We start from the raw sequence: 233,905 nt of genomic DNA, 5'->3' as shown, positions 1-233,905 counted from the left end.
CTAATTACTTTACACCAACGTTTTAACTGTATAATGTATTCCTTGTTAAAGAAAAGTGAGGCCACGTGAGTCTGGTTTTGCTAATGTACAACTAGCATGATAGCTAACCACCATGCAGCTAGCTAATCAAGCTAATATCCACTAAACTTTTCAACAATCTAATCTAAAAAAAAAAAAGAGCCTCATATACCTTCCTTCAAGTAGACAGTTGAGCAAAAAATAAGTCTGTCTCTTTATGTATTGTGGTAGAAATGAACAGAAAAGCTAGCACATTGCCACAGTACTTAGCACTGTTTTTGAAACGTTTTTGAGCACATATCTTAGAACATGAACATTGCAAACTAATTTGTCATCTCTAACTTAGTTAACTCTCAAAAAAAGACTTACCAGTTTGTTGACTGTAGGCTACGTGACATCTGTCGTGGACGCAGATGCAGAGAGATGCAGAGCACGGGTAGTGGCACCACTAGCTCCTCCCCCGCAATACAAAATGGCGGCCAGGGATTTTGCAAACCAAAACAAACCAATGCTAATTTTTTAAAGAATATCAAAAGACAAAGGGTTAAATAAATTAGGCGAAGGAGGAATGGCATTTTCACATATGCCTACAGTGAAAATTGTGCCTGTGTCCACAGGCTACTTAAAGCCTTAATATCCAATTTATTTTTAGCATTGATTTCAAAAGAAGAATTCAATATTAAGAGTTTTAAAGCATGATGTCTGCTAATCAGCTATGCTCCAACTTTTGGACACAGAATAAAAAAAATTAAATTGAAGATTTGTCTAAAACTTTATAAACTGAAAAGTTTTTCAATGTAGTATTGAATGTTTTCTTTCTTGTGAAATATTGTGCAATGGTCGGTAGTTAGCACATAGCTGATACCTGTGTGTCACGATGTAGTCAAGCCACCATTTTGTATAATGAGACAGTTTAGAGATGGACATCATGAGTACCTGTTTATCCTGGTTTGTGTATCACGATGTAGTCAAGCCACCATTTTGTATAATGAGACAGTTTAGAGATGAACATTATGAGTACCTGTTTATCCTGGTTTGTGTATCACGATGTAGTCAAGCCACCATTTTGTATAATGAGACAGTTTAGAGATGGACATTATGAGGACCTGGTAATCCTGGTTTGTGTATCACGATGTAGTCAAGCCACCATTTTGTATAATGAGACAGTTTAGAGATGAACATTATGAGGACCTGTTAACCCAGGTTTGTGTATCACGATGTAGTCAAGCCACCATTTTGTATAATGAGACAGTTTAGAGATGAACATTATGAGGACCTGGTAATCCTGGTTTGTGTATCACGATGTAGTCAAGCCACCATTTTGTATAATGAGACAGTTTAGAGATGAACATTATGAGGACCTGGTAATCCTGGTTTGTGTATCACGATGTAGTCAAGCCACCATTTTGTATAATGAGACAGTTTAGAGATGAACATTATGAGGACCTGGTAATCCTGGTTTGTGTATCACGATGTAGTCAAGCCACCATTTTGTATAATGAGACAGTTTAGAGATGAACATTATGAGGACCTGGTAATCCTGGTTTGTGTATCACGATGTAGTCAAGCCACCATTTTGTATAATGAGACAGTTTAGAGATGAACATTATGAGGACCTGTTAATCCCAGTTTGTGTCATGATGGAGCATCACCACCAGTCTGTTGTTATTGTTGATAGGGATGCACCGATACTACTTTTTTCTAAAACTGTTATGAGTACTTTGACTTGAGTAGCCTACTTGCCAACACCGAATACCAAAACGAGTACCATGCATTTTTCTCAAACATTCTTGTGTATAGATGGTTTATAGACTATATCATAGCAGACTAGTTAGTAGTTACCCATTTACCTGAGAAACGTAGATTTAGTTATATGAGAATCTTACATATGCTATTTTATTCTTTTTTTTTTATTGAATATAATTTTCATTATTATTAATCATTTTTTCCAAGGCTTAATTTGTCATTTGTTTCCTGGGTCCTGGATACCTGATACTATCGGTGCATCCCTAAATGTTTGTTTTCTAGTTCGTTTTAATGGACCTCTCAGTCTTAATTGTTCTTTAAACGTCACTATTGTAAACAAAACAACAATATTAACAGCTTTAATATAGCTCCTTTTTCACAAATTGTCCCGACCGGCTCAATGAGGAAAGCAACCAGAAGGGCGGTTAAATACCAATTTTATTACAAAGTTTAACTCCAAAAATGGCAAAGGTGGCTGGGACTGAGCTGAGCCACCAGGCCAGATGCAGCCAATCTTAGGGGACAGCTGAGAAGCCACACCCAGTAGCCATGGGGGAGGGTGGAGCACCTGCAAACAAAGAGGTGAGAGGAAGGAGCAGAAGCAGGACACAAGTCCCTCCCCAACACTCAGACAAGCCAATTTATAATTCTATTTGTCAATCCATCAACTGTATTTGAAGAGAACCATTCATACAAAATAACTCAAAGTTCTTTACAAATATTCACGCAATGGTTAATGACATAGATTTAATGACTGATTTAGACTTGATTCAAAGCAGCCAATAAACGCCCTTGTAGTGAAGATAAAAAGATAGAGGCCGCTATGAAAGTTCATGGGAGGCAAATGATGTGGTGCACATTGAAGTTGGTTTCACGTTGGATGTTGGATATTCACTTCCAACACTTAGGTAGGCTACTGCTCTGGAGACACCTACAGCATGTTCCACACAGCCCACAGCTCTAGACTGGTGAAATCCTGTTCATGTGAAGCCTACATTAAATCACATTTATGGCACTTTTCTACCTTCATCTGGTAAAAATCGTGGAGGCAAACAATAACAGTGATCGCTCCTAGGACAGGCTATAGATAGACTCAGGGCAGATAAAAGTCCCTCTGCAGATAGGGCTGAAGGCTGAAGAGAACATTTATTTTAGTTTTTATGATTTTCTTTTGGGTTGTCTGTGTTAACAAATCATGTTAACATTACGCTTATATTGAATTAAGTTGAAATAATAATCATTAAACGATAATGGTGGTGACTGTGGCACAGTTGGTAGAGCGGGTCGTCTCATGATCAGAAGGTCGGGGGTTCAAATTTGCGTACTGACCTTGTGTCCTTGGGCCAGACACTTCACCCTCCATGCCTCAAGTGTCTGCGTACACTGTTGTATGAATGAGAGAGTGAATGGTTCCTTGCTGTGTGCCTACAGTATGTAGGTGGAAAAGCGCAATATAAGTTGAGACCATTTACCAATAAAATATATCCATTTTAGTTTTAGCAATGGTAGCTAGTAACTTAAGAAAACCAGTTACCGTCAAGCCCTAAATATTTCTCATATCCTGCTTATTTGCTTTTTTTTAATTGCATGTTACATTAAGAACAACTAATATTTTCATGTATTTATAATGTAAAAGGTTACAAAGGTTGAAGTTGTAATAAGTGCAGTGCAACAGCAAACACATGGTGGTGGTGTTTTGTGGGGACTTGATGATACACACTACCAGAACATGGTGTCATATGAGGACTGATGCAGTACCAGCAGCCACCTTGTGGGGGCGCTGTTTTGTGGGGACCTGTGATACACAGAACCAGAACATGGTGTCATATGGGGACTGCAGTACCTCAGTGTGTCCACTAGGGTCGCATACACTCACACTAATTCAGGTTTTGGACATTCTGGGGACTTCTCAGGAAAAGTACATGGGGCCCATCTTGAGGCCATTTCTAGCCGTTTAAAAGCATTGTGCCTCTGGGGACCTCGAATGAGGTCCTCATAAGGTTTTAGGTCCCCACATGGATGGTGTGTATACAGGTGGACGTCCCCACATGTGATGCTTTACAAGAACACACACACACACACACACACACACACACACACATTTTATGAACAAATAAATTGAAATTAAAATAAGTTTTCAATCCCTAAAATAGATTAATTATGCCAATAATGGCTCTGCAGGATGTGGTCTAAAGAACAAGAACGCGTTGACTATTTGGAGGCAGAGTGCACCTGCATCACATGACTCGGGTTCACAGCAGTTAGTCTATACTGTTAAGTTGACGAGAACAAACTGAGCCATTAAACAAGCAAGTGCTATTTACCAACCCCACAAAATGTCCTCAAGGAATTTACAGGCACTAGGCATAAATACAAATGACTTGGATGAGTTCAAGCTGAGTCTAAACTGAAGGAGGATTAATACTCTTGTCAGAAGCTCTAAAATGAACCATAGCAATCGCTGGATCAAATGGATGTTGTTAAGTGAACAGGAGAATAACAACCTGTTTTTTATTTCCTTATAACAAAAGCTAAGAGCGTGGAAGACTGTCTGGAAAGGCAGACAAAAGCACATGTAAAGGAAGTGTGAAGGAAGAGGAGGTAGTGGGACAAAGGTAGGGTTTTTCTATAGGGGAGGGTGTGTATTTTCTTGGGCATACTCTACATGAATATGTTTGGGTACATTCGACTACTTCCTTATAATAGCAAGGATAAATCAGTTGGTTAATTGCTCCAACTAAAATGAGAGGAAAAGACGGCTCGATAATTGCTAGCCCTGTGATTAACATTGATACAGAGTCAGATAGACTGATGAATACATACTGAAGAAAAAGAGGCAATAGTGTCTTTTGCCCAGAGGATTGGCAGAACGCATAATAGGCTGTATTTATGCGGCATTACAGTCCAGTGTTTTGCGACCAGGACAATACCACATTGCTCTTCCAGAATCCAAGGTTTGACTATCTGATTCTCCTCTCCAGCACCCTGGAATAGACCTTACCGGTGAGGCTGATGGGTGTGATCCCCCTGTGGAACACACCTCTGATCCCCTCTCTGAAAAAGAGGTCTAAAGTTCCTGTCACCCACCACCATCGCCCACGCCTACATGTCTTAAGGTCAACCAACAAAACTTACACACACCCCCAGAGCTCTACCACCAAGTAGGTTTCCAACCACCTTAGTGACTTCAGTCCAGGTGATGGACAAGTCCTCAGTTTCTGCTTGAAATGATGATGAGATTGCAGTGACGACATCCCCGCTATTTGCTAGAATTTCTCCGTGGCCAACGGACAAAAATTGTTGTCCAGTATTGTCTGTTGAAAGGATTTTAAAGACAGAACAAAAAAGCAAAATGTGACTTTGTTTTAATCACGTAATAGGCAAAGAGGCAATAGTTCTTTGCTTGTTAAAGACATAAGTGTTGAAAGTGATCGAATGATTTTGATAAGAGTCTCCTGCAGTGATTGTTGTGCAGTAGCAGTGAAGTGAAGAGAGGGGTGTGGAGAAGTGGTCCCAGCTCCATCTGCAGCCCACATGTCTACATACAGATAAGTTAACACATGGGCTGCTCAGTCGTACTCTATCTGCTATAACTAAACACATTTGGTTTGAGTTTTCCTCTGTCATGCATCAAAGCGCTATAGTTGCAATAGAAAGGTAACTTAGCTTAAATTGTGATTGTGAGAGTAAACAGACAAGCAGGAAGCAATGATTGGCTTTATTCAAGTTTAAGTATTAAATAAATTTTGATGGACCTTGGATTTGTTGTGGTTTGTAGGTCAAGATCCTGTTTGGTTGGATACCATTGTAATTGTTTGGTCTAAGTGTAATCATGTGTTTAGCCCAACTTTGGCTTTCAGTGTCACATGATAGAAAGTAAGTGAAAAAGAATAAAGGTACACAATTAAAGAGTATGCTCATTATTTACAAGGAATGTAACAGTTCTTAAACATAGATCAATGCATGTTGCTAGGGCTGTAAAGTTTAGTAGTCAGTTAACTTAATGGAGAGCTGTTACTGTCTTTCTCTTTCTGCCTCTGGCTTGAGCGTCAAATGAAGCAGCATTTCACTTTCAAGAACATGATTGGTATAAATGTGGCCCCTAGCCATAGCTGTATATGCTGTGTAATTACATATCTAAATGGTTAAACGTGTACGGGAGGCATTCTTTCAATGCACGTCAGGACATGGTACAGGCAGGCGAAATGACAGACAGAAACAGCATTCACAACAACTACTGTGCCTACAGGTATCATGCACAGTGAGAAAGGAGACGTTTGTCTGCATGTGCTTTAGGGAGGACAATAAAAGGCCAAAATGAAACTTTAGAGGCCTTTAAAAACACTGGAGCTTTACCTTTACTGTGTTCGGGCAGGATATAAGTTGCACTTACGCTCCATCCCTATAAGTCCCAAAAGCTGCTCTCCTTTAGCAGCAACTTGTGTATTACACAGTACTGGACCTAAATGCAGTTCAATGCTTTATTCCAATTAATATTAGAATATATCAATCTTTAGCAGTTTACAACAACACCAGGTAGACCAAAGTACTTTCCATGTAGGCCACCGTTTTTCCATACTGAGATATGTTCTTACCTGAGCTTAGACAAGTTGATGGGCACCTGTCTGGTCTTTGTGCGTGCCCGTGAAAGAGTGCGGTAGCTTCCAACTTCATCCCCATTTGGGGCTATAGGAGTACATTGGGAGAGGCCAAATGCAAACATCTTTGGTCGTTTTGCGAGACTGAGGGCACACAGAAAGACCAGACGTATCAACTCGTCTAAGCTCAGGTATGAACATATCTCAGTAAAAACGGTGGCCTGTTCCTTTAAATGACATAAAATATAAAAACACAGATAAACCAAAACAAAATAGAGCAGCTTTAGGCGTTATGGAAGGCCTGTCTAAAGAAGTATCTAAACCAGGGGTAGGCAAGTTCAGTTCAGTTCAGTTAAAAAATTCAGCCATGGCGTTATTACAGACATAATAATAACAACAGCAGCAACAGCAAAGTATTCAATGCTGAATAGGAGCATGAGGAAGACATTGTCTTATAAATTTCATGCCCCTCTTTTTTTTTCCAAAATCTGAGCTGGCTCTGAACCGGCGGCTCGCCCGTTTTTGATTTGTTTTAGCCTATATCAAGGTACAATAATACTTTACATCTAAATCAATGACTGTTTCAAATTTGTCAAACATTGGTTCTTTTGTTTCGTTGCCTTCGTATTTTCCAAGTACATTTTTTTTAATACATTTTATTGAATTGAGTGATTGTGTTACATGATTTTTGAACAATGTCCAAAGAATTCCATAAACTGATCGCTTTTACAAGAAACCCCTTTTGTTTTTGTGAAGTGCGTGAACATGGTACCCAGAAATTGCCCTTTCTTCTGTTGTTACTATCTGTGATTAACATAAATTTGTTTTGGATATGTATTGGCACCAACTTATTTTTCACTCTCCACATAATTTGTAGTATTTTAAATTTGACCAATTCATTACATTTCAAGGTCTGCAATTTTATAAACAATTTGTTTGTGTGATCTCGTGGACCGAGAGTCACAATTCTTATAGCTTTCTTCTGGAGTAAGAACAGTATATTCTGTATAACTGGTGCATGCATTTCCCCACACTTCAATACAGTATGTTATATAAGGAACTATAAAGGCTGAGTATAAAAGCTGTAATGAAGCCTCATCCAATGTGTGTTTAACCTTATATAGGATACCAATATTTGTACTAACTTTACCTTTGATGTGGTCGATATGAGGCTTCCTGCTAAGTTTGCTGTCTAGGATAACTCCCAAAAATTTGATTTCGGAGACACATTCAATATTTACATCCTCAATAACTAGTTTTGTACATGCATTTTTCTTATTTCCAAACACCATATAATTTGTCTTATCCCAGTTTAAGAACAATTTATTATAATCAAACCATGTCTTTAATACTGTCATTTCTCTTTCAATATTGGCCATTAATTCATTTAAATCTGTTCCGAACGTAAACACAGTTGTGTCATCAGCAAACAAAAAATGTATGTCCTTGGAAGCCTCAAATATATCATTAATAAATAATATAAAAAAGTTTAGGGCCAATTACTGAACCCTGGGGGATTCCACATACAACAGTTTTACAGTCCGAGTTATAGTGTTTAAATTGAACATATTGGTTTCTGTTACTTAAGTAGCTTTCAAGCCATTTGTATATCTGACCCCTTAGTCCGTAGTGTTGTAGTTTTTTCAACAATAGGTTATGGTTGACAGTGTCAAACGTACTTTCTGTAAGTCCAGAAATATGCTTACAAGATACTGCTTCTTGTCTATTGCAGCAAGAATTTCTTCAGTTAAGTGAATTAGTGCAACAGAGGTTGATCTATTGGATCGGAATCCATATTGGTAATCAAAAAGTAAATCATTTTTCTTTTAATTTAATTTATGCGTAAACCATTTTTCAGCAATTTTAGAAAACTGTGAGAGTATTGAAACAGGTCGATAATTATTAAACTCATGTTTATCTCCTCTTTTAAAAATAGGTATTATTTTTTGAGGGAAAACACCTGAACTAAAAGAAAGACTGAAAATATAAGTTAGAGGTTGAAGGATTACAATCAATCGTTTTTTTTTTTTAAATGATCATGTCTATTCCATCACCATCACAAGAAGTCTTCGTTTTGCACTTTCTCACAATATCTAAGATTTCAGTTTCAGTAATGTCAATGATAAACATTGACTGTAGGATTCTACTACCTGTCGCACTGTTACACCATGCCGCATGATTGGATTTTTCAAGCCTTTTCGCAATATTAGGTCCGACATTGACAAAGAAGGAATTAAACTCATTTGCGATATCTGTTCCATTATTAATAACCTTTCCTTTGTGTTCAAAATAATAGATAATAATAGATTTTTGCTCTGAGAATGTGGTTTCATTACCTTGTTTAGAATTTTCCAAGTTTCTTTAATATTAGTCTTATATTCATATAATTAGTTGATATATGATCTAATGGGGTGTTTTGCTGGGAAATGTGAAAATATTGACAGCATTTTCCACATTTTAGAGTTTGTTTCATGTATTTGCTCTCTGATTTATGAATAAATGTTTCTTCAAAATTCTCTTGGGAGCAAAAGGTTTTATGTTGGAGGGCCGAATTTGGCCCCCTGGTCTGACGTTGCCTACCCCTGATCTAAACAGTGGCAGTTCAGTGATGACTCGCAGCTTGACTGGCAGCGAGTTCCACTGTTTAGGCCCTGCCACAGCAAAAGCACAAAACTAGAAAAAAACTAATTGGAACTTGTTCTGCAGCTGCTCATCAGCTCATCTTAAAAGAGTAAACGTCTTGCGGAATATATTGCCTTTTCTCCTCTCTTTCCAAAGTTTGCAATGTACTTCTTTTAAGTTTCAGAAAATTGTTCTCCAGTTGTTTTGTGGTTTAACAGCAAGTGCGCAGACTTCCTGCTCAAACAAACCCTGTGGCAAATCAAGACACGTGCATTCTGCTCTGCAGCCTTACAAAGACTCTGACCTGCTTATAATAATGAGCTTAATTCAGCCGAAAGTTTGTAAGTAAATGTTTCTATGTCACAGCCTCTCAAACATATTTTGGTTGAAACTCTGACATCATTATCTAGACATGCTAAGGTTTTTTTTATGCATTTCAAGTTTATCTGGATACCTGTTTTACTAGCATGTTGAATCTCTATTCCTTTGAGAGACCAAAATGTCTGTGTTAAAGTGCACAGCTGAGTGGACCTAATGCGGGTTTATCCTTTAGTTACTCCTACTCCTTACCTCAAACGAACCATTTACCATTATTATCCTGCAGTATAATATAGTGTTAGTGCAATTAAAGGAGCAGATCTGGCAGCACATCACAGACACGGGGCAGTCACACAGGGAGCAGATCTGGGGGCTGGCGGTACCTTTGGGTCAGAGCTGAAGGATGGAGTCAGACAGTAATCCTCAAACCTGGCTTAGTCTCTTCACATAATGAGGAGGGTTAGTCTCACAAATTCGAGATCGAGCAGTTGCACGTACAACAGGATATGAGCCATTAGTTAAACAAAATAGTTTCAAAATACGCTGTGAAATGTGCATTGTGATTGCTGCTCTCTGCCAGATGGTATTAGCTGTGGAAGTTTCCCTAAATTCTGACATTTATTTGATATGAGGAGCTTGCGGGTGTTTGTTTAATTTAGAAACAAATGAAAAAACACTTAATGCTTGTGTACAGTATTTGTGATGACAAATGGACTTTTATTTAAATAATTTGAAGTCATGGCTGGAAGACTTTTTTACTGCTTGTGACATTTATATTTTGTTTTCCTTTTGTTTCCTGGAGGCTCAGCTCTGTAGCTTTGAGGCTGTCAGGGATCATTTCACAAGGCTGGGTTCCTTCACTGTGCTCTGCACTTCCAAAAACAAACAAGGCCTCGATTAATGACACACTTTGTACAAATCTTGGCTCTTTATCTTCCAGCTACTTCAGTTCACTTGTGTGTGAAGTACAAGTCAGTCTAGTGTATTCATGATAATTTATAGAGAGACCAAACACATGTTTTGGCTGCATTGACCAATTGACTTGTTACAGAAACTTTTTGGCCAGATCTGCATTTAGTCAGCACATTAAGCAAAATGTATGAATTTCTGGTAAAAAGAATGCAAATTGCTTGCAGGTGGATTGGCCCTGCATCGGAAGCAAAACAGCCTCTGCCAACAGCTCAGCTGGTGCCGCCGATTAAGTGTTTTTTTTCTATTGTAGCATAAAGCACATTAGAAATGTAATACGTTATCAAGAATTTCCATACTTTAGAATACGCGTGATTATAGTTGTTCTTTTGCCAATATTAATGTGTCAAGGATCTTGATTTTACAAAAACACAGTTATATGGTCATAGTCCTGAAGTAGAACTGTGAGAAGATGAGAAACAGAGAAAGGAATTATGTGGCATTTGCATCCAGTGCATCCATCCAAAAAGTAAAGTCTGACTCCTCTGCTCTGGTCTCATCTTCTCACTGCCTGCCAGAGTGTTGTGTCATGAAAAGAGAGGTAGGTTTTCCAAGAGGAAATAGTTCCAGCAGTCATACCTCCAAACCTAAGAGCAGATGTAGAAAGACCCCATTCTTTTATAAAAGCCCCAAATGTAGACGGTGAGTCTATTTAAAAAGAAAGTTAATGGGCCATAAAAACTGTACCAATTTACCAATTGACACATAATCCCTTTTATAGTAACTTTAATTGTACAATTGTTCAATTCTATTTTTCAATTCAACTTAATTACGGACTCCGGGTCCAAAGATTATATATATATATATATATATATATATATATATATATATATATATATATATATATATATATATATATATATATATATATTGTATGGATCCAGACTCTAACAAACAGTGGTTTCAGGTTCAGGTCAGTAGGTGGGTAGGTGCCTGTAGGTGGCGCAGTTTTCCTGGAGGTCAGTACAAGGACATGACTATGGGGCTATTGTATCAGTGAGGTAAAGATAGGATCTCTCTGTAGGCATCACCTCCACTGACAGAGCGGTCAGTGTTCCAGTCCAATCGGCCATGAATGCAGCTAAAAACTGCAGGCCACACAACCCTCTCTCTGTGTTTCAAATCTGCCTCTATTTTTATCTGTTCTATTCATAGACAGTGTGATGTTTGTTGAAAAGCTTGCTCTCTGTGGCAATTGTCTGCTATTATCTTAAATGGTCTTCTGCCACAGTGTGTGTCTGTTTCCGTGGCAACGGGATAGTGCGCTCAGGTGTGCATTTGTCTTTCATCACGCCTGAGTGCAGGTAACGACTGACGAGGTAATTGTTTCTGTCAGGCGTCGTTTTTTACCACACTCACGTAAAACCTGACCAGCCAAGGCCTTTCCTCCTCTTTCTGAATGATCTGGAATCTTCCTGAGTTCTGACAGATGTAATTAATACATTTATGATAAAATCTTTTCTCAGTCCTCTGAGAAACAAGGCAGGCATCTGCCACATCAACAGGCAAAGCATAAACACTAAGAGGTGAAAAATATACGAGGTTCGGTCAGAATGATATGAGGATATTTGAGTGATCATGTCTTATTCCACATACTACATATAAACAACAGATTGGACAGTCCGATAATCCAAATCACTTTCTCGAATGCTGCAATAGTATTGCAAAATTCCATATAATGTCACCTCTTTATTACCTTTATATGCAAAAGCGTAAAATCTTCAAGCTTTTGTTTGAACTGGAAATGCTCCTCACTACCTGTGAGGAGAGTGGTTTAAGCAATTATATTGACATGAAAGCTTAGCTCTGTGTTTTGTTTAGTTTTTTTAAATTTCCATCAAGACCCACTGAATCAACACTGATCGTTCCCATGTATTCTGTGAGTCTGTCATTCCTCAGGTAATTCTTGAGCCCAGCCCAGCTGCAGTGCCCCTCCGCCCCCTCCAACTCAAATTACAACATTCCTCTGCGTTTGAGTTCAAAAGTGAAGAAGGATGCCCGAGGAGACAGTTTTTAGAAGATAAATGTACTTAAAGGCTAATATTGAATTCTTCACCTAAAGTTCAAATTACTTCCACGTAAACTGTGCTTCAGTTTATGTGAAGTTTATAAACGGAATTTTAAGTTTTTGGCAATTTTATGCAGTGTAGTGCGTACTGCTACTTGTTACTTTGGGATAGTCATAACATAATTTTGGATCTGACAAGAAATTCCTGAAATGGATTTGCACAATATAAATGGATACGTTTATTTAGCTGGACTGTCTGGATGTCATTTTACACATCTTTAACATCCTATAATAAAAGAGAGTGCGGGATTTTACATACTGACCGTGGAATAACACGACCCAATTAGCTCTGGTTTGAGACTTTGATCTGTCGTCCAGCTGAAACATACACACTCAAATAAAAACATCAACAGTCAGGGCCTTAAAGTTGCTCCAATCTCTGTAGGCAACACCCTAGGACAGCGACAAAGCGCGAGACTTCTCCCCCTCCGGAAACAGGATGTTCCAGCTCACGCCAAAGCCCTCTGAAGGCACAGGCCCCCAATCAAAATAAAAAAAACCAAACACATAATACGGGTTAATCGGAAGCACTGCGGACGCCCAAAGATGTGAGAAAGTTCTTTTGGGTTTTTGTAAGGGGTTCACCCTTTGGATATTTTATTAAGGACTTTTGTAAGCGTAATCCTTGTGTTTTTTTGGTAAAGGCAAATTCTTATTTACAGTGTCCTATATGAACTATTACACATGACTCCCCCTTCTGGCCAAAAGTCATATAACATGTAAACCTTTCTTATTGAGCTATATCTATTAACTGTAACTGTATGCTAGTCAAGTTGCTACTCGAGTCCCCATTGTTTGATTAAGACTTGAAGTCCTTATGATCTAGGATTAGTTCAAGTCCAAGTCTTTAGTCCACTAGTGCAAGTCAGAGTCTTCGAGCCTAAACCTCCCATTCAGTCACTGGTCACTGCCGCTCGGAGACTGAGTTTGAGGCTAGTTCTAAGTCACCAGTCATACATCGAGTAGAGTCAATTAACAAAAATTAGGCCAAACACTTGGACATCCATTTCATATATCTTAAGAAAGAATATACTGTACAATGTGTTTTTTTGTGTGTATTATTCAAGCTACAGTTTGTGACAGCCATCACTGCTTTGCATCTGAACAGTTCCACTCAAAGGTTTTAAGGAGACACAATGAGCCTCTATTTTCCTCAGCAGTGATCCCCTGCTGCTGTGAGAGGTGACAGTGGGTCCCCCTGGCCTCCCGGGCCATCTGATCTGCTCCTTCATTTCCTCCTGGTCTGTCTGCTAAGAGAGGTCTGAGCTAGTGAGAGCACCGCCTCTCTGGGGCAACCGTAGAGGGTCCCGGGGCAGAGCAGTGGGGACCTCTCCCTGTCTGTTGTCTTTGCACATTTTACCTCACTCTGTTTTTGGCTTCACAGGAAAGGTTTCTATTACTGGTAAAAGGCTATGAATGGCAGCTTTGTCAGTAAGTGGTGTGAGCAAGCACCAAACCATACCCACAAACCACCCAAATCTTAGAATAATAAACTCTTATTGTCTGTCACTTATAAAAAGGTCTCAAATCAAAATAATGCACACAATGCTCTTTAAAATACTTAGTAACAGTTTTGAAATTACAAAATCATATGCACATAAAGTGACACACGCACAGAAATGATACCGTTATTATGCATAAGTTTTACATCGCTGTAATGCCACCAACGAAGACATTAGATACATCTATAAACTGTACAATTTTCCGCCCTCCATCGAGCCTCACATGCCAGCCTTATTTTGATCCCAGGAAGTCTGCAGTGAAGGGCAGCACACGTGAGGCTTTGATCCAGATGCTGCAGTTGGAGAGCATGAGTAAGGCCCAGGAGCCGCTCCTACACAAAGGATGCTCAGTGCTGTGGGCCCACCGGCGGGATCGGACCGAGGAAAGGAGAGATCTGTTTTCATCTCCCATATGTCGACCTCAGCATCAGCACATTCTTCAGGTCCAAATCCTTTTTGATTTTCACACAGCTCCCTCCGCCAGGGGTGAACTGAACACTGACCTGGTTAAAACTGGAATAAGCCTGCGTTAACAATCATTGGGCACAAATAAGGCCAAAGTATGTAATTATTGCGTAGTGGTGGCATCCATTGGACTGATCTCGTGGTGACAGGTGGAAAAAATAGTAACAATATTTTACTTTTCCATCAAGGAGACAAACACATTCAGCAGAAGTCCAGTGTTTGTTGAAGTAGCCTCGCAGTCGAAGCAGTACCCAATCGGATCAGGATAATGTCAACCATTCTGCCAACTGTTCTTGAATGACGTTGTTCACAGCCTGCATTTGAATCTATTTTGATAATGAATAACATTGCCATACAAATGGCATGTCAACAGCAACGTGTCTGTTGAAAATGTCAGTAACAAATCAATCTGAGATGTCCACTCGTGCGTGGCTTCGTAACAGCAGCAGTTGTCTAAGGGGTCAGTCGAGTGACCCCTATATGGGAGGGCTGGACTCCATTGAGGATGTTGAAGAGCATTGAAGCAGACAAACAGAGTGACGAGCCAGTTTGTTTGGGATTCTTGAGGAGATAGCAGTTCACAAAGCCGTTCTAATGGGAACCATCTGAGTGCTAATAAAGCTACAACCAAGCTGGTGCTATTTGCTTTTGTCTTAGACCTTTACTTAAGGGACTATTGTTTATTATGCCATATTCTCACAAACCTCTCACAAACAGAGCTCTGAGCAATTTAGGATGCTGCTGCTTTACTTTGAAACCGTGGATGTTATCATGTATTCATGAATGTTCCCAGACCCAGGGATTTGCTGCGACACAAAAAAAGCAAAGTAGAAAATCTTCTTGTTTCACCGGTCTACTGCTTTGCTCTGTCTGGATGGGATGTTTTATCTACTTTGATGAGCATGTGTAAAAGCATGTCCAGTTGACTTTGTAAAATGTCTATATCGCCGCAATATGTTAAGCGCAGAACTGTGTCTGGAAATACTAATCAAAGTACGAGTTAAAAGTAAAACAAGATATAATACATGAATGCTTGACTATAAAGTAGGTTGGTTGATACGTCCAGGCCAAAACATTATTAAAATGTTTAAAATTATCAAATGAGTAGTTTGCCTATTAGGTAAATGTGCTCACAACTTTTAAAAGTTGTGAGCACAGAAATAGTCTGGCATATGAAAATAAGAAATCCAGATTCACTGCCGTGAGTCAAGTTTGTTTGTGAAATTGTCTTACTGTAATTGCTGGATTTTGTTCAAATCTTGATTTTTAATGATTACACAGTGTTGTATTTATACAGACGACTGAAATGCTCACATAAACCCAATTAACCCAAATAACGACTAATTACGCAGGAAAAACCTCATTGGGTGTCCACTTGTTTCTCTAATCAGTGATTAGAAAGTGATGTCCAAACGAATCACGCCTCATCCCCTCAACAAGCCTGGCTCTTATCCAGAAGTTAATCAAGCGTGCTGTGAGAGTGATGCAGCTCAGACCAAACAACAACAACACTGGTGTCTTCTTTGGAGCTAATACAAACGGCGTGGGCCTGAGAGAGGAATCCGATGCTTCTTCATCTACGGCCTCTTTGCATAAACAGTCATGATCTCTCTGCTGATTTTGGATCACAGTAGAACGTTTCAACCCAGGACACCAGACGGATCTCATGGTTTTGAACCGGGACAAAGGTTATCTGTTCTGCCACATTAAACCCTGGATAAATTAGCTCTTAACGGAGACCACTACCTCATCTTAATTCACCGTGAATCCGTCTCAAGTTAACTCTGTAAATGGTCTGCTCTCTGCTAGCTTATTGTGGAGTATTGGATGGATGTCTTTGGTGCGGACTTTATACAGCCCAATGTTGAATGTTGAAAAAAAGTGTAATGTGTATGTTACATTCGTTTTTTCATTAAATATCCTTCTATTGTTGATAGGACTGGAGCCTGTGCAACTCTTTCTTGCCATTAAAATATTTCTGCAAAAGAAAGAGGTTATAAAAGCAGCTAACACTCGTATATTCACCTGTCTGGAGACTCTCACAAACATTTGCTGAACTGAATTAGTCTGTTTCGAGCAGCCATAGCATCTGTGGCTTGCCACACTTAACCCCACCTTTCAGAGGTTAACAGTGGATGCTCTTCTCTTCAGGCACTTTGAAAAGGCAATATGTCCTTGAGTAAGCACATCTATTTGCTTTGTAGTGCGTGATGCAAGTCCTCTATGTTATTTATTCAATATTGTCTGCACACTGTGGATACTGTCCAACTATATATGTTTGAAAATACCAAACTGTTATAGTAATATTAGACTTTCCTTCATAGCTTTCTCTTTGCAAAAACACAATCAAACAGGCCACATGCAGCTGATGCTTTGGATTTGAATCACAAAGTGATCACCCATCCCTTCTTTCCACCTGTAAATTATACTTATCTTAGCTTACCTTCTCTATTTGAAGCTTAAAGCATTCTATTCTCACTTGGCATAGTATTTTTTTTATTGTTGGCAAAAAAAGTCTGTGAATTGCCCTTTCCCACTTTAACCATGTTAGTAAATGCCCGATTACCGGGTGAACAGAGGAGCTATTGACAAGCTCCGAATTTATTTCCTGTATTTGCCAAGCCAATGGGTTTGGTGGCTTACACAGATGCTGGAAATGTACAGGCAAAAGCAGTGCGGGGGAACAGTGTTTAGTGTTTGCAAGCTGTCATCATTATTCTGATCTAGTTGAAAAGGGTGGAGCATATGTAGGTATGAGATGAAGGTTGAGCCAGGTGACGTCAGTCGCCTGATTTGACTGACGTCATCTGTTCACTGTTGCTCTGCATCAAAGCTGCTGATTTTATTAATCTTGTTTAATGGTGCAATGGTTTGAATGGACTTTGTTCTTGGATATGCATTCTATGGGATAAGCATTTCATTCAGTGTTGCAGTAATTCTCCTTTTTTTATTTTATTAAATCCTCCTTATGTACAGTATTCAAGCCTCTGAGTTGTCCTAGTGACCTGCTTCCTTCATAAGCAGACCACTGTTTCCGCAGGTTTGCCTGTATTTCTGAACTGGATTAGGAGAACAGTTGGTCCTTTACTAGGGGACTTGCCCTTAATATCACTAGTTTAACTTTACTGTCATCCTTTGTGGAGCATTGTCAAGAGTAGATATAGTTTGTAGCCTTTACTCCAGATCTTAATGTCAGATGTCCAAGACACTGTGGTTCAAAGATAAAAAAAAAAAAAAGAATGAATGAAGGCTCATGCCGAAACGTTATCATCCTTGATTAAAAATTAGACATCGGCTTCTTGAGTTGTGCGATTCTGTTTTTTGATTTATGAAGATGTCCAAGGGCTGGCACAGATCTGTTCAGATACACATAATGATTTGTACCAAATGCAAAGATATAGTTTATTTTTAGTAAAACAAATTCTTAGAACCCCTGTTTCCTTCCTCTTCCCAGAGCGCCGCCATCTTTCAGCATTCCTCACGTTTGCCACAGAGAGCCTCTTTGTGCTGCTTTTTGGGAGGAGGTGCCCGCCCCAAGAACTCACCTTAGGAGACCACTGACTACTGTAAGCCCTCCTCCATTTGCCCCCCACAGCCCCTAATGCCTCTGCATCTCCACCGCTTTCATTTTAGTCACTCTGGACCGAAGCCACCATCAACAACATTTAAAAAAAAGGAAAGACTAATAGACCAGTGGTAGGAGTGGGAGGGATGAATGAGGAGATGTAGGGGCTACAGTGCAGTTTATCCTGCAGACTTGGGCACTTCCACTTTGGGACATTTGCTCACATAACTGCACTATACTCCAGGCATCATTCCTTTATTTGTTGTTACATATGTGATGGCAAAGTTTTAAGCAACTCATTAAATCAATTAAAGGGCAGATAAAGAATAGACATCACTCACTGTATATCAATCACATTTCATCTGAGTTTAGTGAAGTGTAGCTGTAAACAATAACGGGTCGGGGCTTTGACGACTGAGCATTCGTTAAAACCTTATGAGACCTGCCCGTGCTTCACCACCTCAGGGTGAATGAGTTCAGTTTGGCTGCATTGTAGACCCTCACGTGTGACTCAGACTAATTCTGCAAGACTCTCAGACTTCCTACAGAGTTGTTGTCAGATTCTTGAAGTTGATGATGTTACACTGCAGATGAGGGGCAAGAGGCATTATTTCATAAAAGGAAAGTCCACAAAAGATGAGACAGACCATGATGGGACCATAATCACACTATAACACACAAACAATTCAAAAAGAAAGACAAATAGCAATCATTTTACCTGACTCCTCTCTATTTATCATTATAATCCTATTGAAGGCTGTGATTTCATGTAATGAACATAATAAAATATCAAAAATGTTTTCAACTGCTGCTTGGACTAACATACCTGGAATTTTTACATTAATAGATATAATAGACAGAATATAGAGCCTGTGCTAAAGCAAAAGTTTTATAATAGGTAGCAATGCATATCAGTTACGATACTGATAAGTACTGAAAAGTGCCATGGAGCACTTGTGCACGGAGCGTACTTTGAGACTGAGAGTGAGAGCATTCCTCACAGGCTTAGATCCAGAAAGAAAGAATGAGCTGCACACAGGGATCTCCTCACGAGACAGAGGCCATGTGGCTCTCTTTCAGACAGATTACAGAGAGAGGAGCAGGGCACCCGCTGCGACCGCAGGAAGGCACAGCAAACACTCCACCATCACTTTTCATCACAGCAGAATGGTGCTCACTGTTTTTATCATGCAGGTGCTTTCAGACATGACAGGCTCACGGAGATTGGATGAAATTGACACAGTTATTGTTATTGTTACAGTTATTGTCTGCTTGGCCCCCTACTTTATGTCACAATCAGCAGGGACATCAATAGATCTGAGAGTTTAAGTTATCAACACTAGAAAAACTATGTTGTTGGCTCACCACAGTCTCATCCATGAATGATTTAACACCCAAAGAGTGTAAATCAGCTGCTGTTAAGTTCAAGACTTCAAAGATCTCTTAGAAGGAGTTGTACATCATTGTGTAATAAATATAATGTGTCTTTCTTCCGCGTGAGCATTTGGAGCATTTCCACGGCCCATCCATCAGCAGAGATGATAACATGATGTCAGAAACATACTGCAAGTATGTTCAAGTGTACCAAAGAGGTGCATGACTTCGTCCAGTAGTCTGGGCCAAAGAGGCCGGCTCTCATTTATGTGTGAGGAATGCTCATGTTTGGGTAGAGTCTGGTGTCCCATGTGTGCCAGTGCCCCCCTGTGTGACTCAGCACTTATTTGTGTGTGAGCGTGTATGTCTGTGGGTGTGCACGGGTGTGTGGGGGTGAGGGGTTAAAAGTGTAGCAGTGTGACAGCGTAGGGCTTATTGGTTCAGCTGGAGGAGGCCAATACTAGTAGCACCAAACTAGTTTATTTGGTCGGCACAGTGCCATTTCCATCCATCGTCCCAGCACTCGCACCCTCAAACACACTCTCACTCAACCAGGGCTATTGTACATGTTTTTAGTGGTAGGGGAAACCTACGCTGACATAGGGAGAACATGCAAAGTCTTCAGAGAAAGGCCCCCTTCGGCCGCTGTGCCACAGTGCCGTTTAATGCCTGCAAACATAGATTGAACCAAGTTTCTTTTATCTTTATACATCAGATTTATTAAATCGTTTCTTAATTATTATTATTTTTATCCCCATCACTATAGAGTCCACTCCAGATACACAAAGCTCTAAACAGGCCAAGCGTCTTTGCCGTTTCATTGGAAAGAGCACCCCTCAGCTTTATGATGTGCTGAGCAGGATGGTATCATCAGCATACTCCACGTCAGTCAGATTGCAAAAGGACGCTCTGAGGACCTGCTCTCAAACCCTGCACATCAGAAGGTCAATGATGCAGTTGAAGAGATTGGGAGCAGCCCTGGCGAATGCTACTGGAGGTGGAAAACCATTTGGAGTCTGTGCTGTTGACACAGACTCAGCTCTGCGCATTGTTGAAAAGCAACTTGAACTTGGCAAAAACCATAGGTCTTTAGGACACTCCACAGTGAAGTGTGGCAGGCGCGTGAAAGTCTAATGGATTATTATGAAGACAAAACAATCCATACTTAGATTAAAATAGATTAGGAATTGATGCATTAGATACAACTGAGCCATATTCTGGTTCTGAGCAAATCCAGAGCAGCGACATTGAGATGTCCCGGCTCACTTCTGTTTTTCATTAACACTGGTGCGCACCTTCCTCCACTGTGTAACTCATTTCACCTCGAGGCAAGTGGGAAGGGATTCTTCTTTCCAGAATCCAGCTTTCAATGTGTTTTTGTTTTTAACCAAAGACCTGTCCCTTTCCCTAAAAGTGGAGGCTCTAAAAAGAAACATAATTGAAAGAGCGTTTCCATGTTTTACAAATGACTATTTTTTTCTCACACACTCTCATCATCCCAGTGACCTCTTTCCTCTCTTCTCTCTCCTCTTCCTCCTGGACGTGTGTCTGTCAGTGATTCATGGTTTTTGGCCTGAAGGTGCAGCTGTGCAGTTATAAGGGGAACATTCCTTTTACAGCAGTAGACACTATTGGGCCTGTGATTATGCAACTCCGCTCTACGTCACAACACATCTGACAATAAAAACAAATCTACCTTCAGGAAATTCTGAATGTACATTAACATGCAACGCTACATAATATTTGAACACTGTTTACAGAAACATTTCTCCCAAGAATAATTTTCAGTCAGCCACACAAATCATCAATTATATAATATTTATATACTTATAATTGTTCTTGTAAGCCAGTGTTGTTTTTACATTTACTTTTGGATAGTTTTCAAAGGGCAGTATTATTATGTCATAACGTAAAATAAAAACCTTCTCAGTTGTTGATGAAAGGAGAGCTATCAAAGTGAGACCACCATCCAATAATGATTGCTACACAGAGGAAGTTGCATGTGCTAACGCCTCCATTTGGAAATAATTACACAGCCGTCAGTCAGATCAGCTGGAGTCGAGTTGCAGACAATTTCAAACACATAAACCGTACAGCACTTCCCTCAATCTACACCACACAGACTCAAAATTATGCACAGTGATTGTTGCACAGAAGTGGACTGCTAGTAAAGACACAACAACTGCAAGTATTCTTGTATATTTTGATCATAGGGTCAAAGACTTCAGTAGGTCAGACAAGCGCCAATGACAGACTCTTGTTGCTAGTGGGGTAATAGTGGGGTAAGGCATGTCATTGACACAGATGAACACATTCATCGACACAAGGAAAGCCATGCCATTAAGTCAAACAGCCAAAAGTAACATTAGTCATGTTATCTTAATTTAGAATCACAATAAGCAGATCTTATGTTACTTTGTGGAAGATCAAGGAGGCTCTACTATGGCACTACTGTACCGGCGATTTATGTTTCTGTGATAGGTTTCTCTCCAAATGCTTGTAGTTTGGTTAACAATTTTTAGATATAGTAGAGCTGACCCTAGACATAGCCATCTGTCAGCGCTCTCCAGCAGCTGTTATTTTGACAAAGAAAACAAGTGAATGGACCAAAGCTTGTGTTGGTGTGAGCTCCTGAGGGCAAGAATGTGGACGAGAAATAGATATGTCCACAGTGCTGACATGGGCAGCGCACTTTTCAGCTGCAGCTCATACTGTTTGTGCGCAGAGGTGGTCACTTGGCTCTCTGTCGGCCAGAAGACCGTGATCAGATGAAGCTCTGGGTGTTCGTATACAGTATGGCATAGGTATACAGCAAGCACTCCAGTTTTTTTTTTGTCTTTAATGTGTTTTGCTTTGCAGTGTTGTGGTTCTGCATTACCATGACCAGAGCTTTACCACACTAGTTCAGTCCCCAGTATGTGAAATCGAGACTTGGATGGATTTGTTTGGGTTGTCCTTTAAATTCCACTGTGTTCTGCATGCATGTATATTTAAAGTGGACATATCATGCATGGGGCTTGCAAACATTATTTCAGCATTTTACATTTTATATTTGAAATATTGTCTCCAGGAATAGAATAGTAACAATGACTTACAGGCACAAGGACTGGTGAAGACTTTGCCTTGGGCTTTACCCGCTGCAGCAGTGGGAATAGCTTGATAAAAAAGTAACTCACTTTTGAATTAATGCGTAGTTAGTAGCTTCAGCGTAGAACAGCTCAGAACCAATACAATGTTGGATTATGGGCTTTAAAAATGTGGAGGACAGTTCCAGAATCAACAATGACACAATATTATCCAGGAAGGAAGGCTAAAGAACAAACAAGAGTGAGCGCTAAACTGTATGGATGAACTTGGGATGTGAAATGGTCAGATATGTCCTCCCTTTTTTCTTTTTGTTCCCACCTTTCTATTCTTTATATACGTACCTTGAAAAGCCTAACCATGAACGGGGGCTGCAAATTTGCCTATGACTTGATTAAGTTGTAGTTTAAGTGTAATAAGCAAGGTAAAAGTGTAAAAGAGCCATGCGCATCGAAAGAGAATAGCTATGCCTCTATAATTCCTCTACTCAAACTACACGTTTACTCATCATCCACAAAAATGACATAAACCGCCCCCACTCCTGCCTTTGTCCCAGATCACCACCTGGTTCCATCAAGGGCACCCCTCGGTTCTGTAAAAAGGCCCATTCATCCGCCCACTTCTGCTGATGCTCTGCAGGAAATTAGCTCCATACGAACCACCACAGAGGCTTCACAATACAGTAGACTGTGCTGTGCCTCCACCCCCCATCAGAGGAGCTATAGAGGACTGTTTATTCACTGGAGCACACACTCTTTGAGCATATGAGAAAAGTTAGTGTGGCATTTATTTATGTCTGGGGATTGACAAAGATGCTCAACTCCAAAGAAAAACTATTTATGAGGACACTTAAATGTCTCTGTGGTGGTTTGTGCTGTAAGCGTATACATATGAACAGAATATTGTGTCATGTGTCGTCAATTTGGCTCATTTAATAATGCTGAGTATTGGATCTGTGGATCATCTGTTAGAGCCTGGATTCAGGTTATTTGTCCTGGGCAGCGTCTGAATTCCTCAAATAATACCTCCTAAGTCCTGATCCTACCTCCTATCCCCTTGTGACGTGATATGGTCAACTGTTAGATCCCTAAGCAGTTAGGAACAAGAGCTTCAGCTTCATTTGCATAATCCAACCGGCGGAAACAACAGGGGAAGTGACATCACCAACAAAAGCCTATAATATAAACTAAGTCCCAGTTATGTCAAAATGTTAAACAACGGTGTCCATGTCTGTACGTGTAAGTAACTGATCACACTGATTGACAAACCAGACCCATTAGAGAGAAAAGAGACTGGAAACTGAAACCACTTTGATACTGAAAATAATGTGCGTGTTATACACAAGGCAAACTATATTGGTTTACATATTGTTATTATTTCTGAAGGTGCCTTTACTGTATATCTGCTTTCAAATGCATTGTTAGGTCAGACCAAAGTGAGAGTGTGGATTCACATTTTAATCAATTCCCCACAGACATGAATTGAGACTTACATACCTTAATAAATAGTTTATTTTTTAAATGTGAATCAGTTCAGTAATGAGTGTGTCAGCTTTCACAAACACTCATGAGGTTTCCAGTCACCCCCCCGCTCTCTCCCTCGTCATCAGTCCCCCCTCGACCCTACCATATTTTTCTCAAAAACACATAGACCACTGAAAGTCAAAGATTTGGACGACACAGGACCTGCCCCACCTCCAAATATTGAAAGACATGTATTTTTGTAATACGCCAGAAATGGCAAATATTTTTTCCCACCTCACACTTAGGTGTCAAAAGCTGCTAATAGCAAATTATAAGTTCCAGGTGAAAACAGTAATTCTCTTGAGCAAACATCTGCGTTGACGACCTTACCCTACACATTCCTAAACACGTCTGTTTCCTGGAATATCAGGAGCTTTATAATATAGCAGCTTACCTGAGGGCTGCATGAACTTTTCTTTGAGGAAATCTTTTTTCATCTTAGTAAATAGGCCCACTACTTCCTGTCTCTTCTGTCTCCGTTTTGTTATGTTTGTTTTTTTCCCCTCAATACGGGGAATGTACTACACGTACATTTTTATGTGGCTGCATTATAATAAAGCAGCAGAACACTGTTCTGTAAAAGCCACTGTCTCAGCAGTCTATTTAAACAATCTTTAGTTTAATATAACCCCTTAACACTGAGTATCGCTAATTCACGACATACCGCTTCCTGCAAGAATTTAACATCAGCTGGAAAGCAAAAACATATCCAATCTCTGAGTGAGAGGTGGGACATGGCCACATTGCAGACCCTCCAGAATATCCTGAAGGACAGTTCTTCTCCTCTGCACACCTTCATAACTCAGACCCTCCATTGGATACCAGCTCAGGCACCGAAGACCATATGCAGCCAAGAAGAGCAACACAAAAAACCCCATAAATAAATATCTTTTATCCCACGAGCTTTAACGTTGTTTTCATAAATGTGTTTTATATATGTTTTTTTTTTCTATTGCTGTTTATATTCTATTATAATTGACACATTTCTGGTTGAACATTTTGTTCTTTCCTGCTATGTCAGTGTTTAATAAACCTAAACCTCAAAACACTGATAATATTATTTTTTATATAATTGGAAATAAATTCAGGCGTCAAGGGGTTAAACATCTGAGTTTAAAGAGGGGGTATTATGCTTTTTTCAATCACATAGCATCAGTCTATAGCACACTACAATGATGACGAAACCTTCTGTTGGTCTGTAAATGCAGTAAATTAGACTAACTGCCTGTATAAAATTGCTCTCTCAAAATGGCTGTAGCAAATGTCTTGAAATAGGCCTCTGTCTCTTTAAGAACCTCAGACCCTTTCCAACACGCCCCCTCCACACGCTGTCTGTGGCATCAGTGGGGAGGGGGTTCTGCTGAGGAGCAGTGGTTGGTTACTCGGCTGGTGACGAAAGCTCGGAGGCGTCTCCAGGAGGTTGGGGCGTTCCTAGGAGGACTCAGGCAAACCTATCCCTAAAATGGCTGCCATCAGAGTTTTTACAGATTACAAAAATACGTGAATGTGCCAAGGCAACACTTCAGGCATGTTTTTAATGAGGGAATGACATAATAACATGATGTAAAGCTTGAAAAAGTTGATTTTGCATAATACCCCCCCTTTAAACAAATACAGTACAAATTGTGCTGTTATTTCAATCTGTAATGGCTCCCGTTCTTGAAGAAGAATGACTTTTAGCAAAATATTTTCTGCTGATCAACGTGATGCGCTTGACCCGATCAACATCCATAGACAAACAACAAATTGCTGAAAATGATCTCTCGTTTATGTGTTATTTTTAAATATGTAGAATAATACCTCACATTCTTTAGGTGTCACCATGTTGTTAACTTAATGATAAAAGTGCATGTTTTTATTTGCAACTCACACACCCAAGAGCTAGAATTTGTCCTTGAATCACAATATATTAACAAACATATATACAACACAATCACAATATATAACAAACATCCAAAGCTTTCTTTCAAACTGAAAAAGATGTGTCCCATGGATCCTCCCTTAGAAATAGGGTGAGGGGTCCAGTTAACCGGAGGATCTTGGATTAGAGCTGCTGCTCATCCACTGAGAGGAGCCAGCTGAGGTGTTTTAAACACCTGTCTTCTTGGGACGTCGGAGGAGGAACTGGAGGAAGTGTGCGTGGATAAGGAAATCTGGGCCTCTTTGTTTAAACTGTTTCCTCGACCACTCAGCCCTGGCTAAGCGGGATAAAATGTAATGCCGTAATAATTCATTATTGTAATCAGTGTCATTGTTCTACCAATAGTAATACATTTACATGACCTCCACGTAGTAAAATACAAGTTTATTAATGAGGTGCGAAAACTTTACTGGGACAGGGAAACAGATCTTCTACATAGCTTGTACTCATGTATATTTATCTGTAATAAACCTTAAAATGTTACAATAAGTCCTTTTTTTATTTGACTTGAATAAGCCTACTTCATTCTTAAGTGGCACAGTGTCAGAGAACAGAAGGAACGGTACTCAGGCGCTCCAGCTGCTCCTGTTGCCCATAAAGTGTGTGGGGTCAGAGGTAACAGCCCAAAGGTTACAACCTGCACGACATCACGGGGTGACCCTGTGGAAAAGATGCGTGCAACCTGTCACAGATCAGTCAAATATAGCTCGACCAATGGATACAGGTAAACTTTTTACATGGTTCATGACTTAATCTTTGCTGAATCACTCTTTAACAGTTTTTACCTTGTAAAATACTAACTGGATAATTGTGCACATGGTATTGCAGTAAATGAAGTCATAATAATTACAATTGTCAACTAGTTTTACAAATTTGCACCATGCTTATATCTGTCTGAATTCTGCTGTCCTTATATGACCTCAGTCAAAGTGTTTTCTTTGACCATCTGGTGGCAAAGTTTGAGATCTGTCATAATATATATTGGCTTAAAGTAATAATCCGTTTTGGTGAACGGGACAATTAGGGGCGGGGCGATAAAGTTCCAAAACTTCTCAAGTTTGTGGGTTCAGTTCGAGCACGTGGAGGGAGGAGTGGTCTTGGACGAGGATAATGAAACCGGGGAGACAGAATGGGAGGGAGACGGGGCTCATATTTCAGCTTGACAGGGGGTAAGGGGCCGGCCTGCTGTTTGGAACCATCCGAAGATTCATTGAAGGTAGCGGGAACATAAAACTACAGTGCCTGGCCTGAAGCGCTCGGTGCTGACTTTGTGCGGCCGGTCTCTGTCCTGCCGCTGGATTTCTCCGCTGGGTTTGAGGGGTGACTCGTGTCGAATGGTTCGTCTTTTGTAACTGGGGACACATACTAAATCGCGAGAGAAGCCTGCGCTCGCCTCGTCTTCTCCCTGAAGGGCCCTGCATGTCCATTAGACATGTTCAGCTATATGGATTCCAGGACTTTACTGCTACTTGTAGCTTCCCAAGTCTGTCTATTATCCGTTGTAAGATGCCAAGATGATCGTAAGTGAAGCCCATTTTTATTTCATTTGGACGCGTTCAGTTATGTCTGTGTCTTTTCTCTCCAAAAACTTTCTGAAATTGCACCTGCACTTACGGAGCTACTGCTGGAGTGGAAAGGGTTTACGCACGGACTAATCTGGTTCCTTTGTTTCTGACTGATGTGCCAGATAAATTTTAGCCGATAATGATTAAAAGAATGAATGTTGTGTTTAATCTCCTGCAGTTTTTATTTGGTGAAATAACGTAAATGCAAGTCTTAGACGTGTGCGTAAAAGTCACGGATCGGAACCATTACGCACGAAAGGGATCCATTGAAATGTATTAGTTGAGGAGAGTTTCAGACAGATTACGTTTTGATTTTCGTCTGTATGTATGCTGTATTGTTAATCCGGTGTCCTAATGCAACTTTCAAGTTATTAGTAGGCAGATAAAGCGTCAGCCAGTTATTATATTATGAGGCTACTGTCTTACGAACTGCAAGTTCAGTGCACGGTTGATTGGGGAGGGGCAGGGGAAAGTGAAAGGTGGACAGGCTGAAGGGCCTTTAGTTATAATGCTCACATTCCTTTACTGTCAGAGGGCAGGGAGGCAAATCCCAGCCTGTGGAGGTGCTGGAGCGGACCAATAGCCATGAGGCATGAGCGTTTGAATGGTGTCTTTTTTATATAAATATGTTGTACCTGTGCTGCTATTTGATATTGTTGTCATTCGTTTTTTATTTTAGCCAATTGAAAAATGAAGTGCACTAGGGCCAGCCATGATGTTTCATATGATTCAAGGATTTAGAGATCATCAATAGCAGTGACAGTTATATCAGACTGAGACAAGTTAAAGGAGGTCAGAAATTCGGATAATAGGCTCATCAAAGTCTTTTTAATTTTTTTTAATTTTGCATTGTCAACTTTGTTTTGTTTGTTTTTTTTAACAAACACAACAAAACAAATAACACTGAACACACAGGAAGCCAGCAGAATTCTAAATTAGAGACAATATCCAATTAATACAGGATATGCTTATGTCCCAGTGTTTTCCTCAGCATTCCTGCCACCAGCCACTGCAAGTAACTCATGAATGGGTCCCATATTTTTTTTAAGAATGTGCTGCTGATATTTAATTTCTCCAGAAAGTTTCTCCAGACAGCCTTTTCCCTATATGTTTTCTCAAAGTTGCTAAATGGCAGAGCAGAAGCAGCAGTCAGGTCTCACGTCTCAGGTTACTCACTCCCAAGTGCAGGCCTCAGGAATAATACTGGCTTTTATTTCTCTAACTGGAGACAGATTTTTCTTCAGTGAATTTGTGAAAAGGTCTGCTTGTGATCTCGCCCAATCTCTGTGATCCCTTCACCTGTGAGTTTGAAGCCACTTTCAGTCAGTGCTTTAACGCCATGCAAAATTTGATGAGCTGGATGCTTATTAATGGTGGCCCTGTAATCAAATTAATTTCTGTTTCTATCACCTGCACTATGAGTGTAAACATTGCACTGTGTTGACATTTTGTTCTAACTTTTTTATTACTATTTATGTTCTTTGCCCCCCTTTTTTTTTTAGAGTTTTCATTGTGCATAAGATACCCCTATTTGCCACAAAGTTCTGTCTTATCTTATCTTAAGTCTAAAATGTCAAACGAAAAATGTGACTGGCAACAGGCTGCAACTTTCTGGCTTATCCTCACTATTTTACTCTTTTCTTTTTTTTCCTTTTCTGATGTGTATATTTAAGCCTTACCTTTCCAGACTTGTGTTTTTCAAGGCAGTTTGTGAATTGCCCACGCTGTGCCTGTCCAGAATAACCTCTTTCATTGCTGCTGTAAACTTTGGCTTAGCCGGACCAGCTTTTAAGTAAATATCACTACTTACAGTGCATCTCTTGTGCTTAGTCCAAGGCATGCATTTTTAGTGCTATGTTATTATTATTTATTTTTTTGTATCTCTAAACTTGAATGTGAGCCGGCCACAAACCATTGCTAAGCTTTTAATGGGAGCAGTGATCTATTCCCCCATAACAGTACCACTTTTAAGAGCCACCCACACTTTGCTCAGCTGTGGTTGTAAATTGACCTTTACAGGAGAATGCATTGCCTGTGTGCTCTGGAGTAAATTGGGGTGTCTCCCTCAATGTAAACTCGGCCCATATTTAACTGTAGAGGAATTCAGCCACACTTCTCTGACAAGTGTGGAATTATTACTGGCCGTTTCCCTCTAGATTTGCTCAGCTGATTCTAGAAGCCACTTGATGGTGTTCGACTGCCTCCTAGTGGTGACAATGCAGGCTACACATACTTGGCTTATAGTTGACTTTTTATTTGAATGTGTGGGAACAAAAAGCAAACAATATTTTTCATTGACCAAGGACATTATTTCATGTACTTTTTTATCATGGCCAAAAACTTGGAGCCATGTAACATTTAACATAATAATCATAGTTGGAGGATTATTCTGTAGCTTTATATTGGGGCTAATGTGAAGGTCATTATTTTTCATGTTAACTCTAAATGGAAAATAAATTACTTTGTGTCTTTAAGCTACATCAAATGTGTCCAAACAATGGCTCTAGGGACAAATGTGAGTCCAAATTTCCATAGGACAATGTATTTATTGCAATATTCAAAACACATAAATCTGAATGAATTATAATAGTTTTTGCGTGACACAAACTTCACATCAAGGTTCCAAGTCTGAATCAAGTTTACTGGGTTATTCTATTGGTGTATTTGGTAGGGAGAGCGCATGTTAATGAACAATTTGCATTCATCGTCCCACACTCACACTCTCAAACACACTCTCTTTCATCCTGGCCTATTGTGCATGTTTTTAGTGGTATGGGAAACTGGAGTGCTCGGAGGAAACCTAACATGCAAAATCCACACAGAAAGGCCCGTTCAGGTGGAATCGAACTTGGGACCTCCTTGCTGTGGGGCACGAGCGTTAACCGCTGCTCCACTGTGGCAAAAGCATTATTTGATCGATTATTTGATTGATATATTTTGCTTTCCTCAAGACACAATAGACCTGTAATGACTGAACATAACCCTCTAACCAGAAATCACTTCTAGTTCATACTGTCATTGTGTTCATGAGCAAAACTCCTTGCATCCAGTGTCCATGTTCACCGGTGTATGGAAGAGAGTGTGATTGTGAGTGTAAATTCGCAATAACGCAGGAAAATAAACGGATGGGTACAATGTGGCGTGGAGAGTTGTATGTCTTAACATTCACTGTCCCAAGCAAATAAACAAATAATAATAACAAATGATCCATTTTAGAGATAGAATGTATTAGTGTTTATTTAGGCAGTATTAGTATTTCATCAAGGTTGTTGAACTTTGTAACCATCTTTTCCCACAGTCGGCGCTCCTTGTTTTTAAAATTGTATACTTGACTTGACTTGCTTCTCCAACTTGAAACATTTTAGACAGTTTTGCTTCAGTTTTTACTAACACCTTTCCTGATGTACAATCTCCTTTGGCTGATGTGCAGTGACAGAGGAGGACTCCTTGAGCTGTATACAGGACGGACAGCGCTATAGCGATAAGGATGTGTGGAAACCAGAGCCGTGCCGCATCTGTGTGTGTGACACCGGAACTGTCCTGTGTGACGAGATAGTCTGCGAGGAGCTCAGAGACTGTGCCAAACCTGAAATCCCGTTTGGAGAGTGTTGCCCTGTCTGCGCCGCTGACCCATCTACAACCATTGGTCGTAATTTATTTATATCACGCATATCATAAATAAATTACTGTTCGATCATGTTTACCTTGGTGGATAGAGGCATAATCCTATAGTAATGGTCATAACAAGGGTGCAGGTGAAATCTTTGGCTTAATTTTATCAAATGAACAGCATTTCAAAAATGTCATATGTACTTTACTCATACAGATGTGAAGCTATTCTTGAATTGACAAAAAGAACAACAATATGTTTTAGGTGTTCTTTTATGACACATTTTTTTGCTTATAAGGCAAAGTGTCACCTGCACCCTTTCAATTTTGTCAATAACAAATGACAGCTATTTTTGTCCCCAAAGTAAACACATGATGAGAACACTACCTCACCAATGATACTTCTGACTTGATTTCAGCCTGATGCTACCTTTATTTAACTTTTCCCATAAGGCTGCTCCACCATGGCCCCATCTTGTTTAAATACTCTGCGCTACCCTATAGTGTGATGAAAACATGTGGGAGTGATTTAGGAAATACCAGCCAGACAAGGCCCCACATTTCTCCTCTATATCCTCTCTGTGGACCTCTCTTCTGCTCCCACGTCAACTAAAACCCGTCTCAGGGTTTTTCAAGGGCCATCTGCTTCGTTTAAAGCTGTCGCAGACTTCTGATGCCCACGGGCCCCGGTATCAAAACAACTGTCGAGCCACTTTGGAAATGTCAGCAAAAATGGTTACGGAGCATGGCTGAAATCAGAAGTGTCATTGTTTACACTGCCTGCTTGTAGTTAGGAGCTTCAAAGACTGCTTTTTATTCATTCAAATAAACTATTAATTGTTTTACATCACCTTCATAGAGTTAGCTTTCACTGAAGCAGCTGTGACATGCTGAAAACTCTGTAGGCTATGCTTATATTGCCTCTAAAGCTACTCTAGGTTAAGCTTACTTACATTTCTGACTCTGATGTTTACATGTACATCTATGCCTTTGCTAATTTCAGTTAATTTGCTTTATAACGCATCTAATACTCTGAGATGGACATTCAACCAACACTGTCCCTATACTTTTGGGATTTTAGGTGCACTTCACAGTATAGATTATCAGGTTATTGTAACCTTTATCCTGTAAGGGATTACAAAGTGAATGTATGAGTATGAGGTTGTATTGCTGTACACCAGGGGTTCCCAAAGAGGAGGTCCGGAGCTCTCGGGGGTCACGGGTCGTGAGTTGTTTTCAGTACAATATTTTTTTAATTCATAACAATGACTTGTATTTTTGATTGAAAGCAGTATACATTGTATGGAGCCCCTACAGTTCCCTAAAGGGAGAAAAAATGTATATAATTGAAATAAGATCATTGAACCGCTGATATTTATGGCCACATGATATTTATGGCCACATTTGTTTTAAATTGTTTCGTCTATACTCCTGTCTATGAAGCTTCTAAACGTGTTGAACTGTGATAGCTGGGGGCGCTGTATATTCATGTTTTGGTGCTTCAGAAGGAGCTCGTTTGAAAGACAAAAGTCATTAGATTCCAAAACATAAGTCTCGATCTCTTGGGATTCTTATTATACTGTATGTAAAAGTCTACAACATAAAATATATAAAACAGGTATACTAACCGACCGATTTTCACCGCGATGTTTCTCCGCTCCCCTGAGGCCTAGGAATTTGTGGGAGGGCCCATTTTAAAGGGACTATACGGAGTTTAAAAATTTTAAAAAAGTATTTTCCTCCCCTTACATGTTCCAGCCATGTCCTGATGTGTAGAATGAGCCCAGACCTGTTCACCACAACTGCCTCTAAAAACCTGCACTGTCACTCAAAAAGGGGTTAATTCAGTCCATCATGCACAAGCTTAATATAGAAGGCGCAGTTACACGTATGACCTGAGGTGGCAGTAGTGAGTATAGAGTGGGAAGTCTCTATCACTTTCAGTTCTGGAAATATCGACCTGATTTCGAAAATACCCTAATATACAGCTATATCGATCGGGCCCTAGATGAAGTACGCTGTTCTGCCTTCATTGGGCCAGGTACAGCCATGCAATGCCAGTGCTCTTGTTCTAACGAATGTTGTTGGCAAAAAAAAAAAAGTATTTATATATGTTTTTATATATGGGGCTCCGTACTTTAGTGAAACAAAGCTTAATATCAAAACATACTATCAAAACAGGCATCAATAAACCAGATGTTGTGCACCTGAATTTATCATAAATACTAATTATATTTTACAGTGGAGGGTCCCAATTTGTTGATCTGGTGATTTTGGGGGTTGTGGTCCGAAAACTTTGGGAAGCTCTGCTGTACACTGTAGTAGAAGTGTATGTTTTGTACACTGAAAGCTAATGGCTAACCCTGCTCTCTCTCTCCTATTCTCTCCCTCACTACAGGAGTACCAGGTGCTAAGGTGAGTCCCATACGCTCCTGCAGTGTGTGTGGTTTGTCTGTGAAATGAAGGCACCTGCAATTATCCCCTGTCTGTCCCTTACCCTTATCAGCTGCTACTCAGAATCCTGTAGTTTATGGATTTATGTGAGACTTTGATGTGAAAGAGCCAGCCGGATAATAGTTACTTCCTCTGTCACCTAGTGGGCTAATAATACTCTTGTAAATAGCTATTACTATTTGTGTCTTATTGTTGCTTTGGCATTTATCACTACAGGGGCAGAAAGGTGAACCAGGAGACATTACTGATGTAAGTATTGAAATGGTGCAAGATGTGGAAGGGGTTCTCCTGCCTGGTGTTGTACGGGCTGCTTCAGGCTCCTCTGTACTGTCACTTCATGATTTAGCTCTAGTTTATGCCTAATTCATGCTATAAGAATGATGTATTATTTACGTGCTTGCAATATTGACTAACTTCTGGGTTAGACTGTTTTGTGACCTATTGCTTGCCCTGTCTGTGCTTTTGGGCTAAAAAAAAACAAATTAAGCTGCTGTTTATGTAATCTAACCACAGCACACAACTTTATCCACATTTACTACTATTTGAGGTTATCACCCTTTATGTAGGTCTTTATTTTGTTAGTTAAGATACATAGGTTATTTTTTTTGTAGTTACTAAAACTACTTTAGCTATACATTATGTCAGTGGTTCTCAACCTTTTAGAGCCGCGACCCCCATTATAACAGTTAATTAGGATCGTGACCCCCACCCGGGTCAGACCATGGGAAAAACAGGTTAACCCCTTAACTCCCGCCTGAACCGAGCACATTTTCTCCAGTTTGGCTTTACCCCAATCCAAAAGCTTCTGGAAAAAAGCTGTGAAAATAGCAACAAAACTGAGATGAAAAAAAATGACAAAAATGTGACAAAGAATGGCCAAAAAATCCCCAAAAATTGAGAAAATTTGACGAAAAAATTACAAAAATGTGACAAAAAATGATGAAAAAGTTACAAAAATGAGTTGAATGATGGAAAAAAAATCTGATGACGTGAGGCGACCCCCCAAATTTGTCTCGTGACCCCCTAGTGGGTCCCGACCCCCAGGTTGAGAACCCCTGCATTATGTAATGATCACTATATATAAATGTAAGGCCCTGTATCATACCTATGAATGATGTTTGTACTGTATGTTGTATAATGTTCTTCCAAGACAGCCAATAAAGAGTTTTGTGCTATATGAAGCTCCTCCAGCAGCCGCTGTAGCTGCACCTGGAAGTGCTTTAGGAATAGACGCACATTTTTGTTTTTGTTTGTTTTCTGCCATGACATGTCCTGAAGAAATGAGCAATTACTATGTCTCTTCAGATGAAAGAGCCATTAAGAAACTAAAGATCAATAAACTGTTAAATAAAAACAGGGATATATGGTACATAAGCTGCAGGGATATTTTATGATGTGAAATATGTTTGATTTCTTTTGATGTACACTGCATTGACTTGGAAACTCTCTTTTTCACACACTTAGGTTGTAGGACCAAGAGGACCAGGTGGCCCCATGGTATGCACCGCTTTCAGCTGTTCTTTCTTATATAAGGCATAGTTTTATCTCAAGTTTTTTGTTTCATCGTTGCTGAAAAAGCAGAAATAAAATGTAATTGAAGGTTACATTGGCAGGAAATGGAAATAGGACATAAAAGCTGACAGGTCACAGCTGTTTCTAAAGTCCTAGATAATGGCAGTATCACCTGAGGACATTTACACTGACGCTTTGTGGCTTTCACCTAGGGCCCACCAGGAGAGCAGGGACCCCGCGGACCAAGAGGAGACAAAGGAGAGAAGGTGAGTTATTAATAGACATTTTTACCTCTATGCGTCAGGTGAACTGTTCTGTGTATTGAACAGTAATGCAGTAGTGTGAGGTGTTGTAGTATCAGAGATAGCAGTAGCACTGTAGTAGCATTATTTTTATTATTATTATTATTAGTAGTAGTAGTAGTAGTAAATGTGTAATATTTACTTAGTTCTAAAAAATGTAATCCATTAGCATTTTGAGAATCCTACTCTTTTAAATGTGTTACAATATAAATGACAACATTAAAATAATATTAATAGTAATTTAGCAGGTATGCATGTTTTTGTGTAGTATCTAGTTATTTCTCCTGTTCAGCTCTGGTTATATATGCGGCATTCATCAACAAATAAAAAGCTTTGATTGATGTCACATGATGTAGTTTTTTGTTTTCAGAAAGCACTGTTCTTTTCAGCCTTCAAAGTGTTTAGCACATTCTTTGGTCAAAATTGAGGGTCATTTGTCACGGCATGTACACAGGTATGCCAAGTGGCACTAATAAATCAGCAACAACTTCTGGATTGAAACATTTGGTTATGTCCTCTTCTCAGTCGAAGCAGGTGGTATCAGAACAGCTCTGTTGCATTATTACATTTTTCTGTCACTGACTGGCAAGTGCAATGATGTACGTGTGACCTTCTGCTCAAATGGCTGTACATGTGTGTAAAGGAAATATTTCTTATTAAACATTTATGTGTAGTTATTTGTTGGCAGTTGCATTTTATGATATCACGGATTTGTGTATTAAGCAATTTGGGAATTTCCTTGTTCAACCACAAAGGGTCACAAGATACTGCTCTTTTTGGGCCATGCCTAAGCCCACAAGAATATCCTTCAAGTGATTCCCCTTGAAGGATATTCCTGACACTCAAATCATCAGACACTGATGGCAGATGATTACATAAGTTGTATGCAAGTTAGGATTTCATTAAAGCCACAAAGTAACACGTTCCATGGTCTGTGTTGATTGTAGGGAGGCGCCGGCCCTCGTGGCAGAGATGGTGAACCTGGCACCCCCGGTAACCCCGGCCCTCCTGGGCCACCCGGACCTAATGGCCCCCCTGGACTTGGTGGAGTAAGTATCCAGTGACTGTTATCATTTCTCTTCTAATTATGTGACCTCTAAGGTTGGACTTGCTTTCATTTGGGAAATCAGCAAAACATAAGCCTCAGTTTGGGAGGAGGGTATAGTAGAAATTTGGAGAATTAGACCTGGGAGGGCAAATGTCTGAGAACAAGCAGGCCTTTGTATGCAAGATGAAAACTTACACCACGTTCTCCACTAATACTCTGTGTCTGGGCTGTTGACAGAGCCCTTCAGTTGAGGCTCTTTGCAGCTAAAATCTCAGCTCACCAAACATAATTATGGCTGCTGGGATAAATAAATCCCTGCAAACACTTTCACATTTCAAGGCACGTTCATGTTTGCTCCTTATTTTTGCTTCTTTGCTTAAGTTATTTGATTGTGTCTAATAGTAGTGCTTGGTCTCAAAAATCCTATGGTCACTTCTTTTTTTTCTTTTTTTTTTTTAATGTACTGTACATTGAGTAATAATGTCTTCTAATGTATTGACAGAATTTTGCTGCTCAGATGGCCGGAGGTTTTGATGAGAAGTCTGGTGGTGCACAGATGGGAGTGATGCAAGGACCAATGGTGAGCGCTGAGGTCCCCCCAACATCACTGTATTCCTTCACAACACTGGAACCAGGGATGTGGATGTGGGACGCTACAATGACCTTTTATTCAATGAGATGTGTCTTTGAACACATTTGTGGGAATCAGAGACAGCGTTTAACTCATCACAAACACTGTGTGGGATTTATACAGAGGAAGAGGAAAAGAAGAAGAATGGAGGAGAAGAATGCTACTCTCTTCATCTAAACACGAGCATCTTTCCTATGATAGGATATTTTTTCCCTTCATGGATTTTTACCTTTTATGGAGTAAGATTGTTGTTCTTGGAGAAGACTGAATGAATTCTATTGGACTACAGGGGATATTTATCAACCTTGGAACCAGTCATTGATCTACCTTTTATCTGGATTAACTCGCCTCCACTGGCATGGCAGCTTTCCTGGGATGCATCAAGGAGTATACTCGGAGTTTGGTCTTGGAGCCACAGATATTTTGGCACTCTTTCAACCGGAGGAAGATCTTTTTGGAGTGAAAGGACTCAATCAGATTCCTCTGTTGGGAGCTTTTGCTTCCATATCCTGCCTATGTGTCTCAAACAGTTCGCCTCCATCAAAAGAAAGCCTGTATTTACTCTGGGGTCTACTGAGGAAAACAGTGAAAGCCCTAAACTCCACCTAAAACAGTCAAACAATCCTCCAACTCAGATGCATGAAACTCATAAATACACATATACACGTCTCATGTACACAGGTAGAGGCTGTGCAGATATAAAGCCTCATTGACGCGTGTTGGGCGTCTGTGGCACAGCTTTACCCCTGCAGTGAAAGACCACTTCATTCACATCTGAAGACCCCTGTGCAGTCGGCTGCTTTTGGCTGCCATCCCAAGTGATCCTTAAACAAAAATGCCAATCACATGGTCACATCGTTTGCTTCCAAAAACAATTTCAGTAATGAACAGAAATAATTATTTTACACTGGTGGGAACAGGAAGGAGATTTTGTCCACCACCCCCAGAGTAAAGAATGTGAGTCTCAATAAGCAGTCATGCCCAAAGTAATGATTTTTCTCCCATAATAATAATAATAATAATAATAATAATAATAATAATAATAATAATAATAATAATAATAATAATAATAATATCATACAAATCATGCAAGACAAGGAAGACATTTCTAGTGAAAAAGATGTGTTGTTATTTTTATGTCATCGTGTACAAAGTCATGTAGAGTTCAAGTCCTTAAGGGTTTAGTTGCCATTGATGACCTTGTGCTTGAAAAACACGCAGCAGGAGGCAGAGAAGTAACTTTGACAAACGTAACAGGAATAGACAGCTATAGAAAGTATGTATGTCACTGTGGAATTTTAAAGGATTTATGAATTTGACAAGCAGAGCTGTGGAGTCTGTGCTCTGGGCTAAGGCAGGTGATCATTTTAATAGGTTCTCCAAGTGGACAAGATCTCCAAAGCAGTCTATTTGACTACAGAAAACAACTTTGTGACGCTCCTTTGGCTGTGTATATTTCTAACATTGTTAGAATTGTTAGTTATACCTGTTATACCAGAGTTAGTTATACCAGATTTCCTGATATTTTGCCCTGTCTCTCTTTTGTTTGTCAGGGCCCTATGGGTCCCAGAGGACCACCTGGCCCCAGTGGATCACCTGTAAGTACACAATGCATTTTAGGCTTAAAGTGTGTCATTGAAATTGTTACGTCAAACCATCCCAGAATACATGTGTTAGTTAAACTGACTACAAATGATATAAGACAAATCACGCCATGTTTTCCCACAAAGGTGAGACACTGTTGGTGAATAAAATACCGCTTTGAAACTTTTGCTGTAGATTACAGGGAAGGAAAAATGTATTGAAAGATTTCTTTCTTTGACATTTTTTTCACAGACATATTGTGTAACAAAAAAATAACTTAAAAAGCCAATAATTGTGGCAATGAAATCTGTAGTTTTGGATTATTTTTGTCCTTGAAGCAAGTTTTTAGACTAGAGGAATAATTTCGAACTTCAATAAATCAGGCCAGATAAGAGATGTTGAAATCAAATATTCTGAGTAACTAGACTGGGAATTGTGGTGGTTGTAGGTGTTTCTTAAGTAGGTGTTGCCACCACAATGTAGAAAAAAATCCTAGTTTCCCCATATACATAATTCTACGGGGAAAAAAACGTTAAATCAGTGCAATGATTAAACTGCTTATTGTGAAAATTAGGATATTTATTTGTTTCCAAGTTAATGTTTACAAGTTAAAGGGGCAAAGGCCAAAACCTGAGTGTTTGGGGGAAAAAAGTGTTGTAGTGTCCTCCTTAAAGGAAACAAAGGTTAGGTCATTTGTCTGGGGGACAATTGCAGCATGTCTAACACCATTAATTCAATATTCCAAATTTTCCAGCTTTTCCAGCTCTTCTTTATTTTGTTTTGTTGTTGTTTTTCTCCACCAGACACGATGACGACAAGGGTTAAACACATTTTAATGAATATAAATACATACATATTAGAAAACTAGTGGTATCTGAGCAGCACATTATTAAACTGTTAGCCTCCATCAACCAGTAGCCTTCCTGTGTAATGTGTGTACTCAGCCCTGTCTAAGTTTGGCCTTTTCCTGGGGCACTGTTTCCGTCCCACCTGCTGGCTGCGGGGCTTTTTCACCAGCAGCTCACACCTGACTATCACACAGTCTGTGATGGGCCATGCCCTGTGTTCTATTCCTGAACGACAGTCGCTCCACCTACTCAGGAAAACTATTAAGTTGTAGGCAATGGCAGGCAACCTGTTTGAACTTGTTATCTAGCTCAGAGTAGACATTCTGTGATTGAAGGCACCCTTTACTTTTTGAAAAATACCTTGTGGTACCTTGTGGAAAAGTACATTTAAAATCTCAATCCAACACGAAAGAGTTGAGCTTTTTTGTGTGTCTATAAATAATGTATTTGATGCATCCTAGGGACCACAAGGTTTCCAAGGTAACCCAGGAGAAGCAGGAGAGCCCGGACAATCTGTGAGTATTAAGTACTGCACTTTTCAGTCTCCATTTATTTCAATGCCCTGTGTGACCTTTGGCGAGTCAAGTTAAGACTCAAACTCCTTGCCATTTGTAGACAGTATTGCTATTAATAGATTGGAAAACAGCTTTTTGCATAAGAGATATTCTTTCCTATCACATGAGATTTATAGTAAACAGTAGACAAAAGAGCATGTTGTTTTGATGCCAAATACTAATGTATTATGATGGGTTTTTTTTTTCATTTTAGAATATATTACATTCAAACACAATCATTACAAAACATACATAGATAATTGTAATTAAACAAAAAAAATGAGAAAATAATACAAATAAAAATGCATTAGAATAAAACAAGGAAAATCAGTCAAACAGTTATTCGCAGTTTTAGTCTGGTTGTAGTCCACAAAAACCTCATGTCAATTCAGGAAACCAAGTCATGTCAAAAAGTTAAAAAAAAAAAAAAAAAAAAATTAACACTGCTAAATACATATTCTGATGCACGAGGATCTTACATTTGCAATTATATATATTTATATATTTAATTAAATATCTGTTTTACTTTTGAAAGTAATAGCTTTAAAGCCACAACACGCAACATCTCATCCAATAAACAGAATAAAACACAAGCATTCATTTTTATTAGAGATATTTTTGTTGTCGAAAAATACCTAAAAACTGGCCAAACAAACATGTGTTTGCCGTGAGCGGTTCACCTCACCTCAGACCTGACTGTAACTTTACTGAGAGCAGGACGTCTCCAGCTCGTCTCTATGGAGTTGTTGATGAAAGGCAGCCAAATATGAGATTTAAATAGGTTAGGTTCTCATCCAAATCCGTTCATTGATTATCCACTGGAAAGACAGCATTTTCTGTGTCTAGCAGGTCCTTAGGAGCGTGTTTTGCGTATTAGGTTTAAGGTTAGAACCTAAAGCTGAACCTGATCTTAGCCAGGACAACTCACTGCTTTAGGTGTTGATGTATTGACATAACATGAAGTAATGCTTGTTGCCATATACCCTAATATTAAATCCTTATCACCTCACACAATTTCTCTAATCTTTTTTTGAATACATCTGTTCCTGCTCTTCATTCCTCCCCCATTAAACCTGAACAGAGTCTAATTTCTCATGCTAGCTGACCCTTTCTAATTCCCCCATTCCGTCCTCTCAGCAGGCAGACACTGAAGGGTCTCCTGCCCCTGTGCTAATCTCCAAAGGGCTTCCACTGCAGTCATTATGTCACATTAAAATCAAGCTTCACACCGGAGCCAAACTGACAGCCCAAAGAGAGAGGCAGAAACTGTGTTGAAAATATTGAAGTTGTTAGATATAGAATCATCTGTCCTCAAGTTTGCTGTGGTTTGCAATTGTTGAGATCATATTGTATTAATCTTCAAGAAAAAGGAAAATCTCTTGTCCATTTGTATTAGTTACATAAAATAGATAAAACATTTGTGTTGGTGCCAGCTCATTTCCTTTTGTGTTGTAAATGGTGTTATAATGACAGTGCAGTGCTCTGTCTTACAGGCACTAACACAGATGATAATTGCACTCATGTGTTTAAATAGTTCATCTCCTGTTTGCAGCCGTGGGAACCTTAGAACTCTGAAGGAAGGCTGAAGTTGTCAAATGTTCAAAGCAAATCACTGCCTGACTCTCATCCTGTGCATCGTTTCCCCCTGTTGGTGACACACTCATTTTGACTCACCTGAGCATGTTTTCTTTCTCTCCTATGACAGGGCCCAATGGGTCCTCGAGGCCCCCCTGGATCATCTGGAAAACCCGGAGACGACGTGAGTGGAAACACAAACATGTTAAACAATAAAGGCACGCTTTTTACTGTGCACTCTCTTGCGGTGCTGTCACCAGTGTAGACAAAATACACATGACCTTAAAGGCACTATACCTGATTCCTTTTCTAGAAGTGGAACAAATTTAGTTTTGTTTTCTTTTTTTTCTTTGCATTTACATACATATGACATATATGACATTACAAAACAAACATTAAGTTGACAAGACATGTGTAGAGGTGCGGTGTGTTTCTGTATACATTTGATACATTTGTTTTCTTTTAGTATATTGTAAACTCAGATATTTGTGGGAAAAACACAGTGTATCTAATATGCATTTGGATCAAGTTTATGAACTTTCAGGCGAGTTTTCTAGCATTTCTGTGAATGTGAAAGTGACCCTGCAAGATGTGAAAAGTGACTATAAACTCAACCCTGAATAATTGGAATGCTTCAAGCATGTTAGGTCAGTTCGGACTGAGTTTGGACCACAGCTAAGATCTTAATTAAGTTAGTATGCAGTAATTAAGTCCTCTTCCATTGTTTGTGATTGAAAAAATTAAATTAAAAAAAGTCAAGTATACGGCCTTTGTTGTAGATAAACTTAAAGGGACTAGATGGAGTTTAAAAATGTTCAAATATATATTTTCTTCCCCCTACTTGCTCCAGCAATGTCCTAATATGTAGAATGAGCCCTGACCCATTCACCACCACTGCCGCTAAACGCCTGCACTGTCACTCCAAAAGTTGTTAGTTTGAGCCCATCATGCACGAGCTTAATATAGAAACTGTAGTTACGCGTAAGACATGAGGTGGTAGTAGCGAGTATAAAAATGATAACTTCCATCTAGTCCGTTTAAAGACTTAAACTGTTGATTTTTGAATCAAGGGTTATAATATGCTATTTCAGAGGTTCACCACCAGATGGCAGCAAACACAACACGCATTGTGCACAGTAAAAAGAGCCTCTCAGCTCTATCTGAAAAGTGTCTGTTTTTAAAAGTTTTGGTTTTATTTTATAATTCAATTGACTTCATATTTAATGTATTTAGGGTGAAGCTGGAAAATCTGGTAAACCTGGTGACCGTGGACCTTCAGGGCCTCAGGTGACTCCTTAGTTATGATTAGCCTAGTACTGTAATGTGGCATAGATGTAAACTTATTTAGTTTTTTTGTTGTTCTAAAGGGGGCTCGTGGATTCCCTGGAACTCCTGGTCTTCCTGGCATCAAAGGGCACAGAGTAAGTTGCTTTTCATCTCATATTTGATTATTACAGTATTTCATTTTCTAATTTCCAACCTTTCTCTTTTAAAATTTTAGGGTTATTCAGGTCTTGATGGTGCAAAGGGAGACACTGGAGCCGTTGGAGCAAAAGTAAGAATTCTTCATCTTCTTCCTGTTGCACAGCAGATTTTTCTACCTGTATAATACCTGGATTATATATATATTTTTTTTTACAAATAAGAGAAAACAGCTTGTAAATTATGCCTGAATTTTTGATAGAACACAATTACCAAGATCTGAATGAACTTTGTGGTTTGCAAGTGCTTTTTAGTTTTAATGTTGTGATGTTCCTTAGGGAGAGTCTGGTGCTCCTGGTGAGAGTGGCGCCCCTGGACCAATGGTAAGTGTCAGTTAAAGCAAACGAAAATGTTGGTTTTGATAGGGAGAAGTGGTGGTCTCATTCTGTTTGTGAATATGACAGGGCCCTCGTGGTCTGCCTGGTGAGAGAGGACGTTCTGGACCCAGTGGAGTTGCTGTGAGTATGCTGTTTCTCTTGAAGACTAAATCATTCACATTTTGGTCTTTCCTCAAATGTATCTTTATTCTTTCCTCAAATGTATCTTTATTTTATGTGTGTCATGAGACAAGCGACACTCTGCCTCTGTTAGACTTTTTGCTCCTTAACTTGACTCAAACTTTCCATCCTGGAAGTTCTTGGCCAGCGCTAAGGGTCTTGAATGAGTGACAGCTTTTTAGTTACAGCTGTCAGTGCTGCCTCAGCTGTAGATTTTGGGGCTTCCAACTGTGTCACACAAATAACACAGCGTCTTGTGCTTTTATACATTATTACAAATGTACATTCTCAAATATTTTGTATTATCCAGGGTGCACGAGGAAATGATGGTTTGCCAGGCCCTGCCGGTCCTCCAGTGAGTATTACTATGCATCAATGTTGACAGCCTACTGTTTATATTGTGTGTCATGTATTGTGCTTTTACATGTTAATAACAACAGGCTTTGCTTCTGTAGGGTCCTGTTGGTCCTTCCGGAGCTCCAGGCTTCCCTGGTGGTCCTGGTTCAAAGGTCAGTAAAGTTCTATAAGCTCCAATTTGTCATTATTGTATATGTTTGTAAAAATGGTAAGTTCTCTTTTGGTACTCTGCCTCTAACAGTATTTTCCATCCAGCTTTGGAAGTGATTTATCCGCATGATGATGTGCCATGAGCTTGGCAGAGAATCACACACTCTAACATATTCAAAGTCAGTGTACAAGCCACTTTCGGGTCTATTTCTGTAGCCACAGCTGCCCTGTGACCACAGAAGCGTCTCTGCCAATCCGTACCAATCACACAATCACATATACAGTACACAGTCAGACATAGGCGATGTGGGTGAATTGTTTTTACTGCTAAAATACGCTCTTATCTGACATCCCCCGACACCCTGGTGTGTATTTTGATGTGTTGTGTATGTCTCACATATAGTCTCCCTTCCTGGTCAACTCCCCACGAGGGAGGTATAATGTAGGAATCAGTTTATATCCTCCCTCTTTTTTGTATTTGTATCAGCATTATGATCAATTTTAGAATTTTGTCGTATTTTGTTTTACAGAAAACCCCAAAAAATCCAGTATATGGCCTATATTTTAAAACTGGCAATAAATACATAATATGTTCATTTATACAGACAATTAGGTACTGTGTTTGTTGATACTGCAGATTTCAGTTCTAATTTCAAAAACAAGAATGGAATTTTTCTTTATATTTTATTCATTTTGTTTGTGCCCAGGGAGAAGCTGGTCCCACTGGTGCTCGTGGGCCTGAGGGTGCTCAGGGACCTCGTGGAGAGTCTGGTACTCCTGGATCATCTGGGCCCTCCGGTGCTTCTGTGAGTAACATGCAATTTAAACATTTTTTACCCGATATACTGTAAATTATATCCAACGATGCTGATATGGCCTTTGCCTGTTTTCCTTATCTCTGTAGGGCAACCCTGGTACTGATGGCATTCCTGGCTCTAAAGGATCCGCTGTAAGTTCAATCTAACATTTTAAGTGTGCGTTTGTTGGTTGTTGCTGGTTCTTGATTCTTCAGCAGATAACTTTTGTGTGATGTTGGTTATGTGTAGGGTGCTCCTGGTATCGCCGGTGCCCCTGGTTTCCCTGGACCTCGTGGACCTCCGGGGCCTCAGGGAGCCACTGGGCCTCTTGGACCGAAAGGAACCTCTGTATGTACTAGCTATACATTAATGAGAACTACATGTAGATTGCCACAACTCAGCTATTGTAAATTGCCACAGCAATTGTAAAGGATTAAAATCAAAACCTTTTGTCACTCCGTAGGGAGACCCAGGAATCGCGGGGTTCAAGGGTGAAGCTGGGCCGAAAGGAGAAATTGTAAGTTCTGCTTTATTGTGTTGATTTGCACATTTATTCATCAGAATCAGGTGTTTTTGTGCAAAAAGATTTTGAAATTGTGTATTTGGTTTTGTTAGGGACCAGGCGGACCACAGGGAGTCAATGGCCCACAGGGAGAAGAGGGCAAGCGTGGACCTAGAGGTGAGCCCGGTTCTGCTGGGCCACTTGGACCACCTGGAGAGAGGGTAATAATACTATATAGCAACAAAAACAACTTAAAATCTAAATACACATGTACTTGTGCAGCAACAAGCCCTGTCTAACAGAGATTATGGTTAACTCTATTTTTGTGCCGGTTTTCTAGGGAACGCCAGGTAACCGTGGTTTCCCTGGTCAGGATGGACTGCCAGGTCCCAAGGTGAGAATGATCAAAATTTAATCAATTGTTGAAAACGTCTTCCACAACATTTGAAAAATGAATATATTTTCTTCTCCGCAACATTTCTATGAAGAGTAAAAAGTAAACAGTAAAACTGATTTGCCCCATTTAAAACTCCTATGATGAACACTCCAGATCAATAGGTGGCGCTGTGCAGGGTCAATGTCATTGAGTCACGACAAGGAAGAAGGTGTGTGTTTTGTGAAAGCACTTTGCAATTCCGTCATATCGAACAGGGTGAAAACAAAAATGAAAAGAGCAAAAGGAAAGAAATAGGATGATGTTAAGACAAACATGTGGAGGTCAGAATTGCAAGCCTGTGCTCATTAATGACTAAAAGAGAAGCAAAACCTTCAATGGAATGTCCATTAGAGCAGGGGTCCCCAACCTTGGGGCCGCGAGCCAGAACTGGGCCATGGACTGTCCAGTACAGGCCCGCCGATTCTCCCAAGCTCGTTCATGTTCTGTCCCAACCATTACTTGTTGACTTGAAACCCCGCTAACTTTTTACATTTGATCTGGAGTGTGATTGACAGAATCACCTCAGCCTCCAAAATGCTCCATGCCGCAATAGCCTCACAACTTAAATTTGCATTTACATCCTTTTACCTTCTCACAGGCTATTTAGCCCACTGTTAATTGAATCCTGAGAGAAAAGGGTATATGCCGATGGTCTTGCTGTAGCATGCCTATATTAAGGAGCTGCTCCCCATGCGCTTCAGAAACGTGACCCGTGGCCTAATTAAACATGTTTCTTACTGCCTGTCTCCAAATTCACCTGTCTATATGCTATTGCAATCCAAGAATTACAGCAGTTCTCATCCCAGAGTTTCAAGTAACTTTGGCAGCTCCGCTTTCTCCATTCCACAATTTTATTATATATATAAAAAAATAAAAAAAACTCTTCCTCACCCTCCGCGGGCGGTCTCTTTTTCCTCCTGCTCGGGTCCTCTACCAGAGGCCTGGGAGCTTGAGGGTTCTGCGCAGTATCTTTGCTGTTCCTAGAACTGCACTTTTCTGGACCTAGATGTCAGATGTATTTCCTGGGATCTGCTGGAGCCACTCCTCCAGTTTGGGGGTCACTGCTCCGAGTGCCCCAACGACCACGGGCACCACTGATGCCTTCACCCTCCAGGTTTTCTCCAGCTCTTCTCTGAGCCCCTGGTATTTCTCTAGTTTCTCATGTTCCTTTTTCCTGATGTTGAAGTCGCTTGGTATTGCTATGTCGACCACAACGGCTTTCCTCTGCTCTTTGTCCACCACCACAATGTCCGGTTGGTTCGCCATTACCATTTTGTCCGTCTGTATCTGGAAGTCCCACAGGATCTTGGCTCGGTCATTCTCGACCACCTTTGGAGGTGTTTCCCACTTTGACCTTGGGGTTTCCAGCCCATACTCTGCACAGATGTTCCTGTACACTATACCAGCCACTTGGTTATGGCGCTCCATGTAAGCTTTCCCTGCCAGCATCTTACACCCTGCAGTTATGTGCTGGATTGTCATTGGCCTCTTTGCACAGTCTACACCTGGGGTCTTGTCTGGTGTGGTAGATCTGGGCCTCTATTGCTCTGGTGCTCAAGGCCTGCTCCTGTGCAGCCATGATGAGTGCCTCTGTGCTGTCCTTTAGTCCTGCTCTGTCTAGCCATTGGTAGGATTTCTGTATACCCGCCACTTCAGTTATGTTTCGGTGGTACATGCCGTGTAGGGGCTTGTCCTCCCATGACGGGACCTCCAGCACCTCATCTTCTGTTCCCCATTGTCTGAGACATTCACTGAGCACGTCATCTGTCGGAGCCTTGTCCTTGATGTACTTATGGATCTTGGATGTTTCATCCTGGATAGTGGCTCTCACACTCACTAGTCCTCGGCCTCCTTTCTTACGGCTAGCGTACAGTCTCAGGGTGCTGGATTTGGGGTGGAACCCTCCGTGCATGGTTTTATATATATATATATATATATATATATATATATATATATATATAGTAATAATAAAATAGCCAAAAGTGACAAAGATCTCCTGTCAGAGTCTCACATGAAACCTGTCAGTCGTTGACCATAGGGGGGCAGTAGAGCGCAGACACTTTGGCCACTCTTCTGACCCACATGTCCCTATTGAGAGGATCAAATTAGATTTTCCCTTGTCCCCATTTTCACACTTTAAAAATGAATCTGCCACAGTTGAACGTACTCATCCTATTGGGTCAATGTGTCTGTCTCAACGTTTTAACAGAGAAGATTGATCTCCTGTGAGCTTTGAGGAGTCACATATCACCTCCTTTAGCTCCAGACACACTTTCTGAGCAACTTTGTTTCTACCTCAGGGCGCACCCGGTGAGAGAGGATCCGCGGGTGCCAGTGGACCTAAGGGTGCCGGCGGTGACCCTGGACGCCCTGGAGAATCCGGCCTCCCTGGTGCCAGAGTGAGTGACTACATATCACTGTCAACGTTGCATTAATAATACTGGAGGCTACATGTCAGGTTATTTGCTGTGTTTATCCTGGAAAAACCTTGATTGATTTGCACAGATTTTAAAGTGAGCTGCTTATGTAAATTTACAACATTCTTTGATTTTACTTAAGATTTGAAGTTGTTGATTTTGTCGACAGCAAACCACAGGTACTGCGTTTTTACTATTATGTAAAAACCTCTAATTTGCCCTGCTCCGTTTGTCAGATCCTACATATTAAATCTTTCACACATGTTGAAATATTCCTGTTGCACATATGGCCAATCAGAGGCGTGATTCCGATTTGCCACATTGCAATATGTTTTCACATTCACGTATCGCCTCCATGCATAAATATGTCTGTTGACTCCGATTTTTTCATACAGGGTTTAACTGGACGTCCTGGTGATGCTGGTCCTCAAGGCAAAGGGGGACCCTCTGTAAGTGCAGTTGTTTGTTTTATTGAAAATACAATTGTGTCTCCAAGTGTGGGCTGAACTATAAAATTATCACAACTTGTATCTCATTAGTGGATCGTAAAAGTGCAGAACATTTATGAACAATTATCATGCAGGGCTGGTCCTGGTTTAGGAAAGTGAGAGCATCCCAAATGGATTTCTTCACTTATCAAAATGGGTTTGTCGCACACGCTGTTTCGGAGCACCTCTTGGGGCTGAATCTCTGAGATGGTTTCATGATTTTGATGATAACTATTAACCCCAAAGTGGACCTTATGCTTTCAGGCAAGTCGAGAATGTAGGGCATCGGAAATATGCTTTATGAAATTTTATCAACTGGCAACACATGGAGACTTGGATTTATTCTACAGGTCATTTATTGAGGCAGTTTTATCTTTTTGTCCGCGATCTTTCTGTTCAGAGTCAGTTCAGTCTTGTTTGAACAGAGCTGTGTGTAAAATCTTACTGATTTTTACAGGACAATAAAACTGAGTTGAGTTGATAATAAACTGGTTGCATTCTCGTAACATACAACAGTCTATGCAGCCCATAAGCCCCCAGAAACATTAATGGTAGGTGAAAGATGTTTCTTCTTCTTCAGTTTATCCACATGAAACAGACAGAGGATTTATCTTATATTATTCTCAAACGCTTAGTGCACATAGAATGAAATATCACATGGAAGCAAAGGGAGGGCACGAAGGTGAGAGAGTTGAGCATCCTGACATCTAGACCTGGTCTGCATACTCTTCTCCTGCTTAAAGGCTGCACACTGAAGAGAAGTGTGATGGGTGGGTGGGATCACCTGCCATTCTGAAGGCTTTGTGGGTGAAACGGGTGGAGTAAATGCCCTGAATGGAGGGTAGAGGGGCACCGATGATCTTCTCAGTTGCTCTCACTGTGAGCAGGAACATTTAACAATGGTTGCAGGTTGTTGTCAGAATGTTCAGTACATACAACAGGTGTCCTATAATGGAGGTTTTATTGAGTAAAAGTCTGACTCTCTCTTTAGGGGGGTGCTGGTGAGGACGGTCGCCCTGGCCCTCCTGGTCCTCAAGGAACGCGGGGGCAGCCTGGTGTCATGGGATTCCCTGGACCCAAAGGAGCAACAGTGAGTAAAGTGTTGCATCTTGAAACTTGCATTGTACTTTCTACTTACATTATGAATCTTGCCTAAACATCTCATGTGTTGTTTAGGGTGAACCTGGCAAGTCTGGAGACAAAGGACTGGGTGGAGCACCTGGTCTAAGAGTGAGTAAATCAAACTGTAAATGAGCTTGTCAATAATGTACCTCTATAGCTGCTTATTGTCGACCGTTAGTACATTCTCACATATGCAGCACTGACAAAGAGCTTCAATATTAATCAGATGTCTGCAAAGTTAATAATATCAGTTTGGTTTTTCCTCAGGGTTTGCCAGGCAAAGATGGAGAGACGGGCGCTGCTGGACCCCCTGGCCCAGCTGTATGTATCTCTATCTCCTGATCCAACTCTTCTGATATCATCTATGCCTCTTCTCCCTCCCTCCGTTTTTTAATTTATCACACCCATCATTGTACTGCAGATGTGTCTGGATGAAAGTCTTCACTAATGGGATTTCACACCAAATTATGTTTATTGTGTCACATTACGGTAGTCAAGCAAAAAGTAGCATAAAAATACCCAATAACTAGAACTTCACTGTATACTGTATGATTGACAAATCTGTTGTGTACAAATGGTTGTTATTTTTATGACTCATGTAGGGCTCCGCTGGAGAGAGAGGGGAGCAGGGACAGCCTGGTCCCCATGGTTTCCAGGTGAGTTAAACAGAAGTAAATGATCAGCATTTTGCTGCTCTTTAATTCTTTTTATATATTCCGTTTGTAAGTATTTTACTTAACGGCATAGTGATACCATGATAAAAATGTAATATGGTAATTACGGTAAGTAGCACATGGAAGCATGTTACGCATCTGTCATTGTACTTTATTTTCTGTTAGTAGATCATTGGTAAAACCCTCACACAATATAAAGACTTTAAGTGACCATGGTTATTTATGTGTTTATTTTTTTAATAATATAGAAACAGGGTTGCAAAATGTTAGTCCATCGTTATCCATGTTTCTATTCTATTTTCATCCTATTATCCTGTTATTATGTAGTTTCTGTGCTGTTAAGAAAAGTGTGTTTGTTCTACATTTACCATAACTCAGATGCTTATAATTATTATTATTATGAACTTGGTATTGCTTTCATTATGCCATATATTTTAACGTTATATGTTTCTTTGCACAGGGTCTACCTGGACCTCCTGGTCCGCCTGGTGAGGGAGGAAAACCCGGAGACATGGTTTGTTTTCTTATTGTTTAATCAATTTCTTTTCACAAGAAAAAAAGGTTTTGAAAATGTTTGTACTTCTGTTTTAGGGTGTTCCTGGAGAGGCTGGAGCTTCCGGTGCCACTGGACCCAGAGTAAGATCATGCTTCTGTTCACCTTTTTGTCAGTGGTGGTCCGGCACATCCTCATGGCCACTATGTTTCTGTTCAGGGCGAGCGAGGATTTCCCGGGGAGAGAGGTGCAGCTGGACCACAGGGTCTGCAGGGGCCCCGAGGTTTGCCTGGAACTCCCGGAACAGACGGTCCTAAGGTAAGTCCCAAAACGTATTTATTACTTATACTTAACATGGTATACGTAAATGGCACTTGACTTGGGCAGAGATTATACAATCTGTCAAAGAGAAGTGAAGCACTTAGAACACTTGCTATACAACAAGAAGGTCCTGGGTTTGATTCCTGGACGGGACAGGGCCTTTTTGTGTGGAGTTTGCATGTGCTCTCTGCAGTAGCTACATGGGTCCTCTTTGTGCGTTGGTTACGTGAATCCCGAACCATCAAAAAGACATACAATAGGTTCCATTCTGGGTGCAAGGACTCCAATGAAAAAGTGAGACAAACATTGCAGTACAATGAGCCGTATTTCACTGGATTGAAACTGGTTATTATTAGCTGTACCTTTGCCAGAACCCATACTACTGCTTTCCCATTATCACTCCCTTCAGGTCACTCAGTACGAATTCAGCCGCGCACTGCGCTGCTTATCAGCCACGGACAAATTTTAGCCATCGGAGTAATTCACCGCCACACGACAGGGACAGAAAGGCCTCAAAGTGGCAGCTATCCCCACTTTAGCTTTACTATCTGCTGAGATTTTAATCCCTGTTCATAGGTTGTCTTCCCTTAAGGTCAGACAGGCGCAGAGATAGAGGTAGGGATTAGAGATCAGACATAGCCGCAGTAGCGAAGGTGATGGAGTAGGATAAGTCAGCATTTGGAGAAGGGTGAACTGGCGATGGGAGTTGATTTTCTGATGGTTGCTTATGATAAAAAGCAGTTGTATTGTGAGGGTGCGGTGACATTTAGGAGATAGCAGGGCACTTGGTGTGTGTTTCCGATGTCTAGAAATACTAATACTTGAAAAGAAGGTTTTGATGAATTCCATTTATCTGTGAGAAGCTCAGAAAATTTGCATAAAAATGTTAGATGTTTTCTCAAATAAAAGGGTTGTTATTATAAGGATAAAGAGGAAGCTACGGTTTGCATTAGCAATTTTATTATCAATGTTTTACCCATGGGAAAAGTAAGTGCATTTACAAGACAATCCACAACTACTATCGGAAAGGTTTCTAAAAATCAAACTCAAGACATTAACATGTGAAAATCATCAAGACAAAGAGGGAAAAAAGGAGAAATGTGTTTTCAAATCCACTTTGCCTGTGAAAATACACTGATAATGAGACTCATATTGAACCATCAGTTGACCTCCTAACCCCGACTTAGCCAAGTGCATTTTCTCCAGTTCAGCTTTACCCAAATCTAAAATGTTACAGCTTAGAGGCCAGAGTAACGCCTCATTTGAAAGCTAAGACCTCCAAACCTTTGTCAAATTTTTTTGCCACATTTTTGTTGTGTTTTCATCACACGTTTTTGTCACTTTTTCGTCTCTTTATTGTCACTTTTCTGTTACTCTTCTGTTGCTCTTTTGTGGCTTTATTGTTGCATTTTTGTGGCTTTTCATCCTCGGTTTTGTCTCATTTTGACACTTTTTTCAAGGGGCTTTTAGACTTGGGTAAAGCCAAACTGGAGAAAATGTGCTCGGTTCAGGTGGGGGTTAAGAGATGAAGAAACAGCTTTACACACAGCTTTTGAAAATGCTCTGCACTTGAATGTTTTTCAAATCGCATTACAATACAGTTTTCTCACCATTTTGCCCTTCGTCCTTTTTGTCTTAGTAACATTATCATAAGAGTGTATTTTAATGTGCCTGCTTGTCTATAAAATATGTAACTATCCCAAAGCTTCTTTTAGGCAGGTCAAGTAAGGAACGCATCATCAATTGGGTGAAACTTACCCATCTATTAAAAGCTATGCAAATCAAAACGTTTTATCCAAGACAATATTCACGAAATCAAAAGTAAAACAAAACCAGCTTGAGTCGGTGTCACAGACTTTGTTCACTGTTTTTGTACCAGTCTGAGAATTGAAACTGTACAGACAAACGGCTTCCCACTGTTATGTTAATGGTACCTCATTTATTTGCTCTCTATAAATAGGGATCCATTGGACCCGGTGGTGCCGCAGGAGCTCAGGGACCTCCTGGTCTGCAAGGCATGCCTGGAGAGAGAGGAGGAGCTGGCATTCCTGGACCCAAGGGAGACAGGGTGAGTCATGATGAGCATCACTCCACCGCGTGCAAAATGTCTGTATGCCACAGCTTCAGTCAGGTTCATAACAGTGGCTAATGTCTCTCCTCCACAGGGCGATTTGGGAGAGAAAGGACCTGAGGGTGCGGCTGGTAAAGACGGTGCTAGAGTAAGTCTAAGACATAACCCAAAGTCCAATGGTTTTAGTTTGTTAAAGTGATTATTGTATTTTGACAACTATGTTATTAAGTTTCCCACACATTTTAGTGTACAAACTATCTAACCTATTTTTGCTCTGATAGGGTCTCACAGGTCCTATAGGTCCTAATGGCCCCTCTGGTCCCAATGGTGAGAAGGTATGTACCTGTATAAGACATAGCCGTTTCAGTTTCAACCTCAGTTTTACATGAACATCATTCACCTATATTTTGTCAACTGCTGCAGAGTCACTAATTGTCTTGTAATTAGCTAGTAGTAAGGCTGGACCATTTTATACCCATGTATTTTTAGAGCAGAAATGGCTTTTTGATTTCACAATATGATTTGCACTGAAGCAGGTACTGACAGACTGAGAGCGCAGTTAATGCTGTGATAACACTCAGACCAGCGTGAGCTTCAGACCCTTTTAAAACTCCAGTAAACACAGAAAGAGGATTGTGTTACTGGTGAATGAAGCTGTCCTCCAGTCAGTTGGACCTGTCGCGGATGGAGACTCTGCAATTTTCTCTCTGAAGCAGGACTGAAGAGGCTTTGAGTTGGCTTGGTATCTCCCTGTGACGTATCTGCTCTGCCCCTGGAAAGCTGGTCGAACGGGCCCTGTCCAGATCATTGTTGAGACAAAGCGCGGTGTCTTAGTCCACTAAAAAGAACGCAGTTCAGCTTGGTCCAAAGTTTGATAAGATGGTCTCTACAGTTGTTGTTTTTTGAACATGTAGTTTTGCAAACTCAGGTCCAGCAAAAATTGTCAACGTAGACGTGAAGAAAATCACAAACATTCAGATGCACAAAAGCACCACAATTCATGAGACAAAAGAATCAATGTCACACAGAAAAGTACATCTATGTAGTGTTATATTATTAACCCACACTCTCTACCAGGGTGAATCTGGTCCCGCTGGTCCTTCTGGAGCTCCTGGTACCCGCGGTGCTCCTGTACGTATTTTCCTCAATAATCAAGCCTGGCATTGTACATTTACGGTCCTGAAAGACTTTTCATCGACATGATTGGTCTTTTCTAGGGAGACAGAGGTGAGACTGGACCTAATGGGCCTGCTGGATTTGCTGGACCTCCTGTAAGTAACATAAAAAGAATGACTTCATGCTGGCAATACTGTCTACTGTATTACTAATACTGACTACACAATGAAGGGTACTTTTGTCGATGTTTCCTTAGGTGGCGCATTTGCTTTAATAAAATGATTGTTTTCTCTTAGGGTGTAGATGGTCAACCTGGGATTAAGGGCGAACAGGGAGAGGGAGGACAGAAGGGCGACGCTGGTGCCCCTGGACCCCAGGGACCATCTGGTGCCCCTGGTCCTGCTGTAAGTGTGGCACACAATACCCTGATGCATAGTTTGTTTCATTCAAAAATGTGTTGCCTGCATGTTATTGTATATGATTTCTGGCCACTGAAGTTACTATTCTCTTCAAGGGTCCCACTGGAGTTACTGGACCTAAAGGAGCTCGCGGTGCTCAAGGGCCTCCTGTAAGTTTGTAAATGTATAGTTTTGTTTTTTTACAAAGCCGTAAACACATCTAATCTGTCTTTAAATAATGAAAAACAAACATCAGTGTGTTTTTTCCTTGCCTTTCAGGGTGCCACTGGTTTCCCTGGAGCTGCTGGACGTGTTGGACCTCCTGGCCCCAATGTAAGCTCCACTCAGACGATGGCACCTTTAAGATTACCGGCCTTGATGTAGTGTTTGATGATCAAAGCGCAGGTGTAGACAGACACATAGAGCGACAGCTAGTTAATTTATACATGGAAATGTTTGTTCATGGCAGTCTTCTTTGTTGTTGTGCCACGTTTCTAATTACAAATGTCTCTGTTGGAGTGAATATAAATGACATTTTACACATTTACCAAAAATAATAACAAGACTTCTTTTCTAAGCTTTTCAGCTTTCAGTATCTTGAACAGTATTTCTTATGTTGCTTTAGGGGAACCCTGGCCCCGCGGGACCCGCTGGCCCTCCTGGTAAAGACGGGCCAAAGGGAGTGAGAGGAGACGGGGGTCCCCCAGGTCGTCAGGGAGACGCCGGGCTCCGTGGTCCTGCTGGTCCATCTGGAGAGAAGGGTGATGCTGGAGAAGATGGGCCTCCTGTAAGTATCACAACTATAATTTGGAGAATTACTGGCAAACTGGACAAAATGTGATTATGTAGTCTAGAACGGTGGTCCTCCATAGGTGTAACATTGTGACCAAGATAAGAACATTGATTCTAACTCATAAAACACTGCACCCGACCCACCCATTGAGAACCACTGGTCAAAAAACTAGGACAATAGGATTTGTTTGTGTGTTTTGTGAGGTAATCATGCAGTTACCTTCACTGCATTTGAAAATTAACAATCTGTTAATTTATTGTTGTTCAGGCAGATAAATTTTGTCTGTAGTTTTAGTTACCATTTATCAAGAACTTTACTGTTTACCTCCAACAACTGTGTTTGTTTGTTTGAGTGTAATAATGTTTTGCTAATACTATGTTTCTGTGATTTTAGACACAGCAGATCTCTTGCATATATTTTAAATACCTATAATGTAGTTTGATACTGCTACATTGTCGGTCAAACAATGCCTCTGGTACAATGGCCTAAAATCACCTCACTCCTGTAAATCTTATTCAGTCTGTGTAATGCAATAACCTCCTAACACAAAGTTGTGATCCAAAATCTAATCTGGGGCGCTCTGGTGCCGGCCCTGGCCTCTGTGGGGGTGTGAACGTAGACGTGTACGATCCAGCTATAAAACCATTAAATGTGTTTGTTTTGTCATTTGTGCATCGACAGTTCTGTAGGTCTGTCAGGGCTAAGAGCCACTTTCAGCAATTATAGGGCACAGCCGAACACGGTCTCCATCAGTGTCCATCACTGCAGAGCAGCCCTGACACCGGGATGACAGCCTACTGTACACACACATATATTACCAGTGCTATCAAATGATGTACCACAGCAGTTGATACATCAAACAAAACAACACAATGGCCATGTCCTGCCACAAATATGAGAAATCATCCCTTCAGAGCTGATTGTTTGAGTCTTGGTGAATGTCAGGGAGGTTGTTGGGTGTTTTTCTGTTGCACCACTGAACAGGCGGCAGAATGTCCTGTTTCTGTCACATTGTATCAGAGCTGATATGTTTCTCTAAAACTTGAAAAATCACAGGTGAGAGAACTGACATGACTGTCCATGACATGAAAGCAACTTTACCTGGTCAAATACATCATCTGTATTATGATAAAATATATAATATAATTGGAATAGCATTTGTGATTACTGATTTGCGAACACATTGTGCTCTTCCTCTTCCAGGGCCCCGATGGTCCCTCTGGTCCTCAGGGACTGGCTGGACAGCGTGGTATTGTTGGTCTGCCCGGACAACGTGGAGAGAGAGGTTTCCCTGGTCTGCCTGGGCCATCTGTGAGTGTCCAATGTTTGCCTGTTGTAGTGAACATTGCAATCACTTCAATACTGTGTTAATTATTAAGGTGGGATAATCTTTTTGTGATGTGTCAAGATACGTTTTTGCCATATCATATTGTACGATTTTGAAAGCTGCAATACTTAAATTATGCATAATGAGGCTGCACTTTCACAGCCAGTAGTGAGTGAACGTGATTAGATAAAAACAGGCAAATGTGAGCATAGTTTTATCAGAGTTTTCAAAATGTTTTACCAAATGTCAGATTGATTTTTGGTTTATAACTTTCAGAAAGCATTAAGTTATGACACTAAAATAATTTACTGTAACAGCTAAGCACACAGAAAGGCTCCCCAACTCCTGTCATACTATTTGAGCCTGAATGACTCATGCCCTCCTGCCTGGCTCATTGGGCATGTCCTTACCATTCATTATTAATCAGGGCACATGAGATGGAAAAGATATTTTTGATGCCAAAATTGGCTTGTCTCAAACTGGGTCTTTTCCAATGCCAGTCGAGTGAGCTTCGTAGCTGACCTTGTTCTAAAAAATTCAAATACAGTTGTTTTGCGGTTTTATTTTGTTTTCGTTCTGTACTTTGGGTCTAGTATTAGCAGAAAGGGACGTGAGCAATTTGGGACATTAAATATTAGATTTCTCCACCACATTTATAATAAATAATATTTCAATCTCCACAGATGGTTTACTTAAACTTGTACTTATGGACATTACATCTAATCCAAACTGATAATTGGGTGTGGTGACCCCTGGTTCACCCAATTTCAGTCCCCCATTTGCATTAAAACTCAGTCAGATGCTCCTGTGACTGTGCACTTTTGGTGACAAACATGTCAATGCTACACAATCACTGATGTAATTTAATTTTTTTCAGTATCATTTGACGGATAAATGTGTGCTAAGAGTAATTGAAAGGATGTTTTTAAAACTGCTAATAAACCTGAGCAGAGGAAGCATGGGCTAATTGATTTTAGATGAGTATTTAATTTGTTTGGTTATTACATCAGGTGCTATCTTTGATGTGCTCCGTTCTAAAAATAAACCTTTACAAGGTGCTTCACCGACTTTATTAGCGGATAGTGAACTAAGGCTACAGCTGACAGAGAATTTACGGAACTGGCTTCTCTCAATTAATACTCAGAATAATGAAGATGAAGTCAGGCTAACAGACGAACATAACTGATATATAATTGATCAATGCAGTAAATTAGGTAATGACACTTCTAAAGGGGAACAACCTAAAAGGAGAGAAAAGACTACAGAGAAACTAATGCTTTGACAGGAGCCACTTATTGTTTTGATTGACCAGAAAGGAAACCATGTTGGATGAGTTTAAGCAAACCTTTGCTTAAATATGTACATTTTATTGTATGGCAGTTTATTGTGAGTTGCTTTTGCTTATAAATGATGTGACACCACTTGCCCTAATAAGGGAAAAAAGTAAATAAATAAGAAATATGTAAATGAAATACATTATATACATACATTAATAATGTCTTTCAGTGTTTTAACTTGTGGTAGGTGCTGCTTTGAGGTCTTTGCTCTCACACTTAATCGAAACGATTGTACAGAATCATGTCTTGTATTATTGAAAGTGTTTTATCTTGTCTTCATAGGGAGAGCCTGGAAAGCAGGGAGCCGCGGGTGGAGCTGGAGACCGTGGACCTCCTGGACCGGTCGGATCTCCTGGACTAACTGGACCTGCTGGAGAACCTGGCAGAGAGGTCAGACACAGCAGCACATTGATCTCTGTTCATGTCTTAAACTTATAATAATATTTCCTTTTCAAGAATGACAGTTGTGTAAATCTCATGCTAATTGAGATGTGCGGTTTTGTAATGCATATATTCTACTCAGTGAACACAGCACTGTGTGTCAGCTGAACTGACTTCATTATGCTGCCCATCAGTATTCAGTGGGACATCTGCTTTAGAAGAAGAGGGAGCTGTTAACATAAATTATTGTTGTGCCATCTCGCAGGGCAACCCGGGATCTGATGGGCCTCCTGGTAGAGATGGTTCTGCTGGAGTTAAGGTAAATTATTACATTTATATTTTCAAGTATAAATTAATTAGACGTGTATTTTGTTGTTAATACTTGTTATTCAAATGTAGATCCTATAACATATGCAGTAAATGTTTGTAGGGTGACCGTGGCAACACTGGCCCGGCTGGTGCTCCTGGTGCTCCCGGTGCCCTGGGTGCTTCAGGTCCAGTTGGTCCCACTGGAAAACAGGGAGACAGAGGGGAGGCTGTAAGTACCACTTGTTGTCTGTCTGAGCTATGAAGTATGCTAACCATTATAAATAAATTATTACTTTTAGTCTAAAGTGCATGATATACCACATGTCAGTAGCTTCTTGGCGTCAACACTCAAACGTTTCCTTCCACAAGATTCCTGTCTCTATGTCACCAAATTATCTTCTATAAAAGTGCAGATTTAATTGATTTAGTTGAATTCTCTGAACAATGAAAGTCTTTTTGCTTATGTTGTTTTAATATCTGACTTTGTTGTGTTCTTAGGGAGCGCAAGGACCTGCTGGACCTTCCGGGCCTGCTGGAGCAAGAGGAATGCCTGTGAGTATCTTTACAGACACTCAAGTGCAGGATCAAAAATGTATGAGATTCTCAGAAGCGAGACAGATTTGGTGCATGTATATATATTTTGATGGAAAGTTAAGCCCTGAAGCTCTCCTCTATTTTATTATCAGACACAGCTCCTAAAGCTTTGTTGATTGTATTTACAATGAGATATTATCTGAAATGCAACACAAATACAGCCACTGGGCATAGTGCAGTGTTTTTCAACCTTTGTTGAGCCAAGGCACATTTTTTTCATTTAAATAATCACGAGGCACCACCAGCAGAAAATATTCTCATCAAAGTGTCTTGGCTAGGAACGCCGTATAGTCTCACTAGCCACAATGCCTCAATACATCACTAATTCTCTTGTCTCAAAGAAATTAACTACCTGATATGGAAGAGTATAATATGGTTACTCTGCCGATCACTAGACGGCATCGACACCTGAAAACGGTACATTGTTTGTGGATAATAATGCATTTGATTAAAAAAAAAAACAACTAGGTGAGATCGGATAATTTCCCAAGGCACACCAGACAATATCTCACGGCACACTAGTGTGCCACGGCACAGTGGTTGAAAAACACTGGCATAGTGTACGGCAGGTGTCTGGCAAACCATTTTCACCCGGCGAATTACTTTTATGCATAAAAGCTCAGAGAGCTACAGTACTAATAATTCAAAGACACGTGTGTGACAGTGCAACTTCAGAGGAGTTGCCAAGATGATATTTCAAAGAAAATGACTTGGGTTTTGTCCTTATACTTTACTATATGGACTCAAACGTGTTCATCATATTCAGAACAAAAAGAAAATGCATCTAAAATGTGATCATCATCAAGCGCATGTGGGAATGTGGAAAGTCTTTGGCGAGATAGCTAAAGGAGCAGGTTGGAGATCCCTAGTGTACTGTATTTGATTATGCTGATGTGTTTGTAGGGACCTCAAGGCCCTCGTGGTGACAAGGGTGAAGGTGGAGACGGTGGAGAGAGAGGACAGAAAGGACACAGAGGATTCACTGGTCTGCAGGGTCTGCCTGGACCTCCGGTAAGAATTAATGTGTCCATTCTGTTAAGTACGCAGTGAAGTTTATTCTAGACATTTCCTCTGTTGAGCAGAACCCAAACTAAAGGGAAATAAAACAGTTTTCCTTGAATTTTATTAAATGACTGTGAGCTCTGTGTTTGCTGCTCCTTCTCATTTCGTGCAGTTGCAAAGCTTTTCCTTCCCATCATTAGAATACATTGTGTTTTTCTAGGGTCAAGCTGGAGACCAGGGTGCCACAGGACCTTCTGGGCCTTCCGGACAAAGAGTAAGTTCTGCATCCAAATGTCCAAATGTGGGCTCTGTATTCATTTGTCATTTTTGTTTGTTTTTGTCCCTGCGCAGCATTCTCCTTGATATATATTTCTCCATATGTTTTGTAGGGACCACCAGGACCTGTTGGCCCAGCTGGAAAAGATGGTGCATATGGTCTCCCTGGACCTAATGGACCCCCTGGACCACGTGGACGCACTGGAGACTCCGGTCCTGCTGTAAATATTCCATAAATACAGTACATGCCACTTTTTTATCTGTGGGCTGGAATCATGCCCGAGATGTGACTGTTATATCAAAGTGATGACATCCACAAAACTTTCTTCTTTAGTTTGTTCTAAAACAAAACGTCTTTCGACAGATTGTTCTATAACATATGTTGCTTTTCAGGGACCTCCAGGAAACCCTGGCCCCGCTGGCCCTCCCGGACCCCCTGGCCCTGGCATTGACATGTCTGCTTTTGCCGGTCTGGGTCAGACTGACAAGGGTCCTGATCCTCTCAGATACATGAGGGCCGACCAGGCAGCAGCAGGAAACCTGCGTCAACACGATGCTGAGGTCGACGCCACTCTCAAATCCCTCAACAACCAGATTGAGAACATTCGCAGCCCAGAGGGTTCCAAAAAGAACCCGGCCCGCACATGTCGAGACCTGAAACTCTGCCATCCTGACTGGAAGAGTGGTGAGTGACCCTGTCAGGGACTGATAAAATACAGCCACCCATAGCCTGTGGATTGGATTATTTTATAATCAAGGAATAACAAAAATATGATTCTTTTTTAACCATGTGAAAAATCTTGTTTTTCTTACAAGGTGAGTACTGGATCGATCCCAATCAAGGTTGCACAGTTGATGCAATCAAGGTCTTCTGCAACATGGAGACTGGAGAGTCCTGTGTGCACTCCAAACCGTCTAAGATTCCTCGCAAGAACTGGTGGTCCAGCAAGAGCAAGGAGCGCAAACACATCTGGTTTGGAGAGACAATGAACGGTGGATTCCATGTGAGTTGTGCCAAAATTACACACTTTACTTGAAGCTTGTCTTTGCTCTGTTTGGAAAGAGCTAGTAACTTCCTTTTTCCTGATTCCCTCTGATGCAGTTCAGCTATGGAGATGACAATCTGGCTCCAAACACGGCTGCCATTCAGATGACCTTCTTGAGGCTTCTGTCCACTGAGGCAGCCCAGAACCTCACATACCACTGTAAGAACAGTGTGGCCTACATGGACGCCTCAACAGGTAACTTGAAGAAGGCGGTGTTACTACAAGGCTCCAACGACGTGGAGATCAGAGCCGAGGGCAACAGCCGCTTCATGTACAGTGTGATGGAGGACGGATGTACGGTAAGAATAACATTTGTTTTCAAAGCCCTCATTTTTATCAACCTCTATGATTTGATTTGATTTGATTTGATGTGAAACCTAAAGCTAGCGCTCAATACACGATTGGTTATCTTATTGGAAGTAGAAAAATCAAGTCAAATGTTGTGGGACACAGTGTGAATGTCCCATCAATCTCATCTGAGCTGAAGCTAAGCAGGTTGGGCCTGGGTTTACAGTGGTCGGAGGGTGTGGTGGTGCAGATTGGCAGCTGTTCTTCAGTCAGTCTACTGTGGGACAGCTGTGGCTATAGGTGCAGCTTACCACTACCAAATATGAAGTGAATTAATTACTGTCCTTTGTGAATAGAATAAACAGAGGGACCAGTCCGACTGGCCTGGCTACTGAAAAAAATGATTTCCTTCCATAGTTAACTATTGTAGAGTAGGTTCTTTGTTAATAAACATGTGTTTTATGGCACTTGAAAGACATTAAGACATGCTCATGTTTTATCTGGTATGTAGGCTAGTAGTTGATGTGAAAAATGTGTTGTGGTGAGTGAAACTTTGGGAAAAGGTGTTTCAAAAACAGCTCAGTGACATGGTGGTGGTTTTTTTTTGTTTTTTTTACAGAAACACACAGGACAATGGGGCAAGACAGTGATCGAATACAGGTCGCAGAAAACATCTCGACTGCCACTTGTGGACATTGCCCCCATGGATATTGGGGGAGCAGACCAAGAGTTTGGAGTAGATGTTGGGCCAGTTTGCTTCTTGTAAAAAAGGAGCGATAGAACCGATAAAAAGTGGGAATAAAAGGTGAAAAAGGAGCATGCTTCAGTTAAAGGAGGGAAGAGGGAGAGAAAAAAAATCAAGACACTTTTTAAAATGGGACTTTTTTCTAAGTAAAAAGTGCTTTCTCATGATGAACTCCGTAGGAAATCTGCACTGAATGGCACCGGCAAATGTCATGTGTGATTCACACCATTGCTTCAGTAAATTCATCGACTCCGTGGACACCCAGCCCTTGTCATTTCTCCCTCCAGTTTACACACTGATTTATGAAAAGAGGACATATGAGAAGAAAAGGTCATATGGGAACACACCCGGGAGTTAGCTAATAAATGTTTCTGTTATTTATTTATTGTAAAGATTTGAGTCCCAGGTTTTTGGACAGAAGTTTTTATGCGACTTGTACCCACCCCATACATTCAATAACTGTATGAACCAAGTCCTTCTCATACATCTTCCTATTCAACCCTGTCTGGCTCATGTTTCTCTACAATATCACAGCTGAATATCTTGCTTCATAGCAGTTTCTTTTCATCAAAATGTTTATCTTCTTCATTGTAATAAAAATCAATGGTGCTATTATTGTAAAAGTCTGTATTTTTGACAAATTCCCCTTTTGTAGTGATTTGTATATATGTATATACATTACATATATATGTATATGCGTGTATACATATATATATAATTTCTCTGAGTATCTGCCTACCAAATGTTGCCGCTTGACTCTTTCTTGTTCACACAATCAATTTGGAACTCCAAATGTTAATTACTTATTTGTTTTATGATTTAAAGCTACCTCGTGCTAAATTTTTCCACTGATCATCAAATTAGTTTACAAGCTTGTTACTATTGGCATATTAAACCAACGTGGGGAGAGGGTTGGTTTCTGAAGTCTCCCCCATTGCTGTGACATTTGATCTTTGGTCCGTACTTCCTGCCACGCGCCCCTCTTGACACGCACCCGCTGCTTTGGCACAAATGCAGCATTTGAAGACATTTACAGTGAAAGTGGTTCAGCCAGTACAGAGGGCTCATTAATGTGAGGTTGTGTACATGTTTATTATTGATAATAGTATTATTATTGATAATAGCTTAATAATTATATTATGATCTTGACTTGTTTTTGTTACGTTTTAATTATTGTAAATTGGAAATAAAACACAAAATCAAAGTACTTATTTTTTTTTATTTGTTCTGAAGTGACCTGAACGTTTTTTTCCTTTTTGTCGACAAATACTAATATACTGTAGTTCATACAGAGGATATCGCAGAAGAACTCCTCATAAGGGCATTTTTAGTTGGTGAATTGTCTTTGCTTGTATTCTGTATTTAGTTTCATGGTTGGAAAAACCTGGTGAGATTTAATGCTTTCCACTTGTTCACTTTGTTCTGTCTTTACTCTTTTCATGTGTCTTCAAGAAACTAGGAACCTTCCTGAAAACATCACAGAACATGCTCTTTTGTTTGTTTTATTTTTAACAAATCATAGTTAATCAGCAAGACAAAAACACACCACTTTGAAGATACAGGAACGAAATACACTGATACCGACAAACCTTCTTCAATAGCTTCCTAATGCATGAGGCAAAGAGGTCATTATTAAAGTGTTAGGACAAAAACTCGCCACAACACATAAGACAAAACATTTTCATACACTTGTACAGTACCGTCTCATCCTTTTACTGTTCCCAAAGCTTTCAGGCCAAGACCCCCCAAATCACTCAACAACTCAGGAGTCGGGACCCCCTTCTGTAAAATGTTGGTAGCCTTTAAAATAAATTAAGGTGTAAAACATTTAAAATCTGGTGCCGATCCCGTCTTTGGGAACCACTGCTTTACATGGAAAAGCGAATCATGGCTCTAATTGTTAATATTTTTGATCCTTTGCCTCTAAGTTACAACACACAGGGCACATGACGGTACATAGAGACAAAACATACACCTTTTTTTTTACAGTACATTTTAAAGGGAACTTGTTTTAAGATGATGGGTTTATTTTTCTTTTGTTTTAATTCACATAGTGAGCCCAAAACTAAATTGCAAGTGTGCGATTTCACAGCAATAGGAAAAAGAAATAGTCCTTTGTTGAATCGCCAGTTTCAGGTCAGAGAGATAAAATACATTAAATAAATATATTCACCTGAGGAGGGTTTATAAAATTCACCTTCTTTACTTGCACCTCTGGAGTGAGACACTAAACTGTAGCACTTAAAGAGAGTCTGCACTAACAGGGAGGAGATATTGACTAAAGATTACAACAAACATCTTTCCCATTATCACAAAAAAAAGCTCTCACAAAGAATATCGACGCGCCCAGATTAGTGGCACATGGGTGGTTCAATGAATCGTCTAGTAATTTCATTGATTGGATTACAAACAACCTGTTGATTATCAAACATGATAGATTTATGCGCAACACCAGGATTATTTATTTTTTTCCCCCTTAATGAGGAAGGCCTTTTAGTGTTTCTATTTATAACATTGCAGGATGACGTTACATTAATCACACAAGAGTCTCCACTTGCTCCACTGGCATTGCCACAGCAAATATGATTACAGTGAACTGAAGTGAAATGAATAAATGCACCCTTTAATCCGGTCAGCTCGTGTTTCGCTAAAATGGACGGCTAAGGTACCGACAAGATTCAGTATTAAATTACAGATGCAATTTCAAAGCCATACAGCGTAACAAAACACGAGCAGTTATTTCATCACCGATTTGTTTGTGTCGGTGAAATTTCCCCCAAAGCAAAAATGTAGCTTAAAGCAGTACTAAGTAACTCATGCCCGTAGAGGCCATAAGCGCCACTGCAGGTGTCGTAGCATGTTGCGTTTTTTTACTCATTACTTGTCCGTGAGAGTAAATATTACACTGACAGAAAAGACAAAGGGAGAGAGTGATATTGTACATCCAATTACACAATTGAGATCATTTATTTCACTCAAACTTGGCTGCAAATACTGTTTAAGTTGCGCAAGCCCGCAGTTAGCTTTGCCCGCTAGCTTCTTCTTCGTGATTCTATTAGTGTGTATGGGTGACTCCGACCCGGTGGCAGTTGCAGTTTTCTGTCCAGAGACACCAGGGGTAGATGAAAGACCCCCCAATCATCCCATCTACACTTGTATTACCCCCAGAGGGACTACGAAAAGGATTTATTAAGGTTAACAAGTTACTTAGTACTGCTTTAAAGATGCGCTAAAGTTCAGTTCAAGGGTTAATCTGATCATTTGTTTACAATAGTAAACAGTTACAATAGTAAATAGTTTACAAACAGTTTAGTCGCTCTCATGACACAGCAAGAACATACTGTATGACCTGGAAAGCTCTGCAGTGTAGCTTTAAGTACGATCCACACTCTTAGCTACATTATGACTTCACTAAATCTAATAAATGTTTAAATTTAGTGACGGGCAAAACATTTACAGCTACGTAATCAATGGAGTGTGAATCAACAAAAAACCCAAGAGACTAATTAGCAGCGGCTCTTGTCAAACAAATGACAATATTATATTTTGAGACACGCTTTTGTGTAAAGCTCTCCGGTTTTGAAGTCAATCCCACTGGCAGTTGTTGGATAATCGAGTTTTTGGACACCGATACCAGACAAATAAGTTCACTTTCAGCCCTAATGGTTTCCTGAGAGTAAATTTAGATCCGCACTGCCCCGCTGAATCAAGTGGCTTCGTTACAGTGTTTGGGGGAAAGCTTCAACAGAAATGATTCAAAGTGACACAGCGAACAACAACACCAGACTCTACCACAGAAAGGCACACGGCTAGTAAACAGAATTGGACGAGGACACACACGACGTTCACACTCCATCTGATTAGTGGCTTTCAAGCTTCCAACTAAGGGTCGACTAGTCAAAGAGTCCAAATAAGAGAAAGATAGAAGTAAGTGAAGAGGACCTACAGAGGGCAGTGCAAGGTTATATAAGGTTCTTTTACTTTTTGGACATCAATATTTTATCCGTTCATCTTCCATTTCGATGCTCTTGTATTTTTTTGTGATGGGATGACAACAAAGAATATCCATCAAAAGATAACGGCATTGGCAAAAAAAAATATCCAATGAAGAAGAAAGTTCATCAGATACATTTTGCAGTCACAAAATGTCACCACAGTGGACAGTATTTCTAAGGTCTCAGTCGGAGAGCATGTTCAGAGAAAACTTAAAAGCCAGTGCTGAGTGTATCTGTCTCTGTCGGGGTCTTTTTTGGACTGGGCAAACTCTTGAGATATTCCAAATGTCTCCGGGCTTCGGCTTGGTTCTGCCTCACGTAGTAGACCACATACACAATGACCATGAAGAACCACACAAACATGGTCACCAACATGGCAACATCAGTGGTCTTCCTCTGCAGGCTGCAGAAGTTCACCCCAGAATCCAACAGTTTAACTATAGGTTGTCCGGCGTGCTCGCCCAATGAGCTGGGATCGTCCCAGCGGCTGCTCTCGCCCACGCCTCGCACTGAGCTCTCACAGATGATGCCGTTGACGGTCTCTGGCTCTAGATTGATGGTCTCCATGAGCTCTTGGAGGCTGCAGTCACAGTGCCAGGGGTTGTGGTACAGGCGTGTTTTGGCTCGAGTGGAGCCAAAGTCCTCCCTGCTGGCCTGCCTCAGCTGGTTGTGAGACAAGTCCAAGAGTCGCAGCTCTGGGCCCAGATGGCGCATGGCTCCGGTGGAGAGCGAGTCAAGGCGGTTGTGGGAGAGATACAGGTCCCGCAGGTGCACCAGCTCGCTGAAGGCATTTTCGGGAATGGTCCGGATGAAGTTGCGCTCCAAATGTAGGGAAACAGTTTCCAGGGGAATGCCTTCTGGGACTTCATGGAGTCCTGCATCTGTGCAGGATACTGTAGCCGTGTCCCATTGGCAGCTGCAGCTCTCTGGACATTGAGAACACACTGGTTCCCACAGAACCAAGCACAGGGACAAGAGATGCAACCAGGAAACTCCTTTAATTTTCGGTGCTGTATTTGTGCTGATGTTGGCGCGTCTCTCCACACACCAGCGTGTGCACATGGCCTCACCATAGCCCTCAGCCGCTCAACCTGAACACAGCGGCACCACAGCACAATCTGAAAAGAACAGGGAAAAAAGAAGGCATTTTCATTTTATGTCAATTATTTTTCAGCATTATTTTTATCTATAAAAATAAATAAAAACCTTTCAAAAAAAATAATAACATAAGCTAGAAATACTAACTAGACTATACTACAACCATTCATATTTGGCTTGCACTGACCTTGATCTTCTTTTTATTGTCTGTTCTAACTTTTATTTTATTTTCCTTTTATTATTGTTTATGTCCTTCTGTGGACCCACCACCTGCAGGAGGATCCATAAGGGGCTGGTGCAATGTGATTTGGGCAGCTCCAACAGCGGCCCCACGACCCGGCAACGGACAAGTGGAAGAAAATGGATGGATGGATGGATGGATGGATGGATGGATGGATGGATGGATGGAGGAGATGGATGGATGGATGGATGGATGGATGGATGGATGGATGGAGGAGGATGGATGGATGGATGGATGGATGGATGGATGGATGGATGGATGGATGGATGGATGGATGGATGGATGGATGGATAGAGGAGACGGCAGGTAACAGGTTGACTATTTGCACATTTCCTGCACACCCTGAGTGATCGTATTGAGAGCCGAATGTAACAAGTGAATTTCTCCCTTGTGAGATCAATAAAGGATTATCTTATTGGCATACCATTTTTCCACTATTTCTGTTTTTTTTTTCTGCAAGTGGATCACGTTCTTTCCCTCCCTGTACATGCAATGAGAATAATCGCTGACAGCAGAAGATTATGATGTTTTTTTTTAAAGGGGAAAAAGGGTCAGTGGGTAAATCGGCAGACTATGAAATGGATTTAAGCGGCTTTATCTGATTTGGCAAAGACACATTGTAAAACAACACCACATGTGCAATAAAAATCACACCATCTCTGCTCATTCAAATAAAGAGACGATGCTTTATAATGAATTCCTTTGAGAAAATGAATCTCTTATCATCGTTGCCAGATAGCACAGATATGATCATGATGGTACAGTGCTGATATTTTACTAAAGGTTTAAAAAACACCATGTATTCATTTGATACAAAAAAAAACAACTATCCCTGTTTCTTGTCATCCTTGTCACTGCTTTAAAAACCACAGACGGAAAGCTTCAAATGACAATCAATGACACGCGCTCATCCCATTTCTCTCTGTTGTTTATGTTCCCATGGTGTCACAGCCCCTCAATCACACTCAGTGGGAGAAGTGAAGTGGGTGCATTGTAGAGATGCGGCTAAGGATCGATACCCCGCTTTTGTCCACTGGACTATTATCAGCAAGAATATCAATCCAGTCTACGTCCAACTGTGTCAGTAAGTCGCAAAGCTGGAAAAATAAGGCAGCAGGAGTCTGGCTGTTAGTATCTCTTGTCTATAATCTGGGAGGCACAAAAGGCAAAGCAAAACAGTTATGACATTATTTATTATGGCTTCACATGAAAGGATGGTAGTTCATCTCTCAGCGGGCTAAAGAGGTGTTTTGAGGCAATTTTCTCTGCTGATATACCTCAGCCAAACTACCTTGTTGTTCCACACTAAATCTGATCGACACCTGCTTTCGAATACACAATGGGATCTACTGCAATCTTTTTTTCCCCCTCGTCCCATATGCTGTGGTCGCAGACACACAAGTGGCAGAATACAGTGGCCTAGATTCAGGGAAATAGCCTTATAAAGGTGACTCCTGTCTGACAATGACAAGCAACGTGGAATGGAGTGAAATTCTATCGATCCATTCATCAAATCAACCGGGCAAGTTGGTTACGTGCGCATTTCTCAGTGACCAAGAAGAACGCACGTGGCACAGCTGTGATTGCAACAACTTTCAGCACGGATTAAGAAACGCAGGCGAAATGTCCTCTTTAATCCATCAAAATCAATGGGCACTTTAATGCAAAATTCGATGTGGCTATGTAAAGTGGGTCACACAGCCTAAATAATAACTTTGCCCAGTATTATGCCAGCGTTACTATGTGAAGCCATTCTTACTGAAAATGCCCCGCTATAGCCTAATGATGGCTATAAATAAACAGAGGTAAACTTTGCCACGCGCTCTCTTAATCCCACTGAATGCATATAGCGCTGGAAACAAAAAACAAAAACTTACCGGCAATTCTAAACGCGCTCTCCGTCTGCTGTTCCTCGAGGAGCTTCGGCGATGTTTTCAGTTCTCGTGAATCGGTTCCCGCTCCGGCTAAAATACTACACACTATGCGCACCGGCCGAGCACTGTCCGCGGACAGATTCATCAGCATCTGTTGAACCGGAGCAGTTATCCCCGCCCCCTGCACACAGCTGTCTCACCCCCTCCTCCCCCCCTTCCACGTATCAGTCTATTATTTATTTATTATTTTTGAAAGAAATGCTCCATTATTTGTATAAACGTGCGCGAGGAAATCTTGAGAAAACGTCCATCAAATCTTCTGCTGCTCAGCTCACGAGACAAGGCGTGTTTATGTGTTACAGCTGTTATAGTTACTCTGAAGATTGGGGTTTAGTTGCCTTTCTTGTAACAATAAGCTTGAGTCTGAGAAGTGGACATGCTACACTTGGTGCCCACATAAAAAAAAAAATCAATTTGCCCTAAAGAGGAAAAAAAATAGTCGAAAATGTTCAGAATAATAATCATTCCTAAGGTGCTTGAGGCGGGAAAGGTGGTATTGTAGTGTGAATGTTAATTGTCAAGATGCAATTGTCCACATTTCTGGGTTATATGAATATTTATTTTTGTACAACCAGGACCAAAGTAAGACATAATTGGCATATTTATTACTTGTTTGCAAATTACTGTCATTGCAGAGGTTGCACATGTATCCAGGGGCGGACTGGGCCATATGTCCATTCTGGAAGAGCACAGAAGGGCCACTGGCTCTGGGGCCACCAGTCCTGCCTCAACCGAGCTTTACCCAAATCTAAAAGCTGAAAAGAAAAGCATCAAAATAGCGAGAAAAAGAGGATGAAAACATGCGAAAAACACTGACAAAAAAAACACAACAAAAAATGATAGAAAAAGTAATTAAAAAAACTGTGACAAATGTGACAAAAATGTGGCGACGTAACGAAAAGTTTCCATCACTTTTGTAGGTCTTAGCTTTCAAATGAGGCGTTACATTGTTGCTCTCCAGCCGAGAAGCTTTTAGATTTGGGTAAAGCCCAGTATAAAAAAACATGAATCTAAAAGGGATTCCGTGGAGTATGGTGTACCACAAGGTTCAGTTTTGGGACCATTATTATTCATTATTTATATTAATGATTTTGCTTCTGTTTCTACGACCACCTTTCCCGTTCTTTTTGCTGATGATACCAGTCAACAAAATAATAATAAAAAGCTAATTTGGGCCAGGCTGGTCAGAGTCCAGGGCTGTTTTTCAGTCCCAGTCCGCCCCTCCATGTAGCTAAGATAATACAAAAATACAACAACATTTTTTGGAAGGGGATTAGGAACCCTTTACTGAAGAAACTCGAGGTGAATTCTATTTACACGACCAGCCGTAAATCTAATCCACCTTTGTCCTTTTCGGTGTTTGCCATAATTTCCGTCGCATGTACAATGATCGTACATCAACACTGTGGTTTTCATGTGTTTGTCTTTAACCTGTCTAAAAGTAAAGGTCTATAATATTTATGTGACTGCATGAAATCAATATGCAGAGAAAAAAACGACATGCGTCTGTAGATGGAGGTCAATCCCACTTCTCATGGGCACACATTACCATATAAATAACATCACCATGAAAAAGACAATAAAGATCCATACAGTCTACACGCACAATATGTTCAATATGATTCAGAACGAGCTTTTATGAGAAGTGCATCACCAGAATAACAGTGCAGAGGCGCCCTGTGGAAAAGGTACAAGTCTGACAGGAAGCCTGGCACTTCACATCCCTCAGTCCTCTGCCTGATCTGCTCCTGTCAACCCGCTAAAAATGATGACATTTCCACTTCTAAATTTTGCAGCTGTGGTGAAATGCATCTTATGTTTACAGCTGGGGTTTGTAAAAAAAAAAAACTGTCCTTCAGCAATTTGATTGTCTCCTCATTCACCAAAAACAGTATTGCTGAGTACAGTTTTTAAGAAGTAGTATCGCTGACCTACACGACAGTCAAAACAGCCGCAGAAACTGTATTGTCTCAAAATGTCAAGATTGTCAAAGATCTACATCAATAAAAGGCAGTGATTGACAGTCGACAATGGCATATACAATAAAAGCATGTTGTTTATTTGCATATCTCCACCTCCAACAAAGTGTAATCGTGGAGAAATGACTCTGGACTTAAAGGCCCCATACCTGATTTTTTTGATTGCAAACAATGAAAGAGGAAGCCACTAAGATAAGATAAGATGGTACTTTATTGATCTCACAGATGGAGAAATTGCATTCGATGAGAGAGCATCCGGCAGCAGCACCCATTCAGTGCGCACCACTCTTTTTTTTTTCTTTGGCGAAAGATCGTTGTGTCGCGGTCGCCATCTTCACTGTTTTGGTCACAGGAGGAGCACTGGTTGATGGGAAATCTGTAGATGATGACCATGGCGGTGGAGCTCTTGCGCTTGGCCACGATGTTCTTGGCCACACAGGTGTAGTTGGCCGTGTCGGACAGACGCGCCTGCTTGATGATCAGGTTGTGGTCCACGGTGATGTAGAAGTTCCTGTCCTGTCCACTAAATTACCAACACGGAGACGCTCATGCATGCTTTTATCACCAGTCGTATCCACTACTGTAATGCCCTGCTTTCTGGTCTTCCCAAAAAGAGTATCTCAGGTCTACAACTTTTATAAAATTCAGCAGCTCGTGTCCTGACGTAGACCAGGAGGTGGGACCACATTACACCGGTTTTAGAATCGCTGCATTGGCTCCCCATGTGTTTCAGGATCGATTTTAAAGTTCTTTTAATGTTTTTTTAAATGTCTTAATGGTCTTGGTCCTTCTTATCTTTCAGAACTGCTTTACCTTATGAACCTTCACGGCCGCTTCGCTCCTCCGGCAGGCGTCTCCTAGTTATTCCTAAAGTCAACAAAAAGACTCATGGTGAGGGGTCTTTCCAGTATTACGGTCCTGGCCTCTGGAACGACCTGAGGAGGAGCTCAGGGCTGCAGAGATCGTTCATGTTTTTAAGAGCAGGCTCAAGACCCACCTTTTTAGCTTAGCTTTTAACTGACTAATCTATTTATTTAATCCTAATATATAAATGTACATATATGGGAGGTTGTGCCAGGCGTATTGTTTTAAATGTTGTAATCTGTAAAACACTTTATGATACCTAGCACTTTATAAATAAAGTTTGATTGATTGATTGAAATTAAAATGTTAGATGTGGTCCAAACTCTTTTGTAACTTTCCTTATATATTTGTAGCATTCACATTCTTTACAGGGACAAGTTTATAGACACAACTTGCAGGGTCACTTTATAGGGTCACTTTCATAAAAATGCTGGAAAAATAGCCTGAAAGTTCATGAGATGTATTCAAATATTGTGTAATTTCATGCAAGTGTTTGAGTTTACAATACAGTTTCTCAAAGTAAAATCAGGTAAAGCTCCTTTAAGGATCAAAACTGGAGCAGGTTCTGTGTCATATTAACACTTTCACTAGGACTTGGAACAGTGAGAATCATCTTGTATAACATGGGTAAAATCTTGCATGTCAGACATTACAAGAAAGACAGAAGCATGAATAATGTTCTGCACTGTGTCTGGTCTTGAGCAGATGGAGTGAGAGTAAAAGAAGGGGAGCTGTCCTTGCAACAAGCCTGCCATTTTCCTGAGATTGAATTCACTAACAACAGGTCAGGCTGGGGCCAGGTGTTCAGCTCAAACTCTCAGTAGGCTTTTTCCACTGTGGCGAGCTGGGACTTGCCGGTGCGGTTGTTGTGAAAAACGCTTACGACACAGTTAGAGAGTATAATGCAAACGGAAAAGCATCCATGCTGACGAAACAAAGTATTAAAAATGTTGCCTTGTAAGTAATTTGGGGGGCAGGAAATGGCTTGCCCTGGTCTATTTTGTTGGCTTTGTAGGCTGGGAGAAGCAGATCACAGAAAATACAGAATAGCAACAAAAATCTTCCAGTCGTAGCACAACATTTTATGAAAGTCTCAGGATATATATTTAAGTCAACTCTCCTAATGTTACTTTTTACGCTAACATTATCCATGTTAGTGGAAAAAACATGCATAAAAATCTACTATACAAGAAACTAATAACATAATAGGCATTTGGTCCTCTTAAAGGAATAGGCCACTGTTTTTGCATACTGAGATACGTTCTTACCTGAGCTTAGACGAGTTGATGCGTACCTGTCTGGTCTTTATGCGTGTGCTCAGTAAGGCAAAATGATCAAAGATGTTGTTAACATTTAGCCTCTCCTTCTCTCCTCTATGGGGCTGAATGGTTGTGAAGTTAGAAGCCACCAAGCTCTTCCATATTTTCCCTATTTAAATACGGTGAGCAGTTACACGATCCAAGTGTAGTTGCACAAAATTAACCATGTCGATTTCTAAATGGATAAAAGGGTCACTATATTGCAAGGCGTAATAATACCTTAGGAGCACTTTGACTGCACAGACATCGAAGAGCTCCAAAGGTATGATTACGCCTTATTGTATTTTAATAGGGGAAACGTGGAAGAGCTTGATCGCTTCTAACTTCACCCCCATTCAGCCCCATAGAGGAGAGGCTAAATGCTAACAACATCTTCAGTCTTTTTGCGTGACTGAGCGCATGCATGAAGACCAGACGGTTAGGCATCAACTTGTCTAAACTCAGGTAAGAACATCTCTCAGTATGGAAAAAACGGTGGCCTATTCCTTTAACCTGCTATAGTCTTAATCTTCCATAGAGCAAAGTATTGAGCACGGCCGTCTTAATCAAAATATAAGACCATTTCTCGACAGTCATATAATGCGAGATATTCAGGTAAGCTTGAACTTCACTAATTAATGGCTTGCCTCAGCAGTAATCTTAATTAGGATCTTATAGCCCTAATGTGACTGTAATGCTTCCAAATCTATAGATTATAAAGGAGCTAAAAGGACACTCCACCTTTTAATGTCATAAATGAGTAACTATCCCACGTTAATGCTCGACACACCTTCACTCCAATTGGCTTTGTCTCTCCCAAAGTAGCTACTTTGTCAGTAGTTGGCCGTGACTACAATACGAGCTGCGTGATGGCTCAAGCCGGACAAAATGGATATGGATTGGATTGAAACCTTGGCACTGGTCCAGATCAAAGCGGAGCTGAGTAATACCACTTAACGGTGCTTGTCTGAGAGTGAAATCTTGCATGGCTAGATGAAGGTATAGTTTCAACATATTTATAATTAGATGCTAATCAGCGAACACAGTTATTGCTGAAAACTTAATATAACTGTATGCTGAAGTGTCTAGGCCAATATGACTGTTTAACACGCGCTGAGATGAATCACTGCAATGAGCGGATAGAGATAAAAAGGGTAAAAGGGCAACTTTTTATTCTAATGGAAAAGTAATGAGAAGATTCAATACACATCGCAAATGTATATCATAAATAAAGCGTGTATAGAGCACAGCCCACAGTCTGTAACCTGGTCACGACACTGCCCCGTGTCATCTCTTTTGTAAAAACGTTCACTTCTCTTTAATCAGGACTCATTATTGATGCTTTGATCTTGTAGGCGGCGATGTAATGGCTGTACCTCTAGACAGAGCAACAGTTACATGTCAGGGCAGTGGAAAGGTAAACCCAGAGTCCTTGTGAAAACAGGTTGTTTTTCTGGATACTTTTGTACGTCTTTACCATGTTTTTGTGGAGGTTTGGTGGATTGTTTACTTTGAGGGTCCAAAATGGTCCTGAAGAAAGCAGCTTTTTGAAGGTAAACAAAATGCTAGCTTATCGGTTAAACCCATTTGAGACCAACAAATTTCTTCTTTTGAGACACTGAAGAGGCACCAAGAGCCCACAGCTGCAGCGCAGTGGAAGCATCACAAGAAGAGCTACAGGAAACAACAAAGGGACAAACGAGGAGGTGGTGAAAGACTGTTGTGGGGCGAAGGGAGCTGTGCAGGAGGAGGTGGAGCTGATCAGCGCAGGACACCACACTTTGAGACGGGGACAAGCCCAGGAGGCGGTGCACCGTTTCAGAGGAGATAGAGGGCAGCCAGGTTTCTTCCGAGTGCTAGTTTCCCCGACCTCCAAGGTCATACAGGTCAGGTTGACACACAGTGGCAGCGCGGCTCAGCTGCAGCAGCCCAGGACTGACATCTGAACACTATTTTGTTGTACGCTTGTACAATGACAATAAAGCACTTACTTGTGCATTTGGCGAAAGAAATACACATCAAACTTGTACACAACAACCATGATTTATTTGAGGGGGTTTGAATCGCTTACAGTAACTCACAAAGGCATTTAACATATGGGTATAAAAATCCTTTCAATCATTACACCTTGTTAAACAGGTACTTCAGAGAATGGTCCAATTTTCCTTTTTGGCAGTGCCATTTGAATACTGGCACACAACAACAAAACAACATTAATCCTGGCTGGGACACACTTACTGCAAGACGGTACACTAATATTTTAATCCATCCTGACTGATCCCACTGGACGAGGTGCGTTGTTGGCCGTCCTCTGCGGCGAATCAACTCTTTCCATTCGCAGCAGCAGTGCACTGGGCAGCCGCCTGCAACGTCCTCCGGGCCATCTCCAAGGCACCTTCCTGGGTCTTGTTGCCACCAATAAAACCACCCGCATGGACGAAGATGCACTCTTTAATGCCACTGAGCTCTGACAGGGCCTCGTCTCGAATTCCACGCCACTCCTCCAACAGGGACAACCTGGGGGGATGTAATAAGGGTTGAATATGTGTCATTGGAGTGTGGATTTGAAGTAATCCACCCTCCTCCTCCACCACCACAACATGGGCTTTATTAAATAGGACAGTTTAACACGGAAGCGGACAAAGAGACACTCAGCAAATGCATCATGTTTCAGTGGTTTTCATAAACATTCTGGATCCTCAAACACGTGTGCTCAAATAAATGACTCTCTGGACAATTTCAGATTATTCAAAAGCTGAGTTACTTTGCCCTCTGCAAAACACACTTCCCAGCCTCCCAATCGTTCGGGGACTTTTGCACAACATCTATGGATGACCGACCGACCGTCTTATGACCATCAACTGCAGCGGGGATTTAGGATTTACTCCGGTCTTTTCAGATGTCATGACCAGGCGCAGCCCACTGCAGTCTGTTCAGCCTCTGTAAATAGGCCAATAAAAAATCAGCTCTATTCTTCTCCAGTAATGTGGAAAATCACGCACCAGCGCAGCCATTCTGGGGCCCAATGGATGAGGTGCTGAAGTCAAAAGGCAGCCTTACTAGAATGGGGGAAGAGATTGACTCAGGCTTTGTGGATGTGACCTCTTCGACTGTGTTTGGCGGTGGCTGTATGAAGGGAGAAATTCATAAAAATGTAGACCAGCTTATTTATCTGCAATGACTTTTACATTGATCTAAAGCTCTGCCAATTGTCGACAGTGCATTTCAAATTGGGTAATAAAATCCCCATTGACTCCAATTGATATTCTTTTACCGATGCATTTAACAGTATTTTTTTCTGCCACTGAATAGAAAATAAATACCGCATCTTCCAGACTACAAGTCACACTTTTTTGGCAGGGGTCTTATGTGATTTTTTTTTTCTTTTTTTAAAGGGGCTAGATGCAAGTTGGCCATTTTATACTCACTACTGCCACCTCAGGTCATACGTGTAACTGCACCTTCTATATATTTCCAATGTTTTTGTTTGGTTCAAAAACCACTCCAAATCCTCAGCGAATTTGCAAAACACCCCCTTATACAACACCCTGAATCTCATTTCCGACCACAACAGGTACCATTACGCGTCTCCTACACGTTGTTATTGCTGAGATCGCCATATGACAACACGGGGAGAACGCATTGGCAACCTATAATCCCTGTTAAATGAATCAACCAATCGATAGCCTCACAGTATGGCTGGAAAACAAGCTCTAAGAAAGGTCAAGAGGGCTGTTAATGAGCGGAGGAGTAGGAGGGGATCGTTGTTATGACAATGAATGCAGGAAGCGCAGAACCTCAAGATGACCCGTCTAAAAATAAGACCACAATTAGCAAATTATTTTCCCCTGGGAGCAGGACCCACAAGACTTTACCATGCCATAATGAGAGACTCCCCTTTTATTAGCATGAGCAGCCCCGACCAAGGACAAATGGACTCAAACTTGGGACACATATTTCTCTGGATACACGGTTTATACTGTATAGTCTACACTGATGGGGACTTAATACGGGCAACAATAAATTTAATTATAAAAGGTTAAGATTATATTTAAGGGAAGGCGTTTGAATTCTCTCAATTGTGGATATTATGATCGACATCTTAACCCCCACCTGAACCGAGCACATTTTTCAAGGTTGGCTTGACCCAAGTATAAAAGCTTCTTGAAAAAAGTGTCAAAATAGAGACAGAAACAAGTAGAAAACGAGGAAGAAAACAACAAAGCATCAAACATGTGAGAAAAATTCAATAAAAAACCCACAAAAAAGCAACAAAATAGTGGCATAAATTAGATGAAAAAGAATGTGACAAAAAGCAACGGCAACACGGTCACAATGCAAGGAATCCTTTAAGATCAGTTTGGTCTTAGCTTTCAAATGATTAATTGCACTGCAGCCTGAAGTCTGTAAGCTCTAGTCAAGAATAAAAAGCAGAAAAAAAGTTTGCTGAATTCATATCATGACTTTGGATAGCAGAAAAGCAAGAGCTCTGAGGCACATTGTGTGCAAAGCAAGTGGACTAAAATTGGACCACGCCAATGTGTTTCGATAACGTCTTCATCAGGGCAGTTTAAGATTTGAGTAAAGTCGAACTGGAGAAGATGCACTCATTTAATGCTAATTAAAACTGTAATTTGCATTGTTTTGTTTTCTAACCCAACAAAACCAACACATTTGAGATTGTGAATTTAAATTCTGGTCTTTTTAGTAGAACTTAAGTGGCTGTGGCTTCAATTAAAATCTAAAATGAGGCACCGTTTGTGAAGAAAATGTTCAAGTGTTTGTCAGTGAGTAGCTCCACAAAATCTCCATCTTGTGTTTCACAGCAGGGCTGGACAATATGGCGAAAATATAAATTGATCGATTTCAGGTGTAGCTGATTCATGAACTTACATCGTTATATATAAACATCAAAGAAACAATAACAAAAATCCCCCATTGTCTCGTCCAAACTACAAAATCAGAAGCCGTTTCTGCAAAAGAAAGATTGAGATTGATCAAAGTAGGGATTGCAATTTGGATTAATTGCCCAGCTCAAGCTCACAGTGTGGTTAAGTATCCATAATCATGCACACTTTTTGACATTTATCCAAAAAGAAAATTAGAATTCGTAGCTCCCTCCAATTTGAAATGATGGACTTTGCAGAATGTAACAGCATCACATGAATGCAACCCATTGGCTTTTTTTTGTATTACGACATAAAAGGGCAATAACATGGCTCACGATTCAAAAGCATGACATGATAGCTCTGTGGCCTGTGGTCCCAATCTGTAAGAAAACCACACATCTCCTCTCCCTCGAGAATCTATACATTTCTTAGTTCAGTCGATCGCTGTCAGCTGTCGCATCTATGCAGCACATCTCCAAGGAGGAACAATTCTCCAAGTCTTTCTTCCTCCACCTCACATTTCCTTTGCTCTGTGAGGCTGATAAAAATAGAGCCTTTCCCCCGCAGGTGCTGTAGCAGGGGCACAGGTGATAACAACACCCCCTTTGGCAAGCCCAGCGCTTTCCTGCTGGGTCGAAGCAGGCCGCCCAGAGACAGGACCATCTGCAGCAATACTTTTCATATAAGCCATTGTTCCTATGTCGCTCCCAACTAACTGCCATGTTTGCATCGGATTAAATCTTTGAATCTCTACGAACCAAAACATGTGCCTGTGTTTTTTACTCGAAAGAGCAGTCGCCTGATGAGATTCGGCAGCCGAGTGGAAAATGTCCTCGCGGAGGGAACAAGGGTGCGAGGGGAAGGGAGGGGTGCGCGAGAAGACGGCGAGATAGGAGAGAGCGGATGAGGGAGGGGCGGCGGGACAGAGAAAAAAGGATTAATGGCAAGAGAACGAGCGAGATTGGAGAAGAGGCGGGGGTAAAAGGAGAGGCGATTATTGGGCACAGGCTGAAGAATATGTATAGCAGTGCACTGAAAAGCTAGTAATAAAAAAAAGTGATGAAAATAGAAGGCAGAGGAATAGTCACCGAGTCAGGTCAGCTCCAAATCAAAAAGAAATTTCCCACATCTTGCCGTTAACCGAGAGCTCGATGTACTGAAGGGGCCCCCCTGCTGTTCCCAAGCAGCCCTGCGCCAATAATGAACAAATGAAGTGCCTGACTGTCAGAGGTAACATTTAAAGAGCAGAGGTCACACGGACGAGTGCACCGTAATCCTAAGACTCAGCGGGGGGCTTTTGGAGCTTACAGGAAGGCATCCCATTTTTCAAATTTGTTCAGTGTGAGCCATATTTGAACGCTACACGGTCGTTCTCCTCAAGGTTTCTCCTCCTTTTCCCCCTCGCTGAGAAGGAGGGTCTAAAGACAGGGGACACCAGGGAACTATCCATCTGTTGCTTCACTCCAAGACACAAACAACAACCATGTACAAGCGTAGTGTCTGTCATTACTGTTTGAGGACTTTACAACCAGACTGCACACTTGTAGAGAGAGAAATAGTAACCAGACCAGAAAAATGACACTGATCCACTTCACCACTTACAAGGACAATCAGCCGTCGTTAGCCTGGAGCTGCACTCAGGCGACTGGGCTGTATTGATAGACTACGGAAAAGCACAAATCACAATCAACCGCTTTCACGTCAGACTTCTGTGATTTCGCGGATAAATTAACTCACTCAGTAAGGACGCTGCCGGAGAACATTCAGCTCAAGATCTTAAGTAAGGCTTTACTGCTTTCCAAGAGAATACTTATGGCCAGGCTGGGATTTGGGGGCAGTGTCTTGCATCCAGAGGTGTGCAGAGAAGAAATTATTCACTTACGTAAGAATAACATTACTTAAAAATGATTTTACTCAAGTAGAGGTAAACGTGCTGCTAGTACTGAGTAACAGAGCGTAAAAGCCCCGCGCATCTTATAAAAGACAAACTACAAACTATTTCTCCCACTGTTAAAGGAATAGGCCATCGTTTTTACAAACTGAGGTTAAGTTGAGCTTACCTGAGCTTAGACGAGTTGAAAAATTAATCAAGTCGATTTTTGAAGCGGATAAAAGAGATGCTATATTGTGAGGCGTAATAACACCTTAGGAGCACTTCGACGTCCGCGCAGTAAAGTGAGATACTACTTACTGCGTGGACGTCGAAGTGCTCCTAAGGTGTTATTACGCCTCACAATATAGTACCCCTTTTATCCACTTCAAAAATCGACATGATTAATTTTGTGAAACAAGTGCGACTAAATGGAGACGAAAACACAACAAAAAAATCGATGAAAACGCAACAAAAAAGTGATTAAAGAGCAAAAAAAGCCACAAAAAGTGACGAAAACATGACAACGAAGCAACAAAAACACAACAAAGCGCCTCAATAATGAGACAAAAATGTGGCAACAATGTGACAACAAAGCTACAATCACGTCTGTAGGTCTTAGCTTTCAACTGAGGCATTACACTGGTGCTCTCCACTCCAGAAGCTTTTTTAGATTTGAGTAATACCGAACTGGAGAAAATTCGCTCGGTTCAGGCGGGGGGAAGGCTGAGGTGAAACCCTGTCTATGTCCTGAGAGAGATCGATGGTCCCATAGCACTTGAGCACGGGGCTCTCCACAATGAAGACACCAGCATGTACGTTCCCCTACCAACCTCCACCCACTGTAGCAGAAAATACAGTCTGTAAGGTAAATCTTTCAATAGAATTAACACAAGTGAATGATAATAAGCAACCAGAGGAGTAGATTTCTATTCATTAACTATGAATACGCTTCAGCCAATGGCCAAAGGCTCTCCCAACAGAATCAACTGCAGGGATGTGTTTACATCCATACAATCCTTCAGGGGAGGTGGAGGAAAAGGCTCCACAAACAAGTGCCTGGAACTAATCATCTCCCAATGGATTTCATGAGCAAGTTAGTAACTCACATCACAATGATAGTGAGCAAACTTATAAAAGATAAGTCTAAATGATCTATGAGTAATATTTTTGAGAGTGTTTAATTGGTACAACTCTGATCACCTGTTCTGGAAAGTGTTGAGACCCGCGGGAACACACTGAATCCTCCAGTGTCCGTTCTGATCCGGGTACAGGATGAATTTGATTGGCGTCTCAACCTGTAGCTCCTTCTCCAGCGCAAACAAATGTTCCTTCCAGGGACAGCCGCCCTGAGAGAACATTAGCACCTCTCCACTGGGGTCCACCTGGAAACAAAAGAAACACAGTGAAATGGCAAAACACAATCAGCAACAACTAAGCTCTATGTGAAAAGAATCATTTCAGGAAATAATGAGCACAATTTCATGCTCTCTGATATTATTAAAAGCACAACACTTTCATTGAAATTATGTAACAATCTCTCTTAATTAACTGAATGTCAATAATTACATTTTTATGCCTGAACTGTGTACCTTCTTCCTTTGCCTAACAGCCTCCTCCACAACAGCACGAGCCGGCAACCAGGACGATTTGTAAAAGTCCAAGCGGTCCAGGAACTCTTCCCCAACCAATGCCAAAGCTTTCTTGAAACCTTCCTGAAAAAAGAGCGAAATTAGCAGGAAGACAAAAGGTTGGATCCATTGTCCACAACCATCAGCTTAATTAATGAGAAGTTGGAATCAGTTACAGTTTTCAATCTTTACAGCAACTTTTTAAAAGTTCACTGGGTCAAATGTGAAACTAATATATGATATAGACTTGTGACCTGCAAAGTGACAATGTCAAGCCTTTGTTTTGTTTTTGTTTTTTTTGATGAATGGCTTACAGTCCATTTTCAAAATATTCAAATTTTCACAGCTTCTCACAGCTTGTAAAAAAAAAAAAAAATTTATATTGTGAAAAGGACGATGTTGTCGGCTCAAAGTGTCACCCTCTCATCAGCTAATGAATCCAAAACACCTGCAAAGGGTCCACTGAGAGACCATTTAAAGTCTCTCAGTGGGGAAGACTGCTGATCTGACAGTTGTGCAGAAAACGAGCATTGACAAGAGCAAAAGAACTTGGATGTTCTCAAAGTGCTGTATCAAAGCACATTAACAGAAAGTGTGGAAAGGTGCACAAGCCGCAGGGATGAGCGCAGTCTGTAGAGGACCGTCAGGAAAAGGCCATTCAAAAGTGTGGGGGACCTTCACAAGGAGTGGATTGAGGCTGGAGTCAGAGCATCAAGAGCCTCCACCCACAGACGGATCCTGGACATGAGCTTCAAATATCGTATTCCTCTTGTTGAAGCATCCTGGTCTTCCATAAGACATCATTAAGGCAGTAATTCAAGTACATATGCATAAATTCTTACTTTTATTTTTATTGATTTCATGTAATATTCTAATCTTCTGAGATTTTGAATTGAGTTTTTACAAGCTGTAAACCAAAATCATCAAAATGATAACACACCAAGGCTTGACATTATGTCACCACACTCATTATATACTTTGCATGTAATGAGTCAAGATCATATATTATTTTCACATTTTCAGTTGAATTACAGAAATAAATGAAGTGTTTCAAAATATTCTAATTTTCCATGTTTCACCTGTATATGATTTCAGCAAATTTAAAGTAATCGTGACACCGTTTGAAGCATCTGCAGCAAAGGGTCAAATGCAGAACACAGAATTTCAGGGATAACAACAAAAATATTTTTACTAATACTACTACTATCACAGGACTGTTTCTAAGCAAGCCTGAGATACGAACTGTGTGGGGTAAGGAAGTCTGGACCTCTCCATATATAGATATTATGCATTTATTTACATTTATTATACTTATTTCTAGATAAATAAAACAGTGAGGAGCTTGTGAATTACAGCTTGCTTGCACACACCTCTGTGTCCTGGCTCTTGCTGTTCCAGCGGGGATTCAAGTAGCCGACACGTGAGCTCAGCGTGGTGGAAACGCTGTACCGAGCCTCGCCCTCACACTGGGAAATGCCGTTGTCCACAGCATCCACTTCCTCCACGAAGTTTTCATAAAGCTGTTGGTGTTGGGATAAATGTTAGATTTACGTTACAATAACAATAGGATGTTGGAGCCGTGCACATTTTTACAGATTGAGCAAGTTGCACTAAACTGTTATAAACTACATGACATTTGTTTAACTCAATATAACATCCAGTATTTTAAACTAGCTTGAAAGGAAATCACATGGGTTAAGTCGTATTTTGTTTTTACAGAAATCGAAAAGGCCAAATCTTTCTGTTTGCAACTGATTGTATGTGGTAAGGATGTTTTTTAAGATCATTTACATGTTTCTAAACTGCCAGGGCCAATTTCATATTTCAGTGCAAACAAAAATGAATCTGAAATGACTCCCATTTAAATAGTGTGAGAAAAGGACAGACAAAGAAAGTGCATCAGCGCCAGCCTTACAAGAAGGATTTCTTTAAGCTTAAAAAACCTTCACTCTTCACCATCAACCTTGCAGGTAACCAAGTTCCTGTATTTCAGGCGTACATATATCTCCAGCCTCACCTTGTCATAGAGCACCTCCAACTGCCGGTCATCCTCCTTCAGCTGCGTCAGTTGGGACAGCACGCGCCTCCCAAAGTGCAGGTACACCAGACCGGCCGAACTCAGCTTGGTCACCCAAGGCTTTTCAGGAAAAAGGCTGTGGTAATTTTCTGAGAATGTTCTGAAAATAGCAGCAGGAAGGAAAATTATAAGAAACTTTATAAACTGTTTCAGTAAAAGGTGAAAATAGATAAGTATAGGTAAAGGGAAGGAGAAATCTGGTGCATGTTTTTTTTGATTTATTCAACACGTTTCGACACTTCGGTCTTTTTTCAAGGCAGTGTAACTCAGCTGTACAAAATTCAGGTTTAAAAAGCCGTCAGGTCACGTGAGCTTTTACGGCGGTTTTACACATAAGCATCAAAACATCAAATTTATCATAGGCAAAACAAGTACAGATATAAAATGCACATATATGAGATGTAGGTGTGTTCGAACAGCACCCGTCATCTCAAATAGTTTATGGTCTAAATACCCATGTCCAAACTTTGAGCTTAAGGGTGCACAGGAGTGAAACGTGTAACAAACCTCAAGTGTTGAGAAAGGCCTGTCATCATTATACAAAGCAGCCGCACATAAGCCAATATCCCGAGTCACAGCGCCACACGGCACTGTTCATCATCTCACACACCTGAATAACTATCAGAAATCAATATGCAGCTGCATGGGGTGAGCCGGCATCGACCCCATGAGAGATGAGAGTGTGAGCACACATAACATTCATTTAGGTCATATATAAGCTTCTCCTTAGCCATGTGTGCTCCAGCACTGAGCCTCTCGGATGGTCATTTAATTCAGGCATAATTAGGATGGTTAGGCTGCAGCCCAGCAGAGAGCAGATCGTCAGATGAATGAGTGACAGACCAGGGAAGTGGGGGTAATCACAGCCACTAAAGGCTAATTGGCCGAGGAAAAGGCATTTCTAGGATGATTATTATAAGATGAGAGTAAATGACCGTTAAGAAAAGAAAACAGCATGAAAAGGTGCAGCACCAAGGAAACATGTCCATTATCAAAAGTATATAGAAAGAGTGGAAGTAAAAACAAAACAATTTCAATAGCTAATAAGGCTAACTTCAGGCTTCTACATAGTTAGATATCAAAAGCATGGTTGGTGTAGTGTACAAATGCTTTTATCACATTCCTTCAGTGCTGACAGTCGTCTGTAGGATTCATTGTCCTTAAAAAATATAAGTGCATTCATTAAATACTGAACTATCTTCTCTCTGCTTTATTATATTGGTTTTGCTTTGGCCTGTTTGTGTAGCGGCTGCTGAAATGAGCCTTTAATGATTTCCTTCTTCCGACTTCAAGCACCACCGCCCTCTTACATTCATCACTGACATCACATGCATCCCTCTTCCGCTGTTTCATGTGAGTGACAAGCACATTCTCATAGGACCCCTGACAGTGTTGTGGCAGCCTCTGTGCCTCGTGACCCAACAGTAGGGGGTATCCAATTGAAAAAGCACCAATTATCACTAACCACCTGCCAGGAAGAGAAGCCAAGGCATATCTTTATCCACGTGGTCACAAAAGCAACCTCTGATTATCATAAGGACACTAAACCGACACCTGGAATAGAGACGATTACAATACGTGACCTCTCCACTGTTTGCAAAAATGTCAATAAAATGTATGTTTTTAAAAAAAATCAAACAAACCAAAAAACATGACATAATTGTACCATAACCGTATAATAAATGTTTGACCTGGGTGTATGGTTGTATCGTTATATGTATTATTGTTACATTATCATATTCTCTACCTCTGGTGATGATCATAGCGATGGGTTTTAGGATCAAACACTCCTCCAACATCCACCACAATATCACATTCTGCCAGCTGTGCTGGATCCCGGGTGCGAACAATTTCAGCGTTCTGTGGAAAGGAGGGGAAAATAAGGCAACTTAAATATTTTATATTGTTATGTTATGAATACTCAAGTAACTAGACTTGACTGGACTGACTTCATGCGTCTTACGTGAACATTTATTTCTTAGGCAGCCAATTATATAACTTATAATTAACATATTAACTGCCTTAATAAAAGTTGTGCTTACTTGCTTATACATTTTCAATCCTCTTGAACATTTTTGGGGTAACTGAATTTCTACTATAATAAATTATTACTAAACTAAAACGCTTTAATGTAATTGCTACGGCCCACTGCACTATAGCGCCATCTTGTAATTATGTTCTGCAAGCGCAGATGCGGACCGAAAATTAAATATACATCTATATTTATCTTTTGCTTATAAAAACCCAAAGAGCAACATGCACGTTAGAAGTGCAAGTTATTTGTTGATGATAAAAACAACATGTGCGCCTACGTTAGGCTGATGTCACACGTAGAGTTACTGTTCAATGTTTGGCTCTGCTCACCTTGTACTCCGGGAGCTGGCGAAGAAAGAAACAGGCGAGGACTTCGTCACAATGAAAAGTGCCGTTGTGAGTACCGATCTTTTTCACCGTCATGTTTTCTGTACGGGCTTTCTTTGCTGAACCTGACATAGATCGATGTATGGAGAAGTTACGATCAGGAAAGAGGAACGAATGTTTGTAAACTTCTTTAGCTTGTTGTAGCGCCAATGTATTCCTAAATGTCTTATTACATATAGATATGGATAACACAGTGATTTTGTTATAACTTAACATAGAATACGGGAGCAAATTTACCCGCGTGAGATTTACCGGGTACGGACCATTGAGACCGACGTACCTGTTTCCTGTCCGTTTGTTTTATCAACCGGAACAAACAGTGACACTTACAATATAAGATGTTCCACTTATGACAACCGCCTAATTTAAACTGTTTTAAGATTCAATTTACTTCCATGAATCTCATGAAATATCAAACTGAAATTTGTTTGACCCCGTAATGCATTTTATTTATTTTATTATAACACCTTACATTTTTCACGTTTGTTTTGTTTACAATGCCACATGTATTCTTGCCAGTTCTGCTCTCGTTTCTACGAGAAATTGATATAAAAAATTGTTCCCGTTTGGTCTACGAATAAAGAGTCTGTGAAGGCCTCATTGCTTTCATTTTGTCAAAATGTTTTGACAGCAAGTGCATTTTAGTAACTTCCCGTAGTTACACACTTACTTAAGTTGATCAAATTATCATGAATACTTAAAAAGCAGAGCGCGTGTTCACTTCACCTTCTCTCGTACCGCAGTAGTAGAAGTTCTTCATCTGTAGACGTTGAAAACAGCAACAAAGGTAGGACAAGATCCACCAGGTGGCGACGTAGAACAATATATGGACGCCTTCATGTAACTACCTCGTCCATGAGATGCTCCATTTGCATTTTGAGGTAATTGTATCGCTTTTAACATTCAAGAAAGCGCTTTTGTATCATGTTTATAATGTGTTAATATATAATTACAAAGACAAATGTAATTTAATCCCTTCTCATGATGGCTGGTGTTTTCTTCTTTTTTTTTCTTCTTTTTTTCTTTAGGCCTCAGAAATCCAAGCCAAGCATAACTTTAGTATAATATCATATAGTAAATAGCCTATACTGTAAAACATGTTTTATGTTAATTTATAGTTTTATATAAAAATGTAATTGTGTTATGTACACTTAAAAAAAAATCTAAAACTAGGTATAAACAAGATTTGCGGTTTATGTGACAATAAAATTAACCAACCACTAATAAAAATGGGCATTTTTAGCCATTTATCTGAAAACCTTGCCCTATAAAGATATTTTGTGATAATTGCTATGACACAGTCATTGCACACGGATCAGTACCATGGACAGCGCACAGCGAAGGAAGGGTAAAATAACCTCTTCTTCTCTTTTGGTTGTTTTTGAAGTGGGAATGTTTCTGTAATGACTTAAATTGTATGTACTAACTTAAACTAAATTAATAATTCATTATACAACTGATGTACAATCTAGTTAAGGGGCATCTGAGATTCAAACTGCAGCAATTTATATATATATTTTTTTGATGTATGAGTCATGGTCAGAGTTTGGATGAGAAGCGCAATGCGCCTGCCCCTAACAGTGCTGACCGGCCAGTGCTAAACCTCATTGGTTTTCCCAGCATCACAAGATGCAGTCAGGGGAGGTGGCAGTGAAAACGTCACAGTGCCTGTGATTTTCCTCGCGGCTTCCAGTTTTACACACAACGATGATGGGAAATGCGCCTGCTCCAGCAGCCTTAAAAGGGAAGAGCAAAGCAACGCACAATCAAAGAGTCAATGCTTTGCCATAGGGTGAGTGCACATCCCGTCCCCTGTGAGATCCTACAGTGATTACCACAAAGAACAAATAGCACGCCGTGTTTTCCTCTTGGGTTGATCAAAACCCGAGCAAATCAAAACATGACTGACTGAACATTGGCAATCTTTTTCAAAAAGTTACTTTTAAGTTTCTCCAAATTAAGTATTGAGTGAGCGCATGGTCATTAATAGTTTTGTTAGTTGTTTTTTATGAGAATACATTAACACATATATTCTGTTTTTAAACTAAGGTGAAACAGGAAACAGGTGGTATGAAATTGCACTAAGGTTAGATTATTGTTGTGTTTTGGAAAAATCTTGAGAGACAATTTACATATTTGAGTTCTGCTGTGTTTTGCCCTGAGTGAACGTGTTCATTAGCATAACTGTTCCCTCAAACCAAACATAATGAGATCCAAAGTGACTTCCTCTTAGCTCGAAGAAAGAGACCCCAAACAAATGCCTAAAAACGATCAACATAATTATGAAGTCCTTCTTGTAACAGCTGCCGAGTTGCTACACCCCAGGGCATTTGGGAATGTGCTGTTAATCTAATGATAATCTTGAGCACAGTTTACACATAGTATCTCTTTAATTACTGTGTAATTATAAAACCGGCAATTACATGGCCGTAGTTTACCAGCACAGTAGCATTTGTAATAGACCCTCTTTATCAGCAGACTTAGATGTAGCCTACAAGTGATGCCCCCAAATGCACTCTAATGGACATGGAATTGTTGTAATTAATTAATTAGTGCTTGTGAAATACAGAGCTGGAGGATGCTATAGATTTACTTCTGTTGATTATAGGTATGCCTTCATGTGACTTCAAAACATTTTAATGTGTGGACACAAGAGTATTCCAGCCATAATATGAATAAGAGCTGACATTGCAACGTAAATGCTGTTTTAGAATATCATTAATATGGTAAACTTATATAAATACGGAAATTAACTATTCCACTTGTTACTGTGCATGTAAACACCTTGGAGTATACAGAATATCTTTCAAAAGTTCATTTATTTCTGTTATTCAACTTAAAATGTGAAACTAATATAGACTCATTACATGTAAAGTGACATATGTCAAGCATTTGTTTGTTATAATTTTGAAAATTGTGGCTTACAGTTCATTTTCAAAATATAAAAATGTTATGAGATTTTTAATACAAGCTGAGCCATAATAATCAAAACAAATAAAGGCTATACATATCTCACATGCAATGAGTCTATCATTAGTTTCACAGTTTAAGTTGAACAACAGAAATGAAAGCACATTTAACCATATTCTAATTTTCTCAGTTTCACCTGTACACTTGTTTTAAACATGATGCTTAATAAGAAAACAATATGCCAGGTAAACACAGTCATTGAAGTGGTGGGCAAATCAGACCAGCCTGAAATTGCCTTTGAACTGCTAAAATGCAGATGTGCTGACATAGTTTCTGGATAATTAGCCTATGTCTGTAATCCTCATCAAATAAAAACTGTTATAAAGTCCTGTCTTTAGGCTCAGGCTATGTGGATCCTCTCCATCTGAACTTCTGACGTCAGATTGAGTAATGTCAGACACTCATAGGTGAGACTTCCAGTGCTGTATAGAGTCTGTGTGTGGACAGCCGGGTACAGTATGTGTGTGTGTGTCTGTGCATTAAAATGCGTAGAGCATCGCTTAGTGTGAGTCACCCCCTCTCTCTGCGCTCACACCACCAGCAGCATCTCACTGCAGTCACCGTTAACTCTGCGCCTCTGCCTCCACTATGGCCAACCGAGGGCTCTGTTTCCACGGCAACTGGCAGTATGCTCCACCCACTCCCTCCCTCCGCGCCTTCTACCCGCAATTCCTGGCAGAGACCATGTGACTTTCAGAAACGCTTCTCCCAACCTGCCTTTATTTGGGCCCACGCACAAAAGGCCAAGTGAGACTGAGTTAAGGACCTGTCTGCTGTGTGTGATGTAATGTGTTGTTAATTAATAGTTTTATGAATGTTATATGTCTCTCATTTAGGGTTTTTAAATATATTTCAATCTGTAAAGCACTTTGTGATGCACCTGTGTATGAGAAGTGCTTTATAAATAAGGTTTGATTGATTATACATCAGATTTGTTTTATTTGTGATTTTTTTACTTTATTTGTTCTGCTTATTATTATAATCCCAGAATGTGTTTATTTCTGACCAAATTACTAAGTCGAAGTCTTTTTAACTGTATTTTAACAGTAGTTAAAATGTTTGAGCAAGTTTTGAGAAAAGATCATTATTCATAATTAATTAAAAACATTTTGTAATTTCACTTTTATATTTCCTTTCAGATTTTGCCAGGGTCAAGTACTATCAGTTGGTAATGTCACCTTTAATCACAGCACTTCTGTGGTCGCTGAGTGAGTATGTGTATTATCTTGGCCCGCAGTTTTAATTTGTATAAACCCTCTCCTGACTATTTTGCTCCAAGGCTCTCAGAGGGCTGCCAAGCTGTTATCTTACTGCTCAAGGGTTTCAAAGGGAAATCAAAAGCATGTGTAATCCCTGCCTGCAGCAAATAAAATAAGATTGCTACAATTGGTTTGGGAACCAACTCTTTTTAAAATCCCAATTGACAATAACAAACCACTATCTTCAGAGAGAGAGAGAAAAAAAGGTGTATTTTCAGTGGAGGGAGTAAGGATGAGATTCACTTAAAAATAATAATTAAACAAAATAGTGTAAAGGCAACATGAGCTGCATCCAGATCCATTTCTAAATATAAATTCATTGTTCTTCACATCATTTCCTCCCTGATGTAATCTTTGCAAGGTCAAGTGATAAAACACAACAAATCACTCAGGAAGTCCGTGAAATAGAAAGTCCCGCCTTGATGCTGTAGTGATCTCACCTTAATATTGCCTCATTGGCTCAATTGTTTCCTCTGAAATCCGCTGAGACCTGAGACTGACTTATGTGTGTGTGTTGTGTGTGTCCTATATGTGCACGTGCACGCGTCTCAACTTTATGAATGAAAAGTGTTCGTCCGGAGCTGCAGACAGGAGGTGAGATCATCCTGTGTGTTGAAATGGAGATTCCCTCGTCCCTCCTTCTGACTACCCCTTCTGCATTGGCGCCAATCTTAATGAGCCCATTGATGGCGCATATTGATGAGCAGAGCAGTGCTGGCAGGCTGACTAATGACCTGGTCCCCTGTTTTTCTATATCACAGATAAATGTTTTTGACCGACTTGAAGTGACAATTATATGTGGTTCTTTTGTTTGTTCAGCCTCACTGGATTGGATGATTGGCCACCTATTCATTGGGGTGTGAGGGGCACTTGATGTGGATCCATAAATAGGCTTCCCCCACACCTCCACAACCCCCAGCTTCTGCATCCAAGGACACACGCCAACCACTTCCACCTTTGACTGAGGCAATCTGTGACCACTGGCTCCAGGCCGACAACATACTTTATCACATGACATGCTTATTAAGAGGCAAGTGCACACACACACACACACACATGCACACCCACACACACGCGCGTGCTATGTAAATGTATTCCTCCATTCCTCTCGGGATCTTTTCTTAAAGCTGCACTATATGAATCAAACCGTGAAAGTTGTTGGTAGTTGAGTAAAATCCCCTCCTGCACTTCCAGACTGTTCTCTTGAGCAAATCAGAAACTCGTCTCAGCCAGCGATCATAGCGAGACAGAGTTGAGAGAACAGAGCGGACCGCCAATGGCAACACAGTGCTAATTTAGCCTCTGACTTCTTCATTCACATACACACTATATTTTGACACACAACAGCGCACATGGTCTATTATTCTTTCACAAATGTTGTGTTTTCAATGTAGCTCTGTGGTGCCAAATTAAGTTTACTCACAAGAAAGAGAAATCATTTGATGACCACAGCTTTAAGTCTTCTGCTAACTCCCTCCTACACATGACGAGGCACAATGCCAAACAATTCACCACTTAAACTGCTATTTGGGTGGAAAACACATAGGCAAATGCATAATAGGTAATGTAACAAGCAGGAGGCCTGTTGTCTTTAGTGAAATGAGGGTTTTCTAATTTACTCGATTAGTCACAACGTCATTCATCCTGGCACAGACTCACCATCAGTTTGCAAAGCAGAGAAATACTTTGAATATTTGAGCCTTTCACAAAGAGCTATCTATAACATCCCTAATATATCTCAAATAAAAGATTAATAAAGTCAGAGTGCTTCCATCTCGACAGCCTTAAGGAACAGAAAACGATCAAAGTTTCTGGAATAATAAAAGCAGATGGTGTCATAGGACCTTACTACATGTATAATTTATAATACTAGAGCTTTTGAAAATACTTTTGTTCAAGGACCTTTTTTCATTAGCTTTTGTCCTACTGCTAGAATTAATTTAACCATGGGGAAACACCACATTTAGTGAACAGATTCATCAAAGAAGGGATTTTATGGCCAATATTCGTTCAGTTTTAGTTTAGTTTTAGTTTATTCATTTATTTGTCAGTGACCTGTAGAAAGAACATTAATCTTAAGAAAAGATGCTTTGTACTAGCCTGGCTAACACCAGACTAAAATCACAAGTGATATTTAGTCTGGGGACCACCAATTCATTTTCTCGTAGGAGAGGTGTGGTTTACGATCGTCCATACTCGTTTATTGGGCGATACGAAAAAAAAAAAAAAAAGTCTCATGCGTCTGCACGTAGCCATGGCCAATCGTATCATCGTATGAGATGACGTATGACGTACCCGCTGTAAACTGTTGAGCTAAATTATTTAGAACAAGGTCTAAAGCTTGATCAAAAAATACCATCGTGTCTGCTGCTGCCATATTGGATCTGTAAATAAACTTTTTTTTTATTATCCGTAAATAAACTACAAGCTTCCATATATTGAATAGCGCGTCATCGTCTTGCCGTCCCTCCTCGCTCTGTGATTGGTTCCCAAATCCACCGGAGATTTGGCCATGGTCCCCAGGCTGTTGTGCAGTTCGAAATGATTCGAGCGCACACAGCAGCCTGGCGTTAGCCAGGTTAGCTTTGTACCAGATTTAGCGAACACTCATTTCCATCTGCAGGTGCACACAGTGTTAAAACATTACATTACAAATAACTGTCCGTAGCACTAACCAATACGTGCAATATTAGCTGAACAGTAACTTATCAGATGTTTGTTTTTCAAGACACCATCACCGCCTAAAATCTATTCAACATAGTAAAAAAAACGACAATATCACATTTGTAAAGTTTAAGTGTGGTGATGCTGACGAAGAAGTGACAGACTGTTTTGTTTATTATGTTTATGAAGGTTTTTAAAGTCTGAATTTCTGTACTACTTAGATATCTTTTTAATAACAATAATATGTACTAACTTTCTAATCTATAGGTGTATACATTAGGATCCAATCAGGCTTATTGTTGTTTAGAGGGGAAAGACCTTACTGGGATATCATTACATACACAAATTTCATAAAATATTGCACTTACAAACTAAAAACTGTTGTTGTTTTCAGAACGACTGATGTTTTTTTGCAATAGCTTTTCAAAATTCAAAAACACAAGGGTCCTTTTGTGCACAATATGTGTGGTGTCTGCCGCGCTCTGTTAGCAGGATGAGGTCATTGTTAAGGGTTTAAATCCAACATGGGAGATAATCTAGGAGATAAAGACTGGATTTAGATTTGGCTCTCAAAAAAAAGGGTCATGGCGCGACAATCATTAACACTCCTTCTGTAAATATGAGCCTCAGCTGCTCCATAGACCTACATGGGCCTATAACACTCTGACTCTCTCTTCTTCTTGGGAACATAGACGAAGAACTTGAAGAACTGACAGCTGGTTTCCTCATTTTGACTTGATTTGGTTGACAACTTGTTTTGATGTTATGTCACAGAGTCTGTTGCAGAGGCAGATATTGCAGTGACAGATTTAAGGGATATTTTCATTGATTCAGGTTAATTGAAATCACAAAGGGAAAACTCGCGCCTGGGGAAAGTCCCATTTAGGTCTTGTGTCCCACTACAACTATCTGGGTCAGTGGAGATTGAAGTACAAAACGACCTGGTGTGTGTGTGTGACAGACGGGATAGTAGCAGCTTATGCACCAATGTACAGCGGTCGTTAATAGGTTTTGGAGGGGATTTGCAAGACGATGTCCTGTCAAATGCTGCGCGCCCGGGGGATGACATCATATCTAGAACCGTGCATTCCAGTCGACCCCCCCTCCCGTGCGTAAAAGTAGCTCCACATTTCGCGCGCAAAGTATACTTCACCTGCCCCGTGTCCCATCGCCAGACTCGGCGCGTCACATGCCAATGCGCGCTCTGATTGGACGGGGCCGCACGCTGCATCCCTCCCCGTTCTGCATCCTCTCTCTCCTCTCCGGTGCTGTTTACTATAGGTGAGATAGACGTATAAATGCTAGAGCGTGCGCACGACGCGTTGTCAGTGGAGAATGGACAACTGGGCGGTTTAGTAGCAGCAAAAAAGCTAACCTTTCCGTGAAAATCATCGTGTTCATTGGTGGAGATTACGTTTCCAGCGACGCACTGCGGAATAAAAAAGGACCAAGATCTCGCAAAGCGCCCATCCTGTCGCTCAGTCTGATAAACCTCCATCGTAGGAAATGGACTGTCAGCATTAAGGTAGGACACGACACCCTCATCGTTATACCCTTTTTTTTAGCACCGATATTGTTTTCGCCTGCACGTTCGTCTTTACTGGTACGTCGCCGATGCGCGCAGTCGTGTGTATTTGATGTGTAAAGAGGGATGCGCACCACAAACCCCCCCCCCGCCTTCGCCACCTCCATCCACAATGCAGTGGCCTGTAACCAAGCACAGCCAGCGCTCCCAGCTGATGCCTCCTCGAAATGCACTGAAAGGAAAGAAGCTCTGTTTTCAAGAGAGAATCGCTGGGATGTGAATGATAAATGATTGCACAGACAGCAGATGTGTCTTGGTGCTTCTCTCTCAAGGCTTGGGCATTTTTGGAAGACGGAGAGGTTGTAGCTTTCTTAATGGAGCCACTGGTTTTAGATCAGTCATCAGCTGTGAGTTTTATGTCTTGGGATAGAATGAGATTTTAGTGATAGAATACAGGTATATTAAAGACACGGTTGGATTAGTATTATACTCCACCATTTTCCAACATAAAGCTCTAAGTTCAATTAAAGAAATCTAGGCCTGTTACTGTTATTTATTAGTTTTCACCACTTTCAACTAATCCGCATGTTTTGTTTGTTTGTTTTTCAGTTAAGCCACTCACGTCACTACATCCATTTGCAAAACAGCCATTTGTGTCTATTTTTAGTCTACAACAAGCAGATGGGCATAGTTCTTGCTCTTAATTGTAATTGGAAATGAAAAGCAACCTAGTTTTATGGTCTTGTTTGTGACAATATTCAGAGGCTGGTGAAGCGAGCTGCAGCCGTGGCATCTTTGCATAGTGGTTTTTCCATTAAAATCAAGGTTGTTCTGCTTCAAGTAGCTTGTCACACTCAGCAGGGAATACCTGATTCACTTCAAAAGACTGACAAGAAATGATTCATTTTCAATTTCCTGGTGCCAATGCTTTGAACATAAAATAATGACATTTTTAGACTTCCACTGGCATTATATTTCAAATACCTTGTTTTCCTCAAGAAATAGACTACTGTATAGAAGTGTAACCTTAAAACGTGTTCATTGCAATATTGGATGTTTCAGTAGTTACACTTGTGCATTAATCCCTTGCCTATTGTTGAAACCCATGCCACCATCTTTGAAATGTTGACAGTTGATTGTTAATTTGTTGGTTTTATAGTCATTAAGACCAACCATCACTCTTTTTAAATACATTAATTAAATAACTACGGCGACAATTTATACTCATAAGAGCTGTAAATAGTCAACCATTCAAGGTGTTGTATACCCTTTATATTGATTCCAAACCCAGCTTTTTTGACATCGGTATCATCTGTTGGGACAAAAATCATTTTAAATTAGATTTGGCTTAAACAATTTCCTTCTTCCATTCTCTCTCTGTCCCCCAGTTTCCAGGCTGATTGGATGAGCACAGACTGTCATGGCGCTCCTTCATGAGCAGCGTGCACCTTCTCCGTCTCTGTCCGGATTCAACTCGCCTCTCTCAGACCCGCCGTCCTTTCGCCGCTTGGACGCAGAGACGCCATGTACCCCAGAAATGGACCTTACTCCAACCCAGTGTGTCCTCCGTAACGTCCTGTCCATTGATACAGGAAGTGCGGTTGAGCAAGGAGGAGGGGGTGAGGGACATACTGGACATAATCACTCTCCGAGCGAGGAACAGCATGAGCACTTTGCCAACAGTGTTCTGAAACTTCACGACCATGATGGGAGTCCTGGCAGGACAGAGGGAGAGGCACAGGACATGGACTATACCATGGTCCGAAGCCCAGGGGACGGGGCCCGGCTGCAGTGTCAGTCGAGTGGAGGGGGCGGGGGCTTTCTGGAGGGGCTCTTTGGGTGTCTGCGACCAGTCTGGACTATGATTGGCAAAGCTTATTCCACTGAACACAAACATGGGCTGGATGGTAAGTTAAAACATTGTTATTTTAAATGCAGAGAAGTTTTTTGTTTTACTAATTATGTCTATGTTCGGTTTTATGTCTATAGCACAATCCATTTGCTAGTAGTGTTTGCACAAATTGCATCGATTAGACAAATGGTGGTTGATAAATGTCAACCAATAAACACTGCTTCTTGTGGCATAAAGGCAATGAGCCAAACCGGAATTTTAATTTCTGTGAAATATTCTGATCCAAGTTAAAGGGACTATAAGGATGTTCAAATTAAGTATTTTCCTCCCCCTACATGTTCCAGCAATGTCTTAATGTGTAGAATGAGCTCAGACCTGTTCACCACAACTGCCTCTAAAATCCTGTACGGTCACTCAAAAATGTGTCACTTCGGCCCGAATTGCTGTCATCCACGAGCTTGATATAGAAGGTGTAGTTACACATGTGGCCTGAGGTGGCAGTAGTGAGTATAAAATGGCGAACCTGCTTCCAGCCCCTTTAAAGGGACTAGATGCAAGTTGGCCATTTTATACTCACTTCTGCCACCTCAGGTCATATGTGTAACTGCACCTTCTATATTAAGCTCGTGCATGATGGCAATTCAGACCCGAAGTAACAACTTCATGAGTGCAGGACTTTAGAGGCAGTTGTGGTGAACAGGACTGGGCTCATTCTACACACTAGGATAGGGCTGGAACATGTAGGGGAGGAAAATACATAATTTTAACATTTTTAAACTCTGTATAGTCCCTTTAATGTACTATATTACTTATTTCCTTAAAGTCTCACTTTAAAAAACAAAACAAACACCATCATTCATGCTACTATATGATGAACGTGTTCATCAATGCAGTAACCAGCATAGGCTAAATGGATATAGCTCAACATCCTCTGCATAAAATCACACATGCAAGTATGTCGACTTTTATTGTGCAGTGGCAGCGAACACCATCTTTTTTTAAACTCACATTAAGCTTTGAAATGCAAATCTGTTTGTGAAATGAGCCTGTTTAATTACTCGAAACAGTTAATGGAAACTGGCTGTAAACAAACCCTTGGTTGATGTGAAATAAATGCAGCCAGTGAGACTCTATCAAAGCTGCAAAAGGCTCCACGCTTGTTCCCCTGATATTAGCCCCCCCCCCCCCAACCCCCTCGCATCTTTTTTTTTACCCACTTCCCGCTACCACTGCTGCCACCCCCGCAATCCAACTAGCTCCCCGTGACGCTGTGTTGTTTATGTCTGCAGCCACTACAATAGCACTGCGCTCCCTCGGGACTCCCCCTGCCAAATCTGCCTCATGAATTATGCATGGTCACGTTCTGACCCCGTGCCTCTCATCTCTATTAACGCAAAACCTGACACAGACGCGCACGCACACACACAGACAATTCATCCTCCAGTTTTTATTAAACATTAATTTGCCGTGACATGAGATACCGAAATTTATAAGAACGAATAGAGCGGCAGCCATAAATGTCCCAGTTTAACGCCTTTCCTTGACTTGAGCCTGTCCAGCCCTCGCCTGCTTTCGCCTCATTGTGCCCATCTTTATTCTCTGCCCTTATCGCTGCCAGCCCATCTGCGCCACAAGGACACATGATAGGAGGCAAAACGGATATTGTAAAAGAGAAAATATAAAGGCTTCGTGATTGGCAGCCTTTCATAGCACAAAGGCCGTTTTGTAGCTGTGATTGAAAGGTACATAAGACAACCAGGACAGCAAACCACTATCAGCCTTATATTGATTTTTGCAGTCATGTGCTAGAGTGCAACTAATCATTATTTTAGACGTCAACAACAATATTGTAACTACAGTATATGATTTTTTTTTCTATTTTGCCCACCATTTTTTATATTTAAAGTAAATACAGTCAAATATAGGGACAGGGAATTTTCAACAGAGAATATTTATGAATGTATTAATCATCAAAATCTCCACTTAATAATGTCTTTGTGATAAACCCCTCTTTATACAGGACACTTATGTATCTATAGTCCAGATGATGATAAACAATTTCTAAATTACCAGTCAATTGGTAAATGGTCTCTCAATTTTTTTACAGCACTTTTCCACTTACATTAGATACTCAAGGACCCTCAGCGCACCCATTCAGACTCTCGCTCACACATCAGTATTGGATTGTTAACATGGTAGGCTCATTTTGGGGGTCCCGGCCTGAAAAGTTTAGGAATTAAAGGATTTAAAGTGGCAATGGACAATGTAGAGCTGCACAATCGAATGGAAAACAAACCCAAAGACATCTTAACAATCTGCCCTCATTAGGATTTATCATGTATAAAACTTAACCCTATAGTTTAGACCTCGACAAATATGTCTTGACATGTCCAGAACTGTGCAGTCTTCACACAGTGTCTTATTTTGTGTGTTTTAAAAGCTTGTTTTGAAATGAGTTCTCAATCAATCCCAGCATATTAATCATTTATAGCGTGCGTCTTGTTAATGTGATAAATGGAGTCATCTTCTGTCCCGGGGTGAGGAGCAGCAGTGGAGCAGGGCTATATATTTTCTCTGTATTAACAGTCTGTCTTTGGCCACATGGACCCCCTTTTTTGCCCCTTTGGGACCTCCCTCTCGCATTTCCTCTACAGGCACACACGTACATCGCTTTCCTCGTCGCTATCGTCACAAGCTTCTCTGGGTTCTTATTCGCTACTTGGCAACATTAGGCCCTCAAATCCCATCTCTGCCTTGACCCCCCCTCTCGAGTGTTGGACCCCTGTTTCATGGCGCCCCCACAAAGGCACTAAGCAGGATTTAAGAGGCTGAGAGAGAATTAGCCACAAGAGATTACAGTTCCCTGCCTGTGTGACTGTACATCCTGAGTGCTTAGGTTGAGGTGAGGTTCAAATAGTGAACGAGATGAATTAGAGCAAAGTCAGAAGCACGTGTTGATTTATTTTTTTAATGTAATTTATTATTTATTATTTGAATATTTAAGCTTGTTTATTTTAACCAAGTGGCAGTTCTTTGGGTGCATTTATTCACCACCTGAAATAGAATAAAGCAAAAATAAGTAAAGCCCATTTAAAATATAGACATATCATAGTTTATTTAATAGATTTGTCATTGTCCAGTATTTTTTATAAACAAATGTAAATGTGTTATGTTAGTGGCAAAGTTGAAATTAGACACAGACCTTGTTGGTCAGTTGTGTGGGCCAAAAACACCCAGCACTCAAAGCTTTTAAAGATATTAATAAATTAGTCTGGCATGGACCTTTTCCAGCTTTGATAGAGTCTCACTGGCTGCATTTATTTCATGTCAATAAAGGGTTTGTTTACAACCAGTTATCACTAACTGTTTCGGGTAATTAAAAGGGCTCATATCATTAACAGATTTACATATCAAAGCTCATTGTAAGAGTGTTTGCTGTCACTGAACAATAAAAGTCAAGCACACTTGCATGCTTGATTTTATACAGAGGATGCTGAGCTGTATCCATTTAGCCTATGCTAGTAATTACATTCATAATTAAATAAATACAGTTTAATTTGCATCATGATAAAATATTTAAAAAAAACTGAATTAGTAAATAATGTGAGCATCAATTCCTCTTAACTCTTAACTCTTCAATTTCTATTTCCCAGAATCTTGGGAGGTCCCTTTTGAGGAGATTTCAGACCTTCAGTGGGTGGGCAGTGGAGCCCAGGGCGCGGTGTTCCTCGGCAAACTGCACGGACAGGAAGTGGCTGTCAAGAAAGTGAGGAACATCAAAGAGACGGATATCAAGCACCTTCGCAAGCTCAAACACCCCAACATCATCACCTTCAAGTTAGTGCAAAACATCAATACTCTCTCCCATCATTCTGGCCTTTCAAAGCTCTAATCACCTACTTACGTCTTCAGGGGGATCTGCACTCAAGCGCCGTGTTACTGCATTCTTATGGAGTATTGTGCACAAGGCCAGCTGTACGAGGTATTACGCGCGGGACGGAAAATCCACCCTTCTCTGCTCATGGACTGGGCCATGGGAATCGCGGGGGGCATGAACTACCTCCACCTGCACAAAATCATCCACAGAGACCTGAAGTCACCAAAGTGAGTTTTCCAAATCTTTATCGTTCAAGAGAAGAGTTATGTGGACGGATAATGTAATTGAATGTGTCATTGCAGTATGCTGATCACCTATGACGATGCAGTGAAGATCTCTGACTTTGGCACGTCCAAAGAGCTCAGTGACAAGAGCACCAAGATGTCCTTTGCTGGGACAGTGGCCTGGATGGCACCAGAGGTCATACGCAATGAACCCGTCTCTGAAAAAGTGGATATTTGGTACGTAACACTTTACAACATACTATATTGTAGTCAAGGTCAAGTTCATTTTTAAACAGACAGAACTGCCCCAAAGTGGTTTCCAAATCAAATAAAGTGTAAGAAAAACTCAACATAAAGTTAAAATAGACTAAACTGACTAAAAACAGTAAAGGAGCTAAATACAACCAAACGTAAATCAGAGTTATCTGCCAACACACGAGATACAGATTCACACATTTGTATTTCATTTCCAATACAGCTAAAGTTATGAGTAATTTCCTTTGGATATTTATCACCTATCTTTAATTCAAATATCATTAGTCACAGCTACTACAGTATAAAGCGGGAGAGCTTATTTACAGAAAATCCATACAGTATTGTGCAATATCTCATTACATGACATTCTATAGGCCCCATATCAGATGGATGTCCTGAACACAACCATTACACCCATTCTCTCCTCTGTCTCCCCCCTCTCTCTTACCCTATAGTCTTCATCATCGCTCTCCCTCTATGTCCTGAAAGGAACGCTGGGTAATTTAATAATTGATTTGCCAGATGCTGCAGTGCTCAAGAGGGGCTGCAATAACCTTCCAAGCCCAAGGAGTGTTTGGCCTGGGGCCAGTTGTGCATTAGCTTAGAAGTGAAATAAAATTAAGCCTCTGATGTATAAGGAAGTAAATACTGCGCTGTAGGCTTTCTCTATACATTTATGCTAATCGCTTATTGACGGTCAAATTTGTTCAATATCAAAATGAAACATGTGCTGAAAGATGTAATGAATTAACTTACATACTGTGGTTATTCCACTGCAATAAGACCTCGGTCTTAAGTTTATAGGGAAGGTTTTAGTGTGTGTTGCAAATTTCATTTCAAATACGATTATGTATGTTTGTGTTGTTGTGGAGTATGTTGATATGATTTTTAAACAGAATTTATGGCAATTCGGGATATAAAGTCTTATCTATTTGTCCATCCACTCCCTCGCCATATGTACAGTATATTTTATATACTTTAACACATACTTGTTAAATAAAATGTGCATACAGTGACATGCAACAAGACTGGGTGGGTCTAAAAATATGTATGCAAACATGACTTCACACACCTCTTCTGTGTGTGATGCAGTGAAGTTATCACCTTGGTTACTGTACATCGTAGCTATGGCGATTGGGCCCACCAACATTTTCCTTGGTTACCCTCCCATGGGTGTGCCCGGACGAAACACAGACGCAAGGACTGCTATAGTTATTGAGGTGCAAATACAGTGGCACTCAAGAAAATTATGATCTCTTGTTTCTATGTTATGGATGTTAATATCTGCCACTAGATTTGTTTTGAAACTGTTCATGATGTGAGATTGTATTCTTTCCTCGTCATATTAGTTGTATTGAGCTACTGATGTCAAAAAATCTATTGTTACAATAATATTCTTTTGTGTCTATGAGAGACTAGTAGCTTAAAATAATGCAGGCCAAAAATCTATTTTTCCTTAAAAGGTTCCTAATTAATTTTAAATGATAGGATATGGTTAAAGAAGGTGAAATGAAGTGGTACACCCTAAACTGTGTCACAATGCACCTACATGAAGAATGCACTTGTGCAACCAACCCAAAATATTGGCCTGGAGCTCTGCACTGGATGTAAAGGATCCATCCGCAAACATAAAAGTTTGGCATTTCAGAGCTCTGCCTTTGATCTGTTGACTCCATGTCAGTTCAACTGAGCGTATGTGTGTCCTCTCTCCGCAGGTCGTTCGGTGTCGTGCTGTGGGAGATGTTAACAGGAGAGGTGCCCTATAAAGACGTGGACTCTTCGGCGATCATCTGGGGGGTGGGCAACAACAGTCTGCAGCTGCCTATACCTGAAGGCTGCCCCGACAGCTTTAAGCTTCTTCTGAGGCAGTGCTGGTGAGCAGATGGGAAGGCGCTAGATCAGGGGTCTACAAGTAAATTTCACTGGGGGCCAAAATATATCGGAAGTGCATTGCTGGCAAAAAAGTGTTGACAAAAGCTCCATTGAAATATGTTTAATTGGGAAAATACTATTGAGGAGCCTGACAGGACTGTAGTCTATTAAAAATGGCTTGGACTTGTATTGCGCTTTACAAGCTGTATCATAAGTTTCTTCTACACAGTAGTCATTAGTTATTCACTCCACACTTGGTGGTGGTAAGATGCTATTGCAGAACAGACTGTCCATTTACCACATGGCTATAATGTGTTGTTTATAGCCTGATCTCTTCTTATATCAGTGCTCTCTGCTCGACACGTGTGGAATTCTTTCCTTTCCTTTTTTTTATTTATTTAAGATGCCCGCTCAGGCTGGTGTGACCATTTTGGTTATTTAAAAAAAAAATCATAATGTCGCACAGGAATGCGCCAGAGACTTACTTTTTTTTTTTTTACATACTCGGGAATTTGTGCTCACCTGTTGGAGACCCCTGGGCTAGATGAATAACTGTGGTAATACATACTTGTGGATAGCTTATTATTTATTCTACTTTATACTGTAACAAAGGTATACTATACTAATATTCACATGAGTGGCCCTGTAATCACATTTTACTTCTTTTTATCTGTTAACAGGAACTGCAAGCCAAGAAACAGACCATCATTTCGTCAGATTCTTTTGCATCTGGATATTGCATCTGCAGACATCTTATCCACCCCACAAGAAACCTACTTTCAGTCACAGGTAAAATGTGTTTGTGTTATCACAGGGTACAAAGTTAGAATATGACCACCGTTGCCATAGCAATTATGAATCTACATTAGTGGCACGACTACTGTACATTCGACTAGTAACTGTAAGAAAGGTTTGTGATTTATTCTGTTTTGCCAGGTGATAATTAAACTAAACATGTGTGCAGTAGCCCGAGGAGGAAATTATACTCACTTTGATGGATGTAGTGACCTCAAACATATCTAAAATTAGGTTACAAATTGGCTGTCAGCTGCACATTCAGTCATTTTGCTGTCAAACCTCAGCTTTGTTTCCAGTTGGCTGCTGTAACTATGGGCACCACAGGACTACGAGGCTTCGATGTGGCCCCAGTGCTCTCGGGAGCTCACTAATAATACCTGTCCCCTCAGTCACAACATATTATTGCCGCCGCCTCAGCCCCACCAACCTGTCTGACTAAAATAGTGATTTCTGGTCAAAGGCGAGCCCCATTTCCACCTCCATCATATCAAGGCGTGATCGGGACGGTCGGTGTTGCCGGGGTAGCAGGGTGTGTGCGCGTGTCTCCCTTTAATTGGATGGGGGTTGGGAAGAAAAAGACAAAACAGACCTCCTCACCCCAAGCAGCTGAAGGACACATAAAAAGTATTGATGTGCAGGAAATGCGGCAGGTTTACTCAGCCATGCGAAATGACGAATCCATTTATAACTCAGGCATGGCCAATTTATACACACATAAAACACTTTCATATCTCAAACCCCCACCTTTTAGCGCAGGGCTTGATTATTGTGATATTATTGCAGTTTTTTTCTCTCTCACAGTATGTTCCATTCAATTTAAGCAAGGAAAGAAATGAGTGAAACTGAACTTTTGCTCATTTATAGGTTACCTTGCCATTTTTTCAGGCTGTGTTTGGAAAAATGGCTTCTTGCTATACCTAATATTTCGATAATGACGATTTGGCCATACACAGTAATACACAGTAATTTGCAGTATATTCCTCAGCTCTGCAATCTGTAATCCTTTTTCAGCATCCTACGCCACTGCCCCATAATGGATTTTTTCTTTTCTCGTGACGTTAGAAAGAAGTATTTGCTGTTGGAGTGTATTGATTGCCCTAATGGCAGAGCAGAGCGCGTGGGGGAGAACCGGGGATTGGAGACTCACAAGAGTGCACACGCCACGCAAGTCCATTAGCTTAATAAGACCATCCCTCACGCGCACGCACCCTCACATAGACATGCATAGGGATTTGACTGCCTTTGTCCTTCGATATGACAGGTATCAGATGTCATGCCCCCGCTGTGTGCTCGCAGATGTGCCCACGCTGCATTTTTGTGTTCGTGCTCCCGTCATGTTGGTTTATGTTATTCGTCTGTATGTATTGATTATTATCTGACGGGTATATGGTTTCTATCTCACTGGTGTACATGACGCCGCTCTCCTAGATTGATTATGTCTATTTTATTATGGAGCGATACTGAAATAATGGACATTTCAGATAATAATTCTACAGTGATTACCTAAAACCGAAAACTGAGGAGAGTGTTTTGATGGACAGTTTTTCGAGAATTGTGTTGTTTGTGTCCCGGGCCAGGTGGAGTGGAGAGATGAAGTCAGGCACCACTTTGAACAGATCAAATCCGAAGGGACGTGCCTCCACAGACTGGACGAGGAGTTGATCAAACGGCGCAGGGAAGAACTCAGGTACTTTATTCCAACATGTCCTATTGCACAGCTGGAAATAATAATGTTTTGTTTTGGTACGGTCCCTGTAGTGTGAAATGACTGCTTTTATATCACCCCTTGGCTGCAGTGCGGGCACTCAAAGCCCTTTTCGCTACAAGCCTCCATCTGCTCTCACAAGCACTCATACATGACCGCACCAGAGTGCGTCACACAGACAAAGGCAATTCACCGTCAATGAATATAAAATACAGCCCAGGCGCCATTTTTACACTAAGTGATGAGCATGATGTAGTAGTGTAAAAATTAAAGTCATTTTTTTTTTTCTTGCTGTTCAGACATGCCCTTGACATCCGAGAGCATTACGAGAGGAAACTGGAACGTGCCAACAACTTGTACATGGAGCTGAACGCCATCATGCTACAGCTGGAGATCAAGGAGAAGGAGCTGTTCAAGTATGAGAACAACACTTACAGTATCAATGAAGTGCTTCTTCTTTTTCTTGGGGGAGAGGGACAATTTTGCTTATCTTGAGTCAGCAAAGGGAAATGTTAGCTTTGGTTTATTGTGTCAAAATGTGTATTATCATAGGCCCATATTGTCTTACTTTATACTAAATATTATGTGAGCTCAAAATCTGGGACATAGTTCAGATGTAAGAGGAACAGCTGGTCTACAAAGTGTCTCGAGACAATTATGAGTTAAATCTTAAAATGAACATCTGCATTTGGCTAGTGTTATTGGAATGTCCTTGTTAGGCAGCACAGTTAATCGTAATAACATCACAACTTTGAAAACACAATCACAGCGCCTACAACATGGATGTATTGCAGTTTGCTACCTACATACTAAAATTATGCAGACTTTATTCCTTGAGATTGGGAAGTGATCAATATGGACGTCACCAGAAGGTACTCATGTACAATAATGCCAGCCTGTAATGTAGTAAAATTAGATTTATAATAATAATACTAAACCAACACACTCTTCATTCAGGGAATCTCAGAGTGCGACAAGAAAACACGCACATTTAAAAACATAAAGATCGGTGAATAATGGAAATCTTAGGGACAATTTTCCTACCGTGATTGATGACGAACCATACTCACATTTCCTTCAGTGCAGTTCACATGCAGGACGAAAAGCAGATCTCTATGTGATACAGCGAGTTTGTTGCGATTATTAAAGTGCGCTGATTTTGTGTTGACATCAGGAGGGAGCAGTCGCTGGACAAGAAATACCCGGGCTGTTTCAAACACCACAGTTCCAGACAATCTGCCTCCTCCAACTCAATGGAGAAACTCATGAAGAAACGCAACGTACCCCAGAAACTTCCATCACACAGCAAGAGGTGAGCCAGTTTAACAATCATTACATATCAGTCAGTTCATATGAAACACATCTCTTTTGTCCTCCCTTATGGCCCAGCTAAGCATTTGTCACTAGATTAGTTTTGTAATCAAATAAAAATCACTGGTTATGACAGAAATGGTAAAATAAGGTAAAAAAAAAATACATAATACAAAAAGGGCTATAGGAATCTGAATTATTTTCTTTCTTTCTTTTTTTTTACCAGGCCTGACTTACTGAAGTCTGAGGTCATCCTCCCCAAATTAGACTCATCTATGACCCAGGTCACGATCCCTAGCAAGGGCTCCACGTCACCTGGAAGGACACGCAGGGGAAAGCCTCGCTACAGAAAGGCCGGCAAAGGCAGTAGTGGAGATCTAGCTCAGCTGAAGGCTACTCTCTCCTCTTCTTTAGCCATGGTCAGTGCCACCTGTTCAGTTCCCAGCAGCAAGCAACTTTTGGATCGTAGTGCTGCACTGAAGGGGCTCCAGCACGACCTACTGCTGAAGAAAATGTCTTCTTCTAGCCCTGACCTCATCTCCACCACCCTGGAGGCTGAGTGTCGGAGGAAGGGGCAGCTGAAGACGGGGCTGGATCGAGCGGGCAGTCAGAGCGCCTCTGGGCTAGAGGAGTCTCGGACCGAGGGGCGGGAGGAGCGGGTAGATGTGGGAGTAGCGACAGATGATTTAGTAGAAACACCACCACGCAGTGACACGCCCAGTGAAGATGCAGCATCAATACCTTTTTCCAGCAGTCCAGACTCCCCGTGCGGCAGAGGGGCGGCCGCTGGAAGGAGCTCAGTGCTGGGGAGCACTCGAGTTCCACTTGATGCTGATGATAAAGAGGAGGGGACAGTGATCACGCGCTCCCCACGGAGTCAACGGCGGCTCACACCTGCAGCACTTTTGTACAGAGCAGCAGTCACACGTAGTCAGGTGAGATGTTAATTAAAAGTGTAAAATTAACTCTAATGTCACAGGCTTGTAACTAAATGATACTGGCAATATTTTACAGAGACGTGGAGTATCATCTGAAGAAGAGGAGGGAGAAGTGGACAGTGAAGTTGAGCTGCCACGGAGACGGTAAATCCATCATTTATATATTGCAAGTGATAGCTGTATTACAAAGGCCTTTGAATACTCTGAAAAGATAAAGAACGCAAATTATTTCACGGTTCTGAATATGCTTCTCGTTTGTAGGCGCACTGTGAGCATGACCAAGTGCCAGTCTCTGTCTACGTTCAGCTCTGAGAACTTATCGGTTTCGGACGGTGAGGAGGGGAACACCACGGACCACTCCCACAGCGGCACTCCAGACGTGGTCAGCACAAACACTGATGAGCGTCTGGACTACAAGAGTGACGACCTTCTGTCCCAAGGCTCTGAGATCCCTGCAGACCCATCTGACCCCACACAACTGGGCTCGGATGGAATGTCTGAGAAAGAGGCAGTGCTCAGACAAGTCAAGAGCCAGCTTGCTTCAAATGACCTTAACTATGAGGTAAGACAAAACATGGAATATATAGGAAATATGTGGTTATATGTGAAAAAAGTGTATTCCGACAATATTCTAATGCAGTGGTTCCCAACGTTTTTTGTCTTCGTACCCCTTTGGCCTTTCAGTGGTCAACCGTGTACCCCCTACATCAAGGATGTTACCGTTTATTTAGAAAGTAATTACTTAATAGTGGTATTTGTAAGAAAAAGGACAATGTTGCAGTCAAAATAAACCTACAATTCTCCCAAAGCAACACATTTTACTGTAAAATATAGCTTTTCTTATTAAAAGAATTGTGTTACATTTTCCCCTTTTTTCAATCTGAAATAGTTCCAAGTACCCCCTGCTAGGTCCTTGAGTACCCCTAGGGGTCCCCGTACCCCTGGTTGGGAAACACTGTTCTAATGTATTTGAATGTTTCGTATGAGGTTAGAATAAGATGAATGATGATGATAATTGTCTGTCTTAATCCAGGGCCTGTACGATGACTCCGATTGCGACAGTACAGAGTTGGATCACTCTTGCAGTGGAGACCCAGGCCAGCCACCAAACAACTGGTGAACAGTACACTCTGACTCCATCACCAAAACCCAGACGAGTCAGTGAAGAAAGCCAGATGTGCTCTGATTATTTGCACACGAAAGCGCCACAAACTGGAGGTCGCTCACGTTACTGAGTGCACTAGTTTGAACAACGGCCACGAGAACTCGAGAACTTTGAAAATCAAGTCCAGCGAAACTCTTTTGACACAAAAAAAAAAATACAACACCACCGTCCATTTTACATTAGTGTTTTAATTTATCCAAGTTATGTTCTATTTACATGACAGAATGTTTGTCACAGAATATCAGGGTTTGCTTAAGTGTCAATATGAACAGCTGCTGGTTGCACTTAATTTATGAACAAATGTGATATTTTTGTCATTATGCACTGGTTTATTTATAGTTTACAGTAAATTGTTGAGCAATTTCATACAATGTTTACATATATTATTTTTTAACTATTTTATTTATTACATTCCTCCATTGCCACTTTTAAGAGCTCGATGTAAATAAGTGATCTTGTAAAATAGAACAAATTTTGTAAAATGTTAACATTGTATACTTTAAATGGTGCTGATTTTTTATTAGGTGGCAATAGATGTTCTTTTAACCTTCAAGACCTGGAGCTATTAGAATGTATCTTTGTATCTACCGTCATTATCTGAGCTTGGAAACAAAATATAGAGCAACAAAGCAACATGTCTTCTATGTGTCACTGTGTTGTTGGTCTCATGCAGAGGCTGGTTGAACGCTGGCCACAAGTATTGCAATGTGGGGACATAGGGAAACACTATATAGGTTAAAATGTGTTTTAGCTCAAACTAAATAAGCTACCAAAGCAGCTACTTTTTAGTATGTTGTCTTCTTTCACTAGCAGAAGGGTTTACAAAAGCCTCTTGAGGAATAAAACCTTGCCAAAAGAAAAAAAAAAAAGACAGAAAAATAGAAACGACTGCCCCCTAGTGTCTCCCCAACGTAACTGATTTTATATTACTGTACATTATTATATGAAAGGATGGAAATTAATGCATTGTTGAATTGTATAATGAACAAAAACATTAAAACCCTCTCAATACACAAACTCATTCTTTCTAGCATTTCACATCTTTATTCTGTATTTTTAAACAATGTGGCAACCAGATCTACTGTCTCAAAAACGTGCACAAACGTTCTTTCCTGCAAATAAAAAAAAAGTAAACAAAAACAATAATTTTCTGAGTTCAGCAAAGCACAGAGCAGGAAATTAGAGATATCTCACTCATTTGTTGTCTACTTCCAGAGCATAAATGATAACCTCTATGCCTCAGCCGCATCGCACGACAGATCTGTCAAGGATTTTCTCCCCTTTGGTAGTTAAAAAAAATATTTCCTCCATTTAAAACAATATTTCAACATTTTAGTATACATCAGTCTTTACAAAAAAAGCGAGGAGCAGCCTCAGCTTCTCCGTCCCCGAGCCAAACCCCAAACCCTCCCTCTTCCAGGCAAAAATATTCTGAACACATGATAAAGATGAGGGGCAGACGGGAATGCCATGGAGGGGCAAAAATGACATGCTGAGAGAAAAACATTAGAAATTATCTTAACACATTTTCATGAGTGTCAGAACAGTCTGCCATTAAGTAAAATAACCAGTGACAGTGCATGTACAACTACATAATCTCAGTGACACAAGTGTAATACAAGCACTTAGGTTTAAATGACAAAAGATGATCTAAATTATCCAAGAATGAACACAAACACAGACTTTATTGTAACTACCTGGCCGTAAAAACAAGCTTTGAACACACAGAACAAACAGTCACTATAATTTTTTTTTAAATGAATTTCGTCTCACACCCCCAAAAAAAGACTGTACAGAAAACATCAAAAGCCTTTTTCAAACTATATTCATCATCTGTATTGGCAAAATAGGAGAGTTAAAGGCAAGTTCATGGGTGAAAATGAACAACAATGAACAATGGAGAACCTTAATTTTGTTCTGAGCTGTACACTAAAGTCAAAACCAAAATAAATACAGTTGACATGATTTTTAAAAAAGATGAGATGCTATGATATAATAGACTCTTGAATAGTTGCATTGACTGCTTTAAAATAACCAATAGTATAAAAGTGAAATTTAGTGCAGATACGGTGTCTTATCAGTTGGTTGCCAATCCTGTGGCCTCAGAGGAAAGCCTAAAAAAAACAAAAGAGATACAGTGGGAGACCAAGGAGCGAGAGAAAATAAAGGCATGCAATCAGATACACAAATAATCTCACTATACATCGATTACAGTGCATTGTTAGAAATTCCAAATTGTTTTAAAATTTGAAGCCAGTACAAAAACACTGACCTGATATAAACTAGGGACAATACGCAACAACATGCAATGGGCTAAAGAGAAAATTACATGTGTGTAAAATGTCGTTGATAAAAGTGACATTTTGTGACGAGTTTTAAATTGACTTCTTACTCTCTATGTGTTTTTTGCATATTACATAAAGAAGGCGGATGTAAATCTATTATTTTCATTTTAATTTGTTAAATGTTATGTCTTTTTCTGCATGTTTTCGGTGACTTGGTACCTGAGGGCAGAACGTTAACCAAATACATAATATAGATCTATTGTTAGCAGGACACCTCGTAGTTTTCTCGCTCATAAAAATATGTGACATCTTTTAAGAGCCGCTACCTGAGCAGTTTGCACAAAAAGAAATGCTTAGTTTAGTAAATCAGTAAAACTATTGTAAACATGCATTTTTCTTTTCTTTTTAAAACATGTCACACAGGGCAGGTTTAGCTACAGGTATCTATTTTACATGGCAGCCAACACTTCTGAGGCTGAGTTAAACGAGTGAGCTGTAGTAAGCATGGCATGGCCCAGCCTGTAACATAAGCGAGTGCAGACAACCGAAAGCATGGTCAGTACTGTAGTAGTAGATGACTTAAGCTTCCATCGTTAATAAGGGGAAAGCCTTCGCCTTTTGGACTTGGAACTCAACTCAGAAGTCATTTTGGGCTCAGAGGGAGTGGGGTGTGTGGGGTTACTGTTGCCGCTGACAACATGGAGGGCCAGGAGAGGAAGGGGCTTGAGACTGAGGAGACTCGACACACAGGCAGGAGAGCTGGGAAGCAGGGAGTCAGTGGAGGAAGAGGAGGATAGAGGTATGGAGGCTGAGGGGGGCACCACACAGGTGGAGGACAAGGTGGAGCTAGCAGCAGAGGAGGTGGTGGTAGTAGTAATAGTGGAGGTGGTAGTAGCGGAGGTCGGTTCAGGGTTCGAGGAGGAGGAGGAGGAGGGAGGAGGTTTAGAGGACTCTACACTGTGGAGAGAGAGACAAGGAGAGAGGGACAACACAGTCGGGATGGATCACAGGAGGCTGGTGAGCAATGACGTTTTGTGCGTGTAGGGATTAAAGTGGGGAGGGTTAGGAAGTCAATTATTTAGGAACAATCAGGACAAATGCATTATATAAGTTAACAACGTGAGAAGAGAGGAGAGGCGTGCAAGCATCATTACGAGTTGACAAGGTACAACAAGAGCATTTATTCCGATACTAAGGTCGGGAAAAAAATAAAAATAAAAGAGCAGCCACTATGTCTTTACTCGATTTCTAACGCAAAAATGAATCCGCCACAAGGTTATTTTCACTTACCTGGCATTAATGAGGTACTCTGCCAGACTTATGCTCGCTGGAGTGCCGTTGATGGTGACCTGGCGATCAGTTGACCCGTCAACAGGGTTTGCAATCTTAATCTGGGCACCAGACATTTGCCTGATTTCATTGATCTTAGCCCCTTGGCGTCCAATAATGCATCCAATGAGCTAAAGAAAAGAGTTCATCAAATATATGCAGACACTTTAACATGAGGTTTAAGAGAATATTGCCTTACGTCGTTTGAAATTGTCATCGATGAGGTGTTTTGAGAAGACGCCTCTATTCCTGATGAGATAGAAGAGATACAGTACGTCTCTTGAGGTCATGTGGTCAAAATAACACAACATAAGTAAAGATGGGTGGGCTCAAAGCTACTTCAATCTGTTTTAACACTGAAATCTTGTAGACAAACTTTATTCATAAACACGACTTCAGCACCAAGTCGATCAAATCGATGTGAGAAGTTTCAACAACAAAAATAACCTGCTTAATGTTTGAATGATCAGACTAATCATACGCCAATGAATAAGTAATTTTATTATTATTAGATAGTTCTTTGCTCCACAGAGCTACAGTGGGCAGGGCCGACTGAGTCACCTGCCGCTCTGCTGCTCCCAGGCAGTACATCAATGCGCAATCTTTTTACTTCAGTCAGTGCTAATTTGCTGTAGATTACACTCCACGGCCAGACACTGAAGCCTTGCACCACATGAATGTGGTTAAATGGGAAACGGGGGAAGAGCCGCCCATTTTTGTCACTAAGGGGTTTACATCGCCAAAATAAAAGGCCCCGAAAACATCCGTGATTTAAAGCATCACTGCTCGAAACTGTCAAGCCCAGGCATCGTTGAAACGCACTGAGCCAATGAGTTGCTTTGACACACGACAAGCAAAGCCTTTATCGAGAGAAATGACGCTTTGGTCACGTGACCAGCTGTAGTGAAACAGGCTCCAGTGCAGTGCTTTGAAACAATCTGCTTCAGGAAGAGCGAAACAAGCGTCTAGCGCAGGGGTGGCCAACCCGTGGCTCTCGAGCCGCATGCGGCTCTTGGCCAATCAGAGTGCGGCTCTTTGCATGATTGGAGATGTTTAATACAATGCGGCTCTTTGCAAAATAATTGGTAAATATTTCCCATAAACTGTAACAGTCTTTGACCAAAAATCCAACCATAGTCCCACAGACCCTGTTTCCATCTCTACATGAATGAGAGTCCGTATCTCTCTCCTTTTCGAGGCGGCGTGTAAAAGGTGCTCGTGCAGCCTCACTCAAAGCGGGATGTAGGTTAAACAACAGGCAGGCAGATCGTGGCACTAGGATTAGCTTCTGTGCTTTTCAGATTTCTGATCAGCTACTCTTTATTTGATGTAATTTGGCCACATATTCACAGAAAAAGATCAAAATTAGGAAATGGAAAAAAGCGAAGCTCTTATGTAGCATATGATGCGAAGCGCGACATCGTAACACGGAAATACGCAAAGTCATGACTTTTCTTTCACATGTGACTGAAACTGTAACAGATGCAACTTAAAACAGACTCTCAGTCGTCCAGAGGCTCCTGGTTAAAGTTCATGAACGTTATGCAGCCTAGAGTGCGTTCTCTGCACAGTCCAGTCAGGACGAAGCTTCAGGCACAGAGCGCACAGGCCAGGGGCGAATCAGAGAAGGGGGCTCAGTGGGCAGGGCCCCACATACAAACACACCCCAGCATTAAAAAAATAAAATAAATAATAATAATCTAATTCTGTCTCAGTCAGAGCTGAAAGCCCAAAATGTCATTTAATATACATGTATTTCAATCTTGTTGAGGAGTAAAACCATTCAATCTAACACAATTATTAAAAAAAAGAAAGAAAAAGGCATAAAGTTATAGTTTATTGTGATTAAATAAAACGGTCACGTTATATTTAATCACAATAAACGACCGCCCCGGAATCTCGCTAATGGTCGGGGCCTTTGTGGCTCTTCACAGGATCAAGGTTGAAAATTTCGGCTCTTGGTCTCTGACTGGTTGGCCACCCCTGGTCTAGCGCATGTGCTTCACAGCAAGAAGGTCCCAGGTTCGATCCGCGGACAAGGCCTTTCTGTGTCTATATCGGTTTCCTCCACTACTAGAAACATGTGAAATAGGCCAGGATAAGTGGAAGTGTGTTTGAGGTCAGCAGCACGGTGACACAGCGGTTAGCGCTTGTGCCTCACAGTTCGAACGTCCAGGGTTCGATTCCCACCTGGACGGGGCCTTTCTGTGTGGAGCTCCTACAGGTCGCCCAGCGATATTGAGGATGGGTCAAATGCAGAGAACAAATTTCTCTAAAGAGATTAATAAAGTACAACTTAACTTAAAGAGAGTACGAGTGGGGGACGACAAATGGCTCATGGCTACAATCCAGTGTGGCGTGTTAACACTCATGAATCCCATGTGTGTTCATTAACATGCACTGTCCCGACCAAATAAACAAAGACTAAATAAAAATGTTTCCCCCTGCCCATCACTAAACAGAAGCAACGAGAAAATTTTCATTTGTGCCAGTGCGTACCAGTATATCCTGTATTGCTCGTTGCAATGGGGAAAGGACTCTGCTGCATTGCCAACTGATGGAGCTTGGTGAGCTGTGGAGAAATAGCAGCAGAGGAAGACTGAGAGTGAGAGAGGAGGCAGGGAAAGAAATGTCAGAAATGGAACATAGGAAGAGGAAAAACAATCAATATCAGTTAACATGGACTAAAAAAGGCAGCCCAATTTAAGATTCAGCATTTCAAACAAATAAGATTTTAGTTTTGAGCTTCGGGATCTAAAAATAAGATAGCATTGTCAGGATCTTTGTAATAGCGTCTATATTACGTAGTTAACTCAGAATCATCTGAACCTCGTGATTGAAAAAGGGAATAAAAGACAAATGGACAGAGCATAGAACACAGAGGTTAGGCAGAAATCTAAAGATGTAGCACATTGCACTTCTGCATTACAGGAGGAGGCCTCTAGTTTGATTCTAGTGCGGCTTTTGCTTCTGTGGCCACAGATGAAGGAATATGCGGGACTAGCCTTTGGGCTTCAGGGTTTAAATCCCGCAAAGATCTAGAAAGTCTATTCTGAGGTGATCAGAGAGGGCACACATCATGAAGTACTAGACACGAGTCCGGTAACAATGGCTGCCGCACTTACATCTGGCTGCGGAATCGCATGTTGTCCTTGTACGGCATATGCCTGTAACATAGAAAAAGAAAATTGATCAACCAAGAATCAGCTGCTTTTAATGAAGTCCTTCAAAGTGTAAGCACGATTACAGTAGGCCTCATTGTTGCACTTGAATTGAGTCCAACGAAAATGTAATCTAAAGAATTTAATTGACAAAGATTGAAAGGGCTCAGTGGCTCTCTTAAATTACCTGTCCCCCCGCAAAGATGACTGGAGATCCTGAAAGCTTTGGTCTGTAAGGAATGGTAACCCCCTTTGGTGGAGACTACATAAAATAATAGATTGCAGGTGGTAAATTACAGAGTCTGGAAACTGTAAGAGAAGTCTTTATGTGGCACAATTATCTATTTCACTTTTATGGGACCACTAACCTCAAGCATGACCACACAGATCTGCTTCACACACTCGATTATAGATTGGGGGGTGCCAGCAATTGTGATGGCACGTTCTGTAGAGTTGGGAAGCATGTCCCCAGCAACTTGTACCTGAGCTCCAGTTGACTGAAAGCCAGAAAATCAGTTGAAATTAAAAACTGGCAGGTCAAACAATAAACCACAAGATTGCCCTGAAAAGCAAAGTCAAGTTGTCTACCTCTCGTATTTCTTTGATCTTGCAGCCACCTTTACCAATGAGGGAACCGCACTGGCTGGCAGGCACCACTATGCGTAACGTTACAGGTGGTTTGGTGGTGGCTGTGCTATTTGTCATTGAGCTACATATGTCCTGAAAAAAAAGCACAGTGCAGAGAAGGCTTAAGTAAACTAGCATTTAAAAAAAAACATAAAATAGTTTGAGAACAGGGGGAAAAGTACCTCTTCAAGCTTTTCAATGATCATGGAGAAGGCTTTGAAGATGGCTGTTGTTGGACCTGCCAGAGTAGTAATCCTCTCTGGGCAGTTGCCCTCTGATATGTTGATACGAGCCCCACTCTAAAACAAAAGTAGCAACAAAAATAAGAGATTGCTGCTTTAAGCTTGCAAGGTACCATAGTAAACATGCCATGAGCAAAGAAATCAACTCACCTCTTCTCTCATCTTCTTTACCGTTTCACCTTTCTACAATAAAGAACAAACAAAAAAGTTGTGCAAAAACAGATCATATGCCTCTATGAGCTACACAGAAAAATAATGAATTGCAATTATAGTCCAATAATAATCACACTTACTTTTCCAATTATGCTTCCAACCTCCTAAAATAGAAAGGAATGGATTACACTGAGGCCAAGCGAGGGTTTCATTCAGCAACCAGAGTTTAGAATACTCAGGGTCTAATAGTTTCAGTACATTTACACAGAACTCTGTCCTTGAACACATGTCAAACATTGCAAAACATAAAAAGCAGCTGATAAATTACTCTACCTTTCCATGCATGAGAAGTCTTATGGTAAGAGTAACATTCAGACCTCCTTCAATCACACCGGAGTCCATGACTGCAACTGTTGTGTAGCTTTATGTCTGCAGCTTTCTTCACCAGGTTTGAACTGAAAGAAAGGAATGAAAGTAGAAAGTATTTTATAAACATATTTTTAGGACGGTAAGTGTAGTGCGAGTGTGGCCACAGCACTCGCAGGTCTCACATGAAGAACCTAAAACAGAGCCTGTGCTGTAGACGTAGAGCAAATGAGTCTCCATTAAATTAGAGAATAAATGTAGGCTAATAGATATACTGTTAGTTTTCATTATATGCGGTTTATATTTGCTGCTATCTTTTACACGTCTTATTGTAGACGTGTAAAGCTAACCGGGTGGTCAACATCATTAGCTTCGACAACTTTGTCAACAAACTGCCAGTTGATCCTTTGCCATAAAATTCATGTTTGTCAATAAGCAAGTCGTGTCCAAAATAGATTCAAATAAAGTCCGACTTGCCAACATAACAGAAAGGAGGGCGTGTTTACACTTTTCCGTACATTTTAGCATTATAAGTAATGTTCGCGTGTTGACAAAAATGAATGGAGCATGCGCGAGCTATAAGCTAGCTTAGCTCGCGTCTACATTTCTCTTCAAACCACTTCATATTTGACTATTTTAAAGCTAAAATGTATGTTGACGTTGTAATTATAAACAGACATCCAATGTGGACATTTCCCAAAGGCAGCATTGCTATAAAACCGTAACGTAAATAAGCACTCCGAGGCTGGCCAAGCTAAAAATTAGTGCGTGCTCATTATGCGGCCTGTTAGCATGTAGCGACTAGGCGCGCTTCTTTCATCTATTTCACAGTACCTAATAACTAGCTCCAGAAAAGTACACCAAACACCTCATCAAACTGACCTGATTGCTGCGAAGCCAAGAGCCAAGGGGAAGGGTTGGGGTTGTGGGGAGAGGTTCGGGAGGGTAGAAACCCGGGGGAGAGTTTAAAAAGGACTCGGGGAAAAGGGGAGAGTGATCCGAGTTCCACTCTCTTCGCACAAAGACAACAATCTGACCTCTGAACTCCCCCACCGCCGCCACTCACTCCTCAGGCCGAGCCCACCCCAAACACACGCCACTGTGCCTTTATTTCTGTATTATTGATTTTTCTATTAGCTGTCCGTGGTATTTAATTTAAAACATACTTTTAAAAGAATGCCACTATACTCCATATTTTTAGTATGGTTATTTTGTTCATAAAATGGGCTCAAACTTTTAACTTACCTTGGACTACAACAAGGCCTCTGGTCATTGGCAAAAATCAGGTTTCCCACAGAACCCCAAAGTCAGATTTTAAAGACACTATACCTGATTTTTTTTCTTGCAATGGAATGAAAAAAATGTGTCATCCTTTTCAAACTCACACATTTTTGTGAAACACACTGTGCATCTAATTATAAAGCTTTTGTATCAATTTCATAAACATAAACAGGTTAAACTGTAGCCAAAATGTAACTTACAATTTTAGAAACTTACAGGTTAGAATTTAAAACAGCTCTGCTTGTGTACAAGTCTTTTCATGGTTTAGTGCTGAAGTACATCTCTGACATGTTACAGCCGTATGAAGCATCTAGGGCCCTGAGAACTTCAGGGAGGGGTCTCCAGGTGGTTCCCAGAGTCAATAATAAACATGGTGAGGATGGGAAAGGACATCCTTCCTGTTAGGTTCAGGATTGAGTATAAGATCTGCCTCCTGACCTATCAGTGTGTCTACGGCAGCGCACCAGTGTACCTTAAAGAACTCATAAACAACCACAAACCAACCCGACAGCTCCGCTCCTCTGACAGCCACCAACTCCTGGTCCCCAAGACAAAGCTCCGCACTATGGGAGATGGGGCGTTCCAGGCAGCTGCTCCTCGACTGTGGAACGCCCTACCCAACCATCTGAGGGCACCACAGTCTATTGAGGTTTTTAAAAGTAAACTTAAGACCCACTTATTTTGTGCGGCTTTTTCTTAGTAGGCCTATGTTTATTTTGTGTTTTTAACTGATAATATTCCTTGTCTTTTTACTATTGATATGTTCTGTCTGTTCTGTTTTGCTTGTTTTTTGTGTCAATTGTAGCACTTTGAGATGTGTTCTTCATATGTAAAGTGCAATACAAATAAAATGTATTATTATTATTATTATCCTTTACGAGGATGTGAAACAGGCCTCGACTCCGATGTTCAAATCCAGACACCCATGCATTTTGCCCATGCATATGACAACTGAAAGTATTTTATCTGCACTCTTGCCTTTTACTGTAATTGATTAATTTTATGTTGATGTTTTTATCTGTTTTCTTGTCATTTTGTGCAACTGTGAAGCACTTTGAATTGCCTTCTGTATGAATTGTGCTCTACAAATAAACTTGCCTTGCCTTGCCTTCTAGCATTTCTGTGACAGTGACCCTGAAAAGTGACCCTGTAAGATGTAAAACTTCCTAGATATGTTTGGAGAGTAAGGAATGAATCTCGACCACAGCTAACATTTTGATTTGCTATCTTTTTCTTTCAATTGTAAAGCCAATTTTTATTCAAATAGCCCACTTGTGAGTGACCCCAGAACTAATGGTGACCACCTTTTATAGGCCTCAAACAACAGTGACTCAGCATTAACATTAGTCCCTTGACACAAATGTTAGCAGTGCAAGCCCTATTTCTGGATGGCACAGATTATTATTGTGTTCTTGGACAAGACACTTAAACAGTCTGTTAAAGTGTAATTGATTGATTGATTGATTTGTGGTGTTAGAGCAATGTCGCAGATTGGCAGCATTGGTTCTACCCCAGAGGAGCTGTGGCTACAATAATAGCAACCACCGCTTTGTGTGTGGCGTGAATGAATCATGAGCGTGGCAATTTGAAAAAGGTGAAACTACAAGACAAATGAAGCCAATTATTATTTAGTATTACTAGATTATTATCATTAGGAGACAACAGATAGTTCAATAAAAAGGCTAAAACGTGTCTTAAAAGGGGTAAATACTTTATATAGAATTGCAATCTGACTGGTTAAAAAAAGCATAGCTAAACCTGGATTTAACATTTAATAATACATGAATGAATGGAAATTAGCAGTAGGTAAACAGGTTCAAAGTTTGTCAGAAACATACAAGTAATGTAACAATGACATTAAAATTCCAACTCCAACATATGAATCTGTCCAAGCACCAAAAACATACTGTATATAGTTCTATTAAAGTGTATTTACTGACAGATTCAGTATGATGGACATATTTTCTTGTAACATTGAGGAAAAAGCCTGAGACTCTGGGTCACTGAAGAAGAAGAGACATATGACTGGCAAGTCAATCTGAGTCACTGCTGCTGCTGCTGCTGCTGGAGAACTGTGAAGAAAGCAGAAATGTTATGCCATAGTATTTCTCCGTGTTGACATTTATGGGCATGTAACTTAAACTACTGGCATCTTATGTCATTGAATTAAATGTTATTAAATGTACCAGGTAAAAAGAAAAGGAACCAATTTATCCTCACCTTGCCATGCCAATACCTATGTCCCTTATGCGCTTTCTTCATCTTTTTTTTCATTTTGTGTCCCATCAGCCCCACCCCAACTGCAACCATGCCAGCAGCTAACCCACCAGGCCTGGGATTAACTCCATAATGATGAGGATGATATCCGTGGTAACCTTTATGTCCGCCAATGTGCAATCCTTTTGGGGAGTGGGGAAAATGACCAGGTTGACTCCATGGACCGGGGTGACCACACCGACCGGGGTGACCACACCGACCGGGGTGACCGCACCGACCGGGCTGACCGCACGCACCGGGCTGACCACACGCACCGGGCTGACCGTACGCACCGGGCTGACCGCACGCACCGGGGATACCATAAGCAGGAGATGGATAGGGATACCCGCCTGTAGCTGCAGGATAAGAAACCCCTGGTACCCCATAAGGTAAGGGTGGATTTGGTCCCATTCCTGGATAAGGTGGGTACAGACCAGGACCATACTGGCCTGGTGGGTAACAGGGCTGTGACGGCTGGGGAAATACCCCTGAAGCAGCAGGAGGACAGGGCGAGAGGTAACCAGGAGGGTAGGCAGGGTTTGTTGAAGCCATTGGAGGAGGGAATCCTTGTAAAGAGCAGAAAACCTGCCGTTAGTTTGAATAAAACATCTAACATCCGCATAAAGGTTTGTGTACTTACCTTGATTTGGCCACATCATAAGAGGTCCTTTAGTAATCTAAGTAAATAGACAAACAATCAGATGCATCATAGAGGACAAATGTGTTGTACAGTTGATGTATAATGACAAATAAAGCACCTTTACCTTCAGTCAACCTAGGCCAATACCATTACCAGAAATCTCTTCTGCGTGAGTAACTCGACTGAAGAATAGATTTAGGGCATTTCTTTTTCTCAATTCGTCAATAATTAAGTGGCTTTGGAGTAGTTAAACACTTAGTATGAAACTAGCCTATTCTGTTAAAGTTAAAGTAGAAATCCATTACAAATAGTAAATAATAAATAAACTTACCAAGATCTACTTCTCTGGTGGTGGATTTTTCCAAAACACTGTTTGTGTTCCGCATATGAGCGGCAAGCACGGGGTGTTAAAAAGGGAACATAGGGCACGCCCCTGCAGGGCTTTTGATAGGCTACACTTTGCGTAATGGTGGAACAGAAACTTGTAATACCTGTTGCTCTAACTAAATAGTTCCATGACACAAGTTATGGGATTGTCTGAGATGCCTACATAATGTAAAAGGGTTTGTCTGTAAATAGATGTTGCACTATTTCAAACAAATAGGACAAAACCACTTGACAACCAACAACAACAACAAAACATGTCTGGACTATATCAGTTATGAGCCTTCTGAAGCTCTGTGAAACCTGAGTCCGTTATAGTTCAAACTTTTATCAAATAAATTGATAAATCTTTTGAATAAAATCAACAGCACTTTAGAAATGTGATTAATCGCTGATTTATTACGGTAACACTTACTTTTACACTACTCTTGATACATTGTACTGGCCACATTTAGTACAGGTGCTGTGCAACAATGTGTAATCATTTCTATGGGTTACATGCACAGTGGAATAATATGTATTTGTAGAGTGGAGTTACATAATGTAATAACACATAAGACCCTAACTCTAACCCTAACCATAAGTCCTAACTCTAAGGGTCTTATGCCTTATTCCGTTATAGCTACCTCAAAAGTACATTTAGTTTAGTACTCATTTTATCATAATCTAGACCAGACACAGACACATAATGTAGACCAGACACAGTTTGTGCCTTTATATATTACCTGTGTTTCAGTTTTATTGTGTTTATTGTACATATTGTTACTGTTCTTGTACTGCACTTTGGTCGACTATGGTTGTTTTTAAATGTGCTTTATAAATAAAATTGACATTGACATTGACATTGACATAATCTAGACCAGGTGGTACTTGAAAAGTTAAGGTCAGGTCAGCCATCAAGCAAATTGATCACCCAAAAGATCCGAAACCTCTCAGATGCCAATCATAATGATTGTCTAGGGACAGATGGAAATTAACCTATGGCTAAAATCTGACATATTTTATATGTTCATTAATATGTACAGTCCCCACTTAAATAACTAAATATGTAAATACAATACATTTTGGATTCTTAGGTTGTTTTTTCCCCCCTGCTGTCAGAGTATCAAAGCTCTGACAGACGGCTGTCGATCACACAGGCCAAGCCGCCTTGTGTTTTCCCCCTTCTTTTTTTCCAACTGCGCAATGAGGGTCAGGTAGGCGCGTGTGTCTTTAACAAAGGGTGGGGCTTCGTGCATTACTTTAGCATTACTCTATGCGGAAGCAAACAATTGTTCAAGTCAAGTCTCCACCAGACTAGTGGATCCGAAAGAAGCTACAGACTATCTAAAACGTAAGTAATTCTATTATAATACAAATATGTGGAAGTTACAAGATGACATTTGTGCTATCTACAGGCTATGTACGAGATGTCACGTTATTAAAAGCTAACAATCTTCTGAAATAGCCCATACATTTTCACTGTTTAACAGCGCTTTATTTTTCAGCATCTTGTGCAACAACAGAGCAGATGTGGCCGAATCAGGGTAGGCTATAAAAAGTTTTTGAATGCGCATTATACTTATTTGCAGAAAACAAAAACAAAACACAAACTTTTGAGCTGGATTTTTCATTTTAAGTTTCTGTATGTCATTCACTCAGAACTACGATTGTTTATATATTTAGAGTAGAAGCAGAACTGACAGAATCTTGCTGATGTAGCTGCAGATGCACTTTGTTTACATAGGCTGTAGCATAGATTATGAACAATATCTACAATTTCTGCTTTCTTGTCATCACGATTAGCAATATTATCCCACCCCTGGTTCTAAACTACTTTAAAAAAATAATAATAGAAATAAAAGAATAATTAAGATAAAAAATAATAGCCTAATAAAAATAAAAAATAATAATAAGAAGAACAGTACAACTTTTAAGAAATAGTATTAATTGTAGGCTACATGTCCAGTTGCACATGTGTGGTCATTCAATTTAAAATTCATACACCGGTATACAGTTTGAGGAGCCACACAGACTATCTTGGGAACTTGGCTTCAGGTCTTTGTTTTCTCGCTTATTTACCCCATGACAATTTGCTCCCATTTTTACCATTGATTGGTACAACAATTACACAGCCCCCATTAGTCACAACAGTTCCACTCACTTCTGGTCGCTTGCTGGAGTCTGGAAGTTGCTTTTTTAAATTGTGTTATTGTTACTTTTCCGGCACGTTTTTGACGCTCTTTTGTTGCTTCTTAGTCACTTTCTCATAACTTTTTAACCATGTTATTGTCACTTTTTTGACAATTTTTCTCAAGAAGCTTTTATATTATATTATATTATATTATATTATATTATATTATATTATATTATATTATATTATTTCATATTATTTCATACTATATATTTATATTTGGATATAGCCAAACTGGAGAAAATGTGCTCTGTTCAGGCGGGAGTTAAGACGTTAATATTTAATTTTTTCAAAAAGTCAATGCAAAATAAGAATGGGATTTTTTACTGCCGGACCCCAGCACGGAGAAGTGAAGAAGTGGGTGGGACTGTTGATTTGTATAGAGGAATAGCCTACTCGACTTGAGTAAAAACAATAGTTGCTCTTTAAGTAGCCAAGTGACCAAAGCTTCATGATGACAAATAAAACAGAGCAGTTTGTAATTTATGTACTTTATTCTTTCGACTTGTTTTATTTTATAATTTCAATGTATTTAGTTCTTTTTTTACTTGAATGTATGTGAATTTAATGTAAACCTCCCACTATCCATATGAATACTTTTCAAGCCATTATATTATTTTATAGGTCCACCCAATCCTATGGGTCAATCCAACCCTGCATATCCACCAGGATACAATCCCATGTTCCCACCGGCTGCTCCTGGTGTGTTTCCTCAACCAGGTTGTGCAGGTGGTCTGTTCCCTGCTGGCCCTGCCCCTAATCAGTATCCTGGAGCCATGCCCTGTATGCTCCCAACAGGACCTCAGACCTACCCTGCAGCTCCAGGCTGCTATCCCGGTGTTCACCCTGGCCCATACCCACACTCTCCCAAAGGAGGGCACCACAAAGATCATAAGGGTCACAAGGATCATAAGGGTCACAAGGATCACAAGGGTCACAAGGATCATAAGGATCATAAGGGTCACAAGGATCATAAGGATCACCACAAAGGTCATCATGGAGGAGGATATCCCATGGGTGGAGTTGCAGGAATGGGTATGGGAGGTATGGGTATGGGTATGGGAATGGGTATGGGAGGTATGGGAATGGGTATGGGAGGTAAATGCCATAAAAAGATGAAGAAAATGAAGAAAGGACACAAGGAACACAAACATGGACACCATAAGCATGGAGGAAAGGTGAGGATGAAACTGTTATTACACGTTACTTACAACATGCCATCCTGAGACCAGTTATCAGGTTCACCAGTAACTCCAACATTTCACACCAAGTACCCTAAGAAAGAGCTGTCTGAGCACCAGTCACAGATCAAAGCTCGGTTTATAAAAGAGACTATAACCTGAGCTTAATCTGGTGTAAAACCTGGTTGAATCAATTAAAATACATCAAGTACTACACAAGGGATGCCCTGGCCTTGCCACAGTTTGAGAACCTCTGAGATAGACTGTTTGAGACGGATTTTAGTATTGCTCAGGGATTCCCAACATAAAGCAATGTAACAGCAGTTGTCAATCACATTACAAATCCAAAAAGTATGAAATAACATGTACATTTTCTTTTTCTTATACAGTCATCCAGCGGCAGCAGTAGCAGCAGCAGCAGCAGCAGTGATTCTGACTAAGATCTTTATGATTTATTTGATGACAATGAAATGATGCATCTGTTACAGGAAAAGTTGTTCCAATGTTTTAATCTTTCTCCTTTGGATTGAAACTTGTTTTGTATGTTACCATTGTAAATGTATCGCCTGAATATTGATCTTCTTGGGCCTGTTGTATAATCTCTAGAGCGGACATCTGCAACCAAGGGTCTCTACGATCTCTGTCTTACCTTATTTAGTTGACACTGGCCCTTTACAAATGTGATGTTAGTATTGTTGGGAAAGACGGGCTCTTTAAATTGAGGCTCATTGTATGCATGTGGATAACACTTATAACTAAATTAACGCTACATAGGAAAAACTACATAATAAATAATCTGCTTTAGGTTTGTCTTTCAGTTAATGTGCAGCAAAATGGATAAAACAAGTGTGGGAGTGGTGATTATGCAGGATCTGATTCATAGTGACTTCATGGCCATTTATGTGAAATATGTTGAACATACAGGGTAACATTTTGGTGTTCTCACCAGGGGAAAGAAAAAAGAGTTCAGTTATTAACTAGGGCTGTAAAAGTTAAAGCCTTTAACTCACAATTAATCAAAAGATAGCCTATGTAAACAAAGTGCATCTGCAGCACCATCAGTCCAACTGGTTCAACATAACTCTTGTCCCACCTGCACCAGATAATCAACATTATTTCTCTCTAGTTGTTATTTATTCATTCATAGTGTCATTATCTCCACTGTCCCAAATAGATTATATCTGACCTCAGAGAATTACGAAAAATAAAGGACAATTCGATTTTTCTTTTAATTCTTGCCGGCCAAACTTAAGTGGGGAAGGTATGTGTATTCATATGGTGTGCCCAAAGTGTGCCTAGTTAATCACCATTGCAATGCATAAATTAACAAATGCCTGACGTAATTAGAATTTTACTGGAATCAAAGAGCCGGTGGTATTGCCAAGAACAGACGCATGTTCCATCTGTTTTCACAAGTACATTACAGCTGTGGCGGTATCTATTGGCTGCCGTAGGCTTATGAACACCTGCAGGAAACCATACACAAGTTTAATTATTGATTGGTGTAGTGAGTATTTGTCAACAAAAACTTAAACTTAAACTGCGACATAAGAAAACTTCAAATAAACACTTCAGACGCACCCTGGGTTTTTGGTTTACGCAGCATTCAAAAGAGAGCAATGTCCAAACAAACTTAAAGGTTCAAACAGAGGGTTTATTTTCCAGATTTGGACGGCAAACAGCAAGATTTCATGTAAGGCCTACTTGCTGCCTCTCCGACGTGACTGGTAAAAAACCATTAGCCCACCCAGGTGCGTGTTGGACAATGTGCGCTACTCCCCTATATCCCCTAGGTGCGCAATAAAAGACTAACCAAGTAAAATAAAACAAAAAGTAAGCAAATTAGACTTAACTTAGCATATTAAAAACTACATAACAAAAAAGAAAACATACTGATGTGCAACTAATAAACAAAAAAGTGACATTTTAGCTTTAAATCAAAAAACTGACAAATAGCTCCTACACTCCGGCCCCTAATTGTGCATTCAATCACAATTACTAGTTCATTAATCAAAAGGAGCTATTCTAACGACCATGTCAGTCATATATTATGTGAGATGCAATATCCTTAAGTTTTTTTTCTTTTTCTTCTGACTGCAAAAATATACATTAGTGACAAGATAGAAAGCAAGATAGAGCAGTGGGAGGTAAGACAGATAGAGTTTTAGTCCATAGCAGCTTCCAGCAGCAGGCAGAGCTTGGTCACAGGCCGGTCCAGTACACTGGTTTTAGTCTTCAGCTGCACAGAACGCACCAGGCCACGAGCATCCATGTTAACGGCCAAGACTCTCCCCATCTGCCAACGTCCTCTGGGGGTAGTGGCGTCTGCAAGCAGCACTATGTCTCCAGGACAGATATTTCTTCTCGGCCTTATCCACTTCTGTCTCTCTTGCATGATGGGCAAGTATTCTTCGATCCATCTTTTCCAGAATATTTCAGCCATGTATTGTACCTGTCTCCACCTTTTCCTCAGGTATAAATCCTGTTTTTCAAAAAGTCCAGGAGGCATGACGGGTTTGCCCTTTAGTGTTAAGATATGATTTGGCGTGAGGGCTTCAAAATCATCTGGATCATTAGAGACTGGTGTGAGAGGTCTGTCATTTAAGATGGCCTCAGCTTCACAAAGCACAGTTTGGAGGCACTCATCATCCACAATCTGCAGCTTGAGGACAGAGGTGAGAATATTCCTGACTGAACGAATCAGGCGCTCCCAGACGCCACCTTGATGTGAAGCTGAAGGAGTGTTAAAGTGCCATGTAATGCCATCCCTGGCCATAGCGCCTTGAATTTTTTCCTGATTTAATGCAACAAGGCTTTCTTTGAGCTCTCTATTGGCTCCCACAAAATTTGTGCCGTTGTCTGATCTGATGGAGGAGACTGGGCCACGTCTGCAAACAAATCTTCTTATTGCATTGATGCAAGAATCAGCATCCAGAGTGTATGCGACTTCTAAATGGACTGCACGGCTGTTGCTGAGCCACTTTGACAGTGTAAATCCACCTTTACTGCAGAGAGCTGTCAAATCATGCACCATCTTTAATGCTTCTTCTTCTGTAGGCAGAGACTTAAGACAATCATCCACATAAAAATTAGATTTGATTGTTTTTACCACTTCAAATGAGAAATGAGGAGCATTGTCTTCGGCTGTTCTTCTTAGAGCATAATTTGCACAGCTTGGTGAGGACACAGTCCCAAAAAGATGCACTTTCATGCGATATTCTTTAGGAGTATGTGTGGTGTCACCTTTAGGCCACCAGAGGAAGCGGAGGAAGTTTCTGTGCTTCTCTGGGACATGAACTTGGTGGTACATAGCTTGTATGTCAGCCATTATTGCTATGGGCTCCTGTCTAAAACGCAAAAGGACTCCAACAACAGAGTTGGTTAAGTCAGGACCTTGCAATAACTGACAGTTGAGTGACGTCCCCTTGTACATTGCAGGGCAATCAAAAACAACTCTCAGCTTGTTTTTCCTTGGGTGATAAACACCATGGTGTGGAATAAACCATACATTTTCAACACTGTCCATCAGCTGGTCCTCAGGAACCAATTCTGCATATTCATTCTGTATCATGTCCTCTAGAAATGCGACGTAATCCGCTTTAAAGGAGCTGTTTTTATCAAACTTTCTTTTTAGACTCTGTAGACGTTGTTCTGCCACACAGCGATTCAGTGGCACTGTGGGATTTTCCACTTTGAACGGTAGGTCTATGCAATAATGTCCATCAATTAAGGATGCTGTATTTTTCATAATGTTCATAAACTTGATGTCTTCTCTGGACATTTCCATTTGTTCTTGAGATGTTTTCTCATTGAAGTCATGATTATATTGTTGAATTAGCATGTTTTCCAGATGTTCTACAGAGATTCTGTTTGTAGTGACAACAGAGCAGCCAATCTTACTCTTGCTCTCACCACGAAGTGGACCATTAATGACCCATCCAACTCGGGTCCGAACAGCATAGGGCCCTTCGTCCTGGCTGTTGATCAGCTCCCACGGCTCCATTACTTTGGCTGCATCAGTGCCAATAAGTAATCCAACTTCAGCATCAATGTCGTGGAGCTTTACACTTTTCAAATATGGCCACTTTTGTATGTCCTCTTGATGTGGAACATTACATTTGGAAACAGGCATAGTCTTTTGTGTCATGACCTCTGGCAGCTCAATATAATCATCATTATCAAGCGCTGCAACTTCAAGTCCAGATATTATGTTTGTATTCACAATGTTTTTGTGTCCCATTGTTCGCAGCAGGACACTTGCTCTTTTGCCTTTCACATTTAGTTTTCTTGAAAGACTTTCTGTACAAAAGGTGCCAGTGCTGCCAGGATCTAAAAATGCATACGTATTTACAGGTGAACTGCACTTTTGACTCCTGACTTGAACAGCTACAATAGACAGCACTGAATGATCTTCATCACCGGCCCCAATGTGGCCACAGGTTTGCGTGGATGTAGTTGAGGCGCTGGCTGGTTGTTGACTGTGTTTAGTGAACACTGTATTGCCATGTTCAATATGCATGACAGTGGGGTGCCTTTGGTGACATACAGCACAGTCCATTCGATTTCTGCATTCTTTGCTTGTGTGACCAGCTTTGAGACATCCAAAACAAATTCCTTTTTCCTTAATAAAGTTTACTTTGTCCTTGTGTGACTTTTCTTTGAAATGAAAACATTTTTCCAATACATGATTTGTCATTGAACAATACAAACAGCTTTGACTTGCAGAGAATTTGTTTTTATTTCCTGTTGCATTTTTGTTTACTTCTGTTACATTTGTGGCAAAACTTCCCTTTTTTCTTTGCTTTGTGTAGCTGTTATTGGAGCTCTTGGGAGTGGAGTGCTGTGGATCTTGGATGTTGCCAAAGAGTGGATCAGATGCAATTTTAACTTGCTTTTCAATGAATGCAACTAGATCAGTGAATAATGCTCTTTGACCATTTCTCTCCTGAAGTTCACAAGCCACACTTCTCCATCGTTCCCGCAATTTGTAAGGAAGCTTTAAAATGATGTTTCTCATATTTGTAGGTAAATCAAGTTCTCTCATATAAGCGATGTGTTCCGTTAAGTTTGAACAACCTCTGAGAAACAAAGAGAATGCCTGGAGTGCTTGTATATCTTCACTTTTAATTGGTGACCAGTTATCAATTTTTTCCATGTATGCATGTGCAATTTTATGTTCATTCCCAAAATGCTCAGCAAGAAGATCTTTGGCTCTTTGATAACCTTGTTCAACAGGTAAATGCTGGCAACTGTGAACCAGGTCTCTCGGCTGCCCCCTGGTGTACTGTTCGAGAAAATTTAGACAGTCACTCCAACTGGACACTTTAATCTCCACACCATTCTCAAACGCTCTGATGAAAGATTTATATTGAAGTGGGTCTCCATCAAAGACTGGAATGGTTCGAGAAGGCAGGACAGAGTTCATATTTTGCTGGACCAACATAGAAGTGATGTCATTTTGCTTTTGCATTATGTCAATCATGCTGGACTGATTTATTTGTGATTGCAAATGAGCACTTTCAACTGATACAGGCGGAGCAGTTTGAGTTATGACTGGAACATTTTTGTTTTGAAGCATGTCAGGTGACTTTTGTTTGGGAAGAACAACAGGTGATTGCAAATAGATACTTTCAAAGGAGACAGGCGGAACAGCTTTAGTTATGACTGCAACATTTTTATTTTGAGACATGTCATGTATTTTTTCTTTGGGACGAACAACAGGTGGTTCTAGTGTTGTGACATGACTGGCACCAGTTTCCATTTGCTCCGGGACAAACACTTGGGCACTTGGATTTAACGTTGGTGTAGCACAACTTTTATTTAGGTAAGAGTTCATGCCATCAGAACGCTTGGAGTAACGAGAAACTTTTGAACCACACTGAGATGAATTAATGTCCAATACATGAATCTTAGCGTTTGTAACAGCAAGTTGAGTTTCAAGTTCGAGTTGTTCCTTTTTCCTTTTAAGTTTTTCACTTTCAATACGGATTTTTTCCTCCTCTGCTTCAATTTCATGTTTTTTATTAAGAGCAGCAACCCGCTCCAGCAGTGCAGCTTTATCGACTTCTGCTTTAAGGCGCGCTGACATTATGGAAGAAACATGCGATGCTTGAGAGCTCGTCTTTGAAACATTTGACTTATTAGTGCAGCTCACATTCGAGGCACTGTCCTCTGGATTTAAATCATCAACAGGTTTACCGTCGTCAGCGTTTGGCGACGCATTTGAATGACCGACATCACGCAGCCAACATTTGACACGATCCGTGAATTCACAGTACACAGTCATTTTATTTGCAATGTGTTCGTTTTGCCTTGTAAGTTCATCTGGAGGTAAAGGCAATTTTACGAAAGCATCGTGCGCATCCTTTACGTCTTGGTGACGTTGGATAAACACGTCCAAAAGTGAAGCGACATTTTTAGAATTGTCCTTTGAAGCCATTAAAATGTTCAAATCCTCCATCAGCCTTTTGGCTTGTTTGTTCTTTGCATTCCGTTTTTCTTGACATGTTTGCAATTGCAAGCTCAATCCTTTAAACGTGAATTTCTGACTCCTTTTGGGTGAAGCTTGTACATTTTCAACATTTGATTGTGCTTTTGCGACATTCGACATTTTCAACAAAACACTTTTAAAGGTGGTCTTTTATGATTCAATTTTCAAGAGATGCACAAGAGTTCAGAGCAACAAATTCAATCTTTCATTCCAAAGTTGTATGCGTCAGCTTGGTGCGGTGCATCTGGTGGTGCGTAAAGGTACTGCAGCATTAATCCAACCTTTGATTCCTCGTCGACAAAAGTGTATCTTTTATTGATCGCTATCATCAAACTCCAATCGTTTGGCCGTTTTCCTTTACAGCATTAGCAATCATTTTACGTACCATTGTCTTTGAAGAGCAGAGCATTTGTTAGTTTGTTGTGGGCGAGGCAACTTTCCCGCTGAAGACTCCACAGAACAAAAGGCGTTGGATTAAACAATCTTTACGATGCCATCCGCGCATTAATCCATTGTAATCCTTTAGATCTTGATCCGATGAATCCTCCTTTAGGTCCACGGGCAGGTTTTTTACTTATGTAGTGAGTATTTGTCAACAAAAACTTAAACTTAAACTGCGACATAAGAAAACTTCAAATAAACACTTCAGACGCACCCTGGGTTTTTGGTTTACGCAGCATTCAAAAGAGAGCAATGTCCAAACAAACTTAAAGGTTCAAACAGAGGGTTTATTTTCCAGATTTGGACGGCAAACAGCAAGATTTCATGTAAGGCCTACTTGCTGCCTCTCCGACGTGACTGGTAAAAAACCATTAGCCCACCCAGGTGCGTGTTGGACAATGTGCGCTACTCCCCTATATCCCCTAGGTGCGCAATAAAAGACTAACCAAGTAAAATAAAACAAAAAGTAAGCAAATTAGACTTAACTTAGCATATTAAAAACTACATAACAAAAAAGAAAACATACTGATGTGCAACTAATAAACAAAAAAGTGACATTTTAGCTTTAAATCAAAAAACTGACAAATAGCTCCTACAATTGGATTTGTGTTGTCAGATTTGTAGATCAGTTTATGGACAAACTGTGTTTTGTATTTTTTCCTAACAAGTTACATTTTATTTATCTGTATCTTTGTAATTGATATTGCACTTTACAAGCTTCTCAAAGCGCTCCATTGTACCATTATTGTAAACGTAGGCCTCGTGTATGGCCACAGCTGCCCTGGAGCAGCTAATATTGTGTATCTATGGTCAATATGTGCCAAAACACCTCTGACCACCATCAATCACTTACTGTGTTAGTTACTGTATGTGTCTCGCCTAAGAACAACATACAGTGGTCAGAGTTGCAACTGAACGGTCAATAAATCCCTGGATGAAATATTGTAAGGAATAAAATCACTGCACAACCGAGCTTTTTGTCTTCAGCCTGTTTGATAATATAGTTCAGGATGGGTGGGGTACCTACCATTTGACATATTTTAGTCTCGTGGTAAAAGGACCCACAACCTTTTTGTGTGTGTGATAGTGACTTAAAGAGGGGTATTATGCTTTTTTCAATCACATAGCACCAGTCTATAGCACACTACAATCATGACGAAACCTTCTGTTGGTCTGTAAATGCAGTAAATTAGAATAACTGCCTTGTATAAAATGGCTCTCTCAAAATGGCTGTAGCGAATGTCTTGAAATAGGCCTCTGTCTCTTTAAGAACCTCTGACTCTTTCCGACACGCCCCCTCCACACGCTGTCTGTGGCATCAGTGGGGAGGGGGTTCTGCTGAGGAGCAGTGGTTGGTTACTCGGCTGGTGACGAAAGCTCGGAGGCGTCTCCAGGAGGTGGGGGCGTTCCTAGGAGGACTCAGGCAAATCTATCCCTAAAATGGCTGCCATCAGAGTTTTTACAGATTACTCAAAAATACATGAATGTGCCAAGGCAACACTTCAGGCATGTTTTTAATGAGGGAGTGACATAATAACATGATGTAAAGCTTGAAAAAGTCGATTTTGCATAATACCCCCCCCCTTAAAATACTCTAGCCATCCTTCTACTGGCTATGAACTTAAAGAATAGAAATGTGGTATTTAAGTAAGTCTACCTGACATGACTTCCAGCTCAAGGTGTAGCTTTCAGGAGGCTATCGGATTGGATCAGATCGCAATACTTTGTGCCGGAATACCAAATATCAATAATTTATCAAGTATTGCAATACTTGTGTTAGGTGGCATTTTTTATCATCACTCATTTGTTTTCCAGTAACAGTTACACAGCACTTTGTTACATTTTGTGTTAATACACTTTGGAATTTTAACACTTCAATAGATGTCACATGGCATTTGGTTTATGAACTTTATAAACATGGCAGTTTTCGTTTTACACATTTTAAGGTAAACATATCGTTAGCCACAAAGCATAACTGCCTAAGTCATTTTGTATTGTTAAAAAGGCAATAAGAGAAAAACAATGTGTTTCCTATAACACAACTTTTTACATGTTTTCCAAAATCAAAACAAAAATGAGTTAGGCAATTATGCCATGTGCCGAACGATATTACTTACCATAATTACTTGTTGTAACGTAATAGAGTTCGGAAATGTGATGTCATGTTGCTAAGCATTATGGGATTAGCAGCAATTGCAAACTAATGGATGTTTTAAAAGTTTAAATACTGGACTTATTGTTTACATTAAAACACTTGGACACACAGTGAGTTAGATGTATTTACCAGCAGTAACTCAGCAGCTAATGGAGTTGTGCCACTTCTTTTTTCTCTCCACTTTTTATACTGTTTTTAGCTGATGTTAGTCAATGGAAATGTATGCCAACAGCTGCAAAGATGGCGGATCTCCATGGTAACTATCGGGCCCTCAGTAGGCTATCGTGATACGCATCGGATCGTGACAAAAGTGGATAATTCCAGCCCTAATAAACAGTGACTGGATGTTACACATTGATTGTCCTAGTAATGAAAATGTTAGTAGAAAAAAAAAAGTAAAAAAAAAAATCAGTTACCATAGTTACCACCATGGAATTCTCAGATGCCCTCCGCCTCAATTTTAAACTGTTGGTAATTTATCACGTGCGTTTTGCCAGTTGAATGTTGGTACCCTATGAAAGTTGTACTTGACCATGAGGCCTAGCCAACATTTCCTAATTTTAAGGTTAAAAACATTACAAAAGGGCCAAAAGAGATGCACGAGGTCAGTCAACCACGCCTGGTCTCTAACTGTAAAAAACACGCATGTGCTGCTTGTGATCATTGATTGGACAAAAGCACGTGCGGCGCCTGGTCTGTTTGCTAGTTGACACCGTTGACACCGTTGACACCTTTCATCGACGGAAAATGGTAAAGACAAAATAAAAGATAAAACAACTGTAGCCATAATTTTCAAATGAATGCGTTTGCCATATTTGTTTCCAGGCTGTGTTTTTTGGATTGCATTCTCTCACCAAAGAACTTGTTGAAGTTTTTGAGGATTCTGACAATGACAAGACATTTTACGGATTTTCTGAAGATGACCTAACCGACCACGACAATAAGGTAAGCTAGCACTAACTGTTTAGACTCCTCAAGATGTAGTTAAATATTATCATCAGTAACACATGTTGGCCTACAAATGAATAGCACAAAAAGCCAGCTGTTCCTTTTGTATTTTCTCTCAATCAGTATTAATTTTGACAACATATTTTAATTTAGTTTTAGTCTTGTAATGTAATGTAATTTTAGTCGAGATTTAGTCGAAAAAATCTTTTCAAATTTAGTCTAGTTTTAGTCGACTAAAATTGCAAGTAAATTTAGTCGACTAAATTTAATCTTTAATCTTGTTCCTCTGCTTCATGGAGCTGCTCCACATGAACAAAGCTCAGAGCTGATCCTTTGGCAGAGAATTTACATGATCTGAGGCTCTTTCAGACGGTCAATAGAAGTTTGGATGATTTTAGTCTCTCCCTTCTATTTTTATTTAGTCTTATTTTAGTCGACTAAAATATCTGGACATTTTAGTCATAGTTTTAGTCTCATGAAAAACTTTTAATTTAGTTTTAGTCTAATTTTAGTCGTCAAAAATATCAGTTTGACTAAAATTAAGACTAAATATTTTAGTCGACGAAATTAACACTGCTCTCAATCTTGAGGTGCCTCTATTTACAATGTACATCCAAACACCAAACAAACAAACTAAAAAAGTGTTTGCCCAAAACCTATTTAAAACTATTTGTGCTTTGTGATGGAAATGCGCTTGTGCCAATAAGTTTACATTTATATTTTATTTTTTGGGCCATTTCTCCAAGAATACGCAAAAACCTTTTTTTCACTCATGGTCAGTGATGTTGTGAAGCCATTTATTGTGAGAGAAAAAAAAAAGTGAACTAATTTCAAATCAGCGTAACAAAGGAAATGCCAAAATGACCCTGTTGAAAAGTTTACACACCCCAATTCCTAATACTGTGTATTGCCCCGTAAGCCTCAATGACGGGTCGTCTTATGGGGAAAAGTGTACCATGCCTATTGTGAAATCTGGAGGTGTTTCGGTGATGCCACAGGCTGCAGCAGAATAAAGTGGGTACTCAGTGCTTCATTTGTAAATTTGTAGTTTCAGGAACACTTTTGGTCTGATGTGATGGATTCGGGGAACAGGCCAAAACATTTGCTGGAAGACTCTCATTAAACACCATTATATCAGATCAAATCTTTCCCGGATCCTTTATCCTAAAAGACTGAAAATTGGGGGAAGGCTTAAGCACTGTGGGTACCCCCATATAATTGAACCATTGTGGGGAGAGCTCAAACGTACAGTTCATGCAAGACAGCCCAGGAATTTTGCAGGAACTGGAGGCTTTTTGCCAAGAAGAATAGGCCGCTTTACCAGTAGATTATATACAGAGCCTTCTCCACAACTACCACAAAAGACTCCAAGCTGTCATTGATGCTAAAGGGGGCAATACACAGTATGAGGAACTGGGTCATTTTGGTGTTTTATTTTGTTAATGGTGATTGAAATTTGAAATTGGGTCACACATCGATTTTTTTTATTCCACAATAATTGGCTTCACAACATCACTGACCATGTGTTTTCATTCATATTCTTTGAGAAATCCCTCCAAAATCCACCAGGGTGTGCAAACTTATTGGCACAACTGTAGATGGAATAAATTAAAATGTGCTGCTGCTGTTATTGCATCTTTTTTTTTTTTCATCATTTTGTCAGACTTTGGAAAATGAAGACGGATGGGAGTCTCCTGAAATTAGATCCATCAAACAGGAAAGTGCATCCAAACCTGCCCAGCCCTTCAAGCTTAGGGTGGCTCTGCGCTCAGCACGCTTCAACCATTCCTCCTCAGATGAAGAGTGCAATGAAGATGCAGAAAAAGATGCGAAAGCAAATGTCGATAAAAAGGCACCTAAAACCAAAGATGCCAAATCTGAAAAGGAGGAAAGATTAGTGGCACGTCTGTCTCCACTGAGAGGTGATGCATCTGATTCTGCAGAAGAGTCCTTTTTGACCAAGAGGGAGCAAAACATCAAAGCCAACAAAGCAATGGTAAAGTCAACACAATATTTATTGATTTTACTCAGACTTGTGAAGTTACGGTTAGTTTTTGGTAGTTTAGACGAGTAGCATCCACTTGACCCACCACTTCCAAATCTTTGCAAAGACATCAACCGCTGTAATCACGGGTGAAGAGAAGTGAAACATTTGTGTAGTTGATTAAAGACTAAATATAATAGGAAATCTAGAGATATCATATATTTTTTAACTTCTTAATTTTTAATCTCGTCTTAACCAGCTGGCCCAGTTGATGGCAGATTTGCAAAAGATGCCTGGAGGTGCTGGACTTCTGAAAAAACAAGCAGGCAAACAAGCAAAAAAGAAAAGTTCTGTAAGTATGTGTTGTACGGTCTATAAGCGTGTATTTATAAATTGCTTATGATAATCTGAAATATTTCATATGTAGCATCAACCACGTTCTGGTGGGAACTTGAGGAAGAATCCCGAACGAGTGTCCCGTCGGCGTACTCGCTCGATGAGAGGAAGTGACGAACCCACGGAGGCTCAGGATGAGGAACTGGAGCTCACCTTGGAGGAAGAACTATTGGAGGTATCTACAATTAAACAGCAATGTAATGTAGACCTACATCAAACCGCCTCTTCCCATCGGACTTCGGTAAAGGGCTGCGGACCTTTCCCACCATCTTTTCCGACACAAAGAATACATTTTACGGGTGTTAACCGAGCTTGATCTTCAGATGAAGGTGCGCTGTTTACGTCCTCCTCCATGTTTACATGCGCGGAGTGATATGAGCGTGATTTTGGCTCTGACCTACTTAAATTCTCGATGCTGATTGGTTGAAAATCGAGCTCAACCGTTTTACATGTCTCAATATGAAGTCAATATAGTGCGCCAATAAATCATACTTTTTTCATTAACTGCAGGATAATGCGTGGAGAACTTTTTGCTTGGATTCCTTTTATTAACGTTGAACAGTTTGAGCAAAAGAAAAAGTAGTGCCCCGTTTGTCGGAACGAAACTGAACAATACAGTTCACGTACAGCGGCCTACAGGTGTAAATTGAAATTTACACTCAGATAAATTTTTTTGTAAACTAGAAAATTGGAGGCAGGGCCTTAGCCTATAGTATGTAGTGTTTTTTTTTTACAAGGTGATTTTTTCTTTTCTAATAATTATACCAAATTGATCTTGACTGCAGAATGTATCAATGTATTTATTAGGTCAAGTCTTTGAAATGTTTCAGGTCAGAGGAGCGCCACAGCGCCGTGGAACCCCAAGACCAAATCAGACCAAACCCCATAACATTCGTCCTGTAGAAGACATAACCGAGGAAGAACTGGAGCTGGTGGCAGACAATATGACAGAGAAAATCTACAACAAAGCGACGGTATGAATTAGACTGAACAATGCTGTAGTCTTAGGCAACAATGGCCTTACACTAATGTTGATTGTCATTTAGGGCTCTACCTGTCATCAATGCCGACAGAAGACCATAGATTCAAAAACCTGCTGTCGTAATGAGGGCTGTCGAGGGATTCAAGGCCAGTTCTGTGGGCCCTGTTTGAGGAATCGCTATGGAGAGGACGTCAAGAAGGCTCTGCTAAACCCAGTGAGTCACATTTTAGGAATACTGCAGATACAATTATTTACACATGAGCTACAAAACAACATAACCAGATTTCTTTTGTTGTTAAAATACAGCACTTACTGTTACATGTTCAATTGTTCATGTTGTCATTTCAGGAGTGGCACTGCCCTCCATGCCGAGGCATTTGTAACTGCAGCTTCTGCCGTCAGCGCGATGGACGCTGTCCAACTGGTATCCTCTTCCCTCTGGCTCAGTATCATGGATTCTCTGATGTTCATTCATATCTAACAAGGTATTAAGTGTTAGATTTAACTTGAATGTCTCTTCTTTTGGACTTGCACTTTTAACTGAACAATTTAAAATGGCCGCTTACATGTACTCAACCCAAATTATTGCTCTCATTTACAGTCTTCGGAACAAGGTGATCAAAGAAGATGTATAATTCTACATCAAGTGCTGTACTAAGTGTTTAAGTGATTTTAGAAAAAGTTTCTTTAAATCTGTTGGAATAAAATTAGCTCAGTCCATGTTCATAAACATTTTAATACAGTTGTGTGCTATTATAGTATACACACTAAACATCTGTTATTGGAAGTATGAAAAACAAAATTAACAATACAGATGTGTATATTTTTCAAATAAAGACATTTAAAGTAGACCTTTTGAAGATATTATTTACATAACGTCCTATGACTTATTTTTCGTGGTACAAAACAAAATGGTGGTAGTCAACTGAAAAGGGTAATACACGATTAAGGGAAAACAAAATGAATTCAATATAAGGGAGGATCATTCTTTAAAGCAATATTCCAATTCAACTTTAGACCACCACTGGTTGTAAAGCTTCAATCTTTTACCACGATGTGAAGCAGTTTTTATACATTTTCATAAAAAGTCAGATATTGGATTACCATTTCTCTAATTTAAAATAAACTTGGCTTATTTTGAGATGTGTCGCATTGTAAACTGATAAAGTTTAAACAGTGATTATGGTTTGAGAAGCAAGCCCTCACAAAGCCAGGCTCTGTCCAAACTGCTTCGTAATACAGCCCTATGGACTGTGCAGGGTACGTTCTGCTTTGACAGACTGTTACACTTGCACATAAAACTCTAATATAACGAGGTTAAAATGATTGTGCTGTAAATTTCAAACAAAGGCAAATCATGTATGCAATCATGCTCTGTAAAAAGACCATGCTTAAACTAACATTTACATGAGCAAAATATACACATGTCTAAATAGCTGAGCCAAGATAAACATATGAAAGTACGATGGCTTAAGTTGGTACCTACAAAAAGGTTAGAGTTACACTTACAACACATTTTGGCCCTGTCGTAGTCACCCATTTTTAAGGCTTGATTTAACGTCTACATTACATTTATTTTATGATTGTGAATTTGCTACTGGGTGTTCAGTCCAACCTCAATAACAAATTTTAAATTATGTAAAAAAACAAACTGAAAAGTAAGCCCTTGAGTAAAGGTTTGTTTGACATTTCAATACATGTAGAGATTAGTTCCTGTGTCAGGAAGTCAATCTCCATTTTAAATTCACAATCGAGTATAATCTTCACACAGAGTAAATTACCACTGAATATTTCATTATAAACTGCTCACTTGACTATTGCCACATATTTCACAGACTGGGAAATCCCACTTTAAAGCAGAGCCCATAAAAATAGTGTCAGTGTTGCATTCCAGTCAAACATTTGTCTGAAGTTTCCAAGGGTTCTTCAGTTGTTCACCCTCATGTCCAACCTTTCCTCTTACAACTGTCAGAAGCTGTTTCCATTAAGCTGGTGAAGGTTGATCATATTGATGCCGTTGCTGGCTAACCGAGCTATGCTCTCGGCAGACAGGGTCTCCATGGTGACAATGGTATGATCTCCCGCTGCCACCGCTCCAGAGCCTGCCTCAGATCCAGCAGCAGGAGACCCGGCATCCACAGACACAGGGACAGCAGCGCTGCTCGAAACGCCCTTCTTATTTATGTGGGTCTTAATGTGCTTTGACAAGTGGTCACTGCGCATGAAGCGTTTTGGACATTCTGGACATGCAAACCTTTTTTCACCTGCAAAAAGAGAGGAAAGATTAATCGACTGCTGATATAGAACAATTCTGCGTGTGAAATAAAACCAGTCACCTGTGTGTGTTCTTCTATGGCGCTGAAGTTCATCTGAACGTGTAAAGCGTTTACCGCAGAAGGACCAGCTGCAGGCAAATGGACGCTCACCAGTGTGCCAGCGGAGGTGGGCCCTTAAGTGAGAGGTTTTGCCATAGACTTTCCCACACCCAACAATGTGACAAATGTGTTGCTTCTTCTTGGTTGGGTCTCTTTTAAGTGTAAACAGTGCACAGATTAGGAAATTTGATTAATACAAATTAGAAATATTGTCACTTAGTGGCAAATTTGAAGACAAAAGCGAAATACTATTGGTGATGATTAAATTTTAACATACCGTCCATCTCCATCTTTGCAAAACGGGCAAGTACAGGCTTCTCTTCTGTTGCGTCGTCCTTGTGGAGGGGAATCTGCATCATCTACAGCAGTGCCGTCATTCAGGACTTCACCACTCGAGTGCAGTTGCTGCTCCCCTGTAAGAGTTGAGCGCAGTTTTCTTTTATAAATATATTTTGTACATTCAACAACAAGCTTCACTTGTGTAAGTAAAGACCAAGAGATATCTTTGCCATTAGCAAGAAAAAAAAAAAAAAAAGACACCATAGATCTTTGTCTGAAAAACTGGTTAAACCTGTCCACACAAAATGGGCTCCAAACAAACAGAGAAGGAAAGTCAGTTTCTACTTGGTAAAAGATACGTATGGTTAAAGCAGAAAAACTGTTAAAAACAAACAGAAGATTTTTACAAGTGCCGCTCAAAGGCAATGACTAACCTGGCTGGCTGGCAATGGTGATTGGGAGACTTTGTAGTTGGTGCATCTGCAGCCCAGAGTTCCCGAGGGAGTTGAGGTTTATGGTTTGAATGCCGGGGATCTGGACTGCGTTGACGGATACTCCTGCTGCTGAGGCAGACGCCTGAGTCTGGCCCAGCTGAGGGATGGACTGCACTGGAGCCAAAGTTATCTGTGCCCCATTGTGACTTTGGATCTGAAGTGTCTGCCAGCTTACCTGACCATTAGGCCCAACCGTGCGAAGCAGGATGGGGCCTGTGTTTGGCATTATCTGAAGGTTTTGAAGTCCTTCTTGGGTTAGGGTGGGCGTAGCGAACATCTGGTTAGCACCAGCCTGGATGGCCTGAAGAGAATTGCCACTTTGGATAAGCTGCTGGGGTTGAATCAAAATCTGCTGTGGTTGCTGTCCTTCCCTATTATCTGGTTGAATGGTTACACCTAGTGAGGAGGTTGAATTCTGCTGGAAAGCATTGTTCTGTGTTTGGGTTAGTCCAAAAGCAGATGTCTGTGTAGTAGTTGTGGGGGCACTAGTAATGAAAGCTGTACCACTGTTGGACACTGGCTGTTGCATAAGTTGATTTCCCTCAGCGTCTCCCCCACTGTTAACATCTCCAGTACTGGTTGCCCCAGCACTAACTGGTAAAAGGGTTATGTTTCCATTCAAGGAGACAGGCATATTAGCTAAGAACTGCGCTTGATTTTGAAGAACACTATTGCCCAGGCTTATGTTCTGTATTGGTATAGCACCTTGAATCAGGCTTGGCATTGTTATGATGTTCCCTGCACCCCCGGCTCTATTGGTTGTAGCTATAATCTGCTGTCCATTTGGAGATGACACAATCTGGAACTGTGGTGCTGCGGTGGTTGCTGCAGTCATTGCCGAATCCTGCTGAGCCTGAGTGAATTGCAGTGGCTGGCCATCTACAGTCTGAAACTGAGGAATTACCTGGTACTGAATGTTAGGCATAACACCTGATATAGTGGTAAGGAGCTGCTGACCCTGCATTGAAGGAGCCTGTGCCACTACATACTGCTGCTGCTGAGGCTGCTGTGCCTGAGTGCTTACAGCAATTGAAGATGGGGATAGAATTTGATGGGTTTTTCCTACTTCTCCTACTATGGAGTCAGTGGTGACAGTACTGGTGCCCGAGGAGGCCTGAACACTCAGTGGAATGACCTGCCAACCATTGGCATTAGAGGAGAAAACATCTGCATTCATGTCCAGTTGTTGCTGTTCATCAGCAGAATCATTTTCCCCAGGATTGTCGAGTCTACTGCATGTTGCGGCCAACAAGGCAAGTGGCGATGGTTGTTGTGAATCCTGAAGGAAAAAAGAAATTATTTATTTATATTTATATTTTTATATATATATATATATATATAAAAATAATAATTGGCTGTCAAGGCAAACGAGTTTATTCAAAGCAAAGTTAATTCCAAACTTGGGAAACTTCTATTATTCACAAACTATAATAAATAAATTACACACATATATTTGAATGGCATAAATGATTAAATATTCGTCATCAGTGATCTAATAGACTAGAGCAGTGAGCATGAATGTGAATCAGGGTGGGACCTGACCACATGGGAGGGAATACATTTTTTCCACAGAAGCGGCGGGCTCGGCTTCCCCTCCCCCCAAACCCACCCATCTCCCTCCCACACTTTATTTTGCCCTATAAAGTGACGCGGTGCTCTAGCCACCCCCTCCAAGGCAAGCCAAATGGGCCGAGCGAGATGAACATAAAGAGCCGGCCTTTGAGGGTAACACCCCGTGTGGGCGAAATTTACCTGCCCATTCCCCACCCCAGTGACATGTGCTCCGACGAGAAAATCAACAACCCGTCTCTGAGCCCAGAAAGTGGTCTGCCATGTTCTCAGAACGACTGGTTAAATGTACTATTGCGCACTTCTCCAGACGTGTTACCAAACATAACATTAACGTAATAACAAACACTCATAACCTACTTGTGAGCTTCGCTTCTGCTTGAATCCGGCTCCGCTTTCCGCAGCGGCCATTTCACCCTGCTGCTGATCTGCGGAAGAAAATGTGTTTAAGACGACTCAAAAGTATCAGTAGATAATGAAAGCCCCAAGTAATGCACTATACGAACTACAGGGACAAAGATTACAGCACATAATAGAGGAAATATGCGTACATACAATGTCTACATAGCACAGGAACTTAACGTGTCTCCTTATACGAGAAGTCAGCCACAAGTGCTAAGTTAAGGGGCAGCTAGCCCAGGAGCTAAGCTACTCCAACTCTCCACAAGTTACTACAGAGCTCACAGGGCATTACACAAGTGGGAGAAATACACTGCCAACACAATTAAACACAGCATTTTAGGACATTTCCCCCTTTTATGAAAACTTTTTGTTGAATGAAAAACATGTCCCAACAACAGAAGTTACGACTAACCTGTTAGCCCACTGGGTTGTAGCTAATGTTGTTGCTTGCGTAGTAGTTACCGACTGTAACTTTGTAGTACTTTTGAACTACTTGAAATCATTCTTTAATCCGGAATAAAATATAGTGAAAACCATTAAAATTCGACTTCTATTGTGTAGTTCAACAGCTTCCAGCTAGTTACTGCTGTGTGAGATGAGAGGATAAAAAGCCCACTTACTGCTCATAATTTGAAGACGGGAGGAGTTTCTGTAGTCTTTTTCGGGTTGACAACTTTTCACGACTTCAAACAAACTTGAGCGCCCCCCTATGAAGGAGAAACGCGAGTGCGCTTGATTCACTCACCTCCGCTCACCGCCATTGAAAAGTGTGTGCACATTTTCACGCTTTCACGGACTTAATTCACTCGATAGGCAGTTTAGCAAGTACGAATCAATGGGGTCGTTTTGCGGTGTTTAGCAAAGGATAAAAGTTGTATTTTTCAAACCACTTTACTGCGCAAAGTTTTGCCGCCTGCCCTAAGTTGAAAGCATGCTTGTATTTTTGTTCCTCGTGAATATGTTTGGAAACGCACCCCTCTGTGATTGACAGCTGAATGGTCCAATCACAGTTGCGCTTTGCCTGAACTACGTTTACCATTGGCTGATCCGGTGGATAGTTGAGCGGGCGTTAAGCATGGTAGGTTCAACCAGGGGAATGTGTGTGTTTAACAGTTTCCTGATTATTGTTTAGGCCACAAGACACACTGTGTTCATTTAGAACTGTGCGAATTTCGTTCATAGCATTAAATGATTTGTTGACTGTGTTATTCCACATCTGTTTAGGGCCTCAGTGGTCTTTAGCAGAAAGGCGGTATGAGGAGAATTGCCTCCGTGGCTAAAGGCCACTCCCCGTGGCGCCCTGTGGGCTGACGTGGAGGCGGGAGGATTCGGGATCTGGGAGGGATAATAGATGGCTGGTACTCATCTTTGCTTGTACTTGTCCACTCTGGGAGGGGAACTTCGGAGCACGGGCTGGATATGGGAGGGCTTTTCCTGCCTGGGGGCCGTCGTGAAGTAGCACATGTGTCCATGTAAACAGGACTGAGGGTGGAGTCCATCCTCTGGCCAAACCTACTACCATCAAGCCCAACGAGCCTTCACATCTTTGAGCCCCCCTCCCCCCAATAAATACATAATAAATATTTATGTATTGTAATAATAATAACAATAATTATAATAACCTGAGCCAAACCCGAGGGACCTGGTTGGCCTGGTGATTGCACTGGAAAAAAGCCTGGATAATAGTAATAATGATAAAATGCATCTGTCTATTTTAGTGCTTTCCTGGGCACTCGAAGTTACTTTGCATTGCATTATCAGAGGCAGGTAGAGCAGCTAAAAAAATGTTGTAATAGTAGCATTTAAGGGAAGTTTTTTTTTTCTTACTCAAGTCTGAATGCAGATACTTCAAAATAATGTTACTGAAGTTACAAGTTAAAAGTACGGTATGATAAAACTACTCTCAGTTACTTCAAAAAGTTCATCAAATAATGTGCCCTGGGGTAGACTGACTGAAGCAAGGCTGCCAATCTGCTTTGTGCCCAATGACCACTTACACACATTTACACAGGCAAGATGGCTAAAGTGTCCTGCCCAAGGACACAACATTAACCGGCACCTGCTGGGATTCAAACCTCTAGCCTCCTGTTTTAAAACGCTCCACCATCTGAGTAATTGTTGTCCTGTTTTGCTTTAAGTGTGTATTCATTCCTTTAAAAATGTACTAAAAATATTTCGTGAACTATGTTAGTGGTATAAGTTATGTGAGTCGAGTCACAGTAACACAGACTCAGAATTGACCTATAGCGCTGACATTCTGTGGCGTATAAGGAGTGGATGAAAAGGGTTAGTGGTTTTTGTACATGACTTGGCTCACTGCAAGTTTAACTGCTGATGCGTTTATAGGCGGCTAAACCTCCACAGGATGTGTCAGTAACAGTGACAGACTCAACCCACTATCATAGAAGTTATGTAAAGTGACTTCCTCAACAAGAAGTCATAATTCAAACACTCGCTGACATGAGTCTTGCTGCCATGTTTTTCCTAACTGCACTAAAAATAATGGTGTGCCTGTAATGGTGGCGGATTTCTTTACAAAATATTGTCTCAGAACAGGAAATGATAACTTGCACCAGATCTGGAGGCTGCAACAACCAAGGTATGTTTCTTTTGGGGGTTTTTTGTTCTTTTTTATTGAATACTTTGAAAATTACTTTTGAAAACAGTATTTAGAAGAAAGCACTATATTCCTGAATTTCATCAATCTTACTTTTCTGCGCATTAGTTTAAGTGCTACCAATCACCACACAAGAAAAACTGGCAAAAAACTTGTCTGGGACCTGTGTCTGGGCCAGAGCTATCCTAGCAGCATGTCTTTGCTTACAACATTTAAAACAGAAATTTAGAATAAACAAAATAACATGTTTTTGCTGTTCCCTGGATGGACATCAACATAGGTTAGTGTTTATGCTGATGCCAGGGCACTAAGAGGATGGAGAGTCCAGCTTCTTCTGTACGACGCCGAGCCTGGATCAACAGCTGCCGGCAGCAGCACACAGTGGAGGACATAGAAACACAGTACACTTCTATTGCAGATGATGATGTCTTTTCTGCTGGTCAGGCCAATTCACCAGGTAAATAATGTTAATAACTTAGTTTTGAAACATACCACAAATGACACAAAATCCAATGTATCACAGTGACAAATATGGAACATCTACAATGCAATGTGACATATAAATACCTAATTATGTATATAGGATAATTACATATTACAGATAGAACATATGAAAAGACTGAAAAAATGAAAGGGGTTATAAATAAGAGTTATTTAAATCCATATCCATAAATCCAATATTAAATATGTATGTATATGTGTGTATATGTATTCGTTTTTTTGTTGTTGTTTTTTTTACATCGGTTAGGCCATCTAGTTTGTACGTTTTTCTCAAGAATGGTGTTGGAGTTTATAAGATCTTTTCTTACCTTGAAAAAAAGAATAAATAAAATGAAATTCAAAATTGAATTATATATATTAAAAAAAAACTGTTTTTATAGGGGAGATTTTCTATAGTTTTAAAGTAATATTTTAATGTTCTTTTGAAATGAAATATGGTTAATCTACATTTACTGTTTATGGTTAAACAGGGGTTCACTTTTATTATATATCGAGCTTTTATAGTTATGTAGATATTCAACACTGCTTTTACAATTCAGATATGGCAATTGCAATTCGTTCTGGAATTAATATGACTAACATTTTTAAGAATATTTACACAACCTCTGAACTTTGTTTTTCCACAGGATGTTGTACTGGAAAGATTGAGAACTGGCTTCTCACTTGTAGGTTAGTCGCCTTTTTGTTTCAGTAAACACAACCTTTGAAAACTTGAGCTATACATTCAAACTCATTGAGGTCAGGTGTGCTAGAAAGCAGATGCTGTGGTAAGTTTGCCACAAAAATGCTTTCCAGTTGTGCAAGTGTATGCTAAATACTGAACATCCCAACAACATTGATTTGAGATGTTTGAACTGTATTTGGCAATTGGTAGCATCTTAAAACTTCATATACAGTATGGTAAAACATGTAACTTATAGCGTCTATGCAAATAATGCAAATCATACTGTAATTAAAGTATGTATCACTTTGTCATAGGTCGGTGAGCTCGGAAATTGCTGACCAGAGTTTTGGTAAGACATTTACGTATGTGTTGTAGCTTTTACATGGAAATTACGGCATGTGCCATCACATCAATTAGTCTTGCTAATACTTTTTGCCGCAAATTAAATACAGTATAGTTGGATTATGCTCACATGTATCACATTTTGCAGATCGAACTTTCAAAACTAGAAGCATTGATGATGGGCTGTACATTGGTGCTGATGGTAAGTCTTTAACCTACATTAAAGACATGCAGTGTATTTCAACTACACTTAAAGACATAAAGGCAACTAACACCAAAGTTATAATAGTAAATGTGTTAGCGAACGGCGTTTCTGCACTCAGCAATTTCGGGGAAATGCTTCTAAAAAATGGTAGTGTTTTTGCCGAGAGCAAGTTATGCGAATAGCCTTCTGTCTTATGTACCTTCTCTGTTTCAGCAGATTCAGTCAATAATTACAACACGCATTTTGCTGGGTAAGAACGATTTATGTATATTTGCAAAATATGAATATACATACAAAGATAAACAGAAAATATTAGAGATGGTTATGAAGCTACGTTATTTATTTTGTGTGGGTGTAAAGATGTAAGATGATATTATGTTCTGTTCTTTGTTTCAACTGCAGTTTTGCACAGGATCCAGAATGTCGTAACAGATTAACCAGCAGGTCAGACGCAAACCACTTCCTCAGCTTCAGATGATAAGATAATAAACTTTTCCATCTGCATAAGCAGAGGATACAGTAACATATAGTCTGTTACTTGTTCTAAGTTATAAAAATATCAGTCCTATTTCAACAGTGGAGCCTGTCACAAGCTCTTTCTGCCCTCCCAAAGCCTGGGCCACAACAGCTTTAATTCTACGTCCACATGGAGCTCTACAACAAGGTCAATGCCACCTATTTTTATTTTGCACTTACTGTACTGGTTGTAGTTATGTCCTTTTTTCTTTACGTCACAGTGTAGCTGACGTCCTCCAGGTCTACTCAGAGAAAGCAGAAGAGACGTTGTATGAGCTGGGATTTGGCTGTGAGGATCCGCAGGTCACTGTTCGGATCCCACCACGGTTCTTAGCTTTCCCTTCTCAGGCCAAGGGCATGACCTTCCGCCTGTTTTTGGATGCGCAAATACGAAGAATACGGGAAGAGGATCCCAGCCTCTCACTCGCTAGTAAGACTATAATTTGGGTACTTTTCGATCACTTTAGTTTATAAAGCCTTCAAAAACTAATAAGTGGTGAACAATCTAAAGGTTAACAAAAACATGTTTCCTAATTCATTTTTCTAATCTTCTTCAGGTCGCTTCAGACAAGTACAAGTGCTCACAGCAATGGCCAATGCATTCTACTCCCTATACTCCCATGTGTCTCGAACACCAGTCCAGAAACTTTCCACACCAGAATTCAACTTCTCCACTCCCATTGAGCGCATTGAACGCTTTAGAAGTAGCATCCGCAGTGACCCTCGTTCCCCAGTGGACAAGCTCAAAGACACTGTCTCTAAAATGTGTCTCTATACAGGCTCAAACCGTGAATCCGATTCACCATTGCCTTCACCCAAGAAACAAGTTGGCTTGCCTGAGATTGTCGATATAGTGTTGGAGAAACCGAGGCATGTGAAAAAACTCGACATAGCGCAAGGGGATTTAAATGCCGTGACGGATGTTTGTACAGATGATCGAGGATACTTCAACATTAACACAACGGAGCATCTAACGTCTGCTGCTGCTGGAGAAGGCGCAAATCAAAATGGGAACACAAACAATAAACTTGCGCACAATGAAGAAGCAGATATTATCCAAACTGAAGAATGTAATAATGAAACATACAGAACATATTTATCCTCATTGTTACCAGAGCCAGGGTCAAGTGATCCAAAACCACCCGTGAAGGCCTCATTTGAACATATATGTCCTCAGATAGTGGAGTGTGTACATCAGGCGCCTTTTGATTTCCAATATGAACGCTTAAAAACTGGAGATATAGAATCCGCAGGGACAGAAATAGTTAAAGATACTTTGTGTCTTAAGTCACTTCAAGCCAAACATCCTGTTTTGTCATCATCAGAGAGTACAGGCCCTGCAGTTAATCAGGACGATACATCCCAGGCACGATCATCTTCAGCAGGCGCACACATCTGCTGCATCACTGTCAAAGCAGAAGGTGTGTAAATGTATGTTAGTTGTCCACTAGAGGGCGCTCGCGCCTAGTTTTTACTTCTTCGCTTACCCGGAAGTCAACAGACTTCTCGTCCCATGCGTCTTGAGCTACATGGACTGCAGCGGTGACGGCAATGATGGACTTTTCTGTCTGGTTTGGACAACTTAATGCAAGATAGCTGCCCTGAGGAAAGCGGAGCGAGGTTCGTGTTTGTGGTGGACATTATTTTATAATTTTTGTACATTTTACTCCAATTTAATTTCATTTGTGTGTGTCAAGTGCATGTGAGCACATGTTTAATTAGCATATTTTCTGTGTTTGTTTTTGTAGTTTTCACGGTGCGTTATGTTGATGCAACCAACAGTAAAAAACTACTGCACCCGTTCGAAACTCTCCGTCTCATTCATTCCTGGGGTCCGCTACAGTGAAAACTCGATCGCTAATGAGCGACAACTCGAAGCAGAGAGTGAGAAAATCCATCCAGCCGGTGTCCATGCCATGTCGGATCCCTTGTGTGGCCAGCGGATCTGCAAGCCAGCCAAAGGTCTACGCCGGTCAAGGTTGCCGCCAAAATCATCGCCAACTGCCATTTGAGTTCTCGGTTTGCTTACATTGAAAAGCTTGGTGTAATGCTAAGCAAAGACTATCGCTAATCACAAGTTAGCTTACCTGAAGTTATTATTGAGTCAGTGCAATCTCTTAAACTGTATGGATCTGTTTACTATCACCTTCTGAGTAGTAAGCCTTGTAGTGTATCAGCAGTATTCAAGCTTGTAACGTTTTGTCATATGTATGATTGCTTTGCCCAGTTTTGAAAAGGTGTAAATGTCTGAGCTGAGCGTTGTGTTCCAAAGTCTTAAAGTTAAAGCACAAACTCGTTGAAAGGTAAATCCAGACATTAAACCAAAAGCAATATACACATCAAGATAACAAAATGTCAACTACTGAAGAGACAAAAACTACAGAGAAGCCAATGGTTAGATCCAGCAGTCGTGACCGTAAAGTAACTGAGAAAGTTAAAGAGATGCAAGAGCAAGAGGCAAAGAAACACGAAAAGGCATTTAATAAAGCTTACGAGTCTTGGAAAGAAATTGCCAAAGACATTAGAACAGGTCTAAAATGTTTCTGTTCCATTGAAGGACTCAATAAATCCAGTCATGACATTAGAGATAAGCACAATGTAGTCCAACTATACTACGAGCCCATCCGTCGCAACCACTCTTTAACTCCAGAAATAGTTAAAAGGATGGATGCGTGCAATGTGATTACTACGGAAATATGTGAGCTTATTCAAAAACGACAAGATACTATTGAGGAAGCCTTTAACGATCATCTTGAAAAGGAAAGAGTCAGGATGATACTAAATAAGGGAGTGTATGGCTCAGTATTTGGAGAAACTAACACTGAAACAGTCCTTTCTGTTGCCACATCAAAGAAATCTACTAGTTCGGATAATCGTGTAGATGCAGAAGCTGAACTTGCTGCCAGAGTAGAGCAGGCCAGTGTCGCTAAAGAAATACTTGCACAGGAAGCTAAAGTTATTCAAATGGAGTGTGATTGGAAGATTAAGGAATCTCAGGCACTTGCAATATTCAAAAAAGAGGAGCTTGAAATACAGGCAAAGATAGAGGAGGAGAAATCGAAGCTAAAGCAACTAAAGGCAGACAGTGAGGTAAAGGTGGCAGCTGCTCGAGTAAGAGTTTATGATGCCCAAGATGGGTCTGAAATCATTGCAACGCCATCTCAGCATTCAATTAGCTCTGCAAATAGCCCCACTGCTGCTCAGCCCTCCCTAAATCCTCTCGCCCCACCATTCCAGTCTCAAACGCGCCAAGCCGAACAAGAGCTTAACTTGGCCCAAACCCTTGCAAGCTCTCTGACACTGAACCGCCTTCCCCTACCTGAGCCCGCAACATTTAGTGGTGATCCCCTGAAGTTTATGGACTGGAAGGTATCGTTCATGGCATTAGTAGGCAACAAACCGCTACCTGTATGTGAAAAAATGTTGTATCTAAAGAGTTATCTTGCAGGCGAAGCAAAGAAAGCTGTGGAGGGATACTTCTACCGTAATACTGAGCAGGCATATGAAGGCATTTGGAATGTACTACAGGAAAGGTATGGCAGTCCATTCATGGTTCAAAGAGCCTTCAGAAGTAAGCTTGTGAATTGGCCCAAAATAAATGCCAATGACCCTCTAGCACTGAGAGAGTTTGCAGATTTTCTACAAAGTTGTGCTGAGGCTATTCCTCAAGTCAAGGGTCTAGAGATTCTTAACGATTGCGAGGAAAATCACAAGCTACTCAAGAAACTACCAGATTGGATAACACAAAGATGGAGTCGTATTGTTGTGGATGAGATGGACAAAAGTCAAGAATATCCCAGCTTTGCTCACTTCACAAAGTTCATGCAGAAGGAAGCTAGAGTAGCATGCAATCCTATTGCCTCCCCATTCTTAATGAACGAAAAGACTTCAGAAGAGAGATCCATTAAGAGAGCCAAAGCACTCACCACAACCGCTCAAACCAAGTCAAACAGCTCAACTCCTATAGCCATTCCTAAACAAAAGTTGCCTTGTTTGTTTTGCAGAGACGACACGCACGGCATAGTGAAATGTTCTACATTTGCAGCAAAGACTATGGACGAAAAGACAGCATTCATTCGTGAAAATCACCTGTGCTTCGGATGCCTAAGAAAGGGCCACGTAACTAAAGAATGCAAAGCGCGCCACTCCTGTGGTAAGTGCAGCCGACGCCACCCAACATGTCTGCACATAGAAAAGGTAAAAGAACCAAAGCAAAAGGAAACTGAGAATGTCTCAGGACAAAGTGCAAACACAGTGGAAAGCGCAAATAAAGAAGTACACAAAGTCATGGCTCACGTACTAACAAGGAAAACATCCGCCACATCCAGCATAGTACCAGTCTTCGTCTCAGCTGCCTCACAGCCTAAAAAAGAAATACTCACCTATGCTTTACTCGATACCCAAAGTGACTCGTCTTTTATTTTAGGAGATTTGGCCTCTGAACTGAATGTTGATTCTAAACCAGTGCAGTTAAAACTAAGTACAATGACCTCTGTCGACACTGTAGTAGCGAGTAAACTTGCCTGCAACTTGCAAGTGCGTGGGTTTGACTCTGATGCCCACGTCCAAATAGATCAAGCTTACTCTCGAGATTTTATCCCGGTTGACAAGTCCCATATTCCCACCAGAGAAACTGCACTTCAGTGGCCACACCTAAAAGCCTTAGCCAATGAAATGAAGCCACTCCAAGATTGTGATGTGGGGTTGTTAATTGGCTATGACTGCCCATCAGCCCTAGCGCCTCTAGAGGTAGTTACTGGAAATGTTAACGAGCCGTTTGCTCAAAGAACTATACTGGGCTGGAGTATCATTGGGTCAGCAAATCCCCACTTAGACAGACAAGGCAATCAGAGCTATGTGCATCGTATCAAAGTGAAAGAAGTCCCAACACCGTCAGCTATTGATGTGCTAAAAGTCTTGGAGTCAGACTTCAATGAGAGAAACTATGAAGACAAGTATGTGTCTCAAGATGATGTGCGCTTCATTCAACTTCTGAGTGACACAATAGTGCAAAGGCCAGACGGGCACTACGAGATGCCCCTCCCTTTCAAAGACAATCTCCCACCAGACCTTCCAAATAACAAGAGGCTAGCCACCGTCCGACTGCACCACCTTAAGAAAAGGTTAAAGGCAGACAAACAGTATCATGAACATTACACAGCCTTCATGAGAGACACTATTAGTAATGGTGATGCCGAACTGGCCCTTCTTGAAACTGAGAACGAGACTGTGTGGTACATCCCACACCACGGGGTGTACCACCCGAAGAAGCTCACTAAGTTGCGAGTTGTCTTTGATTGTTCAGCTAAGTTTTGCGGCATCTCATTGAACGATACACTCCTCACCGGCCCTGACATGACTAACTCGTTGGTGGGAGTATTATGTCGCTTTCGAAGAGAAATAGTGGCCATAATCTGTGACATCCAAAAGATGTTCCACCAGTTCTTTGTCTGTACTGAGATGCGCAACTATTTGAGATTCCTGTGGTGGGAAAACGGCCAATTGGACACAGAGCCCAAAGAGTACAGAATGGCTGTCCACTTATTCGGTGCTGGCTCCTCGCCTGGTTGTGCAAATTTTGGCCTTAAATACCTAGCACAGCAACACAAATCCGACTACCCAAAAGCCGCAGACTTTGTCGAAAAGAACTTCTACGTTGATGATGGGCTAACTAGTGTACCCTCAGTGAACGAGGCCAAAGAGCTCATTACAGAAGCCCAACAACTGTGCAAACTAGCAGGTTTACGTCTGCATAAATTCAACTCAAACCACAGCGACGCTCTTTCTCATCTCGAGTCTTCAGAAAGAGCCGATAACACTGAGCCTCTCAATCTCAAACCTGACTCAACATCAGAAGGACAAGTGCTTGGTATCCAGTGGTCAATCGAAAAAGACACTTTCAGTTTCCATACCAGCGCAAAAGAGCAAACTCCCACTCGACGAAGCATACTGTCTGCAATCTCATCCCTGTTTGACCCACTCGGTTTTGTAGCTCCTTTTATTCTGAGTGGTAAAAGCATTCTGCAAGAGCTGTGCCGCAGAGGCATTGGTTGGGACGATCCCATTCCTGAAAACTTGCGCTTACGGTGGGAGGAGTGGAAGAATGGTTTGCAAACTCTAAAGACAATCTCAGTTCCCAGATGTTATCATCCACCCGATCTAGACAACATTGTGAGAGTAGAGCTGCATCACTTTAGCGACGCCAGCAATGTAGGCTATGGTGCTTGCTCTTACTTAAGGTACAAAAATGACAAAGACAAAGTGCATTGTAGTTTAGTGATTGCTAAAGCAAGAGTCGCACCTACAAAGGTCACTAGCATTCCACGACTAGAACTCTCAGCCGCAGTCACTTCAGCTAAAATAAGTGTCATGCTAAAGGCAGAACTTGAAATGCACATCGATGATGAGTACTTTTGGACCGACTCCCAAGTCGTCCTCGCGTATATTAACAATGAGGCACGAAGGTTCCACGTTTTTGTCGCAAATCGTGTCCAGTTAATCAGGCAAACTACTGAACCCAAACAGTGGCATTATGTTGACACGGCACAAAACCCTGCCGATCATGCCTCTAGGGGGCTCAGTGCATCTGATCTCAGGTCAACTAACTGGTTATCCGGCCCAAAGTTTCTGTGGGAGTCAGACATCCCATTCACTCCCAACAAGACAACTAAACTGCTAGTTGGAGATCCAGAAGTAAAAGCTGTCAACGTACTCACAACCCAAACAACCAAACTAAATGACATTTTAAGTCGTCTCACAAAGTTCTCTAGTTGGTCAATGCTTCTCAAAGTAATCGCTAGGATAAAGAGACTAAGATCAAAACAAACTCAACACGTCAATCTTGTCACAGTCGAAGAAAGAAAAGTAGCTGCTGACACAGTAATACGCCTTTTGCAGCAGCATGCTTTCCCCCAAGAGCTAGAAAGGTTGAAGGTGGGAGAAAACCTTCCCAGTCCAAGTCCTCTGTTTCCATTAGATCCCGTATTGGATCAGGGACTCCTCCGTGTTGGAGGCAGATTAAAGAAATCCACTCTTGGTCAGGAACTCAAACATCCCATTATACTTCCTAAAGATCATCACATAACAAATCTGATTATGTCCCACTACCACTCCAAAATCTGCCACCAAGGCAGAAGTCAAACATTGATGGAGTTAAGAGCAAATGGATTTTGGGTGATTGGTGGAAGTAAGGAAGTGGCAAAGATGATAAACAAATGTGTGCAATGTCGAAAGTTAAGACGCCCGACTGAAGAACAACGTATGTCCGAGCTTCCGAAGGAGCGAGTCGAAATCTCAGAGCCCTTTGTGTACTGTGGAATGGATTGCTTTGGACCATTCATGACCAAACAAGGCCGTAAAGAGCACAAACGATACGGACTACTCTTTACTTGTCTCTCATCACGTGCAGTCCACATAGAAATGCTCGAAGATTTGTCCACAGATTCATTCATTAATGCCTTGAGATGTTTTATCAGTCTAAGAGGAGCTGTAAGCAGGCTCTACTGTGACCAAGGCACAAACTTCGTGGGCGCAAAAAATGAACTTAGAGAAGCTCTCAAACAATGTGACACCAATGCCCTTGAAGTGTTCTTAGCCGACAAACAATGTGAGTTTGTGTTCAATGCCCCATCTGCTAGTCACGCTGGAGGCGTGTGGGAACGCCAGATCCGAACCATTCGCAATGTTCTCAATGCCACAATCGCTCAGAGCTCCGGAAGGTTGGATGATGCTTCCCTCAGAACACTTTTCTATGAGGCAATGTCAATAATCAATGGACGACCGCTAAGTGTTGACTCAATCAATGATCCAAAGTCACCTGAACCACTTTCTCCAAACCACCTAATACTAATGAAATCCAAAGTCGCTTTACCACCTCCTGGAAAGTTTGTAAAAGAAGATTTGTATGCAAGGAAAAGGTGGCGCAAAGTTCAATATCTCACCGAACAGTTCTGGAGTAGGTGGAAAAGAGAATACCTTTTGAACATTTCCACAAGACAAAAATGGCACGTACCACGTCGAAACCTAAAAGTCAATGACATAGTCATTATCAAAGAAGAGATGCTTCCTAGAAGCCAATGGCAACTTGGCCGAGTTATAGAAGCAGCGGAAGAAGATGATGGTTTAGTGCGCAGAGTAAAAGTTCAAATAGGTGATCGTAATACGCCAAAGAAACAAGGCACGCCTTATAAACCCCATGTAATTGAGCGGCCAATCCAAAAACTAGTTGTTCTCCTAGAAAGTAACTAAAGCAAAGTAACTAGTAACGTTAATTGGACGTTGTTCCCGCGTGATATGCTCACGTCAGACATGTTATCGCAAAGTTTACATTCTGTTTACGCCCATTTGTGAATCATGTATTTGTTTTAAATTTTTATACATGATTGGTGGGAGTGTAAATGTATGTTAGTTGTCCACTAGAGGGCGCTCGCGCCTAGTTTTTACTTCTTCGCTTACCCGGAAGTCAACAGACTTCTCGTCCCATGCGTCTTGAGCTACATGGACTGCAGCGGTGACGGCAATGATGGACTTTTCTGTCTGGTTTGGACAACTTAATGCAAGATAGCTGCCCTGAGGAAAGCGGAGCGAGGTTCGTGTTTGTGGTGGACATTATTTTATAATTTTTGTACATTTTACTCCAATTTAATTTCATTTGTGTGTGTCAAGTGCATGTGAGCACATGTTTAATTAGCATATTTTCTGTGTTTGTTTTTGTAGTTTTCACGGTGCGTTATGTTGATGCAACCAACAGTAAAAAACTACTGCACCCGTTCGAAACTCTCCGTCTCATTCATTCCTGGGGTCCGCTACAAGGTGATAGCATATTTGTCCCATCCACAAAGACATGTAAGAAGACAGAACATGACACAAACAATCAGTGTCTGTCTGCAGAGCCACGTATTTCCCGTAATCTGAAACAAGTCAACTCCTTTGAGCTTGAAGAGGTACCTGTGTTTTTTTTTAAACCCGTCTTTACTCGTTTTCCTTACTTGCTCTGTAAATGTTTACCTTGAAACGGTAGCCTAATCCAACCCCATGTGAAACTGGGGTTGGATACACTATATATACTCTCTCTCTCACTCTCTGTCTCCCTCCCTCTTTCCCTCATTCCCTCCCTCTCTCTGTCTCTATCTTTCTCCCTCTCTTTCTCTGTCTCCCTCTCTCTCTGTCTCCCTCCTTCTCTCTCTCTGTCTGTCCCTCTCTCTCTCTCTGCCTCCCTCCTTCTCTCTGTCTTTCCCTCTATCCCTCTCTCTCTCTGTCTCCCTCTCTCTCTGTCTCCCTCCTTCTCTCTCTCTGTCTGTCCCTCTCTCTCTGCCTCCCTCCTTCTCTGTCTTTCCCTCTCTCCCTCTCTCTCTCTGTCTCCCTCTCTCTGTCTCCCTCTCTCTCTGTCTCCCTCCTTCTCTCTCTCTGTCCCTCTTTCTCTCTGCCTCCCTCCTTCTCTCTCTGTCTTTCCCTCTCTACCTCTCTCTCTCTGTCTCCCTCTCTCTGTCCCTCTCTCTCTCTGTCTCCCTCTCTCTCTGTCTCCCTCTCTCTCTGTCTCCCTCCTTCTCTCTCTCTGTCTGTCCCTCTTTCTCTCTGCCTCCCTCCTTCTCTCTCTGTCTTTCCCTCTCTACCTCTCTCCCTCTGTCTCCCTCTCTCTGTCTCTCTCTCTCTGTGTCTCCCTCCCTCTCTCTCTGTCCCTCTCTCTCTCTGTCTCCCTCTCTCTGTCTCCCTCCCTCTCTCTCTCTGTCCCTCTCTCTCTCTGTCCCTCTCTATGTCTCTCTCTCTCTCTCTCTGTCCCTCTCTCTCTCTCTGTCCCTCTCTCTGTCTCCCTCCCTCTCTCTCAGTCTCTCTCTCCCTCCCTAGTTCCCTATTTGAGTTCACATTCAGTATTATTCATTTGTGTTACTCATTTAGACCTAGTGGATATCTTGCGTGAAAATATCTAACTTTTCCACCAGATATTGTTGCCAGTCAGTGCACAAAGATGATTCTTGCACCTTTCGTACAATAACTTCATTATTGACATTACATTCAACAGTTAAATGTGCTTGTTCTGCAGGTGCACAGTGCAGGAGAAGAGGATTCTGAAACTTCAAAAACAGTTCCTCCAAAGTCTTGTTTCACAGGTAAAACAGTATGGTGATCAAAGTCAGTATTACTGTGTTACACTTGCTGTGAAATGACTTGACGGGAAAGTGACAAACCTATGTGTATGTGGTATGTGGTTATCAAAAACAAAACTGTGACGAAGTTAAAGGAAACATGTAGGGCTGTAAACCCTTTAATATCATATATGCACAATATACTAGTCTTTTTCAATTTAACAGGGGTGGGTCGTCTCGTGATCGGAAGGTCGGGGGTTCGAATCCCACCTCCTGAAAGTTCACACTGTCGTTGTGTCCTTGGGCAAGACACTTCACCCACATTGCCCCCAGTGTCTGCGTGCATTGGTGTATGAATGAGAGTATGAATGGGTGAGTGGGTCCTTGCTTTAGAGCGCTTTGAGTGCCTAATGTAGGTGGAAAAGCGCTATATAAGTTGAGACCATTACCATTTTAATGTATCATGTATCTTATTTGACTGACTGACTGTTCTATTTGGTTGTGTGCAGGTGGAATAATCCGAGAAGACAGCATGCAGTCAGACAGCAGTGGCTACGCAGATGATGTACCTTCAGGCCACCACAGCTAATAGGAATCAATAGTGTTATCATTAAATTAATAAATTGTTAAATGAGTATATTATCTTCCCAGCAGCGCGTGTGTATTTTCATTCGATATTTATAAAATTGCCTACTTCATTCATTCAAGCAAGTAGTTTTCACCACCAGCAGTGGATTTCCAATGACAACCAGTGTCGCTTGTCATTGGAGGAAACACATGTATTTGGAATATGTATTTTGCATTTTGGTTAACTATAGTAAGGTACAGTTTCATTTGATTGTATTCAGAAAACAGTTACTTTCTTGATATCAAAGATATTCATCAAAGTACTTAGTCATTCAATTGCAGTTTCAAAAACATAACATGAAGAAGAAAAAAAATAATTAAAACAGCCGGGGAAAAGTTTTGATCTGTCCTTCTGGGCTGTGGGCTTTTGCATATGCCGCATTTATGCCTTAATATTATGCAAATCTACCTGAAACTATTCCAAGTATTTAGAATACAGTACTTTGATTAGACAAATACTTTTGTTACTAAATATAAGTTCAAATTATTCACACTGATGACAACCTATTTTGGGCAGTTGTGTATATTGCAGAACCTACTATAAGTGCATCTTTTTTAGCACTTAAAGTGAACTTTGGTGCAGTTCCACAGAAAAAGTGCTTCTTTTGTGTAGCTCACCTGAGACCTGGACCCTGGTTCTCCCCTAGACTAAAGACTAATAGGACCAAAACGCTCTGAGCAAAATAATATTTTCAGAACATGTATAACGGGATCATATAACATAAGATACAGTACATGAAAGACCGAATTAAAAAAATAAATACATGTTGATATAAATGATCCGAAATGAAATTCTGTACAGTGGGATACTACGCCCTCTGCTGGCCATTTACTTAACCAGCACATCTTAGGGCGAGCCGTAACAGACAGCGGTGAAAAACACGTCTCCGTATTATTGCCATGGCCGATCTTTGGGGTTGTGCGTTCATCCGTCTGATTGGTGCCTGATGTGGTCGGGGATGGGCACCATTCTGCAACAGCGAGTGCCGCAACAATGCACGGGGCGACTGTACCGCGAGCCAGGATGGGCGAAGGCGACCACTTGGAGCGACCAAAGGCCTGAAGTGGACAGGTAGCGCGTCACGGCAGCCTGTTTTGATGCTATCCCATTACATAGCCAGTCCTACAGCTATCCATCTCTTGTAATGTATTAATGATCTGAACTCAGGGCCTTTTTGTTTATGTTGATCGCTGACTAATGTACCTTTGTGTGTGTTTCCCTTTCTATGGCAATTTGGTCTCAGCTATACAGATAAACTGCTTCAAAAGAAGTCACAGCCTCCACAGACCACACAGGAAAACATCCAGGTGAGGTTCATCACAGGTTTGCCCTAAATCATGAACTAAACTTAAAAACAGTGTATGTATATCATATAAAATAGTATATTAAATAAACATTGTACAATTATTATCACAATTAACAGTAATAAGTAGGTTATGCACAAGTAGTTAGGATTACTTGGGATATATATAATATGTCTAGCCCTGCAGAGAAACCTAAATTGAGTGTTTATCTGTTTACAGAAGTCCCTGAACAAAAGGAAGCAGAGATCGATCAAAAACAGAATGTCGAAACACAGGTAAGACTGGGAGTCACTGTAGCCTGTAATGCTGCACATGTCATGTTATGAACAGTAAAATGTAATTACAAAATAATAGCGAGCACTGCATGAGGGCCTTGGGGTTTATGCTAGGCAATAAGGTTGATGATAAATATCAAATCATCGTGATCTAATCCCTGCTGACTGACTGTTATTTTGGAGAGGTTGTCATATCATGTCAGTGCTTCTATGTTTATTGCAGCTCTATGCTCGAACACAAACACTCCCCCAACAGGCCGATTTAACCAATCACAGTCAAGTTTAAACTTTCAGAAGAAAGCAGATGGATTTAACTACCATTTAAAAGCAATACAAGTGTACTCAGTAAGCTTGAATCCTGATATAAATCTAATTACATTTGTGGAATATTGCCCACAACACATTATCAGCCTTCATGATTTAAGGCTTTCAGGAAAATAGGAATAACACTGAAGAATTCTGTTTGCGATGACTTGTGTGTCGATTAATTGTCTTGTCCATTAGTTCTCAGGTAACAAAACCCCAGACTGATCCACCTCCGACGGATCAGTCCCATGTCCTGCCAACAGTCATCAACAAGAAGAAGCACATGCATTCCAAAAGTAAGAGGCACACAGCAGCCTTTCCCTGCCATCGCTCCCTCTCAGACTCCAGTCCAGACCCGGCTCCACGGCTCTCTGCGCTCAGCGAGTCTGGAGACCTCAGAGATGACGATAGTGACACTGATGTGTCTGAATCTGAGAAACTTTCACAACTACCCTGTGGTGGTCCTCCTCCACAGTTAGACCTGCGCCCAGATGTTATCACCAGTGAGGAGCCCATTCCTATGAGCAGGCGCAAAACACAACATAAGTTTGATTTCCCGGACTTCCTCCCTCCACCTTTCAACTCCTGGAGCCTCAATCAGTTAGCCATCTTTTACAACATGGAGGGTCGTTCAGCTTCCCGGCCAAGACCCACGGGTCCTTTAGAGCGCTACATGGAAAGACTTCTCCAGTTGGAATGGTATCAGATCCAAACATTGCAAGATAACTGTGGGACAGCACATGCAGAGCCGTTGCCCAGCAGCCATAAAGCTCTGGCAGCTACCTCAGCCCGTCTCAGTACCCCTAAATGTATCCTGCAGTGCCAGCGGGCCTTTCCTCTCACTTTCCTTTCCTCTGCGCCCAGTCACTGTGCCTATATTGTCTGCAGGAGCCGCAACTCATCCTGCTGCCGTCCTTCTGGCTGCCAGGCCCGCCCAGCCAGGTTAAGCCCAACCCAGGAGAGGACACCAAGTACCTCACAACCCAAAAGGAGCTACAGTGAAAGTCGGGCTCCCCGGCTTGACTGCTCTCGTAAGTTGAGCAATCCCGTTAGGTCCCAGGGCCACCTAAAACAGATGCAGGCTGCAGGAAACCTTCGGACTCCTGTACAGGCTATCAGCAAACTACCCTCCACTGCCAAGGACCATGGACCAATGGGAAAAGATCACTTTCCAGACTGTAGGACTGTTCGACCCAGAAGTGACTCAGAGCATAGAAAGACTAACACAGAGAGGCAACATAACGGTACAGATAAGCGTCGGGGTAGATCCGAGTGTCGAAAAGGACGCGCCGAGAGGAGAGCACAACAAGAGATCAAACCAGACGCCGTCACCGCAATAATGGACAATTTACCCGCCACCAAATATTGTGCTGTTAACAGGCGCGCCAGGTCAAAACAGGTCGAATTTGTTACGTGACATCCAGAATTAATCATTATTGGCTTGTCTTTAACAATCTGCATTTTGTACTTACTGCATGTGGTGCTGTAACACTGTCACTGCCAAGTCTACACACACTGCTCTGTTGAGTTCACGCTATGTTGTGTGATATTACTTACATGTGATTTGTTGGTGCTATATAAATAAATGCACATCAGACTGTTTGTATAGCCTACCAAAGAACAAGAAATGTAAAAACAAAATCCAGTTCATGACTGTAAAGCGAGAATAAGTAGTATTGATTATGTATGTGTTTCTTATGCTTTGTACAAATTCAGTATTGTCCTGTTGGAACAGAATAATAATATAAACCTAAATGTGTTAAGATTCTCTTTTATGGCTCTGCGTCAGCATCAGACCTTCTCACTCTTAGTGTTCAACATAGATTTAGGGCCACTGGGTAGGGTGTTTGATAGAGCTTATTTGTAGATACCGGTACTTTTTTTAACCAATTTTCCAAATTAGCAGCACAAAGACTGTGTCATGTTCTGAAATCAAAGCTGAAATGCTCTCAAATACACTTTTTATTGACTGCTAATTTATTTAAAGGTGCATTATGTCATTTTTTATGGCAAAAACAAAAGTTGATTTTCATGCGTATTTGACCTTGTCGTGACCCAGAGGCTGTATGAGTGGTCAGCGTGGTGCTTTGACTTTCCCTCACAGTGGTCTCTAGGACGCACCTGAATCAATTATTTTGTAGGTTTTCTGGTGAGAAAGGTCGTCAGCAGTGAACTTTCCAAACAATTAATCCTGGAGCGTCCTAGACACCACTGTGATAGAAAGTAAGTGCGCGCCATGCTAAGCACTCATACAGCCTCTGATTCACTACAAGGTCAAATACGCACTAATATCAACTTTTGTTTTTGCCATAAAAAGTTGCATAATGCACCTTTAACTTTAAAGAAAACACATGCAAAAGACATGCGGTTTTATTGTTTTAAGTACCCCTTAAAGCAGGGGCGGACTGGCCATATGTCCATTCTGGAAGAGCACAGAAGGGCCACTGGCTCTAGGGCCACCATAACCCCTTAACTCCCGCCTGAACCGAGAGCATTTTCTCCAGTTCAGCTTTACCCAAATCCTGTAGGCCAGTGTAACACCTCATTTGAAAGCTAAAATCTACAAAACTAAATTGATCTTTTTCCTCACATCATCAGATTTTTTTTCATCACTTTTTTTTGTTGGGCTGTCATCTCATTTTTGTCAAATTTTCGTGACTTTTTAGTCAATTTTTTAGTCAATTTTTTGTCACTTTTTTGTTCGTTTTTTCTCAATTTTTCGTCAAAATTTTCTCACTTTTTTGTCCATTTTTTGTCAATTTTTGTCATTTTTTTGTACATTTTTTGTAAAAAATTTTGACACTTTTTCGTCCATTTTTTCAAACTTTTTTCACATTTTCATCCTTGTTTTCGTCTCAGTTTTATTGCTATTTTCCACACCTTTTTTCCAGACGCTTTTGGACTGGGGTACAGCTGGAGAAAATGTGCTCGGTTCAGGTGGGAGTTAAGGGGTTAACTGAGCTTTACCCAAATCTAAAAGCTAAAAAGAAAAGCATCAAAATAGCGACAAAAAAGAGGATGAAAAGAAAAACAAAAATGTGCCGGAAAAGCAACACGAAAAATGACCAAAAAAATGTGATGAAGTCAACAAAAACACGACAACAAAGCAACGAAAAGGCCACAAAAACGCCACAAAACATACCAAAAATATGATAAAAAATGTGGCGACGTGACAAAAAAGTTAGAATCACTCTTGTAGGTCTTAGCTTTCAAATGAGGCGTTGCATTGTTGCTCTCCAGTCGAGAAGCTTTTAGATTTGGGTAAAGCCGACCTGGAGAAAATCCCACATATAGATCGACATGAGTGCAGTGTAAATGAAACCTGAGGGTGGCAGTAATGCAACGTTGTAGACAGCAGCTGCCATTAAATCCCAAAGAAGAAGAAGCCCGCCCGCACTCCTCCTGCACAGAGATGGCCCGGTGAGAGGTGGTGACACATGGTACTGTCAGCCATGTACCAAAACAATACAAATCATCCCATGAAGACTCAATAGCACCGGTTTGACTCTTTCTTTCTGCACGACCCACCTCTCTGCAGTGTCACGCAACTTGACAGGTTTTCAGCCAACACGAGCGGCTCCACAACTTCTGCTCCAGTTTTCTGTCATTTCACCTTTTATTCATTTGTTACTGACGAGAACTTCAACAACATGGGCGTCCACGGTTTTCAGGAGTTCCTCGAAAAGCATTGCCCCGCTGCTGTGGTGCCGGTGGAGCTCCAGAAGCTAGCCCGGGGGACTCTGGTAGGAGGCGGCCGACAGAGAGCCCCTCAGGGTCCCCTCAGGCTGCTGCTGGACGCGGAGAGCTGCCTCCATCGGCTCTACGGAGGATCCTACACCGACTGGGTGAGCGGGGGACAGTGGAACCACATGCTGTCCTTCCTCGCTGCCCTCTCCAAAGCCTGCTTCTGTGCCAACATACAGTTCCTGGTTTGCTTTAATGGCGCCCTGGAAAAAGGCAGGCTTCACGAGTGGGTCAAGCGACAGGTGAACGAGCGTCAAACAGCTCAGCAGATCATGTGCCACATCCAGAAGAGGGGCATCCCTCCGCCTAAAGTCTGGTTCCTGCCGCCGGTGTGTATGGCACACTGCATCCGCCTGGCGCTGCTCAGGTTCGGTGTCGGGGTAAGTTGTTTCAAGGCCCAGGGGACGCCTGTTGAGCCATTTAGTCAATGTCAGCTTTACCAAGGCCCTCTTGGTCTTAGTTCCGGAGAGTGAGGGTAGTCTTTCCACTTGCAGTTGCTTAAAATGATTTACCATACCTGCAATGACAAGCCAAGATGCTGCCAATACATATGAATTATTTAACAAAACTAGGTCAATGATCTGAGGTGAAATTTCATAAAGAGACTAGCTGTTCTTTTTCCTGCTGATTTTGTTTGTTCTGGTTTGGTTTTGTAAAGCTCCCCACTTCCAATGCAAGTGAACTAAACAAGTGTTTCTTCCTGCAATTGTAGGTAGTCCAGACGATAGAGGACCACCACCTGGAAGTATTGGCCTTATTCCGGGAAAATGGCTTCCATGGACTGGTAGCTTACGACTCTGACTATGCTCTCAGCAACATCTCTCACTATTTCAGTTCCCAGGCCCTCAAACTGAGCCGCAATGGGAAAAGCATTACCACCAGCCAATACCTTCTAGGGGAAGTGGCCAAGCATATTAATATGCACCCTAGTTCAATTGCCATTTTTGCTGCACTTTTAGGTTGGTGTGACAATTCTAATATCAGAAAAAATACTTATTAATTACATTTTTTTCTTTAGGTAATCACATATTATTTGATGAAGACCTGGCTGCCTTTCACTGGAGCTTACTCGGTCCAGACCATCCATTAGCATCTTTGAAGGTAATTTATTCTGTTGGTGACCCTACAGGCACAACTTTAAAAGTCTAGTATTGCAAAAGACTCATTAAACTACTGTATTTTAAGATGGCTAAAATGCCCCTGATGTCCTTTTTACATTTGTTTCAAAAATGTACTTGTATATTATCACTACACATTAACTTTAAGGAACAGGCCACCGTTTTAAAATACTGAGATGTGTTCTTACTTTAGCTTAGACGAGTTGATGTGTAGCTGTCTGGTCTTTACGTGTGCCCTCAGTCACGTAAACGTTAGCATTTAGCCTCTCCTCTTCTCCTCTATGGATCCAAACGGAGGTGAAGTTAAAGTTAAATATGGTTACATGAGCCTGTACACAGTCCAAGTATAGTCACACAAAATTAAACATGTCGATTTTCTAAGCAGATAGAAAAGGGGAACTATATTGCAAGGCCTAGTGATATTACTAGGCCTTGCAATATGGCTACATGCTAACGCCGTCTGTGCTCTGTTTACGTGACTTAGGGCACGCGTAAAGACCAGACAGCTACATATCAACTCGTCTAAGCTAAAGTAAGAACATATCTCAGTATTTAAAAACGGTGGCCTATTCCTTTAACATATTAACAGCAATAGCACATTTATACCTTCATGTCCTGTCCCTGCAATGTGTTATTAGGTGCATGCCCAACAACTGGTGCTCCCTCCCTGTGATGTTGTAATCAGAGCTGTTGCCAACTATGTCCGCAACATCACAGACATCACAGATCTGGAGGCTATTGCCAAAGATGTTTTTAAAAACATTCAGGTACACATTTAAAACCTGTTGTTGTTATTTATGTTAAAAAAAGGAAGAAAAACGTACACTTTCTTTCTTCAGTCATGTATTGATGAAAAAGTAGAGCGCTTCAGACGTGCTGTGGAGTACTACTCAGTCACCAGCAGATCACCACATTCAGGTAGATCTCCCATCGCACTAATTAATTACCTACATATTTCTTTATGAAATGTAAATGTTGTATTATTTACTATACATGTAGTTTCAGCTGTAAGGAAAAATCAGTTTACAAATCAGCTGAACGTTCAAACTGAGGTAAGATTCAAGACTGCTAAAATCTTTCTTATTTGTTCAATTGGTAAAGCTGTTGATACTATGATGTGTTGACAGCAATCTGAACAGTCAGTGGAAAAATACCCCAGTCAATTTCCGGAAGAAAAGCACACACCGTTGTACGAGAGGGCATCTCCCTTCAGCACAGGTCCCAGCCTCAACGACGTGGATCCGGGCCTCAGTAACACCTCGCCAAAATCATCTTCCACAAGGAGTGATGATATTCCACCCAAGTGAGTTTATAAACTCTCTAACCAGATTTGTTTTTTATGACGACCAAATCAAATTATGTATTGATTGTATGCCTGTTTCATGTTGATTTAGTCATGTAAGTGACAATTTAGAAAAGTGGGACAAAAGTGGAGATACTCCAATCTCGGCCATCACAACACACGCGGAGGACCAAATAAGAGTGAGTTGCAAGTGAAGCATTTGAATGTTTTACATTGAAAGTCAAAAATGTAAAATAATCAAATGTTAAAAAATAAAATTACTGAAAAAAAAAGCTGAAAACTAGTGAAGACAGTTTCAGTTGTATCAGACAACTGATATTTTGCTTGTTTCAGACGGACGCCTCTGTGAAGTGTAATGGCAGCTTGGGATCACAGTCCAAAAACCAGCAAACCCACATCCCCTCCCTGCTGTCCATGCCCACAAGGAACCACATGGACATTACCATCCCTGCTCTGCCCGCAGTGGCACCTGAGGTCCTGCGGGTGGCCGAGCACAGACATAAGAGTGGCCTCATGTACCCATACATCTACCACGTGCTCAGCAAGGTCTTATTGATACAGCATACTTATTCATTTCTATTTTAAGTGTACTTTTTAAATTACATTCACTCTGAATTTAACAGGGGGAGATTAAGCTCTCTGTGGCCATTGAAGATGACACCAACACGGAGTTACCTTCAGCAGTGCAGTTGTTTCGACCAATCCGTCAGTATGTTTACGGCATATTGTTCAGTGTCGCCCAGACCAGGAAGAAGGCAGAGATCCTCGCCATGAGGAAGAACTGTCTGCCAGAATGTATGTCCTATAACAGAAATAAAATATGAATATCGGAAATGATGGTAGAACAGAGGCGTGTGATATGTGTTTGTTTATCTTCCAGATAATCATATACTTGTAAAAGAATGGGCTGCTTATAAAGGCAAAGCACCACACACCCCTGAGCTTGTCGAGGCTTTGCCCTTCAGGGAGTGGACCTGCCCCAATCTGAAAAAACTGTGGCTGGGAAAAGCTGTGGAGGACAAGAACCGCCGAATGAGGGCTTTCTTGGCTTGTATGCGCTCAGACACCCCTGCCATGCTCAACCCTGCCAACATTCCCACGCCTCTTCTGGTCCTCTGTTGTGTTCTGCGGTGAGTATTGGGGTTCTTGTATGTGCCTCTTTTCAATATACTGAATGCAAATTTTGTGTAATACACATACAAGCATTTAGGCTTAATATATGTAACACTGTTTGCACTTTGTGTTTTGCTTCAGGTTTATGTTACATTGGCCAGGAATAAGAGTTTTGCGCCGTAATGAACTTGATGCTTTTCTAGCCCAAGCACTTTCTCCTAAACTATATGAGCCTGAGCAGCTGCAGGAACTGAAGGTGATGCAGTAGTAACTGTATGAAGAGTGTTTGAGAGGCAGTGAAATGAAATGATTTGTTAATTAGTACTACTTTTAAAATGTCCTTCTCAGTTTTGTTATTTTGGCAGAATATGTTAATAAATAGAACCATCAGGTCATAGATCTAAATCAGAGGACTAATCAGGCATTCCTATTGTTGCTGCATGTCACGTTAACATTCAAGAAAGCATGATTATTTTTGCTCGTCTTTCTCAGGCGTTCTGCTTGGCATACAGCAAGTTTTCGTTTGCTTTGGTCTGTTAAGTGTGGATGGTCCTACAAAGAACTCTTTTTCCCACTGAGATTAAGAATCTAATTTTCAGGGGAGTCGACTCCCCTTTTACTTCCACGGTTCACTTCCGTGGAAGTAAACCATCCACGTAACCGATGCTTCACTTTGTCTTGCTTGTCTGCTACTTATTCCTGCTTTATGTTGTCAGTCCAGGATGTCTAAAAGCCAATGAATATAGCTCTTGCTCCTTGCCTCTTTGCTCATTATTCAGATTACTTTGTAGTTGTATACCCATTTGTTGAAATTATTATTGTCTGAATTTATTTCTTTTACAGATTGACAACCTGGACCCACGGGGAATCCAACTGGCTGCTCTGTTCATGAGTGGAGTAGACATGGCATTGTTTGCCAACGATGCATGTGGTCAACCTATCCCATGGGAGCATTGCTGCCCTTGGATGTACTTTGATGGAAAACTCTTTCAGAGTAAACTCACGCGGACCAACCAGGGGAAAGCCCAGCTCATTGACCTCTGTGATGGTCAGGTAGCTTACCCATTATCTTGCATGCACATGAAAGGCAAGCTACGTTGGGCCTGTTAATTTGATTTTTTTTGTGTGGGCTAGCACAACATTTCTATAATTTCGGGGTTAATTAAATTCATTGTGAATTTTACTGTACACAGTTCAAGCTTATTTATCGCTCTCTTTAGGCTGAGCTTGTGGCCAAAGTAGAGAAGATGCGACAGAGCATCCTGGAAGGGCTCAACTTGCCTTGTCCACCTCATCCTCCACCATTCCCTGTGCCTCCACCTCACCACAGGATGCCTATATACCCTCTCAGCTCTTTCTACTCTCAACATCCTATATTTCCAAGTTATATGGGAAGGGATCACAGGCTGCCTTGTAAGATTTTTTATAAAATGCCTTGAGAAACATTGATTATGTGATTCAAGTAGTCTTCCCTTTGAACAAAAATATCTGTTTGTTTCCTACAAGCAAATCAAGGGTGTTCGTCTCAGGGTGGAAAGCTGGAGATTGCTGGCACTGTGGTGGGCCAGTGGGCTGGGACCAAACGTGGACGGGGTAGAGGAAGCTTCCCTGTTCAGATGGTGTCTGTAGGTGGACCCAACAGAGGGTAAGGGCAACAGAAAAAGTGTGTTATATCTTACAGTATTTCTTGTTTTACTGAAGTAATGTGAAACTTAATTTCTAGTCGCACCAAAGGTGTTATCTCCACACCTCTCTTCAGAACTTTTGGTCGAGGAGGATACTTCTATGCTCGAACCTTTAAGAACCAGGGAATGCATCTGGTAAGTACAGAACAAATGGGCTTTTGTCCAGTGGCCAAACAGATTTTTTTTTTTTTTAAAATCACTGATTCTGATACTTATCCTTTAAATGGGAAAAGTCCAAGTGAAGGGAGAGTGCAATAATCATTCCACCCTGAAGACTTGAAGGTGCATTATGGAACTTTAATGAAAAAGAAAATAATAATAATAATTAATTGTGTGCATTACCTTTTAGTGACCCAGCAGTTGTATGGGTGGTTACCATGGCGCCTTCAGTGTTTTTTTTAGGGTTTCTGCTAGGTTTTCACTGCACATGGACTCTTTCACCTGAAAACCAATTGATCTTGGAGTCTTGTAGAGGCCACTGGGGTGGAAAGTAAAGGCACCATGCTAACCACCCATACAGCCACTGTCACACAAAGGTAAATTATGCCCAAATATCAAGTGGTTTCCTTTTTATAAGTAGTTGCATAATGCATCTGTGGAGAGCTTGTTTGATATGGTTTCTTGTTGGTATTGCAAAAGGAGTATTGTGTCCGTATTTGAAAATGACTTGTCTCCTGTGGTAATGCATATTGTCTTTTTTTCTACCAGAGTAAGCCTGCACATTCGCCGACTGTTACAGCTGGACACAATGAAATAAAAGAGAAAAAGAGCAACATGGAGGAGGATGAAGACCCAGAGCCGCTGACCAGGGTTCACCAGCCCCATAGTGCCTTGATGTGCAATACTAACCCTCTCTTGAATGCACTTAATCTAGATGGAGGCCCGTGCCGAGATGAAGCTCTTGAGGCTGCTGTCTTAAAAGAAGAGTAAATCTATATTTTCTAGAGTAGGTGAAGGTTAGAAGGTGACTGTTCAGAGAAAACTAGCCTGATTTCTGTCAACCCCACACGTTTGATCAAAGAATGAAATTCTTGGTTGAAACTGTAATGGATGTTCTTTCATAAAATATTCATCTGAAATCACAAAGGTTATAAAAAGAAAATTTCCAAAGTTTTGTTCCAGAAGCCTTGTTCATTAGTTCATCAGAAAGCACATTCCCTTCTGCAATATACAGAAGAGTGTCTCACATCTTTGTCAAACTAATTTTTGAGTTAATATTTTCAAAAGACTACGCTCCTTAGGGGTCAATAAAATAGTTATTTAGTTTTCACTGCATAAGCTACTGTAGGTTATGTTTTCAACTGGACTGTTGGTAATGAACTACTGTTGGATTTTGGTGCAAAGGCAAATGGCTACAGTGTTCAATAAACTATAGGCTATTCTTTTACGTGGTGATGTTCATTCAACTTTTTAATATTAAAGCTACACTGCGTAGAAATTTACTCAAAAAATAAAATTGAAATACAAGCTTTTATTTTATGACAGATATTTTCAGCATTGAAACATACCTTGAACAAACATTTGATTGTGCTGTAAGCGGCTCAGCTCTCCTAAGACATGACATAACTTTACCGGGAGTGGGTACGTCTCCAGCTTGTTTCCATGGAGATGTCGAGTAAAGTCAGCAGAATTTGAGATTTAAACAGGTTAGGTTCCCATCCAAATCCATTTTTTGATTTCTCACTGCAGAAATAGCATTGTCTGTCGAGCTGGTCATTAGGAGCATGTTTTGTACTGATGGCAACAGCATAGTCCAAAATGTTACGCAGTGTACCTTTAAAAAAATAATAATATAAAAGATTTTTTTTAAAAAAAATTTAAGTGTCGTCCTGATTAGGCATTGAGTTTAAATATGATGGTAATTTACTAGTTATATCAGCATTAGAAAATAAATATTGCGAAAATGTATACGTTAATTATAATTTAACGGATGCAAAACGAGTAGTTAGAAATAACCGTTTTATTATTATTTTTTAAATTTCGAAAATAACCGCTATAATTTGAAATTACGACATGAATTAAAATCATGTTACTGCCGTGTGCTGGGAGTGATCGTCTACTCAGATGTGCAATGAGATCAAAATGAACTCATTCTCACAACCTGACGTAATTGCTCTCATATATTTATCTATTTCGTAACCAGAGCGAGGCTGCTGCGCCGTGTTTTCTAGTGGCTGCTAACATGAGCGGCTCGGTGTACAGTCACCAGGGGGCACGCACACGGTAAAAATCATAATAATGCATTTGAGGAAAGCCTGCTACGCCGAGTGTGTATCGACTGGCCCCGCTCCGACAGATCGCACACGCTGCTGTGCAGTGATGGAGATGTGCATGTAGTTCATATGTCCAGCGGGACTGCCCCTGGCTTTCTTTCTGGGGATCATATTGGATCATATTGTTTGCAGGACGTTGTTCCTCCTGCAGCCCCCCCACTCTATCCCGACGTAGTTGTGAATTGAACATGGCGACTGTACCAGTATATTGCATCTGCAGATTACCTTACGACGTGACCCAGTTTATGATCGAATGCGATGCTTGCAAGGACTGGTTCCACGGCAGGTAAGGACATTTTATTGACTGCGCTGCATTTGTGGCGCTTTGTATTAGCAGAAAACAACTAAAATGGCGAGCTCTCGGGCGTTTGACAGCTTTGTGGCTCTCCCTCGACCGTCTACATCTGAAGAGAGGCCGCTTGGTGAAGAAGAAGAAGGCGGAGTTACATTAAGCTGACCGGGCTGTGACATTATTCTCGGATAGATGCATAAACTGCTTTCTGTTCATAAACGTTACGGAGTTTTGATGGGCGATTATGGCGCGGGTTTCGTCTGTTCCTCGCAGTCAGTCATCCCGCATATCCCCAAACTGAGGCACTCCGAGCGGACCCGTGGCTCGAGCTTCGGTCTCGAATTTGCCCGCTCTCCACTCCCTATAATGCGTGTGACCTCTTTAGTTTGTGTAAATACTCCTAAACATGAATCATTCACTGTGTCGACGGCGTGGTTCGGTGTTCTGGTGTCGAGCACCGTAGAAATCACGACCAGCGTGAGCTCTGGGCTCAGTCCCGTTCGCTCTTCATGCTAAAGCGGGAGCTATGGCTGACAAAAGCCCGTGCTGAGAGTCCTCAAGATTCAGCGGGGAAATAAGTCTAATAATAGCCATCAGTGGGTTGTTTTGATAGTTGTTTAAGTTACGATGTTGGGCTTGTGCGGTGAAGCCACGACTTTTCACTTTCCCCTGAACGTAAGCTGGAACGAACTGGATACGTCGCTGTTAACATCGTATTTCCCTCCTGTTACACGTCTGCGTCTGCCCCGAGCCCCTCGTCTTTGTTTTGTTTTTGTTTAGTGTCGTTTGGGCTTGTTAATGCTTCAAAAAATATATGAGTTAATCGTGTTTGATTTGGCGAACGAGCCCTTCAGAGCGATGAAGAGTATTTACGCGCCTGAACATTAACCCTTTGCTGCTCCACAGGCAGTTCGGGTTAGGGTATGGGCAGCACTGTGTCATATGCCATACACGAAGAAGCCTCTGAACATTTACTGGTGTTGCCTTAAGCTGCCTTAAACACGGGGATGGCACGTGTGCAGAAAACTATAGCTAACCTTCATGATAGTCTTAAGGTTTTACGTCTGTGGGAGCTTACATTGGCTGTAATGACCATGTAACAAACATGATCTGTCAAGGGCAGTGACCTGAAGCTCTACCGAAAATGTGCTTTGATATCACCTCCACTATGTTGCTATATCGTATTAAAAGCAATTGCCCCTGTGATTTTTGACACATTTCTAAGAGTTGAAGATAGGTATGCTTATATTTCACAACCAGTGCTGCAGGAGCGTGGATGGCTTCAGATGGTGCTTCTTTAGTCATTGTTTATTCCTGTTTTAGTCCTATATCGGCTCTAGCGTTGTCCTGTAATACTCCTACAGCGTTAAAGTTTAGACCTCATTTTGTTTTGCTCTAGCAGGAAGTCCATGTGAAAAGTTTGAGAGCCTCTGGTCTACGCTCCCCGTTTGAGATGCATGCACATGTTTCCTCATCAGTGCACAAAAGCAGAAAGACTAGGTCACATGAAGAGCACATTGTTGTTAGTTGTTTGGTAGGCCTGCTCTGTTTGTTGATTATATTTAACCATCTACTTCGATCTTACACTCACCAGTAACTTTCTATTTAACTTGACCCCGACTAACCCTGTATCTTTTGATAACATGGCACTTAAAACCCCTTCATTGGCCCAGCATGCTTAGCTTTCATGCTGAAATCTATTAAAGAGTCATCTGCTGTTTATGACAGTGTTATAGAGGACAACACATATGTTGCACCTCTACTAAACAAAAATAATCTCAATTCCATGCAGGTGTGGTATAGTTATGCACTGATATAGCTTGTATAGCTTTTTAGCTTTCGCTACCAATACTGAGGGTGTGAATATCCACCGATATCCGATATGAACCGATACCAAGAGAGTTTGTTAATCGCGGCTGCTGTGAGTGAAAAAGTAGATGTTCCTCTTTTCTCCATTGTGAGATCAATAAAGTCTTGTTTTTTCTTGCAACCAAGATGTGATATATGAATTATCTGTTAATAAACTTTAATGGAGAAAAGGAAACAAGGATGACTGGACTTTTCTACACTGAATGACCGGCTTTTAGGTTACGTTTCCATAAATCACTCACAACATAATGTGAACTGCATTGCAAACATGTTAGATCATTCTCAAACAGCATTGCATAAACTAAAACTAAAACACTTGGTCGCTCCAGCAATATCCAACCAATATTTTTTTGTTACTTTAGACCCGATCACAATTTCTGTCCCAGCTTTGACATATTTCTGCAATCAAAAGTACGTTTGCGGAGGTTTAAACTAACTCAGCGATTGAATTCTCCAGGTTCAGATCCCCAAACCACCAAACCCCACTTACACTAAGTTGGTGAAAGTTGTGTTTTTAAAATACTAACAGGCAAATGGGTATTGATATCTGATATTGTAGATTTAGATCTTTATCTTGAAACTCTCACTTTTGTGCCGAGTCGTGATACACAGATTTATATTGACCCATTGTAATTGTATCCTGGCATTGTGATTTATAATTTTCCACCCTTTCTTTTGACTCCAAGCTTGAAGTGACCTGCATCAAAGGAACCAATTGTCGTTCTGCACATTTTTAGAAAAACTGATTGCAATTGTTCAAAACGAGAGAATCAAGAATCACATGCATTTCAAGAACATGTTTTTAGAGGTTATAAACAACAACAAAGGGACCTCATTTAGCCCATTGGGACAAGGATTGAGCAATCTGTTGGATGAGATTGCAATTTTTATCCCAGAATAAATTCAACAGAGGCGTTCTAACAGGGAAGCTCATTCATTCATTTACAGGGCCATTCATCTCAGCCTAAATGAGAGGTAGCAGTGAGGGAGAACTACATTGCATCCCAGGGCTATTTGTTAATATTTACTTGATAAGAGGCTACAGTTAGTCTCCAAATAGCACAAAAGGAACCTCTAGATTTTGTTGCAAACATGCATTTTTATTTTGGCATGGTGTTTTGCTTGCAAATTGCCTGTGCCTGAGATTGTTCTTCCTACACGTTCTTCATTTCAGTCTCAAAGTTTTAAATTGTAACTGATGAATATTGTTGAATGACCAAGACTATATTTAAACCCCACACCCACAACACTATGTCATGTCAATATACTGTCTTGAAATGTTAGTAAAGTGTCAATATCACAATTGGAATATTCTAGATGGATTTATTTTCCCCACTACAGATTCACATGAAACAAAAGCTGAAGTTCAGTGTCTTCTCTAATATCAGCACAAATAAACTGTTTTCATTTTTAACTAAAGCTTGAAACAAGTTTTGATTATCCATTCAAGTAAATTCAGTAGATACGACACTAACAAGTTACAGAACTGATTTATCTCAATTGAGTAAAAATTGGAATTTGAGTGGCTGCAATTGTAAAAGGCTGAATATTAATGTAATATCATTGGCTACCAATTAGCCACTTTACATTCCATTATTCATTCACTCTGCACTCGGTGGTGGTAAGCTACTATTGCAGCCACAGCTGCCCTGACTGAGGCATCAGACCACCACCAACCTCTCTCTCATACACCACATTCACACAGTCAAGGTGGAGAGTCTTGCTTTAGGACACAAGAGCATTCTGTAACTTTTGGAGGCTGTATTTGAGGATGTGACAGTTTTACCACAATAATATTATGTATAAAACCCTTTGGTTTACACCTCTACAAACGTCTTCTTATGCATGTGATTCTTGCATTAGCAGTTGATATTTGTCCTCTCAGCTCTGCTCCTGGAAACACAAAGATTACATTATTCGGCCCTATCCTCACGGAGAATATTGTTCAGTTTCTACAAACAATGAACTGTAAATATTTCTTTGAACAGTGTTTCATCTAGAGAGGGATATATCGGCCTTCGACAGGAAATTTTGATAATCACATTTAATATCTGTGTTTATTTGTTTGTTTATTTGGTCAGGACAGTGCATGTTAATGAACACACATGGGACACATGCATAAACACGCCGACCTGACTTTCGCCATGATCTATTTGCATTTCCCACAGTCACGCTCTCAAACACACTTCCATTCATCCTGGCCTATTGTACATGTTTTTATGGGAAGGGGATACCAGAGTATTGGGAGGAAACCTACACACGTGCAAACTCCACACAGAACAGCCCTATCTGGGGGGTTTGAACCCGGGACCTTGTAGCTGTGCCACAGGCAGTGTGGTGAAAAACAGTTAATAGCGTAATTGCAGCCATTGAGAGAAGGCTTCATGAGGCTCGCATATAGTATGTCTGATTAGAGGAAAACAACTGAAATAGTCTATTCAATAGTCTATGTAAGTAAATAAATTGTATTGCAATGTTTTGTCTCTGCCTCTGCCAGAGAGCCCCTAAGTAAAGATGTCTGAATATCCAGTCCAGTGAGTGAAAGTGAGCTCACTTTGTCAAAGAGAGAGAGAGAGCGAGAAGGGGGGACTCCCAGTTCAATGGGTTTAACAGCGGCTCCAAACGGGAGGAATCTGCCTTTGCAGCTGCTCTTGATGTGACTGTTGTTTTAGGGTCTTATTCCAATGTATCGATGAACTGGTACAATTGGTGAAACTGATGATCGACAGTTGAAGTACAGATTTTTTTAAACACTATTTTGTTGCTATTATTAGTTTTTTGAATTTGCGTTAATTCTCACATAGATGCAGGAAGTGTTAATGTAAGTGATACTGTTGTTGTTTTTATTTTGCACCCTTGTGATATTGTGTTATTTTGCAATAATAATGAATGCCCGTTATTTACCCTCTACAGCTGTGTTGGTGTGGATGAAGATGACGCCCCAGATATCGATATTTATCACTGTCCTAACTGTGAAAAGACCCATGGCAAGTCAACATGTAAGTAATAATCACCAATGGAGCTACACTTATGGTCTCATTTTGTTACTGTGTGAATATCCTGAAAAAATGGGAGCAACAAGTGTACACTATTGTTGTGTCCTTGGGCAAGACACTTCACCCACCTTGTCTTCCGTGTCTGCGCACACTGGTGTATGATTGAGAGAGTGAATGTGTGGTTGTCTTCTTGATATAAATAAACTGAGGACATTTACCATTGAATTAGCCGATGGTGCAATCGTTTTTTGACTGTTTTTCATGTAAATCATTTTGTATCTTGACATTTTTTTTTATCGTTTTCAGTAAAAAAGAAAAAGAACTGGAGCAAGCATGATACAGGCCAAAGCACGGACATCAAAGCAGTTCAGAATGGCAGTCAAGTGTTTATTAAGGAGCTACGCAGCAGAACGTTTCCAAGGTAAATATGCTTATGTAATGATTTATGTTATTTATTTCTACAAGTGGAGTATTTATAATAGAGTTTGTGTAGGACCAAAGCAGTGCGCGGTTCATTTTAGCCTTAAAACGAGTTTAAAACTACTTTCCCTTGAGTGGGCTCGCCTCTCCTTAAGCCTGACTTATAACTTTGTTTATAACTTTGCTGGCTGTAGGACTTCACCTGACCGTCTCCATAGTGCTTTGTTTTGACAACAGGTCACCAAACATGAGGTTAAAAGAACGTGCTCTTCCAAATGTTTTATTTATTTATTTGACAGGAACATTGCAATTCAACATAGAACAAAACAAGCTTGTAGCTGATGCTATGCTTTTCAACTCCAGGCCCTGGTTGGGCCTTTCTACACTACATTCAAATGTTCAGTTTCATCCTAAAAACCCACCTATATACAGGTGAAACTCGGAAAAATTAGAATATCGTTATAAAGTGCATTCATTTCGGTCAACTTTAACTGCGAAACTATGATAGACTCATTACATGCAAAGTGAGCCTTTATTTGTTATAATTAAAAAAATAAATTAATAAAAATCTCATACAATTATAATATTTTGAAAAGGAATGTAAGCCATAATCATCAACATTAAAACAAACAAAGGCTTGACATATGTCACTTAGCATGTAATGTGTCTATATCATATAGTAGTTTCACATTTTAAAGAGACGAGATGCAAGTTGTTGTTTTTTTTTTTGCTCACTACTGCCACCTCAGGTCTTACATGTAACTGCAGGTTCTATATAAAGCTCGTGCATGACGGCACTTCGGACACAATTAACAACTTTTTGAGTGACAGTGCAGGATTTGTTGTGGGGAATAGGTCTGAGCTCATTCTACACCTTAGGACATTGCTGGAACATGTAGGGGGAGGAGAATACTTAATTTTTAACACTTTCTTTTAACAAACTCTGTATAGTCCCTTTAAGTACAAATCATTTACATTCACGCACTCAGTGCTATCTACAAACCGGTTTATTTCTGTTTCGATTTCTGCCAAGACTTAACGTGACCATTGAACATTGAAGTGAACATTTTAAACTCACTGTCATGGTTTTAAGTTCAGTGGGCAGTGAGTTTCACAACTTTATGTTGATCACCCACTGCAAAAATACAAGTGTCTAACTGAGCATGAGGAGCATGTTTGATGTTACTACTGAGTCTGCAACTGATCATAAATGTGGATTTTCTTGAAATTATGAAAATAGTTATGCTCTTAAAGATAAATGTGTCAGTGACAGAAAAAAAACCTTATTGTTTGCTTCAGCGCTGATGATATAGTGGTGAAGCTGGGTGGAGCCCAGCTGTCCATGGACTATCTGGAGGAGAACGGTTTTAACGAGCCCATCCAGGTTCAGAAAAAGGATGGTTTGGGGATGTCCATGCCTGCGTCCACCTTCTACATCAGTGACGTGGAAAACTATGTCGGTGAGGAACATGTTCATAAGGGTGTATGGGTTTGAACAGTTTTATTCTTTGGAATTGGTGACTTTCTCTCCTTCGTTTAAGTTGAGTTACGTCAGGCTTATAAAAAAAACCAAAGTGTTATTTTGTGTCTGATTGGTTGACAGTTGACGTAAAGTAAAAAACAAACAAACAAAAGATTTAAAATGTTCTCAGAGTAAAAACAAGCTATTGAAATTTGGCGCTGTGTCTCAACCGTTTGAGCCTCAAGGCCTTTTGGGGAAAAACAAACAAAAAAACATTGTGTTCTTAGACATGATGTGTCTAATGTCACAGGATTGTTAAGTCCACTGCTAAATCCTTTAGCTACGAAATTGTAATCTAATGTTAACTTATTCATAAATAAAACTTCTATTTGAACCCTATGACCCCTTTTTGAGGACTTTGTGATCAATATGTACTGCCATTGTCCACTAGAGGGCAGCCTTTGCCTTTTTGTTTCAATGTTTTGATGTCGGCTTGTCTTAATATCTGGTCTATCTTTCTCACAGGGCCAGATGTCAGTGTGGATGTGGTGGATGTCACGAAGCAGACAGACAGTCCAATGAAGTTGAAGGAGTTTGTGGACTACTACTACAGCACAAATAGAAAGAAAGTATTAGACGTCATCAACCTCGAGTTTTCAGACACAAGGTCAGATGTGTAAACTTCAGCTTTTGTATCGCTTTATTCTGTCACCTCATCTGACCATCTTTATTTCTCAATGTGCTCAACAGGATGAACACTATAGTTGAAAGTCCACAGATTGTCCGGAGGTTGTCCTGGGTAGAGAACTACTGGCCCGATGACGCTCTGCTAGGAAAGCCCAAAGTCACCAAATACTGTCTCATCTGCGTGAAAGACAGTTACACAGACTTCCACATTGAGTGTGGAGGAGCCTCCGTCTGGTATCACGTTTTAAAGGTACTCTTTTATGTGCTTCATCAAATTATGTTTTAATGAATGCAGTATTTGACAGAAACAAAGACTATTCAGGTGATACTCCTCCTTTTGTCGAGTTTTATTAAATTATGCCACTTGGCTTTTCAATATCTGGACTAATTAGTACATAGGACCTACTGTGATTGAATAGTCAGTGGTAGTTGCATAGTATTGAAGAGAAAACTCATTTACAAAGATTAACTGGTAGACGAATACAGTTCGTTTGATATAAAAGATGTCTCATGACGAGTTGTGTTGTTTAGGGAGAAAAAATCTTCTTCCTGATCAAACCCACCTCAGCCAACCTGTCTCTGTACGAGCGCTGGAGGTCGTCGTCCAATCACAGCGAGATGTTTTTCGCCGACCAGGTGGACAAGTGTTACAAATGCATCCTAAAGCAAGGGCAAACTCTGTTCATCCCATCAGGTTAGTTTGTCTTTTATGTTGTCGTGTAAATGACTACTTTAACAAGTACAAACATTAATTACTTAAAGCAGTACTAAGTAACTTGTTTACCTTAATAAAGCCTTTCCGTAGTCCCTCTGGGGGTAATACAAGTGTTTTTGGGATGATTAACTTTTTCCCTGGTGTCTCTGGCCAGAAAACCACACTTGCAACTTTGCCTGCACCGGGAGGCGCAATACTTACTTATCACGAAGAAGTTTGAGTGGAAAAAAATGATCTCCTTTATGAAATAGGGTTGTGGTACAATATCCCTCTCTCCCTTTGTCTTTTCTGTCAGCATAGTATTTACTCTCACAGACAATTAACGGGGGAAAGGACCCCAACAGGCTACGACAACTGCAGTTGTGCTTATGGCCTCTAGGGGCATGAGTTACTTCTGCATAAAAGGGGCATTATGCAACTTTTTTATGTGGAAAAAAACAACAACTTGAGATTTGTGCGTATTTGGCCTTGTAGTGACCCAGCAGCTGTGTGAGTGGTCAGCCTGGCCTTTACTTGCCATCACAGTGGTTTCTAAGACGCTACAGGTTAAATTGTTTGGAAGGTTTTCAATGCATGACGGACCCTCTCGCCAGAAAACCTACAAAAAAATGGATCCTGGAGTGTTGTAGAGACCACTGTGATGGAAAGTAAAGGCGCCGTCCTGACCACTTTGCCACTGGGTCACTACAAATACACACAAATATCAACTATTCTTTTTCACACAAAAGTTGCATAATGCACCTTTAAGTATAAACACTTGTAGTATTGCTTAACTACTTTACGGATTAAAATGTAATTATTCTCACAGGATGGATCAATGCAATACTGACTCCAGTCGACTGTCTGGCCTTCTCTGGACATTTTGTCCACAACCTCAGTGTGGAGATGCAGATGAGGTTTGGACACTTTTAAAACTGTGCACTGCATTTTGTTTTGCTATTTTATTATCCCGTGATTGCTAGCTTACATTAGAATACATTTTCTTTTTGTTCTTAATCAGACTTATTGAGACTGTACAGATGAAGGAGACACTGTCCGGTTGAACTGTCGATAACTCGTTGTAATGAATTTACATTAATAATGATTTTTTTTTTTTTCATTTTCACTTTTTTCTTCTCTTCAGAGCATACGAAATTGAAAAGCGGTTAAAAGTCAAGACACTAACCCCGTTTCCAAACTATGAGACGGCCTGTTGGTATGTGGGACGACATCTTCTGGAAAGATTCAAAGGTGAGTGCTTTGATGAACTATATTCCTTATTCTGTAATGTATGCAAGTCTGACATAAGGCGATATCATCCTTCGACCCACTATATCAACCTTAAACATAAAAACGGCTACAGGGCGCGCGGCCTGCAGTGTTCAGTGAAAGTCTGCAGCACAGATGACGGCCTGGATGCTAGAATATTATTTCACTCATTAAATTGGTGAATCTGAGTTCACAGATGATTAGCTTCAAAAGGCTTGGCCCGGCTAGAATCACTTGCTCCATTACAAGTCTGTGTTTAACTCTCCTCAGCTGGCTTGGGCCAATTGTTTATGTTTCCACCATTTTCTGTGCATGTGTTCAAACCAGATTGCTAATGTGCGTGCAGCGCTCCCAGCCCACAAGGCCTCGCCATTAATGTGTCATTATCCCTTTTAACTTCGAGGTCAACCTTAAATTTCAGCATTGTCTCGGTTTAAATAATTGATATTTAATACGGGATATGCAGAGTCTCAGTTTTTAAAAATCATTTAGATATAGTTGAATTGGTATTGGGTTTTTACACACTTTTTTTTACACACCCTCTTTTATAATTAAGTGAGCAGGTTTGACACTGACACTATTTTATGACTTGTGGAATTGCTTTTGCAGCTTTACATAAAGCAAACAAACAACCAGCTCCATACCTCGTACATGGTGCCAAAATCATTAATGGATCATTCAGAGCTTGGACTAAAAAACAGGTAAATGCACACTGATAAAAGATTGATTGAGACTCACTGAGATTATTCTCCAGGTGGTTGCAAATCTGACAACTGTTGTTTAATTTTTTAAAGGCACTTTTGGAACATGAAGATGAGCTCCCAGAAAACATGAAACCTTCGCAACTAATTAAGGATCTTGCCAAAGAGATCAGATTGTCTGAGGTACTGAGTTGACATTTATTTTATTGTCTTTGATTCTTTACTGTATACGCTCTAATAACCTGCCTTTTGTGTATTGTTTCCCCTTGTATATTATAGAATGCAACAAAAGCCATAAAAAGTGAGCAAAGCATTAAGATCCCAATGGAAGAGCCTCCATCGACGCACTCTGAGCCCGAGGAGCCTGTGTCTCCGGCTCATGTTCCCTCACCGAGCAGAGACAAGACCCGCAAAAAGAAACCGCCCAAACCTCCGAAGCCCCCAAAGATGCCCAAAGCTCCCAAGCCGCCCAAGGTCCCCAAGGTCAAGGAGGGAGGAAAGAAGAAGGCCAAGAAGGCTAAAGAGACGTCACCGCCCCCCAAACCTTCTAGCTTCGCTGCTCTGGAATCCCACGCCAAGGACATCCTCAGTAAAATGGACCAGTCGAAAAAAGCCAAGGTGAGAAGATTTTTTTACTTTCATTCAACCAGGAAAGTCCCACAGAGATTCAGAATATCTTTTGCAGAGAAGTACTAACCCCAGAAAGCGAGCCTACTGTAATTGTTTAGATCTAGCTTAACAAAACAACAATGTAAAGTTTGGATTAATACTGGAATATTGCGTTCACACTTCTCTGTAAATAGGTGGCATTCACGATTTAGAATATGAGGATGTCATAATGTCAGGTGGAGGGCAAGGGCAAGGGCCAATACAACTATATGGGAGAAATGCCGTTTTTGTAAGAAATCTCCAAATTACCTCCCCTCCTGGAGCCGCCACCTTAACGTGGTGGGGCGTTTGAGCACCCGAACGATCCTGGGTAGGGTCTCCCATGGCAAACAGGTCCTAGGTGACGGGTCAGACAAAGAGCGGTTCAGAAGCCCCTTATGAGAGACCAACAGGCCCCGTTAGAATCGTGAGGCCGTCCTTCTGTGGACCCACCACCTGCAGGAATGATTGAGATAATAACCAAACAAAGACAAACAAATCTGCAATTCGCCAGTTACCACAGTTACCATAGTTGCTGTCATCAGTTGCCCTCCACCTCATTTTTAAACTATGGGCTCTTTCGAATGTTGTGATGTCCCGTGAATGCACTCACTTTTAGAGCATGACTGTGACTGACCAACATGAACTCTATTCTGTTTTCTTTTCCAGGCCGTTAAAAGTGTTCTTAGTTCGTCTGAGAAAGAAATTTCAAAGCAGAACAATGTGGACAAGTTCGAAATGAGAGAACAAAATAAAAACAAGACTGAAGCGAAATGGAAGTACAAGGTAAGGCAGGAAATTGTTTCATAGCGAATATGATTGTGATGTCTGTGTAGGCTTTCAGTCCATTGTACTGGAGATTTTGAGATATTGTCTACTGGACTGGGTTGATTGAGTTGCTTTGCTTCTATCTTCAGAAGCCTTTTCTCCCTCTTGTATTCAGAAGTAACACACAGACCAGTTGACGATACTTGAAAATCTTAATTTCACAGTAGGTCACACATCTGAGGCCTGTAGCTCATCAGTGCTGCTGAAAGACTGTTCGGTAGTTTACCTAATGGAATTACAACACGTTACTTCCTAAGTATTTACATCTGCCCCATCTTCTAAAATTGGTTTTGCCCTATCATTTGTAACAGAACAATGGGGAAAGGCCTTTCGCAATGATAATGTAATTTAGTTGAACGGAAGACATTAGCGGGATTAAGTTCCATGGAAAATTCAATGCCAAAGTGCGGTGGAATGTCTTTGATCAGGCCAAACTCTTGCAGATGGACTGGAGATGCTTGTGCTGTTCTCCAAGGCCACTGGAAACGACATGTCTTTCACTGCTGATAACGCAATGCAGCGAAGTCCTTGTCAAATTCTGCAAAGTTTCCACTAGGTGGCGCCTGAGTACAGGGAAAATGAGCTAAAAGTTATGGCAATAGCGTTGGTGTCAATAGTAGTTTGTTAACACTTTTCAATTTAATTCATTCACTCAATTCTTTGTTAAGGCCACACGTGCAGACTCTGATCCATAGTATTTTGTCTATTCTGTATTCAATATTTTATGTAATCAGTGCACAAAATCAATTCACAATATTTACATTTATTACAAGAGGCCATTCAAGCATCCATTTGCAGATATTTTTTATATTTTGCAGAAAAATCTGAGACATTTACAACAGCATGTGTATAAGAGAGTGAACCCTTGTATTAAATGGCTGGCTGATCCTTCTTTTGCAGCAATAACTGCTTTTCTGTAGCTGTAGATTTGACACTCACAACGATCAGGATGAATCTCGGACCATTCCACTTTATAAAACTGCTGCCGTTCAGCGATATTTCAGGGCATTCACTTACTTTTTCCACGCTCTCCTGTGAATGTTTACATGTTATGGCCATTAGTTTAAGCAGACACTTTTTACTCATTCTTATGATTTTGAAGAAGATCCGACCACATTCAGTGACCAATTTAGGTGTGAGATGTGAGAAATTCCAAAGCGTCCAAAGTGCAATGCAGTTCCTCGCACTGTAACTGCATTACACTTTCGCAAGTAGTATTTACAATTACAATTCTCATTGACTGGGTCCATGATCTCTCTGTGCAACACAAATATCTCCCCAAATACAAAATCATTTTACCTGCCCCCACCTGCGTAAATATTACAGGTCTCTATGATGTCATGTCACCTGAAACCCAGCAATGTGCCACCTGATGAAGCCCAGTTTGGTGTCTAACAATAGATTGTTTTTAAGTATAGTTACTGTGAGAAGACATTATCTTTTGACTAGGAAAAAAAAAGCAAACTAGCTTAACCCTGCTGTACAGGTCATAGGTCAATGTGTGGATATAATTTTAATTTTAGGGATTAAAAGCGGTAATTTGTCCAATCTCTTATAACCTGTAAAATTATGCTGTTTAATCTTAATTCCTGCTGCTTTTATTGTCATCTGCAATGTCCCATTTGCTTTTTCTACAGAATAGCAAACCCGATTCCTTGTTGAAAATGGAGGAGGAGTCCAAATTTGACAGAACGCCGCTGTCAAGCAATAAAGAAAGATTCAGCTTTATGTCTCACAAGAAGCTGCTTAGGTATGCCCTTGAGTATGTCTTAACCAGCGCTGTGTTGTGGTGATTATGAGCTGTGTAGCTCTCAGCACCGCGACCATTAGAGCGAACTCCAGGCCTTTATTTGAAGTGCCTGGCTGATCCTGGTATCGGTTGCTCATTGTCTTGCGGTTTCCTTCACAGCTCCAAAATGCTGAAAACTCAGAGCAACTCGAGTGTTTTTGGATCACTACAAAACGTAAAAGAGGACAAAGCCAAACCAGTGAGAGACGAGTACGAGTATGTCTCCGACGAGGGCGAGTTGAAGATTGATGAGTTTCCCATCAGACGGAAAAAGAACACCACGGTTAAGAGAGACCTGTCGTGTGAGTATTCGCCCCGACATGTTTTAACGGCACAGACCTGACCTTCAGTTAAAAAGTTAATTCAGCGTCAAAGAGCTGACTGTGAGTCTGTCTACCATTAGCTGATCTGTCTGTCTGTTATCTTTTTTCAGTTTTGTCAGACATCAGAGAACCCCTTCAGCCGTCCAAAAAATCAAAGCTCCAACCAGTCAGTAAGGTAAGATGAGACTTTCTGTAGCCGATGTTATTGCCATGAAACAAAGCTTATACTTTAAAATGTAAGAATATTTAAATAGTGTCTTTTAAATTAGTATTACTGTGGCGTGAATGAAACAAGAGGTGAAAATGCGGCAATCACTTGTAAAACTGTAAACATTGCACTGCCGGTGTCGACATTCAGATATATTGATATTGTCGCTCTTCCTTTTAAAGTTGTTTATTCATTGTTTATAAGACACCTCTATGTATGTACTACTGCCTGATCGCACAATTTCCGGACTATTTGCACCCTCAGAGTGTTTCTTGAGAGCTGATGTAGAAAGCGAAATTTCTCCACCGTGAGATAAATCTTATCTTAAAGGAATAGGCCACCGTTTTTACATACTGTGATATGCGCTTACCTCACTTTAGACGTGTTAATATATCCCCGTCTGGTCTTTGTCCGCGCGCTCTGCCAGGCAAACGGAGCACATACGCAGCCTCTCCCACATGTCACATAGCTCCAAAAAAGCTCACGATAGAAGCTACCAAGCTCTTCCACGTGTTCCCTATTTAAATAAAGTTATGTGAAGTGTTTTCATGCGAAGTATATTTACACAGAAATGTAGCATGTCGATTTTATAAGCAAATAAAAAGGGGGACTATATTGTGAGGCGTAATGATACGAGGAGCAAAACGTCCGCGCAGTAACTCCTAAAGACTTCCCCCGCTCACTTCCGTCAATAACCTTTAGGAGTTACTGCGCAGACGTTTTGCTCCTCGTATCATTACGCCTCACAATATAGTACCCCTTTTTATTTGCTTATAAAATCGACATGCTACATTTCTGTGTAAATATACTTCGCATGAAAACACTTCACGTAACTTTATTTAAATAGGGAACACGTGGAAGAGCTTGGTAGCTTCTATCGTGAGCTTTTTTGGAGCTATGTGACATGTGGGAGAGGCTGCGTATGTGCTCCGTTTGCCTGGCAGAGCGCGCGGACAAAGACCAGACGGGGATATATTAACACGTCTAAAGTGAGGTAAGAGCATATCACAGTATGTAAAAACGGTGGCCTATTCCTTTAAAGCAGTACTAAGTAACTCATGCCCCTAGAGGCCATAAGCGCCACTGCAGGTGGCATGTTACGTTTTTTTACTCATTAATGGTCCATCAGAGTAAATACAACGCTAACAGAAAAGACAAAGGGAGAGAAGGACATTGTACATCCAACAACACAATGGAGACAATTTTTTCACTCAAACTTGGCTAAATGCTGTTTAAGTGACGCTAGCACGCAGTTAGCTTTGCCCGTTTGTCTATTAGCTTCTTCGTGATTCTATTAGTGTGTATTGGTGCACCGACCCGGTGCAGGGAAGTTGCAACTGTGGTTTTCTGGCCAGAGACACCAGGGGGATATGAAAGACCCCCCAATCATCCCATTAACACTTGTATTACCCCCAAAGAGACTACGGAAATAATTAATAAGGTAAACAAGTTACTGAGTACTGCTTTATTGTTTAATTCTAACGAGAGCTCCCAGAGAAAACATGAATCTCAACAAATATTTTGTTCATATGAAACTTGGGTCACCCTCTTGTATTATGGTAGCTTACTCTTTTGTAATTTTTAACGGTTCCTTCTTTGATTCTTGAATTGTTCTTCTTGCGTATCAGAGCGTTGATTCATCAGATGAAGAAACTCTACACATAGACACCGAGGTCAAACCCGACGTCAAAAATCGCAACTCCAAGGTCAAGAAAAAAGGCGGCAGCGCAGCGGGAATACTGGACCTGCTGCAGGCCAGCAAGCAAGTGGGGGGCATTGACTACAACACAAACAGGTACAGTTCCTTTAAGAGCACCACTGGGGCTGTCGGGGTCCAACTTACATCTGGTCAAACATGTATGGCACTTTTGTAAAGGGAAAATTACTTTATTGGATATTAACTCTTAGATCTGATGTGTTCCAACATTCACCTTAATTCCTTTATTCTTCCAAAAAACATACAGTTTCTTTTTCTAAATACTCACTACAGAAAAAGTGGAAAATGTCATGCCGCTCCCATTTCTCACCAAAATAAATGAAAAATGTTTTGTATATTTATTTAAAAACAGAGAAAAATGATCCCAAGAAAAGTGGAAGGCAAATGTCTCCCTTGGGACATGTCCCGTGACCCTTAATGAGTTTTACCTCTTATGCTCACTAATGGGCCAAGTCATCGACAAACAAATGGACACATGGTGACAGATGAAATGGTTTGAAATTGCGGTATTTGTAACTCTCTCAGAGTCAAAACTCGACTGCAGCCTGAAGCAACAGTTTACATGTCTCCTGTTGTTGTTAAGCTGTTTGTTTCAACTCCTGTTCATTTATCAAAAGCTCAAAGGCTCCAGGCGCTTCTCTTCACTTCCTTTTTACTGTTTTGGTTGAGTCTTGATGGTCTGTTTCCACCACAATGAAATGTACAAATGAGCAGTGAAAGAAAGGGTGGACTATGTATGATTATGATTTTTTTTTGTACAAAAGTGATTTGTAAAAGGAAAATCAGTTGAAGTGCATGCACCTTTTGGCCCTATGCATGTAATATTCTGAGCAATGGGCATGATTTGTCATTGTATTTCTTCCTGGGTACGACGTATCATCCCATGACCCCCACCTCAAATTTAGTTATGTACATGTAATTTTTCGCAGGACTTTCATTTTAATTGGAAATCCCCTTTTATTTAATTGCTGATGTAACCAGACCACACATCCGGTCTGCTTTCGTCTGCCACATGGGGAACATATCTGCATCGCGTCCATCTTATAATGGCCAGAAGAGCTCTATGTGCCAGTTTCCCAGGCTTTTGCTTGAAGGAGTGTGGCTTAATGTGACTGAGCTCTGTGGCCATGCAGTCGTGGTGTAACTGCTTTATTTCTCATGATCTTACTTACAGTCAACCGCCTGCGTCTCCCAGCACACAGGAGGCCATTCAGGGCATGCTGTCCATGGCCAATCTGTCGTCCTCACACAGTTTACAACAGCCATGGAGCAACAGCCAGTCCAAGAGCAACTCCCACAACACTCAGGCCAGTCGGAAGTCCGGGAGCGCCGCCACCGGCAACAACAGCAGCAAGCGGCCGAGCAAACGCGTCCCCAAGAAATCCCGGAGGAGCAGCAGTGTGGAGAGCATAGACTATGACGACCAGGACCACATGGATGCCTGTTTCAAAGATTCAGACTATGGTAAGCGTTCATATCAGCGATCATATCAGCTTAGCCCCATTGGACAGGGCTGGTCTATTGCAGGTTCTCGCCATTTAAAGGGATATTTCATCCCCATTTTTGACATAGGGCCTCATTTCCTAGTTATCCAGAGTGAGTTTCTGGAGATTTTTTAATTTTATTATTCATGCAGTCCTTATATTTGAAGAGTTTAGTGGTGCTAGGCTAGTGCTAGGCTAGTGCTAGGCTAGCGCATGTCTATGGTATATAGTAGCCTGTATTAAAAACCTTTTCAAAATCATCGGGTAGTCCTCCAAACATTACCATGTCTGATTTGTAGAAAGCTCCTTTGTGAATTCCAGTATTAGTAGTACTAGTAGTAATGCCGGCCGCAGGTAAACAAACTACTGTAGATCAGGTAACCAAGCAGATCACTCCGCTGCTGCGTAGCTTACAACCAGGAAGCTGAAGCTGCTCAAATATAAGTTCTGTTAAATGTAAAATGGTTATATTTCAAAAAATATTCAGTCAGCACAGACATTTATATCCGTAGTCTGGTGTAATAAGTGACACCAGACTACGATTGTTTGATTGTTTGTTTGTTTGTTTGTTCCTGAAATCTTGAAATATCACTTTAACCTAGCATGTTATTCAATGAACTGTACTTTACTCGCACATCCCACTTGTCACAGAATTTAAATGCAGAAACAGTATTTCAAAGCCTGGACAGACAGAGTGTCCTGGTGCAGCTGTGGGGCAGCTGCGCATTGTCTTCTGATCTGTAATCTATTGATTCAATATCTGATAATCAGCCCATCAGCTCTGAAACCAGCTTGTTTACAAAAGAAGAAATGACTGCTGGCTTCCACAAGCTAAACACAGGTTTTCAGGGTGATGATGATCCATGACCAACAAATGAGACAATAATTACAAGTTCAAAAAGTATGGAACTACCTATTAAGAAGTGGTGTTAATAGTCTATTGACAAGCTGGGAATGCAGCAGTCGGCTTTGGAAGGACTTCATACAAAATGTTGCAGAGGAAAATATTTCTCAATTTGGAGCAACCAATGAAGCAAACATAATCCTTGCCATCCTGCGCTAATGAATCTATTGAAGCCAGATTCAGACTTTAGAAGCCACATGTTGATACATCAGCCATGCAGACCGTTGACTACAGCACCTGTTAACACTATCGCAGTTTTCCTAATTCTTGAAGGTTCACTCATCACTGTTAGACTCATTGACTTGGTCCGGTTTGATAGTGTACACTCATTTCTATTGGACATATTTAGTTACATGTATGATCCTCTTCTCATTTTAACCTGCAGTTTATCCTTCATTGGAATCAGAAGAAGATAATCCTGTTTTTAAATCAAGATCGAAAAAGCGGAAAAGCAGCGATGACACACCATACAGTCCCACAGGTAGATGCACTAACATAGCTTATTCAGTTTCCCGGACTGTGTTGTAAGCTGTGTTTATTGTTGCCCCAGCCCGTGTGGGACCGTCAGTCCCCAGACATGAGAGGCCGGCCAGAGACGGGGCGCGGGTGGCTTCGATAGAAACGGGCCTTGCTGCTGCTGCTGCCAAGCTCTCGCATCAGGTATGTGGTGTATTTAGTGACACTGGAGCGCAGAATAAGTCATAGGTACTACATTTTTTACTTTTTGAATAGGAGGAGCAACAAAAAACAAAGAAAAAGAAGAAGAGTACCAAAAAGAAGCCATTGGTGATAGAGGATCCCCCAAGACTCTCTCAGGACAGCAGTTCTGATCACAATGCAGACTCTAATGATGGCAATATGTCGGACCCGGAGTTCAGCACTGGGACAGTTAAATCTCCAGGAGGACATCAGCCCATGGCCCCGGGAGTGTTCCTCAAACAGAGGCGGCCCTCAATGTCCTCACCCAACAACAGCACCCACTCCTCAAGCACCAACAGCAGCAGCCTGGCCAAGGGAGAGCGCCCAGCAGCTCCTGACTCCAAAGGTGAGCTTGCGTGTTATTGACCAGCGTTACAGTATGTATATATATAGTATTTGGGCATAAAATGGAATAAAAAAGCATTCATTTGGACATCCCGCTACCTGTGTAAACAGTGTAAAATGTCACTTACTTCCTTTGATCAATAAACAGGTCTTTTTTATATATATTTATAGTATAACAAGAAGCAAGCTCTACAATTTGTAATGCCCTTGTATTCAGCTTTTTCAGTTCTATTAATGAAAAATCAAAAGATGCCCATTTATAATTAATTACTTGGGCAACAACAAATTATACAGACATTACAAGACTTTTTCAAGAGTCACATGTCGGCTCTATTTTACCCGTATGGCATGATTAGATTAGTTTAGGCCTCGGCAATATGGCAAAAAAGAAATCACAAGTTTCCTCAACTCCTGAAATCCCAACTTTCAATTCAATACACTTTTAACCTCTTATCCCCCGCCTTAACCAAGTGCATTTTCTATAGTTTGGCTTTACCCAAATCTAAAAGCTTCTCGCTTGGAGAGCAACAGTGTAATGCCTCATTTGGAAGCTACCTACCTACTGAGACCTACAAAACTGAGAGTAACTTTTTTTGTCTCCTCATTGCCGTCATGTTTTTTTTTTAAAGCGTTTTTGTCATGTTTTCGTCACTTTTATTTGTGGCTTTTTCAATAGAATATAACTTTATTGTCTGTTCTTATTCAGTAAAAAACACACAAGTACCACCTCAAAAAAGAACAACATAAAGTACAATGCTACCATTGTCAATTTTATGTCGTTTTCGACACATTTTTATATCACTTTTTGTCACGTTTTTGTCACCTATTGTGGCTTTTTTGATGCGTTTTCATCCATGTTTTTGCTCTTTTGCTGCTTTTTATTTTTTATTTTTAAGCTTTTACATTTGGGTAAAGCCAAACTGGATAAAATGTGCTTGGTTCCAGTGGGAGTTAAAGGGTTAAATAATCTTCAGTTTAAACAGAACACAAATGTTTTCCACTCTTGTATCTTTAACGCACAGAAATCCTACAGTGAATTCCTCCAAACCATGTGCCGATCATCGAGACTGTGATTTCCCGTAAATGACGATAAATTGCACAGCCCCTGTTTATTGTTACATACCAAGGCCCAATTGTTTGACTATTTGTTTGTTGGGTGTGATTTGTAAGTCGTCTCTCTTGTTCTGTTCACAGCAAAGCGGCTAAAGAAAGGCATGGCTACAGCCAAACAGAGACTAGGAAAGATTTTAAAGATCCATCGAAACGGAAAGCTTCTTCTGTAGCATGCAACGGACTGGGTTCACATCCCGAACTCAACCCCACGCGCCTACACCCCTTTTAACTGAATAAGGAAAAAAAACTCCACAGATAATAGGAGCAAACGGGGAGCAATCATGCATTTTTCAATTTATAAGAAGAACATCACTCCAATAGGTTTTTGCCTCCTGTTATACTTTGTAACTTTCAGATATAAAAAGTGTACAGAACCTACTATAAATATTTTTTATGAGAATATGTGTCATTTTACTACAGCTGTTTGTTTATCAGGGGTTTCTAGAACATGATGAAGTAGAAGTACATTGCAGTCATTCCAAGATTTGTCGAAAGTATCCCCTGCATGTATTCAGTCGCATGTGCGGGGTTTTTATGCTTTAGCCGGATGGATGCAGCTCATCATTGCCGCGCAGGCTCTGTCCACACTGAGAGGTCACACCACTCCATTGCACACTTGTCTCTTTTGTCCCGTTCACGGACAAAAGCCCGAGACAAAACTCATGTAATTTGAGTCCTTTAAAATGCACTAACATCAACATGACTCTACTGTTTGTTTGTTTTAGATGATCAAGAATGTGTGGACATAGCTGTAGGATTGTCAAACTCGGCCTCTCACATGTTACGTGTGTGTGTTGACTATCAAGAGGAATATTTATTTATTGGTATGGCAGACAGGAACCGAGCAGGATTCTGAGGAACCACAAAAGCACAAAGCGAGAGGCGCGCGAGTTTGCATAGGACTGTGGTACTTTGGGCCATTTCAGACCCCAATGTAGGGTGGGACTGGTGTCGCTGTGGCAACAAAGGACGTTATTTACTTACTCAAATAACTACAGTATTTATGTCATACAGGATTCAAATCGAAATATGATGAAGCAAAACTGTTTTAATGCAATTTCTATTGTTTTAGATAGAATTATTGGATTTTCTTTTATATATATATAAAATTGCATTCATCTTCAGGGTCAAACGTTACATTAAGTACAGTGCTGGTCAAAAGTTTGGACATGCTTTTTTTATGTATTGGTTATTCTTTCATTTCAATTCTATTTACATCATAGATGCTCACTGAAGGCATTAAGTTATGAATGAACACATGATATTAAAGGGACTATACGGCGTTCAAATTATGTATTTTCCCAGCCCTATTCACCACAACTGCCTCTAAAATTGTTGCTTCGGGTCCGAATTGCCGTCATGCACGAGCGTAATATAGAAGGTGCAGTTACACATATGACCTGAGGTGGCAGTAGTGAGCATAAAATGGCAAACTTGCATCTAATCTAATAATAAATAAAATAAATTCTTCAAAATAGCCTTTTGCTTTGATTAAAGCTTTGCACTTTTGACATTTTCTCGCTTCACTGCAGTGGTTTTCACTTCACAAACTGTTGAAAACCAATTCAGGCGACGATATTATGAAGCTCATTGAGAAAATGCCCGAGAATAACGAGTGACAGTTTTGAAGAATTTAAAATTTAAAACATATTTTGAGTTATTTCTCCCTTTTTTGTTTCCTACATAATCCCATGTGTTCATTCCTAGTTTAATGCCTTCAATGTAAATAGTGCTATACATAAAAAGCGTTTCCAAACTTGTGTCCGGTTCTGTAAATCAACACAGTATTGCCAGACATAATCCCTTCAAACAATCTGTTACTTTTTCCCCCCTATTTACTGAAGTTCAATCCTGGAAATTGCATCAAAAAAGAAAATGAACAAGAATCCTGTGTAGTGGCGTTTCAAAACATTATCTCTTTTTTGTCAGTCTTTGTATATGCAAAAACAGCTGGTCCGGCCCTATGAAGTGGTATTAAACAGCCCTTTGTTTTGATGATGATGAGCTTCATCCGTATCTGCTGCGCCGTTCGCTGGGGATATTTTCTCTCTTCTGTTGCTTTACCAGGCAGCACCACCACGTCACAGTACAGTGTAGAGAATGTAGCTTGTACATAGCCTTTTACAATTACTACTTTTTTGTAAATTTTCCTCCTATGGCTTAATTCTACATTTTTTACTGGTTTTGCTAATTACAAATAAATAAATACAAATATATAAATATATATGAATATACAGTATTGTCCTAGATTTTTGGTTAACATTTTGTTTTTTTACGTTTTGAATTGCTTTTTTTTTGTTGGTTTATTTTACTTTTTTAAGGTGTTGCCTGGAAAACAACTGAAGACACATGTTTTATTGTCATATGGCCTTACATACACAAAGCTAATTGTACTGTATTGTGTTTTCTGTTTGAGACAAAGCAAAATATATGGAGAAAAAAAAAAAACTCACAAAAAAAAAAAAACAGTCACTCAACGAACCACAGACACTTGTTTTCTCTGACCAGCCTCTAGTTGGAGCTCTAGTAACCGGAAGGGTTTCTGAATAATTTTACTAGCACCTTGTGAAGTGTTCATGTGTCAGTGATGTAATTTATTAATGTTTGTAGCTTTTTATACTTGTACAATTCTTAAGAGTTTTTGGTTTGGAATATTTCATTACCTTGTGAATCAGAACTTCTCTCTCCCCCCCCCTCATATGTTGATTTTTGTATGTGTGTGAGTGCGTTTGGGAGGCGTCACAAACATTTACCGATTTATACCAGCAACAATATTCAAAATAGCAGTTCGCTGTGGATGTATTACGACACCTGTATTCTTCAGATTATAATCGATTCTCAGACACTTTCGTCTATTGTGAGCTTTGCAATGCCTTACTTAGTGCGGTGGTTCTCAACAGGTGTCATACTGTTTTGTCATATCATTTACCGCAAGTACAAACTACTAAATGTTTTATCTAGAGCTGAAATTTATATTTTAAAGGGATATTTCAGGATTTTTGACATAGGGCCTTGTTGATTTCTGGAGATATATATTTTTTTTTATTCATACAGTCCTTATATTTGAAGAATTTAGCGGTACTAGGCTAGTGCTAGGCTAGTGCTAGGCTAGTGCTAGGCTAGTGCTAGGCTAGTGCTAGGCTAGTGCATGTCTATGGTAACTAGTAGCCTGCATTAAAAACAGTCTAACCCAAACACTGCACCTGAGGTAAATCACTTATAAAACCAGTCTACCAACATAAATGTCTGTGTTGACTGAATATTTTTTGAAATATAACCTTTTGCATTTAGAAGAACTTATATTTGAGCCGCATCAGCTTCCTGGTTGTAAGCTACGCAGCGGCGGAGTGATCTGCTAGGTTACCGGATCTACAGTAGTTTGTTTACCTGCGGCCGGCGTTACTACACGTGGAATCCACAAAGGAGCTTTCTACAAATCAGATATGGCAACGTTTGGAGGACTACCCGATGATTTTGAAGAGGTTTTTAATGTAGGCTGCTAGTTACCATAGACATGCACTAGCCTAGCACTAGCCTAGCACCACTAAACTCCTCAAATATAAGAACTGCATGAATTAAAAAATGAATAAATAAAATCTCCAGAAATCAACAACACTCTGGATAACTAGGAAATCAGGCCCTATGTCAAAAATCTTGAAATATCCCTTTCATTTAATTTTTTTTTTGGAAGGAACCGCATATTTATAGGAGAAGGAAGATCCGAAAACTAAACCAGTTGAGAACCACAACCACAACTTTCGTTTTTTTGTTTTTTTTCCAAATCTGCTCTCATGTCAAGTAGCAAAATAGGCAAGAAATTACAAAAAATACAAATTATATCCCTTGTGCCATTTTGACATTATTAAGGCAATGTGTCAGTATACAGATGACAATACTGTGTTATGTAAAGGGTTGACTTATTAATATAACCACAATGCTAATTCCTTGGAGAACAGGCTTTCATAGTACATCTGCAGCACATACCCCACCCGATGTCACCACAGTCTGGTATCGCGCTCAACATTTCCACTGTGACATTTCTTGCGTGTTTCATCTCGTGGCCTCCATTTTTTGAGCGACTTTTTGAGTGGGACATTGGGTCACACAGTTTCATGGGCAGCAGTGTTAAGTTTCTCACGTCGACCTGCTCAAGCGCTGGTCAAAAGTGAAACATTCTTTTTCAGGTTTTCTGTCTACAGGGTTCCTACACAATACGTACGAAGAAGGAATAAGGATGTTTTAAATCTGTGAACGTATGAGAAGTTTTATGAAATGCCCCCTTTCCCCCCCTCTCTTGTGTAAGCCTACTACAAATTGTGTGTTAACAATTATCCTCTCCCCCCCCCAGCTTATTTTACCTTCATCTTGGCTAAATTGACAAATGCGTTTTCAATTTTAAGGCTATTGATCAAATGTTTAAAAACAACTTTTATGTTTAGCAGAGAAAGTGTGTATTGTCCTCCAGCTTACACTGTAAACTTAAGCATTTACTGTATTTTGTAATCACCTCCCCCCCCCCTCCACATTGAAGATGTCAAATGATGGCTGGAATATGGATTGTGATGCCAGCAAAAAGTTGAAGATCGAGTTGTAAAAAGAAAAAAGTGTGTAAGAACCCTGTACATTGTCAGTTTCTTTGTTATTTTATTTTGTATGTTACCAATGCATCCACTGTGTCAGAGCAGTGAACGATTCCTGTTGTAGCCGTCTTCCCTTACTGTTATTTACAGTACTAGTATTTACAATCCTTTTTGAGCTGAAGCTATATTTTTCTGTATTTAGACGATTCTGTTTGAGGTCATGGCTCACTTTTTTAAGACATTGAGAAATGGAAAATTGAGGAACAAACATATTGTTGTTGAATGATATGATTGTCCGCCTTGTTTACTTTTGCAATACAGTTATTGTGGAAAACATATGTTGTGATGTGTCCTGGTTTCAAGTTACATAGGCCTCACACAAATAGCATATCCAGTTTGATCAGTCATTTCGTAAATCGCACGGCTTCAGTCGAATCATGAATTCAGAACCAAGCCAAAGTCAACCGCTTTAAAGTAAAATCCACTTAAAGCATCGGCTGTTTTTAGCCGAGCCCTTGGGTCGTATGTAGGTGTTGCAATGTTTAGCTAAAGACACAAATGTTCACAGAGCTGGGTAAAAATAGCTCCTTCTGTGTTTACTCTGCTCCCTTTGATTTTGGAGTAGCTTGAAGACGCAATTCCAAGCCTCTGCCACTAGATGGAGGCAAAAATACTATTCAGCTTTTACTTTTTGGTGTTAAAACTGGTCCCACTGTGAATGTCCAAAAGAAGCCTCTTAATTTAAAATGACCTACAACAAGAAGCAATAAACCTCTCAGCAATTAACTGTATAAAACAATAGGCTGGTTAAAAAAATGACATTTAGGTGGCCTTTAACTTTAACAGGCATATACTTGTCATTTGAAAGTAGCCCCTAGACTACCGTATACAGAATATCAATTAAGCATTAAATCTTTCTAATGCTCATATCTGATGTTCACTGAAACCACAAAACATCTTCCATAGCATACGGGGCCTGTTGCCCAGTGTTTCCCAATCAGGGGGGGACCCCTGGGGGAACTTGAGGAATTATCTGGGGTACTTGAAATAATTTCAGATTAAAAAGGAAAAACTGATAACTATTAGAAGATTATTTTGAAAGCTATTTAAAGAGTCAAAAGTTTGAATTGTGGCTTTATTTCGAACACACAATATCTTAGTTTATCCTTCTTTTAAAAAGTCTAATTAATTTGCCACACCCTTGAGGTTGGGGTACACGGAGTAGGCTATACCTGTGAGGGGTTCAAGGGGTCCGCCAGTCAAAAGAAGGTTGGGAACCTCTGCTCCAGCCTATAACGTGGTGTGGCTACGTGTGTGTCTTCCTCATTTTACAGTCTATGGTCTCTTCTCAGTGTTGCTCCTCTGCAGCCCAGAAGAGCGAGGAGATGGTGCGTCTGTGAGATTCCTCCTCCTCAGTGCGCGCGCAGGGGGCAGAGGGGTGCAGCGCGTGCAGCGGTACGCCTGTGAGAGGTCGTGACCCCGTTTCCACACTGGTTAGCATCAAAGTGAGTTGTTATTGTTAGCTAATTGTTAACACAAGAAGCTGAAGTGCGCCGACATCAGCCAATGAAACAATCCCATCATTTGTCCCGCTGCGGCGGCGCGGCCTGTTTCAGGCAAAAGGCCACGGCTCCGAACCGCAGTCACACACGGACTGTGAGGCCAAGAAATAAAGACAACACGCAGATGGCGAGGTCAGACCTTTGGAAATATAAGCAATTTAAAAGACGGTACCAACATATCTTTAGACAATTCATCAGTAAAAGTGAGTCTTGAAACACGTGTGAGCTGTTCAAATAGGCCTTATGAAGAAAATACAAATCCCGGCGTGTAATGTGCAAAATAAAACATATTTATTAAGTTGACTCGGGGCTAACATTTCTTGCAAGCTTGTAGATTTAGAAAAACAAGGTTGGCTAGACCGCATCAAATCAGTAGGCCATAGTCTACCAAGTGAAACTACCTGAAATGCACTAAACCGCAGAACACAAAATGCAGATAAAAGAGAATGTAGTTTTAGAAAAGTATCTTTATCTTTATCGATCCTATAGCGGAGAGATTCACTCCGAGCTGTGATGTTTGATGCAAATGTGTATGAAATGGTTGTAACATAGACATCAGGGCTGTTTTGCTGCATATTTCGCATGAGCTGTGGCTGATGGAGCAGAGGCATAGAGCAGAGGTGATAGATCTGGAAAATGGCTGACATGAGCCTCCCTCTTACTCCCCAAAACGGCCATTTAATAAACACACACAAATCCAATGCATTCTGGGAGTCTGGTTTAAAAAGGCCTAAATGCTTTTAGTTAATAAGATGCTTATCAATAATTAATGGTTCTCCTTGGCTGTAGCTACAACAAAATATAGGAGGTTTAGAATTGTAGCACGTGTTTAAGACGGAGAAATAATGATTAATTGTGATTATTATCAAGAGGCACAAGAGAATAACTCAGTTCAATGAAACTTCAGACCAGAAGAAAAAAATATAAAGATTCCAATTTCTTAACTTGACTTAAACTCCATGAATAATTAAGCTCTTATTTCAGATTTCCTGTTATGTTGAAGCTGTGGGTGTGACGGCCTCTAAAGGGTAAGTGGGATCACCGTTTCAGACTCGGAGTGTTTGAACAGCGTCTGCACAGTGTTGCAGTGTAATGCACTCAGGGCCACGCTGCCTCGTCCACAGGACAGCACATGTGCACAGGCTGCCTGCCGGAGGAGGGCCCGGCCCATCTGGGGGCCCTCGTCACAGCGTGAGGCCCCTGATGAGGACCGTGTGAAGGATGGCGGTAATAGGAATACAGGAAAATTAGAATATCATTAAAAAGTGTGCTCATTATGTTATTCAAACTGATATATGATAGGCGCTAGACATCTAGGCTTTGTTGTCATTCTGATTATTATTGCTCAGCTTGTAAAAACCCCTAATCAAAAATCTCATATAATATTTTGAAAATGGACTGTAAGCCATAATCATCAAAATCATAACAAACAAAGGCTTGACATATCTTTCATATACTAGTTTCACATTTTAATTTCAATAACAGATTTAAAAAAAAACTTTTAAACAATATTCTAATTTTACGGGTTTCACCTGTAGGCTAATATTGAGATGTACTTTAAAATATTGCTCAATATTGAAAAATATAATTTCTAGATCCATTGCTTTTTGTATGAATGCATTTCAATTATAGGGCTCAATATTTCTGCTATAGGACAACGTTGAACTGAAGACCCAAAAAAATATTTTTTACTGAATGCAAATTTGCTAATTCTGCAAATAGAAACACTTTTTTACCACAACACAAAAGTACACTATACTTGTCTATTACTACTAGAAATCAATACAAAACGTCAAATTTTCTGTCACTGTTACGGTTGTTCTATACTGAATTACAACAGCAGTGTATACGGCTTTAGTCCTAACATAAAAATATATAAATCCCAGTCTTTATTAAAGGGGCCTGTCTAAAAATAAGGTTAAAAAAAAGACTTAATGCACATTTAGAGTCAAAAGATGCGTCGGCAGCTCCAAAATGAAAGAAAACTCAAATAGGCTGCTACATTTAATCCCCCCAAACATTATGACCTTACACCTATATAAAGTATACGGCTATTGGATCTTAAAATAGTATTGTGTGAGACTTGTTCTTGTGTTCGCCACCTCATCCCTCCTTCCCTTGTTTATTTGTGTTTGGGATTTACTACAAAGAAAGTGCTCCATACTTATTCCAAATGAAAGATGGAGCGTGCCTTAAAATAGCTCTGATTATGCCGAGTTGGTCTTTAGTAGCACACATTGTTTTAGCAGCTCGACTTGCTCTGTAATCAGCCGCCACATGAAGCGGGCCCGCACTGTGTAAATGCCTATAAATCATGTCACAGGGGGCACAAATATGGTAATGTGTGGTAAACATTTCCTATCACCAAAAACACCGTCGCTCCACTCCTCTGTAATGTCAGGCTTAACAGTTTTTTGTTTTGAAAAAGAACCCATGGATCCGTAAAACCACACTGGCAAAATGATTATCCCATTTGTGACACAAAATTTGGACCCAAGATTATTTTTATGTGTAGATGTAAAATCCATGAATAGCACTTCCTTCCAAATGAAAATATGTATCTTACTTACCTTCTCAGTAAAGAAAATCCTTTATTTTGCAGTTTTATTTAAAGGCCTGACCTGATTTTTCGGTAGTTGTCTCCAATTCCTAATTCTTTATGGGACGAGTTTATGGCGTCATGAAATTGTTCCAAATGTTATGTGTTTATTATAGGTTTATATAAGTATTTTTCCCCTCAAATGTCTGAGTTTACAACAAACTAAAGGAGGACAAAGCAAATTCAGCACCATTACTAGAATGAAAATCCGGCATTGTGCCTCTAAGTTGTGGAATAACATTTCTTTTGTCCTTGGTATCGTGTAAGCAGAAGAAAAACAACCTGTGCGCCCGGCATTTAAAGTACTTTTATGAATTGTCAACTCACGGGCCTGAAAGTTGTGCAATATGCTTTCAAATTTTGGACACTGAGAAGAATTGGGATGCTTGTAGTGTACTGCATTATGAAAGCTAGGAATGAGTTTCAGCCACTACTAACAAATAGCACAGGATTGATCTTCTCTTGTGTTATTGGCTTGGTTTCATGTGTTTTTTTCCACTAATCTAAGTTTGGGCGTGTGAGAGTTGGAAGTAATGTATATGCTATATATACCATTTGTATATGAATTACTTCCTTTGAAGATTGAAGATTTATGAACTGGTATCAATTAAAAAAAAAGATGTGAAATATATGTATAAATTGGGCGATGACTTAGACAAGATGTGTGGTCAGCGTTTTGCCTTTAACCTCTTAACTCCCACCTGAACCAAGCAGTTTTCCAGTTTGGCTTCTTCTTAAAGCTTCTTGAAAATAAGCACCAAAATAGCATTGAAAACGAGACGTAAACGAGGATGAAAACGCAACAAAAACATGCCAAAAAATGCAACAAGACGTGAAAAAAAGCGACAAAAACGTGACGCTGCAGTAACAATGTGGTCTTAGCAGAAGATAGCATCTCATCATAGAAGGGGATGTGGCTTTGCCATCTTTTGGGAAACACGATTTTTCACTCTATTTTGCAATTTTCTGGTGGAATATGAACTTATTTACCACATACAAATACAGTGAAGTGTAAATCAGGTCCATATGGATGTTTATTCACAGCAGATTGTTCTCTATAAGTGAAAAAACGGCAGTCATAGCAAGTGCTAGCTACCGTTAGCATGAGCACGATGCTAACATGTAGCACCATTTTAGCATACTCTGTTTTTTTTATGTATTTAAGGGCAGTTGAGCCACTTTCCATGTTTTTGTATCTTTATGTAGTAGAAAACTATATTGATAATTAAATTTTTCTTAAAATTGTTTTCCCCCTTAACTGTTTTCAAACATGACCATATATGGGCAATTCCAGAGATGCCGTCTGTATCTCAAGACCATAGGCTGTGAACTCTTCAGTCGAGAAGCTTTTAGATTTGGGTAAAGCTGAACATGGAGAAAATGTGCTTGGTTAAGGGTTAAGAGGTTAACCTTTGTAGTGGAATGTGTGTGGAATAAACACTTTATTCAGTTCAACTTTGGCCTCAGGTGTAACACGGGTGGAGTAACCACGGGACAGCTGTCGATTCACAGAACACATGTCAGAGTGCAGAAGCAAGATTAGTTTGCAATAGCTCTCGTTTGTATCACACATGGATGGACAGCAAGAGTAAAACTATCAAATCTGCCAGCCAAGGTAGCCAGATTCATCAGGATAAAGACAAGTTACGAGTCTTCTGCATGACAGTGTGTTTGGGGCTTGGAAGCAGCCTGCAGATGTTTCTGAGTACTCCTCCCTGAGATGCGGTCAGATCGGGACGTGGAGGGTAACGTTCTGTTCCTGAGCTCCCGTCACACGCCGCTGCTGCCCTATCTGCTACCACTTATCCAACGCAACAGATTTACTCGTGATTACTTAAATTTCTGCCGTGCTTGTAAATACTTGCGCCCTGACAGTTCATTTGTTTAGTTTGATTGCCGTGGCTATTTATAGTGGTTGTGGGCCGTTTGCATGCAGATGTGTCATCCGCATTGGGCAATGAGTCCAGGGAACTGTGGTGATTATGGACTGGTTAGGATATGTTTATTTACTCATCGAGGCGGAGGAGAATGGGGCTGTAATTGACATGCATTGAATAGTAGGAAGCGCTCTGCCAGCTCTAAGTGTGTGAGAGGCAGCAAACAATTAGGAATCTCAAAGGTTTACAGACAATGAGACTTCTTCAAATATATCTTAAATGTAAAGTCTTTTCGCAGGGTAAACAAATTTAAAGAACACAATCTGTGGATTTGTGCAAATAAGACGCTTTTGTGTTAAAACAAAGCGCAGAACATAAATATTTTCACTGTTGGCCCACAATAAATGATAGAAGAAACATTTGTTATGTGCATTCCTTAAAAAAAGGTAGGAAATCAAATAAACAATTGGCTGCAGCAATTGTGGTATCTGCCTGCCTACAGCTGTGCCAAAACCACCAAAAGCCAAGGATGCAGAATGCAGTACCATCATTTTGGTGATGTTTAGATATAATGGGCTTTTATGCATTAATATCATGCATTTATCTATTGCCAGTTCCGTAGCCTTGTATCACTGTTGCCCCAGTGTTTAGCCACGGTTTGTGATAGAAATAGATACAGATGTGAACATTTTTTGTCAGAATGCACTGAGATATGACAAACTCAAAAGTTGAAAAATAACATCCAAAGCAATTCAAAAATATTCCTTGATTTTCAACGATTGTCACTTTGAACAATGGCCCAGTCTTCGTACAGTTATGGTCAGTAAAGTTCTAAAAGAGGTGACAATGAGGGCTCTCTGACTAATTACTGCCTCATTGGAGCTGCACAAATAATGGCTTTTCCAAACTGAGCCACAGCCACAGGGCAAGTTCAGCCATAAGATGCCATTAGCTTACTGCAAAAGCGTCAGTCAGTGTGTTTACAACGTATTCTGCTAAGATGAAGAATTTGGGGGAATGTTTCCTGCTCTGTTTTGGGACCGCACGGACTACATGCCACTGCATTGATAGCACCCATTTTTCTGTCCATCAAATACAGCCACCCAACGATGTAATGAGTCCCAGCTCTAAGGGGAGGGGGGGTCTGCCACACTGACGGGACCACTTTAAAAGGTCCCATGGTTCAAAAGTGGCCTGTAATCATGCTATTAAAGCAGTTGTAAGGCATTCAAAATTGGTCATTACCATGTGAGTCAAAATGATTTTTTCAGTTAAAATCACATCATTGTAAAGAGTGAATGAGATCTTCAGCCATCTTTGCAGAATGTTAAGTCACACTTTTGTGTTTAAGTTATGACTGGAGATGATCAGATCTAAGACAGGGATAACTTTGATGTGAAGATGACAGTAAAACACATAATTTGAGCACACATGCACAGTGATTTGTGTTGGTCTCTGGTAAAAAGCCTGTCACCGTGGTGGCCTTGCATTAACTGAAATGTCTTCTAGATAACCGCACTGCATTCATCTTCATAATAGCGTCCCCCAGCCTAAACTGGGCTGGGGGAAAGCATTACAGCCAGCAGGCATGTGACCACTTAATTTCAGCAGAGAGGCCTAGCTTCCTCTGTTTGCAGTCATTATGCCCTTAGTGAGCCACATGAAGGCACAGCCGTCCCGGCCGGTCCGGGCTCTCCACATTGCGCTGCCTGATTGCTATTACCTAAATGAAGCAATGTTCTATATCAGGGCTTTTGACGACATAACTGCTGTGTTAATACCGGGAGGAAGTGCTGGAGGTCAGAGGGCTCCGAGTCGCTTGACCTTAAGGTCAGGGCAACATGAGCCCAGAGATGCACATGGCACTGACTGAGGCCTAATGGTTTAGATGGGTCCTGTTACATGGGCAGAGATACACAACACAGGTTCAGACAAATGTGTCTCTTGACATCCACTGTTTATTCTAATACTAATACTGTTGTTAATTATGTCTATGTGTATTTATTTAACAAGTCAGATATGAAATGATACAAAATAGTAAATTGTAATGACAGACCAATGTTGAAATATCATACTGTGAACTGTGTACTGGGTTGCAGTGTTGCTTCGATTTGCAGAGCATGGGACAGTTCCGTATTTTTACCCCCCAAAACTATTCTTTTTAGCGCTTTAGTTGCTTGTTGTTTCTTGCAGAGACAGTCCAGGAAATGCGGGGTCTGATTGTGTGTTTGCTCTCTGCTCAAGTGCCTTCTCCACATTGTTAATGGAGGCCTCTCCTGGTGTGTGCCATGGGGCAGATTATTCCAGCGTTCAAGCTCAAGAGGAAAAGGAGCCCTTTGTGGAGGCCTTTAAGACACTTGTTGAGGCGTGACGTAGCTTTGAGTTTCGCTAACAAGCTCCGGTAAACACATGGCTTATGAGCAACAAAACCATGACGTTAAAGCACATGTTCCGTCCCAAAACAGCATCTTCACAGCCTCAATGAGCAACATAAGCTCCATTTTGCATAGTATTAATATTGCATAGTATAATTACAATATTTACCTGTAATTGCATTACAATAATTATACCATGCATATTAATGAGTCTGCATAGCTCAATCGCTTAAGTCCCTAGTGGCCAAAAGTGGTCCAGGACTGGAGAGCTCGGCACTTTACATTTATGCACTTGGTCTGTTTAACTCTGTGGCACAATTTATACATTTGTAAAATGGCCTTTTATGTTATCTTTAGTCTTGTACAGATGTGGTTTGTCAGTCTGATAAGAGTTTGTTTTATAACTTTAAGAAACTCATTTTGTGCTTACTTTTTTCAATTAGTTCAAGATAACACACACTGAATAATTAACTTTAAAAAAAAATATGGTGGGTTATATTTTATTTTATTATTTTATAAACATTGCCTATCTGTGCCCTCAGATACAGAGATAAACAGCAGGCAAGTACTAGTGGGAGGAAAAAGTAAGTACACCCATTGGAATTTCATACATTTCTGCCATAATTGCTCATGAAATGTGATCTGATCTTTATTTAAATCACAAGAATGAGTAAACAGTGTCTGCTTAAACTAATACCACCCAAACAATTACATGTTTTTATTGGCCATAATATGTAAACATTCACAGGAGAGGGTGGAATAACTGAGTACACCCCCTCACTGTTGCTTCACTTCCAAGGAGTGGCCGTCCTGTAAAGATGACTCCAAGGGGCCAGGGCACAGCGCAGAATACTCAATGAGGTAAAACATATATAAGCATATTGATTTGACTAATGTATGCATTGTTCATGGTTTTGTTCTTGAGACAATTATTCAAAAAATATTCTGAAATCCAAATAAGCATCAACTTTCTGATCTTATGGCTCAAACAAAGACATATGTGACAGATGGAAGGACACTGCTTTTCTAATACCCAATCTATCCTAACAAAAATTAGTAAAGAATAAACATCCACTAAACTCCACTAAACTGCTGACACATAAAATGCTAACACAAGATTGGCTGGATGCAGCAGATGTATAATCTGCAGCTTTTGTTTTAGTAATTCTGAGTTTATCACAACATGCTACTCATGTATTTACTATGTGCTTACATGTGGTCAAGGCCTGCCCTGCGCCGAGAACACTGGAGGAAATGAAGTGGTCTTAATCTAAAGTTAATCTGGCACAGCTATAAAAACACAGACAATAATCATAGTTGGAGTTGTAAAGGCTTCAGGATTACTCAGAAACCAGACTAATTTCAGGTGTTTATGCATTACAGAACCGGTTCTTCCAAGTTTTCCAAGCCTTGTGCAAATTTGCTAAAGAAAAACTTATGTGATACAAACAGAAAATATTAATGTTTTCTGGAATGTACGACCACCATATTGATGCTGCGGAATGATTGATAGGCCATGTACGAAATGAGCCTTCTTCTACTTTCAACTTTTTTCTCTAGGTATCACTGGCAATGTCATAAGCCACTCAGTAATCAATTAAAAAGAAGTCACTTTTGTGTTTTTATTGATGTCTTTTAGAGTGTTGTGATGCAAGTGCCAGCACAAAGTCTGAATGTTATCACTGGTGGGGGATACGGTGCCCCCTCCTCAGCCCCTTTGTAAAGTTACTCAGTGGGACAATAAGCAAATGACAGATAAGGAATGATTTGCTAAAAGCAAAACTTCCAAAATAAACAAACCATTAGGGCCTGCTGCAGAGCAGTTAGTGCTTCTAATTCAGGTGAATTGCAGACAAATTTCCCCTGGTTGGCACACTCGCAGCTGTAATAACACACGCCCAGGCGGCAGAGCGGCCTGCACAGTGTCCACAGAGGGCCAATACCTTCAGGACCTGCACATGGAACACAGGCCCAGGCTGTATGCAGTCGTCTCCACCAGGCACACAGTAGATCAGAGGCACCTTAGTTCATTCTGTTCATTACTTTGGGTAATACCCTTTGTGCCCACTCATTGCATACTCAAATCTAGACTAAGTTTACATTTATGAGCAACCACCAAAGGACACAATTCTCAAAGTTTTGACAAAGTGTGAAAACTTTGTCAAAGGTTTTTTTGAAACTTTTGACAAAGTGTCAAAACTTGACCAAAGTTTTAATTTGACAAAGAATGAAAAAATCTGATAAATTTAGTTCACACATTACAATTTGGCATAAGAGCTGCTGTCTGATGTCTTCTCCAACAAATGAGCCACGTGGAGCGACGATTTACATATAATTATAATGAAGGTGGATTGATCAGACAAAGTTGAGTCAAGACAACCTTCTGAAACATTCCAAGTATAGTGTGTTTCATATTTATAGCAGTATCTGGCAGCCATTATAACATTGTGCTGGTACTCTGGAAAATGGGTACAGAAACAAAAAGGGAGGATGTCTAACATGGTCTTGGGCAGACACCTCTCAGGGTTAATGGTGTGTATTGTATCCACCAGTGTTTATTTGATTTTGCAGAATCTCATGTTTCAAAGTCAGAGTGCTGTGGTGGAGGAAACAGCAACGATTAAATAAATAAAAAGCGTACTGTTTTTTCCAACCCACATACAAACATTTCTAACTCTGCCCTTTTATATTGAGCTTAATGAGCTGTTGCACACTCGAGTCATACACACACCCGATGTGCCACCAAACACTTCAGAGAGACACGCCTTAGCAGTGGCCAACATTGTACAACACATTATGTAAACATTATGTTTACTGAGTGTTAAACTCTCACTTAGAGGCTCTCACCAGTGATTAAAGAAATTGTGTTGTTTTCTTATGCTTCTTAAAATGGGAAGCGAAGTACCTTTCTTATATTATTTTAATCTGAGCCAGATAGATATTCTAAAGCCAATAACATTAGCACTGATATAGATCTGGGGTCGCTTGTGCTTTAATCGTTCAAGGAGAGGACACACTTTTGGAGCAGCATTTGCTGCTGATTGGATCAAGTACACTGCAAAACTTCATTACATTTTGTTTTGAAAATTATCACTGTGTGTAGCAGCGTACCTCGTGTTTTCTGTTGTTGCTGAGTTGTTGACTGGAGCAGCGCAAGATGGATTCTCGTGTGTTTGTGTGTGAACTCACAAATGGTGCGAAATTTGTTTACAAATTTACCCTTTTCTTCTTTGATTACACATTTCCTCACTATTTGCACTTCTGTGTGTAAAAGCAGCTGTAGCAAGTCAATTTCTCCATTATTAGATCAATAAAGTCGTATCTTATCTTGATGTCTCCGAACCAACACACATCCGTGGTGTTCAAAAGAACGAGGCATTCTCTATCATATACTGGCTGTAGTTTCTAAATAGTGCTGGATTTTTCATGTGTTCCACTGTCTGAATATTTAGCATAAGAGGTAAACAGAGCTCTACTAAATAGTGCTGAATGTATTGTGAGGAAGATTTTGGTTTATTTGGTCGGGACAGTGGAAGTTAATGAACAAGCCACACCGGATTGTAGCCTTGGACTAGTTTCCATCCGTTGTTCCCCATATGCTGTCACAAACACACTCACACTCACACTCACCCTGGCCTATTGTACATGTTTTCTATGGTAGGGGAAATTCGGAGGAAACTACCCAGACGGGGGAGAACATGCAAACTCCACACAGAAAGGCCCCGTCCCTGGTGGGAATCGAACCCGGACCTTCTAGCTGTGAAGCATGAGCGCTAACCGCTGTGCTACTGTGCCCCCATCATTATCAAAGTGCTTTTTCTGTGCCTCCCTTGCAGTTGGAGAATGTGATGTTTTGACTGTGTAATATACTCCCCCTTTTACTCCCCCGGTACGACCAGATGCAAGTTCTTTGGTATTCTATAGAGGCCTGGTCACCCACCCTCCACCAGGTCTTCTGGTCAAATTGTGTTTATTTACCCTGACACGTTGAAGTAGGTGAGGGAATACGCCAAGAGCTTGTACACATTTTTAAAATGTATTCTGAATGTTTTATCCTGTGTATCGTGAAGCCCCGTTCGTTGTGTTACGGCAGAATGCATTGGTTCTCTGGTTGCAGTAAAAATTTGGACACATGCAGTTCTTCGAGCCTTCAGACCCCAGCTAACCCGAAGCCACTTTATAGAACTGGAGATTTCGGCGTGGCAGTGATATGGTCCTGAGTGCCTGATTGCAGCCATGTTGAAAAAACCTCCCTACAGCTCCCCTTTCAGTGGGCTGTCATAAGCAGAGAGGTGAGCTCCACACATACATATATATACATTTATAGAGTGGCAGTATGAATGAGTGCTCTGAGACCCAGAGAGGTGGTCCGGGGAAATCTTCTGGTGGGACTATACCAGAGCCGGCCTGGGACTCACAGCTTCAGGGGAGAGCACACTGAGGTAGTATGTCGGCACGCCTTAAACCTGCCGCTTTAATCCCAACATAAATACTTTGAGAAAAGAGCACTCATTTACTTTTTTCACAAAATATTCTATGTTCTAGGAGGAATTACTTATGCAGACGTTGATCATCAAATAGCAATGAGACGTCGAGGAGAAGAAGGTGGTGAAAACCCAGGACGCCTCCTGAAGGTGTTAAAGTACACAGTCTAAAAATGCTGTTTGCTTATTCATATTTGGTTTCAAGAAATCTCATCAGAGTCAAAAATAAACCTCACCTTTGAAATTAATGTGTGAAAATCAAGAATAGTCAGACAATTTTTTGGGATAAGGTTTCAAGCTGTTTTATAGACAGTTGTTGAGATTTTGTTTTAGTCGGAAGTTTTACTATATATATATATTTTTAAAAAAAAAGAAGCATAATTTCAACACAAAACATGCCTCTTCACAAACTGGGTCCGTGACTGTGCCTGTGACAAAGCTCTTTACGTGGAGAATAAAATGTTGGTGCTTTTCAGATGCAAAATCGACTTTTTAAAGCTTTGTACCATGTTTCAAAAACATACCAACCTGGAGCTTTGTTTTGAGCCGCTAGCGCATCCTTGTGTAGAAGCTTCTCTTAAGGTTCCACGTATCCAGGAAATGTGTTCCTTACCTCTCGATCTCTTTTTCTTTTCATTGAAACAGCTGCTTAGCAAAGGGGAGCAAGAGGAGGGGGGGGTAGATGGGGGGGTGTAAGGAGCTTGCTCAGATGACCAGGAAGTGAATCTACTGGATATTTAGTTTTAAAGTGTAAGGTAGTGATAAATACCTGGAAAAACTATAATACCCCTCTTTAATTGTACATCGTCGTTTCGTTTCATGTGATATTTATTGACGTAACACCTGGTGTCTGACAGCTGTTCTTCTTACTCCACTTACAATCACAGCAGTGTTTGTAAACAGTCTGTCCTCGCTCTAAAGAAGTTCCTCCGCAGATTTACTCGGGGAGGTGCAATTGCTGTGAAATGGGCTGATTTGGCGCAGGGCTCGGACCTGAACGCTTGAGTGAGTGTAATTGCAGCGGGTGGTGCTCGTGATGGTGCAGGGGGCGAGCCGGGCTTTAGGGTTTATCTGTGGGCATACCTTTGCATACACATACACACACAGCTGAAATCAAATAGCAGCGTGTTTTCTCTCAGAGGTGATTAGAGCCAGAAGTTAGGATTTCAAATAGCCCTGATTGAGCCGCTCTATATTACATTTGCTGGACATTTATCATCGAATTTGTGATTGATTTTAAATGGATTAGCCCCACGCATTCCGTTTCAGAGTAATTGTGCGTAAGTGGAGCATGCAGCAGCAGATGGCTTTGTGAAACGTTCTTTCATTAGAGGAATTATTTGCCATTTGCACAACATGCAACAGTGTAATCTCCCTTTTTTGTTGTCAGAGGAGAGCATGTGGATGTTACTGTTGGCCTCACATCAAGCATTAGTCACTGCATCCATTCAGAAAGCTGTACAAGGCAGACAGCATGTGCTACATTGTAAAAGGAGCTGATGGAAGTAATTTGACCACTTTTATGGCACACACAAGTTACATTCATTTTCTTTACCTAATTATGTTCATAGCTGCATTGAACTATTATTGCCTTTCTCTTTTATTTAGAGATTTGGAAAAGAAAATATGTGGAACACACTCAGAGTAGAGCCACTGTTCCTTCTCATCGAGCAGAGCAAGCTGTGGTCGCTCGGTCTGATCATGTGGCAACAGGAAGAAGCTTTAGGAAACGCCTTGTCCTGAAGTGATTATATAAATGAATGAATGAATGAATGTATGTTATATGAAAACGCACATAAATAAGGGATGGGTTAATGCCTGTGTAGTATCACGTGTGGATAAGACCAGGCGCTGCTCTTCACCCGGGTGTGAAGCTCAGCCGCTGCACGCAGCTGTCGGCAGCTCTGCTTTATGAGAGCGTTTCCTGTGCCGCTCTGACATGTGCTGTCACCTCTCGGCTTAGACACTTCCATCTGCCTCTAACAGGCTGAGCTGTCAGCACACACACAGATGCATGTTTGTTTAACCCAGAACACCCACTATCAGCAGAGCACCAGCCAAGAACACCAGCACAAGGCTGCTCTTATTGACAGACATTATCTCATTTAATTAGAAGACTTTTTAAATCTCTCATCAACTTTAAAGGCTATGTGTGCATCTGCTAGATAGTTCTCTGAGTAATCATGTATCTCTGGCACAGACATTCAGAGTATCACAAACTGTGGACTCATCTACAAATCCCACCCACTCCAGGAAGTGAGGCCCAATCAACAAGCAGCACACAGACCTGTAATCTTCTGCCCTCTTCTGGTCTCACCTCACTTTTTCATAGTAAAGGTATAGGGCTTCTAGCTACTTTTGTACCCACAGCTGCCCTGGGTCAGACAGATAGAAGTGAGGCCGCCAACTTCGAACACCAACCACTGACTTGGTTTGACCCAACAACCTTACGATTATAAGACAACTTGCTCCAGCATCGGAGCCGCTGTCGCTCCTATAAAAGCTGTAAAGATTGGTTGGTCTAAGGAGAAGCACACGAGGTAAAGTGAGCTGTCTAAGTGTTCCAAATGACATACATTATAAATGCTTGCTATAGAATGATGCTGTAAAGCAGCGGTGCCATGTTAGACCCCATCTATATTCAGTGTACTGTTCACATCAGCAGAGTCATTAGTCAGAGCTGCTTGTGTATGTTACACTCTGCTGTGAAACAAGTGTCACTAAATGTGTTGAGTAAAACTGATCAACAAACAAGGGCTCACCATGAGGCCGCTGCTCCATATTTCATTGGATTCACATCTGTAGGCTCTGAATCAGCGGTTATGTCGTCTTATTGTATAGCTTGAAGGTAAATGTTTCAAGTACGCTGGGCCTATTTCCTTCTCTTAGTACAACATAAATACATTATTTCTGATACATAGCTATTCCCCATTTTAAACATTTAATGAAAAAATTGATTTAGTTAATTAAGTCTATCGGGTTATTACCAACTCATTTCGACCTGTCCTAGGTCTTGATTTTAGTCCAGATTTTCTTTAATTTGACACTGTCTAATTATTAATACGAAAGCCTGAAATGAACAAAAGAAACTGAAGATTCGAGGCACAAAAAATAAAAGTCCTTTATTAGTATAAATGGCACATCACCAACACATTTCGACCTTTCATCAGTGCAGACAGTAAAACCAACTATGAACAGGTGATACTATTGATACTTCACAAGTAACGTGAGGAGTCACATGTTGCAAAAATACGTAACTGTTTTTTTTAAAACTAGAAATTCATAAAAACAGAGCATTATGCACATGTTTAAAGGAAGCAACATTACTTTATGCATAGTGGCCTACTACTCATAGACACATCTAACAACAGGCACAGAAAGACCAAAAACAGACAATCCCTGTATATTTTTCTGCATTATTATATTTTACTTGATTCCTTCTCGTTTTTCATACATATTTATATAATCTGATATTTGCACATGAATATCTTTACTATTCTTACATTATTCTTTTACTTCCAGGTTGAGCTCAGACTTTAGATGGATCACCCTGCAGAGGTACAAAGGGACCACCCCGGACCGTGGCGGCGGACATGCTGTTTGTTGTGCGTGATGAATTGGCTGTGTGCTTGAACCCAAAGGTTGGCAAATTAACAGTTAATTAGTGCTTGATAAATGTCAGGTGGACGCTGGGTCGCACTCTGGACCAGCCGAGTGTTTATGTGCTGGTAACAAGTGTCGGAGCACGCTGTTATGTCTGCGTTCTGTCACCGCTGCGATTGCTTTCAGATGTGCGCCCCCTCCTCACACTCACACCCACCTACACACTCTTACACCAGACCTGTTTGTTACGGCCCGTCCCCTCCGCACTCAGCCTCTTTTTATCAATTGTTTCCTCACACATCTGACTCAGGGGGTCGCAATGTGAGGATTAGCATCTAACTGTACTGACTGTATACTACTGCATATTGTTGAAACTTACACAGTATGTTTGAATGAATGAATGATTAGATGAGTTTGGATGTTTGCTGTATCTGTTTTCTTAAGTTGTATGAGTCTAGAGTCTGCAGTACAGTAGTATTATAGTGTAGATTATACTGTATTATAGTGAGTAGATTTAGAATTAACTGCTTAAGTGACTACTTTTATTTTAATTTAACATTTTAATTGATAATAACCTGTTAAATATGTTTATGAGGTGTTTCTGTGGAGGGTTTAGTTTCTTGCCATGAACAGGTTGTACAGAGACATACGGCCCCAAAACCTTCAAACGATTTCCCTAAAGCTGTGTTACGGTGGTCCTTAGTTATGTATACAATTTTCTAATTAATATTTTTTTCTGGTTTTATTTTTTATATTTGTTACAAAGACTTTTTCTGAGGGGATTCTTTCTTTTCTATATTTCTTTTCACTTCAAATAATATTTGATTTATTCATTCCCAAATACAAAGCAAGGGTTCCTGAGGGTAAAACTTAAAGGCCGATGAGGCAGGGTAAATGTTATCCAATTGAGAAAAAAAATCACCAGGAAAGTTTTCTCTACTATGGCAATGAGGGTTGGAGCTTAAATTTTCTAAATTTCCATTTTAAGGACCGCCTTACTGCGCATTAGGTCAGAGGCGATGCTCTCTGTTGGTAGACAAGATGAAATTGATGATTTATACCTTTTGAAAGAATATGGATCACAAATGACACAACAGTGTGGCGCAGTTGATAGAGCCGTCTCATGATCAGAAGGTTGGGGGTTTGAATCCCAGCTCTTGAAGATGCACAATGTTGTTGTGTCCTTGGGCAAGACACTTCACCCACCCTACTTGCCTCCAGTGTCTGCGTACATTGGTGCATGAATGAGAGTGTTAATGGGTTGACTGGTTCCTTGCTGTAAAGCGCTGTGGGCCTAATGAAGATGGAAAAGTGCGATGCAAGTTGAGACCATTTAACACTTTACAACTGTTTAAGTGAATCAGAATTTATTAGTAAAATATCACGTTCTATATCACTCCACTGCAGCTGTTTCCATAGTAACGATAAACAATTGAGCTGGAACTAGCTTCAGGTAAAAGTGAAATAACTAGGCTACAGACTTTAAAAAAAAAAAAAAAAGCAAACAGGCCGCAATGAACAGTTTCAGTTTGTGGGTCCATGGTATAAGCGGGATAATGCACTCCGAGGTGATATCTGCTCTGCTCCCATTTGTGAGGTCGCATAAGCCTGATGACCATAAAAGTAAAGTACAGCAACAGCCAGTCTTTGGATGATAGATTGTGATGTGATGCCATACAGCTCTTATTAACAATGTTCCTGATCTAAAACAGGAGCCAAAAAAGTCCCCCCAACAGTAGCCCTTAAATGTCCCGCAAAAGGCCTTTTGTGCGTGAGTGGGTGTTCAGACCAACCTAAAACATGCACAATAGTCCCTTGACACTCCTGAGCCGAATCCTGGCTCGAGAACTGCCCGTCACAGATCTGGGTGGTCTCTGCATTGTATAGTTTTTGCTCTGGCTCATGGACTTTGTGTTCAGAGCCAAGCCACATTAAAGAATGAACCTCTCTCTTATTTTGAAATGACCTCGGTCCCCTCCAACAGAATACGTTCGGAAGGAAAACACTTTTTATTTTCCACCACTGACAGTCATTTACACCTAATAACAAATTAGCTTTTTAAAATTTCCAAACCCAGAAAGAGCCGCCTTGTTCCTGGAAATGCTTTTTTGAAAGAAGCAAATAAACAAAAAATGATTTCTTGGATGACTAAGGGGTTTTTCTTCCCCAGTCACATTTACCAAATACAAAGCCATTACTGTCCGCCATTGGTCCGCATTGTTTAGATGAATACGTCTCCTTTATTACATACATGTCAGGCTCACAGGACCTGCGCCTAATTTGCATCGTTAGAGCTGAAAATGATTGCTTCCTCCAGCCGCGAAAGGGAATGCCAAGCGACGCAGGCCGGAATAATTCCATAAACACATGCGGTGTTCTCGAGAGTTCAGCGCCGACTAAAGCGAGGGGGAGGGAAAAGCGACGCAAAGCTAAAACACCCTTCACAGAATCCACCAGGTGCCAAGGATAATTTAAGGCTTTTTTGCAGCTTGTCCCACAAATGCTATAGAAACATTTCCTTTAAACTTCAAATGCAATTCACGTGTTATTGGCTTTACCGCGCGCTGTCGTCACCCACCTTCACCGTACATTTCCAGGCTTCATTTGTTGCTGGTTTAAATTTGCTTCCTTGGTTATGTATCATTGTTAGCAACTCTCTGACATGAAGAAAAGCAATAAACCAAAAAAGTGACAAAAGTAAAAACAGGTCAAACTCCAAAATGCAATAATAATATAATGGCTTCCTTTGGCAGTGCTGCAGTTACAGAACTTTGAAAGAAAATGGCCGACGGTAATATTTATGTCTTTCATGCACGGCTGTCATTAACTGTTTTTTTCATTTTCAGATTTTAAGTCATTTACTGTATACAGCACAGGGTGATTAATGTCAACCTCACTGTGTTTCTCTCCAGATCATTTGGCTGGAGAAAGCTTAGCCAGGGCATAGCATTCGTCACCTGAAAATTAGAGCGCCGCAGTTTTGCAGGGGAGATATGAGCTTTTAGGGCTTTCACATTTGGAAAGGCTGCAACAATTTGACCTTGCCAGCACAGATCAGTATCCCCTCCACGGTGCATTCATTTAATCGGCTTTGTCTGCTACACTTTGGTTAAAACATATCACCTCATTACCACCACATAACAATATCTAATAATACCCTCTTCTGTGTGAAGTGGCATTGAAGAAACCATCAAATGCAGAATACACATTTCCAATGGGATCAACAATGTATACTGTAACAACAAATCTGAAGTTATTAGTGTTGGGAAGTTACTTGAAAATTGTAATGTATTCTATGTTAGTGATTACAGCTTTAAAAATGTAATATGTTTGTATGTTGTTGTATGTATGTTGTATGTATGTTTGTATTACTGTTTCAAAAATGTAGCTGAGTTACACTACTTTGAGTTACTTTTCAGTTACTTTTGGCAAAATATAAACTGAAAATAGCAAGAAAGCCGCCAAGCAAAAGGGCAGTCACTGATTTCCTTTTCCTTTGCTATTCCCATTCTCTTGTGTTCTGTTTTGACGACATTAAAGGCACACTGCATAACATTTTGGACAATAATGTTGCGGCAAAACATGCTCCTAATGACCAGCTCAACACAGAAAATGCTATTACTGCAGTGAGTAATAAAAGAATGGATGTGGATGAGAAACTGCTAACATGTTTAAATCTCAAATTCTACTGACTTTCGTTACATCTCCATGGAGACGAGCTGGAGACGTACCCACTCCCAGTAAAGTTTACAGTCATGTCTTAGGAGGGGTGAGCCTCATAAATGTTTGTTTGTACATTTATGAGGTAGTTTTCTATGATGAAAATATCTGTCATGAAATAAATGCTTGTATTTCAATTTTATTTATTGGGTAAAATTCTATGCAGTGTGGCTTTAACTACAGACTGCAGATCTTATACACCAGTGTCCAGCTTGATTTGGCATGCTCCATTTTATTTGGCTGGAGTTTGGCATTATTTTGTTCATACATTTAAATGTTCTTGTAACTCAAGTTACTTGAATTGTAATGACTAATATATTCCCGTATTTTGTGTAAGTAATATGTTATATTCCTTAGTTACTGAAAAAAGGACTTTTGTAATACGTTACCCCCAACACTGTTGATGAAAAACATTAAGATTAGAGGTGCTTTAGCTGAACCGTTTGGCCAGACGTTTTGAGTGAGCAAAGACTGATACGTTTTCCTCCCATTTTATCTCCGCATCGCTGTTTGTAGAGAGTTCTGTGCCAAGCATCTAAATGTTTGTATCCCCTTTTCCCCGTCAGAAACGGAAACAATTTGGTTTAGTCCTAACAGTGCGACCACACCGTGTTGTTCATTTTACCGACCGCCATTTTGGTTCTTTGAGTCACCACGCATGTCAGCAACATTACTCTCATTATTTCACGGTTAGTTTGACACACAGCTAATATTCAGATGGCAGGAGTTGAAATGAGCAAGTGAAAATATGTAAGTGGGAGGTCTGGAGATAGACTTGTGTGTGTGTGCGCGGAGAAGGGAGGGGCATCTGGACTCTGCCAAACAGTCCCTGACAGAACAGGGCCTATTTCCTTCAAACAGCAATCAGGCCGAATCAAAGCAGCTGCTCTGGTCCTGAATACTCCAATTGCACTAATCAAGTCCGTTTAAGTGCACCGGGCCTGCGCAACATACGGCACACAGCGCACACGGACACACACAGGCAGCCGCGGTGGACTCTGCAACCAGTCAGAAATAATAACACTTATTTTATTAAGGCCTCTGGAGACACGCCAGACACAGAGTTCTGCTTAGAATTCATTGGAGTCGTCTAAAACAGGACTATTGAAATAAAGCTGTAGCTGAATGAAGCTGAGCATATGGATCCATACTCTGCGTGGATTCAGCTGTGTCCTCACTCTTTATCAATGGACACACTGCTGATGCCAGTGACCCCAACACCCTTCTCCAACTTGATCAACTTTCTCTTCGTCACTTCAATAGTTAATAAAGCCATTAAAGCTGCATTATGCAAATTTTTATGTGGAAAAAAAAGTTTATATTTCATTATTTTTATATTATATTTGACCATGTAGTGACCCAGTGGCTGTATGAGTGCTGAGCATGGCGCCTTTACTTTCGATCACGCTTATGGCCCTTATGGGCATGAGTTACTTATTAATTATAATAATAATACTAATGCATAGTTTTTATATAGCGCTTTTCTGGACACTCAAAGACGCTTGACATTGCACTATTTCTTCACTCCATACTCGGTGGTGGTAAGCTACTATTGTAGCCACAGCTGCCCTGGGCTAGACTGACGGAAGCGAGGCAACCAGTCTGCGCCATCGGCCCCTCCGACCACCACCACTCACTCACTCACTCAGGCCCTTCCCTGCTATGCTTCCAAGGTCTGACGGGATTGGGCATAGCAAAGGCGGTGTGGCCATACTTAATACTGCTTTAAGAGGTTTAAATAAATGACAAACTTCTATTCAATTTCATCCTCTTTTATTAATCAAAAATATCCTCTCAAGTGCATACCCCCAGTGCTCACTGTATTTGGGAAACACTGGAACACAGACTGTTTGGGGATCCCACATTTTTTTGCTATATCGATCATTCCTTAAGCTCAACTCTTAAAGCTGTGATAATCAAATTATTTATTTATTTTCTCACAGAAGATTGACATTATAGATCTACATCGCAACATTTGTGAAAGAAAAACATATCATGCGCTGTTGTGTGTCGAAATATAGCACATTTTCCTCCAAATTAGCACAGTGCTAGCATTAGCGGTCCACCCTCCTCACCTGCTTCTAATTAAGTCAAGAACAGACAGGATTTATGAGAGCTAGAAACACATTTAGGCAACAGCTGAGAGATTTTATTGAACTGCCCCCGACTTTCATGGTTTGATATAGTTTTTCAGGTGCAGCTTTAATGCCTATGACAATGACAGATGTACAACTGTCATGGTTTGTCACAACATATTTTTTTCTAGACCTTGTTTCTGCCAAAGCGAGCTAGATATGAGAAGCTTGTAAACGTATCTATTCCATGCCTCTGATGCCAGTCTACGAACCATGGCAAGAATGACACGTTTTCCGTAATGCCCAAAATAGTATGATAAAAATCCATAAGATCCTTCAATGTTTTTTCCCTCTCTTAAATGTAACAGGATAAATGTAAGTTGTTACCACCCTCTTCTGTGTTCACTCAAATTGCCCCCTCAAAGTCCGCTCCGGGCCGACCACAAGTGGCAGGGCTGAAGTGAGTTAAATGCGATAATGCTGCCGCGGTGGTGGAAGAGGCATATTTGTCTCCTGGCTCTGTTACTCTGCAGCAGCTCTTTTGTCTATTGTATATGACAATCTCAGTCTAAACAACATGGCACTAATCCACTGGTTCACACTCGCTCTCTGACAACAGCTCAGGTTAATCTTGTTGGTGGAAAAGCAGGCAGAGTGATTCAAACACACGCTTGGCTTGCCGTGCCTTTGCTAAGATGAAGAAAACAATGCTAATAGTTGTGACACGCCTGGTGATTTGGGTTCCGAGTCAGCTTGCCAATTCATTCAGTGAGTCGGCGGCGAGCTCTGATCACCTTACATAAATCCAAGCGTTTAACTACCCAAAGCGGAGGAAGTAAAAGCACGCGGAAAGTGTTTCAATGTGGTCTGGCAGCGCAGCCTTGGCCCTGCGAGAGACTTCCTCTCACAAGTATTTAATGTTGGAAGCTGGCTCTCTCCAAACACACAGCACCTGGGACAACAGCAGAGCTTCCAACAGCCATGTCCACTTAATACAACACCCCAGCCTGAATCAGAACAGAATAATAGCTCTGCACGGCTGTAAACATCAGAGACATGCTGTGTGGCATGCAGTACACTCATAAACCTCATATGATATACTGTATGTGCTTTTCACTCACTGTTGTACACCTGTGCTGTGCCTCAGTGCCATCTACTGACGCACGGTTCTGTTGTTATGCGGCATTGATCATACTTTTTATTATTACAGCAATAAAAAGCATGATCAATGAGTAATAGCTTAGTACTACTCATCCTGTAATACTAAGATACTACAGGATGAGTGAAGAGAAATTCTAATCTTCTAATCACAAAATTTGCAGAAATCATTATGATTAGATTATGATTAGACGGAACAGATCACCTCAATGGGTCTCTATTATTTATTTCAACTCTGTGAACATGAATGATGAAAAAGCCTCCACACTTCACCTCAGATCAATTCTGTGAATATAACAATGACATTTTCTGTTTTTTTCTGCTGAAGTGTACTGAAACAAACCCCCCAAATAAATGAACCGAACAAAAATGTAAATTAGTATTAGTTTAGTTTTTCCGTACTATTAACAACGGTGGCGCAGTTGTTAGAGTGAGTCGTCCCGTGATCGAAAGGTCGGGGGTTCGAATCCCAGCTCCTGGAAATGTACACTGTCGTTGTGTCCTTGGGCAAGACACTTCACACTACTTGCCTCCAGTGTCTGCGTACATTGGTGTATGAATGAGAGTGTGAATGGGTGACTGGTTCCTTTCTTGTAAAGCGCTTTGGGTTTGATAAAGGTTGAAAAGCGCTATATATAAGTTGAGACCATTTACCATTGTTACTAGACTGTAATACTAAGGGTTTATTTTTGTATGAAATCTTCTGAAACTTTGATGCTAGTGTAGAGTTTCATACTGTTGTTAGTTGCCCCACTTTATTGGTTTTAGGCTTTTATGATTAAATGAAGGTTAGCACTTATTGTTTACAAAGGACACAAAACCAATTTATTATGCGCAATGTGGCATAAAGTCTGTAAGTTCCTCTCAGCGTAGTAACATGAGCACCAATATATACCAGCACCAGTGTAGTGTAAAGCCTTTTAATTGAGCGTTACATTATGAAGAGAAATGATGTGTAACGTGAGCTCATAACTCGAAAACCTGGTGTAGCCCAGAGAGCACTTGTCAACACTGCAACATGCAACAGGCCCAGGCTTAATAGCCCTGCACACTGGCCCCATTTAAGGCTTGTCATTAAGTTAATGCTCATCCACAGTTTGGTCTAAACACAGAGCCTTTTATGGAATTATCCTAATTAGTGCAACCATTAGTCTTAATGGGGAGTAATGGCCAGTTAGAAGTTATTTGGTAAAACAACACGCCAGCGGCTGGAGGTGTTTTATTACAGCGCTATATTAAGCTCATTTCTGGAAGGTAAGAATGTTTCCAGATCGCCTGAAAATTGTCTGGGCGCGAATTCAGTTTCCACATCAGAGCCACAGGCCACCCACTGGGAAAATGACACAACCTGCAACCTGCAGCCTCATTTAGGGCTACTATTACTGTTTTATACATCAGTCACTGCCATATGATTAAATTATATAAACAATATGAGATTGCCCTAATATCCCAAATAAATGTCTCTCTTGTCTGTAGAGCTCCGGATTGTGTCATCAAAACCACTAAGTATTCTGAGATCGCTTATTCCATAATAGTAAAGCAATACAGATTTCAAAATGCTGGAGTTAAGCTTAAAGTTTTTGACTGGACCAACTCAGTCCAGTCGACAATTTAAGTCTTCCCTACGTTGAATATTTTCTTGACGACTGAGAGCCTGCACAAACAACCTAGAGTCATCTTTCACATAAAAGCATCTGGACAGTATACTTCACAGTAGCCTTCAGTTAATGTTAGTCTATGGACAATGTTTGCTACTCTCCCTTAAAATGGTAATCAATAAAATCATATATTGTACCTGTTCCTCTTGATCTGCTACTTCTCTGCCCTCCTCTCACCCTGTCCCATTCACACGTTCAAGGTGAGTGTAGTGTCTTGCTCAAATACACACAAATGCATTGCCATCTCGAGAAATTGATCCGTCAACCTGTGGGTCTCTGCTAATCCAATCATTAGATACAAGTTGTTGTTTTTTGTTTTGTTTTTCACAGCAAATAAATGCCCGTTAATCATTAAGTACATTTGCTATAACCCTCTCCTCCAGAGCTAACAGAAATTACAGACCCGAGCGACAGTTTTCTAAGTGGCTGAGTGGTGCGGGTAATTAGGCTGGGAACGCCATAACCTCTGGCACAGCTCTCATGGCAGAACTCCCCTCTGCTTTTGTCCAATGTTTATTCACCATAACAGTTCTAATTGCTCTGTTTGTACGGGCCGCCCTCTGGGATGCAGCCAGGCAATCTCACGACTCAAAATGAACTTCTTCAGGCAGCTAAATTCACCACGAGGGCAACAGACACCAATAGGAAACACTACTAAAGCGCACCCCTGTACGGGCTTGCTGGTCCACAGCAGGCAGTAATCAGGGGAATTCCTTCACACCAGAGCTTCTGCAAACACAGCCAGTAATGAGTTAATTACTTTGCAGGGTGAATGATAAGCAGCTATTTAGCGGTGAAGAAGTGGTGAACTCGAAAGTGTAAATTTTAAATTGTTATGTCTCCACATGCGGTCAGTAAGATTTATGACATCCACACATACTTTGGTTCTTTTCTATGGGCCATTTACCTTTGCAAATGATGGTACATTGACCAGCTTTTTATGAATCACAGCCAATGAATAGGACTGTCCCCTCTCATATGTAAACGTGCCACCCCGCTGACGAATACATGGGTAGATAATCACTCACACAACTGTAGCTGTGTCAATGAACAGTTTCAAGTTGGGTGGGGGTTATTGTTGCTATACAATGGAACATACTTCAAATGTGTTAAATAAATGTTTAGTATTTATGCAAAATATATTGAATTATAAAATTATGCCCTGATGAAAAATTGCTTGAATGTTGGCAAAGTGGTCAAGGTAACCCCTTGTTGTTGACACGTTGTTGTTGACACGTTGGCGTCCTGTGTAGAATAAAGGACTTTTATTCAGTCAGTGTGCCTCGGACCACTTTGCCTATACAGTTTTTCATCAGGGCATAATTTTATCATTCATTTCATAGTTTGATTTTTTTGGTAGAGCACCTGTCTGCACATTTGTCACGTCTCTAACCGCAACCGAGTCGCACCCAAATACATTTCAGAAACGCGTACCTGTCTTTAGGTAAAGGCTCAGAAAACGCCAAAGGATTCACGTTAAAACCAATGTAATTCGAAGCCCACTCGGAATAGTCCGAAGTCTCACGAATGAAGTGTAAAATGAAGTGTTTTCCTTGCTTTTGCTGTCTTGATAAGACGATCACTCCAGTAGAAGTCCCAGATGTGCTGCTCTGGCGCTGTTATCCGCTCTCTCTGTGCTGCGCCGTTCCTTTAGCCGAGGAAGGTGCGTCCTGTCCGGTGTGTAGACCCAGAGCTCCATCGCGCTGATGCCTCCTGCCACTATCGGCCTGTGTCCCGCTATACTCCATATAAAGTGATGCAAAATGTGTCCGTGATGAGATAAAAGTCCTTAATTTTGCCGCTTTCAGCGATTTGAGGATAGAAAAGTAGCACGCTAATGTCAACAAGTGCAGGATGATTGACACCCCTCCAGCCAATGACGTACGTTCATAGTGGTGACCTGTGACCTCAGAGAAGGATGCGCGCCTATAAACCTGTACTTCTGATTGGCTGTGTCAATCTAAGTTTATTTATTTATCATTGGGAAAGATTAGAATAGAATATTGGTCTCATTTTTGTATTTTTATTTTTGTAATATAAATGTACTTTCATTTGAATACACAATTAACTTTGTGTTGTATTGCCTGCAATGTAAGAACTTTCGAGTCACCTTGCAGAGGAGAAAAAAAAGTGTATTACTATGGATAAATTACTAAAATAAGAATACATGGATGAAAATGGAAAATATTTCAGCCTCCACCTCTTAATGGGCTGATGAGAACAGACTGAAGAGGCTGTTATGAATGTGCGGGTTGGAGTAAATGTACTGAATGGATTTTTTTTTTTTGACCAGTAGAATGGATTTTCAAGACACAACAATCCTTAAGATCCATTAGTGTAAAACTGAACAAGGAGGATACCTTAAAATGTTGTAGGCAGTCAGCTGAAGTGTAGATCAGGCTCTTTAGCCTTTACTGTGTCTCCCAACAGAAGAAATTATTTCAGAACATCATAGGCAGCTTTGATCTGAACTACAGACCTCCATGTCCTGAAGTGTCCAGGTTCTCGAGAGGTGGGAGTCTAGAGCCAATCACCTTCTCAGCAGCTCGCACAATGCGCTGCAATCGATACTTGTCCCGGTCTGCAGAGCCGAGGGACCACACAGTGATGGAGGAGGTGAGGATGAACCACACGGTGATGGAGGAGGTGAGGATGAACCACACAGTGATGGAGGAGGTGAGGATGAACCACACGGTGATGGAGGAGGTGAGGATGAACCACACGGTGAAGGAGGAGGTAAGGATGAACCACATGGTGATGAAGGAGGTGAGGATGAACCACACGGTGAAGGAGGAGGTAAGGATGAACCACATGGTGATGAAGGAGGTGAGGATGAACCACACGGTGATGAAGGAGGTGAGGATGAACCACACGGTGATGGAGGAGGTGAGGATGAACCACACGGTGATGGAGGAGGTGAGGATGAACCACATGGTGATGAAGGAGGTGAGGATGAACCACACGGTGATGAAGGAGGTGAGGATGAACCACACGGTGATGGAGGAGGTGAGGATGAACCACACGGTGAAGGAGGAGGTGAGGATGAACCACACGGTGATGGAGGAGGTGAGGATGAACCACACGGTGATGAAGGAGGTGAGGATGAACCACACGGTGATGGAGGAGGTGAGGAGGTCAGTCTTAGCCAATTCAGGGCATCCACAAGGTGGTCAATGGTTTCATTGAATTTTCATCACAATCTACACAGTGGGCTTGTGTTTGGATTTGGATAATTTCATGTTGGTACCGTTTGGCGAGAGGTTGATCCTGTGCAGCTATGAGGAAGAACAGTCTCTCCTTTTAGGTCAGCTGCTCACAGTCACTGGTAGATTTTTTTGCCGGTCTACATCAGCCTGGTTCACTCTTTGGGGAAACTTGTGGATTTTCTTTGTTTCCCATTTTGACCTCAGTTGCTGGAGTGCTTGGCAAGCAAATCATTGCAGGTAGTCCTATGTGTTCTCCTGCTTGTTTCCTGATGGAATGCAACCCTTCGCTCTTGTCACAGTCTTTGACTTACCTGATCAGGCTATCCCTTGTCTCTGCAAAGCATTTCTCAAGACCAATGGTGGTGACCTTATATGAGGTTTGCAGTTGTATAAATCCTCGCCCCCTTCTGATCTTATCATTATTATTATTATCATTATTATTATTATTGTTGGAGCCTATAGGGCCAGGTGCAAATACGAGATGTGCTGTGATGAGTTGTCCTATGATGTTTTGAAATCATTAGTGAAGGCTGATCTGTTTAGAAAGAGCCTGATCTGTTTAGAAAGAGCCTGATCTACACTTCAGCGGACTGCCTACAACATTTTAAGGTATCCTCCTTGTTCAGTTTTACACTAATGGATCTTAAGGACATAACATGAGATTGTTGTGTCTTGAAAATCCATACTACTGGTCAAAAAAAAAAATCCATTCAGGACATTTACTCCAACCCGCACATTCATAACAGCCTCTTCAGTCTGTTCTCATCAGCCCATTAAGAGGTGGAGGCTGAAATATTTTCCATTTTCATCCATTTATTCTTATTTTAGTAGTTTATCCATAGTAATACACATTTTTTTTCTCCTCTGCAAGGTGATTCGAAAGTTCTTACATTGCAGGCAATACAACACAAAGTTAATTGTGTATTCAAATTAAAGTACATTTTTATTTATTGATTTTTCATTGATCGACAAACTGGAAGGCAAAAACAGTACACAATAAAATTATTCTTTATTTTAGTAGCAAGATTGCATTAATAAAAATACAAAAATGAGACCAATATTAATCTTTCCCCCCCAAAAATAAACTTAGATTGACACAGCCAATCAGAAGTACAGGTTTATAGGCGCGCATCCTTCTCTGAGGTCACAGGTCACCACTATGAACGTACGTCATTGGCTGGAGGGGTGTCAATCATCCTGCACTTGTTGACATTAGCATTTGCTACTTTTCAATCCTCAAATCGCTGAAAGCGGCAAAATTAAGGACTTTTATCTCATCACGGACACATTTTGCAACACTTTATATGGAGTATAGCGGGACACAGGCCGATAGTGGCAGGAGGCATCAGCGCGATGGAGCTCTGGGTCTACACACCGGACAGGACGCACCTTCCTTGGCTAAAGGAACGGTGCAGCACGGAGAGAGCACCAGAGCTGCACATCTGGGACTTCTACTGGAGTAATCGTCTTATCAAGACCGCAAAAGCAAGGAAAACACTTCATTTTAGGCCAGTTTTGTGGGAAAATAGTGTGGGGAAACCTTCGTGAGACTTCGGACTGTTCCGAGTTGGCCCGAAGGGCCCTAACTTCGAAATACATTGGTTTTAACGTGCGGGACAGGTCCCCTGAACGTCTCTGTCCCAGGTGCTTGGTCTTTTTCTCTCTCTCAAACCAGGCCTGCTGGTTTGTACAACAGGAATGTGCCCTCAAAAAAGTGGCCCGTCTTGTTCTTGTGCAAATACACTGTTGAGTCTAAGCCAGAGGATATAGCATTAAGAAACATTTGCATTTGTAAATCAATGTATATCTGTTCTTGACAAGAGCTAGCTTTTCAGAGGTCTTTTGTCTCACATTATGTTTCTCCATAGAGAATGAACCAGCAAATAGCAACACACCCTTTTTCACACTGTAGCACTTTTTTTTTTCAGTAGAATGTTGAAAGTGTTGTCTGTGTAGGAAAAGTATTGTAGCTTCATTTTAAATACAGCTCTACTAAATACTGGACAATGTAAGTTTAGTGGATCACTTTGTTGAAACATTGGCAAAATCCTCTAGGTAGGGGTACTCAGAATGTAAATGAACAACTCAAGGAGTACATGACACAAAAAAGGTTGGGAACTACTGGTTTAAACAACTGGAACACCTGTTGATTTCCCCTGGTGCGCTGATTTGAGCAGATTTTAACAGAGTCCATTGATCCTCATGACATCACTGCCAAGTTTCAGGTCACATATGTTTCAGCCAGATCTCAATGAGCATTACTATGAAATGACAATGATTTCACTGTAAAAACATGTTCAATAAGCCCTATCAATGTGTCATCACTGACTCCACCCGCCTTCACTCAGCAAGTGCTCGCGTACAATACCTCGGTCGTTTTGATGGACAGTTTCAGACAAGCTGCAGCTCCTCTGACGTGGGCTGGTTTATCAATGCTAATCTGTGTGCTTGTTCAAATATAACAGTGCGTACAGTGAGTGTGTGTGATTGTTGCAAGCGTTAATGTAGCGTGACTCGTTTCTCTGTTTAGCCTAAGCGATGTTTCCTCAGATTCAAGAGCCGTAGATTAGAGCCTTTACAAAAGCAGTCATGGTAATCGCTCCTGTAAATCAAATAAGCTCAAAAGGTGGTGTTTACCGCTGATCTCCCTGCAAAAATGTCTCACACTTGACCAGGTATGAAGAGGACATGTTGGCAACGGCCTAAGAGTAGGATTTGTAAAACATTCATGTGGAATATATTGGATAAATATTTCCAGTTTAGTTTAAGGATGTAGGTTAAAGTTGATCGAATGCATAGAGAGCCGAACAAACTGGTCAAATACTTTATGTTACGAAATATTACACATCTATACACCACTCCTACTGGAAAGGTTTATTTAGGCAAAGGCAACAGAGGTTTTCTCTCAGTTAGTAAACGCAGCAAGCTCTGTTGCAGAATCACCTGCTGCACAACAAGAGTTTGACTCTTTCTTTTCATGATTTTACTGTATGTGACAACCTCAGGTTCTCTGGCATATATAATGGCGGCTTTTGGAGTGTTTTTTCACTTTGCAACACAGTGGAACACCAAAAAACTCAAAAGACTTTAAGATGATATCTAACAACATGTATCCCATAAGAATATAATCCCAAAACGTCATACTTGTTGGTTCTTGTCCTGATAGGATACAGTCCATGACCTGGGTGAGGTAATGCTGACTTCCACGTGCCACGCTCAGGAGCATCTGGGATTGGTAAGACTGTCTTGAGTTCCCGGGAGGGTTTAAGATCTTCTCTGATTACATGTGGCAGCCTCTGACCTGCATCAAGGACCTGCTCTGACATGGAAGATTGACGATTATTGATGCAGAAGCCTTTGTTAATTTAGCATGTTAGCTTGGCCACTGATTCTAACAAGCTGGATAGAGGCTAACTGTTTTTCACCTTTGCTTTTCGATCGAGCTGATATTCATCCTTATTATTTACAGTACTTACTGACAATACTTGTCAGTATTGTGACTGCATTAGTCAGTGTGACTGTATTAGTCACAATCCGGGGCTAAGATCATTTATGAATCTGTGAATCTGCAAACTTGGCAAATAGTGCAATAAAAAGGCTAATGATTCATGTATGATTTTTGTTTTTCTAGTTAAACAATTTTTAATGTTTTTGTAAGTGTTTGTCCATTCAAAATATAAATAAAATTTATATTTTTAAACTTTTAAACTTCACCCATTTATTATTTTCATGTATAAAAATCAATACAATTTTACATGTAATACATGTAAATACAAATGAAACCTTCAAAACAGGTCAATTTTAGACGTCACAAAGCTTTTGCTTGACAATGTTGGTAAATACCATCTCAGAAGGTTATTTTTCTCATTGGATATACGCATCATATATATAAAAAAGCTAAGATTTGCCAGAAGTTGTCGCTAAGTTCTCATTTTATGATGGTGTTCCTCAGGCACCCTTGCTTGGACCTCCATTTTGTAGCATACATAATGGAACTTTTTCACGTAACAAGAAACAAAAAAAATCTTTTTGGCGAATGCAGTAATCACATCAAACAGTCTCTGTGGAAACCGGGTGCAGCCTGTATTTGAGTGAGTCACCTGCTGCGGAAATGGTAAACACTGAACAGGAATTTACATTAGGCCTCTGGTGGAAAGTGCACAGTGTTGATTGCTTTGAACAATGGTGTAATAAAATATCTTCTATATACAAGACATATTTCATCAAGGTATCTGCTCTTCTTCACTCCCGGCTCTTTAAAAGCCATGTCTTCAATCTTCAAACAGAGCTGTGACGGCCAAGTGTGATGATTTCAAAACATTTCAACTACAACTGTGAAAGACATTGTGCTCAGCAGACGAGCCGCCTTTAATTTAGCTAAGGCCTTAATGGAAGGCTGTCATAGAGACCCGGGAAACAGCACAGACTCCCCCAAATACCTTTAGATAAACCTTCAATAATTTGAGTGCAATAAAAGGAAATAGAGTGAAGCAGTAAGAGTAAGAAATAACAGTCAGGCAAATGTTTTTCACAACAAGGAGTTTGACAGAAGAACATTATCCAAAGTAAGTTGGCAAGTTAAAGCACTTAGGAAGAGGAGGTTTTGGGTCTAAAAATAGTGAATGTACGCCTGTTATATGTCAACACAGCAGATAACCACTGGATGTCGAGAGTTGAATAATTGTTAGATGTTTGGAATCGTGTGAGGAATTTAAGTTTTATTTAGAAGTTTTGACTGTGATGAACAACGTACCCGATGATGTGTATTCCGTGATAAAGGGGAAACTTATAGGTGGGACTTTAGCAGACTGGGCAATGCAAACTTTTAGAGGAAAGAAGTATTGCAGTGCATGCGAGTCTATTCGGGAAAAAAAAAGAAAAGGGAAATTTACTCACTTGAATCGCGGTTCCTTCCTCAACTCCGCCTTGAAACCATGTACAAGTAGCACAGACATTTAAATCCTCTCCTGCTGTCATTTGAAGTGCACTTGGGGATTCTTTATTGCAGAGCACTTGTAACCGTTTCTTTAAAGAGGCTGAGAGAAAAAAAAAAGTGTAGGTCGTCGATGGAGAATGTTAAGTGTAGTTATCCATTCATCATGCAGTGTTGTGTGGCGATGCAGCCGGGCAGATTTGCATGTAGGAATAAACCATGCAGTGTACATGATGGAGAGAGCGAGGGCAGTCGAGATGCACCACTCAAACTCATACATTTGTAACCTTTCCAGAATCAATCATTTTATTGTTGAAATGTTTTTAAAAGTTCCCATACTTTCCTGGTGCATATGTGAACTCAGCATTGGTGCAGAACCTATTGCTGCGTGGTCATTCCCATGCAGCAGCTGGTCCTAGATGAGAGAAACAGAGAGAGGCAACAGAACCTCCCTTCAGCCGCAGAACACATGGACCCTGCTCTGCTAAATGTCAAATTGAGCGGGCCGCGTATCACTTTGTTTCCATGATTTGACTCAATTAAATCATTAAGTGTCATTAGGGGACTTGTGTAATAGCCCCTCCGGTGGTGAGGCAAAGCTCTGGTTCTGGACTGTAGCTGCCTGCCACCGCCCCCCAGGGTCACCTTAAACAACTTCTCCATACTCCACTTCCTCCTCCAAAGATATCGTACGTGTGCAAAGTCGCACATTAATTACTGCCACGCGGGTTTCAATCAAAAAACGAAACATCACAGGGGAAGTATGACTGCATGTGATGGTGGGAGTGAAGAAGAAAGGGGGAAAAAGAAAAGCGGAAAAAGCAGCTTAATGTTCTGCATCCACTTTGGCAGAGACAGACGGAGTGCTCCTTAGCCAGGTTCTGGAAAAATGAATGGAAACAGTTGTATTTATATCATTACTTCACACAGCAATTATTACATATGGAGTTAAATGACTCATTGCGAGAAGATTAGCGTGCTAATCTGGAGTAAAACAAAAGCCCTTGAGGCCCCTTAAGTGCACACAACTAGCAAATAGTATCAACTGTGTCTTTTGTAAACACAATCAATCCAGCTCTTGCTCGCGAATTGCAGATGATTTGAAACCTTCCAAGGAGCCAAAACAGAGCGCAGTCGCTTAAGAGCAAATGCAAGCAATGTTCAACCCTGACGTTACCTGGAACCATTACAGAGTGTTGGACCTCATACCTCTCTAATGAATACATGCGCAATAAGTCTAACAGGCAGTTTTCAATTACTTCCCATTGGAAACAAATGGCTTTTTATTCTGCTCTAAATTATATATGTCTATGCAAATGCCTTGTGTACTTGATGCTTGGGTAACAAATTGCCATATCGTGTGTTACAATTACCTCCTCAGTTCGGCCAGCCAATACATCTTCCCAATCTGATGGGTTGAAAGCTATGAATTATGGCCATATTTCAGTCTAAAAGAAACAAACCACTAATTGCGTCGTGGCCTCTTGGTAATTTCGACTAGAGAACGCGGAAAAGCACTCCGGGATTGGTGGGGGAAATCATTTACTGCTGCTCCTGCTTTATTTTGGTTTCAAATAACAGACACTACTAATTTGATGTGGGTCTGACCCCGGCCGCTACCCCCTCCCTATTGCTCTTGTCCGTAGGGAAAACTCCAATCAGCCCACATCTCCCAAACTTTCCCCCCCTGTCCTCTACTCACCGCAGCTATCGAACCAGAGGCCGCCTCTCTCAAATGTTTCTGCTAATTCCCATTTCCTTTGTAATCACAAGCTTTCATGTGAGTGGCTATAGGGCCCGGACTGGCCCGGGATGGGGGAGATGTGTGGGTGTGTTTGAGGGTAATTACTCCAGGGTCTTGGGGCATTAACCCAGCCAGGTGTCAGTGGATGGCCTGTTTACGTCAGTGATTAATGAATGGGACTGCCGCTCGCTCTCTGCCCCCCTCCTCGCCCCCGTGTCCAGCCCCGGTGTTCTTTCATGCAGTGTGGAGCGTGCCACTGAATCAATTTGCAGGGCAGCTCTGACAGGTCAGGCCTTTTCCATACTAACTGGTGTGTTAACAAGCTAATGAGGGCAAGGACTCACACAGTAGAGCACAGAATACTGTCAGTGACCCACATTTTGTCCGGCAAATATGTTGACCCCTCATTATTTATTTGTAAAAATATATGTTTGGAGGCAAGTTAGACATAGACAAGTTGTTTGGTTAGGGCAACTTGAAAATATGAGGAAAAACAACAGCAAAAAGCTTTTCAATCTGAACAGAAAAATATTAACTACAATGATAGAATAGGTACCATATTTCAGACAAAAGATTTTTTTTTTTTACAAGAGTGTATCCTATAGTATGGACAATGAGGACTTTCTTTCATTTGGGTTTTTTTCTCATGTTTTTTTGTAACTATGTTTTATTCTAAGCTAAAGAGAATTAGGCCCTTGTGAGGAACTGATGACATCGATGTTAAACGCTTTGTACCTTTCTTATACGATTAGCATATGTGCCAAGAGCATGCCCTGCTTTCTGGTCTTCCCCAAAAGTGTATCTCAGGTTTACAACTTTTACAACATTCAGCAGTTCGTGTCCTGACGAAGACCAGGAGGCGGGACCACATTGCACCAGTTTTAGAATCGCTGCATTGGCCTCCTGTGTGTTTCAGGATCGAGTTTAAGGCTCTATTAATGTTTTTTTTAATGTCTGAATGGTCTTGGTCCTTGTTATCTTTCAGAACAGCTTTAAACTTTTGAACCTTCGTGGTCCGTGCGCTCCAC

General features: G+C 40.8%; 12 protein-coding genes and 1 long non-coding RNA gene across 22 annotated transcripts; 9 read left to right on the top strand and 4 right to left on the bottom strand.

The window, feature by feature from the left end:
* Positions 1-27,076: 27,076 nt before the first annotated feature.
* On the top strand, positions 27,077-63,378 carry col2a1b (collagen, type II, alpha 1b). Its single transcript, XM_079578930.1, has 54 exons — positions 27,077-27,293; positions 30,769-30,984; positions 33,346-33,362; positions 33,618-33,650; positions 34,866-34,898; positions 35,126-35,179; positions 36,163-36,264; positions 36,766-36,843; positions 38,448-38,492; positions 39,788-39,841; positions 41,586-41,639; positions 42,689-42,742; positions 42,823-42,876; positions 42,957-43,010; positions 43,216-43,260; positions 43,342-43,395; positions 43,745-43,789; positions 43,890-43,943; positions 44,649-44,747; positions 44,846-44,890; positions 44,988-45,086; positions 45,202-45,255; positions 45,354-45,461; positions 45,581-45,634; positions 47,977-48,075; positions 48,489-48,542; positions 49,573-49,671; positions 49,758-49,811; positions 49,971-50,024; positions 50,306-50,359; positions 50,838-50,891; positions 50,969-51,013; positions 51,090-51,188; positions 53,152-53,259; positions 53,357-53,410; positions 53,544-53,597; positions 54,340-54,393; positions 54,480-54,533; positions 54,675-54,782; positions 54,893-54,946; positions 55,056-55,109; positions 55,402-55,563; positions 56,773-56,880; positions 58,516-58,623; positions 58,880-58,933; positions 59,045-59,152; positions 59,422-59,475; positions 60,421-60,528; positions 60,740-60,793; positions 60,909-61,016; positions 61,189-61,480; positions 61,612-61,799; positions 61,898-62,140; positions 62,749-63,378. Exons 1-54 carry the CDS (start codon positions 27,206-27,208, stop codon positions 62,893-62,895), a joined length of 4,479 nt encoding a protein of 1,492 aa, XP_079435056.1. The 5' UTR covers positions 27,077-27,205; the 3' UTR covers positions 62,896-63,378.
* A 3,418-nt stretch (positions 63,379-66,796) lies between these two features.
* On the bottom strand, positions 66,797-70,210 carry LOC306979710 (leucine-rich repeat-containing protein 3-like). The gene is made up of 2 exons (XM_079578805.1): positions 70,086-70,210; positions 66,797-67,987 (listed from the first exon to the last, which is right to left on the bottom strand). Exon 2 carries the CDS (start codon positions 67,929-67,931, stop codon positions 67,080-67,082), a length of 852 nt encoding a protein of 283 aa, XP_079434931.1. The 5' UTR covers positions 67,932-67,987; positions 70,086-70,210; the 3' UTR covers positions 66,797-67,079.
* A 6,115-nt stretch (positions 70,211-76,325) lies between these two features.
* Positions 76,326-87,448, bottom strand: myg1 (myg1 exonuclease; the record flags this gene model as incomplete). Of its 2 annotated transcripts, XM_079579176.1 has the most annotated exons (8): positions 76,326-76,800; positions 82,246-82,427; positions 82,635-82,757; positions 84,044-84,193; positions 84,691-84,850; positions 86,498-86,610; positions 87,115-87,236; positions 87,409-87,448. In XM_079579176.1, the coding sequence occupies 7 exons, from the start codon at positions 87,205-87,207 to the stop codon at positions 76,605-76,607; spliced, it is 1,017 nt and encodes a 338-aa protein (XP_079435302.1). In that variant the 3' UTR covers positions 76,326-76,604. The 2 variants fall into 2 exon arrangements, with proteins under 2 accessions (XP_079435302.1, XP_079435301.1); XM_079579175.1 differs by lacking the exon at positions 87,409-87,448 and having other exon boundaries at positions 87,115-87,387.
* A 7,890-nt stretch (positions 87,449-95,338) lies between these two features.
* Positions 95,339-109,578, top strand: LOC306979366 (mitogen-activated protein kinase kinase kinase 12-like). The gene is made up of 14 exons (XM_079578268.1): positions 95,339-95,589; positions 96,978-97,496; positions 101,095-101,278; positions 101,354-101,545; positions 101,621-101,779; positions 103,513-103,671; positions 104,350-104,458; positions 106,045-106,154; positions 106,472-106,588; positions 107,347-107,484; positions 107,710-108,418; positions 108,498-108,565; positions 108,683-108,983; positions 109,455-109,578. The coding sequence occupies exons 2-14, from the start codon at positions 97,010-97,012 to the stop codon at positions 109,539-109,541; spliced, it is 2,820 nt and encodes a 939-aa protein (XP_079434394.1). The 5' UTR covers positions 95,339-95,589; positions 96,978-97,009; the 3' UTR covers positions 109,542-109,578.
* On the bottom strand, positions 109,573-118,805 carry LOC306979367 (poly(rC)-binding protein 2-like). 4 transcript variants are annotated; one of them, XM_079578271.1, is made up of 13 exons: positions 118,632-118,799; positions 117,717-117,838; positions 117,524-117,547; positions 117,381-117,413; positions 117,171-117,287; positions 116,950-117,081; positions 116,730-116,858; positions 116,549-116,623; positions 116,326-116,367; positions 115,700-115,799; positions 113,400-113,449; positions 113,162-113,331; positions 109,573-111,700 (listed from the first exon to the last, which is right to left on the bottom strand). In XM_079578271.1, the coding sequence occupies exons 2-13, from the start codon at positions 117,783-117,785 to the stop codon at positions 111,664-111,666; spliced, it is 978 nt and encodes a 325-aa protein (XP_079434397.1). In that variant the 5' UTR covers positions 117,786-117,838; positions 118,632-118,799; the 3' UTR covers positions 109,573-111,663. The 4 variants fall into 4 exon arrangements, with proteins under 4 accessions (XP_079434397.1, XP_079434398.1, XP_079434395.1 ...); XM_079578272.1 differs by having other exon boundaries at positions 115,700-115,772; positions 118,632-118,798; XM_079578269.1 differs by lacking the exon at positions 109,573-111,700 and adding an exon at positions 111,709-112,828 and having other exon boundaries at positions 118,632-118,805.
* A 4,735-nt stretch (positions 118,806-123,540) lies between these two features.
* prr13 (proline rich 13) lies at positions 123,541-126,599 on the top strand. 3 transcript variants are annotated; one of them, XM_079579435.1, is made up of 5 exons: positions 123,541-123,643; positions 123,798-123,836; positions 125,108-125,527; positions 125,561-125,661; positions 126,054-126,599. In XM_079579435.1, exons 2-5 carry the CDS (start codon positions 123,821-123,823, stop codon positions 126,102-126,104), a joined length of 588 nt encoding a protein of 195 aa, XP_079435561.1. In that variant the 5' UTR covers positions 123,541-123,643; positions 123,798-123,820; the 3' UTR covers positions 126,105-126,599. The 3 variants fall into 3 exon arrangements, with proteins under 3 accessions (XP_079435561.1, XP_079435559.1, XP_079435560.1); XM_079579433.1 differs by having other exon boundaries at positions 125,108-125,661; XM_079579434.1 differs by having other exon boundaries at positions 125,108-125,675; positions 126,071-126,599.
* An 8,746-nt stretch (positions 126,600-135,345) lies between these two features.
* LOC306979522 (cell division cycle-associated protein 7-like) lies at positions 135,346-139,695 on the top strand (the record flags this gene model as incomplete). The annotated part of the gene is made up of 9 exons (XM_079578480.1): positions 135,346-135,354; positions 135,576-135,695; positions 137,362-137,694; positions 137,942-138,034; positions 138,110-138,253; positions 138,909-139,052; positions 139,125-139,274; positions 139,409-139,545; positions 139,662-139,695. 9 exons carry the CDS (start codon positions 135,346-135,348, stop codon positions 139,693-139,695), a joined length of 1,164 nt encoding a protein of 387 aa, XP_079434606.1.
* Positions 139,696-139,983: 288 nt separating this feature from the next.
* Positions 139,984-144,850, bottom strand: sp1 (sp1 transcription factor). Of its 2 annotated transcripts, none has more exons than XM_079578266.1 (6): positions 144,800-144,850; positions 144,138-144,205; positions 142,149-143,487; positions 141,713-141,848; positions 141,397-141,587; positions 139,984-141,324 (listed from the first exon to the last, which is right to left on the bottom strand). In XM_079578266.1, the coding sequence occupies exons 1-6, from the start codon at positions 144,804-144,806 to the stop codon at positions 141,029-141,031; spliced, it is 2,037 nt and encodes a 678-aa protein (XP_079434392.1). In that variant the 5' UTR covers positions 144,807-144,850; the 3' UTR covers positions 139,984-141,028. The 2 variants fall into 2 exon arrangements, with proteins under 2 accessions (XP_079434392.1, XP_079434393.1); XM_079578267.1 differs by lacking the exon at positions 144,800-144,850 and adding an exon at positions 144,592-144,725.
* Positions 144,851-147,073: 2,223 nt separating this feature from the next.
* On the top strand, positions 147,074-159,791 carry tespa1 (thymocyte expressed, positive selection associated 1). Its single transcript, XM_079578479.1, has 12 exons — positions 147,074-147,253; positions 147,924-147,966; positions 148,276-148,310; positions 148,452-148,505; positions 148,722-148,758; positions 148,911-148,975; positions 149,091-149,172; positions 149,246-149,454; positions 149,582-150,445; positions 157,836-157,966; positions 159,064-159,130; positions 159,616-159,791. The coding sequence occupies exons 1-12, from the start codon at positions 147,112-147,114 to the stop codon at positions 159,693-159,695; spliced, it is 1,809 nt and encodes a 602-aa protein (XP_079434605.1). The 5' UTR covers positions 147,074-147,111; the 3' UTR covers positions 159,696-159,791.
* A 699-nt stretch (positions 159,792-160,490) lies between these two features.
* Positions 160,491-161,348, top strand: LOC306979727. Its single transcript, XR_013793958.1, has 3 exons — positions 160,491-160,805; positions 160,978-161,041; positions 161,258-161,348. It is a non-coding gene; the product is annotated as an uncharacterized lncRNA (long non-coding RNA).
* A 453-nt stretch (positions 161,349-161,801) lies between these two features.
* On the top strand, positions 161,802-163,370 carry fam217bb (family with sequence similarity 217 member Bb). Its single transcript, XM_079578803.1, has one exon. The coding sequence runs from the start codon at positions 161,903-161,905 to the stop codon at positions 163,034-163,036; it is 1,134 nt and encodes a 377-aa protein (XP_079434929.1). The 5' UTR covers positions 161,802-161,902; the 3' UTR covers positions 163,037-163,370.
* Positions 163,371-164,995: 1,625 nt separating this feature from the next.
* On the top strand, positions 164,996-171,648 carry LOC306979520 (constitutive coactivator of PPAR-gamma-like protein 1 homolog). The gene is made up of 16 exons (XM_079578478.1): positions 164,996-165,743; positions 166,076-166,322; positions 166,382-166,464; positions 167,120-167,248; positions 167,321-167,399; positions 167,481-167,533; positions 167,958-167,963; positions 168,118-168,330; positions 168,408-168,579; positions 168,665-168,914; positions 169,039-169,153; positions 169,741-169,950; positions 170,118-170,310; positions 170,404-170,542; positions 170,621-170,717; positions 171,291-171,648. Exons 1-16 carry the CDS (start codon positions 165,270-165,272, stop codon positions 171,510-171,512), a joined length of 2,682 nt encoding a protein of 893 aa, XP_079434604.1. The 5' UTR covers positions 164,996-165,269; the 3' UTR covers positions 171,513-171,648.
* Positions 171,649-172,775: 1,127 nt separating this feature from the next.
* On the top strand, positions 172,776-194,414 carry phf2 (PHD finger protein 2). Of its 3 annotated transcripts, none has more exons than XM_079578955.1 (22): positions 172,778-173,141; positions 177,930-178,015; positions 178,319-178,433; positions 179,732-179,892; positions 180,420-180,561; positions 180,645-180,831; positions 181,113-181,275; positions 182,105-182,192; positions 182,420-182,526; positions 183,154-183,245; positions 183,339-183,428; positions 183,525-183,863; positions 184,563-184,679; positions 186,359-186,471; positions 186,631-186,812; positions 186,944-187,008; positions 188,670-188,836; positions 189,954-190,222; positions 191,532-191,627; positions 191,697-191,806; positions 191,879-192,191; positions 193,385-194,414. In XM_079578955.1, the coding sequence occupies exons 1-22, from the start codon at positions 173,044-173,046 to the stop codon at positions 193,471-193,473; spliced, it is 3,189 nt and encodes a 1,062-aa protein (XP_079435081.1). In that variant the 5' UTR covers positions 172,778-173,043; the 3' UTR covers positions 193,474-194,414. The 3 variants fall into 3 exon arrangements, with proteins under 3 accessions (XP_079435082.1, XP_079435081.1, XP_079435080.1); XM_079578954.1 differs by having other exon boundaries at positions 172,779-173,141; positions 189,933-190,222; positions 193,385-194,413; XM_079578956.1 differs by lacking the exon at positions 193,385-194,414 and having other exon boundaries at positions 172,776-173,141; positions 189,933-190,222; positions 191,697-191,813; positions 191,885-192,112.
* Positions 194,415-233,905: the final 39,491 nt, after the last annotated feature.

The sequence above is a fragment of the Gobius niger genome (genome assembly GCF_951799975.1).
Source record: "Gobius niger genome assembly, chromosome: 20".
In the NCBI taxonomy this organism is placed as follows: domain Eukaryota; kingdom Metazoa; phylum Chordata; class Actinopteri; order Gobiiformes; family Gobiidae; genus Gobius; species Gobius niger.
This window is presented reverse-complemented; position numbering and strand designations above follow the sequence as displayed.

What these genes read in the sequence shown, in the direction of transcription:
- phf2 (XM_079578954.1), top strand. Translation starts at nt 173,044, where the DNA reads ATGGCGACTGTACCAGTATATTGCATCTGCAGATTACCTTACGACGTG. An exon ending in CGCAGCAGAACGTTTCCAAG is followed by an intron (nt 178,434 to 179,731) that starts GTAAATATGCTT and finishes TGTTTGCTTCAG; the next exon opens with CGCTGATGATATAGTGGTGA. An exon ending in ATTGACTACAACACAAACAG is followed by an intron (nt 188,837 to 189,932) that starts GTACAGTTCCTT and finishes TCTTACTTACAG; the next exon opens with TCAACCGCCTGCGTCTCCCA.
- prr13 (XM_079579433.1), top strand. An exon ending in ACCATAAGCATGGAGGAAAG is followed by an intron (nt 125,662 to 126,053) that starts GTGAGGATGAAA and finishes TTTCTTATACAG; the next exon opens with TCATCCAGCGGCAGCAGTAG.
- col2a1b (XM_079578930.1), top strand. Translation starts at nt 27,206, where the DNA reads ATGTTCAGCTATATGGATTCCAGGACTTTACTGCTACTTGTAGCTTCC. An exon ending in AACCAGGAGACATTACTGAT is followed by an intron (nt 33,651 to 34,865) that starts GTAAGTATTGAA and finishes TCACACACTTAG; the next exon opens with GTTGTAGGACCAAGAGGACC. An exon ending in CTGGAGCCGTTGGAGCAAAA is followed by an intron (nt 43,011 to 43,215) that starts GTAAGAATTCTT and finishes GATGTTCCTTAG; the next exon opens with GGAGAGTCTGGTGCTCCTGG.
- LOC306979366 (XM_079578268.1), top strand. Translation starts at nt 97,010, where the DNA reads ATGGCGCTCCTTCATGAGCAGCGTGCACCTTCTCCGTCTCTGTCCGGA. An exon ending in AAGGAGAAGGAGCTGTTCAA is followed by an intron (nt 106,589 to 107,346) that starts GTATGAGAACAA and finishes TGTTGACATCAG; the next exon opens with GAGGGAGCAGTCGCTGGACA. An exon ending in CAAATGACCTTAACTATGAG is followed by an intron (nt 108,984 to 109,454) that starts GTAAGACAAAAC and finishes GTCTTAATCCAG; the next exon opens with GGCCTGTACGATGACTCCGA.
- LOC306979710 (XM_079578805.1), bottom strand. Translation starts at nt 67,931, where the DNA reads ATGTGCACACGCTGGTGTGTGGAGAGACGCGCCAACATCAGCACAAAT.
- LOC306979520 (XM_079578478.1), top strand. Translation starts at nt 165,270, where the DNA reads ATGGGCGTCCACGGTTTTCAGGAGTTCCTCGAAAAGCATTGCCCCGCT. An exon ending in TGCTCAGGTTCGGTGTCGGG is followed by an intron (nt 165,744 to 166,075) that starts GTAAGTTGTTTC and finishes CTGCAATTGTAG; the next exon opens with GTAGTCCAGACGATAGAGGA. An exon ending in AGCAGCTGCAGGAACTGAAG is followed by an intron (nt 169,154 to 169,740) that starts GTGATGCAGTAG and finishes TTTCTTTTACAG; the next exon opens with ATTGACAACCTGGACCCACG.
- tespa1 (XM_079578479.1), top strand. Translation starts at nt 147,112, where the DNA reads ATGGAGAGTCCAGCTTCTTCTGTACGACGCCGAGCCTGGATCAACAGC. An exon ending in AATTGCTGACCAGAGTTTTG is followed by an intron (nt 148,311 to 148,451) that starts GTAAGACATTTA and finishes CACATTTTGCAG; the next exon opens with ATCGAACTTTCAAAACTAGA. An exon ending in TCCCAGCCTCTCACTCGCTA is followed by an intron (nt 149,455 to 149,581) that starts GTAAGACTATAA and finishes AATCTTCTTCAG; the next exon opens with GTCGCTTCAGACAAGTACAA.
- LOC306979367 (XM_079578269.1), bottom strand. Translation starts at nt 117,785, where the DNA reads ATGGACTCCGGTGTGATTGAAGGAGGTCTGAATGTTACTCTTACCATA. An exon ending in ATGCGATTCCGCAGCCAGAT is followed by an intron (nt 115,800 to 116,325) that starts GTAAGTGCGGCA and finishes TCTCACTCTCAG; the next exon opens with TCTTCCTCTGCTGCTATTTC. An exon ending in GAGTACCTCATTAATGCCAG is followed by an intron (nt 112,829 to 113,161) that starts GTAAGTGAAAAT and finishes CTCTCTCCACAG; the next exon opens with TGTAGAGTCCTCTAAACCTC.
- fam217bb (XM_079578803.1), top strand. Translation starts at nt 161,903, where the DNA reads ATGCATTCCAAAAGTAAGAGGCACACAGCAGCCTTTCCCTGCCATCGC.
- sp1 (XM_079578266.1), bottom strand. An exon ending in TGCAAAGATGGAGATGGACG is followed by an intron (nt 141,588 to 141,712) that starts GTATGTTAAAAT and finishes TACACTTAAAAG; the next exon opens with AGACCCAACCAAGAAGAAGC. An exon ending in CCATAGAAGAACACACACAG is followed by an intron (nt 141,325 to 141,396) that starts GTGACTGGTTTT and finishes CTCTTTTTGCAG; the next exon opens with GTGAAAAAAGGTTTGCATGT.